The sequence below is a fragment of the Anabrus simplex genome, chromosome 3 (assembly GCF_040414725.1).
Source record: "Anabrus simplex isolate iqAnaSimp1 chromosome 3, ASM4041472v1, whole genome shotgun sequence".
NCBI lineage: Eukaryota > Metazoa > Arthropoda > Insecta > Orthoptera > Tettigoniidae > Anabrus > Anabrus simplex.
The window spans coordinates 195516481-195804838 of NC_090267.1; the positions used below are offsets into that span (position 1 = coordinate 195516481).

Genomic DNA, 288358 nt, shown 5'->3' on the forward strand with positions numbered 1-288358 from the left:
TAAGTTTGGTTGTGTATATTTTGTCGGAGTGATTAATCACGGTTTCGGTTTCGTATAAACCCCCAGCCAGTTCAGGGATTTAGAAACAATATTTGCCCTGAAGTGAAATGAAATTGCGTGTGGCTTTTAGTGCCGGGAGTGTCTGAGGACATGTTCGGCTCGCCAGATGCAGGTCTTTTTGTTTGACTCCCTTAGGCGACCTGCGCATCATTATGAGGATAAAATGATGATGAAGACAACACATAGACCCAGCCCCCATGCCAGAGAAATTAACCAATGATGTTTAAAATTTCCGACCCTTCTGCGAATCGAACCCGGGACCCCTGCGACCAAAGGCCAGCACGCTAACCATTTAGCCTTGGAGATGGACACTATTTGCCCTGAAACCTACCCAAGTACAGGTGGATTCTAAATATGAAGTTTGGTGGAGAGACAAACAGACAAACAAACAGACAGGCATACAGTCACCAAAGCTAAAAATATGCAGATGGTCATTACTACACCTGAAACGGATAACTGTATATAAATATCGCCAAAATAGTCAACGTACAGACACACCTTAGAAGTGCAGACCTTTATTCCGAGAGTTACTGCTTTGCAACTGTACGACATATCTACAAACGGACTTCACCATCAGACGTCTCTTTCAGTGTTTTACATGGCTGGTCCCATGACATCTTCTCGTATCTCCTATATTTATGTTTTGATTGATTTAGAGTCATTGAATGGGGTGAAATTTTGTACAGTTTTCACATACTACTTTATATTTTTGATACTCATGTGACAGGTAGAATAATAAAATGTGGCTATCACATGGCCACTGGTCATGTCAATGTGCGTGGCGAATGTCATGATTCTATCTTTCCTATAAGTGTGCCAAATGATAGCATATACGTATAAAAGTACAAAATTAACTTGAAATCGAGAAATACAGCTCTATTTAACGTATAAGGGATAGAAATACGACAAAAAGGCATAGGACCAAAGTTGCAGATATCTCCAAAATGAAACGCGGTTGTTCTTTCTGATTTGTGATACGATTTACCGATTAGCCACCAATTATCCCGAAACGAAGGTCTACACCGTCGTTAAAATTGCATCCGTATTTTCCGGGGCCAAAATTTATACATTTGCATAACTTGGAATATTTCCTCAAAGAAAAGGGTGTCCCGCTTTGGGGATTAGCACTCGCATACATACAGAGTAATTAAAGTAGAAATAATACAGTTAAGAAAGCTGACATTAATAGAAAATGGATTATAACTGAGGATAGCCGGATAACGACAAATATGTAAATACCAAGTGAATGTATTGGAAAATCAAATGCACCTCAATAAATTATTCTGGTGTGAGTTATGGATATACGAAAGCGGTAACATTTATGAGAAATTTAGTCGCAGGGATTCCTAGGTAAACAGATAAGAATATGACTAATGGTGTTATTACTTAAGCTATTCGGGGAAGGTTATAACCTCCAACGATATTCCGCCAATATTCCGCAGAATGGCCGATTGAAGCCTCTCTTGCCTTCTACCCAAGGAACAACCATGAATTTAAAGGCATGATGAGGAAAATGGCAATACGTTACTTCCCTGCTGGCATGCAGTCAGAGACGTTGCCATGGTAGCTTGTAGGTTCGTTGTCGGTCTGTTGGTCACTCAATTCAGAGCATGATACCCGCATAAAATAGTAAATTTCTCCGTCATTTGAAGAGTAAGGTAAATTATGAACATAACGAAAGTTGTTTGTAATGAAGGCGCGTTTCACATACGATCCACGAAATTTAGAGAAAATCAATAGTATAAGAGCTAGTTTTGCTAGTTGCTTTAGGTCGCACCGACACAGATACGTCTTATGGCGACGATGGGAGAGGGAAGGGCTAGGAGTGGGAAGGAAACGGCCGTGGCCTTAATTAAGGTACAGACCCAACATTTGCCTGGTGTGAAAATGGGAAACCACAGAAAACCATTTTCAGGGCTGCCGGCAGTGGGGTTCGAACCTACTATCTCCCGAATACTGGATACTGGCCGCACTTAAGCGACTACATCCATCGAGCTCGGTAATAGTGTAAGAGAAAGTGGGGTCCTATAAACTCCCCGTCTATTCAATGATTTTAAAATGATATGCATATCGAAACATTATTCGGGATGAGTATAATCTAAATATGAAGTTTGGTTGAGATCTATCCAGCCATTCCACCGTGATGGTGGAACAAACAGACAAACAGACAGACACGAAAAATAAAAGCCACCGATTCGGTCTTCAGTTGACCTAAAACAGATAAATATCTGTCAATTGGCAAAACAAACGAAATTACAGACAGCGGACCCCCTAAAACTTTATTTATATAGATAAGTGAGTTCAGATTTATCTTTGCGACATTGGAACATAATTTCAGTGGTATTAATTACCGCTTCTTTAACTACTTCACCATCATCGAAAGGCTTTCTTTATTTAGCTAACACGTCGCAGATTTTGTAAGCAGCTATCGTCGTATTACTTAATATTGCTGAACGGGCTTTATAAAGATAGATTGTTGCAATGTTAATTTGGATTTAAAATCCTTCTCTCCGTCTGTTTTAATATCTAATTTGACTGAGAATTCACTATTCAGTTTCTTATGATTAATTAAAAAATATCACTGAACGTTACTTTTAGGAAATACTTACACAATTATTACACAGGAAACACACCGATTTGACTTTTAATCTCAACAAAACAGTATTGCATATAAACGCACTGCTTCTTTCACGATACAATCTGTATTCATGTGAGGACTACCTGTTCCACGGCAGTGCAGATGCTTGATAAGAATTTTGAGAAAGAAGTATTTATGAAACATTCACAACGCGATCGTCTACTGGAAAGTGTTTTAACTATCAACATATTCACCCCATTTTTCTGGCCAGAGTCTTGCTCTGCTACGGTATGGAGTAGACCGTACAGCCAGCGACTCCAAGCCGAGTGTTAGGCGGCGAGAAATAACCTGACACCCTCAGAGAGCCAACGGCTTCGGGCGGATGTGCTCCTTAAGGAAGGGCGGTGGTCCCTCAGTGGAGGAAATGCCACTGGAATCCACTGAAAACCTGATGTCCGGCAGCAGCGCCATCAGTATCGACTTGATGCACAGAGTAATTCATGCTCGAGATGGGTCAAGAGCGGGGAGCCTCAAGCGTCACCAGAATGACTGGTTTTTCGGTTGTGGTACTGCGGTGTGGAAGAGAGAGGCACCTCACTACGATATTATTCCCATGAACGCTATCATGATACCTGCTTTAAATGGATCTGATTCGTCATATGACCAGGCTGACAACCGGCGCTTTTGCGGTTCCAGGCTGCAAAGTAAGAAATGTGCTACTGGGCATGTGCATTTAGATAACCAGGCTGCATATGCGAAATTTGCGACCGGAAGAATAAAGCAGAGTGTGGCTACTTGGAATGTGAGAGGACTTTTAGCTTCAGGAAAACTCTTCCTGATAATACAAGAGCTGGAAAGGTATAACATAGGAGTGGCTGGGCTAAGTGAAACTCACTGGAAAAACAATGGCCATTTTAGAAGTGGAAATCATTGGGTCTACTTTTCTGGAAATGATGAAAAAAGCAGTAACGGAGTTTCAATTGTGACCAGGGACTGAATGATCTGGTGAAAGGATATAAACCTGTTAATGATCGCATCAACATCATTCGGGTTTATGCCCTAACAGCGGATGCGTCAAGATCTTGATGCTACTGTTTCAGCTTTTCCAAGCAGAGAACTAACTATTGTTATGGAAGACTTCAGTGCCAAAATTGGTTCAACACAACATGATGATCATGTTAGAACATCAGTAGGAAGATATGGAATTGGAGAAAGAAATGAACGGGGAAGCAGGCTTCTTGAGTTTGCAATTCAAAACAGGTTCAGTATAACTAACACAGTCTTCAAGCATCACATCGGGCACATGTACACATGGACTTCGCCTGATGGTCAATATAAAAATCAGATTGACTACATCCTGATCAGTTCAAGATGGAGGTCTTCTGTAATGGACCCCAAAACCTGTCCAGTGCAGTATGTGGCAGTGATCATCAACTTCTTAGAGCAGAAATAAGAATAAAACTTCAAACACCAGTTAAAAGATCACACAGGATACCACAAGTAGTTAATACGTTGTCATTCAAGGAATAATTGGCGCCAAGAGCCTCCATATTACAGGATCCAGTAACAACTGCAGAAGGGCTGTGGAATGTGACTAAAAGCTGGATAGAGTCCTCTTTGTATAAATCTAGAGTACCAAATACTAGAAGGCAACAGTGAATCTCTGACTTGACCCTTCAGCTTTTAGAAGATAGAAGGTGCCTTAAAAAATCTGGCATTAACAGTAAAAAGAGAGCAAATTTTTTTATCTTGATCGAAGGATTCAGTCTTCTTGTAGAAGAGATAAGAATAAATTCCTTAGTAACTTTTGTTCTGAGATAGAAGACCATGAAAATCAAAACCACAGCAAGAATCTTTTTGACAAAGAATAATCACTCGAGATTTCAAGCCATATTCCTGGATTGTACAGAACAAACAGGGTGATGATGATGTGGATATAGAGAATGTTCTAGAAACATGGAGATTGTACTGCCAGGATCTGTACAGTGAACAATGCAATGCACAAGACTAAGTGAAGATAGACAAACAGTCAGATCCTAAACCTAACATCCTCCGAGATGAAGTAGAAATGGCTTTGCAAATGCTGAGAACTGGAAAAGCGCGTGGACCTGATGGAATAAGTGCAGAAGTCTTGAAAGCTACAGGCGATGTTGGAATTGAAATGCTGTTGAAAATCTGCCAAGCAATATGGAATTCTATAAGCTGGCAAGAGGATTGGGTACATCGAATCTTTGTTCCAATCCACAAGAAAGGATCGAGGAAAAATGTGGAAATTATCGCTTAATTGCTTTGATTTCACATGCCAGTAAAGTTATGCTTCATATCCTGCACAAGAGACTCCGGGCATTCCTAGAGTATCACATTCCTGAAGTCCAGACTGGATTCATGAAATGAAAGGCACTCGAGAACAGATCTTAAGCCTGAGACAAATCATAGAAAAGGCTAGAGAATTAAATGTTCCGGTATACCTGTGCTTTATTGACAACCAAAACGCCTTCGATGCCGTCAAATGGAAACATCTTTGGAAAATTTTAGATGACATGGGTTTGCCACTCCTTGGAAAGCAAGGAAAATACAGCCACTGTGAAGATTCAAAACAAACAGTCAATGAAGTCTCGTACGAGGGCTGGAGACCATCAGGGATGTATCCTGTCACCGTTACCTTTCAATTTATATGGCGAATATGCCATGAGAACTGCATTAGATGACTGGGGCAAAGGATTTTCTATTGGGGGATGCAAGATCAACAACTTCAGATTTGCCGATGACACCACCTTGATAGCATCATCTGAAGAGGAGTTGACAAAGAGATAAAGAGAGTAGAGGAAGCAAGCCTTGAAATTGGATTATGCCTAAGTCGACAGAAAACCAAAGCCATGATTGTTGATCATAAGAACAACAACAGTCCACATATCCAACAGATTGGAGGTTGTGAAGTTGTACATCAGTATTTATATCTAGGCTCCTTGCTATCCAATTCTGGTGGTTCCAAAGATGAAATAAATCGAAGAATTGAAATAGTAAAGCTAGCAATGATCCGTCTGCAGAAGATCTGGAAAGATAATAACATCAGCATCAATAAAAAATGAAGCTCGTTTAATCTCTAGTCTTCTCAGTCTTCTTGTATGGCGCAGAGACGTGGAGCATCCTCAAACGTGATCGTGAACGGTTAGAAAGCCTTGAAATGTGGTACTGGAGGAAAATGTTGAGGGTTCCTTGGGTAGCTCATCTCACGAACACATCAATGCTGAACCAACTTCAGATAAAAGTTCGTCTATCGTGTAAGGTCTCCCAGCGGATTGTACGCTACTTTGGATATATACTCCGACGAGATGGTAGTCTTCAAAAGTTGATTGCTGAGGGCAAAGTCCAGGCAATCAGACAACGAAGTCGAGTACCAACACGGTGGATTGACATGGTGAACGACCCCCTACAGAGTTCTCTCTGAGTAACCACATTGAAAGCTTTAGATAGGAAAGAATGGTGGAGTATGGTTCATCGGCTAGATAGCTGAATTTTATGATAGTCACGACGCCTCAGTCATGAGGCAAAACCAAGGAGAAGAGAAGATATGCACCCCACTCCCCAAAACTTCTCTAAAACGCCTGGCACTCAGTAGGAAGCAGTTATTAAAATGTGCACACAGCATCTTAGTGAATATTCTGAACTCTCAAATTGTGGTTTGCGGAATGAGTGCAGGTAAAACTAAGAAGAGAAAGACATGAATCACACTTGTAGGGACCGAGCTCGATAGCTGCAGTCGCTTAAGTGCGGCCAGTGTCCAGTATTCGGGAGATAGTAGGTTCGAACCCCACTGTCGGCAGCCCTGAAAATGGTTTTCCGTGGTTTCCCATTTTCACACCAGGCAAATGCTGGGGCTGTACCTTAATTAAGGCCACGGCCGCTTCCTTCCCACTCCTAGCCCTTCCCTGTCCCATCGTTGCCATAAGACCTATCTGTGTCGGTGCGACGTAAAACAACTAGCAAAAACACTTGTAGGAATGCAAGGAAGAAAGTTAACCATTACTTGAATGTTCAAAAACCTTCTTAAACTTTTAGCTACGATTGAAGTTGGCAGATTAAATGTCCGTTTGGAGGGCATTATAGAACTCTTCCTACGGGCGCCGCGTTGGACCGGTCCGGTCTGCATTAAAAGAACCTACAAGCAATATCAGCACCATTCATCATATGGACTGGCTATACAAAGAATGGTGTTAATAGTGTTATCAGTGTTATTCCTATCTCGTTTCTTTATATGACCAGTCAACTTCCATTACAAATTGCTAGAGCAATTAGAAGGTACCGAGGGGATAACGTTTTGAAAAAGAAACCCTGTCCGTGCTACAGGTAAACAATTTCAGAACAATTGTTTAATTCTTCCGCTGCTGCTGGGCGAAGGAGCGATCGGTTAGTTGTGATTCAGTTTCTAACAAACCAAAATTCACTAACTGGACAACAATGTCCAGTGTCAAGGAGAAATTTTCAAAATGTACTCATGTTGTCACATTAACAACCTTTTCTGCGTAAACAAGCTCATATTCACTAAGTTAGTACCACGTAATTCGAAGCTGTGCATGTAGCTCGCAAACTGTACGTTTCTGAACACGGGCTCCTATTCAAAACGTTATCTGCTTAGACTCCTTTACAAGCTCTTGGATTTTGTGATGGCAATTTTAGAATACTCTGTATACCTATCATCATTTCAAGGGAACTGGGATAACGCATCGCATGAATGTTTAAGGAACCATATATATGAAGCCATATCTCCAAGATATCTGTAGCTAGAACGTTTGAATATGAAAGCTGACATAAACATTTGTACGTATACTGAGTTAAAATTAAATGGAATTTGTGGTCTAAGTGAGATAAGTGTTTGATATTTTACTTTAAACAATATTTAAGAAGTAAAATATTTTACAGGATGTTTCAATGTTATGGATAAAATCTGTAGGAGTGACTAGAGGACAAGTCCCAATAGAGAAAATTTAAAAAAAGAACCATTTCAGGGATAGGACGTAATCGTTACAAAGTTTTTCATGTTTTATGTTTCATACACCAGGCTTTACGTCGTATATCAACAATATCTTGCATTTGGATGTTCATTTGAAGCATTTATCATGACTTCATGAGATCTCGCACGTTATTTAGCGAAGAGATGGCCGACATCCATTTCATGTTCGTACATTCAAGCAAACAGAAGATGACCGGCGAAGAAATGTTTAATGTTATACATTCTCGGAACGCGAGGATATTCGTATACTGTGGATGGCCGGTGGCCGAGGTGATGATATTTGGAATCCTCCTACCTGCACGATGTGTTCCTCCTGTTTACAGCAAGAGGATTTTTGAAGTAAGTATTCTTTGTGCGGTTAAATGCACGTGCCAATCGCCAATGCACGGAAGGCAGAGCAATCGAATGTTGGATCTTTTCTTCACAGAAAACAGCGATAGTGCTGCTACGCCAATTTTAATAACATCGGTTTGATAGAGATGCTGTGGGCTTAAGCGTGTGGACTCTTGAGCGTTGGCAATGAAAGTGTGCCGGTCCACCAACATGCGTGTTCCACGAAACCTGCCTTTCGCGCAAAAGATGCAACATCCAAAAAGTTGCACAACTCACGTTAAAGTCTGCCGGGTAAGGAATGTCGACCATTTCTACGTTAGAACACGTGTGATGTGCATGACAACTGCTTCAAATGCAGCTATAAATACGAGACAATGTGGACATGCAGTGTGAAAACCGGTATCTGGAACATAAATCATGAACCATGTTGTAATGAGATTACCTCATATCTCAGAATAGCTTGGTTTCCCGTGCTTCAGTACGTTCATTAGGACTTTGGCCTATATTCATCCCTAGAGATTGTACCAATAATTTTGAAATATTCCTGTATAATTTTGTCTGAAGAAGTTAATGAGAGCATGCTATAATTTTGCTTCAATTGCTTTCCTCTCTTGTTTTATACATATCCATTATAGGCTGTTATAACTCTGTCTCTGTGAATTTACTAAAAATCATTCTTCACCGCCCTATATTTGCAACTAGCTCTGTGGCCTCGTTTAAATAATGAGACACCGAGTCGAACCGACGTCACCTTGGTCTCCCTGTACTACTCTTACCCTCCATGACCGAGTTCATTCATTCTCCTCACATGATCGCACGAGCGAAACCGGTTTATGCGTACACCTTCACCTAACGAGTTTATTTCTAACTTATCCTTTATCTCCTCATTCCGAGAAACCCCGCCCATGTTTCTAGCTGTTTATACGAGCGATCATTGTCGCTACTTTCGTGTCTGCTCCTTATAACTTACGAATAAGATATCCTGAGTACACGCGGCTTCCACTCCCGTACATCAGAATTGGTTTGAACACAGACCGGTAATGAAATGAAATGGCGTATGGCTTTTATTGCCGGGAGTGTCCGAGTACATGTTCGGCTCGTCGGGTGCAGGTCTTTTGATTTGAAACCCGTAGGCGACCTGCGCGTCGTGATGAGGATGAAATGACGTTGAAGACGACATATACACCCAGCCCCCGTGCAACCGAAATTAACCAGTGATGGTTAGAATTCCTGACGCTGCCGGGAATCAAACCCGGGATCACTGTGACCAAAGGCCAAAACGCTAACCATTTAGCTACGGAGCCAGAAAACACAGTCCGGTGCTGACTGATTTATTACAGAATACTGTTAGTCGCAACTTCTAGCAGACTGCATTAGCTTTACTGTACCTTGATTCAGTCTCACTTGGTAGGCTGTACTAGACCCATCCTGTGATCATTTCTTTCTTTCTTTATTTATTTATTTTTTCTTCTTAATCCCTTTACCCTCCAGAGTTGGTTTATCCGTCCGACTCAGCGAGGGATCCCATCTCTACCATTTCAACACTGGAGCGGGAGACTTTGGGTGGGGGGTTCAGCTGGGCGACCTCACCTGCTATGCTGAACAGGGGCCTAATGGGGGATGGGAAGACTGGAAGGGATAGATAAGGAAGAGGGAAGGAAGCGGCCATGGCTTTAAGTTGGGTACCGTCCTGGCAATTGCTTGGAAGATAAGTTGGAAACCACGGAGAACAACTTTGAAGATGGCTGAGTTGGGAATCGAATCCCCCTCTACTCAATTGACCTCCCGAGGCTGTGTGGAGCCCGTTCAAACCCTCGTATCACTTTTCAAATTTCGTGGCAGAGCTGGAAATCGAATCCGGGCCTCTGGGGCTGTCAGATAATCATATTAACCACTTCACCACAGAGGCGGACTCCTGGAATAATACACATCATAAATATTTGTATTTATGTATTTTTGTATTCTCAACCTGATATCCAATTCTCTTACGTTTCTTCCCTGACGACATCACTTTTGTCTTCGAAACGCTCATTTTCGTTTCCTACTCACAGCACCAAATATCTGGAAGTTGTAGTGTTATCGGTTAAATACTTGGTGATTCAGGCTCCTTGACTAAATGGTTAACGTACTGGCATTTGGCTGAGGTTCAGGCCAGGGTGAGGATTTTAACTGCATATGGTTAACTCCCCTGTCTCGGGGACTAGGTGTTTGTTTTGGTCTCAGCGAACATCTCTTTATTTACGTACAATACACCACACTACTAGCCACCATGGAAACATGCAATAGTGAATAAATCCCTCCACATACGGTTGGCGTTAGGAAGGGCATCCTACTCTAAAACAGGACCCAGTCCACAAACAGTGCCTATCCAAACACATTGAGAAAAGGCCAGGAAGACGAAAAAGAGGATTTAATTATTTGTGAGCCCAAGGAACTTATTATATTGAAAATATCAAGGGCTAGAAAAAGATACCGCAGTAATTCAATATGAAAACTCACGCAAGCAAACACTGAATTACAAACAAAATAACGAAATCTAGACAGCTGTACTTGCTGTGGCAAAGCTCCCACCTCATGTAACGAAGTTTACTCCGGTTCCGTTTTTGAAATGTAGTTGCTTCCCAATTTGTGGGATGCAATTCTGACAGAGCATAGTCCGCATGGTGGCCATGGTCGTAAGTCTGACACTGTGGTTGGCCGGTTCGTGTCCCGTTGGCGGAAAATATTTTCACCATCCGAACGTTGGTCGTTAGGGTAGGAAAGATAGTGGTATACAATTTCTAATCACTAGTCTGCGTGCCAAAATCCTGGCTTCAATTCCACCTCTCTGCAATTTTCAAATGGAGTGAGGGCATATGACACTGTTGATAGTGATTCGTCCGTCGGATAGAGACGTAAAGCATTTAGCAGATCCGTTTGTGTTATTCGACAGGAGTAGAATATGTGCCGACACCGGGTTTCACGCTCTCCATATTTTATTACCATAATCATGACCGTGATGATAGAGATCATCATCCTACATTCAAACGATCAGGTCGCCCGTAGGTGTCAAATAGATAAACCTGCACCGGGTAAGCCGAACAAGTCCTCGGATTCTACCGGTACTAAAAACTAAAATCCATACGACACATAAATAAATAAATAAAATAAATAAATAAATAAATAAATAAATAAATAAATAAATAAATAAATAATCAAAGAAATAATGACAGACCATATCGTACAACCTCTGCGTCCGTATTTTTATAAATAACAAAATATAAACATAAAACGGAATTCTGGTTCTAGATGGGGTTGTAAATTTAATTAGGACTTTCTTGAATTATGCTTTTTATGCAAATGCATGTGTCAACAGGTTTTGCTACTCTTAACGCAGTACTTTGTTTTATTTTACTGTTCACCTGACTTATTTCAAACTTTTACACAAGAGACAGCCTTGCTAATGTTTCGTAGCTCTGGATAAATAATACAAACGAAAGGAAAATATGTTGGCTAGGCAGGGTGTGTCATAACTATACCGACAAAAGAAATCAGAAATGCTCTTTGTGTTATTTTAAGGACGATGGTGCAATCGGATTGGCGACGAAAATTCATCTTTTTCAGAGAAAATGGGGTTAATTTATTAGTTTCGGGTGCGCGATTCAAGTTGAAGAAATTGCCGTATTCGCTACGCCAGAGAGCTAGCCGCTGCGTGTTGCTGTGCGTCAGAGGAGGGAAGGAAGGACGGGAAAGTGGGAAGTGGGAGACAGAGGTAATGTGCGAGACACCACAGATCCCGAACAAAGTCCAAAGGTCACCAAAGGTCACCAAAGGTCACTGTTGGATTAAAGTTTTTGAAATTGCTGCATTTGCTATGCCACAGAGCCAGCCGCTGCCTGTTGCTGTGCGTCAGAGGAGAAAGGGAAGGGAGAGGAAGTGGGAAGTGGGAAGTGGAAGACAGAGGCAATGCGCGAGACACCGCACATCCCGAAAAAAGTCCAAAGGTCACTACTACACCGTTGTGAACAGTGTATCGAATTTGGAGGCGGGTATATTGAACATCTATAATCAAACCACTGGGCATATTGTTTCCTTCATTCAGCATTTCATTTACAACGTTGTGTGCAAAGGAATACTCCTGTGGCAAGGACAATTCTGTGCGAGTCGAACGAGGAAACTTTTGCATATGTGCGCAGCATTATCTCTGTCTCCATCATACAATCCACTTCCGCTCCCTCCCCTTCTCTGCCCTGACGCACGGCAGCGCCTTGTGCTCTGGCGTAGTAAATGTGGCGAATTCGTCACTTTGAATCGCGCTCCCGTAAATAACAAAGTAACGTCATTTTCTCGAAAAGAAAAATTCCTCCGCCAATCCGATTGCACCATAGTTCTTAAAGTAACACGAAGAGGGTCCCTGATATTTTTGTCGGTGTAGTTATGACACACGCTGTACTGTGGGATGAGAGGCAGGTTATTACAGGCAATCAAAGTTATTTATGATGACAATAGACCACAGTGAGAATTTATGGCAGAATGACTTTTTGTTCAAGTAGTAACAGGAAATAGACGAGAATGTTATCTTTCATTGTTGTTCGTAATTTACATGGATCATTTACTCACAGATATAAAACTAGCGTACCATTGCGAGAAATCTCGTATGTGGAAACCTTTAAGAGTAAAGACGTGAGCGAAACTTATTTACTTGAATAAAAACTTGTATAAACTTTCCTTTCAATTTAATTTCAAATTAATTATGTATATAAAATAGAAACAAAAAAAACATTTCCTTAAAATCGGCATTGGGTCTAATGATACAGTACTTCTTGGCAGTTTGTTTTCCGCTTTCCTTGATAGATACAAACATGTTAATAAATCCTTTTATCCAAAGCTACATCAATTTTACACCGCACTGACCAAGTACGGTATAAGCCAACTTTTTGTCTTATTTACAACAAATCAACGAAACGTTAGAAACAGTTCCATGGCAAGCGGTAGATGGCAGCGGAAATGTTTCACTCTAAATATATATATACCCTTCCACTCGTTAGGAAGTTCGTTTGAGCTTTGGAGTGGCTCTGGTAAGGCTTACTACTACCCTGGCTTTACGTGTAAAATTGAAAATCATTTGAGAAATTGAAAGTCACATGAGAAATTTAAAGTAACTTATGAATGTGAAAGTCAAATTGGAAGTCACTTAAGAAATTGAAAGATACTTGGAAAAATGGAAAGTTACTTGTGGACTTGAAAGTTAAATTAGAAGTCACAATTCATAAGGTTTGAACTGACTGTTCTTTAAACAACACAGATGCATATCACCTTTAAGTAGTTCTGGATCTTGAAATTTATTGCTCCGTCTGCCTGCTTCCTCACAGGTCCATGGAACCAGGTATCTACTGGTGACAAGGAACACCATTACCGTATGTCCCCGAAGATCCGGAACACCATCACCACGTATCCCCCGAAGCTACCACGTCTCCATCGGCGGAAGTTCACACGATGATACGGGTGGTTAAGTCTATGTATGTGCCGTCAAATTGCCCACGCTACTTCGAGTGTTATAGCACCGTCGGTTCATAACTATCAATCAATCAATCAATCAATCAATCAATCAATCAATCAATCAATCAATCAATCAATCAATCAATCAATCAATCAATCAATCAATCAATCAATCAATCAATCAATCAATCAATCAATCAATCAATCACTACTGATCTGCATTTAGGGCAGTCGCCCAGGTGGCAGATTCCCTATCTGTTGTATTCCTAGCCGTTTCTTAAATGATTGCAAAGGAATTGGAAATTTATTGAACATCTCCCTTGGTAAGTTATTCCAATCCCTAACTCCCCTTCCTATAAACGAATATTTGCCCCAATTTGTCCTCTTGAATTCCAACTTTATCTTCATATTGTGATCCTTCCTACTTTTAAAGACACCATCCAAACTTATTCGTCTACTGATGTCCTCCCACGCCATCTCTCAACTGACAGCTCGGAACATACCACTTACTCGAGTGGCTCGTCTCCTTTCTCCCAAGTCTTCCCAGCCCAAACTTTGCAACATTTTTGTAACGCTACTCTTCTGTCGGAAATCGCTCAGAACAAATCGAGCTGCTTTCCTTTGGATTTTTTCCAGTTCCTGAATCAAGTAATCCTGGTAAGGGTCCTATACTGGAACCATACTCAAGTTGAAAACGTTCGTAGTGAATTTCACTTATGATATTTTGAACCAAGATTCCACTTAATAATGCGATCGAACCGTCACTGTCCAACTACACAAGTTCGATGCGCTGAATGCACTGTGTTCCCGCCTGTATGTTTGAATACAGTTCGTGAAGTCTAAGCAGAATCTGTACATTATATCTCACTCATGATAATGTCGTAATATTCAATTACACGGTCTACAGTATGTTCCCTTATGTGAAATAATGAGCAAGTAATTTTATGAAACAGCCTAGTGTCTGTCGAGCTCACCATAAAGTATTATTGCTCATTTTCACAGTCTGTGTTCCCTTACGTGAAATAGCAGACACGTAAGTTTAATAAACAGAGTGCTAAATAGCTGGTCACTTGCAGAAGTTCAAATACGTAAACCTGTCTCATTAAATTGTAAGTTATGTTGTTTACTGACAGTCCTGTATTACACGGCACAATATAATATGCCCAATATATGACACTTTAGAAGTTCTTTAGAAGTGGACGAAAAATTTTAGAGTATAAAGTTATACTGCTGTCACAGTCAAAGTGCACACCTAGGCCGTGCCTCGCTGATACTGAGTTCGAAGTTGTAGACGTTCGGGAATTCGCACTACACGCACTATGTTAAATCACACCCGCCGGTACTACGTCATGCAGCAGACCTCTACCGGTCTCTGTTGAGTTTTCAGGCTCGCCTTTTATACAAAAGCTTGACCGTGGGCGTGAACGTCATGGATATCACCCGATATTTTAATATCTTAATATCTCCCCAAATAATGCAGCTATTGACTTGAAATTTGAGTAAGAGCTATTTGTTATTGCAAGCTATACGATACCGTTGTCCATTTACTGTTATCTTATAAGGAAGTGGAGACAGAAAAAAGCCTCTAGAGCATTCCTTGTGACGTGCAGGGCACGTGATCGGTGACGTCGCGGTCGTGCCTCGACAGGCTGCAGCCGAACTTGCTAGCAGCATGCGTTGCATCACAGACTACAACGCGCACAATTTAAACTTATGAAAGAGGCCGTGCGGTCTCCAGTTCGATCACGGGCAATTGCAAGCGTAACCGGATGGTTCCTTTTTCAAAACAAACACAAACACACATACATATATACATGCATGATGTAACCGTTCAATACCATGCTGATAGACATTTCATGACGCCAAGCAAGGCATATGTGCCGTTTTCCGCATCATTCTATGGAATATTTGGTTGTAACAAATATTTTATGCCCGGTCCGTGATACGGGCGACGCCGCGCGAGCTCAAAGTTTGAAGCTCTAATTGTGCGTACCGAGAGGGAGAGTTCTCAGTTCAGCGAGTTCTTGAAACTGCGCTCTGTCTCGTGCAAGCGAGCGCGAAATAGGACGCCACGCTGAACTGCTGCCTAGATCAGGAGGCGGAGTAAAATTTACAGGGTTCTAACTTGAGAACTTTATACTCTCACTGATTTTCCTGCGTAATCTTGGATACAAACCCACAAATTTCGCGCTTCAAGTAGTAATAATAATAATAATATCAATTCATCACAAGCTTAAGAAATTTACGAGTAAGGACTCAATGAACTTAGCACAATTCGCAGTATTTGATAATGAAAGCAAGTGAATTACTTATCGAGCGCATTCTTAATGACGCACTTTAGATAGGCGTGCGGTGATGGGAACTATCTGTCTCTAGCACTTTTCTTGACACATATAGGAGAGACCTCATCCCCCACCTGTTCGCGCGCTGAAATGCAAGAGGAGGTTTGAGAGATTACCAGAAAACCTGCGATGCGATTTAAACGACTTTATACGACTTTAAGAGACAATTATTAGCGAAGTGATTTTTCCCATGTGGGCGGAGTTTACCCTCTCCATAGCGGAGTCTTAAGGATGCTGACGACTAAAGAAGTAAAATTGTCTCGATGTGCGAACCATGACCTTAGATAGTTACGCGAGTAAGTGATAAGTTAAATCCCTGTCGATTAGGATCATCTCAATGTGCGAATAACGTAGATACTAGGTACACGTGTGTGAAAATGAAGGGTTAAACCGTGTATGTGAAAATGTGCAGGGCAACAGACTTTGAGAATACTACTACTACTAATAATAATAATAATAATAATAATAATAATAATAATAATAATAATAATCGTACGGCCTCAGCTACCGTGCGCAGGCATTCTAATTTGACGCCATCTGGTTGCCTGCTTGTCAATGTTGACGTTCCGTTTTACTCTAGACCTATACTGAGAGTCAACTCAAGACCTTAGTGGTCCCTTTGATGTTAGTCAGACTTCTGGTCGGTGAAAAGGCTTCCGCAGCGCCAAATAGTTCCCTAGGTTTGTTACTTGTTCCTGAAGTCAGGAGCTTCCTTCAGTTTGGTTAGATATTCTGGTGAACTGACTTGATGAATTAAAATTTTTGCCCTGTATAAATATGGAAAATATATCACAGGTTGTATGTTATTCGGGTTCGTTACCAACTCTTATATTTCATACACAGATGGCTGTGAATAGTTATTGTTCTCAGTGGTGTATGTAGCAAAATAATAATAATTTAATATGATATTGATATCTTATTGCACTGTGTACTTAGTAAGTTTGTTCGAGTTCATTCCACTGTTGATAAGTTCGCATAATAGGTGGGACGTTGAAGATGGACCCAAGAAAACTGTTGGCAGTACTGGCTGCAACAGCGTGTTCACTGTTCAGTATTCATAATGGCTGCCAGCTGTGAGCAAGACGTGTGTGATGCTGTATCGCTTGAGTCCCCTGTGAAATACTTTAAAGCTAACAAAAGTAGAGGAAAATAAAGTAGAAAATCTAAACCAAATTGTTTTAAACGTTTACAGTAGCCTACGAGATTAGAATCCACTGTGGACTGTGGAAGACGTGAAAATGTCCGCGCAGCTGATCGGCGTTTCTGTGTACAGTGTTTACGCCGCTCGCTTAACACGGTTTGGGAATAGGATCCTTGGCGTATTCGATGATGATAATAATAATAATAATAATAATAATAATAATAATAATAATGTGTACTTTACTTTATATTCGCAACCGCCCTCTACCTACAGAAATGTTGTCATGAGAGGATCATGAGTTCGTTTTTACCTTCCGAATGACGAGACTACAATATTTACAACATTCCTGGAAGCATTGTATTTTGCAATCCCACTCTCCGGTGGGTTTTTCAGTTTTTTTAACTATGAGAAACTGCCACTGACAGTCGTTGCACGAGAGCGGAATCGTATGCGTATGTTGTAAGTCTCTGATTGGCTCCGCCATGTTTTATCCAAATGCCCCGTCAGCTGATTTAAACGTATCTATTCAGCACAGGGTAAGAAACAAAAAAAATTCTTGCTTCTCTTGCCTCGGTATTCGTCAGTAATCTGTAGGTTTTACATGGTCAATAAAGGAATAAATAGGTATGGTACGTAATCAAAGTACAGCTATGTGAAAGGCAGTGATTTCGTTTGCTGCTTCACTATTTCAGAATGAAGTACTGTACTTGTCAGATGGACGCACGGCGTTAATGATAAGCTGGTTGTGGCGGAGATGGAGAACCCGGACGAGACGGGAAGGGGGAACAGGGGACGTGCTCACATGCGGAAGGATACTTTTCCTAAGCTCTTAACTTGAATTTCAGTATAGTAGACGGCAGAGTAAACTTAATCTCTCTTGGGCTCTGTAACTTAATTTTAATGAATTTTGTCGGGTAAACACCAAATATATCGCCAGAGATCGTTTACATGCCAACATAGTGCGACGTAGAGTGTCAAATAGACTCCTTTCCACCCTTCAAAAATAGGGTTACCTCTACCGGGTTTTACTGTAATACAAGTGATATCAGGTGAAGAGATGGCGTGGAATGATGTTAGTGGACTAATAAGTTTGAGTCGTTATTTTTAATTAGGAAATTTAACAATATGAAGACAAAGATGGAACTAAGGAGGACAAATTGGGGCAAATATTCGTTTATAGGAAGGGAAGTTAGGGACTGGAATAATTTTCCAATAAATTTCCAAATTCTTTGTAATCATTTAAGAAAAGGCTAGGAAAACAACAGATAGGGAATCTGCTACTTGGGCGACTGCCCTTAATGCAGATTAATGTTGTTGTTGTGGTGCAATTGTTCGACTGACAGGAATTGGTGAAATACCTTTCAGGTTTTCGTCCATCACACACGACTGTATTCTTGTTTACGTATTTGAAAAACGGAATATACGAGTGGGACTCGAATATGAAAAATACTTTGCTTATATCTCTTTACCAGTCACTTAAGTGCGGCCAGTATCCAGCATTCGGGAGATAGTGTGTTCGAACCCCACTGTCGGCAGCCCTGAAGGTGGTTTTCGGTGGTTTCCCTTCACACCAGGCAAATGCTGGGGCTGTACCTTAACTAAGGCCACGGCCGCTTCCTTCCCAGTCCTAGCCCTTTCCTGTCCCATCGTCGCCATGAGCCCTATCTGTGTCGGTGTGACGTAAAGCAAATAGGTTATATCTCGATGGGGAAGTAATGATTAAGGAACCAATTCCTTCGCTGTTTTAAATGTCTGAATCTTCGAGTATCGTACTATAAATCTATGTTTTCGTACACATACTGTGTTGCTTTGTCACGAAAGTCAAGTACAACGACTGAGAATGTCATACTGACCACGTGATACTCTAATATCTGCAGGCGCTCAGTCTTGGTAGCGGTCGTTTTTGCAGGCCAAGATTCTTTGTAGGCTGTGCGTTTCGCAGTTTTCCTTGTGTTTGTTTTGTTATATCCTGCTATTAGGGAAAATCATTTCACAAATGCGTTGTACATGGGATGCTCTTAGTTGATGTTCTGAAAATAAAATTTCAGGGATAGAAATATTTCTGGTGCAAGGAAGGAAATATTATGCCATCAGAGTGTTTTTAAGTTGTTCACTAAGCCATCCCCACACGTTACACAGGAAGATTAATTAATTCTAAGGGCGAAGAATTGAAAGCCAGCGAGGTAACATGCGCCCCTGCCTCGCAATTAAAACAAGATTCCCTCACTCATGTTTCGGTTGAGGGATCGCAATTGTTCTATGCGCTTCGCAGAGGTACAGCGGCAAGCATATACAGTGTGCATTTTCATACCAGATGAGAAAGTGAAAATGTAAGATAACTGGTAAAACAAGGAGTAGAATAATGCGAGTTTTTAAAACAAGACCGTTCAAAATGTCCATATGTGTGCCAGACGGAAGGAGAACATAACATGTAAAGCAAGAATCTCAGCCTCGATAAGTACATTGAAAAATTATTTCGGAAGTCGCTTGTCAACAGTCAGTCTGACATTACCGTCGTCTGAAATTCATTTTTTTAAAATTTGCATTACGAATCATACGCATTTCCGAGGTAATGATTAACGATTTCACTAGATTTCTTCAATGTTTCAACATTTTCTCCGACACTCCTTATCCACGACTGTATCCATGCAATTCATCCATTTTCCGTGATTCTTTGCAAGTAACTTGGCATGTAGGCTATGGTTGCAATCTCATCTTCTCAAACTATTACTCGTTTTGGTTAACAGAATTGTCTGTGTCCCAGAAGAGGAGGAGACTGAATGCAACCCAGAGTTACACCCTTCTGGGTAGTTTCACCTCTACGTGCCTCGGAGGGTCAGAGACAGAGTGTGCGATGCATGTTATCAAGATATCGATTTAGATCGCTGCCAAGGCAGTACATTTTTGAAGGGATGAAAACATTAATGGAAGTCCAGTTAATAAAATTTGATATGTTCGAGACCTCTCTCTAGTTGTGCACTTAATATCTACCGGGTAAGTAGAGTACTTGCACCTAGACACCGTCCAGTAAAGTTCTTATTTCTCTGCCAGATGGCGGTGCAACCGGAAGATCGAAATTCGTACGACAGTCACATAAATGCCACTATTTAAGAAAGAATGAAACCCCTTAGCTGAAGCCATGTTATTGTGATGATGATAATCATCATGCTGATGAGACGATCTCCGGACCAATGATTCAACTATTATTTGGTCAACTTCCATGGGTCGATCACCTCACCCACACGCCTAACACAGGTCATTCCAAGCAATGTTACCTGATCTTATTTACTGAAACGTGGAAAATATAGTTAGAGAAGGCAGCACAAACAATACAATGATGTTCTAATGTCTGATGTGAAAATTTACCTAAGTGACATACAAACTAGAAGGATGTAGCATCTGATGTAAGCCGATAAGGGGACGTATTGTTCATGGTCACCAAGACATTTCGAAACGAAGTTACGAGTCAGGCAGAAGAGATCGAAAAATACAATAAGAAAGCCATCAGGTTCTACAAAATGAAGGAACTTTGACCGAGGTCAGCATTGTAGCAGAGCTTGGGGTTTTAGAATTGGTCACCTCAGCTATTTATAATCCCAAAAGCAGCGGTCTTGATGTACTCGGAAGGCACTATTACACTCGCCAGTAAAAATGATCAGTAATTTATTCCTCTGCTTTAACGAACCTTAACTTATGTGGCTATGACAACTTTCAATTTCGTTTTTAATATGTAACATAAATTATCCTCCGTTTTCTCCCAGTTTTTCTTTATCTACCATAAATGTCTTGCCTTCATTACCATCTTCATTATTTCTTGACTTAGCACCATTGTCTAAATTATAATTACTGGTACTTAAAAGTACTCTTATTCGGAATTTTGGACACTCTTATACCTCTTTAGCTAACAGAATAATAATGACCCCTACACTAGAGAACAGTAACTTTTTATTTCCCAGAAACTACAATTATAATTTAATTTATGACATAACTAGCAAGATACCCGTGCTTCGCTACGGTATTATACTGAAATTTATAATTGAATGCTTATTGTATTAGATATATAATCCGCCGAAATTCGCGATCTGACTCGTTTTCTGCGAGAATCCACCAAAATTCCCGATCTGACTGGTTTTCTATGATTTTACGGCACGTTTCCTCCCACTTTTATATCTTCCTTTCCAGCAATCGATTTCGTACTTCCCGGGCTAGGCTCAGGTATTCCTCCCGGTCAGTTGGGTCCGTAAATCTTTGCCATCTTTTCCTATAATATTTTTAATATGGATAAAATCCTTCAGGAGATCCGGCGTGGTGTCATATTGGGTGCCTCGGCGGCACTGAACCCGCGGCCGGACTGCATTCTTAGTCATTACCTATCCAGGAGCCTTTTCCAGCGCGGTCCGCACATTTGACAACGGTCCGGAATATTATTATTAATATTATTATTATTATTACTATTATGTGTTGCTGGAATGTCTGATGACAGGGAAAACCGGAGTATCCGGAGAAAAACCTGTCCCCCCCCGTTTTGTCCAGCACGAATGCCACATGGAGTGACCGGGATTTGAACCACGGAACCCAGCTGTGAGAGGCCGGCGCGCTGCCGCCTGAGCAACGGAGGATCCTTCTAAGTACATTAATAACAGTAAAATCAATTGGTCTCACCTCCTTCTACACCCCACCGCCGTTAAGTTTATTTACCGCCACCCCCCACCCCACCAAAAAAAATTAAAAGAATGCTTGTTTCTTTATGTTTAAGGGAGATTAAAAACACCAATGTTCACGTCTATTACCTTCAGTTTTGAGATAAAAAAATAATTCATTTTTTTCACTTCATTTCACAATAATCCCCCCCCCCTTTTAATTGAATTTTCCCGCAAATAATACTTGTTTCTTTAACAGTAAAGGATCTTCTAAATACCAATTATCACGACTCTAACTTCTTCAGTTTTCGATTTATGTGTCCTCATGAAAGGAATTCAACTCCTTTACACTCCCGCCCTCCAAGATGGTTTCCCCACCAAAACGCGTTCTTCTTTGTTTTTAAAGGAGGTCCAAATAAGAATTTTCACGTCTGTAACAACTTTAGTTTTTATTAGATGTATGTATTCTCATACAATTCAGTCAATTAATTTTTCAATTCTTTCACCCCCCCCCCCTTCATTGGATTTTCCGAGAATACGTATTTCTTTACTTTTAAAGCAGATTGCAAATATCAAATTTCACGCCTGTAACATCTTCATTTTTGAGATATCAGTAGCCTAATTAAAAAAATTCATCACCATTTTCAGTCACTTTTACCCCCCCTCCACCTAAGTGGTATTTCCGATAACTAAAAGTACACGTTTCTTTATGTTTAATAGAGATAAAAAATACCAGTTTTCACTTCTGTAACATGTTAAGTTTTTTTTAGATATACTGTAAAGATTCTCATTTTAAAATTTTACCCCTTTTGAGTTCCCCTTACAAAGTGAAGTTTCCAAAACAAATCACCTATATTTCTTTACATTTACAGGAGATTTACACTCACTCTTTACTGTGTAACATTTTACGTTTCCAAGATATTCTGTAGATACAGTCTTTCAAAAAATTCACCCCAATTTGTCACTCCTGTTTAACCGCCATTAATTGGCTTTTCCAAAAACTAAAAAATACGTGTTTCTTTATTTTTAAAGGAGATCCCATATGCAAATTATCAGTTCTGTAATATCTTTCGTTTCTGAGATATGTGTATCCTCAATTAAGGCATTCAACCCATTTTTCACCCTTTTACACCCCTCCTATTAGGATTTACAGGAAACAAAAAATACGTGTTCCTTAATTTTTAGAGGAGATTCTAACTACCAATTTTTACATCTGTAAATTTTAAAATTTTAAGATGTAGACACAATCATTTTAAAAAATTCACCCCCCAATATTTGGATTTTCCAAAAACGAAAAAATACGTGTTTCTTTACTTTTAAAGTAGATCCAAAATACCAATTTTCAGGTCTGTAATATCTTCAGGTTCTGAAATATAAGTAGCCTCATGAAAGGCATTCAACCCATTATTCACCCTTTTACACCCTTCCTATTGGGATTTTCCGAAAACAAAAGAATACATGTTTCCTTATTTTTAAAGGAGATTATAAATACCAATTTTTACATCTATAAACTTAAAAAGTTTTGAGATATAGATACACTCATTTTAAAAAATCACCCCATTTTCACCCCCCCCCCCCATTAATTGGATTTTCCACAAAAAGAAAAATACGTGTTTCTTTATTTTTTAAGGAGATCCCAAACACCAATTTTCAGGTCTGTAATATCTTCAGGTTCTGAAATATAAGTAGACTCATGAAATGCATTCGACCCGTTTTTCAACCTTTACCACCCTTCCTATAACGATTTTCCGAAAACAAAATATAAGTGTTTCTTTATTTTTAATGGAGATTCTAAATACCAATTTTTACATCTATAACCTTTAAAAGTTTTGAGATATAGATAGAGTCATTTTAAAATATTACCCCCTTTTCACCCCCTTAATTGGGTTTTCCAGAAAAACAAAAAATACGTGTTTCTTTATTTTTAAAAGAGATCCCAAACACCAATTTTCAGGTCTATAATATCTTCAGTTTCTGAGATATAAGTAGCCTCATTAAAGGCATTCAACCCATTTTTCACCCCTTTTCGCTCCTCCTATTGCGATTTTCTGAAAACAAAGAAATACGTGTTTCTTTATTTTTAATGAAGATTCTAAAAACCAATTTTTACATCTGCAAACTTTAAAAGTTTGGAGATATAGATTCACTCATTTTAAAAATTCACCCCCTTTTCACCCTCCCATTAATTGTATTTTACAAAAACAAAAAAATACGTGCTTCTTTATTTTTAAAAGAGATCAAAAGTACCAATTTTCAGGTCTGTAATATCTTCAGTTTCAGAGATATAAGTACCGGTATCCTGATTAAAGGCATTCAACCCATTTTCCCCCATTTTTACCCCTTTTCATCCCTCATATTGGGATTTTCTGAAAACAAAAAAAAATACGTGTTTCCTTATTTTTTAAGAAGATTCTAAATACCAATTTTTACATCTGTAAACTTTTAAAGTTTTGAGATATAGATGCACTCATTTTAAAATTTCACCCCCATTTTCACCCCCTTACCGAAGGAATATCTAAAAATCCTCTCTTAGCGAGCACCTACATCATAACATGAATATATCCCCAAAATTCCATTTCTTTATGTCCAGTAGTTTTGGCTCGGCGATGATGAATCAGTCAGTCAGTCAGGACAAGCTATTTTATATATATATAGATTTTAACATAACTTCACTTTCTTTTCCAGAATGTGGCGTGCCCGTTGGTAATGTGGGACGCATCGTAGGAGGTAAAGATGTTGGTGGTTATCGATACCCTTGGTACGCCCTGCTGCACCCTCCCTCTCGTCGTGGTGCAATTATATGTGGTGGAACACTTGTTACTGAGAATCATGTGCTCACCGCAGCACATTGCTTCAAATCGTAAGTCAGAGTTTCTCACTTACACGAGCATTCACATCCTCAGATCGCGCAGCGAGGTAGGAGAATACAAATATTTCGAATTATTGTGTTTTCTTGCTGAAAACTTGTCTGGTAATTATATTAGATCAAGCAGTAAATCTCACCTCAAGTTTAGTGTCATACAAATAATTAATACATTCATCTCTAGTTGGTTAAGTCATTTCATCATTCAACAGTACTGTACACCTTCGACGTACTCCCAGAAGTTCCTGACTGTGATGCGTGAGTGTCAATAAACGAAGCACTAGAAGAATCTGGCTTTAATTCCACTTACTTGTGTCTCATATCTACTGTCCAACATGCCTTCGTCAGTTCATGTTCTTTCCGATATCGATGGCCGCGCCGCTGAACTTTTATGCTTGCGCTGTATGCACTCTGGTGTCATTCGATATTGCTACGTCTGATGCAACTAACTGAGTCGCTCGTCTTCTCTGCTCAAGGTTCCACTGTCGCCTAGCAAAGATATTCCTCATAGTAAATTTACTGCCACGGTTATAGAAATCTATTCAACAAATTTCCTACATGAAGGGATGGGACGTCAAAAATTTTTGCGGACCCGCATAATAATAATAATAATAATAATAATAATAATAATAATAATAATAATAATAATAATAATAATAATAATAATAATAATAATAAAATAATAATAATAATAATAATAATAATAAAATAATAATAATAATAATAATAATAATAATAATAATAATAATAATAATAATAATAATAATAATAATAATAATAATCCAGTGTCATTGGGTGCAGTTGAAACACGAGGAAGGTTATCACCTCTGTATTCTTCTTCTTCTTCTTCTTCTTCTTCTTCTTCTTATTCGTTTCGGCCAGCTATGGGCCACGTTATTTCAAGCGTTTGCAACCAATTATTCCCCAGTATTTCCGCATTCGCTTTCTGTGAACATCCTTTCTTTCATCAGTCTACTTCTTGCCTGTTTTCTACTTTCACTATTCTTGGAATCGTTCGTATATTCGAAGTTTTTTCTGGAGAGGAACATGTTTCTGGATGCCTTCATGTGCGTTCCCTTTTATTAGAAGCCTTTTCTGAAGGTCCTGAAATACGTCAGTCTTCTCTCGGTAGATTTAATGGCATGTAAAAGAACAGCTGCGGGACTAAATTCCGGCAACTCGGCGCCCCAAAAACCATAAAAGTAGTTAGTGGTACGAAAAGCAAATAACATTATTATTATTTAAGTTTTTTTTCAACTTCGGTTAACCAGGGCCGCTTTGTTTTTTTGTTTACAAAGTAGGAACATACCTAGGTATATGGTTGGTCAAAATCCACGAGCTCATGCGTGTTGTGTGGCCAAAAATTAAATCCTCCTTTTCCAAATTGTGTCCGTTATCCTTTCCACATGCAGTTGCAAATCACTGTTCATTTATCTTCCTTCTGCTTCTGACTTTTCAATGAGGCTTCCCATTCAATGAAAGGCATTCAGCTGCATACAGGGATGATAGAATAACGATACCTAAGATTGGTGTTGTTCGACACTGATCGTTTGTTGTAGATACCTCCAGTTAGTTGGCATGACATTTTATATTGTTGATCTCAGATGTGAAAGGTTCTTTCTCAGAGATGTTAGGTATAATTCACTCGCCTAAGTTATTAAACTTTTCTGAAAGTTTGATTTTCCCCTGTCCCAAAATTAACTACCTAGGAACTGTCTTAATATTAGTTATAAACTCCGTTCATTCAAAGGAAATCTGGAGGCCGGCCTACGCTGCTTGAGTTTTAAGTTGATTGATTTGTTTTGAAGCAATATCTACGGAATCAGAGAATATCGCAAGAACATCTGCAAAACCTAGGCAATTTATTATCAGGTCAGTTCTTTGTGTCCTATTCTAAGTCAATCAATCCTTACTGACGTGCATTTAGGGCGGTCGCCCAGGTGTCAGACTCCCTATTTGTTGTTTTCCTAGCCTTTCCTTAAATTATTGCAAATAAGTTGGAAATTTATTGAACATCTGTTTTGGTAATTTATTTAAATCCCTAACTCCCCATCCTGTAAACCAATATTTGCCTAAATTGTCCTCTTGAATTCCAACTTTATCTTCATATTGTGATCTTTCCTTCTTTCTAAGAAGCTTTATCTACTGTCTACTAATGTCATTCCACGCGATATCTCCACCGACAGCTCAGATCATACCACTTAGTCGAGCAGCTCGTCTCCTTTCTCCCAAGTCTTCCTAGCACAAACTTTGTAACATTTTTGTAACGCCATTCTTTTGTCGTAAATCACCCAGAACAAATCGAGCTACATTTCTGTGGATTTTTTTCCAGTTCTTGAATCAAGTAATGCTGGTGAGGGTCCCATAGGCTGGAACCATACTCTAGCTGGGGTCTAATCAGAGACTTATATGCCCTCTCCTTTACATCCTTACTACAACCCCTGAATACCCTCATAACTATGTGCAGAGATCTGTACCCTTTATTTATAATCACATTTATGTCATTACCCCAAAGAAGATCTTTTATTATATTAACACCTAGGTACTTACAGTGATCACCATAATGAACTTTCACCCCATCAACGCAGTAATTAAAACTGAGAGGACTTTTCCTATTTGTGAAACTCACAAACTGACTTTCAACCCCGTTTTTCATCATACCATTGCCTACTATCCATCTCACAACATTATCGAGGTCATGTTGCAGTTGCTCACAATCTTGGGTAACTTATTTATTACTCCATACAGAATAACTTCATCTGCAAAAGGCCTTATCTCTGATTCCACTTCCTTACACATATCATTGATATATATATAAGAAAACATAAAGGTCCAAAAGAGGAATTCCTCTCTTAATTATTACGGGGTCAGATAAAGCATCGCATACTCTAATTCTCTCAGTTCTATTTCCTAGAAACATAGCCTTTCATTTAGTCACTCTTTTGTCAAGTCCAATTGCACCCATTTCTGCCAGTAGTCACCCATGATCTACCCTATCAAATGCCTTAGATAGGTCAATCGCGATACAGTCCAATTGACCTGCTGAATCCAGGATATCTGCTATATCTTGCAGGAATCCTACAAGTTGAGCTTCAGTGGAATAACCTTTCCTAAATCCGAACTACCCCCTATCAAACCAGTTATTAATTTCGAAAACATGTCTAATATAATCAGAAGGAATGCTTTCTCAAAGCTTACATGCAATGCATGTCAAACTGACTGGCCTGTAATTTTCAGCTTCATGTCTGTCACCCTTTCCTTTATACACAGGGGCTATTATAGCAACTCTCCATTCATTTGGTATAGCTTCTTCATGCAAACAATAATTAAATAAGGAATTCAGATATGGTACTATATCCTTACCCATTGTCTTTAGTATATCCCCCGAAACCTTCTCAATTCTAGCTGCTTTTCTAGTTTTCAACTTTTATATCTTACTGTAAATGTAATTGTCATAGATAAATTTCAATACTTCTTTAGTGTTAGTCACCTCCTCTATCTGGACATTATTCTCGTAACCAACAATCTTTACATACTGCTGACTGAATACTTCTGCCTTTTGAAGATCCTCGCATACACACTCCCCTTGTTCTTTAATGATTCCTGGAATATCCTTCTTGGAACCTGTTTGTGCCTTGAGGTACCTATACATACTCTTCCATTTTCCACTAAAATTTTTATGACCGCCAATTTTGCCATCACGTTATCCTTAGCTGACTTGTTTGCTACATGTAATTTCCTAGTCAATTCCTTCAATTTCTCCTAACTTCGACAGCTATTTCTAACACTATGTCTTTCCAACTTGCTCCTCCTTCTTAGTATATTTAAATCTCCGTTATAGTATAATGGTTCTTACCATTCATTACCACCATTAAAGGTACAAAACTCTTTTTACAATCCTCAACAATTGCTTTAAACCGATGCCAGAGTTTGTAAAAAAAAATATTTACCGTTTTTCACCGATCACAGTTACTTTTTTAAAAATTACTCCTGATTGTTTCACCAACCATATGGTACTGCACAATAGTCTTACTTTTAAGATCTTCCTTTCAATCTCTACGACAAAAACAGCGTGATCCCTAATACCATCTATTAATTCGGTTTCCCTATGAAGCTCATCTGGTTTTACCAGCAACACGTGCATAATATTCTACCCTCTAGTTGATTCCGTTACCTTCTGAATCAGCTGTCCTTCCCATATTAACTTATTTGCCATTTGTTGGTCGTGCTTTCTTTGTTCGCATTACCTTTCCAATTGACATTTGGTAAATTGAGATTACCCGGCACAATCACGTTCCTTTCCATATCGTTTCCCACATAGCTGATTATCTTATCCGATAATTCTGAATCAGCGTCAGCGCTACCCTTTCCCGGGCTGTACACTCCTAAGATATCAAGTTGCCTATTATCTTTAGATATGAGCCTTACACTTAGAATTTCATGTTTGTCATCTCTAACTTTTTCGGAGCTTACAAATGCTTCTTTCAGCAAAATGAACACTCCCCTCCTGCTATTTCTATCCTATCTCTACGATACACACTCCAGTTCCGTGAGAAAATTTCTGAATCCATAATATAATTTCTGAGCAATGATTCAACTCCTATTACAATATCTGGTAAGTGTACATCCATTAAATTAATTATATTCCTTTCTTTACTATACTTCTACATTTCAACACAATTTTTTATGTCATCCATACCATGACTTCCAGATCGCTGTACCCTTATCACCGCTCCCTACACCACCCCGCTGCACTGAATGTATCTCCCTATAACCCTCCTAAATAAATTTCCTAACTTATACGTACCACTGCGGTTTGAGTGAAAGCCATCTGAGCGCAGATTTCTATCTCCTACTCACCCATCAGAATCTAGAAATCTCACTCCCAGTTCCCCACATACCCACTCCATAATCTCATTTAAATCCGCAACCACAATCCAGTCGGTATTCCTCCCACACAGTATTCCACTGATAACAATCTCCGCTTCCTTAAACTTCACCCATGCTGCATTTACCAGTTGCCACACATCCCCAACTAGGTTGGTACTTATACCTACTTGCCTTACGTTGTTGGTACCAACGTGAAACATTACCACCTTCTTCTTTCCATCCTCCATCTCTTCTACTTTCCTTAACATTTGACTTAACCCAATTCCTGGATATCATTTTACCCTCTTTCCCTTTCCTCTACGCACTTTCCCCACATATCTAAGAATGAAATCCCCCATGACCAGAGAGCCTCATCCCTACCCACCTCATTTCATCCCCTCCCCTCCTGGTCTTGTGCTGATGGCTGCATAAGCTTCTTCTTCCTTCCTTTTCTCCTCCCATGACCCTGCTCCACCTGTATTTTCCTATCCTCTACTCTACATTTCCCTTTCCTAACTTTTCCTTTCCTCCTAGTTCCACATTTTTCAGCAACAGTTCCCTGTCCCTCATCTTCTCTCTGTTGTTCTACCTGCAGTGACGAGTACCGATTTCTCACAGACACTTGTCCTGAATTCTGATCGTGAATAGAGCCCTTAGCCTGTAATATCCTTCCCCTTAAAACATTACACCACCAGTCTTCTAAAATCCCCCCCCCCCTTTCCTTACCATCCCTCTTTTACATCTGTTGTATCCTGAACATTGTTTGAAGGAGGCTTACTTTCTTTCCTGTGTTCTGGCAGAATCCCAATTATCTACCTCAAACTCTCCAACTCCTCCCTCATACGCCTCAACATCTGGCCAGACCCACAGTTCCTACACTTGCATTCCTTAGCCATTCTTTATGGAATAATGAAAAGAAAAGAAAAAAATAACTTATTCTGTGGACAGAAGTGAAAGGAAGTAAATATTGTCTAGATTAGTACACAATGACCGACGACAGTAAGGTAATTAATATAATATGGCACTACAATACTACTTAGTCGTACAATATTTTTATCCTACAACACCCTAACATTATGAAAACTGCCGTCAATTATTGAATACCAGAAGGAATACTAACAATTACAGAATTTTAAACTGCAATTTAGCCTATTCTAATTACAACAACAGAATTCTAGTACGAGAATTTCTTCAGATACTTCTGCTACACAAATATTTCACAATAATAGAATAAGCACGCTAATTTCTAATAATATACTACAGTACACTACAATAAATTTTTAACTATGTTCAGACGTATCCTAATTACAATAGGTTAATTTTATTACTAACCACAGACAGATATGAAAATTGCAATTAAAGTTTGAAATTCGCAAGAATTACTCAAGGATTACCAACAAAGTTAAGTGCGTAGACAGATAATTATTAGTACTATTTGATCCTAATATGTTCTAATAGAAATGAAAAGTTCCGTTTGGTTAAATGCTGAAGTATCGAAAGGGTTACCGTACACACAAAGATACATACGAATATAACAGGCAAGATACTATCTAGTATACCGCATCTACACTACAATTCTCAAATGAAATGCGGTTATGTGATTATTAGAGCTGGTGGATTACTATTATTTTCCCTAATCTGCGGGACGGAGAATATAAGAGTTCTTAAATTCTGTAAAGTCTAATCTCGACCTCTTCCTTGAACATCTTTGTGCGCCATTTGCGAGTGATTTTTCGCGAATGGTTTTCTCCGGTACTGAAATCCCTCCCTTGATTTCACTCTGGAGGTTGTGTTGGTTAGAGTCTGTTAGGTTACCCTCGTTTAGTTGTCTGAGCCCATTTCCTACAATTTACAATTTTGCTTTCCGTCACACCCACACAAATAGATCTTATGGCGACGATAGAATAGGAAAGGGCTAGGAGTAGAAAGGACGCGGCCGTGGACTTAATTAAGATACAGGCCTGGGGTGAAAATTGGAAAACGACTGATAACCATCTTCAAGGCTGCCGACAGTCGGAATCGAACTCACCATCTCCCGAATGTAACTTCACAGCTGTGTGACCCTAACAGCACTCGGTAGCCAATTTCCTTTAGAATTCGGAGGATTGTATGTCGATCTATAGAATCGTAGTGTATTTTAAGTCGACGAAGGTATCCACTAACTTTGTATTTCTGTGATTCAGATTCATGATTCATGATTGGATATGCATATGATCGTATTTTTCTAAGTCCTTCTTCATATTCACCGAATTGTGAATCGAGCTGCTCCTATTTCCGGGTCTGAAGGTCTTTTAAGAGTATTTTGTAAGTTATCGAAATGCGAGAGATGTCACGATAGCTGTTTGCATCTACTTAGTCAGGTTTCCTATGAAGGGGATGAATCAGTGCTGCTGTCCAGTCATTTGGGAATTTCTCTGCTTCCCAACTCTCACGAATGATCTCTGTTAATTTGTCGATCACCTTGTCACCTGTGGACTTCAGAGTTCAGCAGGTATCGCATCTTCGCGAGGTGCTTTATTTGTTCTTTAATGACTTGATGGTCTGGTTGATTTCCTCTTTTGTGAGAAGAGTCTGGGTTGGGACGCGTAGTTTCTTCAAAGGTGAACTGTGATCCTGATTCTTCACAGTTGAGAAGAGATTCAAAATATTTTGCGAAGATCTGACAGTTGTCCTCTTCGTAATCCTGTTTACCTTTATAATCAGTGAAATGAAGACTTAGACAGTTGTATTTAGTGAGGTTACGTTGTATGTTCTATAAAAATCCTCGGTAGTGTTCTTATTGAAATCCTGTTTGATCTGTGTAAGTTAGCTTTTGTCAAATGTGCACTTTACACTGCAGATGAAGTTTGCTGGATATTTTCTCGCCACCAGGAAATCCTCATACCTATGTGATGCTTCTGTGAGTTCTATCTTTGCCAGGCGTGTTGTCTTTTGCTTCGTCACATTCATGAGTCCACCACGGGTGTTTCTTTGGTTTCATTAATAAGACCATCTCCTCAACCGTTTTAACGATGCTAAATATTTCAGTTGATTCCGATTTTCTGGATCAAAGGATTCGATACTTCACTTCATTATTAAATAGACTTATAATAAATTATCAAATATACCTCCATAGAGTTATGAATAACATGGTAGATAACAGTTACTTTCTACAACAATTCTCGTTCAATACCCAGAAAGGAAGTTTAAGACACAGACATCTCTTGTTTCTTCCGATTTCTAAAGCAGTATTTTATAGGAGCTCACCCCTGTTCAGACTGTGTACTGCATATAATGTCACAGTTCATAAATTTCCTGATCTTGATTTAAACTTTTCTGTTAGATACAATTATTATGTTAAATTATTGAAGAAGGCATACAGTTAAAGTAATGGTCGCACTATGGTGGGCACTTCGAGTTCAGTTAAAGCACTATTTCACAAGGTATACCCTATAGGTGTATATATGTACTATATTTATACTTATTTCTTTGTTAGTTTGTGTTTCATTATAATATTTTATTTTACTTAAATTTATATAATTTTTTTTTTTTTTTTTTTTTTGCTAGGGGCTTTACGTCGCACCGACACAGATAGGTCTTATGGCGACGATGGGATAGGAGAGGCCTAGGAGTTGGAAGGAAGCGGCCGTGGCCTTAATTAAGGTACAGCCCCAGCATTTGCCTGGTGTGAAAATGGGAAACCACGGAAAACCATTTTCAGGGCTGCCGATAGTGGGATTCGAACCTACTATCTCCCGGATGCAAGCTCACAGCCGCGCGCCTCGACACGTTTATATAATTTAAACATAGATAAACAAAATGTAGGGAATACTGCAAACATACTGTCATTATTAGTGTCCATTTTTTACTAAAGATTTAATGTTCTGTTCATACTGATTGCCACAACTCATCTCTTACCAAAACATACATATTTCATGCCTTACTTTCCATGATTTTCTTTTTATATGTCAGTTGCTTTAACTGGTGTCTGTTTAAGATTAGAGTTATTTCTTTTGTAGATACTAATTCTTAATTATTTTATGTTTCTGTATTTGTACTTTTATTTTGTTTATTTTTAGATATTAAGTATCGTAGGTCTTGATAAATTATTAATGTGCTGTAAATTCCGTTTGCTACTTTGCTTATTAATACTGTTGTATATTTTTGCTTTCAGATATTAACTTATTTCTGACATTTGTTATTTTTAATAATTAATGTATAGCGACTAAGCCACCTGTAATTGGAGAAACATCTCTGTTGGTGGTATGAAATAAATAAATAAATAAATAAATAAATAAATAAATAAATAAATAAAAATAAATAAATATAAAATAAATAAATAAATAAATAAATAAATAAATAAATAAATAAATAAATAAATAAATAAATAAATAAATAAATAAATAAATAAATAAATAAATAAATAAATAAAAATATAAATAAATAAATAAATATCGGCCCAAACTGTTATTAGTTTAGCAGGAACTTTATATATGTGACGAAATATGAAAGCTCTTATATCCACTGAATTTTCAAATTTCCAAAATTTTTAATTTAAAACCTACCTTCCATCTCTGATATTTTTTTCGAGCAATTATGAATGCATTGCTCGTAACAACCCACCTTTGCACTGTATTTTTATACCAGTGATTGATGCTTTCATTTTGTTCTTTCTTCGAAAGGAAACTGATATATTTCTCCCTCTTTATAACTGAAGGCCCCCCCCCCCCCCGGAAGAAGGGTCTAAGCCACATTTTTCAGCAAGTTGAGTTTTTTGCGGAATAAGGGTCTATATCATCTCAGGTTATTGCATGCGAACTATGATAGTCATACCTTTAACAGAAATAGGTCATTTGTCTGTTAAAAAACTTCTTTGCCTGGAAGAAGGGTCTATGCCTCTCATTCAAGATGGCTGCCAGTGTGTTGGATCTTTCGTCCAACGAGTTAAAAAACTTGAATAAAACCAGAAAAACTAAGATAAATATGGATAACTGGAAAGATAATGAACGTAATAGGAAACGAAATAGGGGTGAGGCTTATACAGCAACGAAAGGCGTTATAAAAGAAGCAAAAACGAGGCCACAACGAGCGAGTGGAATAAGGGTCTATAATAAATGGGTTATGTTGTGCTAGGGAAAGTCCTTAGAATAAATTTGGTCATTGTTTAGTACATAATGCATTATAAAAAACCATTCATTTAATTATCATTACGGTAAAATGGTATAAGGTATAACATTATAATAATTTTCTGCTTCTTCGTTGTTTCGGGGCCGTGTGTATGATCCAGAGTTCTGTAACAAGAATGGGTGTATTCAGCTCACTGACTGTGAAAAGGAGGAGTAGTGTACAGAATACTATACCATGGACCTTAATGATCAGTCTTTGTTTCTTGTGAATAAGTGCCTAAAAATCTCTGAACCGGAAAGGAGGTGTAATCAGAGAACAGGTGCCACTTCACGTCAGAAACATTCTTTTGAATACCACGTTCCAGCAAAAGGTAGTGACAGTAGTTCACTGCAGGTTTGTAAAATAACTTTTTTAGACATGTTAGTCTGTCTGTCCAGGGTTCTGACTTCAAAGACGCGAAATGTTGGTCAAAGACCCTAAATTCAAGGTTACTGAGGCAATATGACTGAAGCTTTCTGAAGATGACCCCACATCTGTGTTTATGGGAAGATGTAACAATTTGAGTGTTCCTCGAGAAAGATATACCTTAGTTAAAGGTGTCAAGAACAGACAGAATCAGCCACTATTCCTGCCACAAAAATTGCCACAACTCTACGGCTCAACGCTGCCCATTAAGAAAGAAAAAAGAATGACCTGAAGATGTGCGACTATATGACTCAAGAATTCAGAGGATTCTATAGTGATTTGAAGTGATTCATCTCCAAATACGTAACACTGTATTAAACTGTGAAAATGTGGTTTAGACCCTTATTCCATGATTTTAAGATGAGAAATGGCTTTTTTACTACATTAAGAAGGTTAATTTGTGATCATTCGGTTTTCAAGTGGTCTTTAAGCATTCAGATTTATTTCAAAATATATATTTCTCATTTTCTCATTATTCAGACGTTTTTTCTGTTTCCCGAACATTTTAGTTTTGTGACATAGACCCTTATTCCGGGGGGGACCTTCAACTGTTAACTGAACGTCATTGTCTTAGTTGTTAGAATGATCCAAAATTTCACCTTATTTTCAATTAATACCATCTTCACACTCTTCTCCGTTACTTATCAGTTGCAAATCAGAGATGACATAGTTGAAATGTTACTAAGTGACTGTAGTTCTATTAAAATACTGGACTCTCTCCAACAGAGGAGGTGTAATTCTTCCATGATTCATTTCCATCTACAACAAATGTCAGGTTATTTGCAGTGGATGAAATGGAAACCGGAATTAATATTGAGGCGGGAAGTTGTTTATACGTCCAATAAATTTTGTGAAGTTGTATGTGCTAAATCTGTATCCATTTCACAATTCAGAGTTCAAAATTTTTACTGTTGTTACGGGGATACCCGTGGAGCAGAAAGAGGTTAAAGAAGGTGCCGGGGTGAATGGGTCTATCTACATTATCAAAAATAATTTAAAACTTGAACTCAAGGTTGTATTTCTTCAAAAATAACAACTTAAATTTTCACTTAGCGAACATAACAACATGTCAGGTACAAAAGCAAATAAGGGTGGAACACCCCAAGAATAGGGAATTTAACAATTTCGGGCTTCAAGCCCTCGATTTACAGTTTCTGAGCTACGAGCTCAGCTTTACAAAATTTAAATTAAAAAAGGAACAATTTAGTCAAGGGCAGAAATCCCCTAATTCAAGAGCACATGCTCCCTAAATTACAATATCTAGCTTTCCAGAGGCCCTCTTTACTATTACAAAACTTTGAAAAGAGCTAACAGGCTCTCAGTTTATTCCAGGCTACTCAAGGCAACATTACATCAAAATCTTACAGTCTCTGGCCCCTCAAGGCACGAATTACAAATAGAAATAGTTTTACACACGGGTATCTGGTACTCAACCTACAGTGCCTTTGCGAGAAAGAACAGGTTAAATAAACGGCCCGAACACAAACTGAATGGAGGCGTACACTGCGCTCCCAGGTAATGAAAAATTAAAACCTACTGGGCTCTCGGCCGATGAAACTGGGGCTAGTCCCAAACTACTGAGGTGGCTTGCATGGAGATGACATTAATACATTACAGGATAAAAACAGTTACTAAATCGTAGTCACATCAAACCAATATGAAGGGGAGCTCGAGAGAGTAACTCAATCTATATCGCCGATTTACAGTTAAATTCCTTACATTAGCCGAAAGAAGATTTACATTTTAGAAAATTTTGTTACATAGTGAAAGATTCGGGCCTTCCCCTCGGATAAAGCTGCGGAGGTAGCAAGGAAGATAGAATTTATGTGGCCATTACCTTATAGATTTTCTGCCGGCCGAAGAAGGAGGCGCCCCGCCTCCTGCGTTTACAACACACTTAGAAAGGCGACGATCAATTGACAGGAAACCCGAAAAGGCGAAACTTATATACCTTCAGGGAAGGTTCGAGAGGATTCTGGGCTAATCCGTACACACCCTCTCAATTTTATTGGTTGAATTTAAAAGTTACACTCAAAATCGAACAAGAAGCTTGTGATAGGCTGAAAATTAATTACAGACATTTTTCATTGGCCAGATTCAAAACTGGCAGAATGAGGCAGAAGTGTTGCAAACTTAGAATTACAAGAAAAAAAAACAAATGAAATTTGGGAAAACCTATAAACACAAAATTTCTTTCAATAACAACTTCCTTTACCTTGCACCAGAGTGCATGATCATAGTTTTTTGGTAGTGACATCTGTGGAAAAATATCCAAACTTCTTGATGTATAACCAAACAAAGAAGGTGAAATTCAATCAGTTTAGGAAACTTCACAATAACACAATTACTTAATATTTCAGTAGTGAAATCTTCTAATTAAAGTTCCAACTTCATGTGGTATCAGTTTCACCTTTTGATCGATAGAGGAGTTTATTAAGGCGCTTATTTTGAATGCGCGGAGTTGAGGTGTACCTCCCGGTACAATTGTTAATGCTGTTGTTGTCATGTGCGAATGATGATTGTGTTTTGCATTGCATTGTGTTTTTCTACAAGTGATTAACGCTTTTATTTTGTTCTTTCTTTGCAAGGAAACTCATATATATTTCTTCTTCATTATAATGTTAACTGAACATTATTGTCTTGGTCATTAGAATGATCCAAAATTGCACCTGATGTAGAGTTAATACCATCTTTACACTCTGTCACGTTAGTTGTCAGTTGCAAGTCAGACAGGACAGACGTGACATGATGAATTGTGAATGGTGAAAACCAAGTAGTTTCATTAGTATTTAAGTCCAATGGCGCTAAAGAACTATAGCTGATTAAATCAGAGGATGAAACGCAGTCTTTATCAGCCTTCGTTTATTTTTCAGGACTTACCTGAGAAACGTTGTCCATTTTAAAGTTATTTGATGCTTACATCAGTATGGTACAATTACGAGATCCGTTCATGGTATGGCCTGCAGAAGAACTAACTTCGATAACAAATGCGAACTGTGCCTGTTTTCGAATAATTATTTCACTCATCCCTGAAAAACTAGATAAGTCATTTTTTGAAATGTTTAAATTTTTGTGGTAAACTACTAACTTTAGTACTCTCCATCCTTTGACAATAACAGGATAAATCATATCTTCATACTACTAATATTATTGATATTATTTTATAAATATACCTATCATATTACAGTACAAATTAGCATGTTGTAAACAGCCACTGTTAAGCAATGCCCAATAGCTAAACAATAATAATAAAATGGTTTTCTTGTAAGACAGATAAATTAATAGCGTACAATTTCGTACCGACATTTCTACCTTGCAATAACAATATGCACCACAAAAATTTAAAAAATATGTTTGGCAGGAATAACAAACTGTACCATCTTGATCTTTTGCAGAAAGTAAGCAAATACTGGGGCTTAGTATATGAACTGTGTGAACAACATTGTGATCTTTACCATGTTACTACATACAAAAATCGAGTAAAATCCCTAGTGGATTTTGTCTTGTAAACTGAAGTGACCGGAATGTGAAAGCGTAGTGACGGTGATAACAATGACTTGTGCGCATTTCAATCAATTAATTAGTATTGAAGTAATTGAAGACAATCCTACGCTTACCAAGCTAAGTGCTAAACGGTATGCTTCTCCCGTACAATTTATCCCTTTGCACTGATGTTGTTAATGCAACTAAGGCTCTATAAGATGGGTATGCTTAGCCGCCATTTTGGTTCATACATGGCGCAATGGGCCATGTGATCAAACTCTAGTTTCTCCTACGAGCGCTCGCTTCGTCATATTGAACGTATTGCTTTAATCACCGCGTGCAGGGACAGAGTAGTGTCATATTTGTGTGGATATTTATTACATAATGGTGGGTTGTTTTGCACCTAATATCTCTACTGCGGGATACAGGTTGTTTAGATTCCCTTCTGGTCTGCATTATGCATCCACTCCCTATGCTACACCTTCTAATTCAACTGCTGACCCTAAACCTGCATCCAGCTCCCACTGACACTTCTACACCCCTTAATTCAGTCACATTGATCATTCAATATTCAGTTCTGCCCTCAAAGTCCGGGAACAGGAGTTCAACATCCAAGCACCACAGGTACAATATTTTTCAAAACTAACTTCATATGGCAGAAATAATTTGTTTAACGTTGGTGGTAGTACAACAAATGCATTTTTGTAAACTAAGATCTGTGGTAGGCTTACATGCAGACAGGTACATGACATTTCAGCGTTATTTTTGTTCGATGAATATTTTTCTTGTTATTTCGACAACATTGAAAATAGCGCCGAATCAATTTTACGCAAGTGTGAAATACCGACTGAGATCATGTGGTATCAAAATCTTCTATCACAATTTATATATCTTCGACACTGACCGATTACCTCGTCAAATTCCACGATTTAAAATTGACAGTAGCCTATATCAATACCACGGTGTCCCTCATTTCATTAGACGGTAGCGCGGCGCATAGCTTACGAACAACCTGTCTACTTATCAATAATATAATAGTAAAACAACGATTTATTAGTAAGCTATTTCTTCTAATATTTCTCCAGTGAGAGTACATGCCTAGTTTGTTTGTTTATTAAAAGGCAAATTATCAACGACCTTGTTTTTATAATCACCGTCTCGAGTAAAAATTACACAATAATGTACGAAATTCACTAATATTTATGTTGTGTAACCGTTTGAGTAATACTGAGAATGAGTATTTTTACAGTATGTTAGTTTAGCCTTATTTTCTAGCGTCGAGAACAGTAAAAAAGAGGAATATATAAGGCTGGGGCAGTCAACCGCCTTACTAACATAGTGCAGGAATGAACCATAATGGCGGGCGAGCATACCTAGTCTTTAGAGAGCCCTAAATGCAACTACCGACTCAATAACGGTTGCTTCGTCTCATCTGCTGCCACTCATTTCCACTGGATGACATTACAGTTATAACTCTTTTCAACAGCTCATCTATGTACAGTGCATAAATAATATTATAATTTTGTCTGTACACTTGAAAGTGTTGTCTCTTACTTCCTTTGTATCTCGGATTAGGTATACAGATGTCTAAAATAGGTTGCGTTCCATTATTGTTTGTTTGGTTTTTTGTACGTTCTTACGCCATCACGGAAAAACTGAACACAATATACCGAGATCATGTATTTATTAGAGGTTAGTTATACCTGGGTTGTGCACTAGATACTCTAATATACTTTTTGGACAGTATTCACTGGCGTAACAGTATTGCAGAAGCCAAAACAGGAATTTTTTCCTGTTAATATTAGCTGTATCGAATATCTGAACCAGAAAATATAATGTGATTGGTTTTATGTACCACTAGTTACATTGTTATAGTATTCTGAGATGCTGATGTGCCAAAATTTTGTCCCGAAGAAGTTCCTTTACGTGCCAGTAAATCTACCAACACGAGACAGACGTATTTGAGCACCTTCAAATACCACCAGCCTGAGCCGTGATCGAACTTCTCAACCTGCGCTCAGAATGCCAGTCCTCTACCGTCTGAGCTACAGCCCTGCAAAATATAATATCCAATACTTTATATTTACCGTACGAAGAATAATAATGGAGATATTATTAAACATTTCCGCAAAATTCCAATATTTCTGGAAATATCGGTTCTATTTAAAAAATCACACCTAACAAATAAAATCGATTTCAAAAATATCTCATACATTCTCAGTGTGCGAGGTATGATGAAAAAGATATTCATGAAGTTTAGCTTTTTTGCTATGTCCATCAATGGTGAGTATAGCTGTTTAGGAAATATTATTCAGTCAATGTTCGTTTTTACAACCTGAAAAATCTCAAGGTAATTAGCTCCTATTGATCAGAAAGACAATGTAGATAACGGTGGACATTAGAAGAAAAAAGTGAGGAATGATTACTCGAAGCATCATGAGAAAATATCATAAAGTGGGGGGTGGGAGTGGATTTAAAATCATATGACTCAAATGCCGTAATACCGTCGATCCGGAAGAAGATAAACGTGATGAAGTATAATACCTAAGACATACCAATAACTGATTGATTATTGTTGTGCGTTGAGGTGTGCTTTGTCTCTACTCTAAACGGCAATACCGCTGCAATTTCAAAACTAACCTGTCAATAGCTAGTGTTGAATCCACACAAGAACTGTGACTTCTTCTTCACGAATATTTTTCAGTTAACAAATTAAAATCATTGTATTTCCAGGTTACGAGGCGTACCCATTGAGAAACAATTCGTGGTGGCACTTGGTGTGTACAATCGATGTCAAATTGATTCCACCAGTAAGGAATTCACTGTATCAAAAGTGGTGCTGCATCCAAAGTACGGGCAGAAAAAGGAATACTTCGACATTGCTGTCGTAACACTTTCTAGCCCTGCTTCATCTTTTACTAGTGCATGTCTTCCTGCTCCCGGTAAGTGTAATGTACAGTTCAATTTTGTTGTTATCAGTATGATCCCATTCTATCCAGTGTTCAACTTTTCATCGCTGAATAATAATTACAGATTTACAGTACATATCATACCAATCCTAGACAACTTATTAAGCTCATGTCTTGGACTTCCTTTACGTTCTCACCCTAAACACTTACCTCCAAGATAATCCTAAATGATTCCTGGATTATACAACTTGTGTCCTTTCAATCCATCTCTTTCTCAAATCATATTTGGTGAAATTAATCTCCTCTCACCGTGAGTAATACTTCATTTGTATACAATTCGACCCATCTCCCTGCTTAAATTCCAGAGAAATAAAACGAAGCGTGTTATTAGAAATACTGCGTTCAGCCGCCGTTGGAAAACCGATCAACAAACCCACCGAATCAAATATTGCACCAGATGAGATAAATTCATTTTTTTCTGCTGATAGAGTACACCCATATCCCGTAGTAACACACAACTCTATCACTGAAATACTAAAGCAACAAATACCACACAGTCCACTATTAGCCAGCACGAAGTAAAGAAATCCCAATTTTCCATCAGTTCAAATGCCAGAGGCAGCTATGATACTTGTATTTTTCTTCTAAAAGGATTACAGATACAGTACTCCCAATCGCCGTGCACATATTTAATTGATAGATACACATATGAACCTTTTGAACACTCTGGAAAGAAGATCTGATAATTCCCCCTACCGAAGAAACCCACCATCTGATTAGCGTGACGTTTCAATTATAGGAGCATTGTTTAAAGTTCTTAAAAATGATTTTCCAACACGTGTTAGAATTGCTGAACAAACATATCCTCTCCAGTCTGGCTTTACAAAATGATACAGTACTGAAACAGCCTTACTGAAGATTAAAGATGACGTACGATAAGCCACTGATCGAAGTCAAGTTCGGATCCTTACCCTTCTTGACTTCAGTATTGCTTTCGATACCTTAAATTCAGAGGTTCTTTTGTTAAAATTACAAGCCGTGCATTTTAGCGCGATGCTATTCTAGTTCTTTTCTTATCTCACATACCGCAGGCAGCGAGTTGTCGTTAACGAGAGTAAATCTCAATGGAATGTAAGAAAAACTAGAATCCCTCAACGCAGTGTCCTAGCCCCAATTGCTTTTAGTTTTTATTTAAATGACATCTCAAATGACTTAAATTGTTCAAAAGGTGACTGTCTTGAAATATACTGCCATTCCCCAGTTAAAAACGTCCATTTGGCAATAATGCAAATTAATGACAATCTCAACAATTACACAATATGCCGGCAAAGTTGTTTTCATTATAAATTCGAATAAAACCCAAGAGATATTCGTTGCACAAACTAGACTCAGATTTAAACTCAAAAGCAGAAATATCCCCAACCTAGGGAAATCCTGCGTACCATTGTGACTGAAAATCTAAATTGGAATGGACATGTAACAAGAGCATGCAGGAAAGTACATGTTTCGCTTCAACCTAGACAATAATGGAGATATTATTATTATTATTAAGCTTTTCCGCAAAATTCCAATATATCTGGAAATATCGGTTCCATCTAATCTCCTACTAAATTTATAGATTGGTTCAGACACATACTCCTGTTATTTAATTGTTGTGATATTGCACTTATCGACGAGGTTATTGAACAGACCAGTAATATACAAAAAGCATTACATTCATGCATAACATCCATTTTTTGATAAACACCCTATTTTGAAAGACTAGGCTGGTTAAAATTTGACGAAATACGTAAGTTACACACAGCAACTCTAGTTTATAGACTGTTGAATGAATAACAAACACTACCTTTCTTCTTTGTTTAACTCACTTTCCTCCTTTCACGACCATGAGAAATATTGCTAGTCCCATGCCATTGCCATTCCCAACAAAACTACTATACTCAACCAGTCGTTCCAACTGTCGGGTGGCAGACTCTGCTTTGCTAGTTACTTTACGTCGCACCGACACAGATAGGTCTTATGGCGACGATGGGACAGGGAAGGGCTAGGAGTGGGAAGGAAGCGGCCGTGGCCTTAATTAAGGTACAGCCCCAGCATTTGCCTGGTGTGAAAATGGGAAACCACGGAAAACCATTTTCAGGGCTGCCGACATTGGGGTACGAACCGGCAGACTCTGGAAGTCTGGCCCAGTGAATATTAGAAAATCTACGAATTTGAAAACATTTATGTCTACTTGCCGAAATTATTTCCTAAAACTGTCTGTAAGAGAGGACCAGGAGCCCTAACCTCGCCATTAATAAATTACTACTACTAATCTGTAACACCACGTAGAAAACCCTTCTACTCTATTCTATGTTTTACTTCCATACAGTTGCACGCTCCCAAACAAATTGTTCTGAAAAATAACGTTACTCAACATATACCGATATCTGAGATGAGCAAGTTTATTTTCTTCAGAAAAAGATCTTTAGCCAAGTTTTATACATTTTACAAGACCCTGATTGCATGGGATAGTACTATGTACTTGGTAGTATTCATCCGATTCAATCTAGATCACATTCCTCTATCTAATCTTTTCATTCCTTATTCGATATTACAATATTTCAATATGCAGTACTAAACGTAGTGAAGTACTTACCTGAATTCTGTTTGCATGAAGGAGCTGTACCAAATGAACTGAGAGTTTGTATAGTAGCTCCAGAGTGCAAAAACTAAAAATAGGATTTTTTAAACAATTTGTTTTACGTCACGCCGACACTGATAGCAGATCAAATAATTACAGGCCAGTCAGCTTGACGTTCGTTGCATTTAAGTTCTGTAATTAAGGAAGACCACAGAGCTAAATGTTATAGGAATAGTCTATTGTGGATGCTATATTTTTCATTCACACAGACCTGCAGACTTAGTGCTGGAAGGTATTACAGTCTACGGTATAATGACGATGTAAGGTTTTAAACACAAGTTTCTCTTTAAAGTTTAGATATTGGAAACCATTTAGTTTTTGAATACAGAGTGAATCCGGTACGCCGATTTTTTTCTTGAACATAATACGCAACGTCCTATGATTAAATATCTGTTAGTCGTATCTTTTACATCTCACTGCAATTTTTTGAAGACAGCGCAAAGATGGTACAAGAGGTAGTAAGTGAGGACAATCTCGGGAACACTGTACCCTTTTATGTATAACGGAGTCCTATTATTTAATCAATTTTGTAAGAACAACCTAGACATCTTTGGGTAACACAAAAATACTCCCAGCGGGATACGAACATACGCCAAAGTGTCTATTTGCCCTTAGTTGCGGCGCCAAATTTATGTACCGTACCCAGGGGTGAATACCCTCTAGGACGATGCCTCCATTCCTGTAAGAACATCCGACTAACGCAGGGTTGGGCAGAGTGTGGGTTGGTTGTCGGTTGGGTCAGGATAAAAGTCGAAGTTCTACTCTAAAATATCTATCAATGACAGGAAATGGAGGTATAACACGATTGAGAAACAATCATAGGGGGTAAGATGGATTTATTGATAAATATCCCCGATCATATTACGAGAAAACAATTAAATCAAGAACAAATAAAGTGTCAAATGAATTCAAAATATGGAAAATAAAGGGAAATTAAAACATTACTAGAATGATAATACAAAATTTAAAATCAAAAATCTCAAGTTCAATAAAGAACACTTATATACATCAAGACTGAGTTTCTTCTTATAGTCCAATGTTTATATTTTATGGCAACAAGTGTACGCAAACACTGACATGTGGTATTTCCGTATGGAGTTACACACTATCGCATCACAACGAAACGGTTTCCAAATTTAGTTATTTCCGAGAGTCGCCGAAGTATTACCGTTAAATAAAAGTTACATTATAAAGAAAAGTTACGACGAAAAGGAAAATAATTAAGACGCAACGGACGCTATGTAATTTATGCAAAATACTAGGGGCAAATCTTACACTATATTTACAACAATTTAAATAATCAAACTAGACACATCTATATACATCGGATATCGAGTAAAGTCTTAAATGCTACACAGATTCTAATGTGAAACCCGGTTCAATGCAAAAGATCTAGACAGAACTAGATAAACCATCAATACTTCAGCACTCGGGCTGTTCCCTTTTAAAACAACGAGACAAGGTATACAATCACAAATAACAATGTAAAACATCATCCTGTAAGAGAAAAACATATAAATAACCCTTGATATCACGAAGAAAGCAATGGGCAACATTGCCTCCTTCTGCTGCATTTGAGCGCTCAACAGCGCGGTCATCCGTCATGTACTTCCGAGTAGATTACGAGCTGAAAAGAAATGTTGAACTCAACACTATGCTAAAGTTTGTATTCTGTCTCCCGAGGCTGTCACAAAGAAATATGGTCTCCTTCACACCTACAGATAAACCCAGGCCAGAAATCAGCTTGCCATGAGATAACGCCTTTCGCCGGCTACACGGAAACTCACGTATATTCATTCCTTCTTAGCATGCTTTTACCATTGAATATCATCAGACTCAATAGTCTGGAATTAATACTGGCCATTCTGATCACAATATACACTCAGAAGACACTTAGCAGGCACACACATCTGCACAATATTCTTTCTCTTGTCAGGCATACAATCAGCCTGCATCAATTCATTATAATTCAGCATGCAATCCTTATCTCATTATATCTCATAAATCCCATTGGTCTTTCACAATATGAGACTCAGTTCGTGTCCTTTACAGACCATCAGGTAAAACAGAATCCAACTTAACTCAAAGATCATATTTTAACAACGACGTTCTGCAGCTCCTTCAGTCAGCTTCCATGAAATCATGCGTCATGCAGAAATATCTATACCTGTCTCTCTGAATAACCGAAATGAAATGAACTAATACGTACTGAACGTTGTATAAAGATGAACCTGTCAATCTAGCCCTTCTAGCATATAAATATAAGGAAAACTCGGAATATCCCATACTAAGTAACATATGTACATAAACAACAACTAATCCTATCAATCCCTCATTTTCCCAATCATCTAATCATAAAGCAAAATGAAAATAAAATAAACATGCATTATTCTCATATCCGAATCTATCATAGTAACAAAATTAAACAAACACATGCCGTCAGGCTTACTTAACATGAAAATTAAAAATTCTATCTACACTGCCCTAGTACCTTAACATAATTTACGTATCATGCCATAAATAACACATGCGCCTTAACTGAATCGACGACTCTCGGGATACCAGGATAGCAGCTTACATTCCCGCTGATTTAGGGATTTACACCATGTTAATCACAGCATTAACATGTGAGAATGCACTTCTTTCTTCTGCATGCATCGCCATCATCTTGCTGGAAAATACTCCACTGGAACACAGAAGACTATGGTTGACAATATCTTCGCTGCTTAATGCTACGAGCCGAAATACTCTTTCTCTTTACAAGATCAGCTAAACACACTGATATAATTATAATACACTTAACTTAAAGGGTGAGAATACAGTTTTAAAAGCAGCACACGGTTCGCTACGGAAGTTCCCCGCGAATCGCGCCAGTCTCGAAGTAGTGAAACAATAGCACGTCTCCACTACACTTGCTACACATCGGTCACTAAGCACCGTCTTTATATATTGAAAGTAAACTCTGCCAAAATATACTATTCCATTTACTCAAGAACAGTAAAATCTTCCAACTGCACAATTTAAAATATCATTTAGAACCAGATACTGTTACTGGAATCACGATCACCAATTCAGAGTTTGTGCTTCCGCACTCTCCAAGCATTTAACACAGAGTGACGCTCTTCAGAGCTTGGGTTACTGAGGAGGCTTCGGTGACGCCATATTAATACTGGGGTTCCCGGGTGTCTGAACCAACCACCAATCAGAAAATTCGTCGTATATGATGACACAATATTATTTGTGATACATTCACAAAACACAGCTCAAACACTAGCAAATCGCTTCCACCAATTTTTATATTACTTTTCCAAATATATCTGACTTCTGAAACTGTGGAAAACCGATTACTGACATAAACTGGCTTTAGCAACTGAGCACGTTGGTCATTCTGGAATTAAGATTCGGCGCGGTGTAGCCTCCATGTTTCCCAAGTCCTTAATTTCCATTGGCTGAAATATATTGCTTGGTCAGCATCTAATACACGTGTAGATCCTTGCCAGCGCGTGGTTACGCCATCCTTTCTCACGGTCATACGGAAATATGAAGCAATGTCCAGCGACTCACTGTCTTGCTCAACATCCGGTATCAACTATCTTGGGATACGATGCTTTAACATGTTAGACTGTAACTTTTATGAATAAATTTTACATATTGGGTCAAATAATATTCTAATTATTATTATGGGCCGGCAGGATACGGCTCAGTACTGTACATATTATTTCCACCTCTATAGCTGTCACTAGGGAATTACTTATCTGATTTGCCAAAGATGCCATTTTATTTTAGTATAAAAGGGCGTCGCGGTATCATAGAAGAATTGGTGGGTTAAGACCAATTACGGGCATATACATTCACCGCTAGTTTGTTCAGTCACATCACTTCTACATTGATAGAAATATGTTTTGTACATTACTTTGTACTCTAAAGGCGACGACGACTCTTAGACCGTTCGCTAAAGGCCTGAAATCTGCCTATAAGGCTATAACACATCTGCAATTTTTCGAAGTGAGAACTTTTGCTCTCTTAGTGAATTCAGACTTATACTGTAATGCGTGAACTTGCAGTTTTTAAGTAGCAGTGTGAAATTATGCACGATAGATACACCGGGCTTCCCAGAGCAGTATGGGTTCAAACCCTCCTTCATTCATGACTTCATTTACTTTCATTTCGACCCAGGTGGCATCCATTATGAAGATTTGACTTTTCTGAAGCCGGCGAAAGGCGTTATCTCATGGCAAGCTGATTTCTGGCCTGGGTTTATCTGTAGGTGTGAAGGAGACCATATTTCTTTGTGACAGCCTCGGGAGACAGAATACAAACTTTAGCATAGTGTTGAGTTCAACATTTCTTTTCAGCTCGTAATCTACTCGGAAGTACATGACGGATGACCGCGCTGTTGAGCGCTCAAATGCAGCAGAAGGAGGCAATGTTGCCCATTGCTTTCTTCGTGATATCATGGGTTATTTATATGTTTTTCTCTTACAGGATGATGTTTTACATTGTTATTTGTGATTGTATACCTTGTCTCGTTGTTTTAAAAGGGAACAGCCCGAGTGCTGAAGTATTGATGGTTTATCTAGTTCTGTCTAGATCTTTTGCAGTGAACCGGGTTTCACATTAGAATCTGTGTAGCATTTAAGACTTTACTCGATATCCGATGTATATAGATGTGTCTAGTTTGATTATTTAAATTGTTGTAAATATAGTGTAAGATTTGCCCCTAGTATTTTGCATAAATTACATAGCGTCCGTTGTGTCTTAATTATTTTCCTTTTTGTCAATAATTAGCCTTAGTGTGTTAATCTGATACACAGTAGACCGACCTTCTCTGAAAACTGCCTGTTCTTGACGTAGTCTCCTGTCTGCGGTTCTGCTTATTCTGTTAAGTGCCTCCTGTCTGCGATAGACCGCAGTATTTTTCTGTAGCGGTTATCTCCCTTAGCCTTTAAAGATCCCTCTTTGCCACAAGGCAGTGGTTTCTTCTATGTTTATTCCCAATAAGAAGAACTGCCTCCACCGCCAGCTTTGCCGTACCAAAGGACTCCTTCTCCGCCGTTGCTGCCGTTGAGGTCTTCACCAGAGCCCCGTTAGCCGTCACTTTTCAGGGTTCCTGTAGGGCATTCACAGGCAATCGCCTACTTCATGCCGGTGACCACCTCCCACGACTTGGACGAGGGGATGGCCTTGCGGTGAGAGCGACCTTTGCCTATACTTCTCACGCTCTCGAATCCAAAACAGTCTGAAGTACCAAAACGCTGGCTACTTCGTCGGGAAAATTGGTCGAAGTTATAAATATTCACATTGATGGCCGATGAGATGCTGGTGTCTGTCGACGACCACGTTCAACTACAATTGAAATTCTGGCTGCTATAGAGGAAACACTACCTTCTTCCTCCCAAATCCCTCGCCTGAAACAGGTCCCATGGTGAACCATCGGAATTGCAGTACCGGTAGCCATACGCGTTCGCCATCATCGTCGGAATCCTACTATAGCAAACCACATTACCTTTAGCATTAAACATCTACCTGCTAAAGCCCGCTTTTTATATTCGATAGAGTAAGAAAACTAACTGAGGAAGAGCGTGTCTTCCACGACGTCTTCATAAGTGTCGATAAAACTCCGCCGTGAGTATATACCACACCAACAGTACCTGGAATCTCCATTAATGGATATATAGTTACGATTCCTTCAGTTATTGCAGATCAAATCGCGTCACATTTCGCAGGTCCATTCAGCTTTGGGAAATATGACCCTCCATTTCTGTATTTTAAGCGCGAGGCAGAGGCTCACTACCTTGCTTTCGCCTCAAGTGCTTCGCATTCCTATAATGTGCCTTTCATGGAATAGAACTTTCAGAGTGCACAGCCTAGCCACAGAATCTTTTACGAAAAAGACGGCAGCAGATACTCAACACGTACGCTGCCAAAATTCGTGAAATGCCGCTACCTCCAAGCTATCAATGCCTATTTGATGCCTAATACCATCAGATGTATGAAAACCGGCCGAATGTCACACGCCCGGTTGAGATTATATTTGATTGCAGGTGTTGTGAGTTAGATGTGGCTGTTAGTGGCTGTCTTCAGAGGACCCTTAGTAATGCACCTCCGTGGCTAGTTCCTCGACCGAATATTCGGCTATATCTACTCCGTGGAGGTAAGTGAACATGGATACCTCTGTTCATTGGAGGTTATTTCCACGACTGCGTTCACCAGTGTCTACATCTAAGAAGCTCTGCATTTTGCGTTGAGACACGGACAAGACCACTTTCTAATGTGTACCGGCCCGTTAAGTTCTCCGCAGTCTATTGATTCCCAAAACACCCACTGGTAGAGTAAATTCATGACATTCTAGCCGTGTTGTACAATGCTGGTACGCGAATCACATTCGCCTGGTTTCCAACCACGTAGGTATTGCGGGGACGAACTTGCGGATCTAATTGCGAAAGAAGCGGTACTTTTACCACCTATACCTGTGAACGTACCTGCTACCGATATTTGTTCTCAGCTACGTCGAACCATCTTGGCGTCCTGGGAATCGGAGTGGCTATCCTAACTCCCAACATGTTGAGAGAAAATAAGACAACTGCTGTGGGGTAGTCCCTTTTCCAGCCTTCTCGGAGAGAGGCCGTAGTTTTGTGTAGGCTGAGGGCAGGTCATGGACGATGTACGCACTCGTACCTCCTAAGGTTGGAAGATCCCTCAGTGTGTTCATGTGGTTCTGAATTCACCGTGGCCCACATCCTCACACAGTGCCCCGATCACTCTAGCCCTAGACAGAACCTCGGCCTGCACGCAACGCTCGAACTCGTACTAGCCGATGACGAGAATACTGCTGATCTCGTCATTCGCTTCATGTGTGGGAGTGGTTCGTTCAAGCGTATATACATTCTGTTTGTTTTAATTTTTAGTACAGATTATAATCCCCTTGTTTAATAAATTATAGTATATTTTCATTTCTTCCGCCATTTAATTTGTTCAGAGAGGATTGCTACCTAGTTGAATCTTTTAAAAGAAAAATCACCACCACTAAATCAAACCTTTTTTCAAGGATGAATTTTTTTGTTTTCAGAACCTAACCTCCATTTGACACCTTCAGAGGAGATAAAAGAGCACCCAGTATGTGAAATTACAAGCCTTGTACGGTGAATGGTTTTGGAGGGACGATTTCTTTCTGCCGTTGAGGTCTTCACCAGAGCCCCGTTAGCCGTCACTTTTCAGGGTTCCTGTAGGGCATTCACAGCTACCGTAGCAGCCATGGGGCACACACCGTCCCCACTATTTCATCCCCTGTTTCTAAATCCTCACAATGAGCAACTGACCTAGAAAAGCAACAATTTGAACTTCCTACATTTTGAAGTTTTATTATTATTATTATTATTATTATTATTATTGTTGTTGTTGTTATTATTATTAACAAATACATTGCAATTGGGGAATATCTAGGTGTCAATGGTCACTTACAGTACTGTGATAATAAGGTAAAGTTAACAGATGAGTACAACAATGAGTACAACATGCAATTCCCTGGGAATAGAATACTGCAAGAAATACGACTAGTTTAACATTCTAAATCAAGCAGAAAAGTCACAAATTCAGTGTCCGTTATTTACAACATTAAATTTTCAATTTACACTAGCACTGATGATCTTAAATGATTTGATACCGGAAGGGAATGTGTCAGAGACTGCTGCAGGTAATTTGTTACAATCCCTTATGGTCCTGTTTACGAAGGAAAACTTACCCACATCCGAATGCTGGTTTCTGGCCCTAACGTTTTGCTTGTGATCAATTCGCGACAAGTACGAGGGAGGTTCCAACCTATTCCTAATATTGCTCAAGGCAGCCGTTCCCGTATAGCTCTTATAAAGAACTCACAGACGAGCTCTAGTTCTTCTAAATTCAAGACTTTCACAATTAATGGTATTCCTCCTATTCGCGGTTATGGAACGCATCGCTCTTCTTCGAAATTTTTCTAGGGAATTTATCAAACCTACCCTGTACGGATCCCAGCACGCAGATCCATATTCGAGAATCGGTCTTACCAAACATCCATAAGCTTTACTTTTGGCACCAGAATTAACCTTCTTGAGACTCCGCGTAATAAAAGGTAATGATCTCCAGGATTTCTTAACTATATTCTCCACTTGCTCTGACCAGTTTAAGTCTTTTCGAATAGTAACACCTAATTATTTACAACTATTAACTTCAACAACACTTCCCCCCCACCCCCACCCCCACCCGGAAGTTCGTAATCGTTCTTTCCTGTCTTTCTTTTTTACTGCAACACAATTTCTTGCATTTTTCCGCTTTGGATATTCATTCTATTTTCACGCGCCCATTTTTCAATCGGATCTAAATCCTGCTGAAGCAATAGTTCGTCCTCCTCTGTCTTTATCTCCCGGTATATGATGCAATCGTCGGCAAAGAGGCGCACTTCCGATTTGATCGAATCAGTCATTTTCGGAGATACAGTGATGAGTCCGTGAGTTTTCGTTTTTATACAGTGTGTATCCGGAAACGACCGAGTCAAAAGTTAAGCAAAAATCTACTCATTTAAGTCCGTTTACCTGCACACGTTTCACAAGCTGCTAAATGGCGTCCCTCTGCGATTTTTACTTTAACTTTGGACTGCCGGCCGCAGTAGTGTAGTGGATTCGGCGTTGGTCTGCTAATCCCAAGTTAATGGGTTCGAACCAGACTGACGCCGGTGGCTTTTAAGGATGTTTAAAGGTAGCAACCTTATGTCGCTGGCTTCCGGCACGTTAAAGAACTACTGCGGGACAAAATTCCGTCATCTCGGCGTCTGTTAAGAATGGACGGACGTTAAGAAACTTGGATTATTATCTTATGACCTGAACGTTTCCGGACTACGGTTCTTTATCTCAAATTGATGCATGGCCGTCTTTCAACATCCCTGAAAGTTTGTAACATTATCACGGATATACTCCGTATATCTAAGTACGTCCTCAGATAGATCAGAAAATCCTCCTTTCTGTTAAATCATTTTCAATTAATAAGAATAAGAATAATTTCTACTCAGTTGAATTAGTAAAATTTTAGGACTAATGTGCGAAAATGGAATTTGGATGAAAAAGAAATCACATGAAATCTATCAAGTTACAGAAAAAAATCACAGATACAATCAGGTAACGACGATTACAATTTTATGGTCACTTATATACTAGAATGGATAATAATTATTATAATTTACAAAACGATGGGAGATTACATGTTTATTACATAGCAAAGGTTTCGTACCTTCCCCGCGGATTAAACTGCTGAGCTAGCAAGAAATAAAGATGTTAAGTGGCCTTTACCATGTTGAAGAGCTGCTGCCGGATGAAAGAGGCGCTTCCCGCCTCCTGCTACACATCCATACACTATGCTAGATGTTGTTTGAGTGGCCGAGAGACAGGAAAATCACCAGTTTTTATACTCTCGGGGAAGATTCGAGACCTTTCATGAATAATTAAGACCCACCCACAGGCGTTTATTGGGTAGCTTACAGTTACACATCAAAATCGAAGAAGAAAGATACGATTAGTCAAAAATTAATTACAGAAATTCGGGATTGGTTAAGTTCAAAACTGGCGGAAAGAAAAGATTTATATTGTCAACCCAAAAATGAAAAAACGAAAAATTCGGTAAAGAACAAACTTATGAATACAAAATTTCTTCAAATAAAGTTCTTCCACTTCGCACCAGGGTGCATGTTCATAGTTTTTTAGTAGAGACATCTATAAGAGAATGTCCACACTTCTTGATCAATGGAAAACAAAACAAGTTGAAATCCACACAGTATTGACAACTTCGTAATCACAAAATTTACGGTAGGGACATCTTCTGAGAAACTTATGAGTTGATCCCGTTTTAAAAGTTCACAAATAAAATTTCAAACTTTGCCTAAAGGAAATCAATTAATACCTAAATGAAATTGGCATTCGTGAAGAAACCATTCAAGTTCGAATAGAATTCAGAATCTTCATTCACAACCACAAAGGCATACCCGACTATATAGAGGATGGACTGAACATTGTAAAAAGGAACACAGCGATAGGATGAAGAGAAAGCAAAAAGTGCTAATAAATTCACACGCGCTCTTTATTTTAATAATAATAATAATAATAATAATAATAATAATAATAATAATAATAATAATAATAATTGTACCGGGTGGTACACCCCCATGCCGCTAATTCAAACTTTGCGCCAGTTGAAACTCCTCTACTGGAGGAAGTCTGAACTTTATCTACTGTGTTAATTTTCAAGTTTCTCAGAAGATGTCACTTCTTGGAAATTTTGAAGTTTCTGAACTGGGTCGTTTTCGATGTATTTTTGTTTTGCCTGTAGTAAGAAGTGTGGACATTCTCTTCCAGATGGCACTACTGAAGAACTACAATTGCGCGCCCTAGTGCGAAGTGAAAGAACTATGTTTTTGGGGAAATTTTGAATTCATAAGTTTGTTCTTTGTTAAATTTCTTTCAGTTATTGTTTAAGTTGGCAATATTAACCCTTTCTTTCTGCCAGTTTTGGAACTGGCCAATCATAATTTTCTGTAATTAATTTTCCACCAATAAGGTGTTTCTTCCTCATCTAGTGTAGGGGTTTTCGTCGTTAACCAATAACATTTTTGTGGGAGGGTGTTCTCATTCCTGAAACGCCTCGAACTTTCCACGAGGGTATATAAACTGCTGATTTTCGGGTCTCCGGGCCACTTCAGTAACATCTATCAGTGCGTAAAGTACGTAGCAGGGGGCGGGAAGCGCCTCTTTCTTCGGGCAGCAGTTCAGCCACCAGGTAATGGCCGTTTAATAAATTCTTTTCTTGTCAGCTCAGCAGTTTAACTCTCGGGGCAGGTCCGAAGCCTTTCCACCATGTAACTTTTCCCCTAAAATGTAAAGACACTTAGTATCAATTCTATCTTTTAAAGTACATATTGGGATAGAGAGTGCTTAACCCTCTCGAGCTCCCACTCATATTGCATTGAGGTGAACTTATTTTCACAACCGTTTCTTCCTTAACGTAATGTAAATTGTTTCCTTCTAAAAGTCACCTCTTTAGTATGGGATTAGCCCTTGCAGTAACGGCCTAGTGCCAAGTAGGTTTTATATAAAGTGTATTAGGAGTGCAAGAACGCCTCCTCTCAAGTTGGTATTTTAGAGGCCATGTAATTAACCTGTTTCCTTACTTAATAGGCCTCAGTAGGTTGGGTATTTTACCCCTGTTTTCATGTCCTTGGAGGACAACTTGAAAGTGGAGTTTGGTGTGGCCTTGGATAGGCTCGTACTTAAGAGCAGGTTGCTCTTTCTAAAATTTTGTTTTCTGCGCGCCTCGAGGAGGCTTTACTGTGTAATTGGGAGCAAGTGCTCCTGGGCATGATAGGGGTCTTCTGCCCCTTTGTTGAATTGTGTATATCGTAAAGTTGGGCTTATAGCTCAAGAATTGTGTGTCTGGCTCTCGGAGCCCAAATCCTGTAATCACTGTAATTGTACATTTTCGAATTGTGTTTCGGCTACTGAGTACCTGTTCTATTTGTTATTTCTTAATCTTGAAAAGAAAATATAACCTTGTTAAATTTTATCTTAACTTTAATTTCGTATTTTGAGACCTGTTCACCCCCGCACCTTCTTTCACCTCTGCTAATCCACCAAACCACGGTAACAACAATAATAATAATAATAATAATAATAATAATAATAATAATAATAATAATAATAATAATAATAATAATAATAATAATAACCGAGAAATAATTCCGTAAGGGATCTTTTATGAATCCTAAAAACTATCGTCAAAAGGTAAATTCTTCATGTAGCTTACGATCTGATATGCATATTTTTAATCTCCTCCATTTTCTTGAGGAATGACAAAAACACTTGCCAGATGTTCCCAATAAAACACTAATGTTCTATATTCAGATATCTAACATAATTCATAAAATAAGGGAATTATCAGTACAACGATTCTACAAAGAAGGTGAAGTTCCTTGAAATATTATCGTCTGTAATATTTTTATGTCTCCGAACACTTTAAACTCAGATTATTTGCTGTTATCTGCCAGTTTAGACAGAAGGGAAAATTATCTCTCAATCTTCTCCAACATTAACTCCCATTATCAATTAAGAAGTATCTGACTGATATTTCCTCCCGCATAGATTTACAACTTCTGATAAATGAGAACGCTGTTCATCTTTTAGTTTCGTCTCATTAAGAAATAATTCTCTAATGCGATTTCATTTCTACTCCAGCTCGTTTCTCTGAGGTCATTAAAGATTAAATGGCCCACATCTTGAGAACGAAGAAGATCGTAAGTGCTTAAGAGTTGTCCATATGGACAATCAAACCTCCTGGAATGACCAGAGGCTATTAGTTTCAGTGATAATGATAAGTACTTCATTGGTGCCCAGTTGAAGTTACGGTTGTACTTCTAAATCTCTTGCCATACTTCCTTTGCATTTAGGCCACAGATTTAATAGATCAATCAGGGAACAGATCAGTACAATAATATACAAATATTATCCTAACTAGAGAAGTGATGGTTATTATAGATATAAGGAGTAAATCAAGGATGTTACTCTGTAGCTCAGTCCCAGTGAGAGCCGTCTTCTAGGAAAATGCTTCGCCGACGCTTTTATGACTGGGGAATAAAGTGCCATAAATTGTGCCACAGAGTTGAGGTTAAATGTAACTTTCGTTATTGTCTTCAACAATAACATTCCATTGTATGTACACTGCCCAACAATTGAAAACCATAACCGATTCATGTTTCATAATAACTGTTAGAATTTCACAGGACAGGTTTACGCTATGGTAACAGTACTGATCAAACAATTAGCATTACCTTCTCACTGGTCTAGGCGTAGTCTTTCTACACCTTTCAGACTGTGCTACACCCGAGAGATATATTGAGTGATAACGAGTAAGGTACGTCCGAGTATTCGGTGAAACAGTCGGTGCAACTTCAGCAGTAATAATAATTTCGTGTGGCAATTTCTAGCCGAGTGCAGCCCTTGTTAGGCTGACCCTCCGATGACGGTGGGCTGCATCTGCCATGGTTAGGTAACTGCGTGTTATTGTGGTAGAGGATAGTGTTATGTGTGGTGTGTGAGTTGCAGGGATGTTGGAGACGGTACAAACACCCAGCCCCCGGGCCAATGGAATTAACAATGAAGGTTAAAATCCCTGACCCGCACGGGAATCGAACCCGGGACCCTCTGAACCGAAGGTCAGTACGCTGACCATTCAGCCAACGAGTCGTACAACTTCAGCAGTGAACTGTTGAAGCCTTTAAGAATTGATGACAGTGTATATTATCTACTTTCGTGGAGTGGAGGGGGGGGGGGGATTGAGAGTCCCAGGGCGAAAACTATGCCCTTTTACTCATCTGCTTTCTAGGGTTACCCGACGAGTCGGAAAGTCGGGATGGCCTAGGGAGCGGTGATAAGGGAACAGGGAACTGGAAATTAAGTAGGGATGACATAAAATTCTTAGTGTTGAACTGTAGAAGTATTGTAAAGAAAGGAATAGAATTAAGTAATTTAATAGATATATATTTACCAGATATTGTAATAGGAGTTGAATCATGGCTGAGAAATGATATAATGGATGCAGAAATTTTCTCACGGCACTGGAGTGTGTATCGTAGAGACAGGATAGGAATGGTGGGAGGGGGAGTGTTCATTCTGGTGAAAGAAGAATTTGTAAGCTACGAAAAAGTTAAAGATGAGACACATGAAATTTTAGGTGTAAGGCTCATTTCTAAAGATAATAGGCAACTTGATATATTTGGAATGTACAGATCGGGAAAGGGTAGCACTGACGCGGATTCAGAATTATTTGATAGGATAGTCAGCTATGTGGGAAACGACATGGAAAGAAATGTGATTGTAGTGGGAGATCTGAATTTGCCAGATGTAAATTGGGAAGGAAATGCGAACGACAGGAAGCATGACCAACAAATGGCAAATAAGTTAATATGGGAAGGACAGCTGATTCAGAAAGTGATGGAACCAACCAGAGGGAAAAATATCCTGGATGTGGTGCTGATAAAACCAGATGAGCTCTATAGGGAAACTGAAGTAATAGACGGTATTAGTGATCATGAAGCTGTTTTTGTGGTAGTTAAAAATAAATGTGATAGAAAGGAAGGTCTTAAAAGTATGACTGTTAGGCAGTACCATATGGCTGATAAAGCAGGCATGAGGCAGTTTCTAAAAAGTAACTATGATCGGTGGAAAACGGTAAATAAAAATGTAAACAGACTCTGGGATGGGTTTAAAGAAATTGTTGAGGAATGCGAAAACAGGTTTCTACCTTTAAGGGTGGTAAGGAATGGTAAAGACCCACCTTATTATAATAGAGAAATAAAGAGACTAAGAAGAAGGTGCAGACTGGAAAGAAATAGATTTAGAAATGGCTGTGGAAGTAAGGAGAAATTGAAGGAACTTACTAGAAAATTGAATCTAGCAAAGAAGGCAGCTAAGGATAACATGATGGCAAGCATAATTGGTAGTCATACGAATTTTAGTGAAAAATGGAAGGGTATGTATAGGTATTTTAAGGCAGAAACAGGTTCCAAGAAGGACATTCCAGGAATAATTAATGAACAAGGGGAGTGTGTATGTGAGGATCTTCAAAAGGCAGAAATATTCAGTCAGCAGTATGTAAAGATTGTTGGTTACAAGGATAATGTCGAGATAGAGGAGGAGACTAAGGCCAAAGAAGTAATAAAATTTACATATGATAACAATGACATTTACAATATGATACAAAAGTTGAAAACTAGAAAAGCGGCTGGAATTGATCAGATTTCTGGGGATATACTGAAGACAATGGGTTGGGATATAGTACCATATCTGAAGTACTTATTTGATTATTGTTTGGTCGAAGGAGCTATACCAGATGAATGGAGAGTTGCTATAGTAGCCCCTGTGTATAAAGGAAAGGGTGATAAACATAAAGCTGAAAATTACAGGCCAGTAAGTTTGACATGCATTGTATGTAAGCTTTGGGAAGGCATTCTTTCTGATTATATTAGACGTGTTTGTGAAATTAATAACTGGTTCGATAGAAGGCAATTCGGTTTTAGGAAAGGTTATTCCACTGAAGCTCAACTTGTAGGATTCCAGCAAGATATAGCAGATATCTTGGATTCTGGAGGTCAAATGGACTGTATCGCGATTGACCTGTCTAAAGCATTTGATAGGGTGGATCATGGGAGACTACTGGAAAAAATGAGTTCAATTGGACTAGACAAAAGAGTGACTGAATGGGTTGCTATATTTCTAGAAAATAGATCTCAGAGAGTTAGAGTAGGTGAAGCTTTGTCTGACCCTGTAATATTTGAGAGGGGAGTTCCTCAGGGCAGTGTTATCGGACCTTTATGTTTTCTTATATATATAAATGATATGAGTAAAGGAGTGGAATCGGAGGTAAGGCTTTTTGCGGATGATGTTATTCTCTATAGAGTGATAAATAAGTTACAAGATTGTGAGCAACTGCAACGTGACCTCGAAAATGTTGTGAGATGGACAGCAGGCAATGGTATGTTGATAAACGGGGTTAAAAGTCAGGTTGTGAGTTTCACAAATAGGAAAAGTCCTCTCAGTTTTAATTACTGCGTTGATGGGGTGAAAGTTCCTTGTGGGGATCATTGTAAGTATCTAGTTGTTAATATAAGGAAGGATCTTCATTGGGGTAATCACATAAATGGGATTGTAAATAAAGGGTACCGATCTCTGCACATGGTTATGAGGGTGTTTAGGGGTTGTAGTAAGGATGTAAAGGAGAGTGCATATAAGTCTCTGGTAAGACCCCAACTAGAGTATGGTTCCAGTGTATGGGACCCTCACCAGGATTACCTGATTCAAGAACTGGAAAAAATCCAAAGAAAAGCAGCTCGATTTGTTCTGAGTGATTTCCGACAAAAGGGTAGCGTTACAAAAATGTTGCAATGTTTGGGTTGGGAAGAATTGAGAGAAAGAAGAAGAGCTGCTCGACTAAGTGGTATGTTCCGAGCTGTCAGCGGAGAGATGGCGTGGAATGACATTGGTAGACGAATAAGTTTGAATGGCGTTTATAAAAGTAGGAAAGACCACTATATGAAGATAAAGTTGGAATTCAAGAGGACAAACTGGGGCAAATATTCATTTATAGGAAGGGGAGTTAGGGATTGGAATAACTTATCAAGGGAGATGTTCAATACATTTCCAATTTCTTTGAAATCATTTCGGAAAAGGCTAGGAACGCAACAGATAGGGAATCTGCCACCTGGGCGACTGCCCTAAATGCAGATCAGTATTGATTGATTGAGGTCTCTATTTTTACTGCACTAGTGGGGGGAAAACAATCTGGCCTGAAGGCGGTAGTTTCCTCCAAGTCGCAGTTGCAACATACCGGGAACAGGAAAGCGAAAACTGGAAAACTAAGCACCTGAATGAGATCAGCCCTAAACAATGAACCCTCTGACAGTCTCTGCATCATCACGTCTATATATCAGCTCTACAGCACAAAGGTTGCTGAGAAACTTCTGTACCGCTTCTCCGTTTCGCTGTGAATTATTAAGATGTGGGCACCATGGGTAGATGCTACGAATGACAGCGTGTCGATGATAAACTTGCTATTAAGAAAGATAGTGCTGAAGACTATGTGAGAGAAAAGAGATCTAGAAATTGTGGTGCGAAATTCGAAGTAGGTGAATGAAGTTCTGAAACCAGCAAATATATACGGACGTGTAATCACAAATAATGGTATGAAACGTCCGTTAATATTTGAATAGCTGTCACGAAATAACTAAAGCCACTTCATGATACAGTTGGGAGAGACGAAGATCAAGAGTGACGTTAGTACTTCATCTGGTAAATTGTATGAAGGAATGGATTAATACAGTATGTAGACATAGCATGCATTAGACTCTTATTCACATTAATATATAACTTACGCCCTGATAATGGAAGTAACTGTGATAACAGTGCTTAGCAGCGCAGCCGATTGGCAGTGTCCAAAATCAAATCTTTGTTACTCCGCCTGGTACCGTCTTGCCTGTGAGGATTGAAATACAAACATGTAGTCAGTATATTTGAAAGAGATCACATTGTTGGCATACGGGAGTGTAAAGCATCGTTTAAAGTTAATTGCATGGCCGGTAGGTGGACATTATAGTTCAGTTATTATGAGTTTCGACTTGACGTTTGTGCGCTGCCTTTTGGCGGAGGGTAAGTGAATTAATCAACAGCCAATCATAGGCAGCCGATCGCTCCGATAGAGAACGTTAGACTCCAGTTCCGGTTAGCAGTGTTGTCGATCTGTTTACTGTAACCACGTGCTATCAGCTGTGTGTTGTATTGTCCTCAGTTCTTTTCGCGGTCTTTGTATGTCTTTGTGTTAGGTTGTTGTTCGTTTATATTTCGTAGTGTAGAGTTTATAAATGTATTGTTTAATATTTTTTATAGTATAGCGCGTTATATTGTAGTAAATAATGTGTAACAGGTGATCTATTTTATATAGCAGTTTACTTTAATATTTCATTCGGTAGTTATATAGTAGGTTAATTTTAGGCCCGTGTGTGAGTTTGATATTCTGTCATGTTGACGCCTACGTCGAAGGATGAAGCTCCCAAGAGAAGAAAGCCCTTCGGACGCGGTACTCCACAAAGGAGCCAGGCCCGGGAAATTGTTTGTAATGCTAGGGAGTCATTCTTAACAAAGCACCAACAATGGCGGCTAGAAAGAATGAGTTGATTTAGTGGTTGAAGGAGTGCAATATTTCGGTTCGCGATAACATGGGGAAGGGGGATCTTATGCATCTCTTGAAACAAAACAAGCCCCAGTATCCAGTTTATGTGGTGGATAGCCAGAAGGAACGGGCATAAAGTAGTTCAGACGATTATGATGAAGACTTTATTATCTCTTTACGGTCAAGCGAGAGTGAAACCTCAATAGACGATGACAATGCCGATAGTGACTGAGAAATGAGTGGTATATTCGCTTTGTAGGATCATTTCCTTCGTTACGGGAAACTGAATCTAACATCAGCGCGAGATCTTCTACATGGTGAGTAGAAATTAATTTAATTTTCTCACGTTTTATCTGTTCGAGCATTGACATATTTTTATCTTGTAGCCTTATCCTAAATGAGTTGTGTATTATTGATCTTATGTGAATCATGTATGCTGCTACAAAGAATAACTGATTATGGACTTATATTCCAGTATTTACATTTCCGTTCGTGTTGTGTATCGTAAATCAGCTGTTTGTATTCGTAGCAATTTGGCATCACCGGCTGACTTCCGGCTAACTGTCAAGTCGAAACTCATAAAAACGGAACTATAGTTCTGTTGTACAGAGTATGAACTTCTGTGAGGCATCCTACTCGGAGAGAACGCCTTGGTCGTACTCTGGACGAAAGTGGGATTCATCATAAAGGCGATGTGATGCAACTATGATGCTCTAAAGTCCACCTCACATTGTAAGGTACGCTAAGATTAGTAATGCCAAGCAATGTTGTGTTCTGTTACAACTATGCCATGCAGCTGTTTAAAGATGGCGGATTAATTGAAGAGGAGCCTTTAATATTGGTCGCTGCCGTGGAAAGAAGGAGAAAGAGAAAGAAACAGAAAGAGGAGAAAATTCTGTATACGTGAAATCGGAAGGAGAATAATTCATGATGAATCATATCATTTGATTAAAGCATTGCATGGGAATGATGACGAATTAACAAATATTATAAATATGAAGTACCCAAAATTATGGGGTAAAAATGTATGTAAAAGCAATAAATGATACGTAAAATTAATTCTAGAGTTTCATTCACTCTTTGACAATAGTTGTCTTTCAATTATTTGACAGACAATTGTATTTTTGTACCTCTTCCTACTGCCTTCCATGATGATTAACACACACAACACAATTACTCAATATAAAATCTGCTGTATTGATGTAATTCACTAAAGCCACACACTTAAAACGACTGTTTTCCAAATGCCGGGTAAAAAAGTCATCGTTCGCATGCGTGAAGGCAGCTGCAGCTATGCAAATCACCTCGTTGGCGATCTGTAAAATTTAGCTTGGCATTGTTTAGGTTAGCGCAGCTTAGCAAAACAGTCTGTGTGTGCAATTCCATGTAACTTCATTACAGCTGCCAGTGGCTGTAATGAGCAGGCAAACAGTTCCAATAGCATTTTCGAATGCTGGTGGCAACGTCGATCGTGCAAGTGGAAACTAATTTCTATGCACTACACCCTAATTCTTGAGCGAGTGATTCTGAAGTGGCTGTAAGATATACATGTCTGCCTTCTCGTTTGGTGGTATGACGGGAACGATGGTATCCTTCACATCGATGGGTTCATCCTTGCCTCAACCATATATTCCATATCGACATAAGTACGCCCACATTCTTTCCAGCTAAGACACCATATCTCGAAAGGTTAACTAACGGTCGCGATATGCTATTTAAAGTTAGGAACTTGCTTGTATAGCTGCAATATTCTTTCTGTTTGTTTGCTGTTCAAGATTGACAATAATGCTGATGATATTTCCAACAAAATCATTACTAATGTATATGCTAAATAATGATGTCTTTGTGTGAGATATTTGAATGTATTATCCAAGGCTAATTTGAGACTATTACTACGCTTCGCTGAAAATACACTCATAAGATTGGGGTCTGAGACACACAGCACAGGAGTAGTACTTCAATAAAATATGTTTGATTGAAATTAATCTAGACTTTTTGTAACAGAGACACCTATATCGTAAAAGAACATTAAGACATTTTCGCACCAAGAGAGCTGCTGGCTAGTCAGATGGCCTGCAGGTACTGTAGATCCACATGCTCATCTTAACGACATCCTTAGCCGTTTAGCTTGAATTTGTTGAATGGTTCCGCTGTATCTGCTATCACAGAGCTGGTCCCTAGGCATTTTTCATACTCACACAAGGACAGAGTTTACCTCATAATAATTTGTGGCCCCTATGTCCAGAATTATAATCCATGAACTGGTCGGGAATAGGAGCAAGAGCCTAATGGTAAAAGATAAGTACTCTATCCCTATACCACGAGACTGTGAGAAATGTTATAAATAATAATAATAATAATAATAATAATAATAATAATAATAATAATAATTATTATTATTATTATTATTATTATTATTATTGTATTTTATAATTTTATATCACTGACTGCTTTTACGGTTTCCGGAGACGCTGATGTCCCTGAATGTTGTCCTGCAGGAGTTCTTTCATGCAATGGTAAATGAATGACATGAGGCTATGTATTAAATCTTACACCATCTCCCTAGTCCCATGAGTACAATGTGTAGCCGCCATCTTGTCTCAAGTTCAGCTTCCAAGAATCTCAGCATCAAAGCCCCTAAAGTTACCCCGGACCATGTCTCATCTTGTCTAGTCTGTAACTCCCTGGTAAGGTTAAGTCTGGCGTCAAATTCGTGTCTGTTAGGTTAAGCTAGCACCCTTGTCTATAATCACGTTGACAGTTAGGTTAAGCTAGAACTCTTGGGCATCAAACTTGAGTCTGTAAAGCTAATGCCCTTGTAAGGTTAAGACTAGGGCTGAAACCAGGCCCTGTGAGGTTAAGCTTGGAGTCGAATCCGTGCCTGTTAGGTTAAGCTTGCACTCAGGAGGTGAAGGAGGTAGTCATACGCCACTAAGTGTATGAGGAGGAGGAAGAGGAGGAGTAATGACTCCGCAGTCACTAAGTTGCGAGCCCCAAAGATGCTTCCCAATGTTACACCTCTATGAATAAAGCATATGTATTAAGTCTTACACCAGCTCTCTAGTCCCATTAATACAATGCTTGTGGCTGCCATCTTGTTCCAAGCTCAGCTCCAGAAGCCCCTGGACCAGGTCTCAACTTATCTAGTTAGGTGAAACCTGCGATCGAATCTCTAGCCAGAGTGTAGGGAATGCCACTCGGATAGATTAATATCTAGTCAACGTAAGGTTAAGGCTACACTTTTAGCCAAGGTGTAGGGTAGGGAAGCTTGTTCGGTAAACGCCTGGACAGCGTAAGGTTAAGCTTGCACTATTAGCCAGGATGTAGGGAAGGGCAAATAGTTAGGTTAACGCTTGGTCAGCGTAAGGTTAAGGCTGCACTTTTAGCCAGGGTATAGGGAAGGGCAACCGGTTAGGTTAACGCCTGGTCAGCGTGAGGTTAATCCAGCACTTTTGGCAAGGTTGTGAGTTAGGTTAAGCGTGGTCAGCGGAATGTCAGGCCTGCACTTTTATGCAATTATCCCGGGTATCAAATTTGAGTTCTGTTAGGTTAAGCAAAACTCTTATGCGGTTAGCCCTGGTGTTGAACGTTAAGTCGCTTAGGTTAAGCTTGTACTCTTAGGTTTCAAACTAGGGTCTGTACAGTTAACGCCCTTAGGCCTGGGGTCGAACCTTAAGTCTGTAAGGTTAAGCCTAGACACGTAGCCATCGTAAGGTCATGTGAGTTTAAGAGTGCGCTCTTAGCCAGCCGCCCTACTTTTCAAGTGAGATCATGTGAGGTTAAGAATGCACTCTTAGTCAGGACATTCCGTGAGGCGGAGGCCTCTCCCAAGGGCATATGGAGGTGGTAGTACTAGAACCATCCAAAATTATACTATCATCATCATCATCATCATTATCATCATTATCAACGTGTGGCTCCATGTCTATATGGTTAGCGTGCTGGCTTTTGGTCTAGTGGGTCCCGGGTTATATTCCCGGCCGTGTCGGGGTTTTAACATTCATTGGTTCTTTCCGATTACTCGGGGGGCTGGGGTGTACGCCGTCTCATCATTATAATTCACAAAATGTAGGGCCCCATCCCCATAGACACGCAGGCACCTATACGGCGTCATCTCAGGAGACCTGTTCCAGGCTTCTTCGGAGGCCACATGTCATTATTATCATCTTCATCAACAACAGAACAATAACAAAAATAAATTAATAGGACTAAAATTAAAAGGAAAAAGTAGATCCGAAGTAATTACAAAAATGAAAATTACCGTGTTACGTATAGAACACTGTTTGCTTTATCGATCTAATTTAAGGTAGAATGGTCCAGTTAGGCCGGTCCAGCGGTGTAGGGAAAGGCCTGCCTCTTACTTAACCTACGTGATTACAATTGAGGAGCTATCTGATGTTGAGATGACGGCCCTGGTCTAGAAAACCAAGAATAACGGCCGAGATGATTCGTCGCGCTGACCACACGACACCTCATAATCTGCAGACCTTCGGGCTGAGCAGCGGTCGCTTGGTAGGCCAAAGTTCTTTGGCGCTGTTGCGCCATGGGGTTTGTTTTTGTTTGGCCCAGTTAGAACATACACACACACACACACAATTATATTTGAGAATGAATGACAACAGTTCCCTATTTAGTGGTTATTTACAATGTCTCTAACCTCCTCAGAGTAGGTCATCAGCTCTGGTGTTTAATTGGAACGACGATCCCTTCTGTCAGCTTGACTGACAGCTCGCCTTTCACTTGGTTCCGCACACTCAGTCACTTCACACAGCAACTGTACACAGACAGGTTAGAACGTAGGGTACTGACTATCACAGCTCACGACTTATTTTCACTTGGTTCGACTCCATACGAACCCGATGACACACAGTCAACACAATCAGTTCTAGTAACTCACAGTCAACGTGAGTGCTCCACACACTGAACTACTCAACACGTATCACTAAATAACGACAACAGTGCTAACCAGCACTCCTCTCCAACACTACTGCAACATTATAACGACAGTCACTACACACAACACCGTCAACACTGGCCACTGAAATGCGACCACACAACAGCAACTTGTCCGCGACGAGCATGCATTTATATCTCAGGTAAAAGTTAACTCGTGTCCTCATATCGGCGTGGGGGCAGCTCTTTTCAGGCACACCACCAATGGAGATGACCTGTATGTACCATTTCAACCACATACCAATACTCCCATTCTTAAACATGTGACAGTACCAGGAATCGAAGCCACGCATCCGGAGACGGCAACTAATAGTGCTAACCGTTGCGCTGCAGAGGTGGACTAGATCTCTGGTCGTGATGTACTGGAATCTTCGGGGTGGGACCACGAAAGGAGTATTCTCGTTTTGCCTTCGAGAGGACGCACGGGGAAACCAGACGAAGAGCACGACACAAGAAGAGGCTGTCACTTGTCTCAGGCTGGCTTGGAGCACCCCACTAAACTCACTCATCCCTTCCAGGAAATACCTAAGAGGTCTACAGAATGCTTGAAGTCTATAAACACGTCTCAATATGTAAGGCAACGGTGTTATTTCGTGTAAACATGTGGCAGACCGATAATGCCGGTGTAACGCTAAAAACCCGTGATACACGGTACCGAAGGCTGCCAAATGATCGCATCTGTAGTGGCTAGGTACCAGCGCTCGATACAATCAGTGTGCGTCCGACCAGGTTCCAAGATGAATGTGGGCAAAGCGAAATAGAGGTCATACAGTTCTTCGTGGCAGAAATGCCCGTCAATATCCTGCAAAGCTACGAGAAGCTGTGGGTGACAGGGCGTTGCCACATCGGAATGTTGCATTTTGAGTGGTGCTCTTTTAACGTAGTGGGTTGCAAGTACCTGGTGAAGTGTAGAGATCCCGTGCCCACCCATACAGACATGACTGTGGCTATTATAGAACAGTTCTTAACAAAAGGCCAACATTGGACTGCGCGGAGGTTATGGTCACGTGTGGCATATTGGGGTCGACAGTATTCTGCATAAATCGCACATGTTCAAGAAGTGTTTAAAGTAGGTGCCACATTAGTTAATAAAGATGCAGCAGTGGACGCGATAAGTATCCATATGGAGTGATTTCAGCGGGAAGGTAACGACTGAATGCTTAGTCTCATTATTGTAACAGACGAAACCTTGGCGTAAGCGTACGTACTGGAATTGAAGCATTAGTCAGCTGAATTGCGTCATCCGACGTCACCATGACGACACCCCGTGTGACAGAATCCATCACCCACGAAGGTCCTGCTTGCTCACGATGGCGTAGAACAGCCAATTTGCTCTTGAGCGGCATCCTGTTTGTGAGGGTCACACCGTACTACCACACATTTCTGCAGGGCCATCTGCATCGTAGACTTCGACACTGCTGGACAGCATCCTGCTCCTCCATGATAACGCTATAGCCCACACTGCACTGCCCTTTGCGAACAATTTGGCTGTCGAAACACTGACGCTACCAACATCGCCGATAGTATTCAACGCCTAACACATTGTTGGCAACAATGTGTCTACGCCCCGGGGGATTATTTATAGAACGTAAGTGGTTTTTAATGCAACATCGTGTATAGTTTGATTATGAGGAAATACTGCTACTAGTAATACACTACCTTTTATTTGCATATATTTCAATTGCTCCCTGCCGTTAGCTCCTGTACCCTGATCGCAATTGATGCAAGCTTTGTGATATACATTGCCTTTGCCTTCCAATGCACATAGTTGATTTTCCATGCTGCAGCGTTAGCGGACGATATAACAAAGTTGCCATTACTTGCCCTATCCGATGTAAAAACCGAATATCAGGCGAATATTCAATAAGGGGCTGTAGGAAGACGATTTCATATCTAGGATGATTGGGAGATAAGTACAAATAACCTTGGGGAAGATTAAAAAACGGAATAAGCGAAAGGTTTGTCCGAGGGAGGAGATTGAAATAGAGTGAAATGTTTGTAAGATAGTAGCTTTGTTTGCCCCTTGGCCTATACCACCCACCATTCTATGATTCAGGCAGTATGCATGCGTAATGTGTATAAAACATCACTTCACTGTAGCTTCCACTATAGTTGGCCACAGGATAGTTGGAGTCTGACATTTTAGCGGCTAAAGCAGTAACTACGAAGTAACTTCAGCTGCAGCATATCGCACTTTCATACTGGCCGAGTGTCTAATAAAACATTTAGGCCTGATGCAGTTGAATAAACTTCAATAAACTTCAAACCGTTCCTAAGCTTGTGCTAATAATTGCAGCATTTAAGACTGAACACATCATTGCCGATAAATATGAGATGTCATATACACCAACAAAATCATCAGTTTCTGACAATAACCTCTGCAAATGCATATGTTCAATACAGAATAGATCTGTACAACTATCCACTGATTAACTTACAAAGAAAATAAACTAACAACGAAAATAATATTCAGAAAATAAACACGTAAATGCATAAAGCAGCAACAACTAACAGAGCTAACACAGTACCTCTCCGAATAATGCCACAAAATCGACTGAGAGCAAGCCAACCCATGTAATGATAGCTTCCTTAAGTGTGCCATCACCGAGCTCGATATCTGCAGTCGATTAAGTGCGGCCAGTATCCAGTATTCGGGAGATAGTGGGTTCGAATCCCACTGTCGGCAGCCCTGAAGATGGTTTTCCGTGGTTTCCCATTTTCACACCAGGCAAATGCTGGGCCTGTACCTTAATTAAGGCCACGGCCACTTCCTTCCCACTCCTAGCCCTTTCCTATCCCATCTTCGCCAGAAGACCTATCTGTGTCCGTGCGAAGAAAAGCAAAAAAAAAAAAAAACATGGCACCGCTGTTGTTGTTACCATAGCAACAGCCACTTTTCGAGCAGCGTTAGTCAACTTTATCCTGCTGGTCGCGCAGGACAGAAGGCAGGTAATCTCCACCATTTGGCAGTCCATTCTGGGCAAATTTTAAACTAATACAGCCAGGATCCTTGTCATAACATACTAATTAAATTTATACCACATATTTGTAGTGTCTTTCTGACTGTTATTGTACAATTTCAAAATCCTGAATTAATTTGATCACTCATAATCTATTTATTTTGAAAACATATGAAATTAATTTTATTTCACGCATGCTTGTCTTTAGGTGCACTTTTCTCTAAAAGTAAAACACTTACAGGTACCTAATTTTTTGATAGGATATAATACAAGAAATTTGATATACTAAACACAAAATTATTTTTAAAGTGACCAAATGTTTATCAAAAACTTTTTTTAAAGTACATAATTTAATTTACCATAAAAAATTACTCATTTTATTTTTATATTTCAAATATTTTTAATTGCAGTAGCATAATTTTATGTTCACCTCTCTGAGGGTGGTTCCAAGGTACACCATAGAAAAAATCAGATATTTACCTTCAATAGTTACTGAGAAATGTGCACCTGAATGTCTGAAAACTCAATGTTTGAGTAAATGAAGAAATAAAAAAAAAAGATCACTGACAAGTATCTAGAACATTCCCGCCATGTATTCAGCTTGTGTTTGGCTTTCTTCTTCTTCTTTCTTCTTTCTCTCCATCCTCTTCCTGGTCCTTGATTCTTTAGTCAGGGCCTGAGCATCTTTTTCCGCCTTCATGAGTCGTTGTTTATCAATGGCGTGAAGAGCTGTTGTCAAGTTTTCTCCAGGATTTATGCCTAACTTCCTCAACACAGTTTTCCTGGCTGCAGTTCCATCATTAAAGCAAATAACTGCATCCAGTACACCTATTTTTAGAGTACTCAGTCCAACAAATACTGTTTTGGGTACCCTTTCCCAGATACAATGATTAAAACTTTCATTTGGGTTTTGGGTATTCCCATGCAAGCACTTTCGAAGAAGGTCCCTATCACTTAGATTCCTGTACACTGGCTTGATTGCTTCCATTACAGCTAATGGCAGAGAATGTTCATGATGGTATTCCATTCCTGTTACTTTTGACTTTTGGTAGCCACACCAAGAGTTAGCACCTTTTGGGCAAAGATAATGCTGTGGGTTACTATCAGTCGATAACTTATGAAAATAAGTAGCCCATACTGCCTCCCTCATTTCACGTTCATCTGTACACCCTGTGTGCCTCCTTATTGCCATTCCATAATACTGTTGCAGCAGATCAATCTGCACATCAGTTAGTCGACCCCGTCCAGACAGTGATTTCCCATCCGATAATTTTTTCCCTTGCATGTCTTTGCGCAGCTTTCGCAGTCTTGCTCCCATTCGTTTCTGAACATGGCCACAGCATTCAAGTTTGGTAATCTTCACCTCTGGGCCATATATATTTGCCTCACTCACCCTTACAAAGCCCTTGGAGTCACCATCCCCCAGATAGTGTATGTACCTGACACCACGTGTGGTCTCTGATCTCTGAAATATTCTCATTGCACCCTCCCTCTCCATGCCCCCACTGTACCCATCATAGTTTTTGACACAGTTGTGATTATGTTCCTTATCCCTTGTACAGTTATGACAATATTTGGTCAAGCATTCAACATCAATCACTTTCCCAGTCTCTAAAGCAGTTGCAGTGACCACACCATTCAGTGATGTATGACCACGCTTTTGCCAAGAACCATCCAAGGCAACAGCCATATCTTTACAGTCATCATTCAGGGTTACTGCTTCATTCACTGCTCTAAGCATAGAGTCCTCTGCTACCTCCTTTAGTGCATTGTGAAGTATGTCAGTAAAAAGAGAGAATCTTGGTGGAGGTGGCAAATCCATCATAGCACAAAGAGTCTGAGCTGACTTACCACCTTTTCCTATGCACCTCATACTGTAGAAAAGTCTAATGTTCACATCATAACCTCTATCAACTTTCTTTGATGTCATAGATGAAGCTGAAGCCCTACATGAACTACAGATTATAGTTAACTTAGTGGCCAGTCCCTTTCTACTTGTAGTGTCTTCAAACAAATTAATACATTCAACACCTTCACAATATTTGCACTTTACAAACTGTTTCATAAGTTCAGATAACAAACCAATATCAACTACAACATATCCTTCACTAGCTTCACCTTCAAATGTATCATCCTTACTCTCAGTCTGTATATATGAAAGTTTCCTCTTGGATGAACTAGGCCTATCCACTGTTTCAGAAGAACAACTTACTGGAGTGAGGTTAGAGCTATTGTTTACATCTCTATCAGTAGTACTGCCTGATTTTTTAATGTATAAATTACCGTAAAACTTTCGTTTACCAAACCTCTTTGTTCTACCCATCACAAAAACAATAGAATAGTAACACAGAGTACGGATAAACGTATACGTTTTGCATAAAAGAACTATAAGCCTACAGCACACGTTTCTATGGAATCAAAACAAACAATAACCGCATGTAACTAAACAAATGCAGCCTTCACTATCATCTGTACATAAGGCCAGTACCAACATAGAAAATGTTCATTTACCATACATATATTATGTGAGAAGTGAAATGTTCAAAGAGAAAATATACCAAGAGAACAAGACACTGGAATGAGGAAATGGGCGTGTCAGCTAGTGGCGGCCATTTTTAAAAACCCAATGTATGCCATTTAAACGGATAAATACAACCAAAGAATTATATAGGCTTGTAGAGAAAAGCATGACGAATAATTTAAGACATAAACCAAAAAATGCATTTTTTTGACCGATAATACCTGCCTTCTGTCCTCTCGTTGGCCTTAGTATAGTAGGCATGCGTAATGTGTAATAAGCGATTCTAAGAACAACTCTGCACTGCAGCTATACACATGAGTTCAGTGTGGCTTCAACGTATTCTACATGCGTAATGTATGAGAAGCAATTCTAATAACGGAGTTATTGACTTGATGTTCCACTAACTATTTTGACGGTTTCGGAGACGCTGAGGTGCCGGAATTTAGTCCCACAGGAGTTCTTTAACGTACCAGTAAATCATCGACACGAGGATGACGTATTGAGCACCTTCAAATACCACAAGACTGAATCAGGATCGAACCCACCAACTTGAGTTCAGAAGGCCACTGCTCTACCGCCTGAGCTACTCAGCACGGCTAGAAGTACACTGACTGAGCTAATGTCATGGGGTAGCGGTGCACTGATGCGCAGGTGTGTTGTCTGCGCACCACACGCCCCCTGTGCCAGCGTTAGTTGTATAGGAGATCTTGTGAGCAGTGGCTGTGCATGTGACAGCTATAACATGGATCGTCGTCGTGAGCTGACACCGTTCGAATGGGTTATGGTGGTCGGTGCCCGACGGATGGTAAGTGCGATTTCGGAATTGGTGTGGGAATTCGGCTTCACACGATTAACCGTGTCCAGGGTGTATCGTGAATGGTTGAATGCGGGTGTCACCGTCCACAACAGATGAACGACCGACCGTCCAGCCACCCTCGATGTCCGTGACCGGCGACATCTGAGACGGATTGTCATTAGTGACAGACGGGCAACCGTGCAACAAATCATGGCTCAATTCAACACAGGCCGTGCTAGACACGTCTCCCAGTGGACAATCTGTAGGAACATGGTTTCTATGGGGTATGGGAGCCGGCGCCGCACACGGGTGTCACTGTTACACCCAACGTCATAGGGCACAACGACGCGCATTTGTCGCCAGTCACCAGGGATGGACACTGGAACAATGGCGTAACGTGATATGGTCGGACGAATCACGATTTCAACTGCACCATGCCGATGAGAGGCACCGCGTATGGCGCAGTCCACATGAAGCGATGGATCCCGCCATCCCCGAAGGTGTGGTCCAGGGCGCTGGTGTCTCTGTTATGGTCTGGGGTGTATTTTCCTGGTATGGAATGGGCCCCCTAGTTGTCCTGGAAGAGACTTTGAATGGTACGCGGTATGTTGAGCTGCTCGGAGACCATCTCCACCCATTTTTGGCCTTCCAGCGCCCAGACGGTTCTGCGGTGTTTCAAGATGATAACGCGCCGCCACATCGATCCCACGTCGCCCTGGAATGGTTCCAGAAACATGCAGAGGAGGTCCAACGACTGCCATGACCACCCAGGAGCTCCGATGTGAACCCTATCAAGCATATCTGGGAAGTCCTGGAACGCAGGTTCCGTGCCATGGATCCTGCACCCACGAACAGACCGGCATTGGCGGCCGGTCTGCAAACGATTTGGTGTCAGCTGCGTCCAGAGGACTACCAGGAACTTGCCGACTCACTTCCACGGCGTCTCACTGCAGTTCGCAGGGCCAGAGGAGGCCCCACACGCTATTACGTGACTATCCCATGACATTTCCTAAGTCAGTGTAATTCTAAGTACATCACTGCACTTCAGCTGTACACATCAATTCAGTGCGGTTTCAGTATGAACTCATGTGTAAAGTGCAAGAAATAATTCTAAGTACATCTCTGCGCTGTAGCTTAAGGCAATATGCATGCGTAAGTTGTATGAAAACGTTCCACGTACAAGAAGCGCGAAAATACACTGGAAAATATTGTAATGAGATCAGCAAAGCACTAAGTCGTTCATCATTAAATATTACCTCAGCTACAAATTTCCAAATTTAACTTCAGCTTCATTTCTATTTTAAGAAATAGGACATTATTTTGACGTCGTATGTATTCAGGGCCCTACTAATGGCCAGCAGGAAAACATACTTGTATTTATCTTCTGGGTGTCCCAGGAGGAATGGTCAATGTTCAGGGGTATGACAGGAACGATCATTTAAAGCAAAAAAGTCATATAGACGTATGCCATATTCCGAATTGTTTCCGAGGTAGAACACATATAATGTACATTGCGCTAGTGGCGCGCACGTTTGTGTCTTACCCACCCAATCTCTTTGACGTTTTGAAATGGGTACAAGGTTTCCTCATGTAATGTTCTCCATACGCGTGGGACATTGATATGTGAAGTAAATCGCCGTGTGCTAGTAGTAGGACTACGCTACATCATTTCAAGACTGTATTGCTGTTCCGGCACGGATTGTTCAACTACACGTTCAGAAGAAAAATGGGAACTGAGAAGATTACCTGTTTCACGCCATGTGCTGAAACCTCTGATAAACACTATACGATCAGGAATTCGACGTGTCGGAAAGCGCCAACGGTATTCCTCAACAGTAGCAGGAGTACTCCCATCGCAGAAGCCGTAAGCAAACACCGTATATGCATATTCATCCTTAGTGTAGATGCGTGGCATTTTAGCCAGCACGCGTACAAACACAGTTAGGCAATGCTTCTCTCTGATACACTCTCAATTCCTCGCACTACTTCACTTACAACACACCATGGACAACTGTACGTTCAACGGGCTGGTTTAATGGCAGAAAGACATCCCGGGCAAAGAGGTTGAAAGCAGCCAGGTAGGCTAGGATAGAATAAAACATCAGACAGGCTGGGTGCGCACCACTAGTTCAAACTCAAATGTAGATTAAATGTGATACTCTATAGGCTTTTGGGCTTATGCCGTGTCAAGAAAATAGGGTGAAATTCTTTACGTTTCGCAGAGAACAGTGCTCTGCGTCATCAGGAGAAGAGCACTGTACTCTGCGAAACGTAAAGAATTTCACCTTATTTTCGTGACACGACATAAACCCAAAAGCCTATACAGTATCATGTCTATAAGTACGGGCCGTGAAAGCATCAATGGCTACATTTAATATGTTCTATCTCCGAAACAATTCCGAATGGAACATACGTCCATACGAAGTCTTTTGCTTTAAATGATAGTTCCTGTCATATCCCTGAATATTGACCATTCTTCCTGGGACACCATGTATACCAGGTGGCCTGCGAGTACCGTACTTTCTACATGTAATAGTGATGCACGGGATGGATAACCACTTGTTTCTCGAAGGGGCGCTACAACGTTCTGTATTTTGGATGTTGTGAAACAAATTGCAGTCATTTTATTGCACACTTTCCACAACACGGTGCATTTGTAAATACGCCAAAGATGCAGAAAAGAAAAATTAATAACGTATTAATGTATACACGTGTAGACATTACACTCTTTAAAAGAGTGTTTTCTTATGAAATAAAAACTAATACTGTTCGGAGAAATACGTGTGTAGAAAGTAAACGTCTGTTTGGAAAGTCCTGTGCATGCCATCTGCGAGCTTCGGCTGCATTCCGACCAGATCATCCATAGATTGAAACGATGTCTGTGTATTCGTCGTTGTTGAACACGCTATCCAATGCCGATATGCAGACAGCAAATATATTGCTGCTGTACTGTACACCAGCCTAGTACTACGCGGTCAAAAACGAGGCTTACTTATGCAAGGGGTTGCATTAGACGGGTAGCGCTGAGGAACGTGCTGCGAGCGACCATCCTGTTGTCATTTCTTCATATTCTGACGTAACCGGCCTGCTGGTAGTGGTGCCTCTGTAAAAATCAGTTAGTAGATATCCCATTCATCATTAGTGCATGCGGGACATTTATGAGTAGAAAGAAGGGACTGGTATACACACACACCACACATACACACACACACTGGTAGAACATACCCGTCGTTAACGGACCGATAGATTCACATGACTGCACTTGATATTTCCCTTATTTTTCTCTGTATTGAAAAAGTGTTTTTAAAAACTTGTCAGTACTATTATAATTGTTTTTTCTCACGAGCAGTTTTCCTGTAAAATCAACATTTAGAGAGAGGACTTGAGTTTTATGTTTCAGGCTTCCTCTGAATTCGCCCCTCCCGGTGAACTTTTTGAACAGCATATAGCTAAGATCTTACTTCCCCTTATCCTAAACTTAAACAAGTTTTATAAATCCACCAATCCGATTCCTCGGGATACTGTAACAGACAAAAGTTAAATTGAACACCTCATAGACCATTATTTCTCCTATCCGGTGTAATAAAAGGTATTAGGCTGATATTCAAGAAGTATAGATAGAAAAACGATTTTATATTGAATAGGTAGATAACACTACACGCAGTTTCTCATGCTACCTTATCTTCCAAATACTGCGTATAACAAAGGACTTATCTCAGCTACCCATTACAACACTGCCTTTTCATACCTGTCTTACACCCTGTACCCACGATATATGCTGATGTTTTGTAACTTTTATTTTCATTTTTATCATGTTTTTCCTCATTAAGGTCGTCATAATTATCACTTTAACAGTATCATTAAGCAGTTCTACGAGTTATTGTTAGTACTTCATTACTACTTAATGAGGAGGAGTTAATACGCAGGAGCACCTCTCAATAATTTGGTAAGCGTCTTCTACCTTATTTGTTTCCGGTAACTGATTAAATTATAATCTAAACTATCTATGGGATTTAGCATCTATGTAAATAACATTTTATGGAGTCCGCTGCCTGTAATTTCGTTTATTTTTCAAATTATAGATTTTAAAATCACTGAACAGACTGGGTTTTATGGAATGATCAGTAGAGTGTTTTTGTAAACTCCGTAGTTATCCCTTAGTTTTAAATAATTAAATAATGCTTGTAACGTACGTTATTTCGCTTACTTCTCAAAGGAAGGAGAAAAATAATATTTTGTACGGGTTTCATGCTTTGCAGCCAGGGACGGAACACCCTCGGAAATCAACAGCGAATCTGGCGGTTGCTATGGCAACCTGCCAATCTGAGGGATATCTTTGGAATACCGTAGGATGTTACAAGAGTCTTCAAATAATGTTAAGCATGGCTTTTAAAATAGTGTCGCGAAATGTAGCCCATTGTTTCACACTGTAAGGTGTTTTCTGTCATTTGCAATAATTGTTACTGTATTTAACCTCTACTTCAGTTTTCTGCTTTAGTTTATTACCTCTGCCTTGCCTCTTTAGGCTTAAGAAATAACACCATAAGTCATTTTCTTATCTGAACACGTAACGTGCCGTGCTTCGAATCAAAGTTTATTACTCGGCAATAAACATCAACATTAAAATGAATTACTTAAGAGACACAATATAGCAACATTTTTCAAGAAGACTTCACTAACTACAATTAAAAAGGTTTATTAAATGCTACACTATCAATATGGACTTTAATGGGGCATGATATACAGACGATTCTACGTGATGGTAGTAACAGACAAAAAAAACATACTTTATGATGAAATACCATGAAATAATTGATAAATATAAATTAAGATCACAGAAAAAATCCTGCCTTAGAGTAGAAAAAATTGATGGCAATAAGAAAGGGAAAGAGAGTGAATAATTCTGCGACTATAGAATCGGGTGTTTTGGCGGGTTCTTCTGGTAATATCAATTAAATAGAAGGGAATGATGTGTTATTTAGCTTTTGTGTCCCAATCGAAAGTTGTCCAGGAATTTCAAAACCTTTCCTGATGATTATCATAGGAATTCCATCCGACTGGTGATTATTCGGGAGCGATGTTCATTATGGTATTCATGAATTTTGATCAACTGAACACACATGGGGGCGACGGATAGTATTCTGATCGGCGTTAGGAATCCTTCAACAGGGTGAATTCAGTGATTCCTCACTTCAGCATCTACATGACATAATCTAAATGTATATCTATTTCATCTATTCCGTATCGGAATCTGTGCCTTCCCGTCAATGATGGGTAATTCTCCTAGTAATAATCAATAAAATAGAGGGAGAAATTGTGTGGTATTTAGCTTATCTGCCCCAATCGGAAGTTGTTACTAAATTTAAATAATTTTCCTGATGATGATCCACAGGAATTTCTTCCAATCGGTGATTATTTTGAAAAAGAACAAAGGGACTCCAACAACCCAATTCCTCCTCGATACCCAATATAACGATAGAACCAACACTATTCACTACTTCAGCGACTTTCGAGGACTAATAACATAACCTTTCCAAGGGATAGTATAATCTACAAATTGTTGTGGGATGCCATCATCTAAGTCCTTATTATTTCATAACCTAACTACAAATACAACAGGCAGACAATGGAACAATACTAGACCAATTAAATTTGATCAAACAGTAAGGAAATTGAGATCCTGTCGTGAATAAATGACAGAGTCCCACACTTTTAGCCTTGTTTCCCAAATTTCAACAATATAGAGCGTACTTAATAGCTTTTGGACATAACATAACATATTATTTAATTTTGAACAAGCGTGCTTTGCAAAATGTTTCACTCGGAAACCCACATTTGTCGGGGAAAGCAGTTTTACGAACTAAATGTATTAGGAAGAATAAACTGGGAAAGGGGTCTGCTAATCATAGATATCCTGTTGTTAACATAGCCGAGCGAGAACTAGGACAACTCCCCAACCCGCCCCATTATGCGTTTCATTACCTAACTCACTAGTAGAATACTTACGTTGAACTGCAGATGATAGTGGATTTTGAAACCTGCAGGATTTTTAGGAAACTGATGAATAGCCATTTGAAGGATCCATAACGGCAGAAAATCAGGGAATATATAATATTTCACCATGAGTAATGTCAATCCCGCCTAATGTAACTGAACACCAGGTATTCTCACACTTGGATGATGATGATGATGATGATGATGATTACCTATAAGTATAAATAAAATTGCAACGTCCGTGTGTCTGTATGTATGTATGTTCAGTCCGTCAGCGATTCCACTGGTGGGATCCTCAACAGCTCTGCCATCAGCTGTCATAGATGCCTAGGCATCACTGAAGAGGCGTACTAGGGAAATGAGGAGTGAGGTAGTTTCCCGTTGGTTTGCTCACCGAGCCAGAGTTGCTATTACATATCAGTTTGCCAAGCCCACTGAAATGCATACACCAACCGACCCTATCAGCAACATTTTCACACCATTCATAGCAGGGACTGGCTGCATAAGGACTGGCATTACTAGCATCGCTCATACCTCAGTCACTTTCATATTGTCAAAGCCAAGGATAAGACAGAGACAGATCTATGAAAGTGTCTGTACATCGATTATTTTGGCTAAAAATCCGTACTTTTATCTGTTTCAGGTGTAATAATGACCATCTACATCTTTTTTAGCTTTGGTGTCTGTCTTTTTGTTTGTCTGTTTGTCTATAACTTGAAACCTACTGTATATATTTCTATCAAACTTCATGTTTAGAATCCACCTGTCCTTGGATAGTTTTAAGGCCAATACTGTTTCTAAATCCCTGAACTGGCTGGGGGTTTATACGAAACCGAATCCGTGATTTTGCACTTCCACAAAATACTGTATACACAACCAAATTTAATGGAAATCTACCTGCCTTAATGGAAATAAATTTCTAAACCTTTTTTCACATGCGAATCATTTCGATACGAAGATCAGTAAGGGAGATATCATTAACGGACCTTTTTTCGGTACAAGTCCCACCGGACTTAACTCAAGAGCGGGTGCGTGTAAGGCGTATTTCTTATAACTTGGAAACTACTGGAGATATTTCAATCGAACTTCATATTTAGCATCCACCTGTCCAAAGGTAAGTTTTTAGGTCCATTCCATGTCAAATTCCCGAAATGGACTGGGGGTAGACAGGGAACCGAAACAGTGGTTTTACTCTCCCGCAATATACAGGGTCTTTAATTATGCTTGGTAGAGACTTTATCGCTCGAACTTGGCCGTCGATGACAGGCCGCTACCAGCCGCTGGTGCGCGCGGTTTCCGGCACTTCTGCGGTTGGTGAGAGCTGAGCTCCGAGACAGTAGGGTGTTCAATGAAGCTACTGCGTACTGTATGTCGTATTGTATAGTGTTTAATTGTGATTGTGTATAGTGCTGTAATGTATGTGAAATATTCGTTACGTGAACGTGTATATCTGCACAATACTTACATTAAGTGCGGAAAATCGTGCGCTAGGACAAGACAAAAGTTTCGAGCGAAATTTCCAGGGAGACCCATTCCTATCAATCGGACAATAAAACAACTCGCCAAGAGATTCAAACCTACAGGTTCAGTAAACAATAAACATAGACGTAAAGGTCGTTATCTCCTTACTGAAGCGTGTTTGGTACGACGATCATAAGTAAAATCCTGTGGCACTCTCGTAGCCCAGATTTAACGGCATGTTATTTTTATTTGTGGGGAATGTTCAAAAAATGTAGTTTATGGGAACAACCCTCACACACTAGATGAACGTAAAGACAATATAAGAGTTGTAATTGCATCCATCAGTGCTGAAGAACTTGGTAGAGTAACCGAAAACTTCGTTAGGAGATGCCGATTATTTTGGCTGCGCATGTGGGACATTTTCAGCATAAACTGTAAACATGGTGAGTAAAATGCATGATAACTATTTTGAGCACCGTATTCTACTGTACATACGCACGCGCGGTAGCCGGCAACTGAACCGTCACTAGCGGCCAATTTCGAGCTAGAAAGTCCCTGTTAAGCATAAATAAAGACCCTGTATAAAACACCAGCCTGACTGGAAATCGACCAACCTTGGTGGAATTCCATTTCGAAAACTTTTTTCTCATGTGCATTTTTTCGATAGGAGGATTAATAAGGGAGATGTCGACAACGGTCGGTTTTGTCCAGCGAACATAGCCCGAAAGGTGTTGTACGTAGAGCAGTTTCCTTCTCTATATAAATAAAACCGTAACGAACGTGAGTGTGTACATTTACTATTTCAGCGAAATTTTCGTACAGTTATCCGTTTCAAGTGTAATAATGACCATCTGCATATTTTTTAGCTTTAGTTTCCTGAAAGTCCTCATTTTAACCCCCACCCCCAAACAAGATCGAGGCACAATCTACAATACAAGCTAGACAATTGAAATTTGACAAAATGATAGGTCCTAGGCTGTAATCGACGAAAAGCTTCCAAGATCTTTAGATATTTAATTTTTTACTCCCGAAAAATATCAGATTATTGAGGCAATTTTAATGTCGGTGCGGAAGTTCGTTCGGGGTATTTTGTGGCTAAACGGTAAGTCGTATCACAAAACGGATGGCACAACCTCAGTTCAATTTGGAGAGTTCTACAAATTTGCTCCTATGGCGTTTCGTCGTATCTCTATTCTTATATGTTAGATTTGTCCCTTTTCCTCGATTATACCTACATTTTCCTCTTTGTACACGTATAATTCGTAGTTCGAATCACTTATACGAAATATAGAATCGTCTAATTCTGCACGAACATTGGACCACCCAGTATTCACACGTGAGCCAAATTCTATGTTTGTAGCTGTCATATTAGTACCCGAAAGTAATGCAGTGTGAGAAGGCCTTACCCAAATTTCACCTTATTCAACATTTGTAACTCAATTTTACACACAAATAAATGAGACAGGATAAAACATCTTAAGACCAGCCATTTAGACCGCTAAATGGGGCGTCTTAAGGTACAATCCGTTTGTCGGTATGATGTATCGTTTAGCAGCAGTTAATATGTAAATGCTGTAAATGAAGGTTTGCAATATTGTAAACATGCATATACTTCGTATGTCGATCTATGCGCTGTATATTCACTCAAGTCGATTTGTAGTGATGTAGAAATGGTGTGTTTGCCATTACAATTAATATTTTACATCGATAGTGACTCTCAGCAGGAGAGCGTCTGCTATTGTAATCATTACTCTCCACATGAACTTTGACTGGCAGTAGGAATGCAATCCTTCTCCAACTCCTTTGTTACTAGTATTAGCATTGCAATTATTAATAATATCCGAGCATGCAATTTTGTTCAAAACTCCCCTAAGCGATTGTGTTTGGGAGTAGGCATGTGTGCCCGCCATTAGGAACAAATTTACTCATCTAAAATATGACTGGCATTAGGCATAGTGGCCTTGCTATTATAATGCAAACTCACCAACCCGGTGTGGCTGTCATTAAAGAAAGGGGCCTGTCATTATAATGATAACAGCACAACTCAATTTCGACTGGCAGTAGGCAAGGTGCCAGCTATTATAATAAAAACTCCTCAAGTAGGAACGGGCACCTGCCATTGTAACGAAAAGTCCCCAAAATCGATTGTGACCGCGCATTATGTAATGGGGCCTCCCATTATAATGAAAATGTACCTACTAGATTGTGAGTGATAGTAGGCAAGTGAGCCTGCCGTTATCATCACAACTCCGCAACTCGCACTTTACATTGGAAACAAGGTATGGGAACTTCCCCCTGCTGTTTCTGTATCACGCTAAGAGACATGCAATTTAAAACAATGTTATTCACTGCATGAGCACGGGTACATTTGCTAGTTATTATTATTATTATTATTATTATTATTATTATTATTATTATTATCATAATTTACATACATAAAATTGTAAGGCAAAATATCCTTTATTTGTTTCATTGTCCGACTGGTTGGCTGAATGGTCAGCGTACTGGCCTTCGGTTCAGAGGGTCCCGGGTTCGATTCCCAGCCGGGTTGGGGATTTTAACTTTCATTGGTTAATTCCAGTGGCCCGGGGGCTGGGTGTTTGTGCTGTCCCCAACATCCCTGCAACTCACACACCACACATAACACTATCCTCCACCACAATAACACGCAGTTACCTATTCATGGCAGATGCCGCCCACCCTCATCGGAAGGTCTGCCTTACAAGGGCTGCACTCGGCTAGAAATAGCCACATGAAATTCAATTAAAATTTGTTTCATTCGTAATACTGATAATTTAAAGTACTTTTCCCTTTGGTGTCAGTCTGTCTGTCCGGTTATCTATTTGTGTTCCTAAAACGGATGAAGTGCTGGGCATATTTCAATCAAACTACGTAGTTGAAATCTACTCATTCAGGATAGTGTTATCAGGTGCATACGACGTCACGGTCATCACATGGAGTATGGGTTTATAGGAAGAATAACCTCAAATAGCTTCTTTAACGTTTTGGAAACCGTAAAAACAATTAGAGGGACATAAAGCGAATAACATTATATTCTTTAACGTTAGGCCTATCAAAAGACTGTATGTATTAATCGTTTAAGAATATGGTATTTTCGTTCGTTTATTCCATACATGTACTGTATTTTATCGTACGGCTATGCTGGACAGGGGCCTTGTGTGCGACGGGAGGATTGGAAGGGATAGACCAAGAAGATAAAAGTTGCCGTGGCTTTTAGTTAGGTACAATCCAGGCATTTGCCTGGAGGAGAAGTGGGAAACCACGGAAAAACATTTCGAGGATGGCTGAGGTGGCAATCGAACCCTCCTCTACACAGTTGACCTCCCTAGGTTGAGTGCACCCCATTCCAGTCCTCGTACCACTTTTAAATTTCTTGGCAGTGCCGGGAATCGAACCAGGGCTTCCAGAAGTGGCAGCTGATGAGTTTAAAATATGCATTGAACGTGTGAATAGAGCCATGTAACTTAGCATACATTCATGAAGAAAACATCTAATCTATTGCAAATTCCCATACAAGGAACTGGTACAAATGCTAGTTTCTAATAGAATTTTACAAATTCTGAAAGATAGATTGATTGCTTATTTAAGACTATGTGCACACGGGCGTGAACTACCATTTAGTATACATAATCCACTCGAAAAAAATAGATGATAAGCCTACAATAGAGTATAATATAAACAGTACTGTATAATACGGTAGGCTATAATGCATTCTAGAGCGGAAGAAACAGACTGAATTTGAGAAAGTGTAATAGACTCCATCGTGTGCTCATAACAACTTTAACGTATAAGTGAAGGCAAATATCAGGCAAGTTCACTTTTAGCCAAAAAATTTAATTTATATCCATGAACGCCAGCATAATAGTTTTATAATGAAATGCTGCGTGTAAACAGCCGCGTGAAGAACATCATTCATATTTAATCGGAATGGCAGTCAGTGTGCATTTTGAAAGATGTGATGTTTTTGTTTTTTATTTATTTAAACTTTCTTCATTTGAGGCTGCCGTACGACAAAGTATATAATATACAAAAAATTGTCTGCTTTAAAAAAGAATAACATTGTTAATATTAACCATACTTATTACAGGCTGTAAAGATAGTTCCTCAGAACAAAAATAGATCCTCTTAAAGAAGTGAGAGCAATTGAATTTAACAGGTCCTTGAACAAACCCTGGTTCGTCCAAAACCGGAGTAACAGTTTCGGCTCCGTTCCCTGCTGTACTGTAATTAAAATATCCGACCTACTGTTGGATACTAATTGTAATATAACATCACAAAATATGAATAAATAAGGCAAATGAGATGATTAATTATCTCACGCTTGGGCGTTACTTGAAATATTAAAAAGATTACATTGATCAAAATATTAATTATTTTTTACCATAGCTCCGTGGCTCAGGCGGCAGCGCGCCGGTCTCTCACCGCTGGGTTCCGTGGTTCAAATCCCGGTCACTCCATGTGAGATTTGTGCTGGACAAAGCGGAGACGGGACAGGTTTTTTCTCCGGGTACTCCGGTTTTCCCTGTCATATTCATTCCAGCAACACTCTCCAATATAATTTCATTTCATCTGTCATTCATTAACCATTGCCCTAGATTAATGCGACAGGCTTCGGCAGCCGGCACAAGTCCTATCCTCACCGCTAGATGGGGGAGACTTCATTCATTCCTTTCCTGGACAGGTCGAATGACTGGAAACAGGCTGTGGATTTTCAGTTGAATATAATTATCACTTGGATCACGCTATGGTATCACGTGCATATATTAGTACTTCGCTCAACGAGGCCGACTTTAGGATATGCATGTGTCAGGCTGGACTATCCGCATGACTCATTTACTTCCAATGAAGTAAAATTTAAGATAAATAAATAAATAAATAAATAAATAAATAAATAAATAAATAAATAAATAAATAAATAAATGACGATAATAATAATCACTTATAATTTGCCGAAAATGCGGGTAAATGGGCGCTAATGGTCACCACAGGATTCCCCAATTTCTAATATTAACATCAAGAGCAATATTAATAAATATGATAGCAGAAAAGATTCCACTCAGGTTGTGTTCATAGAGCTGCAAAGCAGGTACTCTTGCTGATTGGGTCTTACCTAACCCCCTGAAAACGAATAAATAGGTAGGAACTGCACCATGGTTCTCCAATAACGTCTCCACTAACTGGAAATAAACCATCTATATTCTGAACTAACCATAATTTGTACATTAGCCCTTCATCAACACATAATACATATAAGACGGCAACACAATGAATATTCACAACCGCTGGAAGACTCCCTAGATACATTCAATAACCCTGGAAAGAAAAGTGGAAAGAACAGCAAGGATTACACTACCATTTGTATTGGGCCAGGTGAACAATTATTACAATGTATGTACAGTATAAGTTAAATTATCCTTCTCTGTTTCTGTGAATCAACACAAATTTTCTGTTCTCACCATCAACGTATGGTATATCACTTTGATACCGTACCTCTTTTCTCATTGACATCAACACTTGGTTTTTAGAGACACTTTCTCTTGAGCACACTCTCACGCTGTTGATCTATGCCTTGAAATCAGGCCATAGATCACCAAAAGTTGCCATGAGTTTTAGAAGACCAAGATCAGTACCTTAGCACAAGCGTAATGTAATTATTAACAAGCAAACAACAACATTAAACCGTTCATAATCAAACGTACACTCGTTTATGTTCGCAGTCATTTTTTAAAATTTAGTTTTCATTCCCCGCGTAACGGGGAGGGCCCCCTAGAGCAATACGCGCTCTCTCGGGCCCGGAGAGATGGAGAGAGCAGTGTGATGTGTGGAATGAAAAAGGTGGGAAAGGTTGAGAAAAGTTGATAGAAGAGAAAGGATGGAAATTATTGGGGAATGTGTGGGAGAAGTGAAGGTTTAATTGAAAACGCTAGGATAGAGTTGAAGGGTTAGAAGGTGGAGGGTTGCGGCGATATTGCATAATGAGGTGGTGAGGAGTCTGAGGAGTTCAAGTTGCGGAGGAGGTTCATAGAAGAAATTAGTTGGGGTTAGGGGTGGACGGACGGGTTAACTAGGATGAAATGGAGGAGGGGCTGGCCGGGTGCGAAGTCGCGTGTTGTTAGAATGGCGAGGAAAAGATTGGGGTGGAGAGCGAGAAGGTTCTTTTACCCTATGGAGATGGCGGTAGATGTAGGCACCATTGCTGATGAGTCGCTGGACATCTTCGACGGTGGGCAGATGGAGTCGGACCACATAGGTGGGACCAGAGTCGTTTATGATTCTGAAGGCTCTGTGAGCTGGAACACCTTCTGCGTATAGTTCGTGTAGTATGTCCCGGTCGGAGAGGTTAGGATTGACGCCGCGGATTACGCTGCAATGCATGGCTTGAGAAGATGGTGGTGTCAACGGTGATTGTGCGGTACCAGCTGAAGTGGTGACAAACGTGGCAGGTCCTTCGTCTGTGGCGTGAGAATATGGCGGTGGCTGTGGTGATGTCTGCGGTGGTGCGGTTGCTCCGATGGTGGATGCTGCGTCGAGTGGCTGAAGACGAGGTTGAGCAGGGGTTGGAGGTAAGGGAGAGTGGAAGTACTTGCTGTTGACTGGCGTTGAAAGTAACTGGGCGAGTCAGGATATGGAGGCAAGGGACATGAAGTCGTAAGAAGAGGCGAAAGATGGGAATACGTTAGAGTCGTGATGGGAGGGTAGGTAAAGTGGAAGATGGAACTCGTGGTGGTGGTGGTGGTGGTGGTGGTGGTGGTGGTGATGGTGGTCGTGCTAATAATGGATAGAGAGGTATGTAATTTTGGAAGGCTGACTTCCAAGTTTTGGTGTCGGCCGTTTTGCTTTCATGTCGCCGGCTGGGAGCTAAAGTATAGATGTGGAGCCACCCAGCGGTCAAAAATATTAGGAGAATTGTCTGCAAAGACCTGAGATGTCCGCGTCCTGTTGTGAGGCGGTGTCCCGTCGTGTGTTGTTGCAGTCATCTTCAAGAGTGATCGCAATATTCGCTGGATCGTGTTCTCCCAAAATATCTGTAGATGTCTTCCTCTCCACTCCTCGATACCATCGATCTCCTGCTGGCCGACCTGTTTGTCCAATCAAAAGCGAGAGATATCCACGCTGTGGTAACACGCGGCTATATCCCTACTTCGCCCACCGAGGCCGACTTCAGGAAATGCATCAGGCTGGACTATCCGCATGACTCATTAAAGTTTCCCTTGGATGTTTTTCCAAACCTGGAAATAGCTATATGTTTCCCAAATGCCTGTACAAAACAAATTACTAATACCTAACATGTAGACCTTCCAGCTTTAAATATTATTACCTTAATCCATCAATAAAATAATAATTCGCTGTAATAAATCCAGCGTAGAGATGTGATATGTAGCATCACTCCTACTTGCATGATGGTTTGAAAGCAATGCACCTATTACATCTTCAGTGGTCAGTTCATGCAGTTGCCACCGTTGATGGTGTTGCCCGTTACGCAGAACTTTTCCATACGGAGATGCGCCGAGGGTTGCATGCTCTCTACCTCAGCGGCGGCAGGGGCTATTGCTCTGGGACCTCCCCGGAAACAGCAATAGTCATCTTTATGCTAAACCGGGACATATTATAAAGGCTATTGACGAACATACAGCCTCTTTCCCCCAGAAAGAAGCCCATTACACTAGTAGGTCTTAGAAATACTTAAACTCAAACCTGAACGTAAGAATTATGTGGCAACTTTACAAAGAAAAACATCCAGATCTGAGTGTTGACTACAATTTCTATTTGAAACTCTTGCATGAGCATTTTGATTTGACGGTTGGGAGGCCTCAAATAGATTCTTGCTGCAAATGGGAGGAATTAACTGTGAAAATAAAAAGTCCCTCTTTAAATGAAGCGGCTAAAAGAGTTTATATGACTGAGCTCCTATTCCATAAGGATATCAAAGAATTTTTTAAGGCAATTGAAAATATCAGAGGCAAATATTTAACAGATAACAAAATAGCTGGTATCTGCATGGACTTCATGCAAAACCTTCAGCTTCCCGAAATACCAGTCCATGAAATATTCTCTATGCGACAGTTGACGGTGAATATTTTTATCATTCATGATATTAAAAGCATTAAAGTAAAATTTTATGTCTATAATAGGGTTTGGCCAAGGAAGGGCCCAATGAAATTTGTACATCTTTCGTGTTAGGCGTCTTCATGTTTTTCTGATGGTGCAGCAGGACAAAATAAAAATAATGTGATTTTGAGACTGTTTCTTACCCTAATAGAAACCGGCCGATTTGACAGCATCCATCACTACTTTCCCATACGGGGTCATTCGTACCTCTCATGTGACCGAGACTTCAGTGTTATAAAAAGAAAAAAAACTGACAGGATTTTTACAATGAAGCAATATGCAGAGCTAATGTTACATTCAACGGTGGATCATGACAAGTTCAAAGTAGAGATAGTAGAAAGTGAAAAAGTAAAGGATTTTAAATCATGGTGGCCTCAGTTTTATAAAAAGAATGTAATATCAAGTGAAACTCAAACTAGGGACATTACTAGATAAAATAAAATTGAACATTTCAACCTTTATGGAGTTTCAATACTCTAACAAACATATGGGTCAAGTTAAAGCAAAAACCTTTATTGGTGGTCTTAACGAGCACACTTTTGACTAGAAAAAACAGGGAGATGCTTCACCAGAACTTCCAACAATCAGTGCAAAATTAATGATCTCAAGAAACTCAAGGACTATATTCCTACAGATACAGATATTGTTGATGAATTTTATTCAAAAATTTATGACTGGCCTTCTATTGATAGGGATAAAACTGAACTGATGTAAAAACAATGCCAATTTTTATTGATAATACATATATTTTAACAGTTATTTCGTACCTGATAACTTCAAATTATGTTGGTCATTTGAGTAACAACACATCTCGAACGACTTTGTGATTTTTTACACATCAAATTGTACAAAATAATATGTCTTAATAATATAATTAGCTTACCAAACCCATTTACATGCATATAACAAAAATCTAATATTGACCGAATGTGAAATACCGTCCCATAGAGGCTTTTATTAGTTTTCCGAAACTTTACTTTTGTTGAGATGAGGTGTTTGTCACATGACTGATTCAACTGTAAAGTAGTTGCTCTCTCACATTTCGAGAATCTGTTTATAGAGGTTACTTAGTAGTTGTAGTAAACCTTTAGATAACTTTCATTTCAAAATTACTTAGTAATTATTGGTAATTATTTGGTGATATGTTCGACAATATGATTGAAGTTCATTATAATATTTTCAAGAATCAGCGTGGTAATAGCTTAAAAATAACAAACTAAAAATCATAGACACATACTGTAGTCTTTCATAGGTAAAAATCTTTTTTGAGCATCCTGCTAGTCGACATTTATAAAGCCCTTGAGGTGAAATTGAATATATTAGTATGCATATTCCTTGAAAGATGTAACAATCAGGTCATCGTCTATTTTTTGCGACAAATGTTGTAAATGAAATCCAACATATATGAGAAAACAGAATTTATTAAATCCATAATTCACTTTTAATTTGCATGAGTTATATATGGACGTAACACTACTCGATAGTGAGATAGCCCATACGAAGGCATTGGAAGATTAGATAAGCCGCGTCTTATAATTATCAATAATATAATATTATACTGTAATACAGACTGGACAACAAGGGACATTATTCAAATCGAACGCAGTGGTTTTGGAATACGAAGCGAAGCAATTTATACGCACCTAATCTAAGGAACTGTATAGTGTTGTGTGCACAATTAATTTATTTATTACAAAATTTGAGGAAATAACTCATGAGTGAAACATATATATGTTGTTTGACATAGTAAATGTGACTAACTCCATAAGAATTGTCATTCTTCGTATTAAGTTCATCTATACTCATGATCATAACAACAACGCCAAAAGATTACCAGTCTGTTTCAGATTATAATGGAGACTTATAATTTCAACCAGAACGACAACCATAACCAGAAGCTGTGTACAAGTCGGTTCTGAAATATCAGACTGGTTTGAGACAAAAAGGTAGTGCTTTATCGCCCGTATTATTTATCATTGTAATGGATACCACATTAAAGCAGCTAAAGGAAAAGTGGCAACAAGACTTAAAAGCATTTGCATTTGCAGATGATGTAGTAATTTGGGGTAACTCAGAGAAGGATATAGAAGAGAGACTGAGAGATATGGATTAAACATCAACAAGGCTAAAACGGTGGTGTTGAAGGTACAGAAGGCAGACAATCAGCCAGAAATCATGCTAAATGGCACTAAGCTGGACAGTGTCACAGAATTTAAGTACTTGGGTAGTATAATGTCCAAGGATAACTTACCTAAATATGAAGTAAGCAGTCGAATCAGCAAAGCAATACATTTTCACCTCCAAGTAAGACAGCTATTACGGGATAAACAAGTACCACTCAAAACCAAGATGACACAGTATAAATCATACTACACCCCTATCCTCACATACAGCCTGGAAAGCGCTACATTAAAAAGAAAGGATAACTCGAAACTCCAAGCAGCAGAAATGAAGTTCCTACACACAGTAGGGATAAAATCAGGAATGAAAAAGTCAAAGAAGATGTAGGACTAGAAGACTCCTTACTCCAGAAGATCCAAAAGACAAGGCTGAAGTGGTTTGGTCATGTGAAAAGAATGAGTGCCAACAGGTCTGCAAGAAAGGAGTATGAAAGAGAAATCAGGGGAAAGAGACGAGTGGGCAGACCTAGAAGAAAATGGACAGAGTTAGTGAAGAAGGGTGTAGAGGAGAGAGGTCAGGATTGGGAGCGGATTGTGAACGAAGAATGGTTCATGGACAGAACAAAATGGAAGGGGCTCGTATACCCCACCTGGGAAACTGGAGTTGGTCAACGATGATGATGATGATGATGATAATTTCAACGACAAGACGACGTGCAGCTTAGTTATATATAATGCGAGACATTGGTGCGCGGTCGTGAGAAGCTGCTAATTTATATGTGAATTCTGGTGAAATTCCAGTTGATTAGATTTTGTTGACCGTTGGTGGAAATTGTGACCATTTTGAATTATTATACAGACTGGACAACAATGAACATTATTCAAATCGAACGCAGTGGTTTGGAATACGAGGCGATGCAATTTCTACGCACCTAATCTAAGAAACTGTACAGTGTTGTGTGCACAAGTGATTAATTTAATACGAAATTTGAGGAAATAACTCATGAGTTAAATCATATATCATGTTGTGTGACATAGTAAATGTGAACTGTGAATAAGTTGTAGAATACCAGTGTACTAGACATGAGTGTTCGATATAAGTCCTTTAAATATTGTAAAATTCATTGTAATACTTGAGGAATATTCCATAAGTCAAGTATTTATTTTGATATATAATCTGGTGATAGATATATGTGCACATTGTCAAAAATTGGCCTGATAAAGAATATTCAGTTTCAGATGAAATGCTATCACGTATACGTAAGTCATTTGGCGTGTGAAGAAAGGTTTCCATGTAATATGTGCTATTAAACCAGAATAATGGGCGTGTGAAAATCTTGACGATTAGGGTTGAATAACCAGACCATCATGGGACGACTGATTCCGCAAAGATAACTGTAGACGTTTAAGGAGAAGTAATAGCGAATAGTCGTGAAAAAAGAAAAGACAAATATTTATAAATGACGATAAGTGGAAAAGGAAAGGATTTAATTGTTTACAAACTTAGGATTAGAGGGTATCAGTGATAAAACGGACATGTTGGTTCCTATAAAGCAGAAAGTTGTTGAATGTAAGTGCAGCGTGCTATCAGTGGCAGCTAATGTGAGCTGGAATAAATAGCACGAACTTATATAAACTGAAAAAAAGGATTATATATATATTATGCGTGCTCTATAAAATTGGTTACTATAACGCACAAGATGTTTTTATTTGAACTGATATGTCGGCAGGAATGCAGTAGCATTTACGCAAGATAAATTAAAATAAGAATTAATGACAATTAAAGAAGGAGACACGAATCTTTCACATATTTTGTGGAAACATTCCTGTCCTGCAGGAGGAAATAAAGCTAAATAAAAGGATGTGATGTCTCTTCTACCGTATGTAGCAGAGAATCATCACGAACTCCAGTCGAATGACTCGAGTACAGCTGTGGATGTCGAGGAAGACCCCGATATATGAAGGTACTGCAATATTTTGTTTACCATGGCATTAGTTCAATATTTGATATAATTGAATATCTAAATACCATTTATGAAGGGACAACAGATCTGTTGTAATCGGATAATGCAGGTGAGTTTTGGCTATGTACTCAGTCAGACTGATAGAAAAGTTGATAGATGGATGGCAATAAGAAATTATATTTTTCACGTGATAAAATAATTAGTTGGACGAAAAAGAGCCGGAAAATGAGGTAACATTACAGAGCAGATAAATATATCGTATTGCAAGGTTATTTTGTTTGTTTTCAGGTGAAAATGACGTAAGTAGATAGTAAAATGATGGAATTACATCTTGGAAATCATTTTTCTAAAGAGTTTGAAATGTAAATTTTGAGATGTTAAACAATAAAATATATGTTAAGAGGAACATTTTTCTCTTTATTACCGGTAGGGCAAATATAAAACTGAAAATATCACAGTTCCATCTAAATCTGGCAGAATGCAGTCACTCAGTGCCGCATTTATTCTCGACAGAACTGTGGTAATTAAGGAACAAACTTCCATAGATGTTGAAATTGGCAGATCAAAATTTCATCAGGACTTATGGTGCTATCATTGGCCTTCAAGAGAATATTATTCAATTTAGACAAGCTGAATTTATGGAGGACATTATAGTAAATAAATGAAAATTATGAGAACACTCACGAGGGGAATAATTCCACTTTTTCCTCGAAGGAAAGAACATAAAAACCCTGGAATGTACATAAGAAATCCTGGTATTAATGGATAAAATTTTAGAAGAGGGTGATCCAGATTATCATCCTCATTATTTGATTTTGAGGAACGGTGCAGAAATACATGGTTCCAAGAAAAAAAACTGCTGAAGGATATTTTGCTCAAATACAAACATATACTTGATATTAAACCTAGAAGAATTCCACAATTCAGATATCAATTAGTAATAAGAGACTGGTCACCTTTTAAAACGATACGTTACCCCATTCCAGAAAAGTATAATTCCAGAGTTAAGAAAATTATTGAGGGTTAGTTCATAAGCCTCTCTTCGACATTCGAAATTACTATGTGTAAAGTGATTATAAATTCTAAATGGACTATTAACATAAATTATGAATAAAAGTTACACTTTCCGGGTTTTATACCGCATTCGAATGGAATCAAAACAGCACCATACTGAGTGCAGTTGTAGCTTGGAGTTGTACTTTGACGTATATGGATCTGCGTATTTGTGAGAAAGATGCATATTACTGTCCAAAACATTGGACTGGGAAGATGTATACCAACTTTAAAGCCCTGTCCTGGTGCCTTCTTCAGTGTGACAGAAAAGGCTACATTTAGAGGAATTTGCCCCCATTTAAAAATGGTGGTATTCATAGGTGCTAAAGTGATTCTTGGAATAAAACAATTTCTTCCTGAGGCTGGGCCCGTCTGAATTTCTGCATGAAATATATTTTTGTAGGGCTTCTATGGGTTCATTCTCATTCCATTACATAAACCAGATTTATTAACTTCACTAACATAATTGAAAATGAAATGGCGTATGGCTTTTAGTGCCGGGAGTGTCCGAAGACAAGTTCGGCTCGCCAGATGCAGGTCTTTCTATTCGACACCCGTAGGTGACCTGCGCGTCGTGATGAGGATGAAATGATGATGAAGACAGCACATACACCCAGCCCCCGTGCCATTGGAATTAACCAATTAAGGTTAAAATCCCCGACCCGGCCGGGAATCGAACCCGGGACCCTCTGAACCGAAGGCCAGTACGCTGACCGTTCAGCCAACGAGTCGGACACTAACATAATTGCACGTTATGGAGTCAAAGTTAATGTACATTATTTGGTCACCTATCAAACTATTCAGAACCTATTGGTTGGTGAAATTAAGTTGTTCCTTTCTTGGGCAAAAACAATTGCTACTTTGGAAAATATTCTGCTCACACTTGGACGAGAAGAAGAACCAAGTGATTTGAAATCCAGTTTTGTTGAATCTTGATAGTGATATCTCAGTTCTCCGTTTCCGAGTTTTAGAAGCCATTCAGCGAAGTTGCATCCTAATATTTTGGCCATAAAGCAGACTCTTAAAACTTAACTGGATAACAGCTGTTCTGGAGCAGTGAGTAACTACTGCCAGGCAATATTGGAAGTCTGCACCAAGCAAGATCATTTTTCTTGCGAAAGGCGATTTGTTGTTCATTATAAGTAGCGTATCTACTGCTGAAAGATCGTAGTGGGGAGACATGGTTGCCTCCTCCTATGTGATTAACTTAACCAGTCTCATTTATTTAGCATCTTCTGAGATTCTTTTGTTAGACGTAGAGGTCTGTGAATTTAGAATCATTCCTGTGACTGTACTCAATATTCATCTTTCTCCAAACGTATGTATTTTGCTTCTGATGTTTGTTTCTGTGACTGCATATTTTATATTTGCCACTTTGTCTTTGCTTGCTCTTTTTGTCTTCCTCATGAAGTTTTAGTACGTTGGATGGTCGGCTCATTTGAAATTTCTTGATTTAACACACGAAATTCATACAACCCTTGACGATCGAAAATCCTTTCATGTATTCATGGACGTCACGTTCTCCGGACGGATTTCTGATTAAAACGGCGAATGTTGCAAATGCGATGGCGTAAGCCCGACAATCGATCATATTAGGCAAATGATGTATACGGTGGTAAACATTGGAGCAGGAGTCAGGAACAGCCTAAATATAAAATCCTTTTGTTGTGGCAACAAATCATTGGTAAATATTGTGAATATTAATTTTGAAGCCATCATGATAAACACATATACAGTGCATGACATAATCAATGTTTTGATATTTACTCGAATTATAATCTGTTTGTATGGACGTATTGCCGGTAACTAAGTCCAAAGCTCCAAGGTCCATTGAAAAGGAAAAGCATTTTGTGGTCTAAACTTTCTCTGGGGAAAATATCGTGAAACAAACAACTAACGTAATCTCCCGATAAATAATCACCAGATTCTAATTCACTCGTTAAATCTGCCATTATAACGATTAACAATGGAAGTGAAACCGGCTTCTCCAGCACCGAGTCATCAAGTCATCAACTTCCTCATAGACACTGGTTTGTACTCCAAAATCTAATAAATTTGCATACATTATAATTATATTTTTAAAATTACAATATTATTATTATTAAGAATCGCAGTAAGACCTTGGAGTTAAAGCGACTATAAACAACCTTAATAAAAGATATCTTTTTCTGTTACTGCATTCAGTACGCGAAAACGTTTAAACTGTTCACTTGTTTAAGTCATATGCCAATAGATGACGTTAATGATATAATATGCATGAAAAGAAATGAGACTTATTTTGTCGAGAAAGAACCAAGCATACGAAGTTCCACCTCAGCGGATTCATACCTCTACCATAGAAACGTTTTTTGAAGCCATCATGATAAACACATATACAGTGCATGACATAATCAATGTTTTGATATTTACTCGAATTATAATCTGTTTGTATGGACGTATTGCCGGTAACTAAGTCCAAAGCTCCAAGGTCCATTGAAAAGGAAAAGCATTTTGTGGTCTTAAACTTTCTCTGGGGAAAATATCGTGAAACAAACAACTAACGTAATCTCCCGATAAATAATCACCAGATTCTAATTCACTCATTAAATCTGCCATTATAACGATTAACAATGGAAGTGAAACCGGCTTCTCCAGCACCGAGTCATCAAGTCATCAACTTCCTCATAGACACTGGTTTGTACTCCAAAATCTAATAAATTTACATACATTATAATTATATTTTTAAAATTACAATATTATTATTATTATTAAGAATCGCAGTAAGACCTTGGAGTTAAAGCGACTATAAACAACCTTAATAAAAGATATCTTTTTCTGTTACTGCATTCAGTACGCGAAAACTTTTAAACTGTTCACTTGTTTAAGTCATATGCCAATAGATGACCTTAATGATATAATATGCATGAAAAGAAATGAGACTTATTTTGTCGAGAAAGAACCAAGCATACGAAGTTCCACCTCAGCGGATTCATACCTCTACCATAGAAACGTTTTTTGAAGCCATCATGATAAACACATATACAGTGCATGACATAATCAATGTTTTGATATTTACTCGAATTATAATCTGTTTGTATGGACGTATTGCCGGTAACTAAGTCCAAAGCTCCAAGGTCCATTGAAAAGGAAAAGCATTTTGTGGTCTTAAACTTTCTCTGGGGAAAATATCGTGAAACAAACAACTAACGTAATCTCCCGATAAATAATCACCAGATTCTAATTCACTCATTAAATCTGCCATTATAACGATTAACAATGGAAGTGAAACCGGCTTCTCCAGCACCGAGTCATCAAGTCATCAACTTCCTCATAGACACTGGTTTGTACTCCAAAATCTAATAAATTTACATACATTATAATTATATTTTTAAAATTACAATATTATTATTATTATTATTAAGAATCGCAGTAAGACCTTGGAGTTAAAGCGACTATAAACAACCTTAATAAAAGATATCTTTTTCTGTTACTGCATTCAGTACGCGAAAACTTTTAAACTGTTCACTTGTTTAAGTCATATGCCAATAGATGACCTTAATGATATAATATGCATGAAAAGAAATGAGACTTATTTTGTCGAGAAAGAACCAAGCATACGAAGTTCCACCTCGGCGGATTCATACGTCTACCATAGAAACGTGTACAACGAACCATCCAACGTAAACATTTTTTAAGATGGCATTCCTCAAACTTAGCGGATGGCGTTTTATCTCGTGCTTGTATGTCTAACTTTTGTCCCGTTTCTCTTCGTTGCGATCTTTAACGACCGGATGACCCTCCTGATATGAACCTCATCAGAGGTCATTCATTTTATTTCATTTCATTGCGTTACGTATATTTGATTTGAAATGTGGTGGCACCCCCCCCCCCCCTTGTATGCAAATAACACGGACACTGGTTTCTTGTTCGATTTGTTGCATCTGAGGGAAAACAAACGTCTTGAGCATAAACGTCCCCCGTGGGCTTTTTGCTCAACGGTCCACACCATACTGGCCTCACTAAACAGCATACGTGCAGACGCGCTATTCATTACTTCACCCGGTCAATGTCAAAGTCTTTGAGGTAGCAAATTTTTACATCGTTGATATTCTTTTCTTATGACCCTGCATTATGCAAGATTGTTTTAAAATACAGTAGGAGAGAGAAATAATGTTTCTAAATAATGTACAGTAGTTAATAGTGATTGCCATCATAGTGTTAATTACACTCTGCGTTGTGTTTTTCTGAGCCACTCCTCTCCCTTTATCATGGTATTTTTTATATGTTTGCCAGACCACAAGCACAATTAGGATAAAATTGAATTCATTTCAAAGGCGTACGTTGCAATTTCTTTATCGTTCAACGAAATAAGGATCCACCATCTTATATTTACCTTCACTCTTAATTACAGCAAGAAACTTCATGATAATTTATTTTGGTTTCTTCCCAGAATAATATTACGTCATGAATCTTCATTTCAGTGCAAAAGAAACATAGATAATAGACAAGAAATGCATCGCTTTCCTTTGCCAGTGTCCAGATGATTAAAATACTGCTTGTGCCATGCTCTACTAGCTTGATTGTTACGGTTTAGTCTTTATTTTGTGTATATTTCAAATATTTCAATTCAACATATTATTATTATTATTATTATTATTAGTATTATTATTATTATAAATGTCTTTATTAATGGCGAAGTTATGCCTCCCGGCACTCTCTTACACTTAACCATAATATAAAATTATGATCATGGTATATTACAAACGAAAACGTACATCTAATTACGATAATATTCTTACACTACCAATACAGCTTAATTAGTTTAACTACTGTAAGTATACCTACATAGTCTTACTTAAATGTTTAATAAAAAATATAACCATTTACTCACGCAATCATACATCATTATCTCGGGCAGTTTTATAGTTTAAGAAGTAATTCCGGCAAGCAGATCTAAAGTTCTTCAAGGTCTTAAATTTTCTAATATTCACTGGAATAGAGTTCCAAAGCCTGACACCCGACACTTGGAACGACCGGTTGAAAATAATAGTTTTGTTGTTGGGAATGGCGATAGTACGGGGGCTGGAGAGTGTATTACGGTCGTTGACAGGAAGGAAGTGAGTTAAGCAGAGACAAAAAGGTAGCGGGGTTTGATTCATTCACGTCTATAAACTAGAGTAATTGTGTGTATCTTACATATTTCGCTGAATTTTAACCAGCTTAGTCTTTCAAAATAGGGTGTTACGTGAGTGGAGTAATTTAATAAAATTATATGGATCTTATACATAAATAAAATGCTTTTTGTAGCTTCCTGGTCTGTCCAATAATCGCATTGATAATTTGAATTACGGAAATATGAGTGTCTGAATCAATCTAATTTTTAGATTTAATGGGAGATGTAATTATTGATACTTGAGAGGACGAAGAGAAGCATGTACTCTCCTGCATATACTCGTTATAGTAAGTTCATTGCGATTTAGATTTTCAGTCGTAATGGTACGGAGGTTTATTTACTGCCTTTGAGAAAGTTGTATTAACACCATTCAGCTCTAAGTTGGGGTTGTTGCTGCTTTTGAGTTTAGTTGTGAGTCTAGTTTGTCCAAGAAATATTGCTTACATTTTATTCGAATTAATAATGAGAACATTTTCACCGGCATATCGAGTTAAACATGTGTGAAACACGAAAAGTTGATGATAGTGTGTGTTTGGTTAGATAATATATTTCCGTATATTTCTTATATTAGTTTAGCACATGGGTTTATACTCCATATTACTGTAAAATAGTTTTAATGTTAGTGTGTTTTGTGTTTGTGTTTGAAAGGTTTTATTTACATTTGAAACTATTGTATTATATATTATTGTAATTTTATTAAGTGTTAAAAGGGAATCATGAGGAGTAACTCTGTCAGAAATAAAATTTAAAAAAATAACTTCAGCACGTAACATACACGCAATGCCCATGTTAAGCCATGCAACACAGTGGAAGGTTGGGTAACCAATCCCAGCTCGAAGATGAGTCAGTGAGCCGATACTTGTTGAGGTCTTCAAGGCTTACAACCTTTATAGTTAAACATTTGTTATCTTTTAGGTAACCACCCCTCTACAATTCTCGTAGAAATCGGAGCACGGAGAAAACCTGTTTCAGAAAAAAATACCCCAGGTGGTATTAAATCCACCACCACTGAAAATGGAGCAATCAAGTCATCGGTTTCTGGGGAACCTACACCTTTATGTATTCCACCATTACAAACTCTACACAAACAAAACTGAAGAACAAGAGAAACTTCACCTACCTAGCTACTGTAAACATCAACTCCGTTCTTAAAGTGGGTAAGCTAAAACAGACACTTGACGTACTAGACAAATACTACACCAAGATAGCAGCGCTCCAAGATACGCGGCTTCCAGACGAAGATGCCATAGAGTAAGAAGCTTGTAGAATCTGCAAGGGAAAACCAGGTGAAAGAGTGCTGAGTACATTCCCAAACCTAGGCACAGATTTTGCAGTGCATCGCTGCATGGTCGATCATATTTTAGATTACACTTCACCTAACGTAAGATCTTCCTCACTGTCATTTCGATCATGTAAGAGAGCATACACCATAGTGACCTTCCATGAACCCACAAAGTACACCAGCCGGCAAGGTACGGAAATAGTTGAGCATTTCTGGGACTCCCTAGAATAAATACTAGACAAGATTCCATCTCATTACTCCACCATATTCATGGGTGACTTTAAAGCGCAAGTTGGCAAGGAACGGAAATACCGAAGGATAGTAGGCCTTTCCCCAGCACAGAAGAGAACAAACAGGAATATATAGCGTCTCATAGAACTCTGTGATAAGTACAACTTGGTTTCAAAATCAACAGTCTTCAAACGTCTCCCTAGGAAGGCCAAGACCTGAAAGAGCCCAAACCATATGCTAGGCGAATGTCAGATTGATCATGTGGCAATAGATAGACAATATAATAGAGAGATACTAAACGTCAAGGTATCGCGACGAACGAACATAGACTCCGATCATTACCTTTCACTTGCCAAGGCTAATTTCAAACCCTTGAGAAAAACAGAAAAACACCCAAGAAGCTCTAGAATACCCAGGTTCGACACTCTGCGACTACGTGATGAAAACTGCGCCTTTCAGGATACACCCAGGAAGAATACACAGAAAGAAGGTCGGCCAGCCCTACATAAAGCTCTTATGGATGTCGCCCACGTCTTTGGTGGCCATAGAAGAAAGGCGTAGAGCCTGGATCAGGTGAAACCAGCACAAGAATGAGCCAAACCATGAGGGCTTCATCACATAAAGAAAGGCAACAGCAAACACCGTACGCAGAGCCAAGAGGAGTTACCTACGAGCGCTGCTGCAACAAGCAGAAGACTTCCAGGGAAACAAATCTAGAGACCTGTACAAGGGACTGAATGAATAGGCGACCCAGTACACTGCCCCATCTCACTTCTTCGTGGGCAGGACGGGAAGATTCAACTGATCAAAAGCGACTGCACCAATATTCTTGCAGACTCTTTCCAGAATCTCCTGAACACAGAAGAATTTAGCGAAAGACGAATCTTCCGTGAACCATCAACCAGGAACCCTGATTCTCAACCACCCGACAGGAAATAAATGGAAGATATAATCAAGAACCTAAATAACGCGGCCACGTGTGAAGATGATACAGTGGCATAGATGTGTAAATACACAGACGAACAGTCCCTGCAGAGCATCCACCAGGTCTTACAAGATATATGGACAACAAAGACCTTACCGGAAGGGCGGACGTCAGCTGTCGTACACCTACTTCACAAGAAGGGAAACAAGACGGACCTCAATAATTACAGAGGTAACTCTTTATTACAAGTTCTTTCTGTAGCCCTGTTCGCTACAGTTACCAGCCAACTAGACTCTCAATTAAGTGAATATCAGGCCGGCTTCCGGGCCAGTGGACCTTGCCCAGAGCAGATACAAAATCTCAAGACCATTCTCACCTAATAGTGTCGAAGGGGACATCCCTGCGTAGTTGTCTTAGTAGATCTCCGGAAACCATACCGTTCGGTGGACAGAAAGACCCTTTTCTTCACCCTGCGAGAACTTGGCCTTGATGAGAAGGCATTAAAATAAGTCCACGCCATCTTGAAGGACACCACTTCTAAGGTCGAGTTCAGAGGTGAACTAACTGAGAGCTTCTCTATCAGGACAGGAGTCAGGCAAGGAGATGGACTATTTTGCATATCTCACATACCCTGGAGAAGGGAATGGTCTGCAACATTACCAACAGGAGCAGGACTGAAGCTAGGGTACAAGAAAGACAATCTTAATATCTCATGCCTAGCGTTTGCCGGCGAGCTTACCATAAAATCTAACGATATAGAGGAGGCTACCCATGACCTACAGAGCCTAAAAATTGTAACGGCTAGGGCTGACTTGAAGATCAACATCAGGAAGACTGAATTCATGACCAATATTAAGGAAACTCCTTCAACATTACTACTAGAATACAACACCATCAGAAAGGTCCCGGCTGTCAAGTACCTAGAAGAGTTGATCTCAGCAAACCAGAGTGAAAACCTAGCCAAAGGCAGCAGGTGCACCAAGTTTGAGATGGCCTATCACTCCTTCAGAAGCATCTTCGCATTAAAGTACCTCTACAAAAACCTCAAACTCAGGCTCTATAATGCAATAGTAAAACCACGTGCTCTACGCCTTTGAGTGCCTTGTGAGGACCAGGAAAGGCCCTCTCAGGAAACTAGAACTCAAGGAAAGTAAAATCCTGAGGAGAATACTGGGATCCGTAAGAGAAGAGGAAGACACCTACAGAATTCGGCACATTGATGAGCTATATGAACAGCAGGTAGATATCGTCATGAATATAAGGAAACGGTGCCTGGTCTTTTCTGGGCACCTAACCCACATGGAACCCTGCAGACTTACCAGCAGGATCTTCGCTGTGGCAGATAGAGAGAAAACACCCATGAACAAGTGGATCTCTTTGGTCAAGTCGGGTCTGGAACAACTGGAAATCCCACATGAGTGCATAGATGACAGCCCACAGTTTCGGCAAGCCATTCAGCGGGGAGTTTTTCCAACGTCACTTACTGGTAGGAAGAATAGAGGGACCAGCAGACTTATGTGGACGGAGGAAAGAAAGATGACTCACAGCCAGAAAATAAAGGAGTACTGGAAGATTAGAAAACAGAAGGCCCAAGTGACGAGAAGATACGAGCCCAGTGGTCCTAAGTAGGCCCAAATTTGATAACATTATATGACGAGCTAATTAGTGTAATGCGTTTTCTGAAAGACGAATATTTTACCGGGCGCGTTGGCCGTGCGGTTAGGGGATCGCTACTGTGAGCTTGCATCCGGGAGATAGTGGATTCGAACCCCACTGTCGGCAGCCCTGAGGACGGTTTTCCGTGTTTTCCCATTTTCACACCAGGTAAACGTGGGGGCTGCACCTTAATTAAGACCACGGCCGCTTCCTTCCCATTCCTAGGCCTTTCCTATCCCATCGTCGCCATAAGACGTATCTGTGTCGGTGCGACGTAAAACAAATAGCAAAAAACACGAATTCGAAAACAGGGCTTTAATTTTTAAAATTTGACTTTTAATTCTTAATGTTAATAAAGATTCATAGTACTTTGTGTAGGCCTATTCCAAATTTAACACATTACAAAGTGTTTCGAATTCTGTTCATGTTATGTAATTAAATAACGCAATAAACTTGCTGACGTCAAAAAATTTAAAAGGATTTTTTTTACATTGAACATAATCGGTTTGTGTAATGTTTCTGGGATGATTTATTCTCAGATACCCTTGTATATATGACTTCATTCCACTTTCAGAGACAAGTAACAGAGTGGTGATGCTAAGCGAACCTGTTCAAGAGCCGGTGTGGACTTATAATCCATGGGATCTTTGGGGAATGAGGCTGGGTCGTACTGGATTGTCTGCTGAGAGATCTCAAGGAGACACAGACGGTTTGATTTTGGGATTTGGGAGCACACGGCCTGGAGATCGGAAGAGTGTGCCCTGCACCATGCGTCAAGCGACAATACATGTGTATTCACGGGAAGAATGTATGAAATCCGGCCTTCCTCTCCAAGATAAGACAGATTCAACCCTGATCTGCGCTGGGGTAAAAGAAGGGGGCAAGGACACCTGCCAGGTAGAGTATACAGCCTAGAAAACGAGAGATATACCTCATAAACTCTATTATTAATTTTGATTGTCATTTTTTCTTCTCATCTTATATATAAAATGAATGTTTGTTTGTATTCTATATACTCAAAACTACTACACTGATTTCGCTGAAAATTTCATACTTTGTTCTAATTGCTCCTGAGAAGGTTATGGAAGTGGTTTGACATGTTAAGTCACCGTTCACTAGATTTAGACCCTTTGGTACATCACAATAGGCAAATATAGGCGAAATATCGAATATGTCGTACAAGGACGAGACAGAGCTCATTTGAAGCCTCGCGATGCCAGGAACCAACCTCGGCACGTCCCTACGGGACCCGAAATCCACATTTTAAGGCTCTAAAACCAACACTTCTTGAGATATTAGCACTTCAGTACCCCGGCTCAAGGAATCGGCTGAAGAAGTGACCCACCGTAACCATGGCAACGTTAAATCAAGTATTGTAGATTATCGAAAAAGAGTCTGTGTGACTCTGGGCAAATGGTAGTGAAATGCGTCGTTGCCAAACTTCTGCTACAATAATATATTGGGTTCAGCAAGAGAACCCAACTAGCCTCTTTCACTACAACTCCAGCACGTAACCTATACGAGGTGCCCCTGTTAAGCTGAGCAACCCAGTGGAAGGTTGGGTAACCAATCCCAACGGGAAGCTGCGTCAGTGAACCGATCAGTGCTGGGGGCTTCAAAGCTTACAACCTTGATAGTTAAACACCACGTTACCTTCGGGTAACCCTATTAAACTTTTTCGTAACTCTGGAAACATGGAGCAAACGACTAATTGGAAATCTACCCCAGGTGGTTTGTTGCTTGTTGTTTTAAGGGGCCTAACATCGAAGGTCATCGGCCACCCCAGGTGGTAACAAATCCACCCCCACTCACAGTGGGGCAAGCAGGCCATCGGATTCTGGGGAGCCTGCATCTTCATGTAAGAGGAAGAAACACATCAACTATCTGGCAACGATAAACATTAATTCCCTCCTACAAACGGAAAAATTGAAACATGCATTGGATGTCCTAACAAAACACAACATCCTTATAGCGGCTTTACAGGAGAAAAGATTTACGGACGAAGAACCTTTTGAGTTACAAGGCTTCAGGATATACAAGGGACAGCCAGGTCAGAGAGTGATGAAGAATATGCCTCACCTGGGTACAGGCTTCGTAGTCATCTACAAAATGATCAACTCCATTATCTCCTTCTCATCACCAAATGGGAGAACATCCACTATAACCTTCAGAAGTCTCAACAAACCCTACACGATTGTTAACTTCCGTGCACTTACCAATGATACTAATAATAGTGATAATGATAGTGTTGAATACTTTTGGGAAGAACTGGAAGAGACAATCGATAAGATTCCAGAACATCACGTGATCATCTTGATGGAAGACTTTAACGCCCAGATTGGTAAGTAGCGCAGGTTTAAGAACATAGTCGGAGAATACCCGACCCACAAGAGAACCAATTGTAATGGTGAGAGGCTGATCAATCTGTGTAAAAATCACAACCTCGTTCTTAAATCTGCAGCATTCAGACACCTCCTCCGAGAAGCCAAGACCTGGAGGTGTCCCAATTCCTTGCTAGGAGAGTACCAGCTAGATCACGTTGCCATCAATAGAAGGAATAGCAAGAAAATAATGAACGACAAGGTATTTAGAGGTGACAATATTGATTCAGACCCCTACCTATCTTTGGTCAAAGCAAATTTCATTCCACTTACGAAGTGCAGAGGTAACAATTACACCAGGTCCAGAGTCCCAAAATTTAATCCAGCCCAGTTGAAAGAGAACAACAAATTTACTAAGGTCCTAAGCAATAATCAGAATAAAACAGATTGGCCTAACCTACAGAAGGCACTATTGATGCAGCAACAGAAATCATCCTTGTAACCAGAAGGAGTAAGCACCCATGGTGAACACCAACATGTGATAAGGCAATAGAGGAGAGAAGACAGGCATGGGTGAAATGGAACTGCAACAAAAACACGGAAAATCATACAGCCTTCCTAACAGTCAGAAAAAAACACGGCCAAGACCATCAGAAATGCTAAGAGGCAATATAACAACGACATAATAGATCAGGCAGAGAAAAACGTTCAAAGAAACGATACCAGTAACTTGTACAAAATTCTAAAATCTCAGACAAACGCTTACTCAGCCCCTACACTTCACCTTCGAGGACCAGACGGAGAACTGAAAATGAACAATTAAGATTGTACTACATTACATACACATACATTGTCATTATAGACTGTTATGCCTTTCAGCGTTCAGTCTGCAAGCCTCTGAGAATTTACTAAACGTCCCCACAATCCTCGATTTGCAACTAGTGTTGTGGCCTCATTTAGTTCTATACCTAGTATCTATAAATCGTTAGAAACCGAGTCTAACCATCGTCGTCTTGGTCTCCCTCTACTTCTCTTACCCTCCATAGCAGAGTCCATTATTTTCCTAAGTAACCTATCCTCCTCCATTCGCCTCACATGACCCTACCACCGAAGCCGGTTTATGCGTACAGATTCATCCATCGAGTTCAATCGTAAATTAGCCTTTACCTCCTCATTCCGAGTACCCTCCTGCCATTGTTCCCACCTGTTTGTACCAGCAATATTTCTTGCTACTTTCATGTCTGTTACTTCTAACTTATGAATAAGATATCCTGAGTCCACCCAGCTTTCGCTCCCGTAAAGCAAAGTTGGTCTGAAAACAGACCGATCAAAAGGTAGTTTCGTCTGGGAGCTGACTTTCTTCTTACAGAATTCTGCTGATCGCGACTGCGAGCTCACTGCATTAGCTTTACTACACCTTGATTCAGTCTCCCTTACTATATTACCATCCTGAGAGAACACACAACCTAAATACTTGAAATTATCCACCTGTTCTAACATTGTATCACCAATCTGACATTCAGTTCTGTTGAATTTCTTACCTACTGACATACATCTAGTCTTCGAGAGACTAATTTTCATACCATACTCATTGCACCTATTTTCAAGTTCCAAGATATTAGACTGCAGGCTTTCGGCACAGTCTGCCATTAAGACCAAGTCGTCAGCACAGGCAAAACTGCTTACTACATTTCCACCTAACTGAATCCCTCCCTGCCATTTTATACCTTTCAGCAGATGATCCATGTAAACTACGAACAGCAAAGGTGAAAGATTACAGCCTTGTCTAACCCCTGTAAGTACCCTTAACCAAGAACTCATTCTACCATCAATTCTCACTGAAGCCCAATTGTCAACATAAATGCCTTTGATTGATTTTAATAATCTACCTTTAATTCCATAGTCCCCCAGTATAGTGAACATCTTTTCCCTCGGTACCCTGTCATATGCTTTCTCTAGATCTGCGAAACATAAACACAACTACCTATTCCTCTCATAGCATTTTTCAATTACCTGGCACATACTGAAAATCTGATCCTGACAGCCTCTCTGTGGTCTGAAACCACTTCCTCTCAACGACTGATCGCACCCTCCCTTCCAAGATGCTAGTGAATACTTTGCCTGGTATACTAATCAATGAGATACCTCGATAGTTGTTGCAATCCTTCCTGTTCCTTTGCTTATAGATAGGTGCAATTATTGCTTTTGTCCAATCTTAAGGTACCTTACCAACACTCCACGCTAATTTTACTACTCTATGAAGCCATTTCATCCCTGCCTTCCCATTATACTTCACCATTTCAGGTCTAATTTCATCTATTCCTGCTGCCTTATGAAAATGGAGGTTTTTTACCATCCACTTCCTCAAGCATAATCTCACCAACATCATTTTCCTCCTCCCTATTAGATTGGCTGTTTGCAACACCACCAGGATGATTTTCTTTTACCTTGAGAAGATGTTCAAAATATTCCCTCCACCTCTCCAATGATTCCCTGGGATCTATTATAAGTTCACCTGAATTACTCAAAACACTGTTCATTTCCTTTTTCCCTCCCTTCCTAAGATTCTTATTACTGTCCAGAAAGGTTTCCCTGCTGCTTGACCTAGCCTTTCCAGGTTATTACCAAAATTTTCCCATGACTTCTTTTTGGATTCAACAACTATTTGTTTCGGTCTGTTTCTTTCATCTACGTACAAATCCCTGTCTTCCTCGGCCATTGTTTGGAGCCATTTATGATAAGCCTTCTTTTTACGTTTACAGGCTGCTCTCACTTCATCATTCCACCAAGATGTTCGCCTTTTCCCATCTTTACACACAGTTGTTCCTAGGCATTCCCTTGCAGTTTCCACCACAGCATCCCTGTATGCCACCCATTCACGTTCTATATCCTGAACCTGCTTACTGTCTACTTTTCGAAACTTCTCACTAATCATATCCATGTACTTCTGTCTAATTTCCTCGTCCTGGAGATTTTCTACCCTTATTCGTTTGCAGACAGATTTCACTTTCTCTACCCTAGGCCTAGAGATACTTAGTTCACTTCAGATCAGATAGTGGTCTGTATCATCGAAAAATCCACGAAAAATTCGTATATTCCTAACAGGTTTCCTGAATTCGAAGCCGGTTAAGATATAGTCTATTATGGATCTGGTACCCCTAGCCTCCCATGTGTAGCGGTGAATAGTCTTATGCTTGAAGAGTGTATTCGTAACAGCTAAACCCATACTAGCACAAAAGTCCAGCAAACGCTTCCCATTCCCATTAGCTTCCATATCTTCCCCACATTTACCAATCACCCTTTCGTATCCTTCAGTTCTATTCCCAACTCTCGCATTGAAATCGCCCATTAGCACTATTCTATCCTTGTTGTTCACCCTGACCACGATGTCACTCAATGCTTCATAAAACTTGCCAACTTCATCCTCATCTGCACCCTCACATGGTGAATACACGGACACAATTCTAGTCCTAATTCCTCCAACTGACAAATCTACCCACATCATTCGCTCATTTACGTGTCTAACAGAAACTATGTTGCGTGCAATGGTATTCCTGATAAAGAGCCCTACCCCAGTCTCCGCCCTTCCCTTCCTAACACCCGTCAAGTACACTTTATAATCTCCTATCTCTTCCTTATTAACTCCCTTTACCCGAATATCACTTACTCCTAGCACATCCAGATGCATCCTCTTTGCTGACTCAGCCAGTTCTATTCTTCCATAAGCCCCGTTAATATTGATAGCTCCCCATCGAATTCCATGTCGTTCGCCAAGTTGTTTCCAAGGAGTCCCTCGCCTGTCAGATGGGAGTGGGACTCCATTACTCCCATAGGTCCGAGGCTTGCTTAAAATGTTCTGAGGTCGGTAAATTCATGAAGCAGGATGCTACCCTACTTGCACATAGTCCAAGTGAGGATCTCTCCTCTAACGGGTTATGGACCACCGGTGAATTCTATAGTCCTAGCCGCCTGAGCACAAGGAGGACCATGACTCAGAATATGTCCGAGATGCCCACTCCCATTCCATAGCGACTGGTATGCCGACTCTCAGGACCACTTACTAGGCCACTCAACCGTTGCCCGTAGTTCACGAACTGGGACGTGACTACAGTAGCACACAAACATGAACTACAGCCCTTGCAAAATATTTTGATGACCTCCTCAATGCAGAAGAACCAGAGGAAATACTACAATTTCAACCCAAGAATGTTATTAACCCTGACTCCCTTCCTCCTACCAAAGAAGAAATCAAACAGATCATCTCTGAACTAAAATCTAACAGAGCAGCAGGCGAAGATTGCATCATTGCAGAATTATGGAAACATTCAGATGAAGAGTCAATTGAAAGTATCCACAGAATCATAACTGACATCTGGACAACAGAAACACTACCAAGGGATTGGACTTCAGCTACCATCCAGCCGCTGCACAAGAAAGGAGACAAGTTAGACCCTAATAACTATAGAGGGGTCTCTCTCCTATCAGTGACTTACAAATCTTCTCCAAATCATTGCTTAAAAAGTGGAGGCACAATTATATTCCTGCATAGGAGAGCACCAAGCTGGATTTAGGAAGTCAAGGTCATGCACAGAGCAGATTCTGAACCTGAAAACTATCTTTACCTACAGATACCTCAGCACTTCACCCTATGTAGCAATTTTTGTTGACTTCCAGAAGGCCTCGGTAGAATGACAGTCCCTCTTTAAGACGTTGACTGAAATGGGACTGGATAAGAAGACTTTGAATCTTGTGAAGGCTACATTAACGAACACCATGTCCAAAGTCAAATTCAGAGGGGTATAATTAAATAGCTTCGAGATCAAAACAGGTGTTAGACAAGGAGATGGTTTGTCCCCCATCCTGTTTAACTTTCTGCTGGAAAAGGTCATTCGGGAATGAACGAACACACTAGCTGACAACTCTGGATTAAAAATCGGCTACAAGAAAGACAGGTTAACAGTCACTTGCTTAGCCTTCGCAGATGACCTCACACTCTTAGCTTCAAGTATGGAAGAGGCTACGTACCAGCTATCCTCCCTAGAACGCATAGCAGCTAAAGTAGGGCTGAAGATCGCTGTCAATAAAACAGAATATCTGACCACCATCAGAGAAGCACCCAACTTCATTTCTTTGGGGGACCAAATAATACACAAGGCCAACTCATTCAAATATCTTGAAGAATGGATAACCCCAAATGTCAGTGAGGACCTTGCAATGAAGAGTAGATGCACTAAATTAGAAGGAGCTTATCATCTCTGTAAGAACATATAAAAGTGTAAATTTCTCTCCTTGAATCTTAAACTTAGACACTACAACACCGTAGTAAGACCATCTGTACTGTATGCCTCAGAGTGTATAAACATGACCCGGAAAGGACAACTCAGAAAACTGGAACTGAAAGAGCGAAAGATCCTCAGAAGGATTATGGGTCCCATTAAGGAAGGAGATGGGTACAGAATCAGGCACAACAAGGAATTGTACAGTAAAATAGAGAGCATTATAACAGCTATGAGGAAGAGAAGACTAATGTACTATGGTCATGTAGTCAGGATGGATAGCCAGAGACTCACTTCAAGGATCTTCAACACTGTATCTAGAGGGAAAGCAACAAATGCCAAATGGACGAATTTAGTTCGGAAAGACCTACAATACCTAAACATTGATCACATTGACATTTACAACCTAGATAAGTTCAGAATGTTAGTCAAGACATCTGACTCTCTCCAGTCACTAACAGCTAAATCACTGCGTCCAGGAGTAGGAGTGAAATGGACTCAAGGAAGAAAAGACATCCGTACCGCTAGAATGAAGGAATACTGGACTAAGAGGAAGAAAAGAGCTCACCAGAGTTAAGAACCACGTGGTCCATCGTAGGCCTAAACGACGAAGAAGAAAAGGAAGAAGAAGGAGAAGAAGAATATGTGTCGGTCCATAAGTGTCGACTTTTTAGGGTCGCTGAGATGAACGGTGACAAAATCATAGATGTAATAATAATATAAACTTATATATGTAAAATAACAGGCCCTAACTGACTGACTGACTGACTGACTGACTGACTGACTGACTGACTGACTGACTGACTGACTGACTGACTGTTTCATCCTCGCCGAGCCAAAACTACTGGTCAAAAACAAAATGGAATTTTGGGGGTACATTTATATTAGAGTGGAGGTTCTTACTAAGGGAGGATGTTCCGTCGCTAAGGGGCAAAAAGGGGGGTGAATTGTTTCAATTAGCATATCTATATCTCAAAAACTTAACAGTTTACAGACGTAAAAATTGGTATTTATAATCTCCTTTAAAAATAAAGAAACACGTATTGTTTTGTTTCTGGAAAATTCCCTTATGGGGAGTGAAAAGAGGGCAAAATCGTTGGATACCTTTTACGAGGATACTTACCGTATATCTAAAAAATTGAAGATGTTACAGACATGAAAACTGTTATTTGGAATCTCCTTTAAAAGTAAATAAACACGTACAGTTTTCGGGAAATACACTTAAGGGGGGTGAAAGAATTGAAAACTTAATTCAATTATTGTGTGAGGATACGTATACCAAAAAAAACTAAATATGTTGCAGACGTGAAAATTGGTATTTGGAATCTCCTGTGAAAAATAAGGAAACACTTAGACCTTTGTTTTCGGAAAATCGACTTAAGGGGAGAGGGTGAAAATAAGTAAAGGAGTTTAATTCCGTTTATGAGGATACTTATATGTCAGATACTGAAGATGTTACGGACGTGAAAGTTGGTATTTTGAATATCCTTTAAAAATAAAGAGACGCATATTTATTGTTTTCGGAAAGTCCACTTAAGGGGAGAGGGGTGGAAAGAAGTGAAGAAGAAGTTGAATTCCTTTTATGAGGATACTTATATCTCGAAAAATGAAGATATTGCAGACGTGAAAACTGTTTTTTTTTTTGGCATCTCCTTTAAAAATAAAGAAACTTTTTGTTTTCGGAAAATCCACGTCAGGGGTGAAACGATTTGAAACAAGCGGGTGAATTTTTAAAATTAGTATCGGTACATCTACAGTACATGTCAAAAATGTAACATGTTGCAGACATCAAAATTAATATTTGGAATCTTCTTTAAAAATGACGGAACATGCATTTTTGTTCTGTTTTCGGAAAGCCATTTAGGTAGGGTGAGTATGGGGGTGGATAGATAAAGGGGTTGAATTATTTTATGGGGATACTTATATTTCAAAAACTGAAGATGTTACAGGCGTAGAAAAAGGTATTTGGAATCTCTTTTAAAAATAAAGAAACGTGTTCTTTTTTCGACTTGAGAGAAGTCTGTTTCTCACATGTACAGTTCTATGTCACATGTCATCTGAGTCCCAAAAGGCAATATCACGAACGTGGTTTAAAAAGAGTTTCTGGGATAAATGACACTCAGTTTTTCGGTGAGCGTTTATTATTTAGGGATTTTCAGATAATGTCTTAGTACATTGCCAAAGAACGATTACTTTTAACAAATTACGAAATCCACGCCAGCGAAGCCGCGGGTAAATCTTGGTAGTCAATAAAACCAATAAGTCTATAGAGTGTGTCGAAGCACGAAGTATAGAAATTAGAACACTATAACTTACCTATAAAAGAACCCATTAATAACCGAATGACGTGTTTCGTTCCACAAGAACATTCTCGGATTCTATCAAATCAGTTTTAAAATGTGTTCATTTGTACAAATGTACAGTTCTATGTCACATGGTCATCTTGCCCCCAAAAGGCAATATCACGAACGTGATTTAGAAAGAGTTTCTGGGATAAATTAAACTCAGTTTTTCGGTGAGCGTTTATTATTTAGGGATTTTCAGATAATGTCTTACGTTATGTAAATTTTTCAATGATTGTGAATGGGCGATATTATGCAAAAGTGACAAATTATATCAGTTTTGAAGTCCGTTATTGACACTAATAGAGTAGGAAAACTTTTTTGTACTTAACCTAAACAGCTCTGATACAGCATGTTTGTTATCTCCAAACACTTGTTGTATTACCTTAGTCGACACGGAAATAGAATGGCGTCCTTCTTAAGAAACATACAGTAAAGTGTATATATCATAGACTAGTTGTCTAGCTCTAAACTGACGTGACCCTAATCTATGATATTCGTTTTATCCTCTTCTTTTTATAATAATAATAATAATAATAATAATAATAATAATAATAATAATAATAATAATAATAATCCGACTCCTTTGCTGAAAATATCCTTCTTGGACTGAGAAAGCCAGAGTTAGTCTCCTCTAATACTCATATCCCTACATTTTCCTCTTAAATTATATGAATGATTTTTGGATATCACTTTATATCTCATCAATTCCCCATTTCTGCGATGACATTTTGTTCTTGCGTTTGAGTTAATGTAAATCTAATACAAAAAGTTGATGGATCGATATTTTCTCTACCGAAATATAACGAAGCGTAACTGTGTTTTAAGGCGGATGGTCACCGGAGATGGAAGATAGATTGTCTACAGCGCACTATTGCAGATTCAGTAGCTGGTCAGCGAATGGATGATTTGGAGTAGAACGAGTCTCATTCCTTAGCTCTTGGTTATACAAGGCAAACGAGAGGTTCCTTAAAACTGGAACGACATCCTCCAACATATTGTTGAACCGTATTGCTGTTATTTTGGACAAGAGTTCTTCTTTGTAGACAATTCAAAGTTCTGTCGTCAAGGGATCATTAATAGTTTTCAACGCAATGCACACTGCTTGAACAGAGTTGTTTTCAAGGCATGAACACTATTCAATATGCCTGTAATGGCTTAAAGATCGTTTTTGGACGCCTTCACGGACCGAAAATCAGCAAGTCGTACACAGAACCGCCATTGAAGATTGAAACAAGTGGAACCTTACAGGCCTGATTGGCTTATGGATGGTATACCAAAAATAGAATTATATGTCATAGCAAGTGTACAGGTTAGTGTTATTACAGATGGCTGAGTTCGGCGCACATAAAGCAAACAGAGAAACCAACGTTCTGCTCTTGACCCGACATTCGTTCAGTTGTCTAAAATCAATAGTTGAACGGGTCCTCTCCAACAACATTGCATGAGAGAACTTTTACAGTTGCAAGGACAAACTATTTCTGCGTGCGATTCGTTTCTCTCGTACTCCAGGTATAAATATTATAAAATTACCGACAAAAAACAACGTCGCTGAGAATTTCACGTAGCTAAAATTCTCTATCAGAACACCATGTTTGAAAATAATTATGTTACAGAGCAACAACGTTGTAAGTGTGCGGTGGTTACAACGTTATTGTTGAAAGCATTTCTTAACAACTTACGACTGTAATAAACGAATAAAAGATCTATTCATTTGTGTAGCTAATTTCATTTTGTCAATATCTGAACAGTTTAAATATGAAATACAACTCTCCTAATAGTCTGAGTAGCGTATTAAATACATCTTATAATGAATAATACTTACGACTTCTAAGTTTAAAACGAAACAAAATGTTCTTAAATGGTGCCAAAAACCGAAACAATAATGAAAGTACACTTTTTTATTTAACCGGCATGCGGATTACAAATAAGAAGCATATAAATACTGCCTCAGTCTCCATTAAGAGTAGGTATAGTCGAAGTGGCGCTCACAATGTTATTGTACTTCCTGGGCTGAGCCTGAATTTCACTCGCTTTAGATTTTTCTCGAAGATTTATAGGGTTACCCTGCATCTTGTAGGACTTTTCTATTATTATGTTGCCTTTTGGAGACGGGTCCCTCGTTATTAAATTGTATAAGTGTTGAAAGGACTATTCCGGCGGTGGTATTTGCATTTTTGTATATCTAGTTAAAGTATCTAGCTGGCGGCTGGATTTAAGTCCAAGTCTAAAGCAACTCCAGAATTTTCAATTTACCGCAGGAATTTAAATTCTTGCCGAGCAAGTTACGTACGCTATTTGGGTCACTTAAATGTCGGTTTGCATATGAAGGATAGTGGTTTCGAATCCTACTGTCGGTAGCCATGAAGATGGTTTTGCGTGGTTCACCATTTACACACAAGCCAAATTCTGGGTCTGTAATCTTTATCAAGGCCAGGGTCACACTCTTTCCATACCCAGCCCCTTCGTACCCCATCGTCACCATAAGACCCATCTGCGTTGGTGCAACGTAAAACAAATTGTAAAACTAAGCTTTTTAAATTCTTTCACAATTCATTCTCTATTCCGGGTGGGGGGGGGGGGACTATTTTGAAGAATATCTTTCTATCAGATTTTTCGTCCTATTTGTGGTAGTAACTGTGTTTATTGAATGGTCACTCCTGACTGCTGTTGGGACTTAGAGTGATTCCCCTTTGTTGCTACCATAGAACAGTCTCTAAAATGACTCATTGATCTATTAACTGCCGCATTCAAGGCCATTAGCAGTGGCTGGGACGTTGAGCACTTGCGATTATTTATTTATATTACCGTTATTATATTTGCATAGGAGCTGCCGGTTTACAAAGCAATAACATTGCCATATACTCTTTGTGCTCTTGCTATTGGGCTCTAAAGCTGTTATTTATATGTTTGTGATTGACTCCGATTTGAGTTCCTGAAACATATCTACCTTTAACTTAACAGAAGCAAAACTGTTTTGCTATTTAAAGTTCACCCTACATGACGTACGTTAATCTGGCATGCATAAGTGCATACAAGGAGTGCTACAGCACCCCAATGAATATCTCTATATGTTTCTCATTTTACGTAAACATACATGCACGGTCATAATTAATGCTGAGAAACGGACTATTAACATGCTAGATATAACATTGAACAGGCATTTCGAGGCAATTTGGACAAATATCCCGCTTGTGTTCTGCACAGATGAAGTTTTGATATTTCACACAGTTTGGTCTCTCCTTACGGTCATTTGAACGAGGGCACAGAGAACATAGGCCTTATTTAGGATTCGGTGGTGGTGGATTCACTTCTTCATTGAACATAATTTCTCAAGCTATATTGCATATTGTCGTCCTTAGTTCTCTAGGAAGGATTTTACATACAGTTTGGTGCATTGTTATATGCAAGATCTAGGAAGCTAGTGCCCTAGAGTCTGAAGACATTTCCTTCTTACTACGTTACCTTCCTTTTTGCGATTCCATATATTACCATCGCATTCACTCCTGATAGATGTACGTGTAAAATACCATAGAAATATCTGCGTGTCTTTCGTGATATTGAATGTGCATGGTTGAGTAGATTGAATATATCGGCCCCCGCCTTTGTTTCATTATAAAGAGGGATCATTGTTGGCCTTTTAAGTAACTTCGCCTGCAGTTTTGTCATAATGCATGGTCGAAAGCAAAGTACACTTTTGCACTTTTTTTGGACACAGGGAGACCAGCATCTTTTCTTTATCAAATGCACAAATTGTGGTCACCCTTCCTCCCTTTTTGCGTTATGGAACGAAGGAAGGAAGGAAGGAAGGAAGGAAGGAAGGAAGGAAGGAAGGAAGGAAGGAAGGAAGGTTTCCTACAAAATTCACCGTAATCACGAAGCATAAGATCAGCCAGTGGAACTGAAATGAACCAACTGAGGGGCTTTCTCTTCCAAACTCGACCCAAGTCATTTTAATGCTTTTTTGCTGGAACGAAAAACTTATTTCGCTTTTATTTTATTTTAATTATACTTTATTATAATTGTATATGTAGTAGGTATTGGGATGCATGAAAATAAGATATATGGATGTATGATTTAGGTTTAGGGCCTAATTGGCACCCGAAGAGTAACATTTATTTCAAAATTCCACTTAATTATACATTCGATAAAAGGAAGCGCAGAGAGATGAAATATAATGGACGTTAAGTACGCCACAATACATTCCTACATGGACAATAATCATTCCATATTCTTATACATTAATACTAATTGTCGCTCACTTTCATTACTGTATAAAAGTATTCTTGTTCTTCGCCTTGTTAGTATCTGTTCGTAAGACTTATCACTAGTTTTTGTAAACTATTGCTCAATGCCCTGCTGAACAAACATAGAATAAGTCTACTTGTATCCACTATGATCATCGTTCTCAGTGCCAGTGAAAATATAACCTTCTTTAATATCGTTTTAAAGCAATGGTTTCTCTTCATTTACATCAAAGATCGGTACCTCTTGATTCTCTGAACGGACAGTTCTGAGTGCTTCGTCATAGAAAGCTCGTTCACTGTCACTGAGGGCTATAGATTTATATAACCTTCTTACATCTTACCTCATCTCATAACTGATACAGTTGATACTGGGGACAGTAGAAGCAGTACTGAAGGTTGTTTTAAGTTCCTTTTCAATACGTTCGAGTATGAGTTCAGGCCTGAATAGGTATTCCTATGGCCGATGGATTTATATTCTTGACAGAATCGCGAGACACGAACGTGTGAAAGTGTTATTGGCAGAAATTATGTAAAAACATGCTTGGAAAATTTCCTGAAATCCTTACAGACCCAATCCTCTCCATATTTCTTCACCTTTCCAAATGTATTCTGAATCCTGCTGGACTTACTATATTTTCGTAATTCCTATATCCCTTTCTATATGCTCGAAGACTCGACACAGGTAAGTAAGAATGTCCTCTTATGGGAAATACAAACTGAATCACGTCAAACAAATGGCTTCCTTGAATGTAAGATGACAAGAATGCCAACATTGCCTTACTTTTATTTTGTCCGGAACATGAATCTAAAAGTAATGACAAAGTCGTTTACTGTTCGGGCTGAATTTTCTCTTCTAATAACTTCAAGAAGTTAGCTAAGCAAGACACCACATCATTCGATCCCTTTTGGTAGAACCTTTTCCGTCCATGTGTAAAAGTAAATGTTGTTTTCCTCGAGCGACCATCATGAATCATCATTGCCAGGTTATACAACAAATCCTGAGGGTGTAATACACCTCACCCGTATTACGTTTAGTTAAGGGTTTATTGTGCTGCATGTCCAGAATAATTTTCGGAGTTGATGGTTCATCCGCCTTCAATATTTTGTAAATGTTCTTGTATGTTCCGTTATGAGTTTCTGCTTTCCATTTTCGTCATTAGCTTTCTAATTTCCATCTTCTTTGTTACACAAATTAACATATATCAGATTTGAGAGAACCAAAACCAATATTCAACTTGCTGCGAATATATGATAATATTTAATGTAAGGACACTGTAGTCCGCAGTAAGTTTTTCTCTTTTTTCTTGATGTGGGCCACCTTGAACCATCTCCATGAACTTCCTCAAACATTTCAGTCTGTCCAATGTGATGCTTATTACTGACAGAAAAGGCTTAAGATAGACGGAGACTTGCAGTCAATTTCCTTTCTGAATATTGTATTCGACCATTGCTTGATCTCTCGGATTCTGCTTTCTTAATCGTTGTTGATTTTTGTTCTTAAATCTGATGAACCTCAATAAAACGTTGTCTTGTTCATTCTTCGGTTTATTGCTGTATATTTCATTGAATAAGTATTTGATATCATCGGTATTCAAACCATGATCATGATGGCAATTCAGTCTTGGAGGACAATGAGCTTTTTAACTGTTCCTGTCTATTTGCTTCTTTATCCTTACCCACCCACTTTTATCACTTGTTTCCTTCCTTCCCCTTTGACTTTTAGGCTACAACACTATATCACCCATCTTACTCTACTGAGTCAGCATTGAAACATAAGAACAAACAACACTCCTTTCTATCTCAAGCTGTTTCACTGCTGAGAGTTACAGTAACTGTTTGAACGGCTCTATCAATGTTAAACTAGCTTTCGCCTCCAAAAATCATTTTCAATTATCATTCCATATTGGCCAGGAATCAATATTAAATCATGAATGGAATTAAAGAATATCGATTCGACTTAAACGGGTTTCGGAATACATTGTTTTAATGATTTAGGTGAATTTTCTAATAAAAAGCAATATCTCAGATCTTATTATAACTAGACTTAAATGTGTTTTGCATGTTATTGTAGTTGAGTAGGTGCGTCTCATACGATCAAAACGTTTCAGCACAAAAACAAACAAAAAACATTAATAATGATTTGGAGTTTGCAAGAAAGCACCTCAATTATACGTTATAAGATCCCTTTTGGAATAACGCTTTCTTTCACCAAGTTATTTGTTAGTTTTCTTGCCGAAGTATTGAATAGCACTGATCATGTAATGACTTCTGGAATTCAAGAACTGGAAAAAATCCAAAGAAAAGCAGCTCGATTTGTTCTGGGTGATTTCCGACAAAAGAGTAGCGTTACAAAAATGTTGCAATGTTTGGGTTGGGAAGAATTGAGAGAAAGAAGAAGAGCTGCTCGAGCTGTCAGCGGAGAGATGGCGTGGAATGACATTAGTAGACGAATAAGTTTGAATGGCGTTTATAAAAGTAGGAAAGATCACAATATGAAGATAAAGTTGGAATTCAAGAGGACAAACTGGGGCAAATATTCATTTATAGGAAGGGGAGTTAGGGATTGGAATAACTTACCAAGGGATTTCAATAAATTTCCAATTTCTTTGAAATTATTTAGGAAAAGGCTAGGAAAGCAACAGATAGGGAATCTGCCACCTGGGCGACTGCCCTAAATGCAGATCAGTATTGATTGATTGATTGATACACTTACAAGTGATCTAGATTTCATATTTATCAGGTCTTCAATCAATATGCACCCTGCAGAGGCACTTTTCCCGAAATTCCAAAAACTGTTCATCAGTAGTGCAATATTTTCGACGGATGTAGCTAGCAGTACAGTTCGTAACAAACATATCCCATAGCTGTCTAGATGGAGCACATTTGTTTTCCTTATTCCTGGAAGTCTTTCCATCAAATCGCAGGCATTTAATTAGAAGCCGGAAGCGATATTCTGACATTATTGCACGATGCATAGGACACCCAATAGTCTGCGACCACATTTCGTTGGTACTCGCGTTGTTGGCCTTGAGTGACCCAGCAATGTAAAATAATTCAATCAAAGCACTAATTTCATTAGTCTCATCGACATACCTGACATTAGAATAGTTCTTCCGTTGCCTGTTTATTTCACAATTCGTAAACAGGTCAATTATTTTGTGCATATCTGTTGTTACGAGAACAGATTAAGCTCAACATTAACTTTTTACAGCTTCAGCTGGTACCTTGCACTTTGGAAAGCTAATTATATTCCTTTCAGGAGTAAGATAAGTACGATTTGGAAGACCATCCGTACGCCTGTGACCATTCTTCCTGAATATATTCCCTCGCATTTTATTTTTAATTTCACTGTCACATGATTCACATAACTCGTCCGAAGTTTCCTAATTATCGTCTTCTACTGATTCCATCATGTTATCATTACAGTCATAGTCGGTTCCTTCAAAATAAGCACTTGCAATCTCTTCATACCCACTGGCACTTGACATCACATACTCACCATACGATAAAATTATTAAAATTTTATTATTATTATTATTACTATTATTATTATTATTATTATTATTATTATTATTATTATTATTATTATTATTATTATTATTACGGAGTTATCCGTGGATTGCAGAGGTGAAAGAAGGTGCGGGCTGGAATGGGTCTAACTACAAATCCGAAAGATGAATTTAACTTTCGATAAAGGTTATATTTTCAATAGACAACAAGATTTAACAAATTTTCACTAGGTGAAATAACAATAAAAACACGGGTACAATGATAACTTTACAAACGAAAGCACAAGCTTCGGGGTCTTTAGAATTTCTGGCTCCGAGCCTCAGTTACACAATCCTTGAGCTACTAGCCCAACATTACCAAGGTACACTCATTTATTCAAAGGGCAGAAAACCCCTTCATTAAAGGAGCACTTGCTCCCAACTTTTAACCTCAAGCCTCCCAGAGGCACTTTTCAAACACAAGAAAGAGCTGACCCGCTCTCAATTTTTCAAGCCTATTAAAGTCAATACCAGACTTTACAATCACTTGCCATCGAGGCACAACTTACAAGAATTAAACAGGGGTATCTCGTACCCAGGTTTCGGACCTTCCCCGAGGGCTAAACTGCTGAGCTAGCAAGAAATAAAGATGTTAAAAGGCCATTACCTTTGTTGAAGAGCTGCTATCCGAAGGAAGAGGCGCTACCCGCCCCCTGCTATACTTCCATACACTAAGCTAGATGTTGTTGAAGTGGCCGAGAGCCACGAAAATCAGCAGTTTTTATACTCTCGGGGAAGATTCGATACCTTTCATGAATGATTAAGACACACCCACAGTCGTTTATTGGGTAGCTTACAGTTACACATCAAAATTGGAGAAGAAAGACGCCATTGGCTGAAAATTAATGACAGAAATTTACGATTGGCTAATTTCAAAACTGGCGGAAAGAAAGAATAATATTGCCAACCCACAAATGAAACAACATTTAGTAAAGAACAAACTTATGAATACAAAATATCTTCAAGAAAAGTTCTTTCACTTCGCACCAGGGTGCATGATCATAGTTTTTGGCAGAGACATCTGTGAGAGAATGTCCACACTTCTTGATAATTAGTAAACAAAGACAATTCGAAATTAACACAGTGACATCTTCTGATAAACGGTTGAATTAATTCAATTTCAGTGTTCAGAGTTTCAGCTGTAGAGGAGTACTTTAAGGCGGAAAATTCAAATGTGCGGCGTATAGGTGTACCAACTGGTACAATTATTATTATTATTATTATTATTATTATTATTATTATTATTATTATTATTATTATTATTATTATTATTATTATTATTATTACGTATTGCCTTACGTAGCACAGAAGGAAACGGCCGTGGCATTAATTAAGGTACAGTCGCAGCATTTGCCTGGTGAGAAAATGGGAAACCACAGTGGCGTTCGAACCTACTATGTCCCAAATACAAGCTAAAAACTGCGCGACCCTAACCGCATGACCAACTCAATCGGTACAATCAAATTAAAATAGCCGTATTATCACAATGTCTACAATTCAGACAGTTACCTTTCGAGATGAAACTAGAGCCTATGAGAGTTGGAGTTCCACGCATCGCAAAACTACTTCTCCGCCAACCGTTAGTTTGAACACCCCTGTTAGACACTTCTACTTTGCTGTTGTAATTTGATTTTCAATATTGTACACTAGTTGTTCCCAGAAAGATACTTTAAATTATTATATAAAGGACTGTAGCAACGATTAAGAATAATATTTCCTGTTGCTTCTTTAAGACTGCCAAGTTCATTCATAACGAAGTCGATTCCACTTCCTGTCAGAAAATTGAAAACTTTAGAACTTGATCACCAATTCCGGAGAAACTGGGCGAGTTGGCCGTGCGGTTCGGGGCACGCGGCCGTGAGCTTTCATCCGGCAGATAGTGGGTTCGAATCCCACTGTCGGCAGCCTTGAAGATGGTTTTTCGTCGTTTCCCATTTTCCCACCAGGCAAATGCTGGGGCTGTACCTTAATTAATGCCACGGCCGTTTCCTTCCAACTCCTAGGTCTTTCCTATCCCATCGTCGCCATAAGACATATCTGTGTCAGTGCGACGTAAAGCAAATAGCAAAAAAAAAAAAAAAAATCTTATTAAACATTTCATCAATCAATCACCACTGATCTGCATTTACGGCAGTCACCCAGGTGGCAGATTTCCTACCCCTTGTGTGTTTCCTATAAACGAATATTTGTTCCAATTAGTCCTCCTGAATTCCAAGTTAACTTTCATCTTGTGATCTTTTCTAAAACACCACTAAAACTTATTCGTCTACTCATGTCATTCAACACCATCTCCCCACCGACAGCTCGGTCAAGCAGCTCATCTCATTTTTCCCTAGCCTTCCCAGTCCACACCTTTCCTTTTTGTCGACCGCTACTGAGTGTGTTCAGTATGTTGCGTAGCTGTGTGTTGCATCAGTCTCATATCTAACGGCTAGATCAATTATATCCTTGCTTCCTGTATTATTATTTTTTTTTTCGCCGGTGCTACGAGCAGTTGAGATGCCGTAAGCTTCTGAATGAACAAACGTTTCTGCCGGAATCTTTCAAGTTATTGGTCAGGATGGGACGACTGCTGTGATGTCTGACATTAATTAGAGTTTCATTGTGCGTGCAGTGACTGACTCGTGAGGAAGGGGTTCGATTTCGACAGCGGCTACTGTTACAGGTCCTACCTGGAATATGTATATCACTGGGCTAGATGACTTAGTTTCACTGACTCGTTCTACAATACATTATCGTTCTCCTTTTGCAGGGTGATAGCGGCGGAGGTCTAATGGTGGTGAAGGATGGCCGATATTATCTGTTGGGTAAGTACAACAACACTCAGTATTAGGCGCTCTATATTTAAAAAAAACCTTTATCATTGGAATAGAATATATTTCAATGCTGTTTATAACCTGTCAATCTCCTAACAAGCTCAGCAGTCTGACACCCGGGCGAGATATTGCTAAATATATGACGTCCCTTTAAGATCACTATAGCTTTCATCTTTTTGTTTCTTACAAAACATGTCTTACATGGAGTTTTACCACTTTTACCTCATCAACAGTGGAAACACATTTTGTACTATACAAATAAAATCGTAACGACAGATTTACAGAGACTATTTTGGCGAAATGTCCGTACAGTTATCCGTTTCAGGTGTAATAATGACCATCTGCATTTTTTAGCATTGGTGTCTGTTTGTCTGTTTGTTTGAGTTCTTATAACTTGAAATCTACTGGATATATTTCTACCAAACTTGATATTTAGAACCCACCTGTCCTTGGGTAGGTTTTAGGGTCAATATTATTTAAGTAAAATTAATTTCTAAAGCTTTCTTCTCATGTGCATCATTTCAATAGGAGGATTAATAAGGGAGATGTCATTAACGGACGGTTTTTCAGCACACGTCCCAACGGACTTAACTAAAAGTGGGTGCGTGTAAACCGTATTTCTTATAACTTGAAAACTACTGAAGATATATCAACCAAACCTTATGTTTAGCATTCACCTGTCCAAAGGGAGGTTTCAGGGTTCATGCTATTTAAAATTCCCGGAATGCACTGGGGATTTATAGGGAACCGAAGCAGTGATTTTACTCTCCCACAATATCCTCTAGCATCCTGAGCTACATTTTTGTTGGGTAAAATGATCAAATTTCACTTGTTTGTTTCTATGGATGTTCAGTAGGACCATACATTTGATAAAATACAATTTCATCCTTCAACGAAGTCTGGAGGGTATGTATCACCAGCGATACATCAGGACACCATGGGGACACAATATCCTAACATGGATGATATAGCAATTTTCATTAGAATACTTTATTTTTGTATTCTACGATTATGAGACATTTCCTTAATACTAAATAGCTACATAAACATTTTAATAAGGATTTTTAAATATTTTTAATTACATTCAGGATTTCAAAATTAAAGAAAATTGTAGTCCTGCTTGATTGAACACACGTTTACAACAAATGTTTGAAATTACTGAGAATGCTAAAAATCAATATCAAATTATCTGGAAATATCCATTGTTCTATACTGCTCTATCTCTTGTGGAAAGCGAGAGAGCAATTCTATCCATGGATAAACACACACACACACACACACACACATTGTACACACTGTGTACAACGGGCCCAATTTAAGGCATTGTAGCCGGGAAGTCTACATCTGGAGCTGCCCTTCTGTTTGTCCCTCATAATTTCCAGCATATGCAGAGTATTTTCAAACATGTTGTGTGGTGAATGTAAGAACTGGGGTGTTGGTCGTTTACGTTTTGCATGATCACTGACATTATCACCAGTATTTTCGTCCTCTTCTTCATCCCCTATGATGTCCCTGCAAAAGTAAATGAGCTTTTTTTTGTAACATTCTGTTTGAAATCGAAGTAAGTCCGAATTTCCTTCCTCGTAAAACCACTTCGTAGAGCATCTTGTCTGTATTGTAACCATGCCACTGCCAGGGAAAAATCTAGGAAATGGTGGATCACTCTTATCGTCCAATTTTTTTTAATTAGACTTCCCATATCATATTTTCCCTCTACTCTGTCCAGCAATTCAACTCCCCCCCCCCCACGCTTAAGTGCGGCCAGTATCCAGTATTCGGGAAATAGTAGGTTCGAACCCCACTGTCGTCAGCCCTGAAAATGGTTTTCCGTGGTTTCCCATTTTCACACCAGGCAAATGCTGGGGCTGTACCTTAATTAAGGCCACGGCCGCTTCCTTCCCACTCCTAGCCCTATCCTATACCCCCGTCGCCATAAGACCTATCTGTGTCGGTGCGACGTAAAGCAACTAGCAAAAAAAAAAAAAAAAAAAAGCAACTCCCCCCATGTTCTGATTGTACTATTTCATACCACGGGGTCGTGGGACTTGAATGTATTGTGCATCCTTTTTTTACCAGCGCTTACGTTCATCAACTGGCTCAGCTCCGTACTCAGATGGGGCAACGTAAACAGATTTGTTCTCAAACCACTCAGTAACGACTATCTTCTCATCCCTCCTGACAACTTGATCAAAGGTGCCTTTTCCTTCCGTTCTCATGTATAGGTCCCCTCTGAAATGGACACTTTTGAGCAGGCGGTTGACCATTATAGTCCCAGTAGCCAAGATGGATCTGTGGGTAAGAAAGCTCTTAAGAAGCACCACCTGTCCATGAAAACTTGTGTGCCACGAGGAAGTGAATCACAGAGTTTTAACACTACCCTACCACCTAAATCAATTTTGTCAGGGAGGGGTGTTTTTTCTAAGATTAATTTCCCTCGTTTTCCCCGGTACACCAGGAAATCAAGAGGCAGACCTGTTGGTGAGGCCGTAACAAAATTGTTCAGTCCAACAGGATTGAGCTTGCCTCGGATGTACCATCACATCTTCTCCTGGCCGTGAAACGGTATAATTTGTTCGTCGATGGACACTTCTTTCAGCCGAAGATTTTTAAGACACCCCTCTCCAATTTTGTTCAGGAGTGGCCGAACTTTCCAAAAGCTGTCCAGCTGTTTAGTCTCATTAGATACTTCATTAGCTATTTTAGTGCATTCCTAATTAAATAAAATCTGTCCCTTGAGATATTATCTGCAATTAAGTAGTAACGATTCCTTCACTCGCAACCCGTTCTTACCCGCGGAAAACCCAACAAGGATGCCACAATTGCAGAACCCCAGTACTTGAAGATTTCCTCCCCAGTACAGCACAATTATTTTCCAGTTACTGCCACCTGCCTGATATTCATGTACTCCGACATATCTTCAAAGAGTGATGGCTGAAAATATTTGGTGAAATACTCAAACGGTTTCTTAGGATAGTCTGATGGTGCCTGAGGATTTGCAAAAGGGGGGGGGGGGTGCGTAGTTCTAAACTAAAAAGAAAATGATGTAATCATTCAGATAAGTAGAATCGTGAAGGAACTGAATAATTGAATGTAAATTTAACTTACAAAATTTTATGCAACGTACCTAAACCTCTGCGTGACGTGATTATTTCCTTTAGGAATTTCAGGATCATCCTCTGAGTCTGAAAGGGAACTAGCATTATCATCGTTCACTGTACTCGGTAAACAACCTAAGAGCTCATCATCAATACCATCGTCATTTGGACTTTGCTCTGCGTCTGAAGAATTCGGGTCAATTTGGTCTACAAGTTCAAATATCTCCCTATCTTTCAATCCTGCAGCAAAAATTTGTAAAATTATACAAAAGTTAAGTCTATTTATGATGAAAACGACCATACCAAATCATAATTTTTAACTAGAAACCTCTTACATAACATGGCAAATTATTTTCATAACGCTTTGACACTAAACATGCCCTCAGTATTGATCTTTACTGGGTTCCTGGCTGTCGCTGTGAACACAGCTCTCATCTACAAGATATTCCGCGTAAGATTTGTAACATATTAAATCCCTTATGATGCTATGAAACTTATGTTGTGCATACTGGATTTCTACCAAGACACCAATTAACTATGTTTATAGAGTACGGGACCCTCTCCAGAATTACTTGATTCGAGAATTGGAAAAGATCTAAAGGAAAGCAGCACGATTTGTTCAGGGTGATTATATGTATATTAATAAATACTTTAACCCTTTCGCACTCAAGGTAATGATTTATCGTTACCCACTGTTCCTGCGAAAGCTGTCACGGTAACGATCCGTCGTTACCCGCCTTTATTATTATTTCATCATTTACGCACGAGATAGCAGCAGTTTTGCATGGAATAAGAAGAGCACAGTTTCAGCTCACGTTATACTCCACGGGAACTTCCGTTTATCAATATTTTTCGATGTTCTTAGAGTTTAAAACATGTGCTCACTGGAGTTCTGTGTCTTGTTTACGTCATGGTTGGCGGCAAACATGCGAGCATTTCTCTCTGCTTTTGGTGATACTGATTATATAGTAAAATTAAGCAGTATCATATGCATTATATTTAGTTTACTTGTTAGTTCATTAATTAGTTTTCTTAGGTAATTAGGTGCATATTGTAAGCGAAGTGTTTAGATATAGCATAGTCGGATATAGTTCATTTAGGTTAGGCCTAGTTATTTATCGCGTTCGACATGGCGAAGACCGTTCATTAGCTAACAATATCACTGAATATCGTGACAGTTATTCAAGTGATGTTTCTTTGTCCGAATCAGAAACTGTAGATGACGAAGATAATAATCCAGCACCTCGAGTAAGAAATGTGTATTTTATACAAAATGTCCGACTTTTTCATTGATACTTCACTTTACACAATTAAATCTGTCATTGCATCTAATAATATAGAATTCTGATATTTACTATGTCGGTAAACAATAATATGACTTTTCTACTAACATCAATCACAAATTTGTGCATTGTTCACCATTTTCAGAATTCCTCCAAAACTATCAAAATTTGAGACCTGTAAATTTGTTTACATATTTGTCTTTTTTTTTTTTAAATTGAACATTTCTGGTTTAGGGACAATGCAGTGATAGTAAGTGATATATACTCTGTAAGTTTACACACTTTCATGTTGATATCTTTATTGGCGTGCCTTCCATGCAATTTTTTTTTTTTTAAATGTGTGCATTGGGGGGTAAATATGGCTGAGAGTTTTTACACATCCATCAGCTGAGAGCTTGAAAGCGAAAGGGTTAATACATTGTTAATAACTAAATAGATAATTAATATAGCTATTATATTTCAATCCTATTTAATTAGCCTTATTAATACAAATAATTTATTGTTCTGCACCATTACCTATCGCTGGTACTTAAATTTGTGACAAAAATCTAGTGTTACGAAAATGTTGCAAACGTTGGACTAGGACGACTTGGAAGTAAGGAGGCGAATTGCTTGACTATGCAAGCTTTCAGTGGTGAGATGGCTTGGAATGACATTAGTAGACCAATAAGGTTGTGCAGGGGCAACATCATAACATGAAGATGAGGCGGGAATTCAAAAGGACAAATATGAGCAAATATTTGTTTATAGGAAGAAGAATTAGGGATTTTCAGGGGAGATGTTCGATATATTTCCAACTTTTTGAAATCATTTAAGAACAGACTATGTAAAGTACTGTAAGGGAATCTGCCACCTGGGCGAAATCCCTAAATGCAGATCAACCGGTGATCGATTGGTTTACCAGAAAATATTTGGACCCGTTTGTTCATTTCTGCTGTGCTTATTTGTACTCGTAGCTACCGGATGTATCATACGTGATACACCAAAAACAGTCACGAATTGCAAATTCCCCTGATCAGATTTTACGATGCGAATAATTTCACAAGAAAATTTGCCCATTTGCAATTGTAGTAAATGTATAGGGAGGTACACCTCAACTCCGCTCATTCAAAACAAGCGCCTTAAAGAACTTTTGTGTTTATAGGTTTTCACAAGGAAATTAACTTTCATTTATTTTTTTATATATTTCAAGGTTTGTAACACTTCTTTCTCTTCCCGCCAGCTTGGGTGTCTGGCCAATCAAAATTTTTCTGTAATTAATTGTCAGCCTATCACAGGCTTCTTGTTGATTTTTGGGTGTAACTTGTGATTCTGCCAATAAAATTGAGAGGGTGTGTCCGGATTAGTCCAGAATCCTCTAGAACCGTCCCCTCGCGTATATAAGCTGCGGCGTTTCAGGCTACCTTGTCTGTTGATCGCCGAATTTCTGAGAGTGTGTGTGTTGAGACAGGAGGCAGGGTGCCTCATTCTTCTCCAGGCAGTTCAAGCCAAGGCGATGGCCACCAGTCTTATTTTTCCGTAGCTACCTCCGCAGACTTACACGAGGGGAAGGTTCAAATTTCTAACTATGTAACCACCTGTTTTCTAAAATGTAAACTTTCTTCCGACTAATGCAAAATTTCATAAAATCTTAAGTGATAAATCGGGGATAGAGAGTGCGTTACCCTCTCAATCAATCAATCAATCAATACTGATCTGCATTTAGGGCAGTCGCCCAGGTGGCAGATTCCCTATCTGTTGTTTTCCTAGCCTTTTCCTAAATGATTTCAAAGAAATTGGAAATTTATTGAAATCCCTTGGTAAGTTATTCCAATCCCTAACTCCCCTTCCTATAAATGAATATTTGCCCCAGTTTGTCCTCTTGAATTCCAACTTTATCTTCATATTGTGATCTTTCCTACTTTTATAAACGCCACTCAAACTTATTCGTCTACTAATGTCATTCCACGCCATCTCTCCGCTGACAGCTCGGAACATACCACTTAGTCGAGTAGCTCTTCTTCTTTCTCTCAATTCTTCCCAACCCAAACTTTGCAACATTTTTGTAACGCTACTCTTTTGTCGGAAATCGCCCAGAACAAATCGAGCGGCTTTTCTTTGGATTTTTCCAATTCTTGAATCAGCTAATCCTGGTGAGGGTCCCATACACTGAAACCATACTCTAGTTGGGGTCTTACCAGAGACTTATATGCCCTCTCCTTTACATCCTTACTACAACCTCTAAACACCCTCATAACCATGTGCAGAGATCTGTACCCTTTATTTACAATCCCATTTATGTGATTACCCCAATGAAGGTCTTTCCTTATATTAACACCTAGATACTTACAATGATCCCCAAAAGGAACTTTCAACCCATCAACGCAGTAATTAAAACTGAGAAGACTTTTTCTATTTGTGAAACTCACAACATGACTTTTAACCCCGTTTATCAACATACCATTGCCTGCGGTCCATCTCTCAACATTATCGAGGTCACGTTGCAGTTGCTCAGAATCTTGTAAATTATTTATTACTTTATACAGAATAACATCATCCGCAAAAAGCCTTACCTCCGATTCCACTCCTTTACTCATATCATTTATATATATAAGAAAACATAAAGGTCCGATAATACTGCCTTGATGAATTCCCCTCTTAATTATTACAGGGTCAGATAAAGCTTCACCTACTCTAATTCTCTGAGATCTGTTTTCTAGAAATATAGTAACCCATTCAGTCACTCTTTTGTCGAGTCCAATTGCACTCATTTTTGCCAGTAGTCTCCCATGATCCACCCTATCAAATGCTTTAGACAAGTCAATCGCGATACAGTCCATTTGACCTCCATAATCCATGATATCTGCTATATCTTGCTGGAATCCTACAAGTTGAGCTTCAGTGGAATAACCTCTTCTAAAACCGAACTGCCTTCTATCGAACCAGTTATTAATTTCACAAACATGTTTATAATATAATCAGAAAGAATGCATTCCCAAAGCTTACATACAACGCATGTCAAACTTGCTGGCCTGTAATTTTCAGCTTTATGTCTATCACCCTTTCCTTTATACACAGGGGCTACTATAGCTACTCTCCATTCATCTGGTATAGCTCCTCCGACCAAAAAATAATCAAATAAGTACCTCAGATATGGTACTATATCCCAACCCATTGTCTTTAATATACCCCAGCCGCTTTTCTAGTTTTCAACTTTTGTATCTTATTGTAAATGTCATTGTTATCATTTGTAAATTTTAATACTTCATTGGCCTTAGTCTCCTCTTCTATCTCGACATTTTCCTTGTAACCAACAATCTTTACATACTGCTGACTGAATACTTCCGCCTTTTGAAGATCCTCACATACACACTCCCCTTGTTCATTAATTATTCCTGGAATGTCCTTTTTGGAACCTGTTTCTGCCTTAAAATACCTATACATACCCTTCCATTTTTCACTAAAATTTGTATGACTGCCCAATTATGCTTGCCATCACGTTATCCTTAGCTGCCTTCTTTGCTAGATTCAATTTTCTAGTAAGTTCCTTCAATTTCTCCTTACTTCCACAGCCATTTCTAACTATATTTCTTTCCAGTCTGCACCTCCTTCTTAGTCTCTTTATTTCTCTATTATAATAAGGTGGGTCTTTACCATTCCTTACCTCCCTTAAAGGTACAAACCTGTTTTTGCATTCCTCAACAATTTCTTTAAACCCATCTCAGAGTCTGTTTACATTTTTATTTACCGTTTTCCACCGAGTTCCCCTTCAACTTAGTTTGAGGTGACTATGATTTTGTAATCTTTTCTCTTTTCTGTAAAGTGGCAAATTTACCTCCATTCTAGTCACCTCAGTAGCTTGGGATTAGCCTCTGCATCATCGGGCCCAATTAGGGTTTTAAATTTTCTAGGAGTGCAAGTGTATGCCTCCTTTTATTTTGTGTTCGGGCCAGTAATTTAACCTGTTCTTCTTTCCACGAAGGCCCAGTAGTTTGCGGGAAAGAAGTTTGTGTACAAATTGTGTATGTTAGGTTGGGCCTAGAGAGGCCGGAAGGTGTTAGATTTTGCGTAATATTGCCTTGAGTAGGCGGTAAGAAATTGGGAGCGCAGTCTCCTTGGTTAAAGTTGGAGAGCATGTAAGCTCTGTTCTGAGATTGTGAATTTCCTGTAATAGTGAGGGGTGCCTTTGGAAGGCTATAGGTTTGTAACCTTTTGAGCAAAGTGCTCTTGAATTTGGGAGATTTCTGTCCTTGTCTAAATAGTACCACTTTTGCGAAATTGGAAATATGTAAACTAGGGACTTGAAGCCCAAAATTGTTAAATTCCCTATTCTGGGGTTCTCCATTTTAATATCCAAATTTGTCATTGTTATTTCACTAAGTGAAAAGTTGTTAAGTTTGTTTTTTGAAAGGAAGCTATGTTAAAGTTTTAAATACATTTTTGATATCGTAGTTAGACCCATTTAAGCCCACACCTTCTTTCACCTCTTTGCGTTCCACAGGTAACCCCGGAACAGTAAACATAATAAAAATGGGAATGAAATCCAGTGTGATTACAAATACCTCTTATTGTGCTAGCCAAGACGAACATCTCTTCTATGACTGTAGTTAGAGACTTCCTGCCACCTCTGCATTCAACAAAGCAACTTCAAACAATGGATATTTCACAGCGAATGCCTTGCTCCACACGATACCCCCGGCATTCCATCAATAGCAGCTACCGTTACGGAGAAAATGATTAACAACCGAGTGTATCACATATCATATATCAGGATGCTAGAGAATATATAGAAGACCAACCTGACTGGAAATCGACCAACCTTGATGGAAATCCATTTCTAAATCTTTTTTCTCATGTGAATTTTTTCGACAGGAGGATGGAATGCAGGCCACGCTCAGCGGAAATAGCACAAAAGGTGTCGTACTTGGAGCAGATTCCTTATCTGTCTATATAAATAACGTCGTAACGACCGTGTATCTGGACATTGACTTTGACGACATTTTCGTATAGCTGTCCATTTAAGGGGTAATAATGACCACCTTCATACTTTTTTAGGTTTAGTTTCTTGGAAGTCCCAAATTTTACCCCCTCCTCCAAAATATATAGTGGCACAATCTGCTAGACGAACTAGAAAATTGAAATATATTAAAATTATACGTTTTAGCCTGTAACCGACGGAAAACTCCCAAAGATATTTAAATTTTTAACTTTTTATCCACGAAAAATATCGAAGTATGGAGGCAATTTTAATGACGGTGCAGACCTTGGTTTCGAGGTATTTCGTGAACAAACGGTAAGTCCTATAGCAAAACGAATGGTACAATCTCCGTTCAATTTGTAGTGATCTACAACTTTGGTCCTGTGACTTTTTGTAGTCTCTCTCTCTCTCTCTCCCTTATACGTTAGATTTGTTTCTATTTCTCAATTGTAAGTAAATTTTGCACTTTTACCCGCATAATTCATACTTTGAATCACTTATAAGAAAGATAGAATTATCATATTCTACACGAACATTGGCCCAGCGACTAGCCATATGTGAGCCATATGCTATGTTTTTAGCTGTAACATAATTATTCGAAAAGTGAGAAAATCTTACCAAAATTTCGCCCTATTCTGCGTTTCTAACTCAATCTGACCCATGAATAGATGAAATACGAGAAAATATCGTAGAACCAGCCATATGGCCCGCTAAATATGGCGTCTTATGGTAAATCTGTTTGTCGAGATGATGTACCGTTTAGCAGCATTTAACCTGTAAATGAAGGTCTGCAATATTTTAAGCATGCATATACTTTCGTATGTCGATCTATATATATTCACTGATGTCGATTTTTATCGATCTAGAAAGGGTGGGTCTGATACTGTAATCAGTATTCCCCACATCGACGTTGACTGACATTATGAATGAGGCCCTTCTCTAACGCCTGTGTAACTGGCATTAGTAAGGAGGACCTATTACTGTAATGAATAATTCCCTTTTCGATTTGACTTGCAGAGGGCTCCCCTACCCGATTGTGTTTGGCTGTAGGCAAGGGTGCCTGCCATTATAAACAAATGTACCCTTCTAAAATGTGACTGGCATTAGGCATAGTGGCCTGCTATTTTAATGGAAACTCACCAGCTCGGTGTGACTGGCAGTAAGCTGGTTGGCAGTAGGAAAAGGGGCCTGTCATTATAATGATAACAGCACAACTAAATTTCGAATGGCAGTAGGGAAGGTGTCTGCCATTGTAAATAAAAATTCCTCAAGTGTAATCTGTCTGGAGTTAGGCAATGGGGCCTGCCATTATAATGAAAATTCCCAACTCGGTTGTGAATGGCAGTATGCAAGTGGACCTGTCGTTTTCATCGCAACTCCGCAACTTGCACTTTGCATTGGAAACAACGTATGAGGACTTCCCCGTGCTGCTTCTTGGATAACGCTAAGAGACATGCAAATTGCAAAAATCTTATTCACTGCATGTACATTAATTTACTTCGATATCCGTATACAGTGTAGAATACCGTAGCGAAGCACGGGTACATTTGCTAGTATTGTAAATATTCGGCGAAATTTTACAGACGTACTATTTTGGGTCTATGCTGAGGGAAACGGGACAATAGTTTTTTTTTTTTAACTTAACACGGCATGAACTATAGAGCTGACCACGCGATTCGGATTATGTATCTGTGAGTTTGCATGCGGGAGATAGAAGGTTCGAATCCCACCGTCGGCAGTCCTGAAGATGATGTCCCGTGCAGCGGCGGCTCGTGTTGAATTATGTTGATGGTTCTGGTCTGTAATGCCCAGTCAGTTGCAGTAAGTGTAATAGACAAATCAAATTTCGTATTGCATACGGGAAACGTCTTACTCCATGCCCAATAGGCTTTAAAATTCCCAAAAATTTACAAAAGAAGCAGGTAAACATATATCTCAATTTGTAAAACCCCGATTCGGAGGAACTTCGACGATATAAATAACTGACTTGTACAAAAACAACTGTTAAATAGATACGAAATATGAATCATTTTCCCCCTTATTAAAAAATGTTCATGTAGTATCGATGCACTTATATTTACAGAGGATCCGAGACTTGCAAACATCTTTGGGAGCCGCCTTTCTTATTGGTGGGGGATCATCATCTGATAATACTATTGTTCCTGTTTTCACTTTCATAACTACATAACTTTGAAGAATTTACTACCATTCCGGAGAGACATATTCATGTTTACCTGTAGAATGTTCATTCAGTTACTGATGTAATTCATTTTACGGCTTGTCTCATCTTGCCAGTTGCATTACGAAGTGAGACCGAGCTCGATAGCTGCAGTCGCTTAAGTGCGGCCAGTAACCAGTATTCGGGAGATAGCAGGTTCGAACCCCACTGTCGGCAGCCCTGAAAATGGTTTTCCGTGGTTTCCCATTTTCACACCAGGCAAATGCTGGGGCTGTACCTTAATTAAGGCCACGGCCGCTTCCTTCCCACTCCTAGCCTTATCCTGTCCCCTCGTCGCCATAAGACCTATCTGTGTCGGTGCGACTTAAAGCAACTGGCAAAAAAAAAAAAAAAAAAAAAAAAAAAAGAGTGAAAGACTACCTATTAAAACCTTTGTCGAAAGGAGGTTAGTTTAAAGCCTTGAAAAATTGTCAGCCACAGTGTTATCCAATAGCAAGGTGCCAACTCGGAGCAGTGACATTTCAATACAGATCGTCCTTCCACAACCAGCAAGACAAGCTCATCCCAAGGAGGGTGATATCCCAACTGAGGAGAGCGTGTGAGTTACTACCGTGCTTGGGGAGGAAATGTCAACGATTCCAAGAACTAGGACGTCTCAGCGACACAGCTCATCCAATGCACGCGAATAGACCAGACGTGTTGTTAGGCGTGCAATTTATACAGAAACTTTAATGGGCCAGTCCTCGCCAAACATTGGAGAAAGCTCTATTAAGTGTGCTCTCATGTTTTCAACCTAATGAGCTTTCGTTCACGGATCCAAGCAAGGTTGCCAGATCACCAGTAATTGAATGCGTATTGATCATTGGCTCGGTAACAACACACAATATGAAGGACAGGAGCGCTCATCGCTGTATATCTTTCATTCTGGTGGTCCTGCAGCTCTTCAAATCGGATTATGAAGCCGCGCCTGGTCTTGTGGTTTCTCATTTCACACCAGGCAAATGCCGCGGCTGAACCTTAGTTAAAGCTAAGGCCACTTCCTTCCTAGTCCTAGCCCTTCCCTATCCTATCGTCATCGAAAGACCTGACTCCGTAGGACGTAAAAAATTAGCAATAATAATAATAATAATAATAATAATAATAATAATAATAATAATAATAATAATAACTACTGCGTACACACATTTTAACTTGACACCATTTAGGTTATCTGCATGTCAATTTCAACGTACCGCACTCGATAGCTGCAGTCGCTTAAGTGCGGCCAGTATCCAGTAATCGGCAGAGAGTGGGTTCGAACCCCACTGTCGGCAACCCTGAAGATGGTTTTCTGTGGTTTCCCATTTTCACACCAGGCAAATGCCGGTTCTGTACCTTAATTAAGGCCACGGCCACTTCCTTCCACTTCCTAGGCATTTCCTATCCCATCGTCGCCATAAGACATATCTGTGTCGGTGCGACGTAAAGCAAATAGCAATTTCAACGTTCCGTTCTACTCCAGCAAATAGTTGAGAAATCTAGCGGCGAAACCAGTAATAAATGAACGGGTATGCAGAACGCATGTAAACTCATGTTATTCTTTGAAAAGGTAAAATCTCTTTTGTTTCAATTTTCTGCGGCGTATGAGCGCCACGCGATTGAGTACAGACATCACCAACATTTTTTTCTAATTTCTGTATTTACATGAAGTAAGTAATAATCACTTTACGTTTTTCAAACGTATTCAGTTAAGTAAACACATGGTAAATTATACAACAAAAATTGCAGACATATTCATGTCATGTCTAATATCTAAAGTCAGTATCGGTACAACTAATAAAAAGCACAAGTATCGTAGACACTTCAAGTATTAAAACACTTATTCACCTCTAAATACTGTGTCCATGTATTACCAAAATCTGGTATTGCTCCGACTAAACTCGTAACCTCAGGCGTGTGAGGTTCACACTAACTTGCGAATGTGTGCATATGACACTTTTGGGAAACATACACTTCAACAGACTGACAAGGAAACTAGGGTGAAGCTATCCTATAAATGATGGGCAACAATTGAGTCAAATAATAATTTATTCCAAATAGACAAACCGACACAAATAAAGACAAACTGACACACATTTTGCACCTCAATGCTTATACACTCTTATCCTGCTGTAGTGTTATATTACTTTGTGGAGGATGAGTAACCTTACTGAATTTCTACGCCCAACATTGCAGTGGGTTCCTAACATAACTTGCGTAGACGTCTAGGGGGAAAATTAGGTCTAATTAATTATCCCTCTGATTTCTGAGTGAATTCGCGTTATCTTAACACACACACACACACACACACACACACACACACACACACACACACACACACACACAAACTCAAAATAATCCCAAATGCCTGGATATATAACAATCAATCAATCAATCAATCAATCAATCAATCAATCAATCAATCAATCAATACTGATCTGCATTTAGGGCAGTCGCCCAGGTGGCAGATTCCCTACCTGTTGTTTTCCTAGCCTTTTCCTAAACGATTTTAAAGAAATTGGAAATTTATTAAACGTCTCCCTTGGTAAGTTATTCCAATCCCTAACTCCCCTTCCTATAAATGAATATTGTGATCTTTCCTACTTTTATAAACGCCACTCAAACTTATTCGTCTACTAATATCATTCCACGCCATCTCTCCGCTGACAGCTCGGAACATATCACTTAGTCGAGCAGCTCTTCTTCTTTCTCTCCGTTCTTCCCAACCCAGACTTTGCAACATTTTTGTAACGCTACTCTTTTGTCGGAAATCGCCCAGAACAAATCGAGTGCAAACCCCCACTCCTCTTTCCCTATATCTGTCTCACCCGTTCGGCCTGCCTCCATCTTCCTCACCTTCCCCGCTGTTTCTCCCCTCACTCCGAGATGTTTACGAGCGGTGAGCCGAGACACTCAATTGCATGGGACAAGGTTACCGGTGTTAAACATCTCTTCCTTCAATTTGGTTTGAGCAGACAATTATTTATCTTCGCTAGCTCTTCTTTTCCTTTTTCTTTGCAATTATACCAGCCGACCTGACAGCAATTCTGAGAGCGTTCTTTAAATTACGATCAGAAATACTCGCGCGCAATCTAGTTTTCGTACAAGTTAAAACAGAAAATAAACCTTTCACATATTAATGTTGAACCAAACATAGACAATTTGTGGTAGAATTCGAGCAAAGTCTTTCTATTGAAAAATATATCATTTTGATGATCACGTAATTATTGTCCCTCAGATTAAGCATTTGGCTTTATCGTCACGACTGATAAAAAACAAATAGGAAAGTTCCCAGTTCGATTGAAATGGACTTTCGGAAATCTTTGCTTCCTGCGAAACAGGTTGTTCCATTGTTAGGTTGTTGTCTTGCGCTTATCTATTTCACCGATAAACAAGCCGTCTATCACCGAACGCTTCGTCGCTATCAGCGCACTACACCATTTCTAGCTGACCAAAAAGTAAAATACCGTTGCCCTGACGACTCAGATAAAATAAAAATTAGTGCACATAAAATGCGCGACAAAGCCTAAAGAGGGATTAAGAAGTTTAGATAAAAACCAACTAATGTGAGAGTCACAAAGAGAGAAACATAAAACCAATAACCTTCCTCTAACACGGTAAATGGTATGGGATTTTCCGGGCATGTGCACGACACACATACTCAAAGCCAGAAATAAATGGAAAGGTGCTTTAAAATAAACCAAACACATGAACTAGACACCAGCTCACAATCTAGGGGCAGTACATAGAGTGAAATGGCCCACATATCACTTCGTAGACACCAATATCATTTAAAGATATCCACATAATCAAGTAAATTCGCTGTAACCGCCGTCACCACAATACCTCCCACCGGACAAAATTGTCTCCAGCAAACAGTTTCACGTAGCAGGAAGCCACTAATAAATGAACTAAGCCATAAAGACAAAGACGGGCTCGAAGCTCTAGTACAAAGTTCCTCAGTGTAAAGAAAAATATTTAACACCACACAAGGCTACACTACTAAACCGTATGCTAATTGTTAAGGAAGCGAATAAAAAATGAGCGCAACAGCGATGCAATAAAATATACACCCGAAAATAATCAGCTCGGAATAAATCCCTATATCAATTATATGGAACGTATCAAACAGTATTATGAGACGACACGATAACCAAAACACGAACTGTGTCGGTGTACAAATAATAGTATAAAGGCAAAACGGAAATGTAACACAACCTACGACATTACCAAAACATAAGAAGATCAAAAGTTAGGATGTCCGCGACATCTCCATTCCATAAAAGCGTTTCAAAACGCGAAAATATTTCAAAATTAAATCAGATGGTCATCCTTCCAATGAAGAACTCCATCTATATAAATAAAGTTGTAGGGGAACCGATGTCCGTAATTTCGTTCATTTTGCTAATTTTTCAGATATTTATCAGTTTTAGGTCAACTCAAGACCGCATCAGTGGTTTTTAGCTTCCGTGTCTGTTCCGTCATCACGGCGAAACGGATGGATAGACCTCGACCAAACTTCATATTTCGAGAATACTCATCCAAGAGCAGGTTTTGATATCATATGACTTTAAAATAATTGAACAGACTGGGGGTTTAGAGGAAGATGAAAAGAGTTGTTAGATATTTTCTCATACACTATTGTAACCGTCCAGGCTTCTCCATCCCTACTAATTTAATATAATATAATTTTACGCGATATCATTTGATATCAAGTTTATCCGCCATCGGTAATTATTTGTAATAACATATTTATTCAACGTCAATCATTTGTAATGAAGGCATTTTGGAATCATATTGTATATATAATAACATCGTTTTAGTATTTAAATTATTATATTATGTAGGATAAGAATTCATTATGTTGTAAATACGGTCAATATGTTGAGACATAGTTGTTTTCATTTCATCTCATGTTTGTGTATACGGAGGGTTATTCTTGAAGCTTGGGGTTTTGCGTGAGTCATGGGTTTATTTTATGACCAAGGCTAGTAAACAGCGACACGTGCGCGAGGCTTGCAAGCTGGTCAGCTATATCATCGCCACGCCTTCTGGACTTGTCGAGGAAGAAGAGTAGGGGAGTTGATGCTTCGATCTATCGAATCAGATACTTCGTTGTATATGAGTTTTGAGATTGAACTGTTACCAAGAGTGGGGGTGAGCCCGGATATATACTGATTCTCAACACGAGAACGGGACCTTACAGCCTTAGGACCTTACAACCTTACAACCTAACTACGTGAACTCCATCACTACTACTTCTACTGTGAACATCTACTTTGAACGACGTGATTTGATTTTTTGAAACAGTGCGTGGTCGCTCCGCGACATAGTTATTTTTGTACAATGTGTTATCGCTTCGATACAGTACTTAGATGCGGTAATGTTATCGGATCTGCGTGAAACGAAACAAGCTTACGGCTTGTGTTATTTTCAGTAAATATTCTGGACGAAGAACTATGTTTAGTTCAAGTCCATGGAATTTTGGTACAAGTCTGTACCGTATAAATAGTATAGCTCAGTTGAATTGAGATTTCTACTAATATGGAAAAATTCATATTTCTGAATTTTCTCCTCATACGATCAACACTGATCAGTTTTTACAAGTATAGGGCCAATGTCTAATTTAAAGACTAGGCAAGTAGGGAGTGTTAGTCCAGATAGCCCGCACCACATCAGAGAAGGAAGGAAGGATGTCCATGGAAGTCTACATCGAGAAGGAGAGAACGAGTAACCACGGAAACCAGATGACTTCAACGGAAGTTGCAATTGGTGAGCTTCAGTTAGATAAAGCAAGCAATAGTAAATTCAGTAAATTCTAAATCCCTCCACGCTTTAAGGAAACTTTTCCGATTCATCTCATTTTTTTGTATAATAAATTCATTTGTATTTTATATTGCGTTAATTTTCTTTCTTAAGCGATACTTAATGGTTAATTATTTAAAATCCTACCCCTGTGATTTAAGTATAAGTCTCTATGCTAGTAAATATAAATTTTGTTTTACAGTTTTATTTAAAACTGTAACCATGGCGCCCAAACATTACATAGAGAAATGGGGAACCATGGAATGTTAATTGTTTCTATTTGCGTGGCAATTTGCGGGCAAACCACAAATAGTTTATTTAATATTCATGTGTCCCAAGATAATAACTTTCATCTCCTCAAGTGTTTTGACGAGGAGGGAACAGTTACACTATTGATATTCTGTAAAATATGTAGACTGTAAATGAAACGTCCGTTCATTTTAAATATTTTTTGTTGCCTGCATAATTTCACTTACTCTTTAAATTACGGAGAAAATTATTATTTCCTGCGTATGTCACGCAGTGCATTGAGTGACTCACACCCTCGCAGACCGACAATGATTACTATGGCAACGTCCCTGGCTGCTTGCCAGCAGGGAAATAAAGTAATGCCTTATGCCTTTGCTGGCAGGACCTAGTGTTTACAGTGCACTATGTCTTCTGGTATAGGCTAGAGCAATTTTGTTACTTTCATAGATCTGTCTCTGTCTTATCCTTGGCTTTGACAATATGAAAGTGACTGAGGTATGAGCGATGCTAGTAATGCCAATCCTTATGCAGCCAGTCCCTGCTATGAATGGTGTGAAAATGTTGCTCATAGGGTCGGTTGGTGTATGCATTTTAGTGGGCTTGGCAGACTGATATGTAATAGCAACTCTGGCTCGGTGAGGAAAGCAATGTGAAACTACCTCACTCCTTATTTCCCTAGTACGCCTCTTCAGTGATGCCTAGGCCATCTATGACAGCTGATGGCAGAGCTGTTGAGGATCCCACCAGCGGAATCGCTGACGGATTAAACATACGTACATACATATTCGTCATCATTCCCGTAAAATCGTGGTTGATTGTTGAGTATGAGGCGAGAGAGACGTCCTGCAGCCATTCTATGGGATATTTGTGGAATACCGTTGGAGGTTACTATCGCCTTCGAATAGTACTAAGCTTAGATCTTAATATCTCAACAGTACCATGGAGTATAGCCCATTATTTCATACCGTAAGGTGTTTTCTGGCATTTGCTTTAAGGTTTATTATTTTTCTCTTCTCTTCTAATTCCGTTTATCTGTTTCAGTTTCTTCCCTCTGCCTTGCCTCATTGGCCTTCAGTAATAACACCACAAGTCATCATCTTGTCTGATTACCAAAGAATCCCTGCGCCTAAATTTCTCCTCTGTTACCGCTTTCTTAAATCCGTAACTCATTCCACCAGAATTTAGTGAGGGCTATTTCATTTTTCTAATAGATCTACATAATATTTACATATTTGTCCTATCTAGCTGTTCTCAGTTATTATCCTATATTCAGTCAATGCCAACTATCTTAACTGTATTATATTCTTCCTTAATTTCGCCGTATGTATGCGAGTGCTAGTTCCGAAACCTGGACTCTCTTTCCTTTGAGTGATACTATGCACTATGCAGCTTTCATCCGCAGTCTATCAGTTCGCCGAGAAGTCACATAACGTACCGATAACTGGAACTCATTTAGTGTCAGTAGGTAGGTTATGACACTTATCAGAGATTGTGCCTATTTCTATGGAAACCAGAAATCGAGCTGTGTGTGGAAAATCTTCGTTCAAAACCTAAAAACATCAGTCCACGTCTAGGGCGTCTGAGAAGGCTTCTTATCGTGAGGCCGGTTTGAACGTTCTCAGTATTAGGAAGACGTTTGGGGAACGATGCTGATAGCAGGCCAGGTTCAGCTCGCAGAGAGAACGTCATTGAAAATCTGGGGCTTCTGAGACCGATTTTAATAATGTTGCTTTACATCCTAAGATTTCCGAAGGCATCGAGGAGCCGGTCACTTTGTGCCGCAAGAGGTCATTTATGTACAGGTAAATCTAGTGACACGAGCTTTGCCGATTTCCAAGTTCCCTATAACGACATCTCTTAACATACCATAGAACTGAGGCAGGATCAAACCCAAGACTGCTTTTGAAATTTGGGGCTCAGCTTAAAACCTCCTTTCACCCAGTGGGGTATATTTTCTAATGCTATGACCTATAATTTTCATGGGCATAATCATTTCCTGAAAGTCCTATTTTTACCTCCCCCAAATCAAGGTGTCGGGCATAATTTGCCAGACCAGCTAGAAAATTGAAATTTTGCAAAATTGTTGATTTTAGACTGTAACCGACGGGAAAATTACAAGAGGTTAAAATGTGTAACTTTTGGTCTCGAAAAATATCGAAATATGGAGACAATTTTAATGACGGTGTAAACTTTCGTTTCGGGGTAATTGGTGGTTAAACTGTATGTCGTATCATAAAACAAGTAGTACTATTGTGGCTCAATTTGGAGAGATCTACAAATTTGGTCCCATGCCGTATCGAGAACCATCGCCCTGCCTATGATAGTTGAGTCTCTCACGCCAAGCTTTACAGATTACCGGCTCGCTCCAGAGTGACGCGGAGAAAACCGCAGAAGCGCCCACTTCGAACTCGTGCACAAAGCTCCATTCGGGGCTGCAAAGGCTTCCGTCGACTGCCGCCAGGTGACAGCATGGTACAGTGCAGAGCCATACAATAATGGACAACCAATATTCTGGCAAATATAAACAGGATGAAGACACATACTAACGTTCATGGGCAATAATGAATTTAACAGTTCAGTGCTGGAAGTCTCGTAACTAGCGAGGTACACACACCCAATGAAAACGTATTGCTGATCTATAATAACGCCACACCGTTTCGTGTTGTTTCATTCAGATTGTCGCCTGTGAGTCTGGAGAAAACATGGGGATCTATTTTATCCAACAGCTATTCAATCTACCGTTGCTTCTCAGATAAATCTGTTATGGTGTGAGTGGTGGTGATGGTGATTATTGGTTTAATAGGAAGTACAACTAGGCAACCATCCTCTATATAACACTAATCATAGAGAAAAAGATGGAAGGGGTCCGACACTTCGAAAAATGAAGGTATCGGCCAAAGGAAGGCAAGGGCCACGAAGGGCATGAAAATTAAAGATTCCCTAGGCCTCCATACGTAATACCGTCGGGGTCTGAAAAGAACATGAGTTGGCCAAGGGAGGTCGGATAGGAGAGATGATAGTGAGGAGCCTGGCACAAGTAAGTGGAAGCAATGCTAGGACTCAGCTGAGGGCCCCGTGGTTGCCAACCCACGCTCCAAAGTTCAGAGCCCCTGAGGCCCCTTTTAGTCGCCTCTTACGACAGGCAGGAGATACCGTGGGTGTTATTCTACCGCCCCCACCCACAGGGTGATGTTATGGTATGAGCAGAAGTACTGTAAGTTTTGACAGGAATATCAATCTCCTGGTTATTTGTAAAGGATTCTTATCTACTCGACGGCACAGTGACAAGATCGCAGGGCTATATGGGATTCCTCACATGAAGGAACTTGGAGACAAAGCAGTATTCATACATACTAATGCTAGAACGCATGATGGATTGCTGCAAGATAAGATTTGATACAAGGTTTTCTTTAGTTTCCTATAATCTAATAATTACATTCACACAACTTAACATACTTCAGCTCTTCATACTTACATAATTTAGCCTTTCTTATTATATTACAGCATACGGTATCAATTTTTAATTCGAGTCCAATCGATGTTTGTCACAATCGATAGATCAAAAGTAAGGGTAGGAAGAGAATGTCGTCTGGCAAATCACGTTATGTGACGTCCAAAGGTACTGAACGTTACTGTACTTAAGTTGCATTTACGATTACGATTAAGACTGATCATCCACCCAATTTACTTAGGCTCCTTAATGTTGTTATACTCCTTGTCTTGTCAAAAGTGAAGAACTACACTTGGTTTGGAAAACATACTTCGAGGAGTTATCACTGTACTTGCAATGAAATACATTAAGGAGTATTTCTTTTTGTTTCAGGGATTGTTTCCTTCGGGTACGGCTGTGGAGTACGTAATATACCAGGACTCTATACGCGTGTAACGTCATATCTCAACTGGATAAATGAACATATTAAAACACGCAGTGCTGAAAAGAAGCCCAGTAACACAGCAACGAACCAGATCATTGAAAGACCCGTTAATAGACCAAGTTTTCAATACCAAAGGCCAGGGCAAGCATCAAGCATCTATTTCCAAAATTATCCGTATTATTTGAACGGAAATGACCTGTACTATGGACCATACGCTCCCGGATGGGGTGCGTGGTCGTACCGCCACTGACTTGGGATGTGCAGTGATGGCAGTGTGTGCTTCGCAAGAATGATTCACAACGTCGGAAAGCCTGCGCAAGCGGACTAACATTTTATGAAAACACAGAAACATTAAGTTCATGTGCATGATAAGTTTATTTCTAACCAATAATACACATATTAGGTGTAATGTAGAAGCATTTTGCCAAGAGTTGAGAAATTTTCAAATAATGAAAATATACAGCTAATTTCTGAGAGATGAAGAAACTACACTTTAATTTAATATACATAGAACTCTTCTTAATTTATACTCTAACACCGTAATTAAAGGCTTTAAAATATCATAGCATTGTATATTCATTTAAATCTTAGAGACAACAGCTGTTTCCTAATGAGTTATCCTCATCTTCGTCATATTCCTGAAAAGAGAAGCTAATAAGAACTCACTGTATTTAGAAAGCTCACAATGATAAATATGCTAATTATCTATCGTCATAAAACTGATTACGTCTGAAGGTTCTTCGTGTCTTTATGCTGAGTAATGTTTTAAAACACAGATCCATATTGGTAAAATATGGTCTATTGAGTATTTCAAAATTTTTGTTTACTTTCACCGAGTGTTTGTCAAAATTACTGAATACAAGAATATTAAAATGTTCATATTATTCAGCTGCATATAAAAGTTTAGTTTTGTTCCTCAAAGTTTCCTTAATGCACATCATACGCATATCCTCTTTCTGGTAAATAGTTGTAAACTGATGGTAATTATGACATTTTTAAACCTAAATGCCACTCGAAGAAAAGTTGCAGTTAAAACAATGACAATAGGATGAATTCAGAACTCTTATTCAAACAATAACAAACGAATTAAGAATAAGCAATTAACATACCGGTAACATAAAAGCTACAACCTCTGAAATTAAGATCCTGAAAGTAGATACAGTCGACTCTCGATAATTTGAAACTCAAGGGACCACAGATAAAGTTCAATTTATCGAGATTACAAAAAAAGTAGTTCAAATAACTAACAGGTGAGGGGGGGGGGGTGTGGAAAAAATTCAAACAAACAAGAGTTTGATTTAAAATTCGTGATTTTTATTTCACAACATTTGTACAATTATGCACACATGTTCATTTTTTTATAAGGCGGTAAGTTTCATTTGAGTGGGTGACTTCATCTAACATTGTCCAATGATTTTTCAATAGTGGTGAGAGCTGAGAAGAAATCGTCACTTGTGGCCGTTCTGAGGGTGTATGAGTGTAGGGTGGTAAGAGGCGTCCTGGTATCGCTCAATATGACTTGAACTGGCAGTTGTTCCTCTTCGTTTTCTTCCTCGTCTTCATCCAGAGGTGCCAAATCCAACAGTATAGCATCGGTTAGGACACCGCGGACACCAATGTCATCGTCATCTTGAACATAATCCTCAAACGTTAAATTTCCATAGTTATGTAGAAGTACGTACCCTGAGTCAGAATTCATACATTTTGGCGGCTCTGATGACTGTTCTGTTGTTTAAACCAGCACTTTCTGTAGCAGTTATAAAGAGTGGTAGGGTTGACATTTTTCCAGGTCTTATCAATCATGATTTATAGCGGTCAAAACTGTTATGTTCGCCTTCTCACCTTTTTCAATGCTATCCATTACAAGAGAAACAATTTCTCTTCGGTAGAATTCTAAAATTTTGAATGATGCCTTGGTCTAATGGTTGGTCATGCTGTCCGAAAAGAAATCAATTTGACGTGGTCTAATGTTGGTGGGTGCAGTTGTCCAAAAAAACAGGAAGATTTTGCGTTTTTTCCTTCTTTTCATGTCACTCTTAACCGAGGTCAGCCATTCATTAAACAAGTCTGTCGTCATCCATGCTTTTTTGTTTGGCCGATACGTTCTGGGCAGCGATTTTATTCCTTCGAAACAGCATGGTCCCGCAGATTTCCCTACAATGAGTGGTTTCAGCATTTGAGATCAGTCCATGTTACAGTACATGCTAGAAGGACAGTTATCCTGTCGTTATTCCGATTCCCTCCATGATACTTCTCGTCTTTTAACGTCAGGGTGTGATCAGGAATACATTTATAAAGAAGCCCGGTTTCGTCTATGTTGAATATGTTCCTTGGTTCATAGCCATTCAAAGGTTGATTTAGTTCGTTAATCCATTCGCAACAAACGGAAATTATCCACACGGGCGCTCTCTCCGCAGATTTTAAAATGTGATGGCATGTCAGTTTTTTTTGCAAACTCTTTAATCCACAGAGACTGGGCAAAATATTTTTTCCTTCAACATGAAACCACCCACGGTAACGTTTTGTCCTCTACACTGACGAATCCACTTGAACAAGCACTTCTCAAGACGGAGAAATTCACTCTGACGTGACCTTTTTCTACTCGCACTTAAGCCACTTCCGGCGACGCGATCTTTGTTTTCCAATATCATCGACAATGCTGATGGTAAAATGCCGAACTGTTTGGCGACATCTTACTTTTTACTGTCCAGCCTCCACAGCTTGTAACACATGCTTTCTTTTCACTTATGGAAAGACACTTGTTATTTCTTGAAATCATTTGGATACTTAAAAAATACAAAAATCAAACATTAATATTGTACTGTAACACACTTTGTTGTTTGAAAGAAGACAAGACTGCGAACCCACTCCTACATCTCATTATTGATGTAAACAAACGACTGGTCTGTGCACGATAACAATACGGTAATCACCGACTTCAAATAATAGAGGGCAGGGAAACCCGACTTAGAATGTCGGCGAGCATGATGCCATTCCTACAACTTCAAATTACCGAGGCGACAAAACCACGTTGTTTTTTCAATTTATCGAGTATTTTTCAAGGGGCAGGCGAAAACTTCAAATGATAGAAAGTCTCAAATTAACGAGTGTCAAATTGTCGACAGTTAATTGTATTTCAAAAATAAGCCTGGGGTTAGCTGCATTAAATCCACAGTCAACAAGCTGTTTTATGAAATCTTTGTGAAGATTCCCATCGAACAGAAATGTTGTTCAAGAAATTTTAGTTTCATAGATTTCAAGTTTAATTTTGGTACTAAGATAATACGCCTCTGTGGTGTAGTGGTTAGCGTGATTAGCTGCCACCCCCGGAGGCCCGGGTTCGATTCCCGGCTCTGCCACGAAAATTTGAAAAGTGGTATGAGGGCTGGAACGGGGTCCACTCAGCCTCGGGAGGTCAACTGAGTAGAGGTGGGTTCGATTCCACCTCAGCCATCCTGGAAGTGGTTTTCCGTGGTTTCCCACTTTTCCTCCAGGCGAATACCGGGATGGTACCTAACATAAGGCCACGGCCGCTTCCTTCCTTCTTCCTTGCCTATCCCTTCCAATCTTCCCATCCCTCCACAAGGTCCCTGTTCAGCATAGCAGGTGCGGCCGCCTGTGCGAGGTACTGGTCATCCTCCCCAGTTGTATCCCCGACCAAGGGTCTGAAGCTCCAGGACACTGCCCTTGAGGCGGTAGAGGTGGGATCCCTCGCTGTGTCCGAAGGAAAAGCCGACCCTGGAGGGTAAACAGATGATGATGATGATGACTAAGAAAATAGATTATGTATACAACGTTTGACTGCAAACAAAATTCTTAAACTTCCTTCACAAATCAAATGGAACTTTACTCCTTTGTATTAAAAATTTCCGGTTTTTTAGGCTTCATTCTACTGCGATATCTGCAATCTTGGTGATTGACACTGATTAATTTTTGAAATGCATTATGCATTTTTGTTGTAGTGGTGATTATTTTATGAAGGGAGAGAACAACCATATTTTCAGACGCATGTATTTTCGAGAGGGTGGTAGTCGTTTTCTTATTCAAGTACCGGTAGCCTAAATATACTTTAATGGGTCAACAATTCAAAATCTGTGACAATGACTTGATTTCCATAGAAACATACAGGGAAGTTCCTCCTGTAGGGACAAAATTATCCATGTCACACTCTTGTATGGTTTCCTTCAATTGCAGTGGTATTCTAGAAAGCTATTCCCTTTGGGAATAATTCATCACCTGGATTGAACGTAAGTTTCAGCATATCAGACTGTTATGATAGAAAGATGTTGATATTTTAGTATTTATTTTCACAATAAGTAACTCATAGATATCATACCAAATTTTCCAATTTTCCTGTACACAGAATGGACTACAAGAATATCTGAATAATGTCAAAGAAAGGTGCTGAATACAATACCAGTGCATTCCAGTTCTTAGCTGTTACTTTGTAAAATGCAACAAACTATTCTGAAATCAACGACGTCAGTAATGCTCCTCAAAAAATGAAATGGCGTATGGCGTTTAGTGCCGGGAGTGTCCGAGAACAAGTTCGGCTCGCCAGATGCAGGTCTTTTGATTTGACACTCGTAGGCGACCTGTGCGTAGTGATGATGAAAACGACACGTACACCCGGTCTCCGTGCCAGCAGAATAAACCAGTTGTGGTAAAACTTCCCGACCCTGCTGGGATTCGAACCCGGGATCCCTGTAACCAAGGCCAGCATGCTAACCATTTAGCCATGGAGCAGTGACCACACACTCCAGACCAACAATTTCAATGAAATGAAATGGCGTATGGCTTTTAGTGCCGGGATGTGCTCGAGGACTTCGACTCGCCAGGTGCAGGTCTTTCGATTTGACTCCCGTAAGCGACCTGCGCGTCGGGATGAGGATGCAATGATGAAGACGACACATAAACCCAGACCCCGTGCCAGGGGAATTAACCAGTTATGGTTAAAATTCCCGACCCTGCCGGGAATCGAACCCGGGACCCTTGTGGCCAAAGGCCAGCACGCTAACCATTTAGCCATGGAGCCGGACAACAATTTCAATGAAACCTTGTGAATGGTCTGATAGCGAGATGAATCTCAATGACGTAAACAGTATCTCAGTACCGAGCGAATTGGCTGCGTGATTCGGGTCGCGTAGCTGTGACGTTGCATTCGGGACGTAGTAGGTTCAAATGCCACTATCGGCAACCCTGAAGATGGTCTTCCGTGATTTCTTATTTTCACACGAGGTGAATGCTAGGGCTGTACCTAAATTAAGGCTACGGCTGTGACCTTCCCCACCCTTGCATCGTCGAAAACCTCCATGTATTAACTTGACATTTAAATCACAGATAAAAGCTTCTTGGTTCACCCAATACTGAACTTTAATATATAGATGTCAGCCTAAAGAAGAAACTTAATATTCGTTTTCATACCGTGGCTCTTCAGTGGCTCCTAGGCTGTGGATAGAACTGAAAGAGAAAGGGTAATGAAGAATGAAGGCATGCAGAAGAAAGAGAGGGTCCATGGGAAGCATAAAATGGAAGACTCCTTTGGTCTCACAAAAAGAAATCCGTCAGTGTCGGAAGAGGACACGAGCTGTCCGAGGAATGAGAAATAGAGAAGATGAATGAGAGGAGCTTACCACAAGTAGCTTCTTTATTTGGGAGCATGGCTACCACGGATTTCTTTGCTGAGTCTGGCATTAATTCTTCATACGTGTTCCTGTTCCGACATCATTACGTTTGTGAGGCCGAGGGATCAATTTCACACTTTCGTTGGTCTTCCCTTTCATTTGCTTATGTTTTCATTCTTCAAAGGAGGAGACACCTTTCTGCCATGATTTCTATTAGGAGGGGTAGGTCACCTCGTTATATTCTTCGTCAAACAATAGTCACTAACATGACCATTTAACTATTTTGGACCAAGAACTCATCTTACTATACATTCTTATTCTAACCCGATTGCAAATAATATATTAGATTGATGGTAAAATCTCACTTTTACAGGAAACACTATTCTCCACGGTACTTAATCAAACTACTTTCTTAAATCTAAAAATCGTAAGAGTAAAGATATCTCAGTTATTTGGCGCATACCGATTACATGATGCATATAACGAATCCGCAACCTGAAACTGATTTTCACCCATATTATTCTCTGTAATATTAAAATCACACTTCTCAGTACACATGACAGCAATTTACTACATCACAGCGGCGGCCCTAATATTTCTCCAAAAAGTTCGTTCTGCCTAGATAAATATCGATCCCTAACACCGCTCGTTTATCACTCGCATACCGATTATCTCAGAATAATTGGACTAAGCTCGATAACTAAGTGCGGCCAGTATCCAAGTATTCGGGAGATAGTGTGGGGGGGGGGGGGGTCCGAGCCCCAATGTCGGAATCCCTGAAGATGGTTTTCTGTGGTTTACCATTTTCACACCAGGCAAATGGTGGGGCTGTACCTCAATGAAGGCCACGGCCGATCCCTTCCCACTCTTACCCTTTCCTGTCTCATCGTCGCCATAAGAGCTATATATGTCGGTGCGACGTAAAGCAGTTGGTTAAAAAATGTAAGCGAATAATTGGAGATATTCTTTCTTCACTCGTATCTCGACACTCCAATGATTGTCCACGAAGGTTTTGGATAATTCTGTTCAGTTATGTCAAACCAGCCGAGAAATGTTCATGGCAGACACTTCAGTTCATTTAATTTTGACTTGATTCTGTTGCTAGCAGCCGCAATTTATCACTACGGTACATAGTAAAGGCAAATCATGTGCAATTCGACTCGTTTCAATAATATCATTCCGTAGAAGCAGACCTTGACGTTTTCCTCAGTGAACCAATCAAAATGAACGGCAATGGCTACTGTGTTGGAATACATGCTTACAGTAAATAAGCAATAGCCGGCCCCGCGTGTAGAGGTAGGATGCCTGCCTCTTACATGATGGTCACGGGTTCGATTCTCGGTCAGGTCAGGGATTTTTACCTGGTTCTGAGGGCTCGTTCGTGGTCTACAATTGATTACAATTGAGGAGTTATTTGACCGGTCTACAAAGCCAAGAATAACAGCCGAGAGGATTCGCCTTGCTGATCACATGACACCTCATAATCTGCAGGCCTCCAGGCTGAGCAGCGTACGCTTGGTAGCCAAGGCCCTTCGAGAGTGTTGCACCATGGGATTTGGTTTCGTTTTAGAGGTTGTATATTTCCTCAGCGTAAATGACAATAATGCCAAAAGATACAATTTGCCGGGCGAGCTGGCCGTGCGGTTAGGGGCGCGCGGCTGTGAGCTTGTATCCCTGAGATAGTGGGTTCGAATCCCACTGTTGACAGCCCTGAAGACGGTTTTCCGTTGTTTCCCATTTACACACCAGGCAAATGCTGGGGCTGTACCATACTTAAGGCCATGGCCGCTTCGTTCCAACTTCTAGGCCTTCCCTATCCCATTGTCGCCATAATACTTATCTGTGTCGGTGCGACGTAAAGCCACTAGGAAAAAAGTACAATTTATCTTTATTTAATAAGGGAAAACTTACCTCGCATTACTTGTAGAGGAGAGACGTGTTGTTCATGAATGATAGGGACCCGCCAACCCAACCTAAGAAGTAAGAAGTATATTTACTTTTGTAAGCTAAGATCGTGCCTAAGATCAAAATTGCGCATCATTCTCCATACTTCTTGCGGCTACTACCACTTGCCATTGTGTGGAATTTTCACCACCACCATCATCCTATATGACGTAACCCCAGAAAGAAACAGAGATAAATTTCGTTACCACTAAGAACAAGAAAATATCCTAAACAATTTTGGCCAATGGCAAACACGAAACGGACGCTCTCTGCTAAACACCCCTGACGTGTTATACCAATGTTCTTTATTTCTTTGCACGCAGACCAATAAAGAAAAGCTGTACGATAACCATGGTGCAGTGGCAACAGTTTATTGCCACTACGAGCGCTGCTGTTGGAGCTTCTATCAACAACTGACAGTCGAGCATCCAGGAATTTATCATCAACAAGAGACAAGCATGATCTGCATGGGTAAAACATCTAGCAGCTAGCATGTAGGGTCCTTATTTCACCAGTGCCATAATCACCACCATCAAATAGTGCACGTATGTCGAGCCCTCAGTTCGAAGGCTGAATGTATCCTCAGAAGCTCCACCATCAGCTGCCAGAGATAGCCTAGGTATCACTGAAGAGGTGTACTAGAGAAACGAGTAGAGAGCCAATTTTCCGTTGCTTTTGCGTATCAGTCTGCCAAGCCCACACAGCAACTGACCCTCTAAGCGACATCTTTTTACCATTCATCACAGAGACTGGCTGAATAAGGAATAGCGTTACTAGCATCGCTCTTTTTCCCCAGTCACCTTCGTATTGTAAAAGTCAAAGATGAGACTGAGACAGATCTCTGAAAGCAAGAAACTTTACCTAACCAACACCAGAAGAAACAATGCCCTGTAAAAACTAAAGTTTTTCCGGTAAGTTTCGGGACTATGAGTATGTGACCTTGTCCCTGTTTTATTACGCGGCTTAACAACATTTTAACTGTTTATTAATATTGGAAGCGAATATCTTTTCGGTACAAACTAGAAAATTTTTGTTGTTTGTAAGCAAACGAGAAATTTGACGTTTTTGACTGTAAAATACAAAATTTCTGCGTAACTAATTGTGATGCAATTTTTATTAATTGCTGGATTGTTTCTAACGTAATGTTTTTCATTTTTTAAAAGCAAGAATTAAATTTCCCTTGAAAAAATATTTTGCAAGATTCCGAGCATTTTCTTAGTTTTCTTTTTTCTAGAAAAGGGTGGAGGTAACAGCGGCATAAGTGGTTTTTGTCTTTCTTTCTTTCTTTCTTTGGAAGAACCCAGTGCGCCGTGATTTGCACAGGAGGGTTCCTTGGAAACCGCTCTGTATGCGGGACAGGTTCCGCAAGCGCTAATTTAAAATACAGTACGTTAGAAACAACCCAGCAATAAATCAAAATTACGTCACAGTTAGTTACTCAGTTATTTTGTATTTCACTATCAAAGAATCAACATTTTTCGTTTAGTTAAAAACTATAAGAACATTTCTGGAAAGAGCAACAATCGTCGTAGAAACGCATATTGCCAAAAGATAGTCGTTTTCCAATACTAATTAACAGTTGTGGCTCCTAATAATATAACCCCAGTGGGTGGGAGCAGTAGAATAACATCCACGATATCTCCTGCCTGTCGTAAGAGGCGATTAAAAGAGGCTCCAGAGGCTCTTTGCTTGGGAGTGTGATATGGCAACCACGGGACCTTTAGCTGAATCCTGGCATTGCTTCCACCTTACTTGTGCTAGGCTTCTCATTTCCATCTTTCTTATCCGACCTCCCTTGGTCAACTCTTGTCCTTTTCTGACGCCGGTGGTATTATTTGTCGAGATCTAGGGAGTTTTTCATTTTCACGCCCTTCATGGCCCTTGTCTTTCTTTGGCCCGTACCTTCATTTTGCGGAGTGTCAGATCCCTTCAATTTTTTTCTCTCTGATTAGTGTTATGTAGATGATGGTCGACTAGTTGTACTTATTCTTATAAAAATGATCACCACCACCACACTACCCAATTATATAGGGCCAGGGTCGTCACATCATAGTGTGTCCCTAAACTTTCTGGCAAAACTGTATAACTCGCCAGAGATGGATCTGAGCTGTAAAATACTGAATCAGGAGTCTTCAATATAAAATAATAGTCTAGGAGCTGCTGAGGGCAATAATGTATTTTAATCACTCAGTAGCAATGTACCTACTGTAATTCCTCCAATTGCTTACGAGAGCGTGAGTGAAGCAGACTCAAGCCTCACTAAGTAACAGCAAAATTTTCACCAACGTAAAATATCCTTACAATCACCTCTGATCTGAATTTAGGGCTATCACCCAGGTGCAAATTCCCTGTAAATTATTGTATACCTAGTATTTTCTTAAACAAATGCAAAGGAGTTGGATATTCATCGAAAATCTCCCTTGGGAAATTATTCTAATCTCTAACAAGCACATGTTCAGATTTTAAATATTCACAAGTGGTGTGAAAGACGAGAATGATCATTAGACGAAAAGCTTCCCAAATACGTTAGAAATAAATTCAGTTTTCTGTCCTACCAAACAACCTCACAATGTTTATAAGCGATCTACCCCGAAAATTTACTTCACGATGAAGAGCAAGGAGTTCATTGGAAAAGAAAAGGCTTTTGAATTTGAATTACTTCGAAACCAATTTTGTAAATAGGAAGGAATTAGTAGACTATAACAGAGTCTTACTGTTATTGAGAAGTTAATGAATAGGCGCATCAAAAATTTGCACACATGTTCACTTCAGGAAAAATAAAATGCACAAAATGAACTTCCCACCATACTGGACTAAAGTAAAATGCAGAATAAAAGTGCAGATTAGTGCCATTTCCTCATAATACACCCAGAAAGTTCACCATATCGCTAGTGTATATCTCGTGTTCACTTCCTGATCCAGACATCCCCAGTAGAGAAAGCCCACAAATGGCCACAGCTAGTCGGTGGTCCGACAGCTCTGCACTCCGACCTGCCAACCGAGCAGATGAGAGAGGTGACCACAGCTCTACCGTGGCTCTACGCCTCTGTATTCTGGAGACGGAGAGGGGCTAGTTCCCACCGTCGGCTGTCCTAAGAAACATTTTCCGTGGTTTTCCATTCTCCTGCACTAAGGCGAATACTGGGGCAGTTCCGCCAGACTTCTCACCTTCTCCACATGCGCCGTGGAGAGAAAAGGAAAGAATGAGGGGATAGAGGAAAACTGTGGTGTTGGAACAATGCTAACACTAGGTTATGATATACCGGTAACAGAATACTTCCAGTTAGAAGCCAGACTACGGACTGATCACGGAAGTTTGCCACTAGCGTTCGACAGTCTCTACACTCTATTATGCAAATACCTTCAAGCGTCACGTATTAAACGAGTGGGTGCCGGTGAGTCTTACCTTTGGACATTTCCAACCATGATAAAATATTACTTCATTTCAGGCAACAGAGTCTTGGCCTTCTGGCTACCAGAACACGGTTTAGGGGGATATTAATGGTGGTGGTTTCCATGGTTTCCTATTTCCACACCAGGCAAATGCTGAGGATGTACCTTAATTAAAGCCCTGGCCGCTCTCTTCCCAGTTCAAGCCATTACTCATCCTTGCGTCGCAAAGAAACATTCCACATGTTAGAGCAACGTTAAACCACTTTGTCATGCCGGGGTACGTGTAACACGTCTTCCCAGCTGGTACGTAGACACTAATTCGACGGTATATGGTTTATGAGGCCCCTAGGGCGGAGAGGCCCCTCTAAGGACACCTTGATCTTGACGACGGCGTGGGGTGTGGTGCAGCAAATGCATGACCTAGCTAGGTTGTGTGATACTGGCACCAGAGTCACTTTCGCGTGGCTTCCAAGTCACGTGGGGACTGCGGGAAACGAGCCTGCACATAAGGCTGCAAAAGAAGCGGTACTTTTACCACCCACACCTAGAAACTTACCTGGTAAGGATATTTGTTCGCAAGTATGTCGAACTATCTTGGCGTCCTGTGAATCAAAGTGGTTAGCTATCTGAACTCCTGCTATATGAGAGCAACTAAGAAGACAATTGCCGTGTGGCCGTCTTCTTTCCGGCCTTGAAGGAAAGAGGTCGTAGTTTTGTATAAGTCTACGCACTCCTACCTCCTGAAAAGGATGTTTCTTGAGGTTCCGAATTCACCGTGGCCCACATCCTCATAGAGTGCGCAAATCTTCCTGGCCTGAGATGGGACCTCGGCCTGCAGGATATGCTAGAAATCATACTAGCCGATGACGAGAATGTGCTGATCTCGACATTCGCTTTTCTTTTGTGTGTGTGTGTGTGTGTGTGTGTGTGTGTGTGTGTGTGTATGAGAGTGGATTAACCAATCGCATATAAATTTCAAGTGTTCTGTTAGTCAGGTAAATGTTTCCTTACCGGGCGAGTTGGCCGTGCGCGTTGAGGCGCGCGGCTGTGAGCTTGCATCCGGGAGATAGTAGGTTCGAATCACACTATCGGCAGCCCTGAAGATGGTTTTACGTGGTTTCCCATTTTCACACCAGGCAAATGCTGGGGCTGTACCTGAATTAAGGCCACGGCTGCTTCCTTCCAACTCCTAGGCCTTTCCTGTCCCATCGTCGCCATAAGACCTACCTGTGTCGGAGCGACGTAAAGCCCCTAGCAAAAAAAAAGTTTCCTTTTAATGTGTTGTGTCCACTTTGCCTTAATTTTTTTTACTCCACGATGCCAAAATATAAATATTATATGCCAGAAAACCAAATCTTAATGAGGCTCATTATAGTTCAAGTTTCGTTATGATACAGGTTCTCCACCAATCAGAGTTCAGATTTGCATTATGATACAGATTCTCCACCAATCAGAGTTCAGATTTTTCATTATGATACAATTGTTTGACCAATAAGGTAAGGATAGCATCGCAGCTAGGCTCAACGCACTAGCTTCACCATTGTTTCCAAAATCAAACATGTCGGACACACGTATTTACAACAATGCACGTTCTACTTCCAATATTCCATAACCACACGGCACATTACTGCAAATTCACTTCACCAACTGTACTATAAACAATTTGTGTTCGAAATAAAGCTAGGTTATCATAACCTTATATTAAAGTTTTGAAAACATATAACATTTTCACGGTCTCTGACCCACTCACGGAAAATCTATAACCCAGCCCATGCGCTCTGCGCTCTGTTCAGTAAACTCAACTGTCAAGCGACATCTCGACATAAAATTTATGAATATTTAAAAATAGAGTTATAATTATCGTCGAGCATAAACAGTCGTATGCAACTCGCCTATAATGGTAATAAAGACTCGTATGGAAATTATAAGTCCGCCTCTGTGGTGTAGTGGTTAGCGTGATTAGCTGCCACCCCCGGAGGCCCGGGTTCGATTCCCGGCTCTGCCACGAAATTTGAAAAGTGGTTCGAGGGCTGGAACGGGGTCCACTCAGCCTCGGGAGGTCAACTGAGTAGAGGTGGGTTCGATTCCCACCTCAGCCATCCTGGAAGTGGTTTTCCGTGGTTTCCCACTTCTCCTCCAGGCGAATGCCGGGATGGTACCTAACTTAAGGCCACGGCCGCTTCCTTCCCTCTTCCTTGCCTATCCCTTCCAATCTTCCCATCCCTCCACAAGGCCCCTGTTCAGCATAGCAGGTGAGGCCGCCTGGGCGAGGTACTGGTCATACTCCCCAGTTGTATCCTCCGACCAAGAGTCTGAAGCTCCAGGACACTGCCCTTGAGGCGGTAGAGGTGGGATCCCTCGCTAAGTCCGAGGGAAAAACCGAACCTGGAGGGTAAACAGATGATGATGATGATGATGATGGAAATTATAAAACACGCTTCGCTCGTTTTATAATTTTTGTCACGACTTAATTTCTTCAGAGAGGTAGGTTACCTAGTTGTACTTCCTATTAAAACAGAAATCACAACAACCACTACCACCACCACAAGGGTGGAGAGGTTGAGGGAGGCGGAAAATGTGCATATTACGTTTTGAACCTATGATTTGTTTATTATCTAATGTTTCAGACGTGTATAATAGTTATGTAATATATCATACATTTCCTCTAACAGACATTTAAAATGTGCTTTACATTGCACCGACACAAATAGGTTTCGTGGCGACGATGGGATAGGAAAGGGCTAGGAGGAGTGGAAAGGAAGTGGGCGAGGTCCCATGCTCTAACTGAGATCATAAATTAACATATATTTTATTCGCTGATGTATAATATCAAAGAAAAATATTGTATATTTTCCATTTGGGTTAGTGTAAACCATCGGTTTCCAAGCGATGCGATGGTACGCGTAACGCCGGAGGTTTGTGCTGGGCAGTTCAAGAGTACGCAAAAAATTATTAGTAAGGACAAGAAAACAAGTTAGTCAAGGAACAATAAATGTTATGAGGGTGTTTAGGGGTTATAGTAAGGATGTAAAGGAGAGTGCATATAAGTCACTGGTAAGACCCCAACTAGAGTATGGTTCCAGTGTATGGGACCCTCACCAGGATTACCTGATTCAAGAACTGGAAAAAATCCAAAGAAAAGCAGCTCGATTTGTTCTCGGTGATTTCCGACAAAAGAGTAGCGTTACAAAAATGTTGCGATGTTTGGGTTGGGAAGAATTGAGAGAAAGAAGAAGAGCTGCTCGACTAAGTGGTATGTTCCGAGCTGTCAGCGGAGAGATGGCGTGGAATGACGTTAGTAGACGAATAATTTTGAATGGCGTTTATAAAAGTAGGAAAGATCACAATATGAAGATAAAGTTGGAATTCAAGAGGACAAACTGGGGCAAATATTCATTTATAGGAAGGGGAGTTAGGGATTGGAATAAGTTACCAAAGGAGATGTTCAATAAATTTCCAATTTCTTTGAAATCATTTAGGAAAAGGCTAGGAAAGCAACAGATAGGGAATCTGCCAACTGGGCGACTGCCCTAAATGCAGATCAGTATTGATTGATTGATCGATCACTGCTAATAAAGATACTTCAAAACCAGCTCTTATTAGCGTTTAATTGCAAAGGGCGTGGTTATAAATCTTTCACCGTCAGCAGCCCTGAATATGGTTTTCCATGGTTTCCCATTTTCACACCAGGCAAATACTGGGGCTGTGCCTAATTTAAGGCCACGGCCGCTATCTTCCCTATCTTAGCTCTTTCCCATCCTTGCGTTAGTGCAACGTTAAAACACTAGCAATAAAAAGTTGAGAACGACTGGATAAAAATATGGTCAACCAGTAATGAGTACAATGAAAGGTCAAAAGGACTGGTTTCCCATAACCACATGATCTACGACTATATAAATCTTTTTGGAGAATTCAACTAACATTTTAATTACGCAAAGATCATGCATAACTTCTGTCACCTAACTTTTTCCCTTTCCTCAATATTTACTTCATGCAATTACATTTGCGGTAACGAACCTTATACTGACTTCCCTTTGCGGGCTTAATGGAACTTTCCAAACATCCTCCGTACATCTGTACATGAGTTATGACTGAGTATAAGCAATTTTGCCTTAATTGTGATTATATTCAAGTTGTATCTTTTATGCAATATTTGACGCAGTTTTACTTATTGCTGTCCTTGATTTTAAAGTGTGTTACTTAAGGATCTGTAGTTCAGGACTAAGAGCGGTTGAAAGACAAAGTGTAATGTGGAATAGCCTACAACTCATCCCAAAGTATTTCATAAAGGAGAACTGGATTGAAAATAACTTTAATGAATAATTCTTCAACAAAATAAGCTAGTAATAGAGGAAAGAGACTAATTAAAAATTCAGCCGATTCTTCTTTAAATTCTGATATATAAGGAAGCAACTTTCTCGTTAGGTATCAATAAGGAATACAAACAGCTCAGTGAGAAGGCTCTCAGTACATATTTCAATGTACGGCTCCATGGCAAAATGGTTGACGTGCTGGCCTTTAGTCGCAGGAGTCTCGGGTTCGATTCCCGGCAGGATAGGGAATTTTGATCATAGCTGGTTAATTCTGCTGGAACGGGGGCTGAGTGTTTGTGTCATCATCTTGCGGTTAGGATCGCGTAGCTGTTAGCTTGCATTATGGAGATGGTGGGTTCGAATCCCACCGTCAGCAGCCCTGAAGATGGTTTTCTATGGTTTCTCATTTTCACGCCAGGTAAATACTGGAACTTAATTTAATAAATGCCACAGTCACTATCTTCCCAAACTTATCCATTTCCCATCCTTCCCCATCATCGCGACGTGCAGGTCATCTGCGGGCGTCATAATAATAAGACCTGCATCTGGCGAGCCGAACTTATCCTCGGACACTCCCGGCACTAAAAGCCATACGCCATTTCATTTTTTTACCTCTTTCTATAATAATGAACTAGTGGAGGAGACATACCCTTTTACAACTTTTTAAATAATAAGTAGCGCAACGAGTTTAAAGCAAGTTAGGATTTAAGACTGTAACTTGTTCCACTTGGGTCAGATTTCAAGAAACTGAGTTTATTACAGCAAACTCAACGATCTCACTAACAATATTTTAATCGGTTAAGAATCTGAATAACAATTATTATTACAAAATTATCAGATAATATAAACATTTTATTGAAAAGTCCATATTTATTAAATACTTCATCACAATTTTCAATATTAAATAATATGAATCCGTACTTATTTCTGTATTTGAACTGTAGATTGTACTACTGGCGTAGCAATTTTCCTTTCCCAACTCGTTAAGGATTTCCAGTATTTTCGGTTACATTGAATACAGGTATCAGTATTAAAAATGGCTATTTTCAGAAACAGTGAGCATGTAAGAAGTTTAATTTATAGAAACGCGAGGAGTGTACACTAGTGTTAAAATATTGAGAACGATCAAGCGAGTTGGTCTAGCGGTTAGGATCGCGTAGCTGTTAGCTTGCATTATGGAGATGGTGGGTTCGAATCCCACCGTCGGTAGCCCTGAAGATGGTTTTCCTTGGTTTCCCATTTTGTGTTGATGCTTGTTGTTTAAAGGGGCCTAACATCGAGGTCATCGGCCCATGTTTCCCATTTTCACGCCAGGTAAATACTGAGATTTAATTTAATAAATGCCACGGTCGCTGTCTTCCCAAACCTATCCATTTCCCATACTTGCGTTAGTGCGACGTTAAATCACTCCAAAAACGAAAGAAAATGTTGATAACGACTGGATAAATCTATTGTCAGCCAGTAATGAGTACAAAGAAAGGTCAAAACTGTTTTTCCATAACCACATGATCTACGACTGTAGAAATCATTTTGGAGGATCCAACTAACGTTGAGGTAGATGGCTGAAGAAACAATCCTCTTTATTTGTTAACAAAGTAATTATAACCATCCTTAGTACCGAATTTAATGGTAAACAAATTACTTCGTTAACCACTGTTACTTATCAATTTGCCTTGTGTCCATTACCAACATTGCGGCTAAAGAAACACTTCTGTGCATGAGATTTGAAATATTTTATAGGTAGTAGCGAAGTCGGTATCATTTTTGTTAACTTGTATCTCCACTATGCAATGAACCTCAGCATTATAGAACTACTAATAGGTATTAAATGATAATAATAAATACGTACTGAAACTGATATTTATTTTCTACCTTCAGCAAAAGGGATCAGAGAAAATGGAGACCATCCAGCTGATGGAAGTCCTAAGGGCTACCATGGATCCCGCCCAGCGCCAGCAGGCTGAGGACCAGTTATCTCAACTCGACAAAGTTCCTGAATTTTCACCAACATTACTGCAGGTTGTGATGTTGAGCGATGTAGACTTGCCTGTCAGGCAGGCCGGTGCGATCTATTTGAAGAACTTATTGAACAGATCCTGGAGCGAGCGAAAAGTTATATCCGAAGAAACGCATCCCTTCATCATCTCTGAGCAAGATCGTTCGATGATTCGCGATAACATCATTGATGCCGTGGTGTATTCACCAGATCTAATCCGAAGTCAGTTACTGGTATGTGTAAAAACTATAATGAAGTCCGACTTTCCCTCTCGGTGTGTACAAATGATGGAGAAGATAGCCACCTATTTACAAAATCCTGATGGTTCGCGATGGATGGGGACATTGTTAAGTGTCTACCAGCTAATGAAGATTTATCAGTATAAACCTGAAGGACGAGCACCTTTAAACGAAGCTATGAAAATTATTTTACCGATTGTTTATCAGATATGCGTGACATTAATACCGGACCGCAGTGACCAATCAATAATGGTTCAAAAACAAATTCTGAAGATATTTTTCGCCTACATAGACTACTCATTGCCTACAGATATAATATCCCAAGAAGTCTTTACGTCATGGATGGAGGTATTTAGGACGGTAATAGAGCAGCCAATGCCAGCTAAAGTATATTCGGCGGCAGAACTGAATGATAATCTCAAATTATGGTGGAAATACAAGAAATGGGCTCTTCGAATCTTACAAAGGGTATTTGAAAAATACGGAAGTCCTGGTAATGTCGTTAAAGATTATAACCAGTTTGCAGCTTGGTACCTTAAGAGTTTCTCTACAGTGATACTCGGAGTGTTGTTTAGAATTTTAGATGATTACAAGGAGAAAGTCTATATTTTACCATTGGTGCTTCAACATACTCTTAACTATCTTAACGAAGCAGTCGGTCATGCGTATTCATGGAAATATCTTAAGCCACATATGGTAGATATTATCCAGAACGTTATATTCCCTGTTCTATCATACTCAGAAGCGGACGAAGAGCTTTGGGTTACTGACCCCTATGAGTACATTAAAGTAAAATTTGATATTTTTGAAACCTACATGACTACAGAAATGGCTGCACAGTCTCTTCTACAACTGTGTTGCAAGAAAAGGAAGGGAATGTTAGAAAAGACAATGAATTTCGTTACACAAGTGTTGAATTCTCTTCAGACAGATGCTCGTCAAGTAGATGGGGCACTACACATGATTGGCCACCTCGCAGACATCTTGTTGGTGAAGAAGAAATACAAAGACCAAGTCAATCACGTGTTAAAACAATACATATTTCCTCAGTTTAACAGTCCAAGGGGCCATATGAGAGCACGGGCATGCTGGTTGATCCAGCGTTTCAGTGAGGTAAGATTTAAGCCGGAAAAGGTTCTAGAAGACACAGTACAGCTGATAACTAAAGCCCATTTGAGCGACCAAGATCTTCCCGTTAAAGTCCAAGCAGCTACGGCTATTAAAATGATTCTTAAAGCACAAGAGAAATCTGAGAAATATTTGGAGCCTAACATACGACAGATAACTTTGCAGTTATTGCTACTGATTAGGGAAACAAAGAACGATGGGTTGGCAAGTGTCCTTCAAGAAATTGTTCACGCCTTCCCGGATCAGCTGATGCCCATAGCAGTTGAAATATGTGATCATCTAGCGACTACCTTCAACCAGATGTTGGATGGTTCTGATGAGAAGGATATTTCTGCTATTGGTTTGTTGAATACAGTCGATACACTACTTACAGCCATGGAAGAAAGGGCAGAAGTAATGGCCAGTTTGCAGTCTCCAGCTCTCAGCATTGTAGGTAACATATTTACGCGTCGTCTTTCAGATCTTTATGAAGAGGCTCTGTTCTTAGTGGATGATTTAACTGCAAAGAGAGTAAGCCCAGAGATGTGGAAAATTTTGGAAATGCTTTATCAAGTATTCCAAAGAGACGCATTCGATTATTTTGCAGATATGATGGCAGCTCTTCACAATTACGTGACCGTTGATACTGATACATTTTTGTCAAACGAGGATTATATAACGGCTATATTTGATATGTGTAAGTCAGTTTTAATGAGGGGTACTGAGCAAGATTCAGAAAGTCATGCAGCAAAGCTGATGGAGGTTATCATTCTCCAGTGTCAGGGGCGTATTGATCGTTGGGTACCATCATTTGTAGAGCTTGTCTTTCATCGACTGAATCATGGGGTGAAATCAGCTGAACTGCGTACAATGTGCTTGCAAGTCGCTATTTCAGCCCTTTGTTACAATGCACAGTTATTCTTTACAACTCTTGAAAAAATTCAAGAAAATTTACAATCTGTTGAGCCAATTGTATCTCAATTTATAAAGCAATGGCTGAATGATGTTCGCAATTTCTTGGGTATTCATGACCGAAGAATTTGCATTCTTGGATTCTGCACTTTGCTCACACTTCCTCGTGCGCAATATCCATTTATCAGCGAGCATGCAGACAAGATCATGCCTTCACTTATAGTGCTTTTCCAAGGATTAAAAAAAGCACGAGAATATCAGGCTATGGGAGAAGAGGAAGACGAAGATGACGATGATGATGAGGACTATTTAGAATACATGGAACAGGAGGTGTTATCAAGTGATGAAAGTGATATAGACGAGGCCAAGCGAGAATATATGGAGAAGCTAGAGGAAGAATCGCAGTTGGAAAAGAGCAGTGGAAGGGACCCAGCGGCAGCAGTGGTAGTGAATATTGATGATTTCAATGATGATGACTCTGAACTGTACGAAGAGACTCCTCTGGAAAGTTATACATCAGCCATTGAAGAGAACGAAATAGACGAATATATAATGTTCAAAGATTTAATGCAGAATATCCAAGCTGGAGACCTTAGCTGGTATCAAATGCTTACGGATCACCTCTCAGCCAAGCAACGCAAGGCGCTGCAGGAGATTGCGGTGCTGGCTGATCAGAGACGAGCGGCTGCTGAGAGCAAGAAGATAGAACAAAGCGGAGGTTATGCTTTCAATCTTCAATCCATTCCTACAAGCTTCAAATTTGGAAATACGCCCGGTGATCAATAATTCGGATGAAAACAATGCGACACGTTAAGATAACAAGAAATTGTCATAACTTAAGAGATCTGCTCCTCTAATGAATTCCGTAATAGTACTAATCCACAAGATTGAATTGCCCTGTCAACCTCTCTATTTGAAAGTTGATGTTGTTTCGTTAAATATAGTTTATGTTTCCATTGCCCCTACCAAAAATTATCTTGGTTGGTTTAAAATTGTATATTGTAAATTTATGAGTTAAAATAAATTACGGTATCTATGAATTGAAAAGCAAGATTGTGGGTTTCGAAGAAAATAAAGTAGCGGAGAAGGCTTTGTAGTGTAAGCTCTGATAAGCGAAACAGTCATTTATTTATTTATTTATTTATTTATTTATTTATTTATTTATTTATTTATTTATTTATTTATTTATTTTATGCCTTTGTATGTGGCGAAGTTAAGCCTTACGGCCCTCTCTTACACTTAACTACAACATACAGTAGGCTACATAGTCACATGAATTAGAAAAAATAGCATTGTTAACACTCTCTAAAAACTACCTAAATTAATGGAGTAATATTAGCCTATAACTTATTAAAATTGTTTCTTATATAATTAATCAACAGACTGACAGAATACTCGAATGACAGAATTGTCGATGAAGTTGAAATAAAATGTGAAATGCTGAAAGGAGTAATGGACTTGCTGACTGGCTAACATTTTTTTTTATTTTACTTAGAAGGTCGTGTTTGTTTGAATACCTAGATTACGTTTGGTTCGCCAGAATAACTAATTTCAGGAATATTTCACCGTGTGTAATTATTATAACAATGAGACTGGAGAGATTATTTCATAGCATAACAGACATTAGCAATGTATATTGTACAAAATAGCTCGTATTCTTACAATTATCACCTATTTTCACCGTTATTATTATTATTATTATTATTATTATTATTATTATTATTATTATTATTATTATTATTAAGGGGTTACCCGAGTGAAACAGACTCTTGTTGACTCCCGTAATGGTTTCTTGTTTGAAAGACGTGAACATGCAGGAAGTACAGTGATGCATGGGTGACAAATCAACCTAAATATAGTCGCCTTGTTTTTTTTCCATGGAAGTGTTCCAGCGGTCCACGTGATGACGTGTGATTAATAATAATGTTATTTGCTTCACGCCCCACTAACTACTCTTTTACGGTTTTCGGTGACATCGAGGTGCCGGAATTTAGTCCCGCAGGAGTTCCTTTACGTGCCAGTAAATCTACCGACACGAGGCTGTCGTATTTGAGCACCTTCAAATACCACCGGACTGAGCCAGGATCGAACCTGCCAAGTTGGGTTCAGAAGGCCAGCGCCTTAACCGTCCGAGCCACTCAGTCCGGCACGTGTGATTAACTTCCAAGATTGGCAGTGGAACCATTCCCGACTGCTTGTGAATTGGTATCCCTTAATTGGTTATTTCTCTTTTAATTTTCTCACTACGCAGCTCACTGTAGCTGGCACGTCCCTATGAAATTCACAGTACCATCTGGACAATGTAGAGCATGATACTCATTTCCGTCATATGGCGGTAAATGTTGGTTCCGCTAACACCATCTGCCACCATAAACTGAATAACCGTCCGCCTCCATGGATATATGGTTAGCGAGCTGGTCTTTGGTCACAGGGTTTCCGGGTTCGATTTCTAGCAGGGTCTAGAATTTTAACCATAATTGGTTAATTCCACTTGCACGGGAACTGGGTGTTATGCGTCGTCTTCATCATCATTTCATCCTCATCACGACGCGCAAGTAGCCTACGGGAGTCAAATCAAGAGACCTGCATCTGGCGATCCGAACTTGTCCTCGGATAATCTCGGTACTGAAAGCCATACGCCATTTCATTTTTCAACTGAATAACCCATGCTGGGTATTTCTGGACAAACTCATGAGGAAAACGTACTTAATCACTTTGCTTCCACACTTACAACATTTTCCGACGATACCAGATTTTTCATGACTAACGTACCCATCCATTGGCGCATGCGCAATGTTCTATTTCTTCGAATGACGACGCTCAAGACTGTTTCATTTGGGTAATCCTTATAGTTGTGATGCTTCTGTTCGGTAGAAATAAAGCCAAAATAGCTTAAATACAGGATAAATGCGTGATAAAAGAGGATGGTTGTGATTAAATAACACAAAATCAATTTACTGTTCATGTTAAGTCTTCAAACAACGTACCTTAAGAATAGGGGTATGTATATTTCTCTATCTTTTGTGTAAATGACCAGGACTTCAGCATCAATCTATCCAACGACCGAAAACATTCCCTCTCGTACGAAGCAAATGATCGAGTTCCTACGCTACTTGACCATGTTTCTCCGTGATGGCAGTGAATTCTTCCGAGTTAGGTAGTCATGACAATGAAAACAGGAACTCCAGTACCCATCAGATGATGTTCCCCCTCCATTAAGAAAGCCGGCACCCAAATATGTATGCAGATCTCGGAACCTTTGTAAATATGAATGTGTCTATACATCAACATTCTTTTCGATACGCGAAAGACGGGCTTTATTTTTTGTAACTTTTTAATTGTTGTCTTTGTACAAGTCAGTTACGTATATTGTCGATGTCCCTCGAAATCGGGGTCTTACAAATTGAGATGAACGTATACCTGTATTTTTTCTGTACATTTTCGAGAACTTCACACTGATAGGATATGGAGTGAAGCCTTTCCGCGGAGTTGTAGGACGGATTCACACGAGCTTAGCTGAAACTTCCCGTATGCAATACGAATTTAGATTTGTCTATTACATTTAATGCAATGGACTAGGCGTCACAGAGCAGAACCACCATCATTATTCAGCACGAGCCACCACTGATTACCCCACAATTACAATAACACTAAGCACTGTTCTAAAGGGTTCCAAGACGCAGAAACAGTTAACTGAATAGACAGGGGGCATAATTGCCCATACTACATGGGCTTAATGGAAAAAGGAAATGGTTGCACATAACCGGCCGTAAACAAAATGCAAGGAAGCGAAACACCTGCACTCCTTCTAGAAATTGTTAAAAACCCTAAGTGGGCTTATGGCCCAAAGATATAGAGGCTAATCCTATACTCTAAGATGTGATTAAAGGGGGACGTTTAAGGCCGAGACAAGATTTATGACATTTTGAAGTTTTAAAAACCTTTAGCCACCCAATGCAAGGTTGACAACAACAGAGGGTCATCACTCATTGTTCCCTTACATTATGTATTACTTCGTAGGGAATAGAACCAGTCCTCAGATTTCGCCCAAATTCTACATTGAAAACCATCAGTATACAAAATTACATTAAAAGAAAAGAGGTTGAAACATTCCCTTCAAATGACCCACAGGAGCTATCACATGTCTATGTAAATTCTGCCATTACCTTGTGCCGCTGGATCTTCCTCACACAGTCCTCGCCTCTGCCTCCCTTAGATCAAGTTGCACTTCCAAACACTGAAGCAATTCAGATAAGACGGCCCTAAAGTGCCCTGCTTTTACAGTACCACAAGGGGAAGCTTCCAGATATCTTTACTGATGGGTTGGATTCCTGCACACATCACCGGTTTTAATTGGCTAGAAAACATATTTCCAAATATCTTATAGGTTGAATACAATTGAGGAGGAACCAGCTGAAGTGCTGATAACTTCGGTACATAAACAAAACAATCCTCAGAAAGAAAAGGCTTGCTAACGCCAAAAATAAATATCACTCTATCCATTAGTTAATATTTAGTCCAGAAGAGGCAGCCACTAAATGGATGGTAGGGACATTTAACAATAGAGGACGAAGGTTTCTGCGAGTTCACAAGTATAAGTCTGTTGGCATAGACGGCATAGTGAAGGCGCGCAGTTTAAATAGCTGGGGAAGGTGTACCCCTGGTGCAGACCTCCACCCCCTAAGGTTTTACAATGGAGTGAACAGCTTTTAAATCTTGAAGTACCTACATTACCACATTAATTTTGAGAAATAATTTGGTAGGCTGGGATATATCTTTTTGAAGAGTCAATTCTTATTTGTTCGTTTTGAATTCTTGAAGTAGATTTGTCCTGATAACAGCACTGAAGTGGTGCAAGTCCGGATTGTTGTGCCCAGGGTTGACGGCATGAGCGGCCGCCGCAGCCGATGTCTGAATGGAGAGTCTCGGACCCCTTAAGTACCCTGAGATACCATTCTTCCAATACATTGAGGGCTGAAACCGAACTGATGAAGGCCAAAGACCAAATAGCACGGTCACGCCCAAATATATTGTGGGAGGTTGATTCCTGCCTCTCAGCAGCTTACAACGATGACCGGCCCAAAGGAGGTACTTTTTCTGGAGTCTTCGGAACGAGGCGGGCCCATACCCCGCGCTGGCATCTCTCCCGGGTTCATTTCATAAGGCCTCTGATGTAATGATGGGCACTGTAACATGCAAATTTTGTGGCGAAAGTAACTGCAGATCAAGGATAGCAATTTTGGATTAGGGGAACACCGAGTTTCTGGTCAATGGAAGCAGGGGCAACTTATGGAAGAATACGTAGGAATTAGAGAAGGGAAGGTTTTTACAAATGCACTTATTACAACGAAACAAAAGTTAAAACTTCGGATGCCACTTAAACATGTGTATAAATACCAGTTTACATACATAACTAGTTTACGTACATAACTTCTGATAAGCAAAAGGAAAAGAAGGCCTCTTTATCTTTACTTCCAATAATACGTAAAATATTAATAAGGTACACTGAGTAAAGAACAAAGAAATATAATTCAGCCCTTTAATCACTTGATGGATTTTAAGAAATAACGAGAAATACGTTCATACAGGATTTACTTAAGACAGGCGAACACAAAAATTCTTTCAGTCTCCGGATTACTCTGGGTTTTCGTACACGATCATACCTCATTTTTACTCCCTTATGTGAGGCCTCAAGATTATTTCTAGCTTTCCTCCATAGATCCCGGATATTCTCTGGATCTATGGTCTCTGGTAAGAGCTCATTGATGGGCCATAAGTTTGACAATGGAGTGTTTTGGATGAACTTAAACACAAGAGAAATTGTTGAAAACTTGTGGGACACATGAACGGCCGAGTTAAAAGCTAATGATAACCAACACAAGGATGTGTCCCAACGAAAATGATCTTCATGGTGGAAGGCAATAAGGGCTGATCGAAGATTTCGATTTACCCGCTCAGCGAGAGATGGCTGTGGGTAGTATGCCGACGTATTGACGTGTGAAATAGATAGATCGAAATAGAACTTACGAACTAGATTGGAAGTGAAAGCCTTAGCATTATCGGAAACAATATACTCACATGGTCCAAGAGATGCAAATATTGAAATCAGGCAAGAAGTCGTTGTTTGTGCAGTTCCAAGTCTAGTAGGAAACACCCAAGAAGATCGAGTAAAATCAGCCACACACACACAAGAATGAATTATTTATTCCTGTTCACTTTAGATTGCGGGAAGGTTCCCACATAATATACAATCGCTCCATTGGGCGATAGGCTTGGTGCCGAGACAACAGCCCTACTTTGGTAGATAACGTGGGCTTGCTAATCAGACAAACACTTCTAGATGAACAGCTCCCTTATCTTCTCTCTGGTTTTAAAGATGTCCAGATGTCTACCTAATGGGGTCTCGTGGTAATATTTGAAGTTCATAGGTACTAGATTTAATGGGACAACAATTTTCATCTTTTGATCGTACCTTGATGGGTAACACAAGACCCCGTTCCTCAGTACATAAGGGACAACATGTTCCCCAGAAGAAAGGGTTTCAATGATGGGAGGTAGCACCGGATCTTCACGTTGGTATTTCGCTATTTCCTGGTATGACATAGGGGGCATCAGTAAGAATGGCGCTTGCACTGAAAGGTGCGGGGAGAGAGAGCGGAGGGCCTTCCGCAGAATCAGAAGAACGTATAGGGTGATTAGAAAACATCCTGCTTAACCCATCTGCGACCAAATTTTCAGATCCGCGTACGGGTCGCACGTCAAACTGGAATGTTGAAATTCTGATAGCCCAGCAAACGATGCGCCAGGTACGACGGGGCCTAGCTAGCATCCAACATAGAGCCCAATTTTCGGTCTCTCATTCAAACTTGACATGCACTAAGTAAAAGCGGAATTTTTCTAAAGCCAAGAGTACCGCGAGTCCGTTTACTTCATATTTGAAATATTTGGCCTCTTGAGCTGACAAGATACGAGATGCAAAGGTGACGACCCGCCTACCGAGTTCAGATTCCTGCAGAAGAACCGCAGTAACAGCATATGATAACGTGTCTGTCTGTACAATGAACTTCCCTGGGAAATCCGGCATAGCTAGGACAGGGGCATTGCAGAGGGCTGTTTTGAGATTCTCGAAAGTGGCTTCTTGAGAAGGACGCCATTCGAATTTGACACCTTTCCTGCGAAGAGGATTCAGTGGTGCCGCCCTGTTAGCGAAGTTTGGGATGAATTTTCTAATGAAGTTTACCATACCGATGAATCTAGTAACCCCTTTAACATCTTTGGCAGGCTTGAAGTTATGGATAGCCTGTGTTCTCGACTGGTCTGCCGAAACTCCATCTGGGGAAAATATATGCCCCAAGGAAGACATGAATGGTTTAGCAAAAGTACTTTTCACAGCTTAACCGTCGAACCTGCGTTGCGAACGCGTTTTAGTGCTTCCTCTAGATGAGCTAGATGTTCTTCTAAAGTCTCTGAGAAAATACCAACGTCATCTAAATAAGTTAATGGTAAAGACATTCAAATTTAATATCAGAGAAGACAGAATTCAGTGATCTAGTAAGAACTGCCGCGCCAGTGAGGAGCACGAAAGGCAGCCGGTTGTATTCGTATAGATTCCAGTCGGTAGCGAAAGCAGTCAGATATTTCGATTTTTCCGCAATAGGTATCTGATTATAGGTTTGGTTGAAGTATAAGATGGTGAAGAATTTAACCTTACGAGTCCAAGAGAAGTCCAGTCGGTAGCGAAAGCAGTCAGATATTTCGATTTTTCCGCAATAGGTATCTGATTATAGGTTTGGTTGAAGTATAAGATGGTGAAGAATTTAACCTTACGAATCCAAGAGAAGCATGAATGATTTTCAGGAAGAGGTACTGACTGGACTACAATCTTACGGTTCAACGCCCTGCAATCAACTACTGGCCTGAAGCCGCCTTGTGGTTTTGGAACCAGAATAATCGGTAAAGAATACGCGTACATAGAGAGTCGAATGTTACCATCGCTCAACATTTTGTCGATAATTTCCATGATGGCCTTCATCGTAGACGGAGACAAACTATAAGGAGGGAATCTTACGGGGAATCTTACAGTATTGGTTATCTGTGTCGATGGGGCAGAAACTTGTTGTAGCTCAACCGATTCCCCACTATCTGATGACTTATTCGGATCCTCTTCCGTATTCCTAGTTAATTGGGCAACATAGTCACTCTTCCCACTAACAAACCCAGACATCAGTTGGTTCACTTTACTAGACATCTCAGAAATTTGTTGGCACAAGGAATGAGCCATACTGAAATGTTCTTTGCTCAGCTTAAGAGGCAACAGATCTCCCGCTCTATTTTAAAACTGAAACATCCTAGCCTGAATACCTTCTTCAAAAAACCTAACAACAGATGCAAGGTCAGAAATATTGATGGTGAGCGTGGAGAAAGCTTTACCAAATTTCTTTTCTCCATAAACAGGAATATGAATAGGTAGATCTAAAGAATCCTTTAATCTGGAAACATCCGTCGCAACCATGCCCGCAGAATTCAACTTTCGAATTGCTAATCCATAAATAAGCTCTTTCTTGCGTAAATACTAAGTAGCAAGAACCTGCCTGGAGCCAGGCAATAAGAATACAATTTTGAAAAATTTGGAAAAAAGGAAAACCGAAAAATTTCTAGTGTTTATATTAAAAATTTTGAAAATATAGTCCAAAGGGGCATTTTCCAGGCATATTCAACCACGCTCTGCTACCACTTTTTAAGGGGTTTCTGTGGTTCACGGAGGGATAAGAAGCACCCGGTTGAGTGGCTGGACAAGGAATTAACTAGAGCAGAACTTAACACAAAGAAATATGATAGTGCGCACTTCTGAAATTGTCCTCGAAACGAAATTAAGTATGACAAAAATAATATCTAACCTTTCTAGGAATACCTCAGAGGCTCGGTCTGGAAAAGGGAGACATGTAGACAGAAGTCAAGAGGATAGGCACATTAGTTTGTCTCAAATGTCAATAGCATCTTTGCCGATAGGAGTGAACGCATGAGAGCATCCCGAATTCGAGAATCTATATCTGAGCGGTCACAGAGTATCATAAGTCAAAACCTGCATACAAGTCAACAGCGTGCCAGGGAAAGCAGTAGTGAACGTGACCTAAGAATGATTACGCAATGATCTCACATGCGTGAAGTTAAATCAATGACACAAGAGCAAAATGTTCACGTTTTGCATGCAGCTCGGTCTGCCTTTGAATACAATCCATATAATAACTACATTTAACACAAATATATCGAAGTTGGAAACATAGGCAAAGTGTGTAAGAAATGCAAAGCCAAAAATGGAAGGACGAACCTGAAGGACTTTGTTACGCTGTGAAAAAGGTACCGGTATATTGAATAGCTATTCCCGACCCACCGCAAGAGTTCCGCGCATTATTGCTACGAGCGAAGCTGTGACGGGTGTGGTAGTGTTTTATAAAGTACATTTCTTGCTAAGAGGTTCATGACCGTGCCTGTTATTTTGAAAATAGCAATCCAACATGCCGTGATCAAGATGTAATTTTATGGCATAGGACTAATTTTGATGGGACTGCCCAATTAGGAGAATGTAGCTGTGTAATAGATGTAGAAAATCAACAGTGGAATGACACGAGTTATCACCCACTCGTAACGAAGAGCAACTGGAGATTCCCAACGAGCAAAGGTGAGTCTATACCTAAATAATATATATATATATATATATATATATGCGGGTTTGTACCACATCTCCTCCTAAACCACTGTCCGGCTCCATGGCTAAATGGTTAGTGTGCTGGTCTTTGGCCACAGGGGTCCCGGGTTCGATTCCCGGCAGGGTCGGGAAATGTTAACCATAATTGGCTAGTTTCGCTGGCAGGGGGACTGGGTGTATGTGCCATCTTCATTATCATTTCATCCTTATCACGACATGCAGGTCACCTACGGGAGTCAAATCGAAAGACCTGCATCTGGCGAGCCGAACTTGTCCTCGGATACTCCCGGCACTAAAGCCATAAGCCATTTCATTTCATTTCCTAAACCACTGGAGCGATTTCAACCAAACTTGGTACACTTTTGACATAGTATCAGGAGACAAATCGCACGGTGGTAAGACACGCCAAGCAGAATAAGGGGCGTGTGGCGAGGGGGCTGAGATTGTGATGTGTGTTGTAAGTTGGGTATTCAGCCCGAAGGCTGGTTTGATCCTCTGCAGCTCCGCCAATAGCTGTCATAAATAGCCTAGGCATCACTGAAGAGGCGTACTAGGGAAATGAGGAGTGTGGTAGTTTCCCGTTGCTTTCCTCACCGAGCCAGCCGTTTGCTATTACATATCAGTCTGCCAAGCCCACTGAAATGCATGCACCAACCGACCCTATGAGCGATATTTTCACACTATTCATAACAGGGACTGGCTGCATAAGCAATGGTATTACTAGCATCACTCATACCTCAGTCACTTTCATATTGTCAAAGCCAAGGATGAGACTGAGACAGGTCAATGAAAGTAACAAATTTGATGTAGCCCATACTAGAAGGCATAGTGCACTGTAAACACTACATCTCGCCAGCATGAGATATAAAAATAATTCAAAATAATGTCGAATCCATATTTTTTGTGGACGCTGAGATGAAAAGTGACACTCCGGAAATTTTAAAAGTCCAAGTTCAGCCCCCTTTGGAATGGAGGGAGTGGGTTTGTATTATATAAAAATAATCGAAAATAGTGTCGAATCCATAATTTATGGGGTGTCTAAAATGGACAGTGAGACTCCAGACTTCTTATAAATCCAAGTTCAGTAAGCTTTGTCGTGGGGGGCGAGAGGAGAGTGAGATATAGAAATAACCGAAAATAGTGTCGAATCCCTAGTTTTCGGGGTTGCTGACATGAATAGTGACACTCCAGATGTTTATAAGTCCAAGTTCAGCCCCCTTTGGGAGGGGGGAGGAGGATTGAGATACAAAAATAATCGAAAATGGTGTCGAATCCATAATTTTTGGGATCGCTGAGATGAATAGTAACACTCCAGATCTTTTATAATTCCACGTTCAGTCCCTTTTTGGTGGGAGGTGAGCGGGAATGAGATATAAAAATAATCGAACACAGTTCCGAAACCATAGTTTTCTGGGCCACTGAGATTAATAGTGACCCTCCGAATTTTTATCTCTTAGGGGGGGGGGGCGAGGGGAGATCGGGATATAAAAATAATCCTAAATAGAGTCAAATTTTTCGTTTTCGGGGTCGCTGAGATGAATAGTGACACTCGGATTTTAAAGTTAAAGTTCAGCCCCCTTTGAGGTGGGGGTGACGGGGGATTGAGATATAAAAATAATCGAAAATAGTGTCGAATTCATAGTTTTCGGGGTCGCTGAGATTAATCGTGGCGTTTCGAATTTGTTATCCCTTAGGGGTTACGATCGACGGGTTACTGAGAAATAAATATAATCGAAATAGCGTCGAATCCATCGCTTTGGGGGTCGTTGAGTTGAATAGTGACACTCCGGTTTTTAAAGTCCAGGTTCAGCCCCCTTTGTGGCATGGGGCGAGAGGGGAGTGAGATATAAAAGTAATTGAAAATAGTGACGAAACCGCAGTTATCGGGGTCGCTGAGATAAATAGTGACACTCCGGAATGGGGGGGGGGGTGACGAGGGAGTGGGATATAAAAGTAATTGTAAATAGTGTCGAATCCATACTTTTCGGGGTGGCTGACATGAATAGTGAACCTCCAGATTTTTATAAGTCCAAGTTCAGCCCCCTATGGAGTGGGGGGTGACGAGGGAGTGGGATGTAAAAGTAATTGTAAATAGTGTCGAATCCATACTTTTCGGGGTGGCTGACATGAATAGTGAACCTCCAGATTTTTATAAGTCCAAGTTCAGCCCCCTTCATGGGGGTGGGGGCGAGGAGGATTCAGATAAAAAAATAATCGAAATTAGTGTCGAACCCATAATTTTCGGGATCGCTGAGATGCATAGTGGCATTCCAAATTTATTATAATCAACAATCAGCCCCTTTGTGGTGGGGGGAGGCCTGAGATATAAAAATAATAGAAAATAGATTCGAATTCATATTTTTCGGGGTCGCTGAGATTAATAGTGACCCTCTGATTTTTTCTCTCTTAGGGCTGGCGGCGAGGGGGATCTAGATGTAAAATAATCGTAAATAGAATCGAATCCATCTTTTTAGGGGTCGCTGAGATGAATAGTAACACTCCGGATTTTGAAGTCAAAGTTCAGCCTTCTTTAGGGTGGGAGGCGAGGGGGGAAGTGAAATATAAAATAAAAGAAGTCGAATCAGCAGTTTTCTGGTTCGCTAAGATGAATAGTGACATTTCGAAATTTTTATCCCTTAGGGGTGGGGGGGGAGGAGGGGAGACACAAAAATAACAAAAAATAGCGTCGATTCCATAGTTTCCGGGGTCGCTGAGATGAATAGTAACACTCCGGATTTTTATAAGTCCAAGTGCAGCCCCCTTTGTGGAAGGGAGTGAGAAATCGAAAGTAGTGTCAAATCCGAATTTTTAGGGTTCACTGAGATGAACAGTGACACTCCAGAATTGTTTTTGGCCCGCGCCAGCCCCCTTTGGCATAGGGGTAAGAAATGGGAAAATGAAATGACCAAAATGACCGAGATTATGGATGTATGTGTTTATTTTCCAGCATAACTGTCAACTAAATTTGGTGCAGATGTTACTTACTATCTGTGAAAATTCTGTGGAGGCAAGATACCCCTAAAACCTCTAGGGGAAGGGGTAAAATGCAAACATGAATAAAAGCGACCAATAATAGTGTCGAATCCCTAGTTTTCAGGAATATTGGATTGATTTGAACCAAACTTGGTACACTTATGACTTACTATCAGGAGACAAACTGAGTGGAGGTATGACAACCCCAGCACCCCTAAGGGGTGGGTGGGAAGGGTTGAGATGGAAAAATAATCGAAAATAGTATCGAATCCATTCATTTCGGTGTCGCTGAGATGAATAGTGACACTCCGAACTTTCTAGAAGTCCACGTTCAGCCTCCTTTTGTATAAGGGGTGAGATAAGTTGAAAAACAACATTTCCAAACTGGCCAAGATAATGGACGTCTGAGTGTATGTTCCAGCATAGCTCTCAACCAAAACTGATACAAATATGACTTACTATCTGTAAAGTAATGACTTGGGGGTAAGAGACCCCTAGCCTCCTAGGGTAGGGGTGACATGTAAAAATAACCGAAAATGACTGATATTTGCCGTTTAAGACAAAGTACAGTCCCAATTGGCAGGAGGATGAGAATGGCTGAAGAAAGAGGCGGAGCTGAGAGGGAATTACAAGTCAATAATCTAAAATGACCGAGATAAGTGTTGAATCCACTACTTTTTGGGGTCACGAGGCGATTTGTGACAGTCTCAATGACAGTTGGAATCGTGTCCTTCATATAAACAGCACGGCGGGTAAATAAGCCTAAATATAGTTATCACTTATTACTTTTTGAAAGATTAAGTAGTTCCCAATCAATTCGAGTATCCACAAGGACAAAGTTTAACTCGAAAATTAAATAATCTAAAACTTGAAATCAAACACATCTAAATAACTCTAAAACTGCATAATGGTTGTCCAACCCTTGTTCCGTTTCCCTACAGGGTCGGGTATGAGGAGAGATGAATCTGTCGTGGCGGGTTTTTATGACCGGAAGCCCTTCCTGACGTCAACCTCAACAGAGGAATTAATGAGATGAAATGAATGACGTGATATATGATAGTAGGGAGAGGGTGAAACCCGGTCCCGGCACGTAGCCTGCTCCTGTCGAATAGCACCAAGGGGTCTGCTCAAGGCTTAACGTCCCCATCCGACGGACGAATGACCACCAACTGCGTCATATGCCCTCACTCCAAATGAGCACTGCGGAGAGGTTTGGAATTTAATCCAGGCTTTTGGCACGCAATCTACTGATTAGAAATTGTATACCACCACCTCCCCTACCCTGCCGGCCAGCATTCTGATGGTGAACTTTTTTCGACCAACAGAACTCTAACCGGCTAACCTCGGTGGCAGACCGTTTAGACTTCAGCGCCTTAACGATCATGGCCACCAGGCGGGCTTAACTCTAAAACTGCATAAAATACCGTAAAATATAAATGAACATCTCTAAAAGGAATTCTATAAAAATGAACCTCACACAAAACTAACTGGCAATAAAAATCTTAAAAAGGTAAACATTAAAATACTATCCGGGCAACGCCGGTTATTACAGCTCTTAAGGTATAAGAACACTATATACCACGATTATGTCAAAATTAGTTCCTCGAACGTATTGGTCCAGATGTTAAAGTCGGTCCTGAAGGTGTGTATCCGATATTTTCTTTACTCTGTGTTGCGTACATACGATCTATTTTTCTGTATTGAACTACTGTATTTGTGCTACTTAAGTTAATTTTTATCACAACTTTAAAGTAATCCTAGACGGGTAAGTTGAAGATAGCACATTTATGTCAAAAGTATTGCTGCGAATATAATGGTCGGTGGGGTAGAACGTTGCCTAAAAAGCAGGCTACGAAGAATAATTAAAGTTGTTCTAGTAAAACCAACTTACTTGTAAAATTATAGACCGCATTAAAAATTCCTTAGCCATTCCCTTCAGTGATACGCTTTACGGTTGGAATTTTCTTCTTTCTGCTGCTGTTATTCATTTGGATGGTGCAAGAAATTGAAGATTAAACTGTATCTCTATTTTGACATTTCAGAATATGGTAAACCAACCACACTGACTGCCGTTAAAACAATTGCTAATAGAAATGAGATGGCCTTTCCGCTCTCTAATGAGACGTACTCTGTTGGCACCGGTCGTACAATTTTGCAGAAAACTTAATACTATCAAAATTTTGCATAGAGCAATTGAATCATAAACCGCCTTTGTTCATCAATACTTCTTTATAAATATAATATTAAAGGAGGTATTAAGATATTTTCATTTCATGTTTTCTTATAACTTGGTATTGATTTTTGACTATAGAAACAAAATGTGGACAGAATGACCGAAAAACATTCAATTGTTTGCCTCCATCTCCCCTAAATGTCTTCGAAACATACGAAAGAATTAAATTCACAGACAGACATATTTACTTTATTTACATGGATATTCCTACTTCATCATGGGTGTTCTCAAATAAAGACGATTGAGCCAAGAAATTATACAAAATATTAACTGTATATTTAGTATAAAATTAGCCATTTTACTTGATTATAGTACATATCTATTATAAAATAAATAGTTCATATACATTGTTATAACAACTTTCACTGTGCTCGGGTAGAAACAACAATTACAGTACTTTTCCGATTACTTCTTCACAAGTTGAGGTAGATGGTGTTATGTTGCTGATTTTCTTCTAGCCTGTGAATGAAAGTGAATTGGCAATTAGTTATTAGAAAATATACATAGACAATAGGAGGGATTTTGGTCTCCCTCAATCGGTCATAATATATCCCAGGTATCAGTTTTATTGTATGGTGTGAAACACAATATTCTCTAGAATTAAGTTCACTGCAGTACCTCCAACGTAAACTTGTTTGAAATTCTAACACAGAAGGATTTTTAATCGGTATCATGAATATTTTTGTCAACTGTAGAATGAAGTATTAATAATCGTTAAAGCTAATTTGGCTCTGGCGGCTATTGAGTGTATCGATTCATTCAAGTGTCCAAGAGAATCGATTCCCAAGAACGGCGAGCTCACAACACACGCTTCAGCTAACTCGCAGCGGACAGTGCTGAGTGGTGCACTCACGGATCACTGAGACACAACACACACGCGGTTCATTATAGTACACTGGACATCAGCGGGCAGCCGACCTTCACTGCAGTGAGACAAACAGAGCCATGGCACACTGAAAGAATCGTACGCTAAAACGGACTCTCACTTTCAGCTCATTTGAAAACAATACCCAAATGCATTTTCTGTCCTCTTTTTATAGAGAATACGGTGTAGACAACACACGACATTTCCGGATTTAGCCCTGTTAAAATGGGAGACAATTCGCAAGTGGCGCTCTAGTGGCGTCACCTGGAAATTCGCGCTAAATTCAATTATCAATGGAAATTCATAAACGGAATGGATAAATAAATTACGTCTAGAAGGAAAGTGTTATTAAGATATTAACTTCAAAGTTACTAAAGCAATTTAGAATAAATGAAAGAAGAATTATTTAACAAGTTATTATTTAAAGACTGAAAATAGACATATAATCAAGATGTGAAATGCACTGCTGTGAAAGGGCCATTTATGCATTACTTTTTTTGGCTTTAGCATTCCTGCATGAACGCTTCTGGTTAGATTTGACTATTCCCTCATTTAAAAAACACTGTAACATCACATTAAGATACTTGTCAATAAACAGATCGGCACATTCCTGTCTTTTTATCTTGGAAGGACTACCCCATTTGGAAGGTCAGTAGAATTTGATATTTAATTTTTTGAGAGATTCTGTGTTGGTACAGATCACGGCTTTAATCTGAGGAGAGGGATAAAATAAGGAAAGGCATGATAATGTTATCATTAGTTATGATTTGAGGAATATCGACGTACAATTAGAGTAAGAATTCATTGTATGGTCGGGGATTTGAAAAGTCGCTGTCCTGAAAATGATCTGAACCGATCGTATGATCCTTATTCAAATGTAAAGTCCTTCTTTCATATATACCTTCTTGAAGTCACTTCTCTGACATTTCAAAACCCACAGTTCACACCTACAACAACACATTGGTATTGAAGATTAACTGCTGCACTATACGATAAAATAAGCTAATCATATTTTAAGCCTGTTAAATTATGGGTCGCACAGGTCAGAAGATTAAGAAGTACTATAAAAATATCTCTTTCACCGAAAAAATAGGCTGGTATATTGTACCTTGGTGGGGCCTCACCAGGGTACAATATGCAAACACAATATTTACTTATATTTTCTTGTAACGAGGGGAATGGAAGACCACGAATCCTTATGCACGTCATAGTTATTGCAGTCAAACTCAGCACATATCTTTCCACTCATGTTGAGAGGAGATAAAAAGGAATGACACACGCCACTATTTACTTATATTAACTTGCTGCAAACGCATAAATAACACCAAAAACTTCACAAACAAGTACACGTGCTCTTATGAGAGAATCAGTAAATCCAGATCACTCCGTTAGACAGAGCTCTAATCGCTGTTCCTCGATATCTCGCAGACTGCCGTGTATTATCTCTACTTATTTGCTTATAGGGAGGTTTAAATAATAGCTGAATTTATTTGCAGCGTTAAAAAGGTAGTCAAGACATGATTCCAAAGTACCTAGCTAGTATGTAGGTAGGCTATTATGTTAATCTGTTTGTTAGTTTAATGAATTAGTATTTTTTTAACGTAGTTGATATTAGACAATTAATTCGTATCAGCTCTCTAATGTACCCTATGACTACAAGTCATGCTCATGACCACTCGAAATTGTCTGCCACTCGAAATTGTCTGTTTTATATTGTGAAGAACCACTCACTCTTCTCTCAGTTCGTATGTCGTATCATTGCGCAATATTTCAATAATCGAATCACGAGATCACCGGTGTACTTGGACAGTGAGTAAGTGAGTCGACTGCTGCGATAACTTAAATAAAAAGATGTTGAATAAGAAAATCAATGGGCTACTGTACATCACGGGTGACCTATACAAAATATAACAATTTAAAATATTTTCTGCTGATAGGAAAAGACATACTTTCAAAGAAAGCCGAGGGAGTTGGCCGTGTGGTTAGGATCGCGTAGCTATGAGCTTGCATTAGCGAGATGGTGGGTTCGAATCCTACCGTCTACAGCCGTTAAGATTGTTTTCCGTGGTTTCCCATTTTCACACCAGGCAAGTACTGGTGATGTACCTTAATTAAGCCCACGGCCACCTCCTTACCACTCCTAGTACTTTCCTATCCCATCGTCGCTATAAGACCTGTCTGTGTCGGTGCTACGTAAAACTACTTATTTGGTTTGCATTTAATATGTAGGCTACTTGTTGTGAACACAGGTATTTTTACATTTATTCTGTATTCATAACAGAGCTGTGACTTTCGGAAAATTCTGGAAAACCATTAGTTAATGTATAAAATTTGAGTTATGTCAGTTATTATTATTATTATTATTATTATTATTATTATTATTATTATTATTATTATTATTATTATTATTATTATTATTATTATTATTATTATTATTATTCATACACGTCTCCACAGGAAATATGGGTAGTAATGGGGCACGGGATGCACCAAGTGCCTTACATAATTAAAGTATTTACACATTATAATATAAACGTTGATGTACAGGTATATACAAAATTGTAGATCACGGGATCTTCATTCTTGCGAGAGGAACGATCGCACAATGTTGCATGTTGACAGGAGGACAGAATGTTGCATAATTTTGTAGATGTTCGGTGGAAGACCCAGTTCTCGCAGACTCTTGTGAAGTGTGTGTGGAATGAGGCCGTTGACTGACAGAATCACAGGAACTATTTGTACCAGTTTCATCTTCCAGATCCTCTTTATCTCTTCTGCAAGTTCTTTGTACTTGGAGATTTTTTCACTGTACTTCCTGTCAATGTTGGTGTCATTGGGGATAGCGATGTCAATAATGAAAGTCGTCCCAGTTTTCTTGTTTACCAGTATGATGTCTGGTCTGTTATGGTTGACTGTTTTGTCTGTCACTACAGCAGTGTCCCAATAAAGCTTAATCGACTCGTTCTCCAGGAATGGTGTTGGATGGTACTTATAATAAGGGATACGCTCCTGAATTAATTGGTTTTCCTGAGCAAGTGCCTGGTGTATGATTCCCGAGACATGATTGTGTCGTCTCGTGTATTCTACGGGGGCAAGTACTAGGCAGCCCGCAGTGATATGGTCGATGGTCTCGAGATGAATGGAGCATCGTCTGCATTTGTCGGAGAGTACGCTGGTGTCTTTGACGATGTATTTTTTGTAATTGTTTGTAGCTATTACTTGGTCTTGTTTGGCAACTGCAAGTCCCTCTGTCTCCCCAAATAAACGCCCACTTTGTAACCACATACACGACGCATTCTTGTCTATGCTCTGTTGGTTTAGATTGCTGTAGTATTTTCCGTGGAGGGTCTTCTCTCGCCATGTCCTTTCTTGCTCCTGCAGGGATACTTGGTGATTTGTATGTGGGTCAGAGGCATTATATGGATACAGAACCAGTGTACTTGTCAGCAAGTACTACAGATTTATGGAGAAGGCTGTTTTCTTGCTTTTTATGGAAGTATCTCCGTAGGTTCTTTATCTGATTCAGGAGCATGACTTGAAGATCCAGTACTCCTCGGCCTCCCGATTTTCGTGGGAGAGTGACTCTTTCCATGCATGAATTGGGATGATGTAATCTATAGGAGGTGAGCAAAGTTCTCGTTTTTCTTTGTATGCTGTCTATTTCTGTAGCAGACCATTTCAGAATTCCGAATGAATAAACAAGGGTTGGAATAGCGTACGTGTGTATTGCTTTAATTTTTTTCTTGGCATTTAGGCAGCTGCGCAAAATCTGATGCAACCTCGATGTATATTTATCAGTGAGTTCCTGTTTGATTTTCTTGTACTCCAGAGTTGTATTCTGAGCAAATCCAAGGTACTTGTATGTCTCTGTTTGTGTCATTCCCTCAATTAAAGATCCGGTATGGAACTCATATGGTTGGGAGTTTGTGTACCGACCACGTTCAATTGTTAGCAGCTTACATTTCTTTACTCCCAACGTCATTCCCACATCAGATGAGTAAGAGTCTATTATATTCAGCAGGGCGTTCATTTGTGTTTCGTTGTGGGCATACACTTTCAGATCATCCATATAAAACAAATGAGATATTCTGTGTTTCCCATTGTTATATTTAATATCAAATCCAAAACCAGTAGCTTTTAGAAGATTGGATAGGGGATTCATTGCAAGGCAAAACCACAGAGGACTTAATTAATCTCCTTGAAATATGCCACGTTCAATTTTAATTGTGTCGGACATGATACATTTATTTTCTGTCTTAGTGCAGAGCATTGTCTTCCAATTGTTCATAGTAACTTCAAGAAAATGAATTATGGCAGAACTGATCTTGTACAAATGAAGTACTTCTTTTAACCATGAGTGGGGAACTGAGTCAAATGCTTTCTGATAATCTATATACGCTGTGTACAGGTTCCTTTGTGAGTGTATTGCCTGTTGTGTTACAACGGAGTCTATGATTATCTGTTCTTTGCACCCTAGTGATGACTTTTTGAATCCTTTCTGCTCCTCAGTCAGAATGTTATGGTTGCTGATATGTTTATACCTTTCTTCTGTGAGTATGGATGTAAAAAGTTTGTAGATCGTTTGTAGACAAGTTACTGGTCTGTAAACTGATGGATCTTTAGCTTATTATTATTATTATTATTATTATTATTATTATTAATAATAATAATAATAATAGGTACGTAATTTTTGTATTGTAACTAAATAAGGAAGTATTGGTGTACCGGAGATGCAATAGGAACGGTGACCCTAATGTGCCGTGAATGGGATCACTGCCTCGATTCAGTAACGTGAACGGAGTCAAATGAATCGATTCAGTAAAATGAATCGAATATCCCACTACTACCGTGATGCAATATTTAACTAAAGAATCACAATCTAATAGTTTCATGTTTCTGCTGATATCGTTATCTCAGTGATCTGACCTCTATTTTTATGTAGAATAACTGCAAACACATGACTTCCTATTTAAAACTTCATGTGTATTGACCCATATTCGAACCACGTCGACTTGACGAGAAGATAGTGATAATTCAACAATCAGCTATCACGCTCCTGTATTAAATCACTAAAGGCCAAGCATAAGTATCGAAATCGTTCAATACCACGTTAACACACATGGCGGAATGCCTAGTAAATTATATGTTCCTTTTTCCGCACAAATTTGTGAAGTATTTGGTTGTAAATAGAATGTTGTGCCCTGTCCGGGGTACTAACGACGCTGGGCGAGATGAGAAATTGGAATGCTGGTTACTGTTAAATAGGGAGCTGAGCCTTGGTAAAGTATGACCTTGACATTACCCTGTCAATGGCGCAAGAGAGAGAACAAGAGGAAGCGAGGCATAGGAACCTGCTTATGTCAGGAGGCCTGGCAAATTTACAGGGTTTCAACCTAAGAACTGTATGTTTCTATCACTTCCCTGCTTATTCCGTGGATACCAACCCAGGGATTTTGTGAGCTCACCAATAATAATAATAATAATAATGACCATTCACCATAAGCACAGGAGAGCTACATAAGAAAGATCAATAAACTTAGCGTAATTTGCAGTATCCAATGATGTAGAAATTTAGTTTACTTCCCAATGCAGTTTTAGTGACGCCAGTTAGAACAGCAGAGGATTCCATTAAACCAGAGGGCCCTTGGGGGTTTCTTAACTCAGATTCCCGTCAGATAAGCCGCGCCTTCACAACGCGCGCCTAAATTCAAAAGTTGCATTCGTAATTACTTGAAAACTCACGATCCGTTCTGGATGAAAAACGATCAGAGCATAATGAGAGTTCTTAAATGAGTGTCCATTTCATTCTGAGAACTGGCTATTAGGAGAGTGAATTTTTAAAAGAAATCTTGGTTACTCCTTCTCGAGCGAAAACAACCCGTAGACTATAAAGGAGACAGCGGCTATTCGAAAATATCCACTCTTACTTCGTTTCTTGGTGCGGTAGTGACATTCTGTTTGGGAGACTCATTATCAGTTTACAAGTTACATATTTTGAGTGAAAATCATCCTCTTTATTGGAAGCTACCTTATAACGCTCAGATTTATAGTGTTACTATATTTCAAGGGAGTGATGTGTGATAAAATCAATGTGCGTTGAGCGAGAATATTTATGGTTCACGGTCTTGAGAGTGATAAGTACATGACCGCACTTCACACGTAATTATTCGGATTAAATGTCCATGTTTCCGAAGGGCTGGTTCATCACCTCATGTTCAATAACAAATAATTGTAAGATAGTCAGTGCTATGATTTTGCTGAAGGTTTAACGGCAGTGAAACTGATAATTCAGTTCAATAGGCCATGTATGGACGTAAAGAATCCGTACTGAAGGGTTAAATAACAATAGTTAGGAAGGTATATAGTAAGATATAAACAAGAGCTTGCCATGAATATAATTATTAGGCGGTGCCGTGTAATGGAACTGTGGTAACGGTCACACTTATTAGAAAAGGCATTATATGGACTTATTTGCTATTGCAGAAATTCATCTCGAGTCACATGACTGGGTAGTTACTAATTCAGTGATAGATAAATATAATAGGTCAGATAAAGAGCACGTGAATAACACAGTGCCCCATTTTTTTTTATGTTTATGCCTCTTAATGTCCTAACGTCAGCCCAGGACCATTGACGACGCGGGATACGTACCCCAGCAAAAAGGCGCCAGGGTGCCAGCAGAGCCCCATTCATCAGGATTATCGTGGGACATCTTCATAAGCAATTAAATGGTATGATGATAAACGGGGTTAAAAGCCAGGTTGTGTATTTCACAAATAGGATAATTCCTCTCACTTTCTCACTTCTAAATACTGCGTTGATGGGGGTAAAATTTCCTTTTGGGGATCATTGTAAGTACCTAGGAGGTAATGTAAGGAAGGATCTTCATTTGGGTAACCACAAATATAGGATTGTAAATAAGGGGTACAGATCTCTTCACACGGATATGAGGGTATTTAGGGGTTGTAGTAAGGATGTAAAGGAGAAGCCATATAAGTCTCTGGTAAGACCCCAAATAGAGTATGGTTCCAATGTATGGGACCCTCACCAGGATTACTTGATTCACGAACTGCAAGAAATCCAAAGAAAAGCAGCTCGATTTGTTCTGGGTGATTTCCGACAAAATAGTAGCGTTAGAAAAATGTTGCAAAGTTTGGACTGGGAAGACTTGAGAGAAAGAAGACGAGCTGCTCGACTAAGCGGTATGTTCCGAGCTGTCAGTGGAGAGATGGCGTGGAATGACATAGACGAGTAAATTTGAGTTGTGTCTTTAAAAGTAGGAAATATCACAATTTGAAGATAAAGTTGGAATTACAGAGGACAAATTGTGACATATATTCGTTTACAGAAAGGGGGGTTAGGGACTGGAATAACTTTCCAAGAGAGATGTTCAATAAATTTCCAATATCTTTGCAAACATTTAAGAAAAGGCTAGGAAAACAACAGATAGGGAATCTGCCACCTGGGCGACTGCCCTAAATGCAAATCAGTAGTGATTGATTGATTGATTGATTGATTGATTGATTGATTGATTGATTGATTGATTGATTGATTGATTGATTGATTGATTGATTGATTGATTGAAGCAGACGTTATGATGTTTTGAACATCACGACATGTACAAAATTATCAAACTGTGCAATTAATTAGAAAGCTGTATATATTTAATTGGTAGTAGGTCATTTTAAATTATTATGTTTATATATAGGGTTTTTAGTCATCCATTTCACATTATCATCTCATTTCTTTGTACCACGGCAATAACGTACTCTAAACGAGCTCATTCTTGTGTAAAGTATTACAACATATCTGTATTAATAGCTTGCAGTAAATTTCCGGTAGTCCGAGGTCAGGCGACTGGACTCACCATGTTAATATTAGCCCTTTACCAGGAAAAAGACGTCATCAAGCTTGCAATATTGCTTACGCCACTCCATATAATGAAGGGACAGTTAAAACTTGTCCCCTACTTTTCGAAGTTCGCTACATGACGCTTTGATTGGCCGCGTAAGTTCAACCTATGTGACTGAACGTTATGAAACAAGATTATGGATATTCAACGATGGTAGAACATCAGATCTTACTGGACCATGTGATATGGTACATGGAGGGAGATGTTGGAGCCTATATACATCAACGACAAGAGCTGGAGAGCGTCTATTCTGGTCATATCTATCTTTCCATCTGGGAAATCAGGTTCTTTGCTTAACATCGGAGAAGAACTGTACGTCTTTCTTTTACATCGGAGAAGGTCTTCACTGCGTAGTTCACTTCGCTTCTGAGTAGTATTCTACTCTCATTGAGACCTGGTTAACTCAATGACGAGTGATAAAGTCAACGGGAGACCGGTTCTGGCTTGTATAGAACAGGAAATATCTTTGCCATGTATTTAGTTACGCTACAATTCTGTAACACGTAAGAATACAAGTGTATTCTCTCCATGAACGTAACCCAAGGTGGTTTTTATATTGATATTAGGGCCCATTGCCACATTATGTAATGAGTATCATAGGAAGTGTTAAAGTCAGGAAAGTTGTAGTCCAATTGGTGGGCTAAGCACGAATCAGAAATAGGACTGGTACCTGCAACGAGAGGTCCATCAAACATATGCTGCTACATTGAACGTGTCCTGATAACTGAGTCTACAAAGGTTGAGCTAATGGCATAAATTACTGCAAGTCTCCACGTAACAATTCATCTTCTTAAAGTTTATTTCATTCAATTTTTCTTTTTTTTTTTTCGTAAGTTCAGATGTCATAAATACGCCGCCACGTTTTTCATCCTAATAAAGTTACTTAAATTGGTAATTTCAGAAATTCTTATTAATGATCCTTAAATTCCAAGTTAGTGTGTACTTAATGGTTAGTGTTCTGTTACCCCACCTCTAGGACTATTTAAAGTCTCAGACCTGTTATTATTATCATTATTAATAATTATTAATAATAATAATTAATAATTAATAATAACTATCGTCTTCAAGCCATGGAATATTGTTCATGGAGAAGTAAATGAGCGAGTATTTATTTATATTATAATTAAGGTGACCCTCCACGTCACATATTGTCGCACATCTGTGATCAGGAGTGGGTACGTTACAATGTCATAACCCTTAGTATGGAAGTCACACATAGCCCCATGAACCAATGACCTGCAGCCTGCCTAGCCATCGTCACGGATTACTAAGAATTGGAGCGAATGCCCTGGGGGTTGAACGAGGTCTCAATATGATCTAAGCTGACTATTCTCTATATCTTGGCGCGAAAATTGGGAGTCGCGGAGTAATTATAACGTAATTTCATGTAAATACCTGGTGTATGCATAAGTCTTTTCCGGTTGCACTAAGAGGCGGCGCCAGCGAACAGTACGCAGCGTATGAATTTGATACATACGTCAGTTTGTTCGTCTGACATTATCCTACCAACACACAAGCTGAGTCTGTCAAACACTAGCGTCTGTGCTGTATCGAAATTTGCGGCACGCATTGCTTTTCTTATTTAATCGAAAGGAAAAGGCTGTGGAAAGTCACCGTTTGCTTCTAGAAGCATACGGTGAACACGCTCCATCGATTAGAACATGTGAGACATGGTTTCGACAATTTAAACATGGTGATTTCAATCTGAAAGACAATGCGCGCTCTGGATGATGTCCCAACTCAAACTCATCAGCTATTGGCGCAAGAATTAAATGTGTGAAAAGAAACAATCATCAGAAGTTTACGAGCAATGGGAAAGACCAGTAAACTCGGAAAGTATGTCCTACACGATTTGAATAAACAGCAAATGGAAAATCGCCAGGTCACTTGCGAAATGCTGCTTCAACGCCACGAAAGAAAAACATTCCTATACCGAATTGTTAGAGCCCTGCGTGGATATACAAAATAATATCTGCATCCGCTCCACGACCGCACGTCATCCGCACCCGCATCCGCGAATGGTTATCCGCATCCGCTGATAATTTAAATATTTAACTACAGTATATTACACTCAAGGTATTGAAACGGATAGATCTGTTAACATAATACAATAGACCTGACTCCTGGCACCAGAACCCCTACAGTCGCAAGTAAACTACGGTAACACACTCAAATCATCCATATCATCTGGTTAATCCAAAACACTGACCTTTGACAGGCGCTATTGGAGCTATAGCAACAACTATAGGAATAATTAAATGATTTCACCAATATGATAATTCCCTCCTATTTTTAGGGCTAGCTCTAATTACTTTAACTATAATTCAATGATGACGTGATATTACACTAGAAGGAACTTATCAAGGTCTTCACATCTTACCAGTAAGTAAGGGATTATGATGCGGGCAGGAGCCAGTTAGGCTTTATGGTTTGAAGGCTCTTTATATATCACTATTCTCCCATACCAATGTCAAGGGTTGCCTAATCACAAGCAAAAATAAGAGTATCCCTGAGTTAAAATCAATAAACATCATTATTTAGAAATTATCAGCAAAATTATCCCCACTGCCATACAGTTTGTATCCGCCAAGACACTAACTTCACGGATCCGAATCCGCGCAGGGTTCTACGAATTGTGACGGGTGACGAAAAATGGATTGATCTTGAAAACCCGAAGCGGAGAAAATCGTGGCTGTCACTTGGCGAAGCCGGTCCTTCAACACCAAGGCCAAATCGCTTCGGCAAGAAGACCATACCTTGTGTCTGGTGGGACCATAGCGGTGTTGTGTATTTTGAACTCTTGAAGCCCGGCGAAACCATTAATGCACAACACTATCGCCAACAAATGATTAATTTAAATCACGCATTGATCGAAAGACGACCGGAATGGGCTAGAAGACACGTCAATGTGATTTTGTTACACGACAATGCGCCGTATCATACAGCAAAACTGGTGAAAGACACCTTGAAATTGCATGGATAGGACATCCTTCCGCACCCACCAAACTGCCCCGACCTGGCGCCATCTGACTATCACCTCTTCGCATTAATGGGGCACGCACTCGCAGAGAAGCACTTCAGCAATTTCGAAGAAGTTGGAAAATGGCTCGATGAATGGTTTGCCGCAAAAGACAAGCAGTTTTTCTGGCATGGTATTCATAACTTACCTGAAAGATAGGTGAAGTGTGTAGAAGCCGATGTCCAATATTTTGAATAAACAAAAAATGAATTTGCCTTGAAAATGACGTAATTTCTATATTACAAAAACCTGCAAAAACTTATGCATGCACCCGTTAAGTGTGCAAGGATGTACTCTGAAGTTTTTATACTTGTAGGTTGCGAGATGTGTCTTGAAGGGGTGGAAATGTAGATATTCATTTTATTTGTCCAAGGGTTAATCATCAGGATAATATTATTAATTTATTTGAAGTATATAGTTGTGTGTTTCCTTATAATGTTATATTGTTTGTGAAGCACCTAGGATAAGAGGGCTAGATAGCAATGTGGTGAATTTGGTTAGATGTGTTTATTGTCAAGAGTTAATTTCAATCCTTAAGATCTTGACAAATTACGAGAATTGCGTTTAGAAATGGAATTAACATGGTGTTTCAATAATTAAGTATGCATGAACGTAGACATCCCCTCTATGAAGGCTAAGGGCACATTTGGTGTGAAGAAAAGGCTATGACCAGACCAGGGTTAAAATGTTTATTAAGTGCATGCCCACGACATTCGTTAGAATAAGATTCCCTTTGTACAGGATCTTCAAAAGTTAATTATACTACTTCATTAGGATGAATTAGGAGTTCCAGTATGTGATCGGATGGATAAAATGATGGGTAGTAACGACGAGGGATAATGAATGATGAGGCCAGTTGATATGTATGCCAATTAAATATGTGAGATAATAGAGATAATGGTTATGTGACTGATGTCCTTGATACAAATGTCCGAAGTGAGACGTGGATTAAATCGACTGATCGGAAGAGAGCCCAGCTGTGTGTAGGCCACTCGGAGGGGGACCTGGTCGACTAATAAAAGATTTATGATAATGGCATAGCAAGGGGAGGCAAAGAAACTTTTTGGAAGCTGGCAAAATGTGAAGTTTTCATCACCCGGCCAGACCGTATTGAACTCAAACATCCTTTTTAAATAAATTAATCCTATATCATCGCGAATGCAGTAGTAGGAATTTGAAGATTGATGTTTCTCCATGAACTATTTATAAATTAGATTGTAGAGAGGTATTTTTCAGCCATAACCCCGGTCAAAGTAGCAACGATTCGATCCCACGTCGAGGGTCGGATCCTTGGTGAAAATCAAAGATTGTGCTGACGTGATGGTCTCAAGAGTGTTATGTACTGATGTTTCTTTTACAGGATAACGTTCTACCATGCGATGTTTTATAGGTAATATTGTGAAGGGTTTATTTTATGGTATGCTCAAATACTCTATTCGGAGAGATTCATCGTTGTATTGTCCACTCTTGTATATATCAATTATACGTGTATCACCCTAAGACACAGCGCATCTCGGAATCGTGTGTTTAACATGATAAAGTGTTCATTTGTTATCTAATAATTATAGCCACTACAGATTCCATGGAAAGGTAATAAAGTGCTTTCAGAGGGAGTATTCGATGTTATGAGGTGACGAAAGTATGATAGGCTGGGACATGCCAACTATTTGACAGGTGTCAGGGAGTGATTTATTGTGTTATTCCCTTTGTGTTTAATTGATAGAAAATTAGAATTAATAAGTGAATATTATGATCAAGGAATAAATTTGTGTTTATCCGTAAGGGATTATTCATAGCCGAAATCAACGAGAGGCTATAAACATTTATGTAAAATAATAAAGGTGTAATAAATCGATGAAATTCGAACATGGACCTGCAGGTGTTATAATATTGTATGGAATCATAAACTGAAAAAACAGAGATCAACCTTAAGGGATTATAACCATACCAGATGGAGTGTTAGTAGACAACGAATCTCAATAATTGTCACCCAGGCACGGTACTTGGCATCGACGTATCTTTAGGGAAAAATTGAAGTGCCACTAATTGTGAATAAATTTCTCATAACGAATTAGAAATCTATTCCTATTTTACCCCGTCTGCGACCAGGTCGACGTAAACAATTTTCTTCGATCAAATAAGCTACCGCTGAAACGCTGACTCTTCATTTGCACAAATATCCTATGTATTTTACATTCTACGTACTTCATATTCATAATTGAAATAGGTTCATTTCGTATTTAATATGCGTTGCTATGAGTGAAACTGGTCAGTCATCGTCTGAACCTGACAATTCTCAACATTCTAAACCTATTTTACTTATTCATCCTCGGTCTACTCCTCTAAATTTAAATTGGAGTTTAGTATCATATTTAACTAGTATTATGTTCTTTAACATCACCAATACAGCGTCCTACCTAAGGTATCACCTAATCTGATCTGCATTATTTATTTCCATCTGAATTTTTATTATTTGACATCTTTATTATTTGGAATTTTATTATCTGGAATTTTATCATTTGGAATCTTATTATTTGGAATTTTGTCATTTGGAATGTTATTATGACCTCCGTTGATTTCTTGGGTTTCGGAATGCTCAATAAGTTTCTAATATCCAGCCACTATTAGCTGTTATCACGTTATCATTGCCGAATGAAATATATTTACACCTATCCTTTACGTGTTAAATTTATGTCACATTAGCAAACTTCAATGTGCTAAACCTATATTACATTAACAATAAATTAGCGCTATAATTCAAATATGTGCCAATATGTATTGTGCTTTCTTCTGATTTTTATTATAAAATGATCTCTATATGTATTCTGTTGTGCCATTTTACTGAATTGCTTCATGACCTCATGCTTAACTTGGCTTAGGAAAGAGAAGCTCTAAATGTGTCGATTAATTATAATACAGTCCTTTATATCAACATATATTTCAAGTATGGCGGCTATCAGCAGACTATGGTACATTACTATGAGTTCTTATTTGAGATGGGAATATACTTTTTTTTTGCTAGGGGCTTTACGTCGCACCGACACAGATAGGTCTTATGGCGGGAATATACTGATGTCATACTTGTATACTCTCTTATGGACATAAACCTTGCCATATAATGATTATTCAATACGATCCTACTCTCATGTGCCATTTAATCTCACAATACCTTTTTCATTATTCAAAATTAGCGAAGCATGCACCTTCGTATCTTTTATATTTCCGTTCAATTCAACTCTATCACTTCGCAGTCACTGCTTTTCTCATTTCAAATCTCCTTAATAACCTCTCATTCATCATAAGTTTAAACTTCCCTCGACGATATTGCTTCTGCATTTGCCCACAATTCACATAGGATGTGTTTCTTCTTTGCATCGTATACCTAGTCGTCGTCATGTCTATCAATATTATCACTTCCTAGAATCCATCTAAACTTCACACAGGATGTATTCTTTCTAATTCTCTATGAATTACAACAACATATCCCTTCCGTATGATCTGGGATCTTATATCTATACGTAACACACTCTCACATGGCACTAGCAAAACTATGGCTAAGGTTAGAATTCTCATATAACGATGTCACTTCCTACACCAATATACATATTGACTAGCACAAATATCACTCGTCAGTTTACATGAAACAGGTTAGTTCTGTCGGTCATGTTTGGCACTTGGGTTATATGTGACTGTCAATTTAGGCAAGGTAAGCATCCTCTTCTTCTTCTTCTTCTTCTTCTTCTTCTTCTTCTTCTTCTTCTTCTTCTTCTTCTTCTTCTAGAATGGTGTGGTTGGACTCATTTGTTATCGTCCAGTCACGAATCATCCTCTACCTAATGATTCATAGAATTTTGAAAACAAGAAACTTATCTCGCTTCCTTCACACCCCTCTGAGTTGGCCTCTTCTTTCTCAGCTGCTACATGCGATCCTTGCTGCCGGTAACTGGTCCTCCGTACGTCATATCTGGTCACGATGAGTTATCTTGAGCCAAATTATGTAAAGTTGGGCAATCCACTCCCACGCTTTAGAAAGACTCCATGGTGTCAAACTCGCTCATGAAATCATATAATACAATTCGAATGATACAATACATGTTTAATACTGTTCATTTAGCTTCTAATATTCTTATTTCTCCAGCTATTTATGACGAATGTATATGTATATGTTTTCTGACAATTAATTCTAATTTCTCTCGGCTAATGTAAATATTAAGTACTTGGTTCAGTTCTTTCTCTTCTTATACCGGATTGCCTAAAGGTGCGGATAGCCCTCTTGTTTCTTCTTGATGTCACTGTTCAGTTAGCTCTCATTATTACTTTTTGTGAAATATCGGATTTTCTTCCCATATTTTTCACTGTTTATATGCTGCTTGCTGTTTCCTCTTCAATCTTCTTTTCAAGGTGTCCTCTTGATTTACCGCCATGATCTGATACGATATTTTTTCTCTCACTTTCTTGCGTTCTAATTTTTTTCCCGGTAAATTGATTCAGAATTCATTAATTTTTAAAACAATCCAGATTCCGTTTCGAGATTTTTTTACATGGCCCTAGCGATTCCATTGCCTTCTATTATGATGTCAATCTGGGTTTCGGTGACATTTTACGTTCATTTACTCTGTTTGAAGTCGCCGTCGGCCATTTTACCTGTTCCGATATCCTTTATATTTTCACTTTAACTATAGCGTAATTTTACATTTCATCTCCTAGTTTGTTTAAAATATATTGCTTGCGATATATGTATAGCTCTCGTTTCATCTGTCATTCAATGTAACTTTACGCTATTGTGCTTCGCTCTCCTGACTTCTGTTTGTATCCATAAGCTCAAGTGTGTAGTGACTTCTAGTTTTACTTCGTCATGTGACCTTTATTTCTTTGCTCAGCTGCATTCACTACCACTATCCGTTTGGTGTTCCATGTCCGAGTAACATTTTGCTTCGTATACTTCTAACAAAATATTTGATATCTGTTCTTGATCCTCCTCAAAATATAGCTCAAGTTTCGCTGCGTTATGAATACCGGTACCTTTATACGATCCTGTTATTTTCTCAACCTCGTATGAGTTATCCAGTTCTTGCCGTTCACCTAAGTGTAATCCTTCTTCTAGGATGCTAGGGTATCTATTTCTTGTCCTTCTATCCTTATGTGCTCTTTCTCATTTATGTTACCGTTCAGGCTAATCCCTTCGGCTGATTCTTTACCACTGTTTTTAACAACCGGAAATCTAATTTCTTTTTTTCCATATCAACAGCCATTTTCCTGGCTACCATGAAATTAACGCCTAAAATAATGTTATTCTTTATACTATTCATTATTACGAATGAATGTTCGAAGTTTTCGTTTCCTATTCCAATTCTAAAATAAGTTTTCATATTGCATTCGACCGTTTTGTCTGGGATAATCCCTATGATTTTTATTCCTGATATAAGCATTGTTGTTAGTTTAATCTTTCCAAAAATATTGCATTTGATATTATACTTATAATCGCTCCTGAATCTATTAAACAATGAATTTTCATCCCATTTATTCTTACTATGATTGTTGGTAGATTATACTGCCGCGTTCTTGCATTTTCCGTGAGGTCATACAGTAGTTCGTCTGGTCCTATGTCCCATGAATCAACCTGTGCCATTCCCCAACTTAAAATTTTGCCATCATTTTCCCCTTCCTTATATTCTTCTATTGTCTAGACTTACTCTAAGGTTGCCGGTTTTTCCTCTCATACATTTCTGAGTTTGCAATGAAATTTGGTGCATTCGGATTCAGCCGGTGCTCCTCTATTTCTCTGTGCTTGTATTTTGGAGCTCAAAACAATCGGCACCTTCTATGTCCCCGTTAACATCCTGGTCTTTGATGGCTTGGGCCCATCTTTCCTTGCTCTTCGTATTGTCTCTTAGATTTTGAATATACTTTCTGTTAGAATATTCCCTCTTTTTAAAATCCTGATCTATCCTGCCGTCATATACTTGACTTTTACGGTAATTATATCGTTTCCTACTCCCTCTGAATCGATCATTTGGTCTGTGGTACGGTATAAATGTATGATATCTCCCGTAAAACTCGTTACATTTTCTACACTGGCATCTATTTTATTCTCCTTTTCCTTCTCTCTCATAGCTTCGGTTATTACCTCTTGGCTCTCTGGGTATATCTTTATCAGAATTCTCCTCTGTTACGACATTTATTGCCTCCTCATTACCCGAGTTGTGAATTACTCTACTCATATGATGTATTGTTGTCATATCCAGCTGTCTCAGAATGTTTTCCATATCTACAGCTGATTCTACGTTTGCGGCTGCTAACAACATCTGCACGTCCGGTGGGAATTGTTTTTGGACGGCTTTGATCGCTTCTAATTCGCCTTGTGCGGCACCAAATCTTGAAAATGGTGAAATTGACACGCGAAGTAATCGCTGAATCTTGTCTGTCTAGCTGAAGCATATTTTCTCGAGTATAATTGCAGCTAAGTTGCTGTTGAACCTCTGAATTCCAATATCTTAGAAATGCGGTTTTGAATTCCTCATAATCTTGAAAACCGTATTTAAATGCTTGATACCGTTCATTTGGATTCGAATAAAGGTGATTCTCAATTATTCCTAGTCTTTTATCTTCAGGAATCCTATTTTCTCTGAAGTATTCCTCCAATTCCTTCAAGAATTGCCTTGGAGATATACTTACAGTGCTATTAAAATGTTTAGGCCTATCGTCGTAAATTTTAATAATGTTTATGATTGCAGGATTTCCATTGTTATTGTTGCTATTCCCTATTATCATGTCGTTGGTATTCTAGTGTGATTCTATAGTGACGGTGGGTGTTGCTTTTCTTTCATTAATCTGGATCTCCATCGCTCTCGTTGTGGTAGATTTCGTTGCCTGATTTTCTGCTCTCAGTTCTTGAATTTACTTCTGAATTAATCGTAAAACTCCTTCTGCTTTATCAATTCTCCCATTAGCTTCATTCCTGTTGTGCTCCACTTCTTCTTTCATGATGCTCAGTTTATCTGAAATTTGGTCTCTGGCTACGATAACATCTACCTCCATGGATATAATCGTGATTTTAATTCCTTCATTTAACATATACATCCTTTCCTGGCATTTCCTTAGAATTGATTCTCACCCCTCGAGGGTTTCCGCTAATTTCTTTATTTCCTCTTCCTTCAGATTCTGAACATAGTTTCGGTTCCCCGATAGTTTCTCTCTGACTTTGTTTATTTCTTCGTAAACTTGTCTATTCTTGTTTTGCATTATTTCTGTAATTTCCGAACGTAGGTTTACGATGTCAGTTTTGATACCTGCAACTCCTACTCTGATCTTTCCAATCTCCATTTTCATAGATTCTGCCTCTCCTCCATCTTTCTCATTTCGTCGATTTGTTTTTGCTGGAATTCTTCCTGCTTCTGATGTCCTTCTCTCATACATCTAATCTTTTCCACGTGCTTCTGTTGGAATTCTTTCATCATTTGTTGTTGCCTTCCTTGTTCTTCTCGCCTTTCTCTCCCCGCTTCTTCCATCATTTCCTGCTGCTACTCCCCCTGTTTCTTCAACTTTTCCTGATGTTTCTCATTAATCATTTCCTGATGTTTCTCATTCTGCCTTCTTGTTTCTTCAATCTATTCCAAATGTTTCTCCTCCCGATCCTTTATCATTTCCTTCAGAATCTGTAAGATTACCTTTTGCTCTTCCTTCATTTTTCTGTATTTCTTCCTGATTAATTCTTTTCGCCTCATCTCTCTTCTGCGACTCCTCCTCTTGTTCTTTTTAATATTCCTCAAACTAAACCCTTATCTCACTTAAATTAGATATGTTTATGTTATATTATAGTCTCTCAACTGATAGATATATATATTTTAAAGTTCTCTAAGTTTCCTACAATCTTCCAAAAATTTCCTTATTTCACTAATGGCTTATATATTAGCCTTAATTCTATGGCTTAATTTGACTAAACACGGGAAACCTCACCAGGCCCGGACACCGGAAATATTGACAGATTAAGAGCTCTTTCTTGATTCGGTGGGTGGTGGTGCATGGCCGTTCTTAATTGGGGGAGCGATTTGTCTGCTTAATTCCGATTTCTTTTCTCTTTCTCTGTGTTAACTAGGAAAGATTACCCAAGATTACCGTAACTCAATCGCAAAAAATCATTTCAGGTCATAATAAGTTTCAGATCCTCTTTCAGTCAACTCAAAACTATTTCAATTATGTTCATCCCTGTGGAATTAATACATATTACCATGTCTCATTATAATTCTTATATTACCAAATAGCAGATTATCTTTTATTATTTTCCATATCTACCTATTCAAATTGTGTCTAAATTTTTAAAACCGTGTATCCTATCTTCCTAACTGTCTCTTTTCTTCCTTTGCTACCCCTCATTCCACGTTGCGGTATTATAATATTTTTATCTCTTGCCGTCCTATTCTTGCTTTTACCTTGTGGTGCTATACATTTCCTTAATTTTCTTGTCGACTTCTTCTTGCTTCGAAGGTTGGCGTATGTTCTTTTTTGGTCTCTCCTGCCGTCTTTTCGCTCGCCCTCTTTCTCTTGCTTTCTTTTTCTTTCCTGCCCGTTGGACGTCACAAACTCTTTATTTCTCTTGCCGTCTTTTCTATTGCCATCGCGTTGGACGCCATATTCTCTTTATCCCTTGCCTTCCATTTCTTGCCTTCACATTTTTACCCCGTCTGTGTCCAGGTCGACGTAAAGGATTCCCAGCGAGCTTCTCAGGGGAAAACATAGTTTAGTCCTATTTTACGTGGGATCCGAAAAGGAACAACTTCCTGACGTATTGAATATTACATCATCAATCTCAATCTTACCGATGGACGTCTCCATTCGTCACACCTTGGCAATCACATCCAACTCATATATACAAAACCTTATCTCCAGCTACCTTATTCTATACATAATCCTTATAAATAATACACCAAGTTAATCATTATTTCTACGTATTCATTAAATATAACGATTCAAGAAAAACGTTAGGAAGAGAAAAATGTGATTATGTACAAATTACTTCCTTTGATCAAATAAGCAGCCGCTGAAACGCTGACTCTTCATTTGCACAACTATCCTATGTAATTTACATTCTACTTGCTTCGTATTCATAATTGAAATAGGTTCATTTCGTATTTAATATGCGTTCCTATGAGTAAAACTGGACAGTTATCGTCTACACCTGACAATTCTCAACATTCTAAACCTATTTTTCTTATTCTTCCTTGGTCTATTCCTCTAACTGTAAATTGATGTTTAGTATCATATTTAACTAGTATTATGTCCTTTAACATCACCAATACAACGTCCTACATAAGGTATCACCTACTTAGACCGACTAATCTGAACCTAATCTTATCTACATAAGTATTTATTTCTATCTGAACTTTTATTATTTGGCATCTTTATTATCTGGAATTTTATTATCTGGAATTTTATCATTTGGAATCTTATTATTTAGAATTTTATCGTTTGGAATCTTATTATGACCTCCGTTGATTTCTTGGGTTTCGGAATGCTCAATAACTTTCTCATATCCATCCACAATTTGCTGTTATCAAGTTATCATTGCCAAATTAAATATATTTACACTTCTCATTTACGTGTTAAATTCATATGTCAAATTAGCAAACTTCAATATGCCAAATCTATATTATATTAACAATAAATTAGCGTTATAATTCGAATATGTGCCAATATGTATTGTGCTTTCTTCTGATGTTTATTATAAAATGACCTCTATATGTATTTTGTTGTGCCTTTTTACTGAATTGCTTCATGACCTCAGTCCTAACTTGGCTTAGGAAAGAGAAAGTCTAAAGGTGTTGATTCATTCTATTACAATCTATTTCAAGTATGGAGGCTATCAGCTGACTATGGTACATTACTATGAGTTCTTATTTGAGATGGGAATACGCTGTGGTCATACTTGTATACTCTCTTCAGAACATAAACCTTGCCATACAATGATTATTCAATTCGATCCTACTCTCATGTGCCATTTAATCTCACAATACCTTCTTCATTCTTCAAAATTAGGGACGCATGCACCTTCGTATCTTTTATATTTCCATTCAATTAAACTCTATCACTTCGTAGTCGCTGCTTTCCTCATTTCAAATCTTCTTAATAACCTCTCATTCATCATAACTTTAAACTTCCCTCGACGATTTTGCTTCTGCATTTGCTCACAATTCACATAGGATCTATTTCTTCTTTGCACTGTATAGTCGTCGTCATGCCGATCAATATTATCACTTCCTAGAATCCATCTAAATTTCACACAGCATGTATTTTTTCTAATTCTCCATGAATTACAACAACATTTCCCTTCCGTATGATCTGGGATCTTATATCTATACGTAACACACTTTCATATGGCACTAGAAAAACTATGGCTAAGGTTAGAATTCACTTATAATGATGTCACTTCCTACACCAATACACATATTGACTAGTACAAATATCACTCGTCAGTTTACTTGAAGTAGGTTAGTTATAACGGTCATGTTTGGCACTTGGGTTATACTTGACTGTCAATTTAGGCAAAGTAATCATCCTCTACCTAATTATTCATAGAATTTTGAAAACAAGAAACTTATCTCGCTTCCTTCACACCCCTCTGAGTTGGCCTCTTCTTCTCATCTGCTACATGCGATCCTTGCGGCCGGTAACTGGTCCTCCGTACGTCATATCTGGTCACGATGAGTTATCTTGAGCCAAATTATGTAAAGTTGGGCAATCCACTCCCACGCTTTAGAAAGACTCCATGGTGTCAAACTCGCTCATGAAATCATATAATACAATTCGAATGATACAATACATGATTAATACTGTTCATTTAGCTTCTAATATTCTTATTTCTCCAGCTATTTATGACGAATGTAATTGTATATCATTTCTGACAATTAATTCTAATTTCTCTCGGCTAATGTAAATATTAAGTACTTGGTTCAGTTCTTTCTCTTCTTATACCGGATTGCCTAAAGGTGCGAATAGCCCTCTTGTTTCTTCTTAATGTCACTGTTCAGTTAGCTCTTGTTATTATTACTTTTTTATTAAATATCGAACTTTCTTCCCGTATTTTTCACTATGTATATGCTGTTTGGCATACAATTCCTCTTCAGTTTTCTTTGGAAGGTTCCCTTCTGATTTACCGCAGTAGTTTGATAGGATATTATTTTCTCTCAGTTTTTTGCGTGCTATTTTTTTCTCGGTAAAATGATTCAGAATTCATTAATTTTTTAAAACAGTCGAGATTCCGTTTCGAGATTTTCTACATGGCCCTCGCGATTCCATTGCCTTCTACTATGATGTCAATCTGGCTTTCGGTGACATTTTACGTTCATTTACTCTGTTTGAAGTCGCCGCGGACCATTTTATCTGTCCCGATATCCTTTATATTTTCACTTTTAATAAAGCGTAGTTGTACACTATTTGTTATTAGCTTACTGCATTCCTCTTACTATAGTGCCTTACTTTCAAGATATTTATTTTACGTGCCCACTTTATTTTCGTCGGACATTACTACGACCCATATGCTCTTGAGCTGCTCGGAATGAAAGTTGGGAGGATGGAATCTCAATGCCCGGGTTTGATTCTCCTAGGTTTTTTCATCTATCAGATCTTCATCCATGGAATATTTGTGAGGCATGATTTTTATACTTCGTACTCTGTCGATGCCCGGGACATGTACAATTATAATGTCCATCAGAATCTTACCGTAGCGAAGTACTTAATGGAATTAGTTCTTTGGAATGCAGAGCTGGTTTTCAAACGAGTAGTTCTCACTTTGTGCCACATGCGTGAACATTAGGAGTACTTGTCCGGCTCCATGGCTAAATGGTTAGCATGCTGGCCTTTGGTCATAGGGCTCCTGGGTTCGATTCCCGGAAGGGTCAGCAATTTTAACCATCATTGGTTAATTTCTCTGGCACGGGGGCTGGGTGTATGTGTTGTCTTTATCATCATTTAATCCTCATCACGACGCGCAGGTTGCCTACGGATGTCAAGTGGAAAGACCTGCACCTGGTAAGCCGAACATGTCCTCGGACACTCCCAGCACTAAAAGCCATACGCCATTTCATCAGGAGTACTTACAATTCACGGTGAAAATTAATAAGATTATATTTTTCGTTGAAGGTAAGGATTGTTTTACCGGCTGAAGTGGCTGAAAGTTGGCTCAGCCTAGGATAAAGCTGTAATCTTAAATTATATTCTCCATTGCGCGATTCCTCAAGATACAAAAAGTCGTTAAAGTTAGGTGGAGATCAAACATTCATGTCAGGTTTTCATCTTCGTAGATCCCCTTGGTCTATGGGTCTCAAACATTTTACTTCTATCTCCTCTCTGACAAGAGGAAAAACTATCAGGATCTTACCCCGCTTAACTGATCAAACTTGAAATTCTTGCTTCTGCTTTTATTCACTTTATTTTGTATTTTCTTTTTACTTCCTGACAATCTTTACTCACTTCACACTGTTTTGAAATGCATGCGCATTATAGGTGCACTGTCCTTCACGGCCGGCAGGCTTTTCATTTTTTTTTTTTTTTGTGAGCGAAGAAATGGAGAGTCCCAGGGCGAAAACTATGCCCTTTTAAGAGCAAGTGACTATTTTAACGGAGAAGAGGAACATATTTCCCCTCACTGAACCAATAAGCTGCGTTAATTTGTTTCAATGTCCAACAGCTGTAATGCAGCAGTATACTGATGTTCGCAACAACTGCTGTTTGTGCTTATTGTGTCCGTTTAGATTTCTGGATATCAACCGCATAATGACACAAACGTATAACGAAATGTGCTGATAAGGCATTCTTATGAAACTTAGTAAATGGCGCGAGATTTATGTCCCACGTTATAGAGAATAGTGCGCGAGTAGTGCATGGTACTTGGTATATGAGTATGTTTAACTACTGGTGAAGAGAATAATTCATAAATTATTAGTTGTACTACCCGTCAATGACAGATTATTGAATAAGTTACAATCATTAGGTTAGCAGAAGAGTTTGTGAAATACGTAATCATCGTCATATTATTATTGCTGCCCCCTCTCTGTGTGTGGGGGCGCTAGAATTACACCCATGGTAACCCCTGCCTGTTATCAGAGGCGACTAGAAGGGGCAACAGGGGCTCTTAACTTGAGATCATGGGTTGGCGTCAACGGGGCACTTAGCTGAGTCCTTGCATTGTTTTCACTTACTTGTGTCAGGCTCCTCAATCTCACCTATCCTATCCGACCTCTCTTGGTCAACTCTTGCTCTTTTCCGACCTCCACGGTATTAGAGCATTCGAGGTCTAAATTTTAAAAAGATAGTCGGTATACAGCAGTAATCCCATCTATCGGACATGACTGGAAGCAGAAGACATAAAGCACATCACAACAATCAATGGTCAATGTAATGTTACTGTTGTTCAGTGTTATGAGCTTTCTGTATTGTAGGCCTTCACATTTAGTTTTCTTTCGACTCTGCGATATTAGGGCGTCTTACGAAATTATTTATAGCGTAGACTGTAGTTCCTTATTCCCCGACTTTACATTACGGTTTTCATTAAATTCTGATTACTCATTTTCTCGTGATTTGGCGCTGATATGGACTTAGCAACAAAAATTCAAATTCATGAATATCTTTTTTATCATAGCCGGTACGGTAAAAATGTATAAGACATAAATGATCGAAAATTTAATACTATATAACTTTAGTAATGAGGTATTTGTCGATAGGACCACTAATAACACAAGTATTTGCGGATTAAATTTTGGGCCTTCCACTAAACTACCATTCCCTCAGCGTGAATAAAATTATTTATAGCCTAGATTGTAGCGACTTATTTTCCAACTTAGCATACCCATTTTCATTAAGATAGGACCTCTATTAACATAAAAATTTGAGAATTTAAATTTAGTCTTTCCCTAAACTACAATTTTTTCAGCGTGAATAAGTTTATTTATAGCCTAGATTGTAGCGACTTATTTCCTGTCTTTGCATACTTATTTTCTTTCCTATAGGACAATTAATAACATAAATATTTGAGAATTAAATTTTGGGCCTTCCCTAAACTAACATTACTCTGAGCGTGAATAAGATTATTTGTGAGCTAGATTGTAGCGACTTATTCACGTAAAAGAACTCCTGCGGGACTAAATTCCGGCATGACGGTGTCTCCGAAAAATGTAAGAGTAGTTAGTGGGATGTTGAGCCAGTAACATTATTATTATTATTATTATTATTATTATTATTATTATTATTATTATTATTATTATTATTATTATTATTATTATTATTATTATTATTACTTCCTAGACAATATGGGCTACTACAAGAACAAGTTTCCACATGAAAAAAAATTAAAACTAAAACTTCAAATTAAATGCACAACAAGTCTAACAATTCAAAATATCAATCAACATCACAATAAAGAAATCTACAAAACTTCACTTCACATATAATTAAATCCTAAACATGTGTATGTCCAACCCCTGTCCCGTTCATGACCTATTTATAATGCATGCTGCGAAGTAGCAAGAGCCCTCTAGTAATAATAATTGTTTTATCTACATGATATGTTTCATTGTTCCTCCCTGTAAGTGGTTTTCTTTCATTCTTTTTAATTTTTGATATTTATTTTGGTGGATTTGGTGTACTGACTAATGTTGGAAGAGCAGTAGGTTTTTCATACAGTATAAAAACATACATCCTCAAAGTGCATGCTGCATATTGTGCAGCTTTTATGTTTTTATTTAGATACATGGCATTATTTTCTTGTTTTAACAAATCCTCTCTTCTGTCGTATGCCCTATAAAGTTCATTTTACCCTAGAAAATTATAGGATTCACAATTTTGTGATATGTCTTGTAGCTAATTTGAATTTTACAGTACAGTATCCTTTTTCTGAAATGTTCTATTGCTGCTATTGCATTAATAAATTCCGCAAAAATCTTATACTTCTCGTTACTGAAAAAGTAAATTTGTCTTTATTTGCACTGGAATTATTTTTGCAATTAGGTGCTGAACATCACTAGACTGCCTTTCTCCTTACAAATATTCGTTGTTAATTCTGCAAAATTATAAATATTTACAAATGTAACATTAAAAATGTGTAAAGTAAGAGCTCACTTGAGTGCACATACTACAGCACTTTACGATGGTGAAACAATAAGTATATCCACCTTATTTAATACATTATATATTCGATCATTAGACGGAGTAATCAAATTCAAACATGTTTCGGCTCGTTTGAGCCATCTTCAGTGAAACAGGGAAGGGGTGAAATAATTTACATTATATAAGCTGCAAAATGCCCAAAATCATAATGAAAGCACAAATGAAAAAACAAAAGAGAGCGTAGACAGAAACTAAATTAGCACAATATAGAATATTTACATCATCATTATGTAGTTTGACGTGGAAGCCGAATTTAAGGATTTCCAGACATTCTTTCCTTCACTATTAATTTGTGACAATGGTTTCTAGTAAGGATGCCCATCAGGCAGTTAAGTCAAAGCCTCTCAAACCAGTATACCTCTCCTCTGCGTTGTAATTATTGTTGCGTTGACTGGACAAAATGAGTTCGAATTATAATGTTGATTTCTGAACTTTCCTAATTGATTTTTAAATAAACCACAAATTTTCTAGAGTTGATTTTTCATTTAAGTAAATAGATTAAGATACTGAATCCCACCTTTTACCTCAGCAAGTGACGAAGAACCCGTTAACGACCCAAGAGACAGATCTCATGCTAATTACTGATAGGTAAGGAAGGTAGGTATTTCTTATTGACCTCCAAGAGTTCAGTATGTACCGAGCTGTCAATGGAAATATTCGATACATTTCCAAATTCTCTGAAAATATTTATGAAAAATCTAGGTAAACAACTCTTAAGTAATCTGCAGCTGTATGATTGATCGGTTGATTGATTGATTGATTTATTGATTGATTGATTGATTGATTGATTGATTGATTGATTGATTGATTGATTGATTGATTGATTGATTGATTGATTGATTGATTGATTGATTGATTGATTGATTGATTGATTCATGAATCCCTCAAGGTAGACATCGTATGTCCTGTTCCAAGGAGGCACTTTTGTCCCTCACCTCTACCTCCACCATTATGTTCTGGAAGTCGTCATACATTCAAGCTGTGCCTATTTTCACTTTCTCCGTGACTTTGTGACGTTCTCAATTTTTCCATCTTCCAATCTTGGCAATAGTTAATATATTATTATTATTATTATTATTATTATTATTATTATTATTATTATTATTATTGAATATCCAGTACAGCATGAAGTTCTTTTTCACAAAAGTATATTAAGGCTGTAGTTCATAATCACAAACCGAGCTCGATAGCTGCAGTCGCTTAAGTGCGGCCAGTTTCCAGTATTCGGGAGGTAATAGGTTCGAACCCCACTGTCGGCAGCCCTGAAAATGGTTTTCCGTGGTTTCCCATTTTCACACCTTAATTAAGGCCACGACCGCTTCCTTCCCTTTCCTAGCCCTTTCCCGTCCCATCGTCGCCATAAGACCTATCTGTGTCGGTGGGACGTAAGGCAACTAGCAAAAACAAGAAAACAAAAACATAATCACAAAATATTAGTCATGTAAGAATTGTGTTCGTGAGATCACCGTATTTAGTTTGTCGTAAATAGTAGGCTAGTTTTCTTCTGTACATTCATAGAGCCATCTTGTGTAACAGAAGATAGCACCCATGTATAGGATCGAACCGGAAGTCTACAAAATAGAAGTGTTCAAATCCCATAACAAACTTCCCTCATCACCATCAATTATTATTATTATTATTATTATTATTATTATTATTATTATTATTATTATTATTATTATTATTATTATTACTTTTTATTCATTCCGGGCATCAGATTATTTATCGCTCGCTCCATTCCATTTAATTAATCATGTACAATATATATGTGTGTGTTAAGGGTTAAGACTTGTATATACGGTGAGATTTGCTACAATATGTGGAAGGTTAGTTTATAATGTGGTCAGAAGCACGCAGAGCTGCAACACAACTATTATTAAAGTGTTGTCAACGTAGCGTCATGTGACTGTATGACACAATAAAAGAGCTTGCATCCCTTGAAGAGCCATCTCATGTATGGGGTGTACTCCACGAGTGGTGAAGTCGGATGAATGAGGTGTACTCCACGATAGGTGAAGTCTGATGTATGGGGTCTACTCTGCGAGAGATGCATTGTTAGGTATGACGTCTTGGGTCTATTCTACAAGTGGTGAATTTTTAAATCTTGGGTATGTTCTGTGAGCAATTAATAATGAATCTTGTATTTGGAAGTTGATATGCACCTAATATTCTAATATGCAACAGGAGAATTTAATTCAAAGAACAGTATGCTTAATCAGGCTATAATAATGGGAGATCTTTCGTTAGTGAAAGAAAGTTGGCCTAACAAGAAAATAGGTCGACAGAACAGGTCTGACAGAAGTAGCAGCTGAGGTAGCAAATGGCAGTTCCAAGAAGCAAGTCCGAGCAGCCCTCAAGATGTCCAAGGTAATGTGAACCAGTACAGGATAAATATATGAAAATAAGATATGGAATGCCAGGTAAAGTGCAATTTAAATTCAATTCCTGGAGCTTAATTTTATTTTGGTTTCAGTCTTCTTTATTGTAACTTCGTAACAACACCAAATCTCATGATTTTAAATTTAAATTTTGACGAATATAATTTGTTTATAATGAAGTACAGTCGACTGTTTATTTCCTATATTAAATCAAGTAATCCCAAATTCATGGTGGAAATTCGACGACAATATCCTCTTCCAAATCTTGTTCCACTGTATGCTTGCCAAGTAAATTTATTACCTCACCTCTCAGAGAAATATAAGAGTTATGCTCTATTTAATCTTTAATTTTGCCCATTATCAATTGTAATACTTAAAGTTTCGTTTCATGTGTTGTAATCAAGTTAATATCAGTAATAAAACGTGTTTAATGGTCAATTATAATAAGGAATGAGCTGTTTATTTCATATAATAAAGCAATTAATCCCGAATTCAAGGTGGAAATTCTACGGCAACATCCTCTTCCAAAACTTGTTCCATTGTATGCTTGTCAAGTAAGTTTATTACCTCACCTCTTAGAGAAAAATAAGAGTTATGCTCAATTTAATCTTTATTTTTGTTAGCTGCTGGCTCACATTATCAATTGTAATATTTCAAGTTTCGTTTAATGTGTTGTAGTCAAGTTAATATCAGTAATAAAACGTATTTATGGTCAATTATAATCATGAATTAGGCAAGTATCAGGATAACCACACAGTGTCGTTCAACTCTGGACTGAATAATCTAGTCTGTTTAACGGAAAGTCGCAGAAGGCATCCGTCTGAATTTAGGTCATGCGTGTATTGCATGAGATTTGCAGGTATTGTGGGAGTTGAAGCTGATCGCGTGCAATTTCACATCTCTGCATGAATGAGGGATCTTCTTGAATTGCAAGGGGCTGAAAGGTTCAGTAATTCAACCCCGCGGTCGAACTGCTCTGTTTCATTGTACAAAGTAAGAAAAGGTGAGGGCATGTTGATTATGGCTACGGTGTCTGAATGAGCGAATCTCAGACGTCACGGCGAAGAGAATATTATACTATCTGTTTACAAAGACAGTAAAATTATACGGTGAGCAAGGATATGCCGACCATGAAGTAAGAGAAAGGAAATAGAAGACTACCATGAGTGGTAGCCTTCCAGATTGTTTTGTTATGCCGAGCCTGTAAAGGGGAGAGCCAGCTCTCAGCTGTAATTGGTGGATTTAAAGAAGCACTGTGAGAAAGAATTTACCTTGACTTTGATAACAGTCGGCTGGCGTGAGGGCAGAGTGTTAGTGAACCAAAGAGCAGTTTTCGTAAATTGGAACGGAATTTTATCAGCTGAGAGGAAATCGCGCCCGTTAGAAAGGTTATTGAGAACAGACAAGGCCTTGTCTGAGCCAGAGACGAAGCCCTGCTGACCAGCAGTAGACCCCAAGGTGCGAGGGCTCGGTTCCCATGCTCCTAGATTACATTATTTCTATGAGTGTCTTTTATTCCAGGTACGTATTATAACCGTTCAATGGCATGTGGGTGAGTTGTAGAGCCATTGAAGGTTATGCTAAGGAAAAGATCAACGGAAATTACTCGGAAAATACGTCCAGCAGCTACAGGTCCAGTTGTCATATGTCTAATTGTGTCCGATAGCCGGAAAAACTCGCTCATTTAAGTAAGAAATACAATGGATACAAAATGAGGACGGATATTCATAAGCTCAGAACCCGTGGTCATCGGATGCTTACATTCATGAAATGTTATTTGATATATATGCAAAGGCTAGTAAGTAAAGTTTAAATTTTCAGCAGCAAGAAGAAATAAGTCTACCATGTGACATTGGGTCCAGGGATAACGCGGCGGAGGCCATGATTTAACGTTATAAGTTCAATGATCAAGAAGGCACTGAAGAGATAATCGATTGTATACGTCATGAGAACAAATAAATGGTAAATGGTGAAATGTTCCTTTGTATAAATTCCTAATTAGAAGAGATGACGATATCAGAGAGTTTATTCCTCAAATGTCTAAAACATATGGAAAAGAAATTATAAACTAACGAACTTGGCAAAAGATATGAAACGCGGACCAATATTAGTAGTATAATTGGATGGTTCTGCGGCCTCCTCCCGCGGGAAATTTGAATTCTGGCGGGAAAGTTGCATTTTGGCGGGAAATTTGATTTTTGGCGGGAGATTTGAATTTGTAAACAAAGCCACGTGCTTTTTGACAGCTGTCATCGACAACAACGCATCGCTAACCTCACTGCTGCCATCTTGACGGGCCTAAACCTCAGTAGTGCCAACTTAACCTAACTAGCGTGAGGTAAACAAAGCCACGTGTTTTTTGACAGCCACGTGCTTTTTGACAGACAACAACGCATCGCTAACCTCAGTACTGCCATCTTGACGGGCCTAAACCTTAGTGGTACCAACTTAACCTAACTAGCGTGTGGTAAACAAAGCCACGTGCTTTTTGACAGCCACGCGCTTTTTGACAGACAACAACGCATCGCTAACCTCAGTACTGCCATCTTGACGGGCCTAAACCTTAGTGGTACCAACTTAACATAACTAGTGCGTGGTAAACAAAGCCACGTGCTTTTTGACAGCTGTCATCCGCCATCTTTAAACCACAGAGCACTGTGCTGCCCTCTTTATCGTAGTAGATGTAAAATTCGTCACCTGTCATCGGCAGTGGTGCCATCTTGGCGGGCCTAAACCTTAATGCTACCAACTTAACCTCACTAGCGTGAGATAAACAAATCCACGTGCAGCTGTCATCCGCCATCTTTAATCCATAGAGCACAGTGCTGCCCTCTTTAGCTACTTACCTTTGAAATCTGATACGTCACAGCTGTCATCCGCCATCTTGCATCCGAAACCTCAGTGCTGCACTCTTTAGCTAGATACCTTTGAAATGTAGTGGTGGCAAATTCTTTATGCTCTTGTTTGGAAACAAAGCCACGTGCAGCTGTCATCCGCCATCTTTAATCTAGAGAGCACCGTGCTGCCCTCTTTAGCTACTTACCTTTGAAATGTGGTACGTCACAGCTGACATCCACCATCTTGCATCGCAAACCTCAGTGCTGCACTCTTTAGTTTGAAATGTGGTGGCGGCAAATTCCACTTGCTCTTGTTTGGAAACAAAGCCATGTGCAGCTGTCATCCGCCATCTTTAATCCATAGAGCACCGTGCTGCCCTCTTTAGCTACTTACCTTTGAAATGTGGTACGTCACAGCTGTCATCCGCCATCTTGCATCGCAAACCTCAGTGCTACACTCTTTAGCTGAAAAATGGTGGCGGATAATTTAAAAAGAAAAATTCTACAGCAGCCATCTCTCGACGCTAATTGCACAAGATGATGGCTATACATGACTCCTTAAAGGTGCTTATGCGAGATGATCGCTATACATAGTTTCTTATGAGACGCCCTTGGGATGCTTGCGCAAGATGGCGGTTATACAAGGCTCCTTATGAGACACCCTAGGGATGCTTGCGCAAGATGGTGGTTGCTCTTATGAGGCGGCTTAAGGATCCTTGCACAAGATGGCTAGAGACGCCCCCCACCCCTAAGGATGCTTGCGCAAGATGGCGGTTATACATAGTTCCTTATGAGGCAGCCAGTACTCGATACAACATGTGATCAGAACATTGATTGATGTGTTCAGAACACAAAATAAGTGATCAAGACTAGAATCGAACACTGTACTCGATGTCGTTAACTTCAACATGTGATTAAAACATTGTTTGGTGTGTTCAGAACACTACATAAGTAGAATCGAACGCTGTACAACATGTTAGGGGATACCTTTGTTCTAAGAAGATCAGATTGAAACTTAACAAGACTAGAATTGAACACTGCACTCGATGTCGTTAACCTTAACATGTGAACAGAACATTGATTGATGTGTTCAGATCACTAAACAAGTAGAACCGAACACTGTACAACATGTTAGGGGATACCTTTGTTCTAAGAAAATTAGATTGAAACATAACAAGACTAGAATCGAACACTGTACTCGATGTCGTTAACCTTAACATGTGATCCGATACAACATGTTAGGGGATACCTTTGTTCTAAGAAAATTAGATTGAAGCATAGCAAGACTAGAATCGAACACTGTAAGAACATTGTTTGATGTGTTCAGAGCAAAAGTACAACTTCAATGATTTACCTAGTGTAAAACACACACTGTGCACATATCGCATAGCTATCTCGCCTATCACTTGCCTAGTATGAAAATCAAAAACACACTCTGCACATATCGCATAGCTAACTCGGCAACACTTCAAATGATTTGCTTAGTACGAAAATAAAAAAATCTATACCGCGTAGCTAACTCGTTCATCGCACTGCTAAGACGCTTAGTAATTGCAAATACACTGATATATGTCATACGAAAATCAAGAAAGCACACTGCGTAGCCAACTCGCTCGGGTCACTCGCTTAGTAATTGCAACACGACTAGAACACTGATACACACACGGATAAGAATGTTGCGAGATACTACATACTTACATGTTTTTTTAAAAAAAATATTGGGGGTGAAAGATCATAAATTATATGTACACATGTTGTCTCCTCCAAGTTGTAAGACGAAATAGACGCAGTACTGCGAGTTTCCGCTCTAGCTGGCGAACGGAAGTAGCATGATATCTCAGCAAAAAAAAAAAAAAAAAAAAAAAAAAAAAAAACGCGTGAGCTTGCATACATGCAAGTCAGACACAATGATGGATACCGCGATTCAAATCCTGGCAACTTACGCCGTCAGGAAGGGCATCCGGCTGTAAAACAATAGTTCATGATACAGCGATTTAAAATCTAAGAAGAGCATCTAGCTGTAAATCCCCGATTCTCGTGTTAGAAGTTGTAAAACAGATTCTTAATCCGAGTTCTTTGACGTCAGGAAGGGCAACCGGTCGAAAACAATAGTCTATGATGTAAGAGGCTAGATACTGCTAGTTTTGCGTCAGGAAGGGCAACTAGTCTTAAAACAAATTCTTGCGATTTAAAATCTTAGTTTTGCGTCAGGAAGGGCATCCGGCTGTAAAACAATAGTTCATGATACAGCGATTTAAAATCTAAGAAGAGCATCTAGCTGTAAATCCCCGATTCTCGTGTTAGAAGTTGTAAAACAGATTCTTAATCCGAGTTCTTTGACGTCAGGAAGGGCAACCGGTCGAAAACAATAGTGTATGATGTAAGAGCCTAGGTACTGCCAGTTTTGCGTCAGGAAGGGCAACTAGTCTTAAAACAAATTCTTGCGATTTAAAATCTTAGTTTTGCGTCAGGAAGGGTATCCGGCTGTAAAACAATAGTTCGTGATACAGCGATTTAAAATCTAAGAAGAGCATCTAGCTGTAAATCCCCGATTCTCGTGTTAGAAGTTGTAAAACAGATTCTTAATCCGAGTTCTTTGACGTCAGGAAGGGCAACCGGTCGAAAACAATAGTGTATGATGTAAGAGGCTAGATACTGCTAGTTTTGCGTCAGGAAGGGCAACTAGTCTTAAAACAAATTCTTGCGATTTAAAATCTTAGTTTTGCGTCAGGAAGGGCATCCGGCTGTAAAACAATAGTTCGTGATACAGCGATTTAAAATCTAAGAAGAGCATCTAGCTGTAAAACCCCGATTCTCGTGTTAAAAAGAGCATCTAGTTGTAAAAGAGATTCTTAATCCAAGTTCTTTGACGTCAGGAAGGGCAACCGGTCGAAAACAATAGTGTATGATGTAAGAGGCTAGATACTGCCAGTTTTGCGTCAGGAGGGGCAACTAGTCTTAAAACAAATTCTTGCGATTTAAATTCTTAGTTTTGCGTCAGGAAGGGCATCCGGCTGTAAAACAATAGTTCGTGATACAGCGATTTAAAATCTAAGAAGTGCATCTAGCTGTAAAACCCCGATTCTCGTGTTAAAAAGAGCATCTAGTTGTAAAAGAGATTCTTAATCCAATTTCTTTGACGTCAGGAAGGGCAACCGGTCGAAAACAATAGCGTATGATGTATGAGGCTAGATACTGCTTTTTAAAATCCTAGAAGGGCATCCTGTTGTAAAACGGATTCTTGTGATTTAAAATCTAGCGTCAGGAAGGGCAACCGGTCGTAAAACAAATTCTTGCGATTTAAACTCCTGCGTCAGGAGGAGGCACTCGGCTTTAAAACATATTTTTAATCCCAGCCCTGCTACGTTAGGAACCACATCTAGCTGTAAAAACAGGAGCTTCAAACATTTACAGTTTTAAGCTTTAGGAACGGGTTATGGGTTACATTTTCTGTTCTACTACATAGAACACTATCTTTGAAGTTGTATCGGCGCAGTCATTCAGAGCGAGGTATGGAATGCATGTGTTAGCTGAAATTGTACACTCGGCTTCCGGCTACACTAACCTTGAACGAAGACACTGCATGCTGATGAGCGACTTGTAACTCACCGTGTAAGCTCCTAACATAAATTATCATGATTGTACGGAGAGGTTAAAACACACAGTGCTAGCATATAGCCCCCCCTCCTATCGAAAGAGCCTGCACGGCGCCAGCATGTAGGCTACTCCTGTTGAAGGAGCCTGTACAAGTTTTAACACCTCTCTATCAACAGCCCTTACCTAATACTAGTTTTTTTTGCATACCCTCGAAACTGCCTAGGAATGTAATATACTACCGTAGGGAGAGGGTAAAACTCGGTGCCAGCACATAGCCTACTCCTACCGAAGAAGCCTGCACACAGCTTAACGCCTCCATCCGACAAATGAATCACCCTCAACACTCTTGTACTCACAATCAGTTTCGGGGAAGCCTGCACAAGGTTTAACACCCCCATCAACAGCCCTTACTTAATGCTGGCTTTTTGCACGCCCTCAGCCTGCACACAGCTTATCACCTCCATCCGACAGATGAATCACTATCAAGATCTTGTACTCACAATAATTTTCGAAGGAGTCTGCACAAGGTTTAACGTCCCCATCAACAGCCCTTACTTAATGCTGGCTCTTTGCACGCCCTCGAAACTACCTGAGAATGTAATATGCAACAGTAGGATCACCCCCATCCGACAAATGAATCACTCTCAACACGGGTTTTACAGCTAGATGCACTTCTTAGATCTTAAATCGCTGTATCACAAACTATTGTTTTACAGCCGGATGCCCTTCCTGACGCAAAACTAAGATTTTAAATCGCAAGAATTTGTTTTAAGACTAGTTGCCCTTCCTGATGCAAAACTGGCAGTATCTAGCCTCTTACATCATACACTATTGTTTTCGACCGGTTGCCCTTCTTGACGTCAAAGAACTTTGATTAAGAATCTGTTTTACAACTTCTAACACGAGAATCGGGGTTTTACAGCTAGATGCACTTCTTAGATTTTAAATCGCTGTATCACGAACTATTGTTTTACAGCCGGATGCCCTTCCTGACGCAAAACTAAGATTTTAAATCGCAAGAATTTGTTTTAAGACTAGTTGCCCTTCCTGATGCAAAACTGGCAGGATCTAGCCTCTTACATCATACGCTATTGTTTTCGACCGGTTGCCCTTCCTGACGTCAAAGAAATTGGATTAAGAATCTCTTTTACAACAAGATGCTCTTTTTAACACGAGAATCGGGGTTTTACAGCTAGATGCACTTCTTAGATTTTAAATCGCTGTATCGTGAACTATTGTTTTACAGCCGGATGCCCTTCCTGACGCAAAACTAAGATTTTAAATCGCAAGAATTTGTTTTAAGACTAGTTGCCCTTCCTGACGCAAAACTGGCAGTATCTAGCCTCTTACATCATAGACTATTGTTTTCGACCGGTTGCCCTTCCTGACGTCAAAGAACTCGGATTAAGAATCTGTTTTACAACTTCTAACACGAGAATCGGGGATTTACAGCTAGATGCTCTTCTTAGATTTTAAATCGCTGTATCATGAACTATTGTTTTACAGCCGGATGCCCTTCCTGACGCAAAACTAAGATTTTAAATCGCAAGAATTTGTTTTAAGACTAGTTGCCCTTCCTGACGCAAAACTGGCAGTGTCTAGCCTCTTACATCATACACTATTGTTTTCGACCGGTTGCCCTTCCTGACGTCAAAGAACTTGGATTAAGAATCTCTTTTACAACTTCTAACACGAGAATCGGGGATTTACAGCTAGATGCTCTTCTTAGATTTTAAATCGCTGTATCACGAACTATTGTTTTACAGCCGGATGCCCTTCCTGACGCAAAACTAAGATTTTAAATCGCAAGAATTTGTTTTAAGACTAGTTGCCCTTCCTGACGCAAAACTAGCAGTATCTAGCCTCTTACATCATACACTATTGTTTTCGACCGGTTGCCCTTCCTGACGTCAAAGAACTCGGATTAAGAATCTGTTTTACAACTTCTAACACGAGAATCGGGGATTTACAGCTAGATGCTCTTCTTAGATTTTAAATCGCTGTATCACGAACTATTGTTTTACAGCCGGATACCCTTCCTGACGCAAAACTAAGATTTTAAATCGCAAGAATTTGTTTTAAGACTAGTTGCCCTTCCTGACGCAAAACTGGCAGTACCTAGCCTCTTACATCATACACTATAGTTTTCGACCGGTTGCCCTTCCTGACGTCAAAGAACTCGGATTAAGAATCTGTTTTACAACTTCTAACACGAGAATCGGGGATTTACAGCTAGATGCTCTTCTTAGATTTTAAATCGCTGTATCATGAACTATTGTTTTACAGCCGGATGCCCTTCCTGACGCAAAACTAAGATTTTAAATCGCAAGAATTTGTTTTAAGACTAGTTGCCCTTCCTGACGCAAAACTAGCAGTATCTAGCCTCTTACATCATAGACTATTGTTTTCGACCGGTTGCCCTTCCTGACGTCAAAGAACTCGGATTAAGAATCTGTTTTACAACTTCTAACACGAGAATCGGGGATTTACAGCTAGATGCTCTTCTTAGATTTTAAATCGCTGTATCATGAACTATTGTTTTACAGCCGGATGCCCTTCCTGACGGCATAAGTTACCAGGATTTGAATCGTGGTATCCATCATTGTGTCTGACTTGCATGTATGCAAGCTCACGCGTATTTTTTTTTTTTTGCTGAGATATCATGCTACTTCCGTTCGCCAGCTAGAGCGGAAACTCGCAGTACTGCGTCTATTTCGTCTTACAACTTGGAGGAGACAACATGTGTACATATAATTTATGATCTTTCACCGCCAATATTTATTTTAAAAAAAAAACATGTAAGTATGTAGTATCTCGCAACATTCTTATCCGTGTGTGTATCAGTGTTCTAGTCGTGTTGCAATTACTAAGCAAGTGACCCTAGCGAGTTGGCTACGCAGAGTGCTTTCTTGATTTTCGTATGACATATATCAGTGTATTTGCAATTACTAAGCGTTTTAGGGTACGTTCACACCGCACGCAGCGAGCGTGGCAGTAAGCAGTACGCAGGAAGGTGAGCAGCATGCTCCGTTTAGAAACACAGCTTCTTCTAATGAGACCGTCCACACCGCACGCTGCGAATGTTTCAAGGACATGCCAAGCCAACTCTCCTGCTTGCCTCGCAGCTGGACAGGCAGCAGTGTTTCTAAATCCAGCGTACTGCTTACTAGCTCGCACAGTTTTCACCATGGAAGAAGTTTTAATCAGTGCTGTGTTTAAGAGGAGACCTTTATGGGATCCCAAAACAGCGTCGTACAAAAACAATACGATTAGTGGGATACTTTGGGACGAAGTAGCTACAGAGGTGGGCTGTGATGGTAAGTATTCAATATTATTAATAATGATACGAAATTGACTGGTGTTCTGGTTTTATTTTCTCAACTCTGTTTAACGATTAATATAGCAGATACATAACATAAGGCTGACTTTAGTTACATGAGGTTTACCATTGAACTAAATGAAGAGTATTTCATTTTTTCTTAGCACTATAAAATATTAGCAGTGAAAATATGACACCATCAAAATTAATGTGTAACTAGTCCCTCTCTGTTTACTTCAGCATTTCTTTCCACAATGTTCTTCGGTATAGCATAATTATTCTGCCAAGTCAGTTTTCCAGGTCCATTAAAATATTGCATTAGTATTTCCCTGATTTGTTTAGCTGAATTAGAGAAGCGGAAGTGCGAACCAGACTCTTTATTTCGTACTGTTGCTGTTGAGGTCGTAGCAACGCTCATGAACTGAGGATCAATACCCTCTTCAGCAATAACAAAATTGTGTAATACACAAATAGAATTCACAATAGAAATTGCAAGATCAACGTTCGTTTCAATCGGTTTGTGCAAAATTCTCCATTTAGCAATCATGATCCCAAAAGCACATTCTATGCATTTCCTTGCTCTGGATAGACGGTAATTGAACACAAGCTGTTTATCATTTAAGTTTCGTCTAGGGAACGGTCTCATCAGATATGGTAAGAGAGGATAAGCTTCGTCACCTACAAGGACAAATGGAACCTTGTACGGTGTCTCCGGCAATTCCCTGTGATCAGGCACATTCAAAATTCCAGCTTCTAATTTTTGAAACAATGATGATGTCCTGAATGTACCTCCATCACTCTGACGGCCTGCAGCACCCACATCAACTGCAATTAATCTGCAGTCAGCATCAGCTACAGCCTGAAGCACTATTGAAAAATACTGTTTGTAATTGTAGTACAATGAGCCAGACTTAGACGGACATTTCACTTCAATACGTTTTCCGTCTATACTGCCGATGCAATTAGGAAAATTCCGTTTCAAAGAGTACTCTTTTGCTACATCATACCACAATTCTGTCGTTGGCTCCGGTATATACTCTTCGTGCACGACCTCCCATATTTTTTACAGGTATCCTTGACAATAGCTGCTACTGTAGATTTCTCCACTCTAAAGCGAAGGGAGAGAGATGCAAACGAGTCACCAGTTGCAATAAATCTGAAAAGGAGACGAAATTTAATATAATTGTGTCTTCTGAAATTTAGAGCTTTTAAAATTAATGACGGACTTGTTCTTTCCCATTTATTTATTTTTTCCTTCAGGGATGGGTTAAGCATACAAACAAACGAACAGCGGGCAAAATGTCTGGAACTGTATTAAGATATCACCCTAGTATGTGTATGAGCAAGTAAGGAAAACTGAAACACCTTCAAAAATACGGCCGGTGAGAATTAGCGAAGCAGGGATACGAACTAAAATGGCGTACTTAGAGGGATAGTTGCACATTTCAACATTGTTTGAATCATGATTGTAACTTTTAATTAGTGAATCATTCTCACCCTCTTTTCTTGTTCTGTTTTTCAGTCAAACATGCCAGATACCGCTGGAAAACACTGCGCGACTATTTTCGCCAGGAAATTAACAAAATTGAAAAGCAGAGATCTGGTACCGGTGGAGACGGGGCGACAACTAGCTCTTGGCCGTTATGTCAACTGATGAGTTTCCTGCATGATACGATGATATCAGAAGCAAGAAGTTCCAGTCTAGGAGTTTCTTCAGTCGACTACTCCTTGTCTCCAGAAGGAGCAAATGAAGTAGTCCCTAGCACTCAAGAAGATGGCCTTAGACCACCTTTTTCAGAGACATCACCTCAGGAAGAGATACCTTCGGACGTGTCATCGATAAGCACTCAGAGTATGCGTAGAGAAACAAGAAAAAGGTCACGCCTGATATTGACGCAATTTTGACTAAGAATGAAGCATTGATAGCAATAGAAAAGCAAAAATTGGAATTTCTTCAGAAAGATATGGCCGAAGAAAAGGACGACGACCTCATGTTTCTAAAAAGCCTGCTGCCTGATTTGAAGTCTCTGCTTCGTTCTCGCAATCGTGCAGTGCGTTTGAAATTTCAAGAAATAATTTGCAGTGAAATTAATGCATTGGAGAGGTAGCCCCATTCTTTTGCTCCCAAACCAACTGAAAGAACTAATATTTCTACCGATGGTTACAGAGTGATGAGTTTAAATCCCAGTTTTCCGTCAGACAGTTTACGCAATTCTTTGTAGTTTTTAATGTTTGCTGTGAGAAACTGACAAGGACATTTTTGTGCTTTAATTCATTAGGCCCTAATTTGTTTTTGCTAATTACTATACTCTCCTTATTATTTTTAAATGTAAATAACTTCAAAATTGTGAGTAAAATATCTGAGTGAAACTTCTCAATTGATAAAATATGATGATGAAGTAATAAATAATTATTTCCAGCAGATTTTTACTACCTTTTCCATTTAAGAGTTTGCAATATGATTTTATTACTCACCTCAGGGTAATAACAAGTCGTTCTTCTGGTGATATTGGCCTCCTGAAATTAGTTTCTTCTCTGTAAAGGTGTCTCTCCAGCTTTCGTAGTAGGGAATCAAATGTCTCTTTAGTCATTCGTAGGTAGTTAAAATATTATCGTTGTACTTCCGAACATCACGTTAGAGACGATTAAACTCACCACGAGTGGCTCTAGACTGTTTAAATTCATGTACCCATGTACGAGTCAAGATCCTAGGATCATCCATCTTTACTGCAACACTTTCCATTAAATACATTCTTCTCGATAACTTTGATAATGGCATCTTACACAAAGCGAAACGCGGCAGACAAATGATCAGCAGCACACTGCCCAGCGTAGTGGTGTGAACACTTGTGCTGCTTGCTGCACATGACCCTCACCTGGCAGCAAGGTCAACCTGCTTACTGCCCAGCTTGCTGCGTGCGGTGTGAACGTACCCTTAGCAGTGCGATGAACGAGTTAGCTACGCAGTATAGATTTTTTTTAATTTTCGTACTAAGCAAATCATTTGAAGTGTTGCCGAGTTAGCTATGCGATATGTGCACAGTGTGTTTTTGATTTTCATATTAGGCAAGTGATAGGCGAGATAGCTATGCGATATGTGCACAGTGTGTGTTTTACACTAGGTAAATCATTGAAGTTGTACTTTTGCTCTGAACACATCAAACAATGTTCTTACAGTGTTCGATTCTAGTCTTGCTATGCTTCAATCTAATTTTCTTAGAACAAAGGTATCCCCTAACATGTTGTATCGGATCACATGTTAAGGTTAACGACATCGAGTGCAGTGTTCGATTCTAGTCTTGTTATGTTTCAATCTAATTTTCTTAGAACAAAGGTATCCCCTAACATGTTGTACAGTGTTCGGTTCTACTTGTTTAGTGATCTGAACACATCAATCAATGTTCTGATCACATGTTGTATCGAGTGCAGTGTTCAATTCTAGTCTTGTTATGTTTCAATCTGATCTTCTTAGAACAAAGGTATCCCCTAACATGTTGTACAGTGTTCGGTTCTACTTGTTTAGTGATCTGAACACATCAATCAATGTTCTGATCACATGTTAAGGTTAACGACATCGAGTGCTGTGTTCAATTCTAGTCTTGTTATGTTTCAATCTGATCTTCTTAGAACAAAGGTATCCCCTAACATGTTGTACAGTGTTCGGTTCTACTTGTTTAGTGATCTGAACACATCAATCAATGTTCTGATCACATGTTAAGGTTAACGACATCGAGTACAGTGTTCGATTCTAGTCTTGTTATGTTTCAATCTAATTTTCTTAGAACAAAGGTATCCCCTAACATGTTGTACAGTGTTCGGTTCTACTTGTTTAGTGATCTGAACACATCAATCAATGTTCTGTTCACATGTTAAGGTTAACGACATCGAGTGCAGTGTTCAATTCTAGTCTTGTTAAGTTTCAATCTGATCTTCTTAGAACAAAGGTATCCACTAACATGTTGTACAGCGTTCGATTCTACTTATGTAGTGTTCTGAACACACCAAACAATGTTTTAATCACATGTTGAAGTTAACGACATCGAGTACAGTGTTCGATTCTAGTCTTGATCACTTATTTTGTGTTCTGAACACATCAATCAATGTTCTGATCACATGTTGTATCGAGTACTGGCTGCCTCATAAGGAACTATGTATAACCGCCATCTTGCGCAAGCATCCTTAGGGGTGGGGGGCGTCTCTAGCCATCTTGTGCAAGGATCCTTAAGCCGCCTCATAAGAGCAACCACCATCTTGCGCAAGCATCCCTAGGGTGTCTCATAAGGAGCCTTGTATAACCGCCATCTTGCGCAAGCATCCCAAGGGCGTCTCATAAGAAACTATGTATAGCGATCATCTCGCATAAGCACCTTTAAGGAGTCATGTATAGCCATCATCTTGTGCAATTAGCGTCGAGAGATGGCTGCTGTAGAATTTTTCTTTTTAAATTATCCGCCACCATTTTTCAGCTAAAGAGTGTAGCACTGAGGTTTGCGATGCAAGATGGCGGATGACAGCTGTGACGTACCACATTTCAAAGGTAAGTAGCTAAAGAGGGCAGCACGGTGCTCTATGGATTAAAGATGGCGGATGACAGCTGCACATGGCTTTGTTTCCAAACAAGAGCAAGTGGAATTTGCCGCCACCACATTTCAAACTAAAGAGTGCAGCACTGAGGTTTGCGATGCAAGATGGTGGATGTCAGCTGTGACGTACCACATTTCAAAGGTAAGTAGCTAAAGAGGGCAGCACGGTGCTCTCTAGATTAAAGATGGCGGATGACAGCTGCACGTGGCTTTGTTTCCAAACAAGAGCATAAAGAATTTGCCACCACTACATTTCAAAGGTATCTAGCTAAAGAGTGCAGCACTGAGGTTTCGGATGCAAGATGGCGGATGACAGCTGTGACGTATCAGATTTCAAAGGTAAGTAGCTAAAGAGGGCAGCACTGTGCTCTATGGATTAAAGATGGCGGATGACAGCTGCACGTGGATTTGTTTATCTCACGCTAGTGAGGTTAAGTTGGTAGCATTAAGGTTTAGGCCCGCCAAGATGGCACCACTGCCGATGACAGGTGACGAATTTTACATCTACTACGATAAAGAGGGCAGCACAGTGCTCTGTGGTTTAAAGATGGCGGATGACAGCTGTCAAAAAGCACGTGGCTTTGTTTACCACGCACTAGTTATGTTAAGTTGGTACCACTAAGGTTTAGGCCCGTCAAGATGGCAGTACTGAGGTTAGCGATGCGTTGTTGTCTGTCAAAAAGCGCGTGGCTGTCAAAAAGCACGTGGCTTTGTTTACCACACGCTAGTTAGGTTAAGTTGGCACCACTAAGGTTTAGGCCCGTCAAGATGGCAGTACTGAGGTTAGCGATGCGTTGTTGTCTGTCAAAAAGCACGTGGCTGTCAAAAAACACGTGGCTTTGTTTACCTCACGCTAGTTAGGTTAAGTTGGCACTACTGAGGTTTAGGCCCGTCAAGATGGCAGCAGTGAGGTTAGCGATGCGTTGTTGTCGATGACAGCTGTCAAAAAGCACGTGGCTTTGTTTACAAATTCAAATCTCCCGCCAAAATTCAAATTTCCCGCCAGAATTCAAATTTCCCGCGGGAGGAGGCCGCAGAACCATCCAATTATACTACTAATATTGTTAATGTAACAATTTTTAATAGACTTTTGTTTTGTGAACAATTGGATTGTAAAAAAAAAAAACTAAAAACTGAGATTGAAGGTCGACATAAGAGCTATTAACGCGCATTAAGAAGAAGCTATTTGGAGTTGTAGAATTTTAAGGGAAACACATTGAAAGAGATATTAGGGAGATCTAATATTGTTTAAAATAACGAGATTTAATATTTGTTATTAAAACAAGGCGAGTGTCTTGGGCTAATAGTGAAATATCATATAACGCCTATGCCATTGCACTAATTCTGTCTATACTAGTTTCAGGTCCGAGTGCTCACAATGATTGTAGATTATTCCTGCAATGTAATGATGAGAGTTAACATGTGGGCGTAATGGGATTAGTGTCGTGACAGGCCCGGAATGATGCTAAAGTGAATGCCAGACTGAGACCGATGAAATGGAGAGATGAAAGCAGTGTTACGTGATCTTCAATGATAACTACCCAAGATATCATTTTTCTTTATTCTATCTTGTAGAACGCATTGTAGTAGAGGAGATTTTATTTCATTTTATTATGAGGTGACATTAATTGAAACAGCTTGAGTGACCTAATGCGATCGTCGCAAGCGCCCAGTGATATTCGTAATTGCAGTTAGATTTAATGTGAAGGTATTGAGGTCATTTGTCCCGTGCGAGATTCACTTGTAGAATACGCATTTTGTCGTGAGTTATCCGGGATTTCTCTATAATTATTGTGAATGTAAAGATATGTTTTCTTCATAATTTTGAATCATACTAGTACTGCGTAGATATTTTTGTGAGGTGATATAATTTAATGTCTATTTTAAAAGGTCCTCTTATGTGATAATTTTCATATGTGCGTACGTTGTATAGTTGCGAGTATTTAGTGAAATTAGTGCCGTGATGATTGCGACATGTCCTGTAGTGATGATACTAGTTCTTCGGGTAAGATGCTTGTGAATTTCTTGGGATAAAAATTGTGAGCAAGCATGGTGCGCTTGAAATTATGGTGCATGACAAATGATAGGGTCGTCGATAAAGTGTTTAGATGGTGAATTGTGTTATAGTAAATGATTTGTTGAGAATAAGTATTACGAAAGTGTAATAAGTAATCTTCGAGATTTTCAATGAATCTAGGATTGAGAAATGGATTTAAGTTTTCATCATGCAAATTAAGGGAATCCAGAGATAGACAAGCAGTAAGGTTGTCATTAATGTTTTTCGCGTAACATTTTCCGAAGGTCATAAGTGTAGATAGATGTACGATCATCCAGACATTAATTTACGGCATGATGCGGTGCGGATACTGAATATTTTGTTGTTAGTGTAAGTTGTATTCGTTTGAGTAGTTGCTTTGTAGCATGGATCTTTCTAGATGGTAGATCTTCACGATGCTGTTAAATAATGTCTAGATTTTGCTGGTTATGATGATATTAGGTAAATATTGTGCATTTTAGGTGGCGAAAGTGAGTTCCTGGGAGATGTTGTTCCTATTCGACTGAATTATTATTAAATCCAGGTATAATGTCTTTAAATAATGTACAATCGCTTATTTAAGGATGGCCACGTAGATGATAGTTTATCCTTAGGAAACTCAAGTTGATAAGCACTTAGGCAATTTATGAGAAAACGATAAGAATGATAGGGTATCGAAGGATGAAATCTTGGATCAATGAACGATAAAAATAAGTGAGACGTTTAAGATTTTCATTTTTATTTCCATAACGGGCGGATAATTAATGATAATGAAGTAATTTTATGAGTGACACTAAGCCTTCAGCAAGTTCCATGTTTGATTTTACCATGATAGGATGTTAAATTTAAAATTAAATGTTAATGATGTGATGAATTGCAATGGTATTAGCCAACAAAGAATTTGATTTCATTTTTATTTTAATATTTTCCAGTCACGTAACGATGTAAATATTATTGGCATTTAGTTCTAGTTACTATGATTTCATTAAATTGGGAATATCCTTCCAAGAAACTAACATTTTTGATATCTTTATTTAGTTAAGAAATATTTTAGCCTTACATACACTGACTGACAGAGCAAATGCAACACCTAGAAGGAGTGGTCAGAACTTTATGCCAATTGCAGGGTAGACTGACGTCACTGAGGTATGCTCATGATGTGAAATGCGCCGCTGTGCTGCGCACGTAGCGAACGATAAATGGGACACGGCGTTGGCGAATGGCCCACTTCGTACCGTGATTTCTCAGCCGACAGTCATTGTAGAACGTGTTGTCGTGTGCCACAGGACACGTGTATAGCTAAGAATGCCAGGCCGCCGTCAACGGAGGCATTTCCAGCAGACAGACGACTTTACGAGGGGTATGGTGATCGGGCTGAGAAGGGCAGGTTGGTCGCTTCGTCAAATCGCAGCCGATACCCATAGGGATGTGTCCACGGTGCAGCGCCTGTGGCGAAGATGGTTGGCGCAGGGACATGTGGCACGTGCGAGGGGTCCAGGCGCAGCCCGAGTGTCGTCAGCACGCGAGGATCGGCGCATCCGCCGCCAAGCGGTGGCAGCCCCGCACGCCACGTCAACCGCCATTCTTCAGCATGTGCAAGACACCCTGGCTGTTCCAATATCGACCAGAACAATTTCCCGTCGATTGGTTGAAGGAGGCCTGCACTCCCGGCGTCCGCTCAGAAGACTACCATTGACTCCACAGCATAGACGTGCACGCCTGGCATGGTGCCGGGCTAGAGCGACTTGGATGAGGGAATGGCGGAACGTCGTGTTCTCCGATGAGTCACGCTTCTGTTCTGTCAGTGATAGTCACCGCAGACGAGTGTGGCGTCGGCGTGGAGAAACGTCAAATCTGGCAGTAACTGTGGAGCGCCCTACCGCTAGACAACGCGGCATCATGGTTTGGGGCGCTATTGCGTATGATTCCACGTCACCTCTAGTGCGTATTCAAGGCACGTTAAATGCCCACCGCTACGTGCAGCATGTGCTGCGGCCGGTGGCACTCCCGTACCTTCAGGGGCTGCCCAATGTTCTGTTTCAGCAGGATAATGCCCGCCCACATCTGCTCGCATCTCCCAACAGGCTCTACGAGGTGTACAGATGCTTCCGTGGTCAGCGTACTCTCCAGATCTCTCACCAATCGAACAGGTGTGGGATCTCATTGGACGCCGTTTGCAAACTCTGCCCTAGCCTCGTACGGACGACCAACTGTGGCAAATGGTTGACAGAGAATGGAGAACCATCCCTCAGGACACCATCCGCACTCTTATTGACTCTGTACCTCGACGTGTTTCTGCGTACATCGCCGCTCGCGGTGGTCCTACATCCTACTGAGTCGATGCCGTGCGCATTGTGTAACCTGCATATCGGTTTGAAATAAACTTCGTCCGTGCCGTCTCTGTTTTTTCCCCAACTTTCATCCCTTTCGAACCACTCCTTCTTGGTGTTGCATTTGCTCTGTCAGTCAGTGTAGTTTAACGATTCCTTGTTACGACAATAAGGACCTTGCGTTAAATATAAAAATAGAATTTCATCGATGTTCACTGAATGTCCATGCCTTGAGTGGAAACTCATGTATCACCGTTGACTCCGGTCGAGGCATATTCACAACATCTACGAACCCTCAATATCCACGGACCACGGACGGTTGCAGTATGTACGTTTTATGCCATGTTTCGTAATTTCCACGTCACGTGTGTGTTTGTTCAACGTATTGTATGACTGTTTCGTTCGATGTATTCTATTACAGTATTTTGGGGATGCTAGCGCCGTGCGCATTTGATGGGTGTGTGTTGTGATCCCATCTGTGTGGTGCTGGCCGCGACCAGGTCGTAGAATTAGTGTCTTCTTGGGGGTTACACGGCCTGGTCCCAGATTTCCTAATCCCGTATAAGCAGGGATAATTCCTTATGGATGCGAAAAGTTATTCCTACTATCTAAAACGTATCACAGATCAATGGTCCTCGGACCTAACGTTGATAAAACTTATCTGATATCCGAGTCCGTGCCATAAGTGATTCCCAGTTTCAGGAGTTAGAGTGGCGCGAGACCCTATGGTTTCTTTGATTATGAGTTGTGTACAGTTGTTTATACTTTATTGGTTTTGGATTTCGCCTTTGTCTTAGATGATTCAATTAAGATTTTAGCCCCTACATTGTAAATGTAATGCGTGTATGTCCTTTTGTTTCCCGTCCACATAGATTAAGTTATTCATTAGACCATTCGTGACTCTGAGGGAAGCAATTAACGCGAGAGACGTGAAAACAGACAATCTAGAGCGGAAGCTTGCAGGATTCGAAGAAACAGTGAAAGCTCAGATAGAAAATATCACAAAAAGGAACAAGGAAGCAGAACCTGATTATGTTCATACGATTGAACCAGGGCAGGAAAGTGATTCGATTACAAAAATTCACGTGACGTACTCATCATGGGTAACTTGATGATGCGTTGGAGTGGTGATATTTCAAGTAGGACTGGTAAGAAGGTACAGTGTTATCCAGGAATAAAAACTGAACTTTCTCAGCAGATTGGAAGAGTGGAAGATAGCGACGATGTGCAAGTGTTAGTGTTTAATGTAGGGACCAATCCCCTTAGAAGGAAATTGTCAGTGAACTATTGAATGGGTAAGGTGTATGAACTGGCGAGCGCAGCTAAGAAAATGTTTAAGAAAGCGAAGACCAGTGTAGGAAAAGGAAAGGAACCAGCCATGATGTGTCAGTGATAATGTCCAGAGAAGGTAAGGCAATCACTGACGATCTTTTAATAGCTAATGAATTAAATCATTGGTATGGGAACGTATTTAATGAGCAGAATCGCCTGGAAATAGACATTATCGATACAACTGATTGTTCTCTCTTCCAAATTAGCCATAGAAAAATTCAGGAAAATATTAAGTACTTAATGAAAAATAAGTCGACAGGGCCGGATAATATTGCTTGGGAGGCTCTGAAAGTGGGAAGTAGAGCTATTCTACGCTATTTTGAAGTACTGTTTACTTTATCTTTCAACAATACACAATTTCCAGATGACTGGAAGAAAGAAACTGTAGTCCCGATTTTTAAAAGGGGGCAACAAGCTGCTAATGGATAACTATAGATCCATTAACGTTACGTCCATTGTATTCAAACAAATGGCAAACCTCATTTCAGAATATCTAACAGGGCAATGGGAGAGAATTTCATGGATTAATGGCTGTCAATACGGTTTTATAAAAGGTTTCTCCTGCTAGAGCCAGATGTCGCTCTTTCAAAACATTAGCGAGTCATTAGACAAAGGTGTACAAATTGATGCTATTTCAATTGATTTTTCTAAAGCAATTGAGTACCACATGACATTCTGATCCGAAAATGGGTGGAAACAAACATTGATAAAAGGGTGGTTCTGTGGATCCGGTAATTTTTGACAGACCGCACACGGAGGGTAAAGATGGAAAGTAAATACTCCGACGAAGTTTCTATAACGTCCATAGTAGTACAGGGTAGTGTTCTAGGGACACTCCTATTTACGGAATCTACCAACGATCTGCCGAACGAAATTCGAAGTGGATGCAGATTGTTTGCGGACGACTGCATAATATACAGAAAAGTATAGAATAATAGCGATAACAGGTTATTACAAGCCGATATAAATATACTCCATAAGTGGGCACTAGATAACAAAATGAAAATAAATCATCGAAAATGCAGTCTCATAAGAACGGGAAAGAAACATAGGGAAGGAGACTTTCAATTAGAGGCGGCAAACTATCGATAGTAATCGCCATCGATATTTCCGATATTATGAGCTCTACTATCGATAGTAATCGATAGTTTTCAAAAAGTGGAACGAATCATATCATTATGCATGCAAATAGAACATTCATTGAACACAATACACAAACAATTCAGTAGAAATAACAACTATTTCATGCAATGTAATTTCTGAAATTCAAAACAGAATCACTCGTAAATCTCTTTAGTGGCACGTCCGAGACATTCTCGAGCTGCACGCGCTTGCCCATAACGTGACCGCCTGAGAAATTCTCGTTCAGCTGCAGTGTTCATTTTTTTTTCGATCGCCCGACATTTTCTCGGGTATAGTAATATCTTTGGAAAAATGATATACAGCATTCTTAACGGATGGCAGGAGAGTTTTCAATTGCTTTCGTGAAGCCTTTGGCCTAAAATTTGCCTTATCTTCTCTCGCCTATAAGTTATACAATCTGTGACTCACCAGCTGACAAGGTATACAGAAATGGCGAGCGCGAAACGAAGAAATGTTTGTCTGATGACAAAATAAGAGACTCGCCTACATCAAAGATGAATCTCTAAATGATATTGGTGATTCTGATAGTAGTGATAATGATTTGTCGCATGATGACCTGCTTTTTCTAATCTTTGTGAGGAAGATATTTTGTCGGAAACGATGGTGATGGAAGATGCAGAACATACATTCGTGTGGAAAAAATGTAAGCCTGTAAATACTGAACAGTATAATATAATTCCACTTACGGGATGTTCTGGTGTAGGGGTTGTATTACAGTATTACCGGAGGTGAGTGCCATTGATAGTTCCGAACTTTTTCCACACTCATTGCACTTTCGTAACTTTTTATCCTCGCTACGACTAAACCACTTTCAAACGCCAGGTATCTTCCTTTTGGGCATATTTATATGAAGTTCACAATTTTAAACTGGTATATTAAAGTTACTACCAAACCGTGAAACAGCTGTACATTTTCTGTTAGTGTGAAAAATAAGCCAATAAGGAAAAAAGAAACTATCGTTGACTATCGATAATAGGCAACTGACTATCGATGTCAGACGATAGTTGTCACTATCGATAACTATCGATAGCACTATCGATAGTTTTCCGCCTCTACTTTCAATACTGTCTTGGATCGGACGCTCTGGTTGAGAGCGACTCATGCAACTACCTAGGAATCCACGTAAAGAGAGATCTTAAAAGGGACACGCACGTGGGAAATGTAATTACCAAAGCGTACAGGTCCTTACACTTCGTGTTGAGGATGCTAAACGGCAGCAGGGCTATATACTCATTAGGCCAGTCCTGGAACATGGAGCAGCGGTATGGGATCCACACCCAACAGGACTCATTAAGGAAATTGAGACAGTACATTCAAAGGCTGCAAGATTCGTGCTTAATGATTGCAGTCCTAAAAGTTGTGTGCCAAGTCAATCGCAAAAATGTAAGATGCTTCAAGAATTTACACCAGAACTCTCTAAATTGTATGTAAATTTCTATGTGATGGTGTCATATTTTAATATTTTAGTGCACTGTAAAGTGTAGTATTAAGACATCTGAAATATTTATGGTATGTGTGAATTTGTATTCGACGATGATGTAATGTTAAACTAGCAGTAAGCTCAACCTATAGCATTGTAAGCCGTAGTATTAAGCACTGGAAATACTTAAGTTGTGCATGAATTTTTATATGATGATGCTGGATATAGAATGTATAAATTAGTAGTATTTCTTGTAATATTTTCTGTACATGGAATTGATTATTGTACTCTTGTTGTAGTTGTTGTAGTTTTTGTAGTTTTTTGTTGTCTTTGTTGTTATTGTTGTTGGGTAATTATGTTTCAAATTTATTATTACACTACTGTAAGTGATCAATGTCACCGGGATATTTCCCAATAGCAATGTGTTTGTTAATAATAATAATAATAATAATAATAATAATAATAATAATAATAATAATAATACACAGATTCCGAGGGCCTCTCGGACGGTGCACGCCCTGAGGAAGGATTAGCCAGGCATAAATCTGGACAGGCGGTAGGGTTCAGTATTTCTATCAATTTCATATATTGCTCAACTGTTTTGTGACCTAGAAGATATTTACTACTCTCTTAAATAAGATTGCATTAATATTTATTATAATACAGGAATCATCATGTATTAAGTAGAGCATCTCTTTTAATATTAGAACTGCTACCAATTTTTAACAGGCACTTATTATGCTCGGTTGTTCCATGATTTTCATTTTCGTCTTGCTGGTATTTTGCCAATTACTTGCGGCAGTACTACGAGTGAAGATTGCCAAGTTTTATGGTCGGAAATCCTTCCTGATGCTAACCATAGGTGCAGCAACGTATTCACTATTTCGTGCTTGGAAGTGTAATGTGTTAAGACGAACGTTAACATGCAGTACCCGAGCCAGAAAAATTAATAAGACGTGGAAAATGTTCCCCCGTCAGGGATTCAAATCCAGGACCCTCTTAACCGAAGGCCGCTACGCTGACCGTTCAACTAAGGTATCGAGAAGGTAATTTAAAGGCAATTACACCTTTTTAGTTGACATATGCTAGTGATTTTACGTCCCACCGACACAGATAGGTTTTATGGCGACGATGGGATAGGAAAGGCCAAGGAGTTGGAGGGAAGCGGCTGTGTCCTTAATTAAGGTACAGCTCCAGCACTTGCCTGGTGTGAAAATGGGAAACCACGGAAAACCATCTTCATGGCTGCCGACAATAGGATTCGAACCAATTATCTTCCGGAGGCAAGCTCACAGCCGTTCGCCCCTAACCGCACGGCCAACTCGCCCGGTAGTTGACATATTCAGCCTTCCTGTGCAATGTCATACTTACCATATGCTTCCGAATCCATTTCATAAAATAGGTGACGTTAGTGAAGGTACTGGGGCTGTTCGGGCCGCCACAAGTCTCTCCCCCGACTGATATGCCTGCACAGAGGACCTGATAATATCACATATGTCCAATGGTACCATTTAAAAATGAATAAAACATCTAAGAAGAAGGTGACATGGAATGACATTAGTAGACGAATAAGCTTGAGTGGAGTTTATAAAAGTAGGAAAGGTTTCAATATGAAGATCAAATTAGAATTCAAGAGGACTCTTAGGGGCAAATATTAGTTCATAGGAAGAGGACTTAGGGATTGGAATAATTTACCCAGGGAGATGTTAGATAAATTTCCAACTTCTTTAAAATTACTTAATAAAAGGCTAGGTAAACAACTGATAGGAAATCTACTTCCTGGGCGTCAACAATAAATGCAATTAGTAAATACCTAGGTATTAATATAAGGAAAGATCTTCATTGGGGTAATCACATAAAAATGATTGTAAATAACGGGTACAGATCTCTGCACATGGTTATGAGGGTATTTAGGGGTTGTAGTAAGGATGTAAAGGAGAGAGCATATTTGTCTCTGGTGAGACCCCAACTAGAGTATGGTTCCAGTGTATGGGACCCTCAACAGGATTAATTGATTCAGGAACTGGAAAAAATCCAAAGAAAAGCAGCTCGATTTGTTCTGGGCGATTTCCGACAAAAGAGTAGCGTTATAAAAATGTTGCAAAGTTAGGACTGAAAAGACTTGGGAGAAAGGAGACGAGCTGCTCGACTAAGTGGCATGTTCCGAGCTGTCAGTGGAGAGATGGCGTGGGAGGACATCAGTAGACGAATAAGTGTGGGTGGTGTCTTTAAAAGTAGGAAAGATCACAATATGAAGTTGGAATTCAAATTGGGGCAAATATTCGTTTATAGAAAGGGCAGTTAGCGACTGGAATAACTTACCAAGGAATATGTCCAATAAATTTCCAATTCTTTGTAATCATTTAAGAAAAGGCTAGGAAAACAACAGATAGGGAATCTGCCACCTGGGCGAGTGCCCTAAATGCAGATCAGTATTAATTGATTGATAAATTAAAGCAGTAAAATAAGGAGTAGCTTAAACAAACTCCATCAGTGATCCGACATAGTTAGAGGGTAATAATAATAATAATAATAATAATAATAATAATAATAATAATAATAAAAGCCTCAGCTTACAGTTACCTTCAAAAGTGGTGCCATCCTGGCGACCTGCCTAGCAATGTCCACATTTTGATTGTGCTGCTGTCTAGCAATGGAAACAGAATTCTACCGGACGGTTCTAATGGCCAGATTAAGGTAATATTTTTGGTGAAGAAGAGTACCCCACCAGGAATCTTTGGTAATTCAGCAACAATTGCATGGAGTTGATGGACAACCTGGATCGGCACCGAACACGCGAACATGAGATCATCACCTAGGCTGCTAGCTCGAGGGCAAACACATGCCTTTTGAATGGCACGAATTTCATTTCAGAACCTGTATACGGGAGATTTGAATTGCATACCTGTCAAAAGGGCTATAATGTCCCCCGGATGATATATTCTCAGATTTAGGCATGTGCAAGGGAGGCTACATCTTTTCAGTTTTGCCAACCCAGCAACTTTGAGAAAGTGGAAACTCTGCCTGTTGTTATTTCTTGACTAGTGAAGTTTCTTTGCCTCTGTAAGTTAACATGTGGTTTCCATCGAAGTATCAATCTCATTTATGGCTGTGACAATATTACACCCGCTGATATATGGGTAGTGCCGAGTAACTACTTTCAGAGCAGCATCTGGGTGTTATAAAAGGCCTTACTCACGGGACGATTATTGCTGCAAGCAGCACGATTTCTTTTTCTTTTATTTCCGATAAAAAGAGTAGTGTAACGAACATGTTCCAAATTTTGGGTTGGGAAGACATGTGAGGAAGGAGACGAGCTGCTGGACGAAACTAAATTTTTCGAGCTGTCACTGGAAAAGAGGTGTGGAACGACATTAGTAGACGAAGAACCTTGAATGGAGTTTTTCCATGTAGGAAATATCATTATTATTTTGAAGATGCAGTTGGAATTCAAGAGGACCACCCGTGGCAAATACTCAGGAAGAGGAATTGGAGACTGGAATAATTTACCAAGATCTCCAGCTTTCTTGAAAGAATTTTCAGAAAACGCCAGATTAACGACTTACAGGAAATCTGGCACCTGGGCGAGAGGTTAATGGTTTACTGGATATAACATTTCTGAGATAATGAATCATACCGTACTTTTATGAATCTTATACAGCTGTTCGAAGGTCAGAACATAAATTTCCTACATTAGTGCCATGCGTTCCCATTTTATCACTAATAATGACACTGTTTCCTTGGGAGTCTACTTCCTCACTTTCATCTACTCTACCCGACCTCCCTTGGTCAACTCTTGTTCTTTTCCGACCCCGGCGGTATTAGATTTGCGAATCCTACGGAGACTTTCATTTTCACGCTGTCCATTGCCCTTGTCATCCTTTGGCCGATAACTTCATTTTTCGAAGTGTCGGATCCCTTGAATATTTTCTCTCTGAATAATGTTATATAGAGGACGGCTGACTAGTTGTACTTCCTCTGAAAACAATAATCACCACCATCGTGTAATAATTTACTTGATGGACGCCAAGAAAAATCATGCGTATCTGTGTCTGTGAATCTTATCATTCGACGCAAATGCACAGGGTGGTTTTGTTCATCCTCTGATTCATAGCACCACATGAAATGGATTTACACACAATAGAAGAATAAGCACGATTTCAATCACAGGAACCATTCAATTTCATCACCTTATCTCAATTATACTGGCGGAAAATGAAGTCCCAATAACAAGAAGGAGTTGTGCTAGATAAACAAAAATCGAGAGACATGTTTGCACATCTGAAAGATGAAGTCTATTCAAATGTGCGTGCTAGTAGCGCCACTATGGCCTTGCAAAGCACACTTGTTTTAAATACGCGCTGTAAACTTCGTGGGCCTCAGTCACTGTCCGGTGTTGACGTTGTGAGGTACGTGTGAGTCAAGCATGCGGTACCAGACGGTATCAGCAGCTTCCTGAGATTGAACAAGGCGGTGTAATAGGACTCCGAGAAAGTGGATTTTCTTTCCGCGATATTGCAGAAAGACTTGGCAGGGATGAATCCACAGTGCATCGGTGTTATCAACAATGGTCACGGGAATTCACTTCCTCAAGACGACCAGGCTCTTGCCGCACACGGACCACTGCGGAGAGAGAAGACCGCTGTATTTACCACATGGCTGTGGTGGATCGTACTGCATCTTCAGCAGTCATTAGAGATTTAGTTGTCACCAGAGTGACAGCGAACTGTAACATATCGATTACTTGGGGGACAGCTCAGGGCCAGACGTCCTGCAGCGTTCATTCCAATTAACTCCAAATCACTGCCATCTGCAATTTCAGTGGTGTAAAGCTAGAGCTTATTCGAATGCGGAGTGGAGATCTGTTGCGTTCTCATTTGAGAGCCATTCCTATTTTGGTGTCAATGATAGCCGTAGGATGGCAAGAAGGAGGCCAGGTAAGCCTTAGTCATCGTCTGGCGTTGACGTTGTGAGCTAGGTGTGAGTTAAGCATTCGGTATCAGACAGTATCAGTAGCTTACTGAGATTGAACAAGGCCGGGCAATATGACTCCGAGAAAGCTGTCTGCGGCCTCGACACATTGGACGTACACCAGGAGTCATGGCCTGGGAAGAGATTTCCTTTGACAGCAGGAGCACTCTCGCCGTTATCCCAACAATCTCGACAGCGGATTTGTACGTCAAACTGGGGACTGAACTGGTTGTGCTGCCGTTCATTCGCAATATTTAAGTGGGGTGTGTTTGGGGAGGATAACGCTCGTCCTCATACCGCTGCTGTCACCGAACGTGCTCTACAGAGTGTCGACTAGTTGTCTTGGTCAGCGAAATCACCAGATCTTTCGTCCATTGAGCACATATGGGGCAATATTGGACGACAAATTCCGCATCATCCAATATGAGCATTATCAGTTGCTGATCTGACTGACGAAGTGCAAGAGGCGTGGAACTCCATCCCACAAAATGAAATACGGTACCTGTCGACACAATGCATGCAATTTTGAATGCTTCCGTGCAAAATCTTGGCGACCACAGTGGTTATTAATGTTCCACCATGTCTCATGAATTCTCGTGCATACTAGAACTTATGTCCAGGACACTTTCATCAAATAAATGTTACTTAGACAATTGCTTAGCGTAAATTGCATTCCTCTAAACTATTGTCTTATTGGTGTTGGTGCTGGAGCCACCCTGGCTCGTTTTCAGTTCATGGACAGTTGCCCGTCCTGATATGACGTGTTTCTTCAGGTAAAATTTCCAACTCAAGAACCACACATAAACCAAGCTCAGCTAGAGCTCTAGCTCAGCCGGGAACTGGGGTGACGTACGCACAGGCTTAGTGTCAGTCTCCGCAATTTAATCATCCGTCAAATACCCGCCGACGTATGTCAGTTCAGTCCATACAAGATGTTCAGCTGATAACTTCACTGTAAAATGTCAAGCCTGCTGCCTCACTCTCTAATATAAGACCCACTTCTCTCCTTCTCCAATACCTTACCTCTCTGCACGGGAATTTTGGTGCCACGACATTCCGGCCGATGTATAGCGTGAGCTAATCACACCCCAGACCATCGGAGGTAAATGTTGATTGCTAGTGATTAGCTCTTCTGTCAATTAATGTACCGTTTTCAAACAACATAGAAAATTAAAACAAGACACCAAGGAAATGATAATGTTATATTAATTCATTCATGTTTGCTACTGCTTCATTTCTACCCATAGTAATGTTACCTTTCTGATTTCACATATCATTTGAAACTTCATAAAGAAACACACATTTCCCAGCATATCGTTTGGACCGCAATTGGACGAGTAAATACTTCAGTGTGGAAGCAATTTTCTGAAGATTTGAAGCTTAAAGAAATAGTTATCAATTTAATTTAACTTCAAAACGAACGTGAAATTGATACGACTGAGATAGAAGTCTAGTAACTTCCTATCACAATTTAGTCTGTAAAAATGAGTTTGTATATAAATATGATTTACGGTAGATCTTACCTTCAACAACATAGCGGCTGCCGCGTAATTGGAGTAGCCCTCCACCACTATCCCCCTAGAAAAGAAAATAGCACGTATTATATGGACTACTGTTTTAAGAAGACAAGACATCGAGCAACTAATTTATTATTAAGATTATTTTGTATGGCATAAGGATACATTTGTGAGAAACATACCGCGATAATTTATTAATATTTCAAATTAGCATTTACTAGTTCTAGAAGAGTGTACACTGACTGAGCAAATGTCATGGGATAGCGGAGCACTGGTGCGCAGGTGTGTTGTCTGCGCACCACACGCCCCCTGTGCCAGCGGCAGTTGTATACGAGACCTTGTGAGCAATGGCTGTGCATGTGGCAGGTGTAACAAGGAAAGTAGTCGTGAGCTGACACCGTTCGAACGGGGTATGGTGGTCGGTGCCCGACAGATGGGAAGTGCGATTTCGGAAGTGGTGCGGGAATTCGGCTTCACATGATCAACCGTGTCCAGGGTGTATCGTGAATGGTTGAATGCGGGTGTCACCGTCCACAACAGACTAACAACCGGCCGTCCAGCCACCCTCGATTACCGTAACCAGTGACATCTGAGAGGGATTGTCAATAGTGACAGACGGGCAACCGTGTAACAAATCACGGCTCACTTCAACACAGACCGTGCTGTACATGTCTCCCAGAGGACAATCCGTAAGAACATGGGTCCTATGGGGTATGGAAGCCGGCGCCGCTCACGGGTGCCACTGTTAACCCAACGCCATCGGGCCCAATGACGCGTATTTGTCGCCAGTCACCAGGGATGGACACTGGAACAATGGCGTAACGTGATATGGTCGGACGAATCACGAATTCAACTCCACCATGCCGATGGAAGGCACCGTGTATGGCGCCGACCACATGAAGCGATGGATGCCGCCTGCCTCGAAGGTGTGGTCCAGGGCGCTAGTGTCTCTGTTATGCTCAGGTGTGCATTTTCCTGGTAAGGAATGGGCCCCCTAGTTGTTCTGGAAGAGACTTTGAATGGTACGCGGTATGTTGAGTTGCTCGGAGACCATCTTCACCCATTTTTGGCCTTCCAGCGTCCATACGGTTCTGCAGTGTTTCAAGATGATAACGCGCCACCACATCGCTCCCGCGTCGCCCGGGAATGGTTCCAGGAACATGCAGAGGAGGCCCAACGACTGCCATGGTCACCCAGGAGCCCCGATATGAACCCTGTCGAGCATATCTAGGATGTCCTGGAACACAAGCTCCGTGCCGTGGATCCTGCACCGACGAACAGACCAGCATTGGCGGCCGCTCTGCAAACGATTTGGTGTCAGCTGCGTCCAGAGGACTACCAGGGACTTGTCGACTCACTTCCACGGCGTCTCACTGCAGTTCGCAGGGCCAGAGGAGGCGTTACACGCTATTAGGTTACTATCCCATGACATTTGCTAAGGCAGTGTAGTTTAAGGATTTAATAGCAGACCAAAATATCAAAGCGTGATATTCAAAATATCCAGCCAGACAACTAATGCTAAGTAGCCGCATGTATATCTTGGATACTTTCACTGAACCTTGAACAATCCATTACTATGTGCTGCATTGTTTAGAGCGCGTTGTGAGTCACAATGAAGGCTCTGGATTTCTTTCATCCATACAGTCAAACGTGGTCCTTATTCGGTTCATTGAGCTGGGATGAGTGGCTCCGACGGTTGAGGCGCTGGCCTTCTGACTCCACACGTTTCGTCCCGGCTCAGTCCGCTGGCATTTGTAGGTGCTCAAATACGTCAGTGTCATGTCGGTAGATTTACTGGCACATAAAATAACTCTTGTAGGACTAAATTTGGGCACCTTGGCGTCTCCAGAAACCATAAAAACTCGTTAGTGGGGCGTAAAGCCAATAACATTATTATTATCATCGGTTCATATACAGGTTTAAAGGGCATGTGTCCTTCCTGATGGAAGGTAACGCTAACTTTCTAGAACACTGAAGTAATATTGATGTAATATAGAAAAGTAAAAAGACCCGCATGTCTGAGGAGGTGTTTGAACCGAGATAATAAACTCAAACTCTACCGTCGACAGCCTGAAGGTGGTTTCCCGTTTTTTCCTATTTTCACTCGTGTCGCAAGTGACAAGTTGAAACCATATGGTCGTGCAAAACGATTCGGGATTATTTCAAGCTTGTCGGTGTTTGAGAGAGCCCAGTTTTCACACTAAGATTAATCTGCTTCTTCCATGACTTCCAAGAGGATTTTTAGATTTTATTCTCCTCAAGTTCCATCGTTTTTAAATTGCTTATGAAACGTTTGTAGCAATCATGGAGCCCTGCTCAGTTTGGCATTTTCATCGCTGTGTAATGCCTCGTTGCCCACTTTTGACGTAGAATGGGTGTATAGTTTCGGAACCGCACATGGGTCTGTGAGTGTTACAAATACATGAAAGTTTAAAATTAAAATAATGTCTACATAACACGTACGACGACAGTGTCCAATATCTAATTGTAAAGTCTCTAGCAACAAGAGTCTGACCTCGGTATGACGTCGTGCGGTGATGCAATTGTGCTGCGATCGTGTGTTGTACCGTACCACCTCGAGTAAGTTGGCATTTGATTAGTCTCAGTGAGTTATACACGTGCATGGCGAAAAGGAATCAAATAGAGAACATTTGAAAAATTCCTGCGCTAAGAAGTATGGAAAATGTATTTCTTTCTCAACTTTTAAATTATCCAAAGTGGATTCCAGAAGACAGTGAGTACTAGATTATTGAAATTTTGTTTTAATTAATTTGTGAATAATAAACTATATTCGTGATCTCGCTGTCATCCGATATAAATAACTATGCCAATATTTAATCTCATATTTGAGGAAGAACAGCTAGAGTCGCCTTAAAAGTAAATGTTATGTCACGTACCATAAATTACGGGCAAGTCGTGTGTTAGTGTTGAGGGCCCGGCATTAAGTCATTATCTGCTTAACGTGCAATATTTCATTATATTCAGGTTTTGGGATAGCTACTGCGTCACTTAATAATCTAAATCATATCTACCGTGGCCCTAATTTCTAAGTCACATGGTAATAATAATAATAATAATAATAATAATAATAATAATAATAATAATAATATGATTTGATGAGAATGAACATTTTGTAGCGATGGGTCATGACAATAATAACAATTGTTATAATATTTTATGACGTGATTAACAATAACTATTTATAACATTTTGTGAAGTCAGATAATAATATTGAGTTATTTAGCTAACCCTAAATTATGGGATTTACGAAGTTTTCAACATAACGTCAGAAAATGAGGATATTTATGGCCATAGAAGGATCTGTTATTGATAGCCATACTGTAGTAAAATAATTGGGAACTTCTAAGAAAGAAATGATAAATATTTAGTGTTGTTTACGTATCAGTGAGTTATTTCATGCAGTACCGAGAGAATGGGTGAGCAGGTGGTCTGAAACATATGAAAAATATTGAGCAATAAGCAAATTTTGTCTCACAGTAAGTGTACCGGGCGGTACACCTCCACGCCGCTAGTTTAAAAATGTGCGCCACTTGAAACTCCTCTGCTGGAGGAAGTCTGAACTTTATCTACGGTATTAATTTTCTACTTTATCAGAAGATGTCACTACCTGGAAATTTTGGAGTTTTTGAACTGTGTCATTTTCGACGTATTTTTGTTTTGCTTATAGTAAGAAGTGTGAACTTTCTCTTCTAGAGGACACTACTGAAAAACTACAATGGTGCACCCTAGTGCGACGTGAAAGAACTATTTTTTTGGAGAAATTTTTATTTCAAAATTTGTTTCTTGTTAAATTTCTTTCTGTTATTGTTTAAGTTGGCTGTATACCCCTCTCTTTCCCCTTGTTTTGTATTTAGCCAATCCCGAATTTCTTTTATTAATTTCTGACCAATCGGATGTATCTTCCCCCAACTTGAATATGTTGCTGTATCCTACCCAATAAAGAGTTTGTGGGAGGGTGTTCTCATTCCCCTAACGCCTCGAACTTTCCGCGAGAGTATATAAACTGCTGATTTTAGGGTCTCCGGGCCACTTCTATTCCATCTTTTCGTGTGTAAAGTACATAGCAGGGGGCGGGAAGCGCCTCTTTCTTCGGCGGCAGTCAACAACCAGGTAATGGCCGATTAATTACTTCTTTTCTTGCTTGCTCAGCAGTTTAACTCTCGGGGCGGGTCCGAAGTTTTTCCATTATGTAACCTTCCTTAAATGTAAAGGAACTTGTATCTATTCTATCTTTTAAACTACATATTGGGATAGAGAGTGCTTAACCCTCTCGAGCTCCCACTCATATTGTTTTGAGGTGAACTTGTTTTCTCAACCTATTCTTCCTTAACATTATGTAAATTTGTCAATTTCTAAAGTCACCTCTTTAGTATGGGATTAGCCCTTGCATCAGTGGCCTAGAGCCAAATTAGGTTTTGAAACAAATACATTAGGAGTGCAAATCGCCTCCTCTCAAATTGTTGATTTAGAGGTCATGTAATTAACCTTCTTGTCATTTAACAGACTTCAGTAAGTTGGGTATTTTACCCCTGTGTATATGTCCTGAGAGGACAGCTTGAAAGTAGAATTAGGTGTGGCCTTTGACAGGCCTGAATTTTGAGAGCAAGTTGCTCTTTTCCCGAAAATTTTGTTTTCTGCGCGCCTCAAGGAGGCCTTACTGTGTATTTTGGAGCAAGTGCTCCTAGGTATGAATGGGGTTCTCCCCTCTCTGTTGACACTTGTGTTTGGGGTAAAACTGAGCTGATTGCTCAAGGATTGTGATCGCGGGGCTCGAAGCCCAAATCCTGTAAATACTGTAATTGTACTTTTGTTGCCTTGCTACTCTGTACCTGCCATATTTGTTATTTCTTGATTTTGAAAAGAAAATATAACCTTGTTAAATTTTAAATTCACTTTAATTTCGTAGCCTGAGACCTATTCACCACCCCGCACCTTCTTTCACCTCTAACTACCACGGAAAACTCCGTAACAGTGAGAAAGTAATAAAACCCCACAAGAGGAGGTAAACGTTACGTTAACAAGTGACGTGTACACTCCATTATAAGAGCAAGTGTCCACATGTAAGGATGGAAAGTATATAAACAAAGCTCCGAGGAAATAATAAGAGAGAAATAGAAATTAGAATCTACGTTGAAAATAAGAGATGAAATAAATAGTGATAAGACGCTTTGTGACAGAGAAAGGCAGATGCCTGCTTATAAATGTTCGTATACAGGGTATGAAGACCGTCACAATCACAACATCTAGACGCACTGGGAATACGGGTCACTAGATTGAGTGATATTTATTTGATTCCGGATTGTGTCCTCTGATATGAAGCAGAGTTCAATTGATACCCAATTATTTTATACTTCAAAATTACACCTGTGGATAATAATAACAACAACATTAATAATAACAATAATAATTAAATGATAAATACCTGACACGGTAACATTTTGCTACGAAGGTTAAATAATAATACTTACTGTATGTCTATGACTTTGGCTGACCTTTCATTCGTAATTTTATCAACGGAGAATAATTATAGGATATTTTACGAGGATCTTACAGCCTGATGTATTCTCGTAAAATAGGTTACCTGACTATTTATTTCGATCTGACTCTTTTGATGATAAATTTAAGCGACATTTGAAACTAGTTTAAATTGTTACGGTGACCATGATATGAGATAATTGGACTTGGCCACACACCGTCCACCATAGCCACTGTGACTAGTGAAATCATCAGATCATTTAGTAATATTCGGTCATTTGAATGGCAGGTGCAGTCAGTATCTGAGAAGAACATAACAGACAGATTTGGTACGTGATTTTATTGCTCTGTGTAAATAGTGAAGGTTAGATATGATAGGGTGTCTTCTATTTCAGGAGTGTATTTGCATCGTAGAATTTGGATAACTGAGGCTTAGCTGATTCTTTCCCTTGTCATTTGGTTCGTTTCATGGTCTACGTGAAAGGATACACCCACACTGTAATGTAAATATGAGGTCAGTAACCTTGGGGAAGGCAGCTTGGTTACTTCCTTTAAAACAACATTTCGCTTACAGTATCCAAGCATATTGCAACTAAATAATCAAGTCACTGAAGAGACCTCTGTAAAGTGTCAATATATAAGACTGAAAATGTAAAACCTTAGACTTTAAGGTATTTCCTTGGTAACTGGTATGAAATATCTGCGAATCATGCAGATCCGATCGGGTTAGAATTGAGTGCGTAAGGTGTTAATTTGTGAATGTTACGCCGGTCCGTTTAGCTGTATTAAAGTAATAATTATAAGTATTTGACATACAGAATTCATGTGTACAACACAGTGATCATAAGTGCTTATAAGTGCTTACAACGTGCTCATATGCAAATAATACAGGCTATAGTCAGCTCGTATTCAGTTCATATCCAACTCAGGTCGATAATGTAATTTGATAAGTTGATATAGTGCTGTTTGAGTATTCATCCGACACCAGGTTATTAAAGGTCATTTGAGGCGATATGTATGTTTATGCTAATTTAGATAATGATAATAGAAAAGGGAGCAGTAAATTCCCAAATTGAGGCGCATTCTCAGGGAACCCCTATTATTCATCAGAGCACCTTTACTTCATAAATTTCAGTGTAACTTTTTAAAATTTTAATTTCTGTAACTTACAATTTAATTAAAGATAACTTTAACACTGCTCAGAGTTACCGTATATAACTATTACTTTATTTCACATTTTAAAATGAAATATAACTAAGGTTACGTCAATCAATTAATCAATATTGCTCACCTTTGGTGACATCAATCAATTTTGAAATTAGTTTATCATTTTAATCGATGGTGATCCTGTAACAGTATTTAGTTAAAAGATTTATGGAGAAATGTGGCTTACAGCGTAAGCTAACTATTGGTTGTTGTTCTACAATTTGAATAAATTAGATTATTTTTGTTGTCCACTCAAACTTTGCGATAGTATCCGCAGTATTTAATTCCATTATGTACCAACTTAAGAAGAAGGATCCCGAACTGATCGCGTCCCAAGCAGATGAGAGTCTCCGAGCGGTAAGTATATTACAGAGCACCGTGGCAGAACCCTAGACCAGATTACCGCCATTTCAACGTTTCCAAGAGTACAATATATACACAGTAAACCTAAAAACCTACACTCAGAAACACCTCACCTGAATGTGGACTTGATGACTGTAGATATATGGGCCAAAATCAAGGATTAAAACTAACCCCATCAAAATATCAGGCAATAATTATTGGTTATCCTAAATTACTTTGAAAACTCAATCAAACAGTGTTACCACAGTTGTCCATAAACGGTACTCCAATACAGTACAGCCATAACGTAATTAATCTGGGTATAATATTTGATGCCGGCCCCGTGGTGTAGGGGTAGCGTGCTTGCCTCTTACCCGGAGGCCCTGGGTTCGATTCCCGACCAGGTCAGGCATTTTACCTGTACCTGAGGGCTGGTTCGAGTTCCGCTCAACCTACGTGATTAGAATTGAGGAGCTATCTGACGGTGAGATAGCGCCCCGGTCTAGAAAGCCAAGAATAACGGCCGAGACGATTCGTCGTGCTGACCACACGACACCTCGTAATCTGCATGCTTTCGAGCTGAGCAGCGGTCGCTTGGTAGGCCAAGACCCTTCAGGAGCTGTAGTGCCATGGTGGGGATAATATTTGATGAACATCTATCCTCGTCTGCCCAAACTATATGTGTGTGTAGAAAAATATACGAAACGCTACACTGTCTCAGTAAATTCAAATTCACTTTCCCTTATAAAGTGAAGAAAATTATTGTTGAATCACTCACATTACATCATTTTGATTATTGCGATATAGTCTACAACAATCTAGGAGTAGAAGGGAAGGAAATTATACTGCGCTCAGAATGCTTGTGTAATATTTATCTGTTGAATTCGTTACGCTGGCAATGTCACGTCGTCGTACGCACGGCTCAGGTGGCTTCGCTTGCTAGAATGACGCACACTTCATACTCTTTGCTTTTTGCACAACATTCTTAAATCTTCTCAACCAGCCTATCTCCCTGATCGCATCAAACTCCTCTACAAAGACCATAACAAAAATACCCGATCGCGCAGCACCATACGTTTGTCCCTTCCTGTAGACAAAACAACAATCTACACGAAATCTTTCACCATTACCGTAGCCCGACAATGGAATCTCTTACCAGTGGACGTCAGAAGCATGTTCAGCAGCTCAGCTTTTAAACATACCTGTGTCGAAATACTAGATAAACGTGCATAAATCGTCAAGTTTTGAGCTGAAAACACCTCTTCGTACCCCCAATTCATCATTATTTCCCTCTTCCTTCCACAGTTCTTCTTCTTACCAATCCTTCACTTTACCTCTCAACTGAAGGCGATATCTCGATATATGGTACAAATATGTATTTATACGAGGGCCGAGTCATAAGTCATGGTGTCCCCTTCAAATTTGGCCTACAATAAGCATTTTATTATGTGTTAAAGTAAGAGGTTATTATTTCATTAGTACGGGTGAAATATTTCCAGTCCTGTGTTACAAAGACGTGTCTACATACACGGAAGCGGTTCTCACCAGCCGCGAGCGAAGTATTGATTTTCTGATCGACCAGTGAGCTGTATCACATGACCCAGTAGGAACTTTCAAGGCCACAGCAAAGTCCATAGAGTGTGTCAAAATCTTCGAGTGAGAGTACTTTCAAGAATTGTAATAACCTGTCAGGAGTAAGACAACGGCCAATTACGAGTCGAATGGAGAAACACTCACCCTGAGAAACACTTAAATACTCAAGTTTTCCGAAGAAACGCTTTCTTATTATTTGCTCTTACTTGCATTCTACTACATGAATTTTTAATGACGCGGGCACTCTGTCACTTCGATAATTGAACTCTACAATATTTCAACCCTGCTGCGTTATAAATTAACTACCCTCTTACAGTATAACAGTCAACGAGTCTGGCAGATTTTTGCATGCTAAGTTACGTGTTGTTCATCTCTAAAACTCGACGTATTTGTGTGTGGAATGTCTCCTAAAAATGTGTGTCAGTTTCAGCCTTCACCGTACAAGAAGAAAGAAGAGGATCGCCACGTGGTTACTGGAGTTCGTCAAGATGTTTCAACTATCTGAAGAGGAAACCTACAGTATTTCTGCTCTAGACTTGGCTGCTATGATGGTGTACCGAAATTTAGGCGACATCTAACAGGGGGAGATAACGAGGGAAGCAGATAACCAACAACATATGATCCAGTAATTCCAAATCATCGGCAGAGATCCAGTTTCATCATACATTTAAGTACCCCTTTATAGTGTTTTACGTGTTCATCTTTGTAGAAATAATGCTTACTTATTCTTTAGTGGTAGTATTTCTATTAGAATTGCTGAATTAGTTAATATTTTTCATTCTTCTTTAATATGGGAAATGATAGAGTTTCACGTTGTGTGTGAGTGATTATTGGATTCTATTAGAGTAGCTAGAATGTGTGCGTGCCTTCTATGATTATCTAAATGTCCCAATTGTTAGTCCAGAGTTATTTAAAAATCATTGTCCTCATCGATAAATGGTGATTTCATTTTGAAATTACTTTCAATGTGGAAGCCATGTGGGACAGATTTACAGCATGTTTGTTACGCCGGATTTCAATGTAAATTTTCTTCTTGTTGGATTTCACGCGTGTTACTGTCTTTTGCTTTATTTTCGAAGTCTGATTTACGTAAAATTAACATTTAGCATGTCTGATGATTATATTAATAATAATAATAATAATAATAATAATAATAATAATAATAATAATAATAATAATAATAATAATAATAATAATAATTTCAGCTCGGGTTAAGTCAATGAGTAAGGGTCATGACTTTAAATATTATTTGATCTTGTTGTAAGATGTTAATATGTGCTAAATTAGGATGAATATGAGCCTGGAATATGGCAGAATCCCGACGGGTCATTTACTGTATTTATTGAATTATTGAATTCATTAATTGAATTTTATTTGAAGAGTACGTATTCGGTGAAACGCAATTTCTTCAAATGTGGAGCACTGGTTGATTGATGAGTGTAGATTTAAGTAATAATAATATCGTGACTCATGATCCATGAATGCGAATGCTAATGTTTGACCTGTACTATGTGCGTATCTGTAGACGACAATTTTTCCAGATATTAACCGCTGATGTTATTATGACCAACGTTGTGAAATTTTCATCATCTCTGACTAAGTGATCACTCAGATTATCATCACATTTCTGAGAGTCGTAAATGGATTTTTGTCCGATACCGTCATCGTAATTTTTCATGTGCCTAGAGTAGAAATCAATATAAAATTTAAAGTCTAGAATTCGTTGTAAATAACGTAAATAATACTCGTGTGTCTTTGTGTGAATGCTGTGTGTGTGTGTGTGTGTGTGTGTGTGTGTGTGTTGTGTGTGTGTGTGTGTGTGTGTGTGTGTGTTTTGTGATTTAATTGACTTGTGATAATTTTTTTGAAATGTGGTTTTGACCTGGCCACGTGTTCATCATGTTGAGCCCAGGTTAACAACACCGTTGTTTGAGTTGATTTGATTTATTGGAAGTTAAATCTTTAGTGAATTTTATTTTAAAATTAAGTTGAGGCAAGGTTCAAGTAGGTAGGGATTACTTCAATCGTCTGGACAAAGTTCACTGTTATTGTAAAGCATGTAATGTTAATTTTTCTCAAGCCGCCAGATGTTAAAGGTTAACTTCACGTGTTGTTCAGTCAAATATTGAAGAACGTTTTATGGAAATAATTATTGTGTGAGTATAATTTAATGGAAATAAGTCTGATATAGACAACTTTAACTAATATTTCTTCCAAAAAAATTTTTAGTTTAATTCAATGGATCTCATGTTTAATGAATGAGACGATGTCATGTAAGATTATCCACGAATAGGACAACGTGATTAAATATTTTTTTGATGACTTTGTAAAATAATGACGCCATAATCCACTTCATTTAGTTAAAGAATTTAATGTTTCATTTTGAAGGTGTGGATGTTGTTATGAATGAACTTGATAATTTAAAAGCTTATGATCATTTACGAGTCAGATAGTTCAATGAGATTTGCTTTTTGCAACTGAAAATAATTACAGTGTTATTAGAAGGAGGTCCTCCCAACATCAAATTTTATTTTGTTTAATTAATCCAGAAGTAGGATAATATACGTTTGTATATTTACAGCGTAATTCAACTTCAAAAGGTCGGAGAATAATAATGCTGTATCTAAGGGAAGTGGCTGAGAAGATTTTTAATTTTGAATTACCATCAAGATTTAATTTGTGTTAATTTGTTAATTGTTACTGCGTGCTAGTTATGAATAAATGAAGAAACCTGTTGTTTAAATCTTTTTGTACCATTGTCGCTACTCCTTGTCTCTTTCCCTGCCTTCAAAAATAAGCGAAACCAGTCAGCGAACGGTCCATCCTTGGGACTCTCGCTCTCCAGCTGAGCATGTCGGGAATAACGGGGGCAATGGCAACTAATTTTTTTCTCGCGAACAGGAGACAACACGGAACATCTAAGATATGAATTTGGAAATAAAGGGCATGTACTTATGCATAGTGCCTGAAGACAAATTCTGACTTCAGTAGATTCTCGTAGGAAAGTGACAGAACACATGTCATTGCTAAACATCGTTTTATTATGGTTTAGTCAGCGAATACACAAAACTACGTACAAAGGACAGGTCTCCACTGGTTACAGACCTTCGAAATAATTACTCCGTACATCTTTGTCCATGGACACTGGCAGGCCTGGGTGAGGCAAATCGACAGTTGGTACTCTACCCCGTTTGAACGTCTCCACCCACCTCGCCACTGTTCTATACGGCATGACATGCACACATAATGCTTCCCGCAGCTCTGCATGGCATTGGCGTGCATTTCTGCAGCGAAGAACTGCTATTTTAATATACGATCGTTTCTTCTGCTTGTTGACTTCCATTTCGTGAGGCTCTCACTCACACACACACTGAACTTGGGGGCATGCTTAGACCCATACTGTTGTTTACATACACCATCTAGGGGCATCACACGCAAGTACATACCGTTCGTTTCCAAACGCATATCTTAGATTTTCCGTGTTGTCTCCTGTTCGCGAGAAAAAAATAATAGTTGCCATGACTTATGACTCGACCTACGTATATACTAGAATGACGCACACTTCATACTTTTTGCACAACATTCTTAAAACTTCTGAACTAGCCTATCTCCGTGATCGCATCAAACTACCGTATATATATGTGTGTGTGTAAGAAAGGGCCATAACTTTGCCAAAATAAATAAAACATATTATTATTATTATTATTATTATTATTATTATTATTATTATTATTTGCTAGTTGCTTTACGTCACACCGACACAGATAGGTCTTATGGCGACGATGGGACAGGAAAGGCCCAGGAATGGGAAGGAAGCGGCCGTGGCCTTAATTAAGGTGTGAAAACGGGAAACTATGGAAAACCACCTTCAGGGCTGCCGACAGTGGGGTTCGAACCCACTATTTCCAGGATGCGAGCTCACAGCTGCGCGCTCCTAACCGCACGGTCAACTCTCCCGGTTTTATTTATTATGATGATGATGATGATGATGATGATTATTATTATTATTATTATTATTATTATTATTATTATTATTATTATTATTTGGACCTGCAAAAGACTTATCGGGAGCGTCTCGAAATTTAGACTGCCGAGCGACGTTAGTCGAGTTCCGCATTACCGGAGACCCAACTTAGCATATCTACTACCCCACTGACAAAAAAAATGGTTTGACAAGTCATAGATGTGGACACTGATCAGTCTGGTCATAAAGAAGAAGCTCCCAGGACTCTGTGTAGTATAAATATACGAGTAGTTTTAATTTTCGCCTGTAGTACTGACGTCGATCTCCTTTCATACAGCCGGGCTAAGTATCTCAGACGGTAGAGTGCTGGTCTTCTCAGCTCAAGTTGGCGGGTTCGATCCCAGCTCAAGTCCGGTGGTATTTGAAGGGGCTCAAACACGCTGGCCTAGTGTCTGTAGATATACTAGCACACGAAAGATCTCCTGCAGGACCAATTGCGGCACCTCGATGTCTCCGAAAACCATAAAAGTAGTTAGAGGGGCATAAAACCAATAACAAATTATTATTACTCTTTCCATATACAGGGTGAACCAAAATTCGCGCAATCGGGCGTCGCAGCGGGACTCTTCACATGCTAGTAATAAAGACGTCTCTCACAAAAGTTCGTCCTGCGAGTATATCCGGCAGAAAAAGGACGTAGAAGGGTGGCAATCTGGCAACACTGTAACAACATGTAGGGTAACTACCTCTGTCAGCACATATTTGTCGTGCTGTGTAGGTGGTGCAGTGGATAGCGTTTAGGGTTAGCATGCAGGGGTCGAGGCGTATGTTTTTTATTTCGTAAATGTAGTCCAGGTCGTATGGTATCTGGCATCTTAATCGTCAACAGCGAATAAATTCACGCCAACGACGTGGAAAGGGCGTCTTTCAAAGCTGACCAATGAAAACGATTGTTCGTCCATTTCTAAGATCGTAGTATGTGAGTGTAAATGGTTTCTAGAGGACCCGCTGCAATCGCTGTTGACGATTAAGATGCCAGATACCATACCACCTGGACTACATTTACGAAATAAGAAACGTACGCCTCAACCCAGGATCGACCCCTAGACCTCCTGTATCCAAACCCAAAACACCATCCACTGCACCACCTGTACAACACGACAAACGCGTGCTGACAGAGGTATTTACCCTACATGTGCTTACAGTGTTGCCAGATTACCACTCATCAACGTCATTTTTCAGCCGGATATACTCAGAGGACGAACTTTTGTGAGAGACATTTTTTTATTGCTGGCATGTGAGGAGTCGCGCTGCGACGCACAGGTGCGCGAATTTCGGTTTATCCCGTATATGTGTATACTTCTTCTTCTTCTTAATCTGTTTACCCTCCAGGGTCGGTTTTTCCGTCGGACTCAGCGAGGGATCCCTCCTCTACCGCCTCAAGGGCAGTGTCCTGGATCTTCAGACTCTGGGTCGGGGGATACAACTGGGGAGGATGACCAGTACCTCGCCCAGGCGGCCTCACCTGCTATGCTGAACAGGGGCCTTGGTAGGGGATGGGAGGATTGGAAGGGATAAACAAGGAAGAGGGAAGGAAGCGGCCGTGGCCTTAAGTTAGGTACCATCCCGGCATTTGCTTGGAGGAGAAGTGGGAAACCACGGAAACCACTTCCAGGATGGATGAGGTGAGAATCGAACCCACCTCTATTCAGTTGACCTCCCGAGGCTGAGTGGACCCCGTTCAAGCCCTCGAACCACTTTTCAAATTTCGTGGCAGAGCTGGGAATCGAACCCGGGCCTCCGGGGGTGGCAGCTAATCACACTAACCACTACACCACAGAGGCGGACATATGTGTATACATAAAAATAAAAATAAATTGCATCACCGCAGTGTGTCATTTAACTGAGGTGCTATCTTGGTCTGTCCCATGCAGACTGGAAGAACGCCCTTAGGATGTTTGTATACAAACAACTGGACTTACCCAGATCCACAGGCAGAACATCAAGCTCATATGGAGGGCAGTATTTCAGTTGAAGTTGAAGCACTAGTGTGAAAGCATTACAGGTGTGTTATAAGCAGTGTAATGGACATCTAGGATGACACCACGTATAATGTCGACATGTGAACGTGTACGAAGAATCATATTATGTCGAGAAGGATAGTCAACAAGGTCAGTTACCTGCCCTGGGGGCCGTAATCAAAGTGATGTGGTTCTGAATCAGTTTTGGGAGGCAGGAATTGTTGATGACTTGCCTCGCACAGGTCGTCTAGGGGCTACGATTGTTGCCAATGACCGTTACCTTCGAATTTCAGCTCGGAGGAACCCTAACGCAATGTTACCATACGGAATAATGATCTTCGGGCAGTCACAGGTCACCGTGTATCAACTCAAACTGTGAGAAGCAGGTCGAAGGAGGCACAACTTCACTCTCGACACCCATGGCGTGGTCCGGCTCACAAATCTAGACATCATTGGGCACAGTATAGTTGGACCAAACATTATGCTGATGGCCTCTGCTGAATTGGTGTAACTGGCCTTGTGAGCCCAACTTGGCAGGTTCGATCCTGGTTCAATTCGGCGGTGTTTGAAGGTGCTCAAATACGTCAGTCTCGTGTCCGTAGATTTACAGGCGAGTAATAGAACCTTTGTGGAGAAAATTCTGACACCTCGGCATCTCCAAAACCCATAAAAGTGGGACGTAAAACCAATAACATTATTTATTGTTAGAAATGGCGTAAAGTCTTTTTCTACGTTGAGTGTGTCATTATCCTTGTTCCTGACGATCGTCAGCGGCGTGTTTGGAGGCAGTCTGCTCTGACTTCACGTGCCAGACACACTGTCCAGCGCGTACAGCAAGGTGATAATTTCCTGATGTTTTGGAGTAACACTATGTGGGGCCACCGTACGCCACCTCTAGTTATGCAGGGCAATGCTACGGCTGTACTGTACAAGGGTGATATCCTCTGACCAATAGCGACACCGTATCGCCAGCATTTTAGACCAATATTTGTTGTCTCAATGGACGAAAATGCGCAGATCCATCGTGCGGCTCTCATGAATAACTTCCTCGTGATCACCATGCCTGGGATAATTTAAGGAAGGCGGTTTATGGACATCACTACCCAACAACCACTCTGCGAGATCCACACCGAATCACCATTTGGTCTAACATTATCTTGGTGAACAAGTGAATAGTATGCCAACACGAATTCTATCATGCATCAAGGTGCTGATGTGTGCTGTATTCAGTAAGTCAAAATGAGAAAGCAAAGCTGTAATTTAGTAGAGGCTCTAATATGTTCTTTTGTTTGGCAATAAATGACGTTGATATGGTACCTCTGCATGTCTCTCGTCTATTTTATTTTGTACAGTCAGGAACCCTTTGTTCCGAGGTGAGGCAAGAATTTTTTATGTATATTACTTCCCATATCACACACCCTTTGCTCATCGACACTGAGGCTAAGATCATCTGTAGCCGGGCTGAGTAGCTCAGGCGGAAGAGCACTGGCCTTCTGAGCTCAAGTTGGCGCGGTGGTTAAATGTAAGTTTTCAAAAACCCTATTGTTCGAGGTCCTCCTTCATCCCCTTTACTTACCTCCTTCGAGAGTTCCTTTTAAGACGTTCTTCAACAAGGTGTCTCTTCTCAAGTGATATTCAATCGAAGTCATCTTCATTACACTTATTATACGTATTACATGTATTATACTCCTGTCTTCTCCTCTTAGATATGTTCTGTCCAGAACACTAATGGTGGTGATGATGATGATAATGATGATGATGATGATGATGATGAAACATTAGGCTAAGGAATGAAGATAAACTAGAACCTCCATGTTCGCATCCCTATCCCTCTATTCCGTTTTAAGCATCTTTCTTCATACCCTCTCCAGTCGGCGTTTAGTTGCTGGCTGTACGAACTTCTCCATTCTCATAGCAGATGAAATGGCCAGACAAATCCTACGACTACATACTAGAGCAAAGTAATCAAAATCCCCCATAAATATAAGAAACAAACTAATACATTTAGATAAATAATGAATTCACTGTCAGATTAATTTATATTCCTTGGAAGCACCGTTATCAAAACTAATACCACATTTTTCTTTTTCTATAACGTAATAACGTACTACTGCTACGCGATATCTTAGTTCTGGTCTACTATCGGTTTAGTAGATCACAAATTACAGCTATTTACAATATCATCGTTCACACGACCCCCACACTGAAATGTAATATGTTATGAGTTACCTACTGAAATCCTGTCAAAGTCTTACCGTACATATCCCGCTTCCTCCAGACATTAGTCCTGCACAGAACAGAGTAGGGTCCTTCACGTCATCCTCCGAGAGGAGTGAATTCAGGCATTCATTCTTGGGGATCATGCGGATGTATGCCTCTCTCATGGTACACGGTACTCGGGCGTAGATGTTGAGCAGATCATCTTCCAGGACACCGTAGCCAGCTACTAGTACATCTCTGCCCTCGCCAATGATCTTCGGAGGTGGAGAGCGACCTTCTGCCAATATGAAGATGTTCGCATTAGTTTCAATTGCACAGCCATGTAGTTATAATACAACTGATCCATCAGAATGGTACTGACGGTACCGAAGAAGGAATGTGACCTTTCGATGAATGGATGTATCACAGAAAAGGAAGGGCCATTAAAAGGGCTGGGCTGAGTAGCTCGGACGATAGAGCGCTGGCCTTCTGAGCCCAACTTGGCAGGTTCGATCCTGACTCAGTCTGGCGCTATTTGAAGGTGCTCAAATATGTGAGCCTAGTGGTATCATGGGCGGGAGGGGCTCTCTCCTTACCAGGGGATACCGCGAACAGCCAGTTGTATCTTTTTTTCTTTTCTGTTAGTTAGTTGTAGGTAGTAGAATAAGAGTTAGCACGTTAGAGTTGATATAGGGGTTACCCTAACATGAGGTTAGGAGATCCTCCCATGTTAGAGGCAGCTCAATAGTTCTAGTGAAGGGTGGTGCAGCTCAAGGTCTGGTATTCCGCCTGTGCGGGCGCCACTAAAGTAGTAGTAGAGTATGTAGTTAAGTAGTTTTAAGAGATATATAGTAGATATTGTTTGTTTATTTTTTGTTTCTGTGTGTTTCGCTGTCTTTATTGCCTGTAAGCCGATGGTGTATACTAGGGTGGGCAATAAAGAGATGTTCTATTCTATTCTAAAATATGTCAGCCTCGTGTGGGTAGATTTACTGGCTCGTAAAAGAACTCCAGCACTACAAAATTCCGGCACCTCAGCGTCTCTGAAAACCTTCAAACGTAGTTAGTGGGGCGTAAAAACAATAACAGTATTATTATTACCGTTAAAAAGCTAAATGGGGAGGAATCTTTCGGTCTCAGAAAGCATCGGCATTGCGAGGTAACAAGAGCTGATCAAGAGAGGTCAAATACGACGTATGAAATACAGGGGCTTAAAACAAGTGAGAAGAAGCAAAGATAGGCTAATCTGTGGCACATTTGTACCCTATATGTGCCATATTTTACGATGGTGACTTAACACTATTAACAGAGAGGAATGTGAGAAAATTAACTCCCTTATACACCATTATAATAATTTAAGACAAACACAATGGGTGCTAAGGACTAAAGCTACAGCCGCTATATTTTTTTATAGAAGTCGTCATATCCACATTCTACTGATTTCAGTAATTCACAGAGAGACTATTCAAAAAGCACCCAGATTTGTATGACTTATTACTGAAATTTACACAACATTATCATAATACTAACGTATTAATTTAATCAAAATAGATCATTTATACAGTTCTGTGATTATCGTTATCAACTCTCCAAATTATTAACCGAAGGCTTCTATGCGGACCATTCAGCCGAGGAGCGACACGGAAATCAATCTTATATATCACCTTTTATTATGAAGGGGCTGAAAAAATATTCCAATATGTGTAGTATGTGTTAAGAAGCCTCCTTGGCTTAGGCGGCAGCGCGCCGGCCTCTCACTGCTCAATACCGTGGTTCAAATCCCGGTCACTCCATGTGAGATGTGCGCTGGACAAAGCGGAGGCAGGACAGGTTTCTCTCCGGGTACTCCGGTTTTCCGTGTCATCTTTCATTCCAGAAACACTCTCCAGTATCATTTAATTTTATTAATCATTGCCCCAGAGGAAAAAACAGGCTTCAGCAGCCGGTAGATGTCCTATGCTCGCCGCTAGGTGGGGGCTTGATTCATTCCATTCCAGACGCGGTCGACTGACTGGAAACACGTTGTGGATTTTCATGTAGTATGTGTTAAGTATGTCTCAGGGGAAATTAAAATAAATTACAAATGCCTGATTTAGTATATCCAACAAACCTGAAGACTGGAATTCATTCCTTTCACATATCGCCAGGCCAGTCCAAATATCATGCTACTGAGAAACAGGGGTTTGAAGGTTTTTTAAAGAGTATAAAAATGCCCTCGCAAAACAGTGACAATTGCAGATATCGTAGTCTTGCACCAAAGGTGAATGAGTTATCCTTCAATTTCCAATGTAAAATCAATGCAGATGGCGCTATTTTGCACGGAACATCTTTAAAATTACTCCAATGTAAAACAAATTTATTTTACTTCAAGGGCCTAATGTTATAATTTAGCTGTTGCCACACTTTTACGTTGAATATCACACTAAAATAGAACAGCTGGTGTAAAAACTCAAAATTCGAAAAATTAGCACTTGTCGTTGTTTTGCACTGCCACGGAGATATTTGAAACCATACAAAGTTAATATGCCCTCCTCTGATAAGTCACAATGTTTATTTGAATATATGATTTTCAAAACTCTGTTATCCACCATAAAATAAACTCCCAACATTCATACACTATTTAGCAGTTCTTGAAAAAGGTTTCCTCATATTGATTACATTTAGTGATATGGTAAATAGAAAATTTAGGTTGCAAAATATCTATTCTTAAATAAAATAGTTTTGTTAAGCAGAGGTTTGAAGAAAAATATTGAATTGGGAAGTTTTGAAGGTCTGGAAGGAGGAAGGTTTGTTAAATACTCTTCTGGAAAATGTGATTAGTTATGAGGGAGAAAATGAACTTTACTTATGTATGCTTAATGCATAAAGAATTTTACAAAATGGAAAAAATACTGCTGAGGGTTTAGATGTTAACAAAACACAGGGTACTTTGCCTTATACGAAAATTAAACTACTAAATCTTTCACTTCATCTACATTGTCAATAGGCAAACTTCACATTCTTCTTCGTCATCTATCACAGCCTTGAAGTAGACAAGATACTCATGTTCTCTCCAGTTGTGTCCAAAATGCTTTGCAAGAAGATTAGCAACATCCTTTGACTTGAAACATTTAACTGTAACTTTTCGTCCAGTTTAATTCCTGTTACATTTCGTAGACTCTTGTTTCCCCTCAGAACTGATCCTGAAACTCCAGTGTCAAACACGTCATTAATGGACTTCACCTGACACCAAAACACTTTCATTTTTTTGTTAAACAAGACCTTTCACATAGAGATAATTAAAAGTGCCACTGTCCTGTGTTTTTATTACTCCTTGGATGGCGACTTTCCAATCACGGATAGGCACGTCTCTTGAATTTTTTTTTATTTGTCTGGAGTATGTATTATTCCTTCATGCCTAGTAACTTCATCTATCCTCCCAGGAAAGAAAGAATGACCTACAACAGGATATATGGAATCAATTAGAACCCATTTATGGCTTGTGGTTATTATTTAAATCATTTCATCACTGCTCCGATCATGGTTGAATTTTTAATTCTGTCCAAGGCAGCTGTCTGAGCAGGATTGAACACAGTCAAACTCGCTGTCTTCTCTTTTTGCACACTTCGGTCCATTAAACGGAGCTAAGGTTATGTCATCAGACCCTTTCAGTCTTTCATGTTCCAAGTAGTTATAGATGGTAACAGTCTCCTCATTTTTTGGTGCTTTTGAGTGTCCATGGCAGTAAAAGTATAGAAGTACAGTTGTCAACTGTAGTATGCTGCCTGATCCGGTACTTGAACGAGTTCTATGCTGCGTGATCCAGTAGTTGTGGGTGGACTTGGTTTTTCTGGAAATCATAAGTGAGCAAAGAAATTGTTTGTTTTTCTTGCAGGTGCTCGTAAAATGACCTTTTTTAAATCAGATCTCTCAACTGAATAAGAAGATCAGATTTCGTGTTTAAGGATGGGCGAGATTGCTGAATTTGATTTTTTTAGTTACAGTTATGCACGAGTAGAACATGAGTCATTAGCCGGTGCCTTGAAACTGATGTTGAAGTTGTAGAGTAGTATATTCCTAAAAATTGGTATGCCACGTTTTGGATTACATCATCAACTAGTGCATTGTGATATTACCATAGCTTTCGCTTTCATATACTAAGTCCACATCAAAGTTATTGACGTTTTCATTTTCCCCTTAATAGTGAGTTTTAAGGGGCTTCAGACTGTTTATGTACTGAATAAATGATTGCATTTCTGCTGTAAACCTAACACTCTGTCTCATCCTCTGTGCTCTTTAGGAGAGAGCCCAGTTGCAAGATGCGTGCAGCATAAATTGAAGACATGGATGGAAGAAGGGCTTAAGTCAGGTTGTGGCGTTATTCGGTAAATTGCATATATACGTTCCTTGGAGGCTCTTCTAGATACTACCTAAATGGCTTATCGGTAGTGTCAATAGATGGCGTGTGATGTGCTATATTGAGTTGCGCCGTTCTTCCAAATATTACTCATGTCCGACTTAAAATACGCTCCAATGCTGACTTAGGGCGAGCCAGCAATCATCACTCATCAGACTCGAAACAGCTGACGCAGGAGTAATGTCAGGAGGAGAAACATCTGATATTTCAGCAGATGACAGTGAATATTTACCAAATGAAACCTCAGATGATTCGGATACTAAATCCTTACTATCAGAATGATCTGCCGAATCTCCTGGCCAGAGAGAAGGCGTTACCTTCTAGGTGGCCCGCCCCTTCCCTTCGGGAAGGGGAATGAAAACATCCCCCTTGGTCCTTGGTCCGTTCTCAGCCCACTGTCATTTGCAACACCACAAACTAAAGGACTTCAGTTTTCAATTCCAAAGTATGTCATATTATGTCACTCTCCTGAAGGAACTGTATCAGGAAGCCAGAATTATAATATTACGTTTCATGACAAGTTTCAGTTATTGAAGGATATATGGTCTGTAAGATAATTTGGATAGCTTTCCAGTCCCTCGTGTAGGTATTGAACCCAGAAAATTAAAAGTTGTTAAAGATTTAGTAAGCTTTGTACGCGCAGGTGCACGTGCATGGTTTGAAAATATTTTCCGGGGAGCTGAATCTGTGGGAGTAGGAAATTCTCGATATAGTGACTCCCCTAATAACATGTTGTGCCCTGTCAAATGTTCTAACCTGTAAAACTTGTCTACATGCTTCCAACAATGTAAAAAACATTAATTTTCAATGAAAATGTTTCTGGAAAATGGAATAAGGGCGTAACTCCAAAATACAAAATTGACAACAAACCAAAAAATGTATAAATATTTTTGATGTACATATTATGAAATAATCAAGAATGTAGTTAAGTATAATATACCACAATTTTGTATTTCTGAGAAAAGTGTTTGATGTTGTAATTCTTTAAACTCATTTATCTCAAAAGAGTGTTTTTTGAGTTACGCCCTTCTTCCATCCATGTCTTCAATTTTGGACACGATACTGTGAAATTCCCAACAAAGAGAGGACTGTTGTAGCACATATTTGTATACATCGAATCGAAGTCTACATAAAATAGGTATTAACACATGTCTTGCGAGAACTACCAGGCAATTTAGCTCGTGAAATTCTTTAGATTGTCTCTGCGCGACACCTATACGCCAAGTTACACCACGCGGCAATTGACTTTTGACCGCCTAAAGCATACTTTCTGGGCAGCCATCTTGTGATGACGTCATGCGCACTGCGCCAGCTACAGAGGTCACGGCATGTACATTCATACTTCTAATTCAAATTAAAAGTTAACCATTCCCATACCTATAATACTTATTGAGCTATAATAACTTTTTACATTGCATGAAAAGCGTCACAACGACTTTCTAAAATGAGATCCTCCGCCTCAAATTTTAATAACGTTTCTGTTATGGAAAAAATTGCGCAGTTGCCTACTGAAATAACAAACAAGAACGGTATTGTCACCATAGCCCCGTAGCATCCCTTTTACTATATACTGTATCACCGAGCTCGATAGCTGCAGTCGCTTAAGTGCGGTCAGTATCCAGTATTCCCACTGTCGGCAGCCCTGAAAATGGTTTTCCGTGGTTTCCCATTTTCACACCAGGCAAATGCTGGGGCTGTACCTTAATTAGGGCCACGGCCGCTTCCTTCCCACTCCTAGCCCTGTCTTGTCCCGTCGTCGCCATAAGACCTATCTGTGTCGGTGCGACGCAAAGCAACTAGCAAAAAAACATACTGTATCCAAACATAGGGGAAAATTGGCACATTACTATACTCATCTATACCACAGTATTTTAATAAAACGTAAACATATGGGAAGACAGTGAAAGCGAACCGACAAAACGAAGCATGAAACATAAATAAAGATAAGGATTGTCGGACCCGCCGAAGACACACAAGGGAGACGTCTCAACGTCTAAAGAAATAGACCTAATAACTCAAAAGCTTAATTAAAGTATATAATTCAATTTAAAACGTAAACAATAAATTTGAAAGTTAAAAAGTACCCTAAGATAAGGTAAGGGTGTATTCTGCCCGAACCTGCACAGACGTGTGCCTGAGCCGAAGTTTACGTGCGGTAGGGTAGCCAGTTCTTTTTCGCTCCTCCATTCCCTTAACCCCCACCAACAGCGCGTGGCAACCGATCCGAATCTTGACCACGCCCAATGTTGCTTAACTTCGGAGATCTCACGGGATCCGGTGTTTCAACACGGCTACGGCCGTTGGCTAAAAAGTACCTTAAGGACATTAAGAAACTCATGAACATTCAGAACCTCAAGAAACATTAAAACCCATAACTATATTTAGATGGGACCTCCCCAACATTAAATACATCTCGAATATAGGACGTGGATCCCTGCTAAAAAAATCCAGAGAAACGAACCACACAACTTGAAAAAAGAAAATTTAAAACCTCAGAATGAAATTAGATGAAAGTATAATTAAGGTGACACTCTACTTAATAAAACATTCAGAACATAAAGTACAAGAACTAAAACTTACATCCCATATCCTTTACATAAGATCAAATTAAATTACTAAAATACCAGAAGGAAACTTGTGATACTTTACATCATATTAATGTTTATACGGGTAGTTCTTGAAAAATATAACTGAAATTATCCGCATTACAAAATTACTTTTGAAATTTAATGGACGTCACATCCAGACAAAAGGGAACAATTGATGCCGGAAGGGATTTAAATTAAACTAGTATTAATAATGAGGGGTTGGAAATCCTCTAAAATCACCATGTTACCATAAAACACAACATAATTGAACATCACAGGCACATCAAACTTCGGGTAACGTGCTCCTTTCAATAGAACATAAATGAAAATAAGAAGTAAAACCATGAAAATAAACAGTTTAGGAATACCTAAATAACGCTACAAGTTAAAATATTTATGGATAATGACATAACACAGAAGAACACCTACGCTGAAATTTGAAAGAAAAGAAAAATCACACTATACAAGCCCATAGATGCTTTTCTTTTTCTTGTTTTTGTCATCAATCACACCTCGCAAATGATGTTAGTTCTTCTTTTCCTATACAGTAATTAAAACGTTAGGCTGGTCCACTTTTCTTGTCGTCCATCGCGCCGCACTCTTTCATGTGATCTACGTATCTGGTATACACTGCCAAATCAAACTGACGCTTCACGCTAGCGTCACAAACTTAAAGGACTCCCAGGGAAGCGAATATGGAAAGGGGAAGTTCCAGCGCGAGCCATGCAGATTATTTGGCAGCGGAGGTGAAAGCTGTTATCAGGTGGATTGTTGAATATTACAGTGCCGTGCAGTTCATGAGGATGCATCCAATAAACAATGTAAGTTACTAATTAAGGTAAGATTCAGGTAAGTATTAACCAGATAGATTAAACAACGTACATATAAAAACAATTTTCCACTGCACTGGGCAGGCTGCCAGGCTGTCTCGTTACCGTTCCACGTCAAAATGTTGAATATGACCGTCTAAGAAAATATATTTTATATTATTTCGTCCAAAGCAAACTGTAATACTTACTTGTTTTCGGTAAACAGGCAGGTGTAAAGTGAGTAGGCCGGTCCAGAGTGATGATGGCGATGTCGTACACTCCACCCGAGTAATTCTCATGGATCACACTGTGTGCTATGTTGTATCTCTGGGTACCCGCTTCTTTCCGACATTGGTTGTATACTCCTAATAACACTGACTTCTGTGCTGTTTCTGAAATCCTACTGCTGTGGAAGAAAGAACTTTTAATGGAAACGGATGATCATATTATATTTAATATAATCTAATCTAATTGCACCCATATCCCGAATAGACAAATCACAAATGAATTAATAATTTTTCATATATTTCATATACAATATTCTGAATGTTTCTCAACACAGAACAAAGTACAAGACCACCCAGCAAGCCAGCAAAAACATGTCAAGACACGCTTCGTTTCCTGTAATTTCTGATAAAAGGAGTTGAAATATGCGAGGCAGATAAGCTAAAAACCATCAGGGGGAATTTTCACCACTATTACCGCGTAGAAAGATAGACGAAGAAACGAAATTTTGTGAGGGAGAAAGAGATATCGACTCCCCTATGACAGAATGAACTTTTCCAGCAACCTTGAGGATTAGCCAGTCAGAACATTTCGATACCCAATTGTCTGATGACACAGATCGAGGTTATTTAGTTTATTCTCACTACAGGCAATAGTTAATAGCAACTTCGAGATCTGAAAATTCTCTTCCAATTGTATGAATTTCTGCAGAATCCAGGAAATGGTTTGGTTTATTTTTTCAAGTGCGACGTTACAGTGCTTTTGATTACAGATACGACCAGACGTTTTGTGAAGACAATAACAGGGTGTGCTTTCGGTAGGCAACATATAACTACCCACACACCTCGATTTTCAAACAGATGCTGTGACCGAATGTGGATAAATTCAAGCCTGTGGTGTTTGCACGAATATTTAGGATGTGAATAATGCCCAAATGGGCATCTCAAACCAGCGGTCTGCCAGAGCGAATCCTGTGAAATCTCACCCTTGGCGAATGGAAATAGTCCTAGTGCAGGTTTTAAAACCATCAGGAGCCTTTGTACGTCACTCATACGGTCATTGCCAGTCTTGCGAGTTTTACATGTCGTCCCGCGATTCGTCTGTATGACAAAGAGCTTCACTGAACATTCCACTTTAGTGTTCAGAGACATTATTTTTCGCTACAGTGTAATGGAGAAGCAAGTTGTTATGTTAATTCAGTGTGTAGAATAGTCACAACCGCTTATGCGTATCGGCTAAGTAGCGGAAGGTGTGTATAAATACTTTAGTCAGTGACCACAAAGAACGGGCACAAATCGCATTAACATGGTTTCACCCTCTGCTTGGAAAGTGAAGAGACATTTAGACCTAAAATATTTGAGTATACGGCACAGCTGGGAGTCATAAACTCATTACCCCATTGCCTTAGTGAGAGGAACACAGTACGAGCAAAATGCAGGTATAGACGGTCAATAGCAAAGCTGCTGACTATACTGCTAATAATAAGAGTTGGCGTCTGACAGGTAAGGTTGGAGGGAGGAGCACTGCACGTGCCATTTCACGATGTTGCCACATTCCAGCATTCCTTTCTACATACTTTTACCCCTCGCTTCCGGCTCACTTGTTCCCTCCTTCATTCTGACCGCTGTGATCTGTTCTAGACTACCTGGCCAGGCGGTGTCGTCCCATTTGCGATCACTCTTATACAAACAATCAGGTTCTTATCAGTGACAGTGACAGGTTTGGCAACTCCCAGCAAGACGAGCTGCTCTGAAGTGTTATCTCCATGGCAACCGCAGTCGCCCCACCCTCGTTTCCATGGCAACCACACAGCCACTCCCTTTATCCCGCCTCGGCAGGCAGTAAACGGACCTCCCTCTAAGAAATGTCAGACACCAACTCTTATTATTAGCAGTATAGTAGTTTGTGATAGACGGAGAAATACTTGGTTACATCGTGTGAAAATTGGTATTAAAAATGATGAGTGTTTCATGTATACTTTTCTTCATTGTGAGTGTTACCAGCCTGTTAAGAAGGTGTACCCTGAGTACCGCAGCCGTTCACATGGATTAACTTCCATAATGTGGGACCGCCCGTAGATGAATGATTGTTGACTATGGACCGCGTCATTGGTACGCAAGTCCATCATTTTAAGAATGCTGTTTGTACTTTTGAATATGTAGAACACCGTAGCTAGTCTTCATCCATTAATAATAACCATGTTTCTTTGTAGGATTATATTTAAGGTTTATACCGTTAGGAGATTTTACATCTACTTGATTTTTTCTTTTGATTTATTCAAGTCCGAATCTGACGGCAGAAATGTGTTAAATTTAATTATGATTAAACGTTAATTAAATGGAGCTCCATTTTAATTTACGATCAGTTCTTAATTCTTTGTTTCATGTTTGTTTCAACTTTGTTAGATATTCTGGGAATAATAATAATAATAATAATAATAATAATAATAATAATAATAATAATAATCAAATAATAATAATAATAAGATGGGGGAAGTGAAAAATCATGATGTTGATAGGCCTAATGCTCTTGAAAATATTATCATCGTCATGGACGAAAGCAAGACCATAAAGAAGCAGCCGAAGACAAAAATTCTGGAATCTCTGAGTATCATAAGAAAACTAAGTCATGATCTAAATAAGAGGATAGACGTGTTGCAACGTGTAAACAGTGACCTGCAAAGAGAGGTTAATGAAGTGAAGGAGAAGTTAGACACATGCAAGGCGGAACATGTGGCGCAGTCTATCGGCGTAGAATGAAGACCGGCGAACAGCATAGAGTGAAAGAGTCCACCTGGTGTCATAAACACGAAATTATTTGCAGATGTTGCCGACAGAAAGAAAGAGAGTAAGTTCAAGCTTACTGTCGAAACTAAAGGAAACCATCCTCCGGAAACAATTTAGAACTAGGAACATTCTGAAAACAAATAGAAATACGATAGAGATGAAAGTTGGCACAAGCAGACTTAAGACTCTGAAAGTTGGAAGAATACTAATAGCAACATGCAGCAAGAAGAGGATGGCAGCTTTTCGTCGAAGTCTCCTTTGAAGTGGACTCAGATATTCTCTCACATATACTATATTTTTGTGCGGCCGGGGTGACGCCTCAACTATACATCTCACCTCGCCGGGCTAAATAGCATAATTGGCTGTCCCTAAATAGGTTGACGACCTTCTCCAGCAATATTATCCACTTGCATCATCCAGGATATTGATCCCGATATCCCGAAAGAGGACATCTGTGAAGCCCTTCTCTCGACCGGTGTCTACTTTGTTCACCGCCTCTACCAAGGCACCGATCCAGCACCAGAGGTCCTGCTTTACTACACATCTGCCGCTGCCTGCCTCTCAGTCAAGAAAACCGGCGCTCCCATCCATCACCGCCTCTACTCCGTGGTTTCTACACCGGCTCACATCCAAGCTGAGATTGAAGCAGACGAAGAACTGGCTGTTAGTGCTGACATTACGCCTCCCCAGTCCCCACCACCCCTTTTACCAGTGTCTTCCTGCCCTTCCCCTCCTCCTACTACTACCACCGTATCTACTCCAGCTTCCCTTACTACTCCTTGTATCGTATCTGTCACCACCACTACTATGACTACCACCACCACTACCACGAATGTCGCTCATACCTCTGCTTCTCTTACTACTCTGACTACGTCTCACCCTTTCCTCCTCTCGCAAGCTTCTCTCCCCCTCCCTCCCATTGCTGCTCAAACATCTCACCCTTCTTTTACGCAGCCATCTGCCGAGGGACATACCGTCGCTTCTCCGGGGAACGTGGTACGCCTACCTCAGCACTCACCACCACCTACCTACAGCTGCGTCATCCGAGGGATCGATCCCAGCATAGCGCCTGCCGTTCTTGCCCACGACCTCCGCCAGGCAGACATACCTGTACAGCGCGCCTTCCGCATCTATAACTCAGACGGACCTACTTTCCTGGTGCGGATTCAACTACCCACTTCAGACGCCGTCCAGCGCCTCATCGCTTCCGGAATTCACATCTATGGGCGCCATCATCGTGTGGAACCTTCGCATTCACCCCCACAACCCCTGCACCGTCCTAACACACCTCGCCGTCGTCCCCGGGCTGACCCTTCTCCTATCTCACCTAGTCCACATCTTCGATCACCTACTGCCCCACCCCTGCCACCCTATTCCTCCCCCACTCCACCAACCCCTGATCTAAGCGGTAGAGGCCTACCCACGCCAGCTGTGAACCTAGACTCCGGACGGGGATTCCCGAAGAAACGTCTTATTTAATCGAAGATATCAACTAAATTACCGATCGATTTGTCTTCCGCGTGTGATGAAACGTCATAGAATTCTGAGCTACACGTTTGGTCGCATCGCCGATGTCGGAGGACCCGTAAAATAGAAGATGTGCAAATTGTGGTGGGCAGAGCCCTCTATCCATTCTACGAAGTGGGGTGAGTTTATTTAAGAGGCCGCCCTGTTGAGGAATGGGAGACATGCCTTGGAGTGTTGAGAGCAGGCAGACGTTCCGATCGTGTCGCGGCTCAGCAAATATATTTCTTTGTGCGGGAGTGAGTAATCGAATTGTGTTGTGACACTGTCGTAGAGACAATTTTCGAGTCAAAATATACAGTAATCTTGCTGGACATAAGGTAAAAATTCGAGCGGGTAAAAGACGATCGTATCGCTGTAAGACCGCGGAGACTGTATAGGCCCTCAATAAACAGTGTTGGTGATCATCTAAAGTAGAGTTCACCACTTGCTGCCTTTAATGAACAGTGTTGATGAAAATTTTAAAGTAGATTTCACCACACGTCGTTTTCATAAACTGTGTGGGTGAAAATTTAGGAGGGTCCACCATAATTGAATTTCATAAACAGTGTTAAGGGAAGTAGGGAGCAGCTTCGATGTGGTCTTCGTATTTTATTAAGTCAAGTTAATCTATATGGGAATGGAAACTATGGATTATGAGATAGATTTGAAGCATAGAGAGTTTTTAATCGAGAGTAAAGCATGAGCATGAATTAAAGATTAGATATATAAAGGTTTAGACTGCTTTGGATCAAAAGGGCAAAGTGTAAATGTGTTTTGTTGGGATTTCAAACAATATATATACTTTTCCTCTTTATATTGGAATATTGACTTTACATCTGTAATGCATGACGATAGGGTCATCAAAATGTCTGTGTTGGTGTGTTAATCGTGGTAATAGCAATGCTAAAGTAAATTTGCATGATTATAATATAGAGATGGGTGTATCAATTTCTGTGATGTGTGGCATACCTGGGGCTCAACGATACGTTCTTCCAATTTAGATAAGGTTTTCCTTTCCTGTTGAGAAGATTATATTTTCTTTTATTAGACTAAAAATAATAGCTACGTTCATATCCATTTGAAATTTTGTTTAAGTACAGATTAGAAAAAACTGTGTGTTGATTTTATGTGCGATTGTTTAGTCGTGAGCCCGGGTCATCCATGAGTAAATGATGTGGCAGTGAGAGGATGAATAACAGCTTGACGTGATATAGAGAGAGGCAAATGTGCAGATAACGAATAAGTAATTGAAGCTTTGAATGTGATGTATTTGATTGTGTTTTGAATGAGATTTAAGTTACCACGATGTTTTTCTCCAGGCGACTGAAAGCCTCCCTTTGAGAGGGTTTAAAATAAAATGGTCACCAGTCCGGCACGTTGAGGCGGGACTGTGTGGTGAGAGATTTATAGTCGTTGAGGGAGCGCACCCCGGACTGTGTTTGTAAGAGAGAACTCTGCCAAATGAATGTTTCAAGCCTGCACACAACATGGAGAAACTCAGTGGCTCACGAAATATGATCGCAATTTGTAAATATCCCAATTGTTTTAAAGGTTGAGTAACTGGAACGCCAGATTAGTATATTTGTTCTTCTTTATGATTATTATTAGATAGGGATTTTCAGTGACCCAACCTTGGTGGCGTACTGGAGACCCCGGTTCGAGCTCCAGGGCAAAACCTACCATTTTCCGTCACACAGTAGTATATTTTTCGATGAAATACAGCCATTCCTGTTTTGTTTTTTTTTGTTCTTCCAGTGGAGTTTTGTAGTGTGTGTTATGTTTTATTTGAATGTTCCTCTTTGAGGGGTATTTTTGTTGTGTGTCAGACTTAAGAGCGGGTCCTGTCCCGTCGTTTGGGTCCTCTTGTCCAATGCGATGAGGGTACGATTCCGAACCCGACAACTGCATATTTTGTGTTGTTTGTTGTGTCATGCCTACGATTACTAATTTTATTTTGGTGTCAGTTAGGACTGTAGTTATTTAGTTATTTAGGCGCCCACTCAAAGTTGTCTCCGAATTGCAGCAGTGTTGTATTTTCTTCCAATAGAGAAGAAAGAAATTGATGAAAAACCGTCGCATTTACAAACATATTCCTGTCTTCTTCTTCTTTTGCTACCGCTCTTTCTCACACCTGTAAAGACGCGGGTGCGAACTGCGTCGCACATATGGATTTGGCCCTGTCTTACGGCCGCATGCCCTTCCTGACGCCAACCCTATATGGAGGGATGTAATCACTAATGCGTGTTTCTGTGGTTGTTGGTAGTGTGATGAATGTGATGAGGAGAGTGTTGGGACATACAAATACACCCAGTCTCCGAGCCAGAAGAATTAATCAGAAGCGATTAAAATCTACGATCCGGCTGGGAATCGAATCCGGGACCCTATGAACCGAAGGCCAGTACGCTGGCTATTCATCCAACGAATCGGACTTACAAACATAATCCAGTATTAAAGTATTTTTCACATTAGTGTTTCTTTAAGATATCGGTGTGCTTATCGTCGGGCCCATAAAATAAAGGAACGATCAACTCAATACCATTAAATTTTAAAATGGAACGGAATAGTATCTCTGACATTATGTGTTCAGTTCATCCGATATTGTATAGTTTTTCTCTCTTTATTGTATTCAGGGTTACATTGGTCAAAAATGCGTTTTAACAAGAGTTATTACAATGGGTTAAACAGATTTTCTGCTATTATAATTTTCCGTAGTTTAATGCATCCTAGTCTTCTTCGTTCTATTATGCCTGTAAGTTAGTTCTAGAATTTTATTTGATGTTATGCCGCGAACGCACTACGGCTCTGGGAGGCCGGATGTCTTATTGGAATGGCGGGCTGCGCGGTCAATCCTCGCACGGTTGGAAGAGCATTTTTCACCCATCAGTGTGGATTATATTTTTATGTTTTTTCCAGATGAGGTGTCAAGTGACTATAGACTAAAAAGGTCTCATACCATCAAGCGCCTTGGCATATGGTCCCATATGGCTGTAGCCCAGTTTGGGGCAATATTGCTGTCGTATGGTTCCACGGGGCACTGGTGTTGATGGGATGGTTCCAGAACATCATTATAGCAGAAAATCAGTAAAAAATTTATTATAATTATTAGATTATTGTGATCATTTGATTACTAGTGATCATACATTCAGGTATTTAAGGTTTAATGAATAATTAATGCGGAATTTATATAGGGTTATAATTAAAGTGTTATTAATCGGCAAGTATAATGTCGTTAGCGCTTGCTCAGTTGATAGCATTTCTTTTTAAGCAAGGCAAATGGCCCGAGATCAAGGATAAGTATGAACAAATGCCACTATCGTATAAAATTCACGAATTAGAATTGTAAAAGTTAATTGATCAAAGTTAATTGATGTATTGTTTGTGTGAATAATAATTCCTGATAGAAGTTTTAAGCCATGGGAATCCGACGGGACCAGTTTAATGGAAGGTTCAATGTTTGATGTCCAGAGGGATAAAACCGTGTAGGCCTACTTGTAAATACGTATTTGATGACATGAATAGAAAAATGATATGTGCTTCATTACTTTAGTTTGACATGTGAGATTTTGGATTAGTTTTATTTACTGTAATTTCATTTTGATTCAAAGTTCATATTAAATTAATTTCAAGGATATTAAATTAATCAATCCATGTTATGAGTAACAAAAATTAGCTAATGGTTTCTCAATAATAATAATAATAATAATAATAATAATAATAATAATAATAATAATAATAATAATAATACGGTATTAATCCGTTAATTTCAATGCTAGATTGACGTTACGTTGATCAAGCGCCACCTTGATTTGCATTTATTTAATACGAATTGCATTCGTTTATTTCAAGATGATTTCAGTTCTATTCAACAACAACAACAGCAGCTAGAACATCAATTTCACCCTCTTCTCTAGTCACTCGTTTGTTTCTGTTACGTTTCCTAGGTGTTGAACTAGTTTGCAGTACGCCCCGTAGGCCGCCAAACCCTCGCAGGATTGTGAGTTGGTTAGCAGCCTGCTCGGTGTCCTACGAGATGTTGCAGGATGACCGCGGTGGCCGACACGGATCCAGGCAGTGCTTGCAGTACCTCAGACAGGACCGTGAGTGGGGAGGCATCCCGCATGATTCCCTGCAGAGAAGCGCGATGGAACTTCAGTGTATTGGTGGACTCCGCGTGATTGTGTGATACAGGGTGAAAGTTCGTGATTTTCCTCGCGTGCTTTTGATCTTTTACCATAGATAATAGTGGTTCACTGGATTTCATTGATCTGTATGTACAGTGTGTATGTCTTTGGGACACTCCAATTATTGGAGAAGAAATACCCGGAAAGCCACATTGTAGGAGCTACTCAAAATTTATAAACTGTATGACGGCAACATATTTGTATTTAAGATAATTATAACTGATTTGCTTTCTACTATAAATAAAGATTGCTGTTTTCCTATTGTAGTACCAGAACAGTAATAAAGATCTCTTACGGTACATGATAATCATATGCTTTCATGACCTACTGTACTTTCTGCAACCATATAAACTTAAATGAATGACAACAGTCATAAACGTCCAATGCACTAAGAATTTAAGTTTATCACTGTTAATGATTTTGTAGAATTTCGTACATCGCCCTGCATGCTTCCGGAACAATTCTTCCAAGTAGCTGAAGAGAGATTGTGCAGCTGAATTTCAGATCTTTGTAGGATCTTCTTGTGGCCAGAAACCGCAGCGTAGTAATGATACGCTGTTCATTCGGTATACTCTCTCGCATTAATGTATTTTGGATTGCAAACAGAGGAGAAACCTTCAACAAGCAAGCGAACCAATTCTCAGGTATTTGTTATAGTCTTCATCATCAATGCCACTCAAAATTTTCGCATCGCAATAATTAACTCTGTCATGCAAGAGCGTTTTAACCCGTATCTTTTTGGTGTTATTCTCCAGAGCTACTGTTAGAAGGCAAAGAGCTGCCAACTTTTTAAATTCTTTCAACGACCTCTCATCAAGACGTGGGACATATTTTAATTCACCGTTAACTTGACCTGAAATACTAACAGCAAACAGACTAAACCGACCCGGGCGAGAATCAGCAGCAAAGTGAGGCGGGGTGATATGCAGGAGTGTGTATTGGCTGAACGCACAGCGTCCTGCACGGTGAATGGCTAGCTTTACACTTTCATTATCACGCAGTTGGTTGAAGAGGTTCACAAATAATTAGCCTGCAGAGGGACGCAGAGTTTTAAAGGACCTAAATGAAAAGAAATCTCATGGTGATGACAGAGTATCAAGCAAGGAAATTAAATAACTGCCATATAGGGCAGTAACAAATTTGGCAGCATTTTTTCAGCATGTCTTAAACTGGGATACTTGTCTGGCGTTTGGAAGACTGGTAAAATGACAGTCATTCCATAACCACGGAAGGACATATTATTCCCACAAAATTACAGACCGATAACCCGTTATCATGTGTATCCAAATTATTCGAGAGACTTCTCACCCACCTCAATAGGTGCCTGGCTATCCAAAACATACTGCGACCGGAACAATTCGGCTTACGGTCTAAATGTAGTGTCCCTTATGCGGCGCTATGTTTCATACAGTGTGCCAGAAGATCGTTCAATGTACGCTGTGGAGTACCAGCAGTATTTTTCGACTAGCTGACGTACCCGTGCTTCGCTACGGAATTCTACATTGTATACATAATTCTAGGTTAGGTAGTGTACACGTTGTGAGCAAGACTGTAGTAAATTGCACAGCTCTTAACGTTACCCTAGAAACGCGACGGTTCAGTCACCAAACGCCTTTTCTTATATGAAGACTGGCTTAGGGAATTTTCATTTTAATGGTAGGCCTCAGTCACAATCAGGTTGGTGAGTTTTCCTTATAATGGCAGACACTCACTCTCCACCTGCCTTTTTACATCCTCAGAAAGACTGTCTTAGTGGTTTTCCTAACTGAAATGAACATAGGTCATTACAATGACGTCAGTAGGAATGGCGCGAATAAAAGCAATGCTTAATTACGAAATACTCAATGAAATGAAAAACCACACATTTTCTCACTTTTAACGAACAATAGGCCTACTACGTTGCTGATCTAACAGTCCAAAGTTCCAGAGATGGACTGACCAAGACGCAGACAGCCGTGATCCGTGAACACTCTTCGTCTTTTTTCGTCGGCGGGGGGGGGGGGGGGGAGGTCGAACAGTGGAGAGTCCCAGAGAAAAATCTATGCAGTTTTACTAATCTGTTTCCCTAGGAGTACCCGATAAGTCGGAAAAATGAATTCACTACACTGGTGGCGGAAAAATCTATATGACTTGGAGGCAAACTTTACCTCCAAGCCAACAAGCCAAAGGAGAAACCCCCTATTACTGCTAATCTGGAATAAAATGAATGTAGAATTTAATAAACGTGAAGAGGAAGGTGCTTTTCTTGAGAAACGGCACTTTTGAGAGTTGAATTTTGAGTTATCATTGAATTGAAATGCTATAATTTGGAATAGACCTAAATTGTAATTCTAGACCAGGTCATACTACTACTACTACTACTACTACTACTACTACTACTACTACTGAGCCTCTGCCTTAAGATTGCACACTGCTCATTCAAAACAGCGCGTCAGAGTAGGGATCGAATAGCTGGAATACTACGACGAACCAGTGTGTTACATACCAGCAGTATCAGAAATTGTATGAAGCAGAGGAATGGCATGCTAAGAAGAAAGTGTTCTAACTCCCCAGCTATTTCCCGCCAATATTCAGTCAGGCTGTTATACTCGGTACGTAGCAGTAATCCCATCTCTCGGAGTTAAGTGGCAGAACATCACAACAAACTATAGCCAATGTAATGTTATTGTTAATCAATGTTATGCGCTGTCGATATTGTAGGCCTTCACATTTAGTTTTCTTCTGACTCTGAAACACCACTCTTATCATAGTGGGGACGGTAAAGCTGAATACAACATACATGATCGGAAATTGTATTCTCTATTACTTTTGTTATGTAGTACTTTTCGATAGGACCAATAACACAGGTATTTAAAAATTTAATTTTATGCGCCTTCCCCTAAACTACAATTTAATTCAGAGTGAATAAAATTGTTTATAGCTTAGACTGTAGTTTCTCATTCCCCGACTCTATTTACCGATTTTCATTAAATTCTGTCGACTCATTTTCTCGTGGCTCGGCGTTGATATGGACTTAACAAAAATACAAATTCATGAATATCTGTGTTATCATAGCCGGAACGGTGAAAATGTATAAGACATAAATGACTGGAAATTAAATTCCGTATAACTTTAGCTATGTAGTATTTATCGATAAGACTACTAATGATATAAATATTTGAGAATTCAATTTTAGGCCTTCCCCTAAACTACCATTTCACTCAGTGTAAATAAAATAATTTATAGCCTAGATTGTAGTGGATCATCTCCCGACTTTACATTCCGATTTTCATTAAATTCTCTTCAGCCGTTTTCTCGTGATGCGTGTACAGACAGACAGACAGACAGACAGACAGACAGACAGACAGACAGACAGACAGACAGACAGACAGACAGACAGACAGACAGACAGACAGACAGACAGACAGACAGAAGTTACGGAAAAATAAAAAGTGCATTTCCTTGTTACTGTGGATATTACCGATATAGAAATACCATTCTTTTCAAATTCTGAGCAATGTACAGACAAAACTCTTATTTTATAGATATAGTTGTAGATAAAGCTTTCGACACTGTCTGGCACGATTCTCGTTATTAAACGTATTGAGACGTATAAAATTCCAAACCACCTAGTCAAAATTGTCGTATTTGACGAACAGGAAATTTTATGTTTTCTGTGAGGGGGAGAAATCCACCCCTAGTGCACCAAAATATGATGTTCCCCAGGGAGTTCTGTCCCTCACTTTCTACGGCCTATATCTGAACCATCTTTCAACCTTTCATGGAGTGGAGGTCCAGTAGTACCCAGATGACACTGTCATTTACACATCTAAAAGGAGAAATGCCCTTGCTGTTTCCGCCCTGCAACAACGGATCACGTCATTCTGGGAGTGGTGCGTCCGAAACAAGGTTAAAATAAATACTAGAAAACCACAGGCAATTATTTTCACCAAGCATTGGTCTAAATTTGGTCATCATACAATCAATAATCTCCCACTGTCTTGGACTAAAAAAATTAACTATCTCGGACATAGTATGGACGGTGGTGTGTCCTGGAGACAATGTTCAGAACAGGCCTTGCAATGAGCTACGGCATGGTGGCTGTGTGAGTCCTCTGCTGGGGAATAAAATCACTACAAACATTAAGAGAAATAAAATCACAGGAATAGAACCAGTTTTTGGGTGGTTAGGCCATGTGCATTTGCAGAGTTTCGCCCAGACGTGCCATTTGGGCTCATCAGCTGGATTGGCACGCCCCTCCAGGACTCTGCTTAGCAGTGGCAGACCAAGCGCATGGTCCCGCCGTGTTAGCAAATAACGATTGCTAACCTGCTAAAGGAGAAGTGAATTCTCCGTTACCAAAAATATATTACTCCCCATGGAGTTAGCCACTGCTAAGCAGAGTCCTGGAGGGGCGTGCCAATCCAGCTGATGAGCCCAAATGGCACGTCTGGGCGAAACTCTGCAAATGCACACGGCCTAACCTCCCAAAAGCTGGTTCTATTCCTGTGATTTTAAGATCTGCGGCCGTGAAAGCCATTTTTGATATTAAGAGAAATATTTACCTATCATGTGTCAGACCCATCCTGCTGTATGGTTATGAGGCTTGGGGCTATATTCCTACGTTCAAAATCACAAATTTTTCAAAACATTACACTAAGAATGATGAAAAACACCCCTATATCGAAATCTAATAAAAAGATACGAACCGAACTTCACATTACGCTTATCAGATCTCAGATTAACAAAATAGTAAACGTCACCAAATCTAGAATCCTCCTTAGCCACTCTACCGACCCTGGCATCCCATTCTTAAAATGGATCGTAAGGAGCAAAAATCCGAACACAAGTTTCAAACACCGTGGCCCTTGGCTCATTTACGACCTGTTTTAAATAAAAAATCATAAATTATTGTGGCCTTTTCCAAATTTTAAAGCATTCTCTCGCTAATGAACCTCAAAATTAAACCATTCAAAGGGGCAATTTATTAAGAAGAAAGGTTTTTTTCCTCCACCTCCTCCCTCCCTCTCCCATTCAAACATTCCGATCTCCCTGGCGTGAGGCAAACTATTGTCTCTCAGCCAGTGCAGAAAATAAAGATTGTTCCGACTCATCGGGTACTTTCGGAAACAGGTGCGTAGAAGGGCATAGTTTTCACCCTGGGATCCTCGAATATTTGTCCTCAACAAAAAAAATTGACGTTTATGGGACATCGTTCCAAGTGCGGAATGCAAGAACAAACAGTATTCTTCCTACGTCCTCCATACACCATTAATACGTCGATTTTTTCGGCAATGGTACGTGCCATCTTCCACTATGTTCTTCTTCTTGAACTAACACAAACTGACAAGGAAGTCGCAATGCAATAAGTTTACTGTAAAGGAAACAAACAATGAAACACAGTCTAGTAATAAGCAGTTGTTTGGAACAGGTTATTTACAATTTTCAAACTACGATACTTGTACTAGAATCCTGTAAAAATCACCAATGACATTCTAATTTACTATAGTTTTATTCTGTTAATGTCAATAGGCACTGTTCCATTTGAAAAATGTAACTTTCAAAAATAAATTCTAAATGTTTAAAATCGATATATGGGCTACAATTATGAGCCCTTGATTACACCTCACTTCTCTGGAAAGAGCACATTAATAGGACCTTCCATTTCAGAAATATTAGGGTTGCAAATTTTATGCGATTTACTCTGTACAACGTGAAGTTAGCTCACAGCTCTAATTAATGTAAATTAGAGCAAATAATTTTGTTGTTCCTCTTCCACACCAGAAAAATATCACGGAAGAAATTTGTTGACCAATACTTGCATAGCTTTAAAATTGTTTATTGGTAATGTATCTTAACTTGCGAAAGTATATCATCACCAGATGGATTACCTCCAGTTGATTTTATGTTTCGTTGATTAATGTAAATTTGTGTAACTATTTATAACTCAAACATCACGTCCCTCGATAAGGCATGCATAGTTTGGAGATGATCGCGTGCATAAATTGCAGTAGCAGTTCTTTTAAAGAGCATCGAAATATTAGCAATATGTACGGCATCATTTTGAGCAGAAAATATCAGAATTTAGCCCTTGCCTAAAAATGAAATAAATCAGATTCACTGCAAAATATTCCGCCTGATAATCTCTGTAGTTATAATAGCATATTATGCCATTTTTAACAGTATTCATTGCATTTTAGTTTTAACTTTTTTAGATTTAACGTTAAAGTAAGTGAAGATCTCCGACTTACCTTGCACAAATATACTTGGTGTATGCAAATATTGTTGGTGTATGATCTTCGCTCACTTGAGAAGAAACTATGCTATAAATGGCATCACCGGATAAGAATATGCAATATACCTCCACACGTAACCGAACACCGGGAATGACAATGGTTAGGATCAATAAAAAAAGAACTACCGGTATTTTACTATCAAGTTTAATAGGAATCAAACATTAATAATTGCATATTTTTATTTGAACCCATTTAGCGTTATCACAAAATGACTGGTGTTACACTCTTTTACGCCGATTGATTTATGAAACACAGTCTAGCAATAACCTAAAGATAATTGCCACTTATTCGTTAATGAAGCAGACAAACGAGGCATTCTTTAGATTTTATTTACTGCCTGTCTGTTAAAGCTGCTAATTGCAAGCGAAGCTATGTACGATTTTACCATTTAACGTACTACGAACATTTAAAGTGGTAGAAATTATAATATTGAGCACCGATGATTTATTGGCAATAATCGCATTAATAATTAAATTGCAATCTCATGAACCTGCCTGTACCTGCATGTATGTCCCTTTGTATGCTGCCTGTACCTGCATGTATGCCCTTTTGTATGTGGCATCCAATAAATTTGTAGATGGTTCTGTTGGTTTCACGTAATGCTTGTACTGAAGTATACTTCTTGTATTCATTTTCAGTTATGTATTTTTAATGGACAATAAAATGGAAACCTAAATTGTAATTCTTCAGGTATACTACTTGCAGGATAAAAACTAAATGAATCAATCGGCGGAGAAAGGAAGTTAAATGTATCAATTTTCATGGGAAGGAAGAACTATATTTATACGAAAGTACATCCCTTGTTCTGCCCACGTCAAATACCTTCATCTGTGAAGATGGCTGACTTGGACTTAATTATTTTCTTCACAAGTTAGCCGTTTTCAAGTAATAACAAACTGCCATTATTTTTTTTTAAATATGATACTGATTTTCAAGTATGGCGCCTTGACCCTTATAATACGTACAATGAAGTAGAGAAACAAAATGGCATAAAATGGACTTAGTTTCTTTCTCCACGGCAAGACACATCTTGGTCAGCATATTAAAGTGGAAAAAGAATGCCTAAACGGAACTTACGTCCTTTCTCCCTAGCAAGTAATAACCAGTGTAATATAATGAAGTGAGAAAAAATGGCCTGAAATAGACTCAGTACCTTCCTCCATAGCTTGGTGCACCAGGGCCACTTTAATATAATGAAGTGGAAAACAAATTGGTCTGAAAGGAACAGTTCCTTTCTCCGCAATGCACCTTATCCAGTTTAATATAATGAAGTAGAAAAATCAAAATGGCTGAAAAGGCACTTAGTACCTTTCTCCACAGCAAGGTGCGCATTAGTCAGTTTAATATAATAAAGTGCAGAAACAAAAAGTACTGAAAAGGTCTTGGTTCATCTCTCCAGATCACTGTGCGCCTTGGTCAGTGTAAAGTGAAGAGTCAAAATGGCCAAGAAAGGAATTAGTTCCTTTCTTCACAGCCAGATCAACCTTGGTCAATATCATAATTATAATGAAGCGGAGAAATAATAATGTCGAAAAAAAGGAGTTAGTTCCTTTCTCCATAGCGTGATCCACCTTGGCCAGTAGTGATGAAACAGAATGCCCTAAAGGGGGCTAAATTCATTTCTCACTGACCGATTCAATATTGAGCAAAATATGCTTAGAATCCTGCTACCTAATACAAGTATAAGAATAATAGGTGTGTACTCAGACTTGATTCACAGATCTGTCACAAATTCACAACCAGGAGCTCACAACATTTGGCGATGTACCATTGTTCCCACTGAGGTACTTGTTCCATGTTCTCCTTCTTCCATCTTCTTCTGTGTCGACCCCTAATAGCGAGGTCTAACGAGTTCCATGATCGGACATACAATTAGATTTACACCGTTGGAGTGGTGAACATGCAGGAGATATATCCTGAACGTTTTTACCTGAACCGGGACAATGGAATTCACGGGTGGATGTGAAGCTGACGAGAATGTTGAGTTATTATAACGCTACGACGAAGATCTAGCCATCTAATATTTGTAGCGTATAAATTTGGCCTACAGCGTTCCTCACTACCGTACTTGTTACCGTACTTTCTGCAAATACACGAAAAATTGTACGTACCGACTCTTTGAGCTAGTTGCAGTCTATAGATTCCTGATTCTCGCTGCTTCCAATAATGCAAAGGATACATGACCTAGCTGAGTTGTGTGATGTTGGTTCCAGGTTTCTTAGCTTCAAGGGAACAGCTTGAAACGAATTAGCCGACCGGCTACGAAAGAGGCGGTATTACTACCATCCAGGATATGGATATCTCATGTCTACTAGGAATACTTTCTCTAAGCTATACCGAAACCATCCTGGCATCGTTGGAGTCGGAATGGCTAGTAAATCAAACCTCCAACAAGCTGAGGATAATTATAGGGCCAATGCACTGTAGCGGTCCTCTTTCTAGACTTCACGTAGGGAAGTCATAGATTTATGCAGGATGCTAGTGCTAGTGACTTTTTTACGTCGCACCGACAGAAATACTGTAGGTTTTATGGCAACGATGGAATAGGAAAGACCTAGGAGTTGGAAGGAAGCGGCCGTGGCCTTAATTAAAGTCAGCCCCAGCATTTGCCTGGTGTGAAAATGGGAAACCACGGAAAACCATCTTCTCACCCGGATTATGCAGGATGAGGATAGGTCATAGAAGATATGCATGCCCCTACCCCAGTAGTAGAAAAGGCTCCACAATATGGTTTCGTTTGGAGTCAAATTCACTGTATCCATTTCCTCACCGTGAGCGTAGATCTCCTTGACCGTAGATGAAACTTTACTGTTAACGAGACTATTCATCTTGTCATACTAAGGTCTTATTTGTCTGGCCACGCGGTGTAGGGGCAACGCGTCCGCCTGTCACCCGGCCGCCCCGGGTTCGATTTCTGGCCGGGTTAGGAGATTTTTTGTTGAAAATTATAAATATCCCTGGCCTGAGGACTGGGTGTTTGTGTCGTCCTTAACGTTCCTTTCCTTTAACACTTTATACTTCCGCCATTTACAAAATACATGCAGGTTCCTCACATATGCTGCAAGTAGGTCGACGCCCCGAACAAATAGCATTAAAAAAGGTCTTATTTAGAAATTCCAAATTTGAATTGCTCACTTATTAAGGGAAAATTCTTCCCTTTCTTTATATTAAGGTTACATTCCTATTTCTCCTGGCCTTAACCCCAATTTATTGTAATCAACACTGGGTAAATATTTAGCCCTGTTGTATGGCCAGTTGCCCTTCCTTACGTCAACCCGGTGTTGGTGAGGGGATGTACTCCCTATTGCGTGTTTCTGTGGTACGTGATAGTGTTAAGTGTTGTGTTTATATCTATAGAGAAGTGTGTTCAGATGAACACAATCACCCAGTTCCTGAACCACAGGAATTAATCATACACAGTAGAAACCCTCGGCCCGAATGGAGTAGTGGAGAAATAGGGTTCGCAAACACTTGGCGTCAGCACTTTTCTACTGCGTCAGCACCCGATGTTACTGACCCCTATTAGTGTACCTAGTTGGGTTCTGACCCCGAGGTCATTGAACCGAGGCCATTGACCCCTAGTAGGCTATAGTAGAAGGGCTAGGCCGATTTGCGGATTTTACCTAAGAGAGCGAGCCTAACCTCACAGTCGCTATCTTGAGGGGCAAAACCTCACTTTAACGGCTAGTTACCCATCCTGACGCCTAAGAGAGCGAGCCTAACCTCACATCCATCATCTTGAATGGCTATCCTTAGCTTTTACGGCAAGATGCCCTTCCCGACTCTAATTGCACAAGATGGCGGCTATAAAAAGCTCCTTATGAGACGACTTAGGTGGTCTTCCGCAAGATGGCTGCTATACATAGGCTCTTATGACACGGCTTAAGGACGCTTGCGCAAGACGGCGGCTATACATAGGCTCTTATGGGGAAAGACGCCGACTACGGGTGCTTGCGCAAGATGGCGGCTATACTCGGCTCCTTATGGAGAAAGATGTTGGCTATGGGCGATTGCGCAAGATGGCGGCTATACTCGGCTCCTTATGGAGAAAGATGTTGGCTGTGGGCGATTGCGCAAGATGGTGGCTGCTCTTATGAGACGGCCTAGGGGCGCTTGCGGAAGATGGCGGCTATATACGGCTTCTTATGGAGAAAGATGCCGACCATGGACGATTGAACAAGATGGTGGCTACACATAGGCTCTTATGGATAAAAAGATGCCGGCCATGGGTGATTGCACAAGACAGCAGCTATACACAGGCTTATATGGAGAAAGCTAGCCTAGAGGCTACTGCGCAAGATGGCGGCTATACATATGCTCTTATGAGACAGCTTAAGGGCGCTTGCGCAAAATGGCGGCTATACATTGGCTCCTATGAAGGAAGATGCCGGCCATGGGCGATTGCACAAGATGGCGGCTTTACATAGGCTCTTATGAGACGTCTTAAGGGCGCTTGCGCAAATGGTGGGTATTCATTGGCACTTATGGAGAAAGATGCCGGTCAGGGGCTATTGCATAAGATGGCGGCTATACATTGGCTCTTATATGAAAGACGATGGCCATGGGCGCTTGCGCATTATGTCGGCTATAGACAGGCTTATATTGAGAAAGCTAGCTTAGAGGCTACCGCGCAAGATGGCGGCTATACACAGGCTCTTATGTGACTAACTCATAGAACCTGGGCCAGAGTTTACTGTGCAAGATGGCGGTTACACATAAGCTCTTAGGAGACGGCTTAAGGACTCTTGCGCGAGATAGCGGCTATACACATGCTCTCATGGAGAAAGTTAGTCCAGGGGCTACTGCACAAGACGGCGGCTCTACATCGATTCTTATGGCCTCTTCCTCCTCCGAATGGACACAGGTGCCCTCCTCCTCATCCGTATAGCAAAAGTGCAACAAGTCACGTCTTCCTAGCAAAAGGCTATATGGGCAAAAAGGACACTTCCTCCTCATCTGTAGGGCAAAAGGGCTAAAGGGCTCCTCTTCCTGGCAGAAGGGCTCCTCCTTATCCGGTTGAAAAAAGGGCACCTTCTCCTAGCAAAAGGGCAAAAAGGCTTCTCTTCCGGGCAAAACGGCAAAAGAGCTCTTTATCTGCATGACAAAAGAGTTCTTTCTTCTGGCAAAAGAGAAAAAGGGCTCTTCGTGGCAAAAGGACTCCTTCTTACAGTTACTGAGGTTAGATCAATCCGTCCTCTTGCAGACAGATGCTTTCCTGAATTGAACGTTACATTACAAACAAATATACTCACGTTATGTAGCGTTGTCCTCGTCGCATTTTTTTTTTTCGATTGAGGAGGAAGCGGTAGGAAAAGGATGCGGTAAGGAGGAGGTAATACTTTTTTCAGCATGCGGAAATAAGTAAATGCTGTATCCGACAAGACAAAACAGGTTTAACCTAGTTACAGAATGCAATTGCAAAAATAAAGAATTGACATGCTGTGTGTCATTATCCAACAAGACAAAATATGTTGAATATTAAACAGAAAACTTTTATCGCTACTGTGCTATATGTTTCTATTCGTCAAGACAAGTTACTATTAGCACACACTAGAATTGATTGTAGAACCATACAAAACATGTTGGCTATTAGTGTTCAGAACAGAAAGACTTATAACGCAAAACATTATAAAGATTAATCTCTCTGTTGATACAAGCGCACACCTATGCAATCAACGCGCACACATAGAATTGCAAATGTTGTATATCTCTATCGGACATACTTCTGCTTAATCACTGCAGATAAAATGATTGCTACATAGCAGAGGACTCTTTTGTCCTAAGGAGATGGATTTTGCGGGATTCGAACACATGCAACAGAAAAACCTGTTTAGTTACCGTAACAGAATAAAAAATCATACTACTGTGCAGATAAAACGATTTTACAGCAGGGGATACCTTTTTACTACATCATATTGTGTTAAGGGGAATAATTATGGATTCAAACCCTGTTATAACACATAAAAATTATGAGATTGAAACTTTGTTTACAAGGGAGAGGAAAAGAAGTGTACTTCCTCTTAAATCAATAATCACTACTATTATGCAGATATAATGAGCTGTAAGAGAGATTGGAAATGTATATTGTTAACTTACCTCGATTTTAGGGACGACTACTTACGCGACACTTTTTTAAGTCGACAAGTGTTTTGAATTGATGTAACCTCGAAAGATTTACTTCTACGAATCGAACCCTCAGCCTCATGAACCTACGACATAGTAGGGCGGAATGCTGACACTTAGAACAGGTGTTCTTGTGTTCAGAACACTAATAGTCTGATTGAAACATTTATGAATATAGATTTAAACACGAGTTATTTTATGGTATACTCTCATGTTTACAGGACTAGGAAAGGGCAAAAGAACGAAAGGACTCTTCCTCCTTCTAACCGTGCCTTCCTCCTAGGGATAAGGAGATAATGGGCTAGTGTGCCTCTTCTCTCTTTATCTGGGCTTGAGACTGGCTCTAAATCTAGAGGCGGAGTTAACACCCTAAGGAAAGGAGAATGTTGGAACGTAATCTATACCAATATAGCTACTTGATTGACTATATACTACAGAACGAGGACTTACGTCAGGATAAGCGCTGGAAATGTAGGAAGGTGTTTAGGCTGTTGTAATGTCGAGAGAGAGCTATTACTCAATAATACTTACACGACGTAATTCTTGCTCTATTTAAAAAATGTCTGCTTTATTATTTGTGTAACCAGTATCTTGATAAGCTCTTAGCAGTTACAAACATTTTACGAGTACGTTGGGGTCTTTACAGTACCTTACGTATACATAGGGAAACGGGGCTTGTTGTGAACTTTGAGCCTATATGCAGACAGTTGATGTGTAGGGACTTGTTTCGATGTAATACGTGCTTTAGCTGTAGCGTTTCGAGGTACAAACTTAACTTCTTTCGATAGCAATGAAGCGTTGAAATTTTTCTTCTACTTCATCTTGCATCTCTTCTTGAGATGGTTGCATGGCGACAGAACGTGTAGTAGGCTTAGAGAATGAAGTAAAATCATAAAACTGTAATGGCAATGAAACATTGAGTTCTTTTTCTTCTTCTCCTACTTTTCCTTCACTACTGTTTTTATCAGCATCGTTATCCTTATTATTATAATTATGATCTTGCTTCTCATTATCTCGAAATGTATGCTTAGTAACAGAACTTGTAGCAGGCCTAGACAACAAGGGTGAATTAAAGATCTCTCGCAGAGTTGTACTTTTTGAAAAAATCAGTGTTTGCTTGACTGCGGTTGAGGTCTTTGTATTTTCTCCTCGATGAAGCTACATTACATGCGGCTTCGTGACGTTGAGCGTTGTATGCGTTCTTGAACTCTCTTCTACAATGTTTGCATTGAGAAATCGCCCTATATGATACCTCATGACGTCTCTTGTGATAGCCTCGGGAAAATGCTTTTCCACACTCTTTGCAAGTATAGCTAGAAAGAGGATTTTCCATGACGGACTTTATCTTCGGCTTGCAGACTCTTCTTTAAATCAACTAGACACTTGTTACTCTCTACTTCGATGATGCGAACAGCTTAACGATTAACAGTAAACAAACACAGAAGCGTATAACCAGGGTGGCAACAGTGAGGTTTAACCCCGTCAAGATGGCAGCAGTGAGGTAAGCGATGTTCTGTTGTTGGATTTTAATTTCCGCGCCACGACGTGCATAAGGTGGCAGCAATGAGGTTTTTTTTTTTTTTTTTTTTTTTTGCTAGGGGCTTTACGTCGCGCCGACACAGATAGGTCTTATGGCGACGAGCAATGAGGTTTAGCGCCGTGAAGATGACAGTGAGGTTAGCGATGCTCTATTGTCCTTAAAAGTGAGGTTAGGGTCCGTCACGGTGACAGCTATCACCTTGACAGCTGTCAAAAGATCACGTGGCTAAGCTCGTGGCTTTGTTTAAAAAACAAGAGCATGTGGTCGTGACGTCAAGGTCACGTGGTATGCTGCGTCAACAAGTGAAGTTTAAAATCTACGTTCACGTAGTTAGAACTCGTCAAAAGCACCTAGATTTTAAATTCCGCTCTCTACGTCGTTAAGAGGAGCACTAAGAAGAGCTATGTTTAAAAATCTTGTGAACATAGCAGCAGTAAGAATAGCCATGTTTAAAAATCTAGCGAACATAGCCTAAGTTTCTGATAGCCGCCATCTTGCGCAGTAGCCTCTAAGCTAGCTTTCTCCAAATAAGCCTGTGTATAGCCGCCATCTTGTGCAATCGCCCATAACCGGCATCTTCCTCCATAAGAGTCTATGTATACACGCTATTCGCGCAACCGCCCTTATGCCGTTTCGTAAGAGCCTATGTACAGCCGCCATCTTGCGCAGTAGCCTCTAAGCTAAAATTCTCTATACAAACCTGTATATACCAGGCATTTGCGCAAGCGCAGTTACGACGTCTCATAAGAGCCTATGTAAAGCCGCCATCTTGTCCAATCGCCCATGGTTGGCGTTTTTATCCATAAAAGCCTATGTATAGCCACCATCTTGCGCAAGCGCCCTTAAGCCGTCTCATAAGAGCATATGTATAGCCACCATCTTGTGCAGTAACCTCTAAGCTAGCTTTCTCCATATAAGCCTGTGTATAATCGCCATCTTGTGCAATCGCCCATGGCCGGCATCTTTCTCCATAAGCCGTAAGTAGCAGCCATCTTGTGCAAGCGCCTGTAGGCCGTCTCATACGACCAGCCGCCATTTTGCGCAATCGCCCTTAGCGTTCATCTATCTCAATAAGAAGCCGTGTAAGCCGCCATCTTGCGCAAGCGGCCCTAGTCGGCATCTTTCTTCATAAGAGCCTATATATAGCCGCCATCTTGCGGAAGCGTCCCTAGGCCGTCTCATAAGAGCTTATGTATAGCAGCCATCTTGCGGAAGCGCCCCTAAGCCGTCTAATAAGAAGCTATGTATAGTCACTATGTTGTGCAATTGGATAGCCGCCATCTTGAGCAAGCGTCACTAGTCGGCATCTTTCTTCATAAGAGCCTATGTATAGCCGCCATCTTGCGGAAGCGTCCCTAGGCCGTCTCATAAGAGCCTATTTATAGCAGCCACCTTGCGCAAGCGCCCCTAGGCTGTCTGATAAGGAGCTGTGTATAGCCGCCATCTTGTGCAATTAGCGTCAGGAAGGGCATCTTGCCGTAAAATTAAGGATAGCCCCTTCAAGATGGCAAATGTGAGGTTAGGCTCGCTATCTTAGACGTCGGGAAGGGCAACTAGCCGTTAAAGTGAGGTTACGCCCTTCACGATTGCAACTGTGGGGTTAGGCTCACTCTTTCGTAAAATCCGCAAATCGGCCTAGCCCTTCTACTATACTAGGAGTCAATGACCTCGGGTCAATGACCTCGGGTCAATGACCTTGGGGTCAGAATCCTACTAGATACACTACTAGGGGTCAATGACCTCGGTGCTGACGTAGCAGTAAAAGTGCCGACGCCAAGTGTTTGAGGACCATATTGCTCCACTACGGGATGGGAATCGAACACAGGATCCTCTGAACTGAAAACTAGTACACTGATAATTCTGCCAAGAAAATGGATTTCATTAAAACAACTATCCGGTTTTAGTACTCTTTTTTTCTTTCCTCGGAATTTCTTCACTACACCTCGATTCGATTTTTATTTTGAGAGCCTGAATTTTTCTTATATTTTCTTCCACTAGTGTTATGAGGGTCTGACTCACTTACTAGGGCACTGGTTTTTCTGAGTTCGAATTTGCGGATATTATTTGAAGGTGTTCATATGCGCTAGTCTCGTATCTGTTGATTTATCGTCGCATAAAGGAACTCATGTGCTACAAAACTTCCAGCGCCTTGAGGCCCCTTAAAACCGTAAACGTAGTTAGTGGAACGTAAACTGAATAGCACTAATTAATGCAAAGAGGGGTTAACAGGCCCATTGCTCGTACCGAGAAAGATCAATCACCTCTTCCAGACTGAAATACGAAAGTACATTGAAAACAGAAAAGCATGACAGCTGTTTTTCTGAGTCTTAGAACGAAACAATGAAAATATAGGCTATCGGGCTCAGTTACATTATTACTAATTCCTTACTAAGGAGGCTACGATTCGAATCCCGAACACAAATGGTAACGTTTATATTCTATGACTAAGATTGGTTAGTTACTGCTAATTCTTCCACACGACACAGACACACAATTACACCAGTTTGCACTCTCTCTAGTCACAATAACTCATTTACACTGGTTGTTCACTTTACCGCTTACAACCACCACGCTAGCTTCACAGTACGCATTACCAGGTATTTGCATAAGTTTTCCCGGTTTTGTGGTAATGAGAACACGTAACTTTCAAGGAAAATTCATTGTTTATTCAAAATATTGCCCATCGGCTTCTACACAGTTCGCCCATCTTTCAGGTAAGTTATGAATACCATGCCAGAAAAACTGCTTGTTTTTGCAGCAAACCATTCGTCGAGCCATTTTCCAACTTCCTCGAAATTGCTGAAGTGCTGCTCTGGGAGCGCATGCCCCGTTGATGCGAAGAGGTGATAAGTCAGATGGCGCCAAGTCGGGGCACTACCGCGGGTGCGGAAGGATGTCCCATCCAAGCGATTTCAAAGTATCTTTTAGCGGTTTTGCTGTGTGGGACGGCGTACTGTCGTGTAAAAAAATCACTTTGCCGTGTCTGCTGGCCCATTTCGGTCGTCTTTCGATTAATGCTTGAATTAAATTAATCATTTGTTGGCCATAGCGATGTGCATTAACGCTTTCGCCGGGCTTCAAGAGTTCATAATACACAATACTGCTCTGGTCCCACCAGACATAAAGCATGGTCTTCTTGAAGAAGCGATTTGGCCATGGTGTTGAAGGACCGGCTTCACCAGGTGACAACCACGATTTTCTCCGGTTTGGGTTTTTAAAATAAATCCTTTTTTGTCACCCATCATCATTCGGTAGAGAAATCATTTCCTTTCGTGGCGTTTAAGCAGCATTTCACAAGTGATTTTGCGATTTTCCATTTGCCGTTCATTAAAATTGTGTGGTACCCATTTA

The 288358-nt window shown here is 39.7% G+C and overlaps 1 protein-coding gene and 1 pseudogene across 1 annotated transcript; both read left to right on the plus strand.

Annotated features, from left to right (window-relative positions):
* The first annotated feature begins 3263 nt into the window (after positions 1-3263).
* Positions 3264-145468, plus strand: LOC136866730 (trypsin). The gene is made up of 6 exons (XM_068226825.1): positions 3264-3342; positions 24269-24443; positions 41103-41311; positions 103467-103789; positions 123379-123433; positions 144852-145468. The coding sequence occupies exons 1-6, from the start codon at positions 3264-3266 to the stop codon at positions 145151-145153; spliced, it is 1143 nt and encodes a 380-aa protein (XP_068082926.1). The 3' UTR covers positions 145154-145468.
* A 16605-nt stretch (positions 145469-162073) lies between these two features.
* LOC136867155 (importin-7 pseudogene) lies at positions 162074-165217 on the plus strand (annotated as a pseudogene).
* Positions 165218-288358: the final 123141 nt, after the last annotated feature.

Excerpts from the sequence above, each read along its gene's own strand:
- LOC136866730 (XM_068226825.1), top strand. The coding sequence starts at position 3,264 with ATGATACCTGCTTTAAATGGATCTGATTCGTCATATGACCAGGCTGAC. Across the intron at positions 3,343-24,268 it reads TTGCGGTTCCAGGCTGCAAA|AATGTGGCGTGCCCGTTGGT; the intron begins GTAAGAAATGTG and ends TTTCTTTTCCAG. Across the intron at positions 123,434-144,851 it reads TGGCCGATATTATCTGTTGG|GGATTGTTTCCTTCGGGTAC; the intron begins GTAAGTACAACA and ends TTTTTGTTTCAG.